This window comes from Triturus cristatus, chromosome 8 (genome assembly GCF_964204655.1).
Source record: "Triturus cristatus chromosome 8, aTriCri1.1, whole genome shotgun sequence".
In the NCBI taxonomy this organism is placed as follows: Eukaryota; Metazoa; Chordata; class Amphibia; order Caudata; family Salamandridae; genus Triturus; species Triturus cristatus.
Window position 1 is genome coordinate 1341046499 of NC_140591.1, and position 288358 is coordinate 1341334856.

Here is a 288358-nt window from a genome sequence, read left to right on the forward strand (position 1 = left end):
TTCATTAGTAATTAATTATAGTAATTGTGTAATTAATTTTAGATGTGTTTTGTGGTGTTTATAGGTGTAAATGGTGTGAAGGGTGGGAAGTAATTTATTTTTATTGATGAATTAGTTGTTAATTAATTTAAATTAAAGAATTAGTAATTAATGATGGTAATTGTGTAATTAATATTAGGTGTGTAACAAAAGTATGGAATCCGCACCCATCAATTGTATAAATATTTAAAGTCCGTTAGACACTGAATATTTGCGACAATCAGAAGAATATGCCAAGGTGTGGTCTCATTTTCCTAATTTCTTTATTGTGATCGCTGAACATATGAAGCTGATAACAATCCAATATTCACAATTCATATAGCCAACCCGTTTCGTCCCAATAGGGACTTCTTCAGGGCTCCAAGTTATAGACACGCTACATGTTCTTTTTCTGGTAAAGGTCAACAATAAAATCCTAAGACAACTATGTGTAGAGTATCTTCGTAGTCATCATTTAGATGGCACAGTAGCCAGCATTAGTTGTCTCCGTATCCGTTTCAAAAGTGTACACACTACCCAGCACTTTCCCCACTATTGCACTCACTGGAGTGGGAATAGTAATTTTTACCCCTCCACTATCCAATACTTTTCCTACTGTTGCACTCGCTGGAGTGGGAATAGTAGTTTTTACCCTTACACTATCCAGCACTTTCCCTACTGTTGCACTCACTGGAGTGGAAATAGTAATTTTTACCCCTCTGCTATCCAGCACTTTCCCTATTGTTGAGCTACCTCGAGTGTGAATAGTAATTTTCACCCCTCCGCTGGCCAATACTTTCCCTACTGTTGCACTCAATGTAGTAGAAATAGTCATTTTTAGTCCTCCGCTATCCACCATTTTCCCTACTGCTGCACTCACTGGAGTTGGAATAGTAAATTTAATTCTTCTACTATCCAACATTTACCCTACTGCTGCACTCACTGGAGTTGGAATAGTAAATGTATTTCTTCTACAATCCAACATTTACCCTACTTTTGCACTCAATGGAGTGGGGATAGTAAATTGTACCCCTCCGCATTCCAACACTTTCCCTACTGTTGCACTCTTTGGAGTGAGAATAATAATTTTTACCCCTCCGCTATCCAACACTTTCCCTACTGTTCCACTTATTGCAGATGGAATAGGAAATTTAATTGTTTCGCTATCCAACATTTTCCCTACTGTTGTATTTGTTATGTTTATTGTGTATGTTATAATTTTGTTTTAATAGTTTAATGCTTTATTTAATATTATAATTTTTTTATTTAAAAAAATTTATATATGCATATATTTTATTGTTAAATAATTTGAAAGTTTAAAAACTAAATAAAGATAATAGTTATTAACTAATTTTAAAGTGAATATATGTATTTGTATAAATTATTTTGTTTGTGTGTTAATATTTTTTTAATTAAGTAAAAAAAATTATATTTAGGTAAATTGTATATTAAATTTAATTTATTTTGTTAATGATAATATTCATATTTTATATTTTAAATATATTATTTTATTTTATTTATATTTTTAACTTCGATATTTTTGATTTGATATTTTTGTACTTACCTGTTTAAGTATAGGGAGTCGATATTTTTACTATCTATATTTCTTTCTGATATTTTTACTATCAATGTTCTTACCATTGATATTCTATCAGTGAACCATTCCTAACATTAGTTGTCAGTTGTGAGGATAGGACTTGTGTTTCACTTCACCTACAGTGAGTGGTGAACACTACTACTATATGACAAACCACTATTTACCACATATTGTTACTTTATGGTCTATTTTTGTGATTCCATCATTTTTTTTACTTGAACTTTCCATTGCATCATGCCTGAGTCAAGAGCATCAAAAGTTGTATCCTTGGGAGTGGCCTTTGAGGAGGAGAGTTTAGGTCCAGTAGGAAAACTGATGCAAACACTTGGTTGGAATGTGTGGATTCTTTTTGCAGGTCACTAGATTTTTGGGTAAAGGGCAGTAATGTTGTGGTAAATAAAAATTCCTTTACCGGGACTGAATTTGATACAGAAACATTATAAAATAGCTCAGTAAAATGAGAGGCAGAATCCGTGATATTAGAGTTTCGGAATGGGCTTTATTCCAATAATCGATTATAATCGGATGCTTCAAGTTCCATCACCACGGGGGTTCAGGAAGTGAAGTACATACTTTATTGACAGAGAAGTAACTTTTATAGTACATACATTATAATGAAGTGAATACAGTAGGCGTGACAATTTGATAAGGACATTGACGTTTGTCTGCGTAACCGAAAATGGGTGTAATAATGAGTAAAAAGGAACATGATTGGTTATGATGTCATGTATAGGTGGATCTATAAGATAATACTTGGCATAGATGCGCGCGCAGCAGTATGACGTGTAATTGACGTGTAACTAGGGGGTGACGAGGACTTGACATTTAGCTCTATATGTGGAGACGAGAAGTCTGGGGGGTCAAGTCAACCTAATCCCAAATCATATCTAACATCCTATGTTTAAAGAACTATGTTATCCACAAAAGAAGGACTCTCGGACAGAATCTACTCTATACTGACTGTGCGTGTATGTACAAGCGTCTAAGTGTCTACACTGAATGCGAGGGGGTAGGAATATTTCCTAGTAACAGGGCTATGAATTACTTGCATGAGGACAGAGAAGATGGGCCTTTTTGCTTGATAACTGGAAGAATGTTTACTTAAACTACTAGGCAGGAATGCATCGGCTGAGGGAGAGGCAGATAATTCGAAGGTGAAATACAGTTCTTGGCAGAGAATAGGCTGATGTCAGGCTTCGTGAGCCGCGCAGAGAATGAGACAAAGTTCATGGTCATAGATGCAGGCTCGGACCGGAGCTTTCAGAGGCAGAAGGGAAAAGGAGTTTTGATGACAGAATCAGGGCCTACTTGCCTGGACTGTAAAATGGCATAAGTGAACCATATTAAGCCGATGGCTTTTCATACTTAGGAATGGAATATCCGGCCTATTCATGGCGGATCTGACAGAGGACATGTTGACGGTGGACGCACATGTATTTGCGTCTTCATAACTGGAACTGGAGGGAACCTACATGTACTTGTGACAGCACATAGAACCGTTGGGGTCCAAGATAGGGGACATAACTGACCAGGAAAATCCATATTTCCACATTCCCTCCTTGTCCCCTACTTGCCCTTCAAGAGATATCAATCTTCATTAATCCATTGACCTGTTCATATAGCATCATTTGTTCTTCTTTCTTCTTCCGGGATCCTGAACGTAAATCTTGATGTGGAATGCACGATGTGGCACACAGACCACAAATCGCTGGTCCACATTGTAGACATAGACAGCAACTGAATAGTATGAGAAGGCCAATACCTAGGAAGGATAAAACTCTCCATCCCCAGGCTGATACCGCATTCCAAAACCAACTGGACCAAGTCCAAGTGCCTGGGTTCTGGTGTATCTGGCTTACAATCTTATGAAGGCGAGTGATGGCTTTATATACAGATGGCGAATTTTCTGGTATGAATACGCAGCAGCTTGATCCGATGACCCTACAAGCTCCGCCCCTATCAGCCAGGATGACGTCAAGGACAAGACGATTTTGAAGCACAACAATCCGCATAGCAGACTGCTCTTCCGTTAAATTGCCTAAGGCGGAAATAGTCTCATTCACTACTGCTTCAAGGGTTCTAGTTAATCTACGTATCAGCTTACTATTAGTAACAGTACCTATATAGGGAAAGATGCCTTTATTAAAATCTACATACTTGTCCCATGCCGTTTCAGTGTAATCGACAATGGGGAGATCTCTCCGTTCTCTGTTGTGTACTAAATGAATATTTCTGTAATAATCAGGAGGAGCTAGGAAAACAGGTGGCAAAAGGAATGCAATGTAGCAGGTACCATCCCAATCTAGGGGTAGACGCATATATGCAATCTGACCACATATGAAGTAGGAGTGGCGAGAAGCTCTAAATGAAGATTTTCCTTGATCACTGAATTCTACTATAGTAGTGCATTTACTATGGCCCATATGTATGGAACCAACCTTTCTTACACACAATTCACCTTTTGCTGGGAATACTGACATGGTGGGTAAGACTAGTTCAACTTCGGATACGACATTTAGAATCATGAGATTAGGTGTAAAATTACCTAATCCATACACTTCATTTTCTAGATCAGTTCCTGTTCTTTTGGGGCGACCCTCCTTGTCAGGGTAGCAGACTTTGAGTAAAACTAGGTTCAGGTTTCCCCATATCCAATGATCTTGGTAAACTGCTGTGTCTGAGTCTATGGAATTGATTAAACTGAACCATGCTCCACAGGAGCCATTGTGTGTAAATGGGTGTGGAAAGAATGGCAGGACTCCTTCATAATTCTGATAGGGAGGGAGTCGGCCACACACCCAACAATTTGTGGCATTACTAGTCTGATGGGAATGATGTAACATACTGATGAAAGTGTTATTGCGCAGCGCAAGTCTATAAGACAATTCATGCGGAGGTAAGTCACTAAAAGAATGTTCAGCAGTAACATTATAAACATGTCTAGAAATAGGGTAATATATGTGCAACAACATACTTGTAATAATTATTAAAAGACTCAATAAAAACAAAATTAATAATGTCACTATACAGTGGCTACGCAGTGATTTACAATACGCCTGTTGTTTCAACATTTTACGGATATTTCCTCTACTCAGGTCCAAGGGATACATGTCAGAGACAATTCAACCGCTTCACCTTGGAGAGGACTTAAACAATCAAATTGCTCGACTGGTTGGGCCTAAGCTTTAGTTTATAACTTTCAGATTTGTTCGGTTCAACAAAAGGGAGTTTTGAGTCAGTCTGTGAAGTAGTGCAGGGCACAGTGTCTATATCCGAGGATAGTCCATGAAATTTCTTAATATGGCTTGAATGAATCCAGCCCTTGCGGCCCTCGATCTTCACGGCTGTTCTTGTGGTCAACAGGACCAACTTGGGTGCTTTCCACCTGGGCTCCAGCTGAGTCTTTCGGTCGAAATTCCTCACAAAGACAGGATTACCCGGAACAACGTCATGGGGTTTCACCTCAGTGTTGTCGGGAAAGGCTGCAGCTACCTGTGAACGAGAAGATTGTAGTGCAGACATCAAGGAAGCCAAGTAATCTGTCAGCATATTACAGTCAATATCAGTTATTTTACGTGGTATAGGCGTCCCCCACATATTTGGTGGTCTACCGAAGATCACCTCATACGGGGATAGCCCTGTTCGAGAGTGTGCTACCATTCTCATGTAAAATAGTGCAACTGGTAACGCTACTACCCAGTCGACACCTTTCTCTCTGCATATTTTGGACATTCTGATTTTCAGTATCTGGTTGTGTCTTTCTACAAGACCTGCTGCCTCGGGGTGTCGGACACAGTGGAATTTCCACTGATATCCTAACAGAAGTGAAACATGTTTCATTAATTCTGATGAGAACGGCTGGCCGTTATCTGAGTAAACAGCACGTGGTAAACCGTATCGTGGGAAAAATTCTCGAACCAACTGTTTGGCAGTAGTCGGAGCAGTGTAATCTGAAACCGGGTATGCCTCTGTCCAACGGGAAAGAGCACAGACAACTACGAGAACATATTTGAATCCTCGACATCGTTCCATCTGGATATAATCCATCTGTAGGACTTCAAAAGGGTGATCAGGAGGATGAAATCCACCCTGTTCTACGGGAACACTTTTTCCTGGGTTGAACTGGCAACAGATCATACAGGTACGGACCTTTTGTTTGGCTGCTGCTCGTAAATGTTTATTAAACCAAATGTGTTGAATGCTGTCTAGCATAGCTTTTTCTCCTAGATGTGCCGGACTATGTATAGTGTTAATTATAACTTGGACCATTGAATCAGGAAGGAACCATACAGACTTTTCCTTCATCATCCATCCTTGGTCCGTTTGGATCCCTCCTAATTCAGTCCATTTCTTTATTTCGTCTGGTGTAGCATGTGTCTGTATGTCAATTACGTCAAGAGTAGGATCTTTAACTGTCATACAATGTGTCGGTGTCAGGACTATTGTCTTTGTCATGTCAGGGGTTTGAGTTTGAGCGGTCAGTTTAGCTGTTCTGTCGGCTAGATCATTGCCTTGGGAAATGATATCAGTAACCTTCGTATGGGCCTTACATTTCATAATTGATATTTCAGTAGGCAGATGTATTGCATCTAATAAGACATGAATGAGGGGTCCGTGCTGAATGTGGGCACCGTGGGAAGTTAAATAACCTCTCTCTCGCCACAGCACGCCGAAGTCATGTACAACTCCGAATGCATAACATGAGTCAGTGTATATGTTGACTTTTTTATTCGTGGCTTGAATACAGGCTTGTGTCAGAGCGATGAGCTCTGCGGCTTGAGCTGACAAAGTATTTATACGATTAGTTTCAATGACTTCAGTATCTGTTGTGACTGCATAAGCGGCCACTAATTCTCCTGTACTTGTTCTCATACATGAACCATCGACATAAAATGTCAAGTCTGGATCTGACAATGGAACATCGGTCAAGTCTTGTCTGGGTTTTGTCGTTACAGTAATAACTTCAATACAGTCATGGGCTAGTGGGTCTGTTCCGGTTACTGGCAAAAGTGTGGCAGGATTCAATGTGTTACAGCGTCTTATTTCTATATGTGGCTGAAACAATGTAAGTTCATACCCTGTAAGTCGTGCTATGGTCAAGTGTTGTGTTTGTGTTCTATTTATAAGAACCTCTACTGCGTGTGGTACTTGAACTGTCAATGGATGTCCTAACACTATGGCATCGCTTTGTCTGATTGCTAAAGCTGTCGCTGCCACTGATTTCAGACATGCAGGCAAAGCCTGAGCTACGGGATCTAATGTACTAGAAAAATAAGCACATGGTTTGTGTGCTCCTGCTTGATCCTGTGTGAGTACTGACAAAGCAGTACCTTCGCGTTCTGTAACAAAGAGTGTAAACTGTTTTCTGTAACATGGTGTTGCTAAAACAGGTGCTTGACATAAAGTTTTCTTTAGGCTTTCAAAAACTTGTGTATGTTCTTGAGTCCAAGGGAGAACAGTCGATGTGGCTGCCTCCTGGGTTGTCAACTGAATGAGTGGTTTTGCTAGAAATGCATATTGCGGGATCCACTGTCTACAGTATGAAGTGAGGCCTATGAAAGCCCGCACCTCCTTTTGTGTCTTGGGTATTGGCATGTTAGCTATTAACTGAATGCGGTCTGGTGTAAGCTGCCTTCCCTCCTTGGACAGCGAGTGTCCAAGATAAATAACTCGCTGGACACAGAATTGCAGCTTAGAAGGGGACACCTTGTGCCCTTTTTCGGCTAGAAATTGTAAAACTGTCAGTGATGCTTTTTCACATTCAGGTTCGCTTCGGGCGGTGATCAGCAGATCATCGACGTATTGAAGCAGAGCAGTGTTAACTGGCATGTGGATACTATCGAGTTCTCGTTTCAGTGCTTGGCTATAGATGCTGGGGCTTTCTGTAAATCCTTGAGGTGCGCGTGAGAATTTAAAGCTACGTCCATTTAAACTAAATCCGAACAAATATTGGCTTTCCGGATCTATTGGGACGCTGAAAAAGGCATTCTTGAGATCGATTACAGTGAAGAATGTCGCTTCGGAATCAATAGCTGTCAGTAATGACGAGATATCTGGGACCACAGGGAATTGTGGCACAATGCATTTGTTTAACTCGCGCAGATCAATAACCAATCGATATACTGGCGGGGCCTTCGGATCTGTTCTTTTAAGAATCGGTATTATCGGTGAATTACATATATTGGAGTCTGTTTCCACAACTACTCCTTGGGCAATGAGCTCGTCAATGATTTGTAGTAGAGCCACTACAGCATCTGGTGGTAACTTGTATTGTCGCATTCGTGGTAGCACCACTCCTGCCTTTAATGTGACTCGATATGGTGTAATATTCATGCATCCAACATCAGTAGGGCCTTGTGCCCATAGTCGTGTAGGTAAAATCTGTAATCGGGGATCCATGTCTCTAGACACATAGTGACCTTTAAAATCACGTAAAAACAGTCTTACTCCTTCCGGAGAACAACATATTATAGCTCCTAGAGCTTTTAACGTTTTTATTCCTAATAGATTTTCTGGACATGATTTGGTAAGCAATAAATCTGTAGTTCGGGTCAAAGGTCCTATCGTAAGTGGCAGAGGTTGTGACACTTCATTAACAATAGGTTTTCCTGAAAAACCAAGGGAAATATTCTGTGAGCCTGAGAGGGGTGCCCCTGGAACTTCACTACGTTTTATGGTCGTTCGACTTGCCCCTGTATCGAGTAGAAATTTTCTATCTTGGCCTAATAATTCACTATGTACATAAGGTCCTTCTTGGTCTACTGGAATTTCAATAAGGGGTAAGTCAACTTCCCTCTCTAGGCTTGTTCATGCGTAACGCTGATACTCGGGATATTCATACTGTGCGGTCTGATACATTTGTCGTGTTGTTGTTTGTGTGGCAGCAACAGGCAATGGGGGTGCAGCTGGCACAAAGTGTATTGGCTGTTGTGCGGCTGGCATGGCCTGGGCATGCTGCATAGCTCCTTGTTCATTCTGATCTTGTCTGAGTGGCCGTGATCTTTCTTGTGTTTTACCTATGGCGATATTATGTTTTAAGACTGGACAATCGTGTACCTAATGACCTGGCTTTTTACAATAATTGCATGTCCCTTTTACAGGTCCGGTTGAATCGGAATGTGTCATACCCTTTTTATGTCCTTCAGCTGGAACTGTTTGGGAAACTAGCATTTTCATTTTCGTGTCTTTCATGCGTCTGTGTTCATGTTCCTGTTCCTCTTTAATTCTATTGTGGTGGTACTGTAACATTTGTAACATTTGTGTTGGAGTGTTACCTTGCCAGGTACTCTCGAATTTTAATACTCTATTCTTTACTGGGGGCAGGGCATTTTCCACTAATTTTGTTACAAACAGATGCGGGTATGATTCGCTACTTGCTTTTATGCCACTATTTATACCAAAACATTTCTCGAATCGGGCATAGTAATCGCTAGTGTCTTCATCTTGCTTCTGTTTACAGGCTGAAATTGTACCCCAATCTTCCTTTTTAGTAGATAATAAACGTGGCAGTACCTGTACTAGTAGACCTGGTAGTGCTTTAGTTTTATCCCCAAGCCCCGAACCTGGACCTCGGGCCCTTTCTTCTGCTTCTAATGCTGACCATTCTATCTTTTGATCTCCTACCTCCCACTCTTTTTCCTTGAGTTTCTCATAAATGCCAGCAGGCATCAACACCTTTAATATTGTCATAATGTCGGGGTAGGTATACTCTCCCATGAGTAACATGTCTTTAATTTCTCGGTGAAAACCCGCTGGGTCTTTGTCATGACTGGGTACCACTTTCTTCATTTCTAACAATTCTATTTTCGATATGGGCGTATATACAAATACACGTTTAAACTGATTGTCCTCACCCTTTATTGGGTGCACTTCTCGTAAGGGATTCTGCCTATCTATGTGATACGTAGTTCTTTCCTTGACGGACAATGGAACATGTTCTGAACATACAAAAAGAATATACTGCTTTCTTGATTCTAGAATTTCTTTAATTAATTCAGTACCTGGACCTCTCCATTTATTCATAAGTAATTCAGTCAGTATGTCAGGCAAGGGACCAGGGTCCGAATGCCGACTCCGATATAGTATAATGAGTTGTTGAATCATATAAATCCCAGCTAACCTTTGTTCATCTGGGGTAAGATTCAAAAATGTGCGTACTACTGTATCATCGCTATATTTTCCGGGACTGTCCACCCAATGGACAGCTGCCCTGGCTAAATCTTGTTCATCCATAGAATCGAGGAAATGATAACCCCTTCGTTCTCGGAGTAGTTTGTCGGTGGTTTGGAACGAATGCTCGTTAGACCTTATATTAATTATAGGTATTTGGAAATTCCTGTTATTATCTGGACATATCGGATGTATTGAGTCAGTATGATATCTAGTCTGATTCCTATTACAAGATCTTCCTCTACCCACATAGGCTATGGTGTCCGACTGTCGTGTGGGCAGTCCTGACCCTTCTTCCTCGTTTTGTTCGAATTCGTCTACCTCTAATCGCTCTTCGTGTAGGCGTTCTATTTCTTTACGGATCTTTCGACACATGGCTATTATACAATTTTGTTTATCATGTCTCCCTTCTGATATATTCTGGCTCCATCTTGTAAGAATTTTCATTACTTCCGGGTCTACCCCCGGTCGGTCTTGATTTCTGATCACACAGTTTATGAGGAAACGTAACAGTTCCCCCTGTATCTCTACTTTCTGGTATTCCATAGCTCTGTAAATACATTCTGGATCTCGCCCTGTTTGGACAAAATGATATATATTATCTAGATGCGCAGTCATTCCTGGTAACTTCGCTAAATACACTGCGGCTCGTCTGATACGCAAGGATGCTAGGGTCATTTCGTCCTCCTTTCCAGGCACCGGGTCATATCTACAATCTATAAGAAGTTCCTTAAGCGCACGGGCACTAAGGAGTTTGGGTGTACGTGAATGCGCTGACTCTTGAAAAGTAAGTTTATTTATTCTGGGTGGCGTAGAAAAAATATTGGTAGCACCTCCCGTGGCCCCATCTGGGGCGTCGGGTGTGAAAGGATTCGTCGAACGTGACACAGCAACTATAGGTGTGGACTCAGCTACGGAAGCACCTGTAGAAACAGATGCAGAAACAGATGTGCTTGCCGGAACTTGTGACTCGATTTGCTGCTGTAGGGATACGGGCACTGGATCTTGGCGTTGAACCTCCCTGGTATGCGGTCTATGTGGGGCGGAATTAGCATACTCGGGAGCTGCGTCATCTAGATATGAGGAAAGAAAAACATCTTCTGCGGTTCTAGGATGCCCCTTAGGATGTACCTTGATTGGAAATAATGGGGGTGGCAGGTCTTTCGGTATCTCTGGAGTAGCCTTAGGTAATCCTTCGGCCAGAAGGGGATACATACCATTCATAAGGGCATTTCTTTGTCTGTCTACTTGTTCTGATTTCACTCGGATTCCTTCCTCAATTAATAGGTTTTCTTGAACCTTGCTTGAACTTTCTTTACTCTTCTCTTCCTGTCTACGTGCTTTTTCTGTTCGTCTATGTGATTCTTTACGCCATAATTCAACGGCGTCTTTCTGTGACTGTCTGACTTTCCTTTTCCATAACTCTTCCTCGACTTTCATGATGCACTCTGCATCCCAGGTCCCCGCTGTGGGCCACCTCTGACTTTCTGGTAATCCCTTGGTATAGTCTACCCATAAATCAAGAAATAATATAGCGTCTAAGCCATGTTTGTGATACATAAAGTGCCCTGGAGTGTCCCTAGGAGGAATAGGGACGGCTTCTTCGAGAACCCCTTTTCTGGTAGTGATCTGTCTTAATTTCGAAAAGAGCGGCATATTGAGAACTGACCTTATACTTGATTTTGACCTGATACTTGAATTTGAACAGACATAATACAATAAACACGATAATGAACAGTCATTCATACCACGATATACAGAACATACTTAAACACTTTAAACATTAAACATTAAACTTTTAACTGAAACAACAATGATGATCGTCTGCATAACTAATCACCAAGCTTAATTCTCGACAATAACTAGACAATAACTAGACACTTCGGAATACTTCGGAATACTTGATATACTGCTAAACAGTACAGATACACTGCTAAAACAGTGCAGACCGGATTTGTGTACCCAAACCCGTCTTGACCGGCACAACCTATGTGCACGTCAGAAATGCCTCCCCAGCAATGGTACTCACCGGGTAGCTTCGGAAACGGAAGGCCTCAGTAACTTGAACTTGAACCGGACTGGACTCGACTCGACTCGACTCGTCTCGTCGGACACTGGACTTGACTTCGGACTGGTGGGTCTCTGTATACCTCGGATCTTGCTCTCTCAGCTAGGCTCTGGTCGGGATACTTCGCACTTCTCACCGCCTCGTCTGGGTGTTGATCGCAGTCTCAGTCGCCCCCGCTTGACCGGAGGGAGATACAGGAAATCCTGCTGGTACGCGTTATTGTCCGTCCAGCTGTGGCAGGAGACCGGGCCTGCAACGCACCGCCGGCGCGTGAGATGAGAAAGTGTCCCTGTTCGGGCGCCATCATGTGGTAAATAAAAATTCCTTTACCGGGACTGAATTTGATACAGAAACATTATAAAATAGCTCAGTAAAATGAGAGGCAGAATCCGTGATATTAGAGTTTCGGAATGGGCTTTATTCCAATAATCGATTATAATCGGATGCTTCAAGTTCCATCACCACGGGGGTTCAGGAAGTGAAGTACATACTTTATTGACAGAGAAGTAACTTTTATAGTACATACATTATAATGAAGTGAATACAGTAGGCGTGACAATTTGATAAGGACATTGACGTTTGTCTGCGTAACCGAAAATGGGTGTAATAATGAGTAAAAAGGAACATGATTGGTTATGATGTCATGTATAGGTGGATCTATAAGATAATACTTGGCATAGATGCGCGCGCAGCAGTATGACGTGTAATTGACGTGTAACTAGGGGGTGACGAGGACTTGACATTTAGCTCTATATGTGGAGACGAGAAGTCTGGGGGTCAAGTCAACCTAATCCCAAATCATATCTAACATCCTATGTTTAAAGAACTATGTTATCCACAAAAGAAGGACTCTCGGACAGAATCTACTCTATACTGACTGTGCGTGTATGTACAAGCGTCTAAGTGTCTACACTGAATGCGAGGGGGTAGGAATATTTCCTAGTAACAGGGCTATGAATTACTTGCATGAGGACAGAGAAGATGGGCCTTTTTGCTTGATAACTGGAAGAATGTTTACTTAAACTACTAGGCAGGAATGCATCGGCTGAGGGAGAGGCAGATAATTCGAAGGTGAAATACAGTTCTTGGCAGAGAATAGGCTGATGTCAGGCTTCGTGAGCCGCGCAGAGAATGAGACAAAGTTCATGGTCATAGATGCAGGCTCGGACCGGAGCTTTCAGAGGCAGAAGGGAAAAGGAGTTTTGATGACAGAATCAGGGCCTACTTGCCTGGACTGTAAAATGGCATAAGTGAACCATATTAAGCCGATGGCTTTTCATACTTAGGAATGGAATATCCGGCCTATTCATGGCGGATCTGACAGAGGACATGTTGACGGTGGACGCACATGTATTTGCGTCTTCATAACTGGAACTGGAGGGAACCTACATGTACTTGTGACAGCACATAGAACCGTTGGGGTCCAAGATAGGGGACATAACTGACCAGGAAAATCCATATTTCCACAATGTGACCGATTTTCTGGGGCTCTACAATTTGATTGCAAGGGGGCACTTGTTTAGTTTATTTTTTCAGAGCTACACCAGCACTTGACTGATAGTAAGCTGACTGACCCCAGGAAGCTTGCCATGGAGGTGGACCACTAGGTGAGTACCAGGGTCCACAAGAAGGTGTATGGGGGAGACTTAGCCAAATGTGGGCAGGATCTTTAGCACAAGAGTGAGGGGGAGGGTAAAACACAGGAGTTCTCTTAAGGGCTGAGTGATTGCATGAGTTTATGAGTAATGCCTCGGTGATTGCATGAGTGCATGGTTAGTGCCTGTGTGATTGGATCAGTGTATGGGTAGGCCCTGAGTGATTGTTCAAGTGCATGGGTTGTGCTTGTGTGATTCTATGTATGCAATAATAGTGCCTAGGTGATTAGATGAGTGAAAGAGTACTGTGTGGTGATTTTATAAGTGTATGGGTAGTGGCAGGGTGATTGGAGGAGTACAAGGGTAGTGCCTGAGTTATTGCATAAGTGCATAGATAGTGCCTAAGTGATTGCATGAGTGCTGGAGTAGTGCGTAGATGATTGGAAGGCTGCACGGTAGTGCTTGGTTGATTCCATGAGTGCTGCAGAATTGCCTCAGCACATGTATGACTGCATGAGCAGTGCCTGAATGATTGAAGTAGTGCATGGGTAATGCCGAGGTGATTACATGAATACAGGAGTAATGTCTGGGTGATTAAGGACTTTACGGGTAGTACCTGAGTGATTAGATGAGTGTATTGGTAATGCCTTGGTGATGTTATAAGGGCATAGGTAGTGACTGGGGGATTAGAGAAGTGCCTGGATATTGCCTGGATGGCTGGAGGAGTGCAATGGTAGTGCCTTGGTTATTCCATGAGTGCATAAGTAGTGCCCGCATGACTGCATGACTGCAGGAGTAGTACATGAATTGTGCCTGGTTCATTGCATGACTGCAGGAGTAGTGCCTGACTGATTGAAGGACTGCATGGCTAATGTTTGGGTTATTGCATGAGTGCAGGAGTAATGTCTGGGTGATTGAAGGAGTGCATGGCTAATGCCTAGGTGCATGGAAGAGTGCATGAGTAGTGCCTGGCTGCATATAGGACTGCCTGGGTAGTTCCTGAGTGATTGGAGGAGTGCATGAGTAGTACCAGGGTGATAGCATGAGAGCAGGACTACTGTGTGGATGATGGGAAGGCTGCATGGTTAGTGATTGGTTGATTCCATGAGTGCTGAAGAAGTGCCTGAGCACATGTATGACTGCATGAACGTGCCTGAATGAATTAAGTAGTGCATTGGCAATGCCTGGGTGATTGTATGAATGCAGGGATAATGTCTAGGTGATTAAAGGAGTGCATGAGCATTGTCTGAGTGATTCGATGAGTGTATAGCTGGCGATTTTAAAAGTGCATAGGTAGTGCCTGGGTGATTGGAAAAGTGCATGGACATTACCTGGATGACTGTAGGAGTGCAAGGGTAGTGCTTGGGTTATTGCATGAATGCATAAGTAGGACCTGCATCACTGCATGACTCCAGAAGTAGTCCACAATTAGTGCCTGGGTAATTGCATGACTGCAGGGATAGTGCCTGAGTGATTGAAGGACTGCATGGCTAATGTCTGGGTTATTGCATGAGTGCAGGAGTAATATCTGGGTGCTTGAAGGAGTTTGTGTGCATGGAAGAGTACATGGGTAGTGCCTACCTGCATGTAGGACTGCCTGAGTAGTGGGTGATTAGAGGAGTGCATAGGTAACAGCAGGGAGATTGCATGAGTGCTGTAGAAGTACCTTTGCACATGTGTGACTGTATGGTCACTGCTTCAGTGATTGAAGTAGTGCATGGGTAATAAATGGGTCATTCCATGAATGCTGAAGTAATGTTTGGGTGAATAAAGGACTGCATGGGCAGTACCTGAGTGATTAAATGAGTGTATAGGTAGTGCCTTGGTGATTTTATAAGTGCATGTGCTTGGGTGAGTTGAGGAGTGCATGGATAGTACCTGGATTACTGGAGGAGTGTAAGGGTAGTGTCTGGGTGATTGCATGAATGAGGAGTAGTGCATGTATGATTGGAAGACTGCATTAGTAGTGCTTGGGTGATTGGATGAGTACATAAATAGTCCCTTGGTGATATTATAATTATATATATTCAAGCTAGGTGAATGGAAAAATGCTTGCATAGTGCGTAGGTGATGGTAGTAGTATGAGAATAGTGTCTAATTATATAGATCAGTACATGGGTAGAATTTGAAAAAATGGATCAGTGCAATAAAAATGACTGTAAACATTACTTCATATTATTATGCTTATTGCATTATTTCACCTTACCTTCTTTATTCAAATACATACCAAAATCAGTGAAACTATTTAACAGTTCTTTTGTTGTAAATTGATTTTAAAATCTTTTCAAGGTTTACTACTACTTTCTGTAATAAAAAAAGGAAAACTGTTATTACACATAATATTATGGTTCTAAAACCCAACATAATTTTAGAATTACATAACATATTCAGTTTCCCTTTTTTGCTGTTCTCAGATTCTACTGAATTTCACTATACACAGTGATTTCAACGTGGATCATCATATAACAGCGGGGCAAAAAATACAATCAATGTGATTGTAAAAAAAACAAATGTGAATCGAAAATATTTACCTCAAATTCAACTATCTGTTTACCTATCTACAGTTTCTAAATTATATTGTTGAACTATAATAAATTATTTATTTTTCTGAAGTACCTTTTCTAAAATATACACTTATTTACATCGCATATAATATAATGATCACATATATAAAATAGTTCCTTGAATCTCAATTTTGCAAATCCAATCAAAAAAAGTAGAAATATTAATCCAAACACTAATTGGTCACATCTTCCCAATAGGACGAATAATGATTCCAAATCCATTAGAATTGATAATATCAAAAATATATTTGTCATTTTGTGTTCACATCTTCCCAATAGGCAGAATGATGTCAAAAATATCAGATATGAAACTGGTATTTCGTAACGCAACCTACATTTAAATTCCAAATGATCATCATTACAATGTGTCCATCCTTTATTGCACTTTAAATACACAGTATAGTGTCCAGATGTTGTAGTTGGTCCATCATGGAATATAATAGCCACTGCTTTAAAATGTCTTCCTGAAATTGAAACTTGACTTGCCACAACATTTATTATGTTTGTTTCCAATTTTGTTCCATTTGCTCTACAACATTGTAGCATTAAAATGACATATTTTCCAAATTGTTCTATATATAATGTTGACAACATTTCTGATTTACAATGAGAACATTTCATATCTTGATTGGCTGTTTTTACTAATTTGTTAGATGACACGGATTTGCAATCTGGTTTTGTCAAATATATGAATCGTTCAGTGTCTATTTGAGTAGTAGAACAAAATGAACACTCTTCACATTTATGATCCCATCTGCAACTTAGTCCAAACAAATGTTCAATTTCTATTCCGTCATCTTCCAATACTGCAAGCATAAACATAAGAAATTCTTGTGCATCTTGTTGTACATTTAGTGTAAACTGTGAAGAACCAGAACATGTATCCAAAAGATGTTGTATGCAAGAAATAGTATGGAGTTTAGTTCTATCAGTTTCCAACATTTAAAAAATATAATGTAACAAAGAGTAGAATCTTTTTTCTTGAATTTCCATAATTTGATGATGAACATCTTCTAGATAAACCCAACGTTCACAATAACATTAGCATAGCAGTTGATACCCAAACTGTTTTCTAACTGGTATCCTACAATATCATCAACAGTGTCCATTTTTATTTTCTTTGCAGCCTCATCATTCTCTTGAATGTTTTTCTTTTTTTCAACCTCACTAGAATGCTTGTCATATTTTCAACTTAGACATACTACACTTTTTTCATAAATGGGATATTCACCTAAGTTAGGAGCATGCAGTCTCCTTAACCAATTATACTCTCTTCTACAATTTGCATCAGTGCTAACCTTTTTCTCATCAAAATCAATCAAATACAATCTAGATAATGTTCTTACTCGAGACAATGCAACATATGCCACACCTTCTTTAAACAATGCACTTCCAATATTTACCAAAGCACTGTCTACACTTAAACCTTGAGATTTATGAATGGTCACCCCATATGCTAAAGAAATAGGAAACTGTTTTCTACGAACATACAAGTCTTTTATAAGCAAAAAACGAACAGCACAATGTCCAATCTGTTTTACTTTTTCAATCTGATCAAATTTAATCTTCCTAAAAATTCAATTCCATCTCTGTTCTGAAAATGTACATAATCAGCAACATTTCCCATTGCTCTATTTACTAAACCTTTTTCAACATCTAAGTTACACGAAATATTACCCAAGAGTTTACACATACATATTAAGTCTTTTCTAAACCAGCAGTCTTATATACAGACTTTTTCAAAGAATCACATTTTGACTGTAATTTCTCTGAGAGAAGAAAAGTAACCCCTTCATATTCCATGTTATCAAATGGCTTCTATTTTCACTATTGGTTGTTTCTCCAGTTTCAAAAGTTCTTGATTGAATGTAGAACACTCTTGCAGTGCTGGCATTAGACAAACTATAGATTTATTTTCCCCAATTTTTTTGTGCATTATTTCAGGTGTAATATTTTCATTTGGAAACAAGTTTGTTAGTAGTCGACTTTGTAAAGCTTCTTTACCATGTTTTGTCAAAACACCAAGTAAGTAAGTAAGTTTCATATTTACTTAAATCCACCAGTTCCCGAGGAATAGCTACCAACTCTAGGTTATTATGTACAGCTCTAGCTGGCATTTTGTTCTCTTCTAGTTTGCTGTAACAATATTTAGAAATATGCTGATCACTACCCAACTCAAAACGACCTTCCACCAACAAATAAGCACCAAATTGCCCCCACTTATCATTGTTTTCCTTTTCATGTTTAAATACACATCAACATTCCTAGTTTGACTTCTATAGTGAGTACGTCAACAAAAAATACAAACATAGTTTGGTTTTTTCACAACAACCTACCTTAACCTTTGTAATTTCTTCTTCAAATTTCTCAGTAATACTATCTTCCACTTCTTCTTCAACACCTACACTGATCAAACTCTCACTTTCTCTGCACTCTTCTTCAGTACCAAAGAAATTAAACTGTTTATCATTACAAACTTTTTTTACATCCAACACTGAACCATGCAAAAGAGCAGTGTTTATTTCACTTAAAGATAATACAGGACTTTTCACATAGTACAATCTTCTAACTAACTTACGCATTTCTGAGTGATGTACTGCTAACAATCTGCTAACATTCTCAAATGATGAAAAGTACTTTGACACACTTTTCTAGAAAGACAAGCCAAAGAATGACCCTGCAAGCCAGTACTTTTTCTCACTTTACAAGGATCTAGTCCTTGCAACATCTACATTTTCAGTTTCACACTTTTTTTACTACACTCTTGTGAGAAATTTAAAAAATATCAATAGATTCCTGTCGTATACTACAAATACTACCACAATCCCACCTATACACTGAAGTTTGTGAAAGTCTCCCTTGAACTTCTTCAGCTATTACTTCTCCCACATTTCTAACAGCCATCTTTTCTTTTCCAATTGGACAACCGTTTTAACTTCATAAGAACGACCACTGGTATCAACTGTGTGAACTAATGTATTTTGTTGAAAATAGCTTTCTTTATTAAAAAATGATTCTGAACTAAAAGTGTGCATCAATTCACACAAAGTTTTTTGCAAAAATTAGTTCTATTAACAAGTCTTTTTCTTTTACTTTTCTCCTTCATAAAATGCATTGTTTTATTCAATGTTTTCACTCTCTTCAATACTCATATATAAACAATCTTCTTTTCAATTCAAAAGCGTTTTCAACTACACTTTTAATGTGTTGTTTTTTCTTGTAAAATACGGATCTTTTTTATATTTTTTGCAATCGTTCAATACATTTTGTAGTACTCTATTTTTATACATTCTCTTTCTAATGTCTTTAAATTCTTTCATCCTTCTTTCAACATAGATTTTTTTTTCCTATAACCTGATTTTCTATTAATATGTCCTTTTTTCATATCCTTCTGAATGGTTGTATTAATTTTCTTTTTCTTTTCTCCATTTTGAATTTTTTTTATCTTCTTTAAAACTCTTTTAACAAATTCTTTAGTTCTCTTACCAGAAGCCTTTTTCTTCAATGTCACATGTTGTACTTTATCTAATTTCTCCTTTTCTCTTTCCTTTAAATAGTACTGTTTTTTTTCTTATTTTTTTTCTTTTGATCTTTTCTTGCCATACTCAATCTTTATTTCTAATAATGGTGAGTATGTGAAAAGAAAGAAAAGTTTAAATACTTTTGTTGAATTATTTAATATTAATAAAATAATTATATACAAATATTCTCATATATAAATAAAAATTATTTATAATTGCATTCCAAAGGTATGGCAGACACTGCAGAATTCCTACAATTAGAAGAAATCACAACCAATACAACAGAACCACAGAGCACAACTAAAAGATTTCTCTTCTGCTCTCCAAATAAAATTTGAAGTGCACTCTGTAGTCCCTGGGTGATTGCATGAGAACAAAGGTACTGCCTGGATGATTAGAGGAGTACTAGGGTGCAGCCTTGGTGATTCCATAAGTGCATAGGAAGTGATTTTATAACTGCATGGGTACTGGCAAAGTGATTGGCGGAGTACATAGATCCCAACACAGTCATTGCGGGATTGCAAGGGTAGTGCTTAGGTAATTGAAGTAGTGTATTGCTAATGCATTGGTAATTGCATGAGTGCAGAGGTAATGTCTGGGTAATTAGAGGACTACATAGGTTATGTCTGTGTGATTGCATGAGTTGAGGGGTAATATCTGTGGGATTACAGGAGTACAAAGGAACTGCCTGGGTGATTTTATAAGTGCATGGGTATAGCCTAAGTGATTGGAGGAGTGTATAGCGTTTGACAGGGTGATTGGAGGAGTGCAAGGGTAGTGTCCAGGTGATTCAATTAGTGTATAGCTAATGAATTAGGCCCAACACTCTCAGCATTACTAGAATGGTAAAGCAGCAGGAAAAAAGTGAAGTTTAAGGCATGTAAGGAAATGGACTGCAAAAGAGGTGCAGAGTCTGAAGAGTGCAATACGAAACATCAGAGATACAAAAAAAGGAAAGAGATGTGCACAAAGAGGGAAGAGCAGTGCAGAAAGAACCAATACACGTGCAGGAAAAAGAAAAAAGGGTGCAGAAAGAGGCACGAGGGATGTAGAAATAAGAAAAAGAAGTGTGGAAAGAAGCATCAGAGGTACTGAAAGAGGCAAGGGAGGTGCAGAAAGAGGAACAAGAGTTACAGAAAGAGGCAAATGAACTGCAGAAGAAGGCAAGAGAACTACAGAAAGAGGCAACAGGAGTGTAGAAAGAGGCAAGTGAGGTTCAGAAAGAATCCAGATAAGTGCAGAAAGAAAACACAGAAATGCAGAAAGAGGAAAGAGAGGTGGACATAGAGGAAAAAGGGATACAAAAAGAAGCAATAGAGGTGCAGAAAGAAGCAAGAGAAGTGCATAAAGAAACAACAGAGCTGCAAAAAGGAGGAAGGGGGTGAAGAAAGACGCAAAAGTGATACAGAAACAAACAAGAAAGGTTCAGAAAGAAACAAAAGAAGTGCAGAAAGAAGGAACAAAGTTGCAGACAGAGGCAAGAGGGGAGCAGAAAGAGCAAAGAGGGGTATGAAAGACACATGAGGGGTGCATAAAAAGCAACAGAGGTGTACAATGAAGCAAGAGGAGTAGATAAAGAAGCAACAGAGGTGAAGAAAGAGGCAAAAGGGGTACAAAAACAGAGAAGAGGGGTGCAGAAAGAGGCACGAATGGTGCAGAAAGAAGCAAGAGAAGAAGCAAGAGATGTACAGAAAAAAACAAAAGAAGTGCAGAAAGAATGAACAGATGTGTAGTAAGAGGCAACAGGGATAATGAAATAGGAAACAGGGGTGCAGAAAGACCTAAAAGGGGTACAGAAAGAAGCGACAAGTGCAGAAAGACACAAAAGAAGTGCAGAAACAAGGAACAGAGGTACAGAGTCCATGGGTACTGTCTAAGTAATTGAAAGAGTGCATGAATAATTCCTGGGTATTTGCATAAGTGCAGGGGTACTGTCTAGGATATTTGGGGAGTTCATAAGCACAATGTGGGTGATTGCATGAGTGCAGGAGTAATCTGTGGGAGGTTGTATGAGTGCAGTGGTAGTGCCTGGCTGATTGAAGGAGTGCATAGATAGTGCTCGGGTGATTTTAAAAGTGCATAGATGCTGGTTGGGTGAGTCAAAGAGTACAGGCCTAGGGCCCGATTCACAGAACTAACTTAAGACAAAATCCTAAACTTACTACGTTTGGTATTCACAAAAGTTAGGATTTTGTCTTAAGTTTGTCTTAAGACAAACTTAAGACAGACTTAAGACAGACTTAAGACAAACTTAAGGCAGACTTAAGACAGACTTAAGGCAGACTTAAGTCAGGATTTTGTCTTAAGTTTGTCTTAAGTCTGTCTTAAATCTGTCTTAAGTTTGTATTGAGTCTGTCTTAAGTCTGTCTTAAGACAAATTTAAGACAAAATCCTAACTTCTGTGAATACCAAAAGTAGTAAGTTTAGGATTTTGTCTTAAGTTAGTTCTGTGAATTGGCACCATACTGCATGGGTGATTTGAAGAATGCAGGGGTAGTACCTGGGACATTACATAAGTGTATATGTACTAGCTGGATGATTTAAGAAGTGCTTTGGTAATGCCTGTCTAATTGCATACTGCAGCGATAATGCCTAGGTGATTCCATGACTACAGGTATAAAGCCTGGGTTATTGCATGAGTGGAAGGGTAGTGCCTAGGTGATTATATAAGTGCATGAGTAGTGGAGACATGATTAAGAGAGTGCATGGGTAATACCTTGGTGATTGCATGAGTGTAGCAGCAATGCCTGAGTGATTACAGCAGTGCATATGTAGTGCCTACATCATTGGAATACTGCATGGGTAGTACTTGGGTGTTTTATATGTGCATGAGTGATTGGCCTAGCGAAATATAAAGCAGCAGACTATTACATGACACAACTACAAGTCTCTCCATATTGTCAGAAGCATGCATACATATGTCTCTACGTTTTCAAATCATCATCATATGTAAAAGAAACCTGTATACAATATTTCTGGAATAAAGTGAAACCTAGAAACTGAGACATGGAATGCATCTGGGTGATTGCATGACTAAAGGGTAATATCTGGGGATTTACATGACTACATAGGAAGTAATTGGGTGATTTTATAAGTGCATGGACACTTCTTGGGTGATTGCAGGACTACTGAGGTAGTGCCTGATCGAATCAAGGAGTGCAAATGTAGTGCCTGGGTAATTTCTTATCAGCACTGGTGCAGCCTGCATGATTGCATGACTGCAGGGGTAGTACATAACTAGTGCCTGGGTGATTGTATGACTGCAGGGGTAATATCTGGGGGATTACTGGAGACATACAAAGGGAATGGGTGATTTTATAAGTCCATGAATACTGTCTGGGTGAATACAGAAGTACTAAGGTACTACCTGAGTGATTTGCAGGAGTGGAAAGATAGTGCCTGGGTGATTTTATAAGTGCATGAGTACTGGCTGAATGATTACATAAGTACAAGAGTAGTGCCTGTGGGATTGAAAGAGTGGAAATATAGTGGCTGGCTGAATGAAGCACTGTATACCTAATGCATTGGTGATTGCATGAGAACAGGGGTAATGTGTGGGGGACTAAAAGAGTACAAAGGTAACACATGGGTGATTGCTTGACTACAGGGGTAATATCTGGGGATTTACATGACTTCATTGGAAGTGACTGTGTGGTTTTAAAAGTGCATGGGCACTTCTTGGGTGATTGCAGGACTACTGGGGGAGTGCCTGAGTAAATAAAGGAGTGCAAATGATGTGCCTGTGTGATTTCTTAACAGCATAGGTACAGGCTGCATGATTGCATGACTGCAGGGGTAGTACATAACTTGTGCCTGGGTGATTACATGACTGCAGGGTTATATCTGGGGGATGACTGAAATAGAAGTGAGTGGGTGATTTTATAAGTCCATGAGTACTGCCTGGGTGAATACAGAAGCACCAAGATACTATCTGAGTGATTACAGGAGTGCAGAGGTAGTGCCTGGGTGAATTTATAAGTGCATGAGTACTGGCTGAGTGATTACATAAGTACAAAAGTAGTGCCTGTGTGATTGAAAGAGTGGAAAGATAGTGCCTGGGTGATTGAAGCAATGAATACCTAATGCATTGGTGATTGCATGAGTATGGGGTAACATCTTTAGAATTAAAGGAGTACATTGGTAACGCCTGGGTGATTTCATAACACCATGACTACTGGCTGAGTGATTACATAAGTAGACAAGTACCATCAAGAATAATTCCTCTACCAACATATCCTAAACATCACTTTTCCAATACTACTGCTTCACCATTCCAGCAAAACAACAGGTATAGAGCATAGATAACAGCAAAGCAAGACTTTACTTATCTATCATAAAAGTCTCCCTGTACTTGTAAATCCATGTATTCGTAGTTCTATGTCTTTTCCTACCAGCTTCATATATAAAAGTAAAAAACAGATAAATGTATATGTGTGTTTTATACATCTATCATCTTCAAACACATAACACATACCATAATATGTGAGCAAGTAGACACATATTTCAGTCACAACACCATGCACAGCTCAAAACTAAACAGAGTACACTCAAATTTTCAAACAGACACTGAAAATTATGCAGTGTATATGAAATATATCTTTCCTCACATCATACAAATTATTCTAGAAAATAACATCTCTACAAATATCTCAACCCTCACTTTCATGCTGCTGCTTATCCATTTTACAACTACGTATAATAATAGACCTACCCAAATACAAAGTAGGAAGCCTTCACATATCTTTGATAAAAGTCTCACCATATTAATAAACGCATACATGAATATGTCTGTACCAAAACAGTAACCAAACCTTAAAAATTAACAGAACAAACTTTCAATTTTAAGCAAACATCAACAATTATGCAGCATATTTCAACTGTACCTCTCTAGAAACTTAAAAAAGAAGCCTAATCAATAACACCTTATGTCAGCATCTTTTAAACCACACTTGTGTGCTCCATCTTCACCATTCTACTAGTACTCACAGTCTTGAGCCTACCACATAAAAAAGCAACAACATCTCTATGTTATACATCATGCACCTTCAAATGTATAAGACATGTGTAAATACATTTACAAGTAGAAACATACTTGAGACAGAAGTCCATGCACACCTTAAAACTTGACAGACTCCGCCTCCAAATTTAAAGCTACAGCTACAATTATGCGGTACACTACAAATGTACCGATCCACATACTAAAACAAACTACCATAATCACTAATCTATCTTCCAATATACACATATTACTATACAGAATCTATTTCAAACAACATTTAACTACAATAAAACAAACTACAATACACATCTGTACATTTAATAATATATTTCAAACATCAGTTTTGGAATTATTTTTAAAGTTTAAAATAACCTAATATATAATACACCTCACAAATTTATATATAATAATAATATTTTTTCTTTATTCAGCTTTACACATTGGAAAACCATAAAAGCAACATTTGATAATACAATTTCATATTAAAAGAGATCATCTTACAAAATGATGTTCATACAGACACAAAATCATATATGTTAAGAACAAAGAATCAAATGATTTCATTACATCGTCTGGGACTAGATCCAGCCTAATTTTTACAGATTTTTCCTATGCTTCATAGTGCATTTTAGAAAGTTAAGGACGTGATAACAAACCGGTTCAGATTCTAACAGTTGGAGACGTAGCATTGCGGGGCGACATTGTCTAAGCCCCCATCGCCTTAATAGAGGTAGTAGCCAAATTTTCCAATGTGGATGGTGGAATTTACAAAACAATATTGTATGTAGATTAGACTGTACAGATTCCTCATCACAGGGACAAGTAGTGAGAATTGGATCCCAACTGTTTCTCTCGGGAAAAGCAACTAGTCTATGAAAGAGGTCTAATCTGAATCTTGTCAATAACATTCTATCGTACGTACTAATCTGTAATGTTAAATAAGGCTGGATAAAATAAGTGGACTGGATCATGGTGGCAAGAAGTACCGAGGGTTTTGTCGACTCAGAGGTCAGCCTCAGGGACTCTAGGTGACTCAGAGCCAGTTGTTTCAACACTCTCTTTGGTAGATCAATGATATCTTTGGGTGCAAGGTAATATTTCTCCAAACCAAGATCTTTGAGGAAGTTTCTGACATACCGAAGCCATTTTATTTTTAGGGATTGATCAAGAGTCATTGAGTCCACCACGATTGCCTGTGTCAGCGCATTTTTGTCAGAGGTCCAAATGCGCCGCCAGAGCAATAATGGTTGGATCCTTAACAAATCCTCTAAATAAGGGATTCCAAGTTCCAGGTGGGATGCGTAAATTGATGTACGTCTCGGTGTTGCTAAAAGGAATCTGAGGAAGGTGTTTTCTGCCACCTGAAGGGCGCTAACATCTACGTGTCCCCAGACTCCCACCCCATACAACGCAATCGCCTGACACTTGGCGCTATATATTTTTAGTAGCTCCACTGGGGCCCTTCTCCCCAATCTCTGGGAGAAGCTCATCAGGGACATTATGGCTCTTTTAAAAAGATGGCACCTGGCCTCTACTGCTGGACTCCAGTTTAGCCTTTCGGCAATCATGATACCCAAGTACGGATACTGGGCAGTTACCTCAAGTTTTTGGTCTTTGAGATAGATATCCTTTGCTCGATTTTTCCCACTGCCTGCTACCATGACAAACGTTTTATTGACATTCACGTGTAAGTCCAGCCCACCCATAAAATCAACATACCTATTCAGGGACTTCTGTAATTCACGCGGAGTGCGCGCCAAAATGACAGCATCATCTGCATAGAGCAGAGCGGGGATCAGGCGCTGTTTAACCCGCGGGAGATCCTGGGCCCCCCTCAACATCTCTTCCTCCAGGCCATTCGTATACAATGAGAAGAGAAAGGGGGCCAGGACACACCCCTGCCTGACTCCACGCTCTACTCCAAAAGACGCTGTCAACTCCCCCTTCACGCCAAAGCGCACCCTCGCAGAGGCTTTAGAATAGAGCTCTCTCAAAAAATCTAAAAGAGGGAGATCCACTCCCATTTGTCTCAAAACCATCCAAAGTTTTGCGTGTGAAACGCAATCAAAAGCAGCGGACAGGTCTACATACACCATATAGACCGAGTCCTTCTTTGCTTGGATATGTTTGCCCATTATCAAACTAAGGTTGAGGGCCTGCTCCACCGTTCCAAACCCCTCCCGAAATCCAAATTGGATATCGGAAATAATGCCTCCCTCCTCAGCCCACTGCCGGAGTCGCTCAAGCACGACCCTGCCAACGACCTTGCCCAGAGAATCCAGCAGTGAGATGGGGCGGTAGTATTTGACGTCCTGACGATCCCCCTTTTTGAAAATTGGGACCATGATAGATTTGGTCCAAGATTTTATCAGACCCACTTTTGCAGCTGCAGTGCACACTCTAGTAAGAATGGGGGCCCAGAGATCCAGATTGAATTTGAAAAGATCCACTGGGACCCCATCTGGGCCTTGGGCTTTCCCGTTTTTACTTGTTTCCAGTGCCACTAAAACCTCGGAGATGTCAAAATGCAGGGGTATTGGGTATTCAACTGTTGGATGTGCGATTTCTGTCCCCACTGATGTTACTGTATTTTTAAAGATTTTAGAAAAGTGGGACACCCAAATATCTTCCTCTATAGCCACTTCTATCTTGGGACTGTTATCATCTGTTAGGTAGGGGGATTTAACGGTTCGCCAGAAAGCCTCACTGTTTTTAGAGACGGCACTAATATGCAAATCGTCCCAAAGTTTCTGTTTTAGTTCTTGTATTCTTTGTTTACGTGCCCTTCCATATTGCTGTATAAGGAGTTGAATCTGCTCCGGGTCTCTGACTGTTTTATTCAGGGCCACCCTTAGCTTAGTTAGGGCCACGGGACAACTATGATTAAACCACTCTTTAGTAGTTTATATATCACTTTCCAAATAGATTTTTGAAATTTAAAATATTACAAACTCATAAATGATTTTCTTATGCACATAATCAATGTAATGTACCACTCTCAGCAAGGTAAAACCAGTAATAGCAAAGCTTCACTCTCTTTCTCCACACAAATACATGTAAGTAACAAATGACTTGCCTTACTACATTATTTCAAATTATAAAACACATTTCTATTGGTTAGACATATCAACCCTTACCAACTGACTTCTAAAAGTGCCCAAACTGATTCTGGAATCTATTGGAATTGCGACACCCGGTGCACCAACTCGATGGAGCCGCAAATCCATACGGCAGTTCAAAAATATATTACACATAAAAATACCACTATTTTTTAGGAACACACCACATCTAAAGATACTACCGACTTGGGAAATCTTACTTTAATAAGATTTCACTTATATATAAATTACAATTTCAGATTTTAAGTCCACAGTTAAGTTTCAACCCCTCCCCTATTCTGCTTAGTGCCAGTTTCCATAGTAACAGTTCATGGAACATACAACTGAACTGACAGGTCACAAGTTCACCATATTTTCAAATTTGCCACACAATGTTACAAATGCAAACAACAGGTGTGGTTGGCATTTCTAAAATATGAGCTTATCCTATCTACTGTACCTTTCAAACATTTTTTACTAACCAATATGAAACATGCTTTTTAAAGAAAAGAAAATGCACCCTATTTTTGAATGTATAATGTTCCTAAACAGTCAATTCATTCTCTACTTTTTTTAAAACAACATCTTGTCCACCATTTTACATACCTCTCATTCTACCAACTGACTACCTCAGCTACAAACATCTTTTCATTACTTCCAGACATCCCTTCAAGGTGCGTACAGTGTGGATTATTGTACACAGCTATGTTTTCTGCATGCTGAACGCAGAGGTAATGACAAAGACCTAGGTTTGCAAAATATGGATATTAAATGGATTGAACAGATAGGATTAAAGTGGCACCAATAGATGCCTTTGGTTAAAACCTTTTTGCATCTCCAACCCAATCACCTCATGATTGTGCACTGTGGTGGCAATGACCTAGGCACATTGACTGGGGTAGGTCCGGAAATGCTAATGAAGGACACCTTTGCACAATTGATGTTACTTTTGCCTCAAACTGTCTTTGTATAATCTATCATATGCCAAAGACAGAAATGGAAGTTGTCAAATCAATTCTGTCCACAGATTGATAAAGCTAGAAAGAATGCCAATAACGCTGTTTCTGCTTACAATAATCTAAATTTTGGTATGGATGCCATCTACCGAATAGATTGAAGAGAACACTTCAAAGATCAAGGAAACAGTCTTTCTCAACAACCTAAAGCTCTGCATCGGCACTTACATGTAGCTACAATAAACTCACAATAAAAACAAGGGCTCTTTTTAGAGCCACCCTATAACATAATACTGATTATACATTTTTTTTACACATACACATTTTGTTAAATGTTTTGGGGGGATTCACAAACCTGTCGTAAATTCACAAAAAAAAGCACAAATTCAATGTACTACAACCCAACACACTTTTCAAGCTTAACTATTAATTTGTAATTTTATATATTTAAACAACTCTATCAACTGTAATCTTGTCATTAACTTCAATCACAGTACCTCCTTAAAGCAGCTTCACAAATACAACATTACCTTCTACATTATATACTTCTTAAATAGGTGGATTCGCGAATCCAACGCAATGTTACACCGATCCACTGCCATTATTTAGTATTCACCCCGGGAACCCCATCCCCCGGGCCTGTCAACATTAAAAAAAAAAAAAATTAATAAAGGAGGGTGACTGCGTGGCTTCCTTCAGGCCACTACTGGCCCTTGGGATTCCCATCCACCAGGGCCTGGCCTCTTTGATGAGGACCGTGGGGGGGACCCTCAATGCCCCCACTGCCCCTGCTGGCTCCCCACCTCCTGCGGCAGCCGGTATTGCTTTTGTACAATGGGAGCTGCTAACATGCAGCACCCCTTGCCCAAAAGCAATACAGCTTTGCTTCTTGGTTTCCTGCTCTTGCTTCCAAGAAGCAAAGCAGTGTTCGCATTGACAGGGTGAGAGCCGCACGGCTCCTGCCCTGTCATTGTAAACAGCAATGTCCCTGGGGTTGGCACCCTGGGACATTGCAGGGGCCGGCCCTGGGGGGTGGTGGTCCCCAGGACCATCGAGGGCTCAAGGAGGTGGGCCGCATGGCCCTGTTCCCAACATTTAACATAGCCCCGGGGAAGTGGTGGTCCCCGGAGCTTGGTTGGGCCAACAAGACCCCCCTGATTAATAACATAAGCCCCGGAGAAGTGGTGGTGTCTAGGGCTTGGGGGGCCCATGAGGCCCCTCTCATTAATCAAGAAAGCTCCAGGGAGGTAGTGGTCCCCAGGGCTTGGGGGGCCCGTGAGGCCCCCTGCCTCCATAATAATAAAGCCCGTGGGAGGTGGCAGTTCCCGGGGCAGCATAGGGCTGGGGTTGGGACCCCCCACACATTTATTTTTCAAGCCCCGGGGAGGTGGTGGTCCCCAAAAAAACTACAAGTTACAAGTCATCTTGTGACTCGGTAACTGAGTCACAAGATGGTTGCCAACACATTTTGGTTTAGAGTTTGGCAGCCAATCAGAGTGAAGCTCTTGCCTGGGAGGGTTCTGGAACCCTCCTCGGTGCTCAGATATCTTGAAAATTTCGTGTGATTGGTCAAGCAGGCCAGAGAAAAAAGGGGGGTCCCAAAATGTGTTTTCTTCATGTTAATTTTGATAGGAAACTTTAGATAAAGCTACAGCCCGAACCGCTGAACGAGATTACACCAAATTTGGCAAAAAGGAAGCACTTTGATCTTTTTTTTAATGGTGTAAATCCGTTCAGTAGTTCCTGAAATATACATATTTAAAAATCCTTATATATCTGGTGACCGTGGTTGAACCCTCCTGAGCAGGAGCTTGATCCTGATCGGCTGCCAACACTCCAAACCAAAAAGTGTTAGCAGCCATCTTGTGACTCGGTTGAAGAGAGTCACATGAAAAAAGGTAAAACAAGATAAGGGGGCAGGGTAGAAGCACACTGACACCCTAGGCCTGCTCAAGGGGTCTCACCCACAAGGACCACCAGGGCAAAAAAAAAAAAGCATTATTTTCTTTTAATTAATTTACAGCAGGATTTGCGTACAGTACGCAAATCTGGTTGAAACTTTTTTTAAAACAAAGCACGGGCTCCCCCTAATTGTTTGCTTTAAGCCCCCAGGTGGGCAAGGTCCTGGAGCAATCCATAATTGTGTGGCGGGGGCCCAAGGGAGCTGTGGTAGCTCTGAGGACCGCCACTCCCCTGGGCTTTGCTAATAAGGCATGGGGCATGCGACCCCCCACAAATCTGGGGACCGCCACCTCCCTGGGGCTTTTTTAAAGAAATGCGTGGAGGAGCTCTTTCCCCCCTACGCTGCCCTGTGAACCGCCACCTCCCTGGGGCTTTAATAAATATAGGGTGGGGGGCCTCACGGGTCCACCCAAGCCCCAGGGACCACCACTTCCCTGGGGCTACTTTCTAAAACTCTATGTGGGGAGATTGAGCCCCTCACACTGCCCCCAGATACCACCACCTTCCAAGGGCTATGTAGAAGATTGGAAGGGAGCTGCATGGCCCCCCTCCAGGAGCCCTCCTTGGCCCTGGGGACTGTCACCACCCAGGGCCAGCTCCAGCAATGTCCCGGGGTGCCCACCACCGGGACATTGCAGTTTGCAATGGCAGGGTGGGAGCACTGCTCCCGTCCTGCCATTGCAAACTTCTGCTCCGAAAAACTGCTCTTGCTTCCATGAAGCGAAGCAGATTTGCTTTTGGGCAAAGGGAGCTGCATGTTGGCCCCCGGGGACCCTAAGGAGGTAAGAGGACTTCACCCCTCATCCAAGAGTGCGCCAGTTGGTGCATTTGCAGAGTGGTGGAGAAAGGGGGCATGGCCTGTGTCCACCTCTCTGCAGTCCGACTATCTGGGGCTGACTGGAGGTATCAGGTAGGCTAGTTGGCCCCTAAGAACCCCCACAAGGAAAGGGGACTTCAATCCCCATCCAAGAGCATGCCAGGAGGTGCTTTTGCGGAGTGGAGGGCAAAGGAGGCATGGCCTGCTATGAGAACCTAGCAACCCTGCTGTGTGGGACTAACTGGAGGTAATAGGAGGGGTAGTTGGGCCTCAAAGTTGTCCTTGGGGGCCAACTACCCCTCCTGTTACCTCTAGTAAGTCACACACAGTGGGACTGCTAAGAGGTCATCAGAGGCCACACACCCTTTATCCACCACTTTGCAAACGCGCTTCCTGGCATACTATGGTTTGGGGGATGAAGTCCACTTTACTCCTGAGGGACTTTGGGGGTTAAGAAGCCCCTCCTGGTACCTCCTGTATGTCCCACACAGTGGAATTCCAGAGTGCTGGTCGGAGGCCCAGCACCCTTTCTCCACCACTCTGAAAACAAGACTACTCGTTAAAGAAGCATTTGCAATGTAATACGTTTCACATTTGCAAGAGTTAGAGCTATTGGCGTTGTACATGTGAATGTTTTGACTAATGTTTTTTGGAGTGGAGTGGAGTTGATGTACGTTGTGTGTAGAGGAATTATGTGGTATGTTGTGCAGTGAAATTATGTGGATAGAAAGTATGTGGTATTTAGGGTATAGGAATTATGTAGAGTGGGATTATGTGTTATGGAGAGTAGTAATGTGGTATGGTAGTCTGTGTTGTGGAGTGGTAACCTCAGGTTTAGTCTACCTTATTTTCATAGAAGCTAATCTATGAACTCAATGAGACAAAAAAAGAAGGAACCACTGAGGACCACTTCTGGATCCAGTCAGAGGTATGAGCAGAGTCACGGGAATTATGCAACAGTTTGGTTGTACAGACTTTCACACATATATACAAATACCTGCCTAATCTGCAGATTTGAACAAAAAAAGCCTTGTTTCTAGCTCAAACGTCTCAAACGTTACCAAAATGCAGCGACAAGTGTTACAGCGTGGTGGAAGGCCCTTCTCAAAACTAGAATGGTCACCTATTACTTATTGCTAAATGTGGGTGTTTAATTGGTACTAATGGTGTTGTGCAAACCTCTCTTGCCTCTTTCTGCATTTCTCTTGTTTCTTTCTACATCTTTCTTCCTTTTTCTCGTTCCTCTTTCTTTACATCTCTTCTGCTTTCTGCACCTCCCTTCTTTCTGCACTTCTCTTGCCACTTTCTGCACCTCTGTTGCTTCTTTCTGCACTTCTATTGCCTCTTTCTGCACCCTCTTCCATCTTTCCGCACATCTCTTGCCTCTTGCTGCACCTGTCTTTCCTCTTTGTGCACTTCTCTTGCCTCTTTCTGGACTTCGCTTGCTTCTTTCTGCACTTCTCTTGCTTCTTTCTCCACCTCTCTTGTTTCTTTCTGCTCCCCTCTATCCTCTTTCTGCAACTCTGTTGCCTATTTATGCACCTCTCTTTCCTCTTTCTGTACTTATTGTGCCTCTTTCCGCACCTCTCTTGCATCTTTCTGCACCGCTGTTGCCTGTTTCTGCACCTTTCTTGCCTCTATCTGCACTTCACTTGCCTCTTTCTGCACCACTCTTGCCTCTTTCTGCACCTCTGTTGCTTCCTTCTGTACTTCTCTTGCTTATTTCTGTACCCCTCTTGCCTCTTTCTGTACCCTTCTTCCCTCTTTCTGCACCTCTCTTGCTTCTTTCTGCACTTCTGTTCTTTTTCTACAACCCTCTAGCCTGTTTATGCAACTTTCTTTGCTATTTCTACAGTTCTGTTGCCTCCTTCTGCACTTCTGTTGCTTATTTCGACACTTCACTTGCCTCTTTCTGTACCCCTCTTGTCTGTTTCTGCACCCCTCTTGCCTCCTTTTGCCCCTCTGTTGGTTCTCTCTACACTGCTCTTGCTTCTTTCTGCACCTCTCTTGCAACTTTCTGCACCCCTCCTGCCTCTGTGTACATCCCTGTTTCCTCTTTCTGCACGTCTTTTGCCTGTTTTTGTCCCCTCTTGCCTTTTTGCACCTCTTTTGCCTGTTTCTGCAACTCTATTGCTTCTTTCTGTCCCCCTCTTGCTTCTTCAAGGAACTCTATTGGTTCTTTTTGCACTGTTCTTGCATCTTTCTGCATCACTTTTGTAAATTTCTGTACCCTCTTGCCTCTTTCTGCACTCTTCTTCCCTCTTTCTGCTCTTCCCTTGCTTCTGTTTGAACCCCTGTTCCCTCTTTCTGCACATCTGTTGCCGGTTTCTGCAACTCACTTGCCTTTTTCTGTACTTCTCGTCTCTTTATGCACCTCTGTTGCTTCTTTCTGCACCCTTTTTGCCTCTTTCTGCACCCCTCTTGCCTCTTTCTGCACCCCTCTTCCCTCTTTTTGCAACCCTCTTTTCTCTTTCTATACCTCTGTTTCTTCTTTCTGCACTTCTTTTGAGTCTTTCTGCACAACTCTTGCCTCTTTCTGCATCCCTCGTTCTTCTTTCTGCACCCCTCTTCCCTCTTTCTTTCTGAACCTCTCCTGCTTCTTTCTGCACCACTTGTGCTTCTTTCTGCATCCCTTTTCCATCCTTCTGCACCTCTCTTGCCTCTTTCTGCACATATGTTCCTTTTTCCTGCACTTCTTTTTCTTCTTTCTGTACCTCTCTTGCTTCTTTCTGTACCCATCTTGCCACTTCCCCCACCCCTGTTCCCCCTTGTTGCATCTCTATTGCTGCTTTCTGAACTTCTTATGCCTCTTTATCCACCCCTCAGACCTCTTTCTGCACCTCTGTTGCTTCTTTCTGCTCCCCTCTTGCCAGTTTCTGCCCCTCTGTTGCTTCTGTCTGCACTTCTTTTATTTCTTTCTGCACCTCTCCTGCTTCTTTCTGTATCCCTCTTGCCTCTTTCTCCACCCACTTCCCCCTCTCTGCATCTCTGTTACTTCTTTCTGCACTTCTCTGGCCTCTTTCTGCACCTCTGTTGGATCTTTCTGCACCTTTCTTCCTCTTTCTGGACTTCTGTTGCCTCTTTCTGCACTTCTCTTGTTTCTTTCTGCGCCTTTCTTCCTTTTTCTGCACATGTCCTACCTATTTAGGCATACTTAGAAATTGCCATTTAAGAAACCTTAGAAATTCACTGAAAAAAACAGAGGTTTCAGAGACGTTATAGTTAGGAATTAGAATTTAAAAAACCTTAGAAAGTCAATGAGAACAACAAAGGTTTCTGGGATGTTATAGTTAGGAATTAGCATTTAAAAAACCTTAGAAATTCACTTGAAAAAACACAGGTTTCAGGGACATTATAGTTAGGCTGACATTTCACTTGTACAAAACCAGAGAAATGTGGCCGTTATAGTTAGCTGAGCTAACTATAACTTGCACCCCTGCAATGCGCTGCTGATGTCACATATTACATCACTCATGATATGGTCAGTGACATCACTGATGACATCTCTACTGACATCCTTGATAACAGCCCCAGGGACCACCATCTCCCTGGGGCTCCTATTATAAAATAAGCATGACGGGCTCCTGCCCCCATGTTGCCACCAGGAACCGCCACCCCCCCGGGAATTCTGTAATATTGAGCAAGGGGGCCTTGTGGGACTCTCAAGACCTGGGGACTGCCTCCTTCCCGGGGCTTAAAAATAATTAAACAAAGAGTAGGGGGCTCTTGCCTCTCCCTACACCTCTCTGGGGCAAATTTGAATTATGGGCTGGGGTCTGTTGCGGACCGCCGGCCTCGGGGACCACCACCTCCTCGGGGGTATGCACATTTTGGAGGGGGGCCATGCGGTCCCCCTTCTGGAGCCCTCTAGGGCCCTGGAGACCACCACCCCCCAGGGCCGCTCCAGCAATGTCCTTGTGTGCCCACCCCCGGGACATTGTAGTTTGCTTTGGCAGGACAGGCGCTCGACTCCCGCACTGTCATAGCAAACACTACTTTGCTTCATGGAAGCGAGAGCAGGAAACCTGCTCTCGCTTCCACGAAGCAATGCAGAATTGCTTTTGGGCGAGGAGAGCTGCATGTCAGCAGCTCCCTTTGCCCAAAAGCAATGCCGGCTCCCGCAGGAGGTGGGGAGCCATCAGGGACCACAGGACATTGGGGCTTCCCGCCGTCTCCCACATTGAGGCCAAGTCACGGGGATAAAGTTTCCGGGCCATGCTCCCATGTAGGAAAGAAAAAAAAAAAGTTAACAAGGCAGTGCCCCAGGGGATGGGGTTTCTTGGCACAATAATGGCTTCAGGATGGGGGCCGCAAATCCTCACACCTTTAAAATATGTGGCAATGCCTGGGGGATGGGGTCCCCAGGGCCGAAATCACCCTCAGGAGAGAGGCCACGTTTTAGGCCATATTTGCGTTTTAAAAACACAAATATATCAAATGTCACAGGCCCTGGGGGTTGAGGTTCCCACAGCCAACAAAATATTGAGAGAATGGGGCCACACAGCCCCCTTCTAACAAAAAAATGGGGAAAAAAGCCGGCATCTTGCTGGAGGCCCTGCCGCCCTCCCTACACCACACTGCAAACGGGCATCCTGGCACCTTCTGGGTTGGGGATTAAGTCCTCTAGATCCTTAAGGGACCTTAGGGGCCAACTAGCCCACCAGGTACCCCCACACTGTGGGATTGCTGAAAGGTGTTCCAAGGCCACACCCCTTTTTACACCACTCTGCATACGCCCCTCTTGGTGCACTGCTGGTGGGGCGATTAGGTCCTCTTGTGTCCTGAGGACCTCAGGACTAAAGTGGACTTCATCCCCCAAGCAGCAGTGCACCAGGAGGCATGTTTGCAGAGTTATGAAAAAAGTAGGCGCAGCCTTGGAACACCTCTCTGCAATGCAGCTGTGTGGGGATTACTAAAGATAACAGGAGGGCTAGTTGGCCCCCAGGGACTGTCAGGAGGCAAGGGGACATCATCCTCCAACCAAGAGCATGCCAGGAGGCACATTTGCAGAGTGGTGCAGATAGGGGGTGTGGCCTGCATCAACCTCTCAGCAATCCTACTATCTGGTGCTTACTGGAAGTGTCAGCTAGGCTTGTTGGCCCCTAAGGACCCCCAGCATCGAAGGGGACTTTAATCCCCATCCAAGAGCGCACCAGGGAGCGTGTTTGCAGAATGGTGGGCAAAGGGGCCATGGCCTGCTATAAAAACTTTCCAATGCTGCTGTGTGGGACTTACTGGAGGTAATATGAGGGGTAGTTGGCCCCCAAGGAAGTCCTTGGGGGCAAACTACCCCTCCTGTTACCTCCAGTAAGTCCCAAGCAGTGGTATTGCTAAGAGGTCTTCAGAGGCCACGCCCCCTGAAAGATAGGGCCCTCTAGGGCCCCGCAGGTTATGTATATACAACCACCTGTTATGCCTTCCCCAAAATGAAGAGTCGGTCATACAGCAGAGAATACAAACACGCATTTATTACCAATACTCTGCAGAGGAGTCCATCAGGACCTGCACCCTAAGATGACCGGAGAGGGACTGATTCTCCCAGGCATAGGAATAGCAATTATACATTTCAGCAGGAGCACAAGACACACCCACCCAATAACTTTTCACAAAAAGCAGTAAGAGACAAAGAGGGGCACACAACGATGAGCCAAGAGTCTGACGCCGGGTACACACTATCTCTCTCTAACAAGGTCATTCTGCTTGCCTGCAGCTGAGACAGTGGGAACAGGCTCCGTCTCATGGGAAAGATATGCAGAAGTATAAACAATATATCCATTAGTACAGTGAGGCCCAACCTTAGGAGAAAATGCACCCCGGTAGCTTTCTGATGAAGCAAGCAATACATTTTTTTTTAAATCTTTATTTATGATTTTATATGATACAAAACAAAATCTCTTCAGAAGGATATTAGTCCAGACATGCAGGCAGTAACAGTAATGTATCAAAAGGCAGGCATTGAGCATACAATGTTCTCGTTAATATACAGTATTTGCAGGGATCGGTATTGTTCCACATTAAAGCCATAGGAATGTCATCACTGTACATTTTCCAGCCCCCATAGTTACAAACCACATATATCATAATTCTATACAGTACTTCAATGGGGATCAGGGGCGCAACAACAAGGTCAGTAGATGTCATTTTAAAGATGCATTATTCACGACGTCTCCACAACATAGGCGCACGCTCCCCACAGCACAGCAATCTATAGATTTCTCTAACCTTCCTCCCTTACCCCTGCACTGTGGTATGTGGATCACCTTCCTCTACCGTAGAACCAACCGCGTCAGTTGGGGCATCTACTTTGTGTGTTAGCAAGTAATTTGTGAGGGGGCCCCATATATTGCTAGGTCGGGAAGCGCAAGGGATCATTTTCGCGTAGATCGACAATTGCTCCTGACAGTAAACCATGTCAAGTAACCACTCCTTAAATTTAGGGGCACGCCCTCTCCCCCACCTTCAGGCCACTCTGCGTTTTGCTAATAAAAGAGAGATGGTAGTATAGCGGCGATATGTTTTGGGGATGTGTTTAGTGTAACCGAGGAGCGCAGGCAAGGGGTCACACTCCAATGGCACACACAACCTGGATCCAATATTCTCTTACCTGCGGTCATTCCCAGGCTAAATGTAGGAACCCCGCCCCATTGGTACCACATCTGTCACATTGATCCGAGTCCCTAAGCCCAATGAAGCAAGCAATACATACACATTCAGTCACAGTCTAATATGGTTTGCGAAATACAAAATGGAGTCACACGAGCTAACTAAAGCTTACATGCTGCGAGGATAACTCAGTGGGTTGCATAACGTGAATACAAATGGCGTCTATTTAGCCACATATTGCTAACCTAATATAGCATAACAAGGCCATTACGGGAAAGGGGAATTTCAAATCTAACTACCCTTTATTGACCACTCTGCAAACGCACCTCCTGGCACACTAAGCATTGGGGGACGAAGTACACTTCACTCCTGAGGGACTTTGGGGACCAAGAAACCCTCCCGTTACCTCCTGTAAGTCCTATGCAGCGGAATTCCTGAGCGCTGGTCGGCGGCCCAGCCCCCTTTGTGCACCACTCCGCAAACACAACTACTATGTTATAGCTATAAATTAGCATTTAAAAAACCTTAGAAATTCATTACAAAAAGCATAGGTTTCAGGGCCATTATAGTTATAAATTAGCAATTAAAAAACCTTTGAAATTCACTGAAAAAACCATGGGTTTCAGGGATGTTATAGTTAGTAATTAGCATTTAAAAAACCTTTGAAATTCACTGAAAAAACCATAGGTTTCAGGGACGTTATAGTTAGGAATAAGCATTTAAAAAACCTTTGACATTCACTGAAAAAAACACAGGTTACAGGGACGTTCTAGTTAGTTGGATTTTTCACTCAATCAAAACCAGAGAAATTCAGCCAATATAGTCAGTTGAGCTAACTATAACTCGCGCCACGCAATCCACTGCTGAGGAAGTCACACATCACATCACCCATGACATGGTCAGAGACAATCACATGATAACATTGGCTCATACCTAATTGGCAAATTAAGTTTACTTCTAAATTCCTAGTAAAGTACACCACATGTGCCCTGGACCTGTAAATTAAGTGCTGCTAGTGGGCCTGCGGTTGTGCTTGTGCCACCGACTAAAGATGCCCCCTAACCACGTCTCAGGCCTGCTATTGAAGGGACTGTGTGTGCAGTTGACTGCCACTTAGACTTGGTATTTAAAACTACTTGGCAATCCTTAAACTCTCCGTTTATTACATTTATGTTACCCTAAGGTAGACCCTAGGTAGCACTATCGGCAGGGTGCTGTGAAAGTGAAAAGTAGGACATGTACTTTTATATTTTACTTGACCTGGTAGTGACAAACAGCCCATTTCATTTTTCACTACTGTCATGCCTACTCCTCTCATATGTTAGCATTGGCAATTCCCCGATACACTGCTAAGTGGTAATTCCTAATCAGAAAGGAGGAGCTTTTTCATGTTTTGCATATTTAAAATTGTAATGATAAATCCTCCTTACTGGTAAAGTTGGATTTCACATTACTGTTTTTAAAATGCCACTTTTAGAAAGTATACATTTCTCTATACTAATAACTCTTTGTGCCTGACAGCCTGTCTCCAATACATACCTCGGCTGTGCGACTGATACTCTTTGTGCATTCCCTCTAGACAGCCACAACACTGGAAGGGCTGAGTATGACAGGAGATTCATCTGCATTCATCTGCATACTGATAGCCTTCCCGGGCAGGAAGGGGGAGAGATGGATCACGTTTACTTATGCATAGGTTGTGTCCTGCCCTCACACAAAAGGGCTGATTTACCCCCCCCCCAGGGTTAGCCTGGCAGACAGTATTGAGTAGCTGTGGGAAGGTAACTCCGCTCCGCTCACGGAGTTTGTGGAGTTAACCGCAATCTGTGTTACGCGGAGTTCGCAGAGTTTCAAAATACTCCGCTCCGCATAGCGCAGCAGAGTTTTTTACTCGCTCGCAGTAGTCAATGTCAAGTAGGCGAGCGTAATCATGGGAAATCAACCTCCCGGTTAAATGTCTCAACACTGGTGGTCAGATTCTTCATTGCGAGTGGTCGCATATGCTCGCGACCGCTCGTGTTGAGAAACCGTCCTTTCGCGTTGAGAAAGCTGTCACTCGTGTAAACAATCTACTCCAGTTGCAGAAAGGAAGCAGCGCCAGCTTGCGCTGTGCATAATGCCATTCGCGATGACTGCACAGTGCGGACAAACACCCGGCGTTGAAAATCACCATGAACGGCATTTATCTAATGCACTCTGGCGCTTGCGGAGCTCTGCGTAGCAATGCAGAGTTTTTTTTGCACTTTACGGAGTTCCACATAGCAGAACTTAGTGAACCCCACCCAGGCTTAGTATTGAGCTGAAAAAGATCCTTCTACACTTCAGAGTGTTCTTTTGCAGTCACTCCCTACATCAAAGGCACTTTTGGGTATAAGTACTGGGTCTCTGACTCCCACAAATCAGAAACTTCTGGATCTTGTACTGGGCCTCTGTAGGAAGATCCGTTGTGCTGCTTAAAAAACTCAACTGGACTGGTTTTCTGGAAGGACTGTTTTTCTTCTTCTTTTCTACTGCCAGCTGCTCTCTGACCCTGTTGAAGGAGAGTTGAACTCTGCCTTCCCTCCAAAGTGATCTCTGAGGGCTTGCTGGCTTGCCTTCAGTTTTGTTTTAGGTCTCAGGGACACAAAAGACTTCTTGCAATTCTGCTGGTGCTGCTGGACAGTGCCACCTGTGAGTCCTATCATTGCCTGAGGTGCCTCTCCATGTTCTTGACCTCAGAAGTGGGTGCTTCAGCTGGATTGCAACAAAATTGATGCATCTCTAGTCTGCGTGTAGCAGAACTGGCACATTGCCCCAGTTGCGGGAGTAAAATTGGCGCATCGCCTCGGAGCCAGTGCTTTGCCTTAAGAGATTGACACATCGGACAGCTTGTCACCACTGCTGCTGCTTGTTAAGATCAAAGCTTCCCCTCGAATGTGTGGCAGAATCCAGTGCATTGCTCGATGCCTCTCGACTCTGGCACCCATTCAAGAACTTACGCTGCTCTTTCACTTCATAGAGAAGATTGACACATCCTGCGCCTGATGACTCGACATCGACTCATCTCGTTGCTTGTGACCAGGGATGGTACTTTATTCACTGGGGCCTGTGTGGGGGCTGTAACCAGCCGGCGCTCCATTGAGGTCGGCTGAATAGTGTCTTTACCCCAGTCCAGCGTGACCAAAAGTAGCCTTTTTAGTGCTACTTTCTTTACAGCGTTTATTCTTTTAAACTTCCATATCTCAATTTTTACTTTATTTTTGTTGCTTTGTTCTTGTTTTGCTTATAATAATATATTTTTATAAACGTGTGTGGAGTCTTTCTGTGGTGTATTCATTTTGTTACTGAGTGTGCGTGTGTTGCAAAAATATTTTACAAATTGCCTTCATGCAAAGCTACAACATTGAGAACACAGGTTATCACATTGTGTATCCAGATTACCCTGACTAGAGTGGTGGTTCCTTGACAATCAGAAACCCAAAGTCTAACAGCTGATTTCTTAAACACTTTCTTAGGTATGTAAAAGCACACACATGCTAGTCTGTGCTTTCGTCTGTAAGGGCAAGTCGGTGCCATAAAACAGTGTTAATGTGCATTTCTGATGCTGTGTGCGAGTCTAAGTGGAACATCAGGAGGTCTAGGGTATAGCTTTTAAAAAAACTGAGCTGAATGAACATAACTGTTTTTGAGTTCTAATAGTGGAGTGGCATAGGGTATGGAAGACAAACAATTTTGATTTAAATCATCATTATAATAATTATTTTTGTTAGGTATGGCTAACAAATCACACCTCACTAGAACTTTACACAGCACATATCTTTACACATCGCAGTCTTGGCCCCAAAGTTTTTTAAGCATTTCATGGAAGGATTACAAAAAGTACCATAGTATCTATTGTTCACTGGAGGGGAGTTTGATTATAAAACTTGGATATTGAGGTGAAAATTCAGATGGTAGATTCCTGGTCCTTGTTCTCTTTGTTCTTTACTCACATTACTTTATTGAACAGTCCTACTAAGTATGGCATTGCACACAAGCGTTATTCTTAATTCTGTGACCTGGTGTCCTAATTAGTTATTTTAGTGCAGTTCCCGGGAGTTGATAGTTGTTCACAGGTTCCTCAAATTAATGGAGCTTTAAAAGCAACATTTTGAACACCTTCCAATTGTGTACAATTGCTGCAGTATTTCAGGAAATAATAATGTTACTGTATTGTGACAGTATCCAGCCAAATACTGGGAATCTTACTGCAATGACTGATTCAAGTACTGAACTGCTGAAGAGTGTTGACTCAGTGAATGCGAACTCGTCAAACTTACCTCCAAGTGAGAGTGACAGGGAACAAGGGTGGTGATGAAGAACGAAGAATACCAGGTGCGGTTTTTCACCCTCACCTTCGCCTTTCATCAGTCAAACTCTATTTCTATAAAGTGCTATGAAGTTGCTGAAAGGTAACAAGCAAACAAGTAAATAAAGAAACAAATAGATAAACAAATAGAGATCCACAGATTAGGCATGTTGTCTGTGACAAAATGGAGTATAACATTTTTCTAAATCTCAAATACAATGGTACAATGCAGTAATGTCTCTCTGCTTAGAAATTTGTGTCTTTAGATTGTTTATATGCGAGCTATTCGATGCTTTCTGTTACTGAGCCGCGATCTGCAGGCAAAAAGAAATACAAACTCATATCTATTGTACAAGCAAGTCTATTTCTTTAAAAGTTAAGGTCGCTGCCAGAGCAATGTACTAGATGTTAATCTTAATAGGAGACCCACTCAAAGTATGGCGGGATCTACCAATCAACATAAATCTACTTTCAGTATCATCATAAAGGCTGTGAAGAATAAATTGATTCATCTGAATGTAAGTCAATCTGACCAAGAAATTACCTAGATTTTAGTGTCTAGGGGGAAGATTGTCTTCTGAAGGCCATGGACATAGAAAGAAGGCCATAGCGATCTTGAAATGTAATGAGAAATTTGAAAAATGCAAGCAGGCCATGTTGAATTGAAAGAATGTGAAAGGGAGACAAGCAAATTGAAACAAGAGAAAGAGAAAAGGATTCTTTTGGACAGGTCGAAGAAATATGTACATACGTGAAATATATGTTTTGAAGATCTGATTGTATAGCACTGGTGTGAAATGACACCATTCATGAGAATCTACTGCAAAAGATTTGGAAGGGCTGATGTAGATGGCTCCCGAATCAGAGACCCCAGAGTATAGCTCCTAATCCATCCTTTCAATGGTTACATTCTGGGACACTAATTATCGGTGTTAATACTGTGGTCGCAGGAACCCTCAATATCACTGTCATCTCTGTCATTTTCTGAGCATACAGAAGTTCACGTTTATTCATGCTCTGTCTACAACGCTAAAATAATTGCCATTGACTGACTACTGCTGTATTTCCGTACTGAGCTCATTAGTCTTATTTTGTTTATCATTCCACAATCTAGTCTGTACACTTTTCCTTGACGACTACTTAACTGTGCAGTAACGTGTCATGAACTACACAGACCATTAACATTTCTATTCGATTCACTGATATGTCTGAGAGATAATTGACAGGCCTTTGTGAGAGAATGATGAAAGCACACATACTGCGTCTGCTATTAAGGAAGCATATCATTAATGCCACAGAGACAGTCACTTGTGGAGCTAAGAGTGCTCTTGGAAAGGAGTGTCATGCAGCAGCTTAAGTAACTTAATCATGGACTGTTAGTGGAAGGAAAAAAGGTGTCCTGCAATACAGATAGGTAAAGGCAGTGCTTTGTTGAAGGAAAAGAGCCAGAGAGAAACCTCTACCCAGAAGCCCGTGGCTGGTGCGATTAACCTCCGCGAGATGAAAAGCAAGTGCTGATGGTCTTAAATCCAGCTCATGCCTCTTTTCTTCACTACCAGATACTTCCTGCCCTTTCGTCTCTCTCATGCAAGTTCCTACTTTCTCCGTTTGTGACAATGTGGTAGTCTTTCTTTTCCGAACTAGGGCGTAGATTTTTGAAATTGTCACACAGTGCAGCAGGTCACCTTCCTGTGCTGCACTGCATGACATGGAAAAGGCAGGAACGCACCATAGTTAAGCCAATACCATGCATGCCTGTTGTTGCCGCAGCACTGGTGCACAATGGGCTGCCTAGCACCATGGTGCAGGCACCCTTGCACCATGGTGCAAGCGTGCATCCGTTGCATGTAGGATTGTTTTCGTGCAAAGGGACACCTTCCTGCACAAAAACAATCCTGAGAGGCATATTCCTCTTTCTATGTGCACTGCAGAATGCAGCACACATAGAAAGAAGTAGTAACAAGGAAAAATAAACATGTTTCTCCTTGTTACGCCTCTCCTGGGAAGGCGTATGTTTTTGGCGCATTCCCAAGTTTACCAATCCTTGAGAATCTGGGAATGCCCATGGATTGCCTTCCTAAGGCAGAGTAAGGCAATGCAGAGATTTGTGTTGCATTGATTTACGCCAGATTTATGGAGCCACTTAGGGCCATGCAATGTGGCCTTGTGGGGCTTCATAAATCTCACTTAAGGTTTGTGTTGCACATGTACCACATTGCGTTGTGCAAACAGGATGCAAACCAGGTCATAAATATGGCCCTTGGAGGCATTTGTACCAATATGTCACACAGTGCAGCAATTAGCCACGCTGCACTGCATGACAGGGAAAGGACAGGAATTGGCCATATTTAACATTATACCGTGCACTCCTGCCTTTTCCCAGTGCTGGTGCACAATGTGCTGGCTAGTGCAAATGCAGGCACTCTTGTGCCATGGTACAAGGGTGGCTGGGTTGTAAGCAGGATTGTTTTTGTTCAGAAAAGGGGAAACTTTCTGCAAAGAAATAATTTCCTGAGGCATTTTTCTCTATTTGTGCTGCAGAATGCAGCAAACATAGAAAGAGGAATAAACAAGAAGAAATATAGATATTTCTCCTCCTTATGCCTCACCTGGGGTGGTGTAGCAGCTTTGGCACATTCTCATGTCTACCACTTATTGTAAATTTGGGAATTCTTCAAAATCCACAAGTTTCGCATGGCAACACCCACACACCACCTATGGAATGCCTCCCTCGAGCAGAGTAATGCAATGCAGCTATTTGTTCTGCTAAGCATTACTCTGGATTTATAAAGCCACTTAGGGCCACACAAGGTAGCCCTGCGTAGCTTGACAAATCACATTTTGGGGTTGCCTCATGAAGGCACCACGTTGTGTGGTGCAAAAGCGATGCAACCACTTGATAAATAGGGACCACAATTTGCTAGCTTCCTCTCGATGTTTATGAGTATTTAAAAATATTTTGCTATTGTTGGAAGTACAAACGATGCAAAAGCCTCTAAGTACTCAAATGTGATAAGAAAAACACTGAGGGCCCGATTCACAGAACTAACTTAAGACAAAATCCTAAACTTACTACTTTTGGTATTCACAGAAGTTAGAATTTTGTCTTAAGTTTGTCTTAAGTCTGTCTTAAGTCTGTCTTAAGTTTGTCTTAAGTCTGTCTTAAGTCTGTCTTAAGTCTGTCTTAAGTCTGTCTTAAGTCTGTCTTAAGTCTGTCTTAAGTCTGTCTTAAGTCTGTCTTAAGTCTGTCTTAAGTCTGTCTTAAGTCTGTCTTAAGTCTGTCTTAAGTCTGTCTTAAGTCTGTCTTAAGTCTGTCTTAAGTTTGTCTTAAGTTTGTCTTAAGTTTGTCTTAAGTCTATCTTAAGTCTGTCTTAAGTCTGTCTTAAGTTTGTCTTAAGTCAAACTTAAGACAAAATCCTAACTTCTGTGAATACCAAAAGTAGTAAGCTTAGGATTTTGTCTTAAGTTAGTTCTGTGAATCGGCCCCTGTATTTGTAGAATACAACAAACGTATAATCACTCTGCTTTTTTGTCTTTATTTTTAATGTATCTCATCATAGTCAACTTAGACACAATCATATGTCACTAAAAGTATTGACCCAGTAAATGTGTTTGCCTTTACTATAGTAAATGTGCTTCATGTCATCACTATTAGTATCATCTCTAACACTATTTCCGACTTGTGCTTCCATATGACATGCTATTGCATTTTGGGTGTTGTTGTCTTGGTTTTGCAGTGATTAAAATAATTAGACTAATTCACCTGGATTTTTAGATTAAACGCTCAAGCCTGGAAATGATATCTAGGATGAAATGTAGTAAAATGGCCACAATAACACAGGCAACCAATATCCATACAAAATAACAACACAGAAACCTAGGGTCTAAACAAGACGAGCACTACGAGAAAGAATAAAGCAAGTTAGAATCTCAACATTTAGAATGAATCCCATCAGCCACGAAAGTAGCAATCATCATCATTTGGGATTCATTAACAGTTGCAAAGCCCTCCAACAAATCAGGGCTGCATACTCAGTAAGCAACAAACCTCCCTTATCTCTCTCAGATGGGGTCTATGCTCAAGTATTTATTTCAGACCATGAATCCTTATGATATAGCTATATAATGTATAGTTGATGGTGATGGAAGCAGTGCAAGTGAAAAAAAGTGCAATTGTTAAAATCATCTAACGGGACAGAAACGTCATTTTAATAGAAACTGTCCTGGTGACAAGATTAAAAACCAGTGCAGATGCAGTTTGAAAAAATAACTGCTCAAGTCCAAAAAGGAAAGGTCTACATGTTTCAGCCTCAAGATTAATGATAATCAGGCTTTCTTCAGGAAATAGAAGAACTTATGCTACTGCTATATAAGTATCAGCGTAATTTCCAAAAGTAAACAACACTAGTGATGTAAATTATAAGACCTACTTAGTTCTGGGATTTTCAAAGACTCTCAGAATTTTTTTTTCGGGAGTATTCACCCAAGTCCTAAAAAAAGGAAATGAATTTCAATGATAATATTCTTTAACCTGCTTTATCATTCAAGTCAGTGCTCTATATATACTGCAACATCTGTTATTAGTATAAGATGCTCAACCATCATCTCATGTATCACTGAACATGTATCTAATGAAATCAATATACGATTACCCGTCTGTGTACGGGAGCTCTCCTCACCTCACCTGGCATCCGCTCAGAGAAATGAGGCCCGCTCTGTATAAAGGCAAATGGGTACAACACAACTCTTGAATTAAAAACCCAATGTCTTTATTTCTGAACATAACACACACTTCAGTATCAACATGCCGCAGTATGATGTGGCTGTCCTTGTAAAAGTTAAACAACTTAAAAATAGCACTATTGTTGTGCACATAAGCACTAGGTTTTAGCGTGTTTTCGATATCAAGACTATATGTTGCATGTGCATCTTGACTCCATGTAACTATGCTATATATCGATCTTGTGTATGAAAGATAATGTCTTATCTTGAGTTAGCTTGCAACACAAGCAGACAATGATCGTAATAATATAAACCATGAAACTTATCAAGGTCTTCATTTTATACCCGGTCTCTATATTTGCTCAAGATTATAAACTTCTTTCTTGTTTGGCTCTGGCGTCGCAAAGAATTTATTATTTGTATGGCAAATATACCTCAAAGAAAAGAAAATGACCACTGATATCTCTGAGAATAGCCGTATATCCATCAGAATTAGCCCGTAGTCTTTTTAATGAACATGTGCGTCTTTAAGACACATTCGTAAAGTGTAGAACTCATCGTATTAAGCATTGATTACCCTTCATAATTATTGATTTAAACAACTGTTTGAAGAATAATCAATACAATGAGAATGTACTACAAAACTAGTAATTTCGTTGGTGTTAGTGACTAATAAAAGGGCTTCAAATTCCCACGACTATTCGAATGATGGTTGCAAATAAAACTATTGGGATGCCGATCCGTCAAAGCCAACGGGGGATAAAACACTCAAAAGCCTATGTCGTGCTATTAAAGGCTAAACAGTCCAGATCTATCGTCGGTGTGAAATCACTGACCTGTCCATTGGTACCTCATCCTGTACAGAGCAAGATGGGAAGGAACCGGCGCGCGCATATTCGGAGTTTAAATACATACACCCACAACGAACACCGGTGCACGCTGCATCTACAACGTCACAGAGGCGCGCCGGGGCATCATGGGATATGTAGTGCATTATTGGCTCGTTACATTTTGGGTCAAGTTCTTGTTTACTCGTTACGATTGTAAACATGTCAATGCTAGAAAGAGTAAAAATGAAATTATCTAAGAAAGATAATTCTAAAGGAAAAACACTTCTGTGGATAGAAGAATTAACTGTCTCTTTTCAGCTTGAATTAGTCAACAATGCGTCTCATTAAATAGTGATTTAATCTATAGTGATTTAAAGACGCTCCCTGGTGGCCATTTAACAGCATCTGTTGAAGTGATTGAAAACTCCCAAATATATTGAACCCGAGTTATCTGCAGGATTCAAAATCTCAAAGAAATTAAATGCTTAAACAAAAGATTCAGCACAAACCAAATGTCCTGATATTAAATAGACCCATGACAATGATGTATGAATATCATGCTTTGCTGGTTGTACTCCTAGTTGATCTTCCCCATTATTGATCGATGTATAGCAATGATCTAGAGTGCTGTCCACGGAATATCATCGTTCAAACCTAGTATGTTATTCTTGAGTTTAAAAATTCATTTTTGTTCTCTCATAAACAAAAAACGCGTGATGTCATTTATATGTGTGGGAATATATGGTTGTTCTAATACTGTCCACCTCAGTTCCCCTGCTTTGTGTTTGTGTGTGAGAAAGTGATTCGTGAGTCTTGTTGCCTGTTTCTTACACCGAATGGTGCTTTTATGCTCGTTAATACGCAACTTGATTTTGCGCGTGGTCATACCAACATATATGAGTGAACATGGGCATGTGATAATATAAATCACTCTTTCAGAATTACAGTTAGTGTGTTTCGTTAATACCCATGGTCTTTCCATCCCAATATCTACCTGTTTGGTATGTTGGGTTTGTGGGCATGCTGTGCAAAACCCACAAAGAAAGTGTCCCTGCACTGCTGGCAAATTCCAAAATGTATTTACTCTTGATGGTATGTAGATTCAAAGACACTAAGTTAACTTGAGCTCAAAACCCTGGTATAGCGAGTGCATAAAACAGAATTAACTTAGGACAATGTGTAAAGTATATAAATAAAAATAGAACAATAGAGAAGAATTTAATGAACAGAAATGACACCAAAAATCCAAGTTCCAATAAATGTAACCGTAGATATGAATTTTTAGAGTTCTAGGTGTCTTTGTTGAAAAAAAGCTGCAGGAAAAAGCACAGTGACAAATGATAGCCAATGGTTCAGCCTGACTGCGATGGAGCCACAATGGAGCCTGGGATGAATGCACAAGGTGGATTGGTCCTAGTGAACTTCTGGAAGTCAAATTGTTTCTAAGTCCTAATGTGTTGGACTTGGCCCTTTTTGCAGGGTCATCCCAGAATATTTTGCCTTCCTCCTGTTTTTTTCTGACCTGTTGGTGGTGGTTTTATGCCTCTGGGCACTTTATCACTGCTGATTAGTGCGAAAGTGAATGTGCTCTCTATTGTAAACTTGGTAAGATTGGTCTACACCTCTTTGACATGTTTAATTTACCTGTCAGTCCCGTGTACTGTGGTATCCCATGTACCCAGGACCAGTAAATTAAATGCTACTGGTGGGCTTGCATCGCTTCTTGAGCCACCCATCAAAGTAGACTTTCAAACCTTCACACAGTTTACTGCCGCTTGCCGCTGTGACATGGCACATAAAGTAGTTTCCACGTGTATGACTCCCCTTTTACAACACATAAGTCACCCATAAGTTAAGCCCCAGCTAGCCCAATGGGCAGGTTGCGGTGTAGGTAAGAGGTAGGACATGTGTCTTAACTGTGTGGCACGCACGTCCTAGTAGTGATAAACAGCCTATTTGGTTTCTCACTGCTGTAATGCTGCCCTCTCATAGGAATGCTTTGGGGATTCCCTGATGTGTGCTTCAGTGGTAATTCCTGACATGAGAGGGGTAACGTGATCAAGTTTGGTATGTTAGGAATAGTGGTAATAAATGCTTTTTCTTGGTGTTAGCTGATTTATTATCACTATTTTAGAAATGCAACTCTTAGAAGGAGGCATTTCTGTTTGCTAAGTGTCTTTGGTCCTCTGCTAGGATGTGTATTGACTGTCTGGCTTTCGAGTGACAAGGGCTGGGGATGTGCAGTGGCTCCAGAGAGTCTGGATGAAACAGTGCTAGGCTAAATAGGCCTGGTCTGCATTTGGAGTGGTGGGAGGAGTAGCACCTACACCTAAATAGGGCCGTGCCTTCCTTCCACAATAATGGCTATGCCCCCCTGTGGTGTGTCTGGGGCCAGAGCTTACACTTACAATGGGGAGTGTTGTGCACTGTAAATTATACTTTTTAAGTGCCCCCAGAACTGGTTCAAACTGGGTCCAGGGCCCTGTACCAGGGCAGAACAAAGACTTGGCGCACCATAAATATTGGGGCTGTGACCCCATGTTTGGGTGTAGCTTACTTAGAACTGCTTGTGGAACTGACGGAAGAGCAGGCATGAAATGCACCTAGCCAGGAAGAACCGCAATTGGATTGGATTACTGAAAGACTGATCTGCCTGTTGGACTATGAGACAGCCTGTCTCTCTTACTTCAGACCCCTTTGTGCTGTCCTGCCTGCTGGCTTCTTGTTGTGGGTGCTACCTGTGCTCCTTCTCTACAGAGCGGGTGTGGTCACTTGTGCGCTCAGCCCGAGGGTGAAGGGTGAGCCCAGTGCCATGCCCCTGTCTAATTTCTTAACGCACTGTTGTGGGGACACCAGCGAGTGCTTGGGCAAGTGCTTGGGGAGCATGGCAAGTGTCCTGGAAGGTGCTCTCCCTTGCCGTTATTCCTGCTGCCAACCGAAGGGAGAGGCCAAATGGACAAAAGCTGGGTTTTCTCTAAGGGCATGAAAAGGGCAGGACGTGACTGCCCTGGTGTCCCAGTAGCTCAGCAACCACCATGGAAACAGCATCAGAGGATCTCTCCTGACGAGTGCCGGTGTTGCCTTTGGGAGGGCCCTTCCAAGGAAGGAGATTCCAGTCCAGAGAAGAGTGGAGCCGGGAGACGTCACTACGGGCTTCTAGGCCCAACGGGGTCCGGCCGGAATCATCCCGTGGCATGCTAGCATTTTCTGTCCCCACAGAGGTGAGTCGGATCTGCACGGCGACCGCATTACCTGGCCGCCCCTGCCCCTCCCTGTGTTCAAGGGTGGAGGCCGAGTGTGGCTCTGTTCGCTGTGAGGTGGGGGCATTCACCATTTGGAGTTGGTTCAGAGGATGGTAAGAAGTATTTCGCCCCAGCGACTCCCCATGTTTGCGGGCAGCCGCATTCCATTACTTTGCTTGCGGGGGACCCATTGAGGTGCATCCGCAGAATCTGGAGTGTCTGAGTGCCCCACCCTCCTTCCGGGTTGGTGCCTACCTGGTGGGGACAATTGGCAGCTGTGGTGGTTGCATCACTGCACCACAGCTCTCAGATGGGGTGAAACCTTGCCGGAGGCCCCCGATTCCTGGATCTGTAAGCAATCTCAAGAACCTACAGTATGTCCTGAATAGGGGCACAGATTCTCCTATGTCCCACGTTGAGGGTAGGAATTACCATATAAAGGATAGTTGGAGAGCAGGAAAGCTGCACCCTACACATTTATAGGGATGTTGGGTAACTCCTGTGTTTACCTTACTTGAATGGGCAAAGCACAGCATACTATGCCCTGAGGTTGTGATGTAGGAAGGTTTGCATTGCTAGGTTTTGCATAATAACAGCAGCACATGATTTATGTATTCCCTAATCTGCTTGAGGTTTAGACCCTGTTATATGCAACATACCAGTATACTGGTCAGCCTAATGTGATAAGTTACGACAGTGGCCCAATTGGCCTAATGATTTATGTAATCCTGGTGAAGTCATGACGAGTGCCAGTGACACAGTGTAATATATGTGATTGTGTTCTTATATGTTTTTTATGGATAATACAAAGTCTATTTTAATATAACCTTGTGTGGAGCTTCTTTTGTGGTGTGCCTAATGTGGTGCTGCTGTGTGAGTGTGTTGCACAAATGCTTTGCCTCTGGGAGAAGCCTGACTTCTCTGCCAAGCTACCAAGCGGGTGAGCAGGGGTTATCTTCAGCATGTAACTCCCTTGCCCAGACTAGAGTGGTGGTTTCTGCCTGGCTTAGACGGATGCCCCGGCCAACCAGAAATTCCATTTATAACAATAACATATTTTATAAATTACCCCCCACCCTTATCCCCTATAAACCCAACATTCTGCTCCTAAAATTTCTAAACATAACATATAAAAAATTAATATTATTAAAAAATGTTTGAAATTATAATATATATATTTTAAATTAGCCCCCACACATTTCTCCTATAAACCCAACATCCTGCTACTAAAATATATATTACAATATTAAAAATATATATTTTTTTGTAATTAAATAAAAAATAAAAATAAGCAAAAACATTACAAATAACATAAACAAAAAAATGAATTGCTATATTTTTAACATTGATATTTTAACCATCTATATTTAATACCAAACCAATTTTTGATATTTTTGACATCTATATCACCTGCCCCGTTTTAATGCTGTCGCGATATTCTTGACTCGATATTCATTTCACTCGATATTTGCAGCTTGCTATTCTGGGGCTTATTATGAGTCACCAATGGTAGGACCCGGAGGCAAGACCCTCAAAGTCACTCTCCGACAGCCTTTCCGTGTCAGAAAAGCCGGCATTGAAAAGCGGTTGGAAACCGACATCCAACATCGTAATCCCAACGGTGGAAACGGTGGAAACGCCGCCATAGAGGATTATAGTGCAGTTCTGACAGGTGGGAAGACATCAAGAGCTGGTCGGAACCACATCAGAATGACCGACCGGTTCATGCTCTGACCGCCAAAATTGTAATTTAGCGGTCGGACTGCAAACTAGTGTTGCATTTCTGTCCGACGTCATAATAAGCTCCTCTGTCTCTACCCCATTTTTATCCAATTTCACTTCACCTGTTAATAAAATGATCACCCTGTCAGATGAGGTAAGGAAGCTACATAACCTGTGACCATGACATTCCCAGGGGTCACTCCGAATGAACATAATAATTAACATAATACCTAGCCCCAAATCTGGAGTTATCCCTGGGATGCATTCCCAAAGTGCCCAAGGATACTACATTTCCCGTCATTCCTGGTGGCAACGTGTAGTTAACCTGGCTGTGATGACATACCGGAGTTCACTGTATTCGGTAAAGAGACGGGACTGCAAATCCTGTTATGCCCGCAGACTTGGTAGTTTAATCACACGCACCCGCTTCTCGTTCTTCTCATGCCAGTTATTTTGTCTTATAAACAGCCAGTTGCAGAGACAAGACACAGGCGGGAGGAAGGAGATGCATGGATAGCTGCTTGCAGTCTGGTGAGACCTTAGACGAAGTTAGACAGAATGAAAGTACAAAATTGTGTATGCGCATTACTTGAACGGGCACACATGTAGATATTAATTGGCAGGTGTGCTGCAGCATTTTGTTTTTGTGTTTGTTTGGTTCCAAAGTGTTTTAACACAAGGCTCCCCTCGTTCCATTCCTCCATGAAGAAATTCTGCCCTAAAAGTACAGACGTTATCACTGACTTTGACTGGTATAGTATGGTTGTGTGCACATTAAGTGAGTGTTGAAGCTTTCTGTAGGGAATTTAAAAAGGGACATACAGCATGCTAGTCATCAAGAAAGCCCCCGGACCTTGTGTGGGCCCGTGTTGCGCTGAAACGTGTGGACCTGAATAGGGCAGAGGCCACATAAGGGCGTTTCAAGTGTACAATGTTTACTTTTAATCACCCATACACCACCCATTGAAAACCATCCGAATGCAAACGAGCAGGTGCACAGGGTTTTGATCTTTAGAATCCCTCAGAAACATCCCTGCATAGTCCCTCTGATTACTCTGAGGGCCACCCGCCACTAGAGCATTCTCTGACGAGCGCTGGATGGCCAATGATGAAGCATGACACCTAAGGGGTGTGAGGCCATATTGTTCTTTTTGAGAAATTCTCCTCCAAGGCACTTCATCTAACTACTGAGACACAAGTCATCCTGAAAATGAATAAAATGGTGGATGTCTGGTGTTCTTAATTTGAGAGCCTGAGTTACGGCATGTTTGCTTTTTTGTGATTTTGAAGTAAGGAAGCCACCATGGACTTCACCTAACTGCTTTTTTATTATGCTAATAGAGGAGGTATACGATTTCATAACTTGTATATATGATGTTTACTTTTTCTTTCTTTGCATAATGCGGTTATCATTTTTCTAATTTACACAATGCAGTTCCATATTGTTCTCTTTTCCCCTTTACCTCCCCCATATTCCTTATATATATCTGCTCAGTTTTTTACAGAGTACAATTTATATCTTCTTATATTTCTTTTAGCAATATTTATTTCATGTATTGTATTTTATGCTCACTACTCTTGCTCTATTTTTTGTTAATATGACTTACACATATTATTGAACTGCTGTTTTTTAGGTTGTTCTGAAAAACTCAACCTTAAAAAAGAGATGTATAATATCTTGCAGCAAGAATGATATTATTTGTGCTTTTTCGAGAAACTGGGCAGCATGGCTGGTGCTGACCACAGACCCGATGTGGCATACACTCAAGCACCGCAGTATTCCTTTTAAAGGGAGTGCTCATTAAGCTTCCTTCGCCTACTAGACGGGTCAATACGAATTGGTGCCTCTAGATGGCAACAGAAGGAAAAAATACTTTATCTGTAATTACAACGTGGCTCGGACATCCAGAATACAACCAAGAACTAGTCCTCTAGCTTGTGCAGCGATCAATAGCAAACACAAACTGAAATTATTTAAAAGCCCCTTCCATTTCTTGAAATAATGTACAATGTGTTGGAAAAAGTGCTATTACCTTGATCCGTAGAGTGCATCTGCGCTACAACTTTTCTTTTAACGAAAGTGCTCATAAAGCTTTACTGGCCCATTAGATCACACACTGCAAAGATGGCACCCCTAGATGGCCACAGGTAGGATACATGGCTGCACTAACAGCAGCTCTTTCTGCAATTTCAACACGGACCTGAGTGCCAGAATAACACCAGCAATCAGGTTCCTATCTTCAGCAACAACCAACAATAAATGTGCACTGAAATTAGGTAAAAGCCCCTTTCAAAGTTGCAATTTACCAGTACTGGTAAAAGTGCTAATACCACAATCTCATCTCACTATAGGTACTCTTCTATGGGTAATCACCGTAATCCTACACGATGACGGCTGTGTTCAGTCTTATGCTATCTTTTTCACTCACTTTCATTGCTTTTTGAGAGTAAATATGCCTCCCAGGAAGAACGTGTAGGTGTGTTAATGTTACAGGGGGCAATGAGGATGCATGGACTGGCAAGGGGGTCTTGTTGCCTTTTATCAAGTAATAAGTGGACATCTGAAATACTCAATATCTTTGTCATAAATAGACCAACCACAGCTAAGCAAATGATCGATTTGGTGCAACAAAACTGATCAGCAGCATGCCAATGGTCAAGGTGAACGATGAAAACATGTACAGAGTCTCAAAAATCTTCCCAGAATTCTTAGTGACACTGCCAGTGAAGAAGCTATGCATATAGGTAGTACCAGAGAGAGATTGACTCCTGCCGAATGACAATATTATCGCAAATGAAACGTATGTTCTTATTGATCGGTTGGTGGTCATTTTCTCAAGCAATTACGTCATTTGCAGATAACCTCCTATGCTCAGCCCTTAGCAGTGGTCAAAAGCCAACCTTAAACGAGTGTACATTCATTGCAGACATTGTTTCATACCAATTATGATTTTCTGCCTCCAGGACATGTGCATATATCTACAGGATTTTACAGTCCCTGGTATCTCTATGCATATCATTCTGGTCATGCAGAATCATCAGTTTGCAACATTATCAATGCTCCTGTCTTTTCATTCATTTATTTTGGGCACCACATGGCTCTGGCACCATAATCCTCAGATGACATGGGTGAACACTTCCCTATCAGTTCCATAAAGAACTCTTATACACTGGCTATTTTACACCATCAAACAGCTCCTGTACAGTACCCCCTAAATATCAGAATTATCTAGATACTTACGAAGAAAAAGGATCAAATATCTCACAGGCCGTATGATTGTTCCATTGATTTATTTCAAGGAGCTAAGGGATTTAGTTGGCTCTCTACTCCCACCACTAAGGCTCCTATCTCCTTCATCCCTAAATCTCATGGAGGATTAAGAACTAGAGTATACTTGAGGATACTTTTACAAACTTAATGCCATTACAATTCTCACATCTTTTACCACTACAACATGAAAAATGGTTCACAAAGCTGACTCTTCGGTGTGCTTAAAATTTGAAAGGGTAAAAGGGATTAATTCATAATGAATTGCAAAATTTTTAAAGTGGTCCTGGCTTATTCGTTGTAAGAGATTGTCAGTAGCTGTTTAATTCTCTTTTTAGATAATTTATTGCGGGCAATTTATGTCCTTTTATCTTCTTATGCATTTTCTACTGGCTTCTTGTTGCTGTGTTTTTTATGTGTCTATTGTAATAATTGTATTTTTTATGTGCTTACAAGATATCTTGCATATCGAATAAAAGCTTATGACTGACTGACTGACTGACATAATGATTTAACAGCAACTATAGCACTGTGAATGTCCTGTAATGTCGATTGGCTCAGCCAACACACCAGCAGCATGTAAGCATCTAATTCTTGATATTCTACAAGACATCCTTGATGAGATTGTAGTGGCATACTTGGATGAGGGCTTAGTCTGCTCTTCTTCCCTGATAGAACATAGAAAACTTGTTTGAGAAGTATTGAAGACTCCAGGTTCACTCTTTATGTTTTTTTATGAGAGCAAGCAGGTAACATGGAGAAGGTTGATGTCTTATTGGAAGGAATCTGGTGAAGTGCCTAATGCCAGGTTCAATATTGATTAATGTACAATGTGTTGGTGAAGAGATCTTTATCTGATTCTTTAATACAAGCATTTTCAGTTCTCTCATTCTTAAGCAACAATACATTCCTGATCATCTCCTTTGTGGAACCTACAAAGTTAAAGATTGTGAGGAAAATTCTAGAACCATTTATACACTTATTAATGCATTTGTTTGTTAAGTTATATGGATTTACGAAGAAAAGGATGGGCACCCCACCTAAAATGATTCCCTACACTCTTCCAAATAGTGGTGTGAGCCATCAGTATACAGATTTGAAGTGTGGATTGATAGCAACAATTAATGTTGTTTGGAAAGGTGAGTGGCAACAATATTTTTTCAAAAGTTTTGAGTTGATAGAATACCATGTCAAGAATATTGCCAAGCCAAAAATATTGAGGAACAGAATATAAATAGTAATAATGTCAGGTGTTGTGTGTATGATATCATTTTAAAAATATTGCTGTATATAATAAAATTTACTTTAATATAGCTGTATTGAATCTTTTTTTAAGCATTTTTATTTCTATTTAATATGTATTAGTTATTATAATAGATGTAGATAATAATACAATTTTTCAACATATGACTAGTAAGCTATAATTTAGTAGTGGGTTGTTGACTCTGTAGGGGGATAGGGTGGGAAGATAGTTGGATTATAAATTATGTTTTTTTTTCAAATTATTTTTTATGTTAAATAATTAATTGGTAATTAATTATGTTAAATATTCAACTGATTAATGGGCTTATTACAATGGCCTGCGGAAAACCTCCAACCTTCGGTCGGAGTCTTTCAGACCGCCATCGACGATTTTAATTCCAACCGGCTGATTATGAATCAGCTGGACGGAATTGAAACCGTCCGGTCAGTGCAGCTGGCTTCCGATGGGCTCAAGGAGCCTGTCAGCCAGTATGAGGCTGACTTGTAATCCCAACTGACGGTCTCTCCGCCCTTGGGATTACGATGCATGGTTTCCGGCAGGGTTTCCATGCCTACCTTTCTGACTTGGAAACCCTGTCAGAAAGCGTGTTTGAGGGACCCTATCAGGGGCCCCTTATGAGGGCAGCCTCCTGTTGGGGGTGGAAGGGGCACCTCTGCTGTCCCCCTGTTAATCCCTGAACCCATGGCAGGCCATGAGGTGCCTGCCACGGGGTGCACGGATTAACACCACCTCCCATTTACCTACGGACGGTTTACGGTTGTAACACATGCTCCCATAGGGAAATGTCAGAATGGCCGGATCCAAATCGGGCGTTCGGGTCCATTGACCGGAGGTCGGTCGGTTGTGTTTACAAGTCTGTGTCAGGCGGACGCAAGTCCACCTGACATTGTAATCAGCCCCTATATGTTATGTCAATACTTTTTTGTAATTTTATTCATTTTTCTTTTATTTAGTGATAAGTGTATTTAATCACCAAAATTTTGACGTTAATTTTAGACTTATGTTTTCTTTAAATTTATGTGATGCATTTAAGTACTATTTTATTGTTAATATTCTGTATTTTAATTTTTTTAAAGTTTTTTTGTTTGGTGTTTTTTGTGTAATATGGATAGAGTATATTTCTTTTAAATGTGTTTACTTTGTTGTTTTGTCAATTCAGTTTGTGTCATCTCATATTTTTCAATTGCATTTCATTTTATGTATTTATAATACATATATTGTTTTATTATTAATATGTTCATTATTTTCATGGTTTTGGCTACTAAAATGTTTTTTCAATGATTAGGGACTGTGATGGTCTATTAAACCCTTTCCAACTCCAACAATTTCTATGATTCCGCTTCTATTGGAGTGAGAATAGTAAATTTAACCCCGGCAATGTTCAGCATGTTCCATACTGTTGCTTAGATTGGAGTAGGAATAGTAAAAGTAAACCCTTCAAAGTCCAATACTTTTCATTCTCTTGATTAAGTTGGATTGCGAATAGTAAATCTAACCCCTCCAAAGTCCAAGAATTTTGCTCCAGTTAGTGTTTTTTATTTTATAAAATTATTTTAATGATGTTCTATTTTATATTTTTTTATTAAACTTTTTTCACCTTTAAACTATTATTTATATTAACCTATCTTTCATATGTATTTCGTTCTATGTATATATATATTGTTAGGACCTAGTTTCCATAGGATTTGTTTTTTGTTTTGCGAGTATCTTTGGCACCGTTTGACAAACTTTCATGAAATTCTCAAACCGTGTTTGCCACTCACTTCAACTGCTTTCTGAAAAGCTACAGAGTGATCCGTCAAGGATAGGGATTTTGAACTGGACTACAACCCGAGCTGCTGGTTGGAATTACACCAAATTTAGCAAAATTGTAGCTCTTGGTCCAGAAAGAGACCTTTTTGTGATTTGGTATAAATCCGTTCAGTAGCTTTTGAGATATTCAAAGAAAAACAAATTTGTAGATCTAGAGGCATACATCCTTCGTAAATCTTAATGATCTTATGCAGAGATATGACTGGCTGCCAACACTTCAACCCAGAAGTTTTGGTAGCCATCTTGGGATTCAGGCTCAGCGGAGTTCCAAAGAAAAACATAAAAAAGAGAAGGGGCAGATTAGGAATACTCTGACCCTCTGGGCTTGGTGGTGGGGTCTCCCAGGTAATCCCCCCCCCCCCCTGGCCAAAAAGCAATTTTTCTGAAACTTTCAAAGGCGAAAATTGCAACAGGTCCCAGGGCAAGCATGAATTACAGAAAAGGAGAAGGGGGCATATGCTCCCCCCCTATCAAAGGGCAGTTTAAGCCCCGGAAGCCATCACCTCCCTGGGTTTTATTAAAAAAAATAATAGGGGGACCATGCAGCCGCCCTCCTTTGTCTTTTCAAAGGCCCCGGGACCACCACTTCATCCTGAGGCGTGTGAGCCTTTAAAAGAGGGGGCAGTGCAGACCCCCCAATATCTAAAATTGCCCTGGGGACCGCCACGTTCCCAGAGCACAAAACAAAAATGCACGGGAGGGAGACCATGCAGCCCACCTTCCAGGCCATGTCAGCCCCAGGGGTCACCCCCACTGCAGTAGCAGCTCGCTATCTCCTGAAGTGTCCACCTTCACTTTTACAGTTTCTGCCAAGCGAGAGCAAACTGTAAGTATGCTGTCAGTAGGCAGGAGCAGGAAAACTGATCCCGTTCACTTGAAATGGACTTTAAATCAATTAAATACAGCCTGAATTGATGGAGGGAATTACAGCAAATTTGACAGAAAGGTAGCTTTTGGTTTGCAGATTACACTTTCAGTTATTTAGTTTAAATCCATTCAGGAATCTGAGAGCAATTTAAGGAAATCCACATTTTTATAACTACGGCCACGACTACTTTGTGAATAATTATAAGCTCATGCAGAGATCTGCAGAGCTCTGATTGGCTGCAAATACTTCAACCAGGAAGTGTTGCCAATCAGCTTGCCAACAAATAAAAGGGGGCAGCGTACATATACCCTAATCCCTTAGCTTTGGTCCTGGGGTCCCAGAGGGACCATGGCATGGCAATAAAACATTTGTTTCAAATTCAAAGAACAATTAGCAAATATTTGTGAATATCGCCATGGAGTAAAAAAAAAACCAAGTACGGTTTCCGTGCTTCTTTGTAATTGAGCCCCCGGGTGGACCAGGTTCCAGGGGCAAGTGTCTTTAAAAAAGGGTGGAGGGTGGCCATGCGGCTACCCTCCCAGGCCATATACGGCCTGGGGGGCCACCACCTCCTCAGAGTCAGCCTGTGCACAACAAAGGAGAGGGACTGTGTGGTACCCCCTGGAATCATTAATGGACCTGGGGACCACCACCCCCAGGGCCAGCTACTGTTACATCCCAAGGTGCCCACCCCCAGAACATAGCTGTTTGCTTTTGTTTGGTGAGATCTGTGACAGCTCCTTCAGAACAAAAGTAAACGGCTCCCACTGGCTGAAAGCGGAGGTTTCATCTCTTTCCCTGCCCACAGACATGCAGGCAGGAAAATAGATTAAACTCTTTTGTGACTATGTGTGGGAGCAATGCTGACTCCCATAGGAGGTGGAGAGCAGACTGGGTCCGCGGGGCCTTTAGCACCCCCTGTGGTCCCCAGCCTGCACACTGCGTGCCCTGGGTGGGACCAGGGCACCCATTGAGACATAGCCGGTCCCCGGGGGATAGGGTACCTGAGTCTGAAATCAGCCTGAGGAGGGGGTCCCTAGGGCCAAAATCAGCCCTGGATGGAAGGCTGCTTGGTGGCCCTCCCCAATTCAATTTCAGCTGGGCCCCAAGGAATGGAGTCCCTGTGGCCTAAATCGGCCCTGGGAGGGGGCCACGCAGTCCCCCCCATGAAGTTATGGCCAGGCCCGGGAATGGCGTCCCCAGTGCCGTTTTGGCCGCAATGCACATTTCCCAAAAATGAATGCTCATTGGGAGGCACTTATTAACATATCAGGTGCCCTCGTTGGAGCCCCACTTCTGTAAAGGACAAATGATGCTAACTCCTCAGCTTAGAAAAGGCAAAACGTGTGTTTTCATTGCAATCCCATATTTTTTTTTTTGCAGAGTTTTATATAGTGAAAACTTGACCCGAATCCAATCAGGTATCAGAGCGCTTTACATAGCACCAGTTACGTTACATTAGGACACACATTCATTCTTTGTTAGGCACGGGGAGATTAAGTGATTTGCCCAGAATCACAGGATGTTCAGCGTCATTACCAAGACTTGAACCCAGTTCCCCAGGTCCGAGGTCGAGCGTCCTAGCCGTTAGGCCAACTCCTCTCCTGAAATCCTTTGTGAAGGTGACTGAATTGTAGATCCATTAGAGCACAATCTGTCTGTGACTGTGACAAGTGGGGTGTTTGTTGCCCTGTCCTTGTGAGAGCAGAGTCGATTCCTCAATCAGAGAGCAGGAAAAGCCAGGGACCTCTGACTGCCGCCCCACACGCACACAAGCCAGTGTGTCTGCAGTCAGGGGATTGTGAGAGGAGTGTTTCTCTTGCCCCGGGACCCCCTTCCAGAGGTAAAGATCTGCCCACCTAGTATTTGACTAACTGTACCCTTGGTTCATCGGCCTTTCAGAACCCATTTATGTTTGTCTGCTTTCCACTTGACTGATCCTCCCTGTCCCACCAGAGGAAATGGGCAATCACAAATGACCTGTCACTTAACTTTGCCCAGTTGGCCTTTTTAAAGAGACCACTGACTCTGCCCCAGAACCTTCACAATTTCAATGGCAAGTGGCATTGACAAATGATGTACAAAACCATTTTAGGTAGAATATTTAGGTTTGCTTGTTTTTATGGGGCCGGCCAGCATAGACACTTACCATAAAGGACTCATGTTTTGGAGGCTGCGTGGGTAGACACCAGGTATTTGCAAAAGGACAATGAAGTGGGTTACACTTTCAAAAGGAGAGTCAAGTCGGTTAAGCTTTCTAGAGTGGAACGTGAATCAAGGAGACCTGGCACTGATATTGCATGTTGGACTCCCATCGCCAGATGAACCCCTCACCCCACACCGGTTAATAGGCCCTACTCCCAGGTACCACCTCCCACAAGACTCCCTGTGTATGGGTGAATGTTTTGTGTTCTGCTAGCAAGACAGCTTCTGACCTCCCTGCGCAAGTGTTCATTAGCTGACTGGAATTCTCAACATTGCACAGTGTTACAGATGAGTGTGTAACACATAGGCGCCTTTGATTCTTGATTCAGTAAAATGAGAACCGCTGAGTTGGGTAATAGTGACATTCGTTTCTTACTGGCTAAGGAAGCTGAAGCTGCCAGACAGTTCTCAAACACAAGACAAAATACCAAGTTGCTTTATAAAAACCCTGAAATGAACAGCCATTAAGCAGACAAACAGCACTCAGGCTATCAAGGGTTGTAAACCGAAAGCTTGTGCTCACACATAGCTGGAGCAGCTGGACTTGGGCGGTGCTTTGGTGATTGGGTGTGGGCGTGTGGCTGGTGGTTAGCAGAGTCCAATATGGTCTGCAAATGTCTCCGGTGCTTTGGAACAAGGATTGACTCCAGCCGTTAAATAGAACACTGTCATATTTTCTTTAATGTGTTGTGCAACTGAATGGGAAAACATTATGCTTCTCCAAACAGAATAGGGGTGGGCGGAATTTGCGAAATTCACTTTCGCAAATTATCGCGAAAATGTTAAAAATCTCCGCAAACACGCGGAAATATCGCGAAGATGCAGAAGTTTTTTTCCCGCCCGTTCGCGGTATTTTCTGCGTGGTCGCGGCTCGCCAACTTACCCATGCGGTTGCTCGCAGGCGCGGCCATCTTGTTTTCACTTGTCTCACGGTGCATGATCGCTAGAAGAAAGACGTGATCATGCGACGCATGACGTTACTGCGGGCGCGAACTGTCGCGAGACAGCGCAAATGGCTACCAACAATCCAACATCTCGTGGAGAACGCGACTGGATCGGGAAAACTTGTCGGCGAACGCGGGGATTCAGGTAAGGCGATCGCACACACGTGAGAATGTATTATTTTACAGCGCGAGCAAGAAACAAATTATCGTTAAGCTGCGGAATGCGGAAATTTTGACATTTTCGCGCTTTCCGCGGAACGCGAAAATGCCAAATTATCGCAATTTCCGTGAACGGAACGGAATTTTGGCCCAGGCCTAAAACAGAACCTTGTGAGGGTGAAAGCAAAACTGGTACTCACTATACTTGAGTAGGGAGGAGAAGGGGGCTCAGACAATCACACACCCACTCACACACCCAGTGAGACACATATGCAGTCTTTCCCAGATGCACATAGACACTCACAGACCCACTCAGACTCACACACTCACTCATACACCCACTGAGACAGTCATACACTGACTCACACACTCACTCTCAAAGGTTACAGTTTGAATGTTCCCTACCTGCATCACATTGAGCAGGGCAACAGATCAAAAGTCTGCTCCCAGACAACCTGAGGGTTTTCTAAGCTCCTGACGGCTGGGAGCAGACATTGGGAATGGGCCCCCTGGGAACATTATTGGCCAGAGGAGGTGATCCAGGCAGTCCCTGACCCATTTTAAGTAATTTCAGCCCCAGGAGTGGCCTCCCTGGGGCCTTTAGGGGCTGGAGAGGGTGGCCACAGTGTCCCCTCCCCTTATTTGCAAATTTCAGCTCCGGAGGTGGCCTACCTGAGGCTTTTAATGGACTCAGGGAGGGAGCCCTCTCCCCATTTAAAGTCATTATGGCCCCAGGGATGGGATCCCTGGACCTCTAGAGTCTTGAGGAGGTGCCCACATGGCCCCCTCCCCTTTTTTATGACATCAGCCCTGGGGTGGGCTCCGCAAGGTCTTCAGGGGCTACGCAATATTTTTGTCTGTATATTCTGGTTCCTAAAATACACAGTATATAAACTCGATATTTGTTTAGCCTGCAGTTTTTCACAATGTTCTGGTATCACAATATTGTTGTTCTTGATAGTCTGTCATACAACCAAATCTATAGAAGGGCAGGATTAAGGCTTCGGCTTAGAAGGCATTGGAAAAAGACCACTTATCATTTTGAGTCTGATGAGAGATGTTGATTGCTACCACCATTTGGTACGCTTCTGGTAAATTTAGTTTAAGGATCACCTTTCACCGGTAACCCTCTCCAATTCACAAAACCATCCCGAAAATAAATGTACAGAAAATGTGAGTAATAAATGTGGCAGTGAAGAAAGTACTGTGAGTGAGAAGTGGAACTTAGCCATGCCTAATACATGACACTACAGCTCTCCTAACACATTAGAGAACAAATCTTGCACTATATACAAGTTACATTATCTCGTATGGTATTAAAACCATTGCTCTAAACTGACTTAAAAAGTGCCCTTTAATTTCATCTGGAAAGCAAATGTATATTTCATGTTTTTTGCAAATAAGACTATTTAAGTACAAAGCCTGGAGCGAGAGCCCCGAGGTTGAAGTGGAATCTGTTGATTTTCACTGCTTGCGAAATCTCTTTACAAGATGAAAGTTAAAAAAAACAGTTTGCATACTATGCCTCCTTTGAGTATGTCAGCTGGACTTCTTTTTCTGAGGTACAAAGAGACAAGCATTCTCAAGAGGCAGTCGAAGGAAGCCGGGCAAGGCTGGTATATGTAAGCACTACAGGGATTCCACGAACACATAGAGTGCATGCCTGCGGCATGAAAATCTGACTTCATATTACACACAATTGCAACTCTCTGGCCGGTTCGCCAGTTGGCCAAAACATAAAAACAATCTGAATATAATTCTTTCATCTATTTAACCTGAAAATGTCTTTAGCAGCTCCTGGTAACCGATGCAACTGCAGTTCGATGTCCTTGTTCGCGGAAAAGCTGTCTTCTTTCATGTGCACAGTATGAACAATGAACAGCTAGCTACGGGAAAATATTACTAGGGGTGGGCGGAATTTGCGGAATTAACCTTCGCAAATTATCGCGAAAATGTTTAAAATTATCGCAAACAAGCGGAAATATCGCGAAGATGCGGAAGTTTTTTTCCGGCATGTTCGCGAGATTTTCTGCATGGTTGCGGGTCGCCAACTTACCCATGTGGTTGCTTGCGGGCGCGGCCATCTTGTTTTGAGTTGTTCTCGCGGTGCATGATCGCGAGAAGAAAGACGTGATCGCGCGACGCATGACGTCACTGCGGGCGCGAACTGTCGCGAGACAGCGCAAATGGCTAAAAACAATACAACATCTCATGGAGAACGCGACCGGATCAAGAAAACTTGTCGGCGAACGCAGGGATTCAGGTAAGGCGATCGCGCGCGCGTGAGAATGTATTATTTTACAGCGCGAGCAAGAAACAAATTATCGCCAAGCTGCGGAAACCGGAATTTTTGACATTTTCGCGCTCTCCGCGGAACGCGAAAATGTCAAATTATCGCAATTTCCGCGAACGGAACGAAATTTTCGCCCAGGCCTAAATATTACACGTTTGTACTAGTTCGGGAAATTATAATGGCTTTGTAATGGCGACGAGATGTGCAAGATTTTTAATTGTTGTATAACAATTGACTTAGAATTTTCTATGGCAATACACAACCAAGGGGCATATTTACAACAACCGGCGATAATTATCGCAAAGCGCACTAAGCGCTAGGATAATTATCGCCGACTAGCGTGGATTTTTATCGCTGAGATAGCGTGCTATTAGCATCGCTTATCTTATTAGCGATAAAAATCCTCACGCTAACTGGCTAACGTGAGATTATCGCTGGAAACCCGGCGATAATCTCATGTTACCTTGTTGATATGGACTCACAAAATTAGCCATGATATCCTCCTTCCATAGGATATCATGGCTAAGTCAGTACTGAAGCAGGTGTCAGGAAAGTAGCGATTACAGGTGTTATCGCTACTTTTCCTGACGCTATGCTTCATAGCGTGGGGCTTGATGATAGGAGAAATGTCGCTTAGCGACATTTCTCCTATCATGTCAGGTCAGGAACGCCCACTTTGCATCTCATTAGAGATGCAAAGCTGGGCGTTAGAAATCCCCACGCTAAAGCAAGGTTTCACGCGTTAGCGTGACCTTGCTAATATAGCGATAAAATAATTGCCGCTTTTCGGCCGAAAACAGCCGCTAAAGCGGCGATAATTTATTATCGCCTCGTTGTAAATATGCCCCTAGGTTCTTTTCATTAAAACCCAGATTAGCGAATGCCAACTTTTAAAACCAGATTATATCTGTGTTTGTGGAAGGTTTGAACAGAATTCTCGTATTACTCATTTGTTAATAGATACGTTTAAACCACAGACACACAGCATTAGAATTGGTCTAAATTCCTCAACTCATTCAGCCAGCTTTAATTGCTTCTCCATACAGGAATTTATGCTTTAGGTGACACAACCAACCTTTTGTTGTGTGAGAGTGGGGTCATGCATTTAATTTAAATACAACATTATTTACCTTGATAACTAAAAGAACTGGTGGAGGACTATTTGTCACGGTCAAACTGCTAATTATTTGTGTCGTGATTGCCTTCAGTTATTATTAATGATATACACCTTGACCTTTTAAGCACATCGTGAGCATACAAATTACCACCAACCCACATATGCTGCTATCAAAACAGCATTTTCTGACTTACTCATATTATGGCCCTCTCTTCCGCTGCTTTAAGAATAAGCAGTTACTCTTACAGAGATCTTTTCAACTTACTTTAAAACTTCCCTTGCTAACATAAAGCTCACATCATACTCTGATATTGGAATTCCATCTCTTCTCATTAAAACACTCCTAGCCATCCTCGCCAAGACATGATTTTCTCATAACAACCTAACAACCCCCAACTTTCTTTCTCAATGCATCTCTGAATATAACCCAAAGCTGTACAAACCTAGAAGTTATTATCGTGTAACTGGCCTTCCTCAATGTTAAACTAATTAAACAATGTGATGCTTCCTATTTTATAGCACATTAGCAATTTGGAAATGGTGAGCTTTAAAAATTATTAAGCATCCCCTGGTTAGGTCTCAACACAATTCTCAGTGAATTTCTGCTTAATGTTTGTGTTGGACTTGGCCCTTTTTGCAGGGTTATCCCCAAACGTTTTGCTTCTTCCTCCTATTTTTTCCTGACCTGTTTTTGTTAGCTAAAGGACTCTGGGTACTTTACCACTGCTGATCTGTCCTAAAGGGCACATGCTCTCTGGGTAAATTGTGTTTATGGATTGGTGTTTCAATGATTGGCTATTTGGTTTACTTATAAATCCCTAGTACAGTGCACTCTGTGTGCTCAGGGCCTGTAAATCAAATGCTTCTAGTGGGCCTGCAGCACTGATTGTGCCACCTCCATGAGTAGCCTGTAAATGTATCTCCGATCTGCCACTGCAGTGTCTGTGCACATTTTTGTACTGCAGTGTCTGTGTGTAGGTGTGTACTGCAATGTCTACCTGGCAAGTACATCCACTTGCCAGGCCCTAACCTTCCCTTTTCCTACATGCAAGACACCCCTATGGTAGGCCCAAGGTACCCCAAGGGCAGGGTGCAGTGTATGTGAAAGTTAGGACATGTACTGATGTGTGTGACATGTCCTAATGGTGAAATTCTGTCAATTTCTTTTATCACTATTGAAAGGCTATCTGTCCCATAGGATTGAATGGGAGATACTTTTTAACGTCTTATGAATATAGCTTTCCATTGGGACAAGATAGAAGAATAAAGTATAGACAATCTGTACTTAGAATTTAATAACACATCTTTTCGTAAAGATGGTTTTTAAATTATGGGTTTGAAAATGCCACTTTTGGAAATTCGGTATTTTGTGGTTTAACCATTCTGTGTGCCTCTGCCTGTTTGTGTATTAACTGTCTGGTTTTGGAGTGACAGTGGGTTGGGATGTGCATTCACTGTAGACTGGGGGTGGGGGAGTTGAGGTGTGGCTGTCCCTTCCTGGATGACTCAGAGCTGAGCTGAATAGACCTTGACTGCATTTAGAAAAGTGGGAGGAATTTTCCTTGCATCTGAATAGTACCTGTCTTCCTTGTACAATGCAGTCATCTGGCCTGGGCTCAGAGACCATTGTACAAAGAGAACAAAGACAAAATGGGGTATAGGTAGTGACCTTAAACCCCAGAACTTTAGATCACTTCTGGACTCAAGAGGAGCCTTTGCCAAGGAGAATAGCTGAAGAGCTGAAGAGCTGTGAGTAGGAAGAGTACTGCTCTTTTGCTGTGTGCTGTGTGGGGTTAGCCTGCAGTTGCTGTTTCTGCCAAGGAAAGGCAAAGAATAGAACTTTTCTGTAAACTTGCTTGAAGAAGAATCTGAATGTGTGTGTTGGCCTTCTGTTCTGAAATCTCAGGGACACAAAGACTTTACCACCAGCTCCCCTGAACTCTGCTGCTGAGAGTTATGACCTGCCAGGAGGTGCCTGTTTAAGCTCTGAGCCTCTGGAGTTTGTTCCTGCTGCTTGAAGCTGGAAAAACCTAAAGAACTGACGAAATTGACACATCCTCTTTCTTGCGGCTGTTTTTCCTGATGCAGCACCGCTGTGCGTGAAGAATCTTCATGTATCACTGCGCCGCTGCAGAGACGGGTGCAGCACCTGTCGCAGCTGCAAGATCTGACGCAACATGGGATCACGGATAAAGAAACAGACACAGCACTGCTTGCCACTACCACATCCCGGATTTCCATGCATCATACCTGTGTGGCAGGTTTTCCAGACGCATCACCTGGGGACCAGAATCGTCTTGGAGTCAATACATCACTTCCCCCTACTGTCCAGGTTCAAGGCATCAATTTTCCTGTCTGCAGCAGAACTGTCGCCTTTCCTCCACAAGGAGTCAGGAACTGATGTATTTTTATTTTCTTGATGCTCCCTTTCTTCGTGGCCCTTTGGCCTTACATGTATGTTGGATTTTTGTCATTTGGTCTTGTTGAGGTTAGATTCAGATACTTTATTTTTCTAAACTGGTGTGGTGTTATTTTGTGGTGTTATCACTGTAATAATGTGTGTTTTGAGTGCAAATACATACACATTGCCTTTGGGATAAGCCTGTCTGCTCGTTCCAAGCTAACTAGGGGGTGAGCATGAGTATTTAAATTGTGTATCCCCCTTACCTTGACTAGAAGCAAGGGTCCCTATTTGGACAAAGGTACCTACCTCTGCCAACTAGAGATCCACATTTCTAACAGTTTGGAACTTCTGGAAAAAAGAAGTCGGCATTTTACTTGCAAAATGTGTGTTAAGTTCAAACAGTAACAACAATTTTAAAGTCAAGATAACAACCCAATAAAATTCTCAAACCAACTTAGTCAAATCGGACAAATGAAGGAGCCAAAAGACATCAAAACATTAACAATCATATTAGGGGGAACCCTAGATGTGACATTTGAAACCTTAAAGTCAAACAGCAACCACAAAATATAAAGTTCAATATAAAAATATAAGTTTGTGGTTCACAGGGATCAAGATGCAATTTCATGATTACAGCAATTGAGCAGTTTTCAGATACACTAAATGGGTCCTTGTTATGTTATGTTATATTATGTTATGGTATGGTTATTTCTATTGTGCCGGACTTACCCCCAAGGGGTATCTTGGCCCAACAACAGGCGAAAGTCACAAGCTAGGCCCTAAAACAATTCAGTTTTGAGTAACTTCCTAAATGTAATATGATTGTGGCAGAAATGTATGTGAACCGGAAGGGCATGCCAGTAAAAGGGGGCCAGATAAGAGAAGGCTCTAACACCCGAGCGAGAATTTTTAATTTGAGGGATTGTAAGCAACACTATGGGCCTGATTACGATGTCGGTCGGAAAGCCTCCAACTAACAATTCAAATCGCCTAGACTGTCTCGGAACCCATCCAACCGACTTGGGGCCTCAATACGATGTTGGTCGGAAAGCAATCCGACTGACTTCTTGTCAGAATCGGATCCAACCAACTCGCCTTTTGCGGTTACACCCAACGGATTATGATGCTTCCGAACACCATTTGGAAAGTCACCATGGACTTCAATAGGAGCCTGCCTTCCGACCGACAAAACAGGCTCCCATTGCAAAAATGGGTGGTGGCGGAAAACCTTGCACCCTGTTGCAGGAACCCCATGGTGCCTGCCACACTGTGCATGGTTTTAAAGGAGGGTCCCTTGGGTACCGCCACGGACCCCAACCTGAGGCCTCAGGGTGAAGGGGGACCTGCTACGGGCCCTCAAATTCAGTTTCTGACAGCCTTTTTCTGTCAGAGAGACCAACTCGGAAGGGCTGTCCAAATTCGGACATCGTAATTTGTCGGTTGGAAATGCGGTCCGTAGAGCTGTACGATTCGGCTTCGACTAACTCAAAGTCTCCAAATACTGGTCTGCACCAATTCGGACTGACCGAACGGTTACTTTCCATCATAATCGGTCAGTCGGAAATGATTCAGAGTCAGTGGGAAACATAAGTAACAACACAGTTTCCGACAGGAGTCAGGCAATTTGGTTTTCGACCGTCATCTTAATCAGGCCTATAGTCTCATGATTGTAAAGCTTTTCCAGGAGTGTAAAGTGTGAGTTTTGCGGCTGAATAACAAGGACCTTTCCCCATAGGGACTTTGTAGGCAATGCAACATATTTTAAAGGCTATCCTCTTGTGAACTGGTAGCGAGTGTAAGGAGCGTAAAAGGGAAGTAGATGTTTTATCTGCCGGAGTTAGGCCCAATAGGAATTAGTACCATTCCTGCATGCACACAAATCTTTGTCCTAAAGTTACCTTCTATTATCCACATTAACGTTTGACACACATTTTTGCATTTATGATGCTTGGATTGGTTTAGCGAAAAACACCGAACTTGCTGACACAGGAAGCTTTGTGAGAATCCCATCACACTGCCTTGGCATTTGGTGCAAGGCCTCTCACATGCATATCAAAAAGTGTGTTATTTTTATATCCAAATGGCGTCACAGCTATCTGTAGAATGCAAATAATGGTTGCCCGTTTAAATCTCGCTTAATGGCAAGGATGCCATTTTCTTTATATATCCATTTGTTTCCTAACATAATCAGAGACACTTCTTCTGATCTTGAGAGGGGTCCCTGCATGCTGAAGCTTTCACCTGGCAGCTGACGGACATCTCCGTGAGGGGTGTCCAGTTTGTGACCAAGATGGGGTCCTAGACTCTTACCCACCAGGTAAATGGGTTAGATCATCCAGACAGGGTATTCTTGGCAAAACACACATTCTCACCCTAGACACATGAGTTAGGGTTAGCTTCTTAGGAGTACGCTCAAAAGCTAGAATCCTGCATATGTATGCATAAATAAACAAGATGGCGGAATATTTTATTTTCTGTGTTGACACTTATTATAATTTTCATCTGCTTCTGTCCAACAATCATTGCAGACCATATATTCTATACAAGAATCACTGCTGTAATCCAAGCTACTCACCACTAAGGCTTGGAAAAGCCCATCTTCAGAGGTGGAAAAGAAAGAAACAGTGGGGCATATCAGCAAGGGCCGGCGATAATTTTCGATCAGCGCTCTTAGCGTGAGGATAATTATCGCCGGCCAACTCTGAATTTTATCGCGGAGATAGCGTGCTATCAGCAACACTTATCTCGGAAGCGGTAAAATTCAGAGCGCAAGATGCCAATTGTGAGATTATCACTGGAAATACAGCGATAATCCCACAAGGTTTGGCGATAGCTTGCTGATAGGGATAGACATACTGAGCCATGATATCCACCTTACATAGGATATCATCACTAAGTCAGAAAAATACCAGACGTAAAAAAGCAGCGTTAACCGCGGTTATTGCTGCTTTTTTCATCTCTAACAGGGTTAGCAATATCCTTGATAATAGGAGAAATGTCGCTTAGCGACATTTCTCCTAATATTTTACTCTGGAACGCCCCCTTTGCATCTCATTAGAGATGCAAGGGGAAGCGTAGAGTAAAAGGGTGCTAACATGCAAATTTGTGTGTTAGCACCCTGTTGTTGATAGGGCCCTGTGTATGCAGTATTACGCACCTGATAATTCATAGAAAGAGGTTGGTCCAGATACACTCCAAGATTCTTAACAACCACTATAAGAGTTGGAGCTTTTGTATAGTCTGGAGCCTCTTGAACAGTTGAGTAGGGATTCCGAGTAGAGCATATTTCCACATACCAGCTGGCTGGAGATGAGTATTTGACAGGGATCCACCTGAAGATTGTTCAGAGCACGTGCAGGGTCTGAATGCAGTTGAAGCAGACTGCGTTAATCTGATGCTGCATGGTGAGTTTTCTGTCCAGGACAACGCCAAGGTTGCGAGCATGGTCAGTTAGTGTGTGTTAGATTTGGGGGTCTCTAGTTGGCAGAGGTAGGTACCTTTGACAAATAGGGACCCTTGCGTCTAGTCAGGGTAAGGGGGTACACTCCTAAAATAACCCCTGCTCACCCCCTTGGTAGCTTGGCACGAGCAGACAGGCTTATCTCAGAGGCAGTGTGTAAAGTATTTGTGAACATATACAGTAATCAAGTGACAACACTACAGATGGACACTACACAAGTTTTATATCAAAAATAAGTATTCTTTATATAGACGTATCATAAGACCACAAATGACAAAAATCCACAATACTGTACTTAGAATGGTAGAATTAGCTTAGTTCTCTTAAGATGTTAAATGCGACACTCAGAGTTCAATGTGCCTTAAGATGCGTAATGCAAGACAACGAAAGTGTTGCAAAGACGGTGATGCGTTGAAGATCTGGTGCAAAGAAACAAAGATGGCGCTTCCTTCTTGATGCAACACGCTTCCCGGTGATGCAGTGGCGTCTGCTGCAACGTCGATCCTCTTCTCCGGCGATGCGAGATGTTTCCTCACGATGCGAGCCGCGACAGGCTCTGCGACACGCTTCCCAGTGATGCAGCGGCATCTGATGCGACATCGATCCTCTCCCCAGGCAATGCGAGTTACATTCACAACGATGTGAGCAGCGAAAGGCCCTGTGACACTCTTCCCGGTGATGGGGCGTCATCTGATGCGACGTCGATCCTCTTCTCCGGCGATTAACCACAACAGGCCCTGCGACACGCTTCCAGAAGATGCGGTGGCACCTGATGCGACGTCGATCCTCTTCTCCAGCGATGAGCCGCGACAGGTCCTGCGACACGCTTCCCAGAGATATGGCGGCGTCTGATGTGACGTCGATCCTCTTCTCTGGCGATGCGAGGCGCTTTGGTGGACCTGCGATGACTCAACGATTCTTCTGCGACACGCTTCCCGGTGATGCGGTGGTATCTGATGCGACATCGATCCTCTTCTCCGGCGATGCAAGGCACTTCGTGTTGTGAAGCAGCAGTTTGGCGACACGCTTCTTGTTCATGAGTCGCACTTCCAGCTCCTTGCGACATGCAGTCACTCAGAAAGCCTCGCAAAACAGCAGGCACTTCCAAATAACTTTTGGGGAGCTGGTGGGTGAAGTCTGTTGTCCCTGAGACTTCAGCAGGAGGCAAGCTCTTTTCCAAGCCCTTGGAGATCCTTCACAAGTTGAATAAAGTGCACACAAAGTCCTTTCTCCTTTCTTTGGCAGTCAGGCAACCACTGCAGGACAACCCGCCAAGCAGCACTTCAGCTTAGGGATAGTCTCTCCTCAGTTTCTTCTGGTTCCACTCCTCAGCAAAGGTTTCTTCTTGTTTTCCAAAGTGATCTAAAGTTCTTGGGTTTGGGTCCCAATATGTATACCCAGTTTCTCTTTGTTCTCTGAAGGCAGAGAGGCCTTTGCCTAGGCCAAACTAGTTCTGGTCAGTCCTGGAGCACTTTTTTGACATGACTCCTTCTTTCCTTTCACAATGCAGGGCAGAGACATCAGACGCACCACAGGTGGTGGAGCCAGCATTGTGGAGGGAAAGCACAGCCCTATTCAGGTCCCTAGTGCAACCCCTCCCACCCATCTGGATGCAGATCTCACTATTCATCCCTGTGCTGACTCACCCTGTCTCTGGGAATTCCCCAGCCCTCTGAAATACCCCAGCCCCTGTAACTCAAACTCCAGACAAGGAATACACAACCTAGCAGAGGCAGGTTTGGATGGTTAGACAAGAAAATACCTATTTTCTAAAAGTGGTATTTTCAAACACAGAATGTTAAAACCAACTTCACTAAAATATGTATTTTTATCATTCTGAGTTCAGGAATACTAACCTCAAATTTCTACTATGTTCCCCGAGTCAGTTAGGATTATAAAATGTAATAATCAAACTGCTCATTCTGGCCTATGGGGAACAGGTAGCCTTGCAATAGTGAAAAATGAAAATGGCTGTAATTCACTATTAGGACCTGCAACCCACATCAGGGCTTGTCCTACCTTATACTTTTAATGCACCCTGCCCTTGAGCCTACCATAGGGGTGTCTGATATGAAGAAAATGGAAGGTTAAGGGACTGGCAAGTGGATGCACTTGCCCAGTCAGCATGGCAGTACCAGACTGCACAGAGGCTCTGCAATGGCAATCCTTAGACACACTTTTACAGGCTGCTTCTGTGGGTGGCACAACCAGTGCTGCAAGCCCACCAGCGGCATTTGGATTACCAGCTCTGGGCACTTCTGGTGCACTGTACTAGGGTCTGACAGGTAAACCAAATCAGCCAATCATGGAATCACTAATCCATACATCAATTTACAAGAGGGAGAGCATATGCGCTTTAGCACTGATCAGCAGTGGTAAAGTGCCCAGAGTCATAAAACAAACAACAACAGGTCAGAAAAAATATAGGAGGAAGGCAAAAAGTTCAGGGATGACCCTGCAAAAAGGGCCAAGTCCAACACTACCCCCTTCCAGCTAAAACCCAGGGTAGACCAATCACTACCTTGATGGGCTTCCCTGCTTTGGGCGATAGAACATGGACCGGGCCCGCAACAGCAGGGGCATATTCCAGTTCTACGCCAATCTGAACCTATGTGGCTCCCTCTGTCCATTCTCTCAGGGCCCACCAAGCTAATCCATGGGGAAACCTTCTCCTCACCTGAGGACACCACCTGTTCAGCACCTAACCTTAGCTTGCTCACAGGTTTGTCCCAACAGACAGACAGCAAGCCACAGTGGCCACTGACAGTATTAAATGATGAGACCCAGGCCTTATGCCTCTCAGGGCTCTCAAACCTCTGTGGCGTCAGAGAGCGGGGGGCGGTAGCCCCAGGTGCTTGGCACCCTTTGTCCACTCTCCCTCCTATCAGGTCAGGTATAACATTCTGACACTGATCCACCAGCCCCAGGCCTGTACCCGGTGGCTGGACAAAAGACTGTGGTGGGCTCTCCCACACCCGGTCCTCCTCCTTGGGGCTCTGTACCCTCCCACCTGGAGCGGTACCCCCTACCAGAATTGTCAGGATGCCTGTAGCAGGTGTGCTGCACAATTCGCCCACCAGTTCAGGGGTTATATCCTGCAACTGGGCTTCCAGGTCAGGGGGGACACCCTGAACCTGGCCCTCCAACCTAGGGTCTAAACCATCCAGTGGAACTTGGGTCAGAGGTGAGGACTCCCTCCCTCTGCACCCGCTTCAAGAGTGCTGTACCCTCCCACCTGGAGTGGTACACCTATGAGACCAACCGGTCAGGACACTGTTTACAGTTGTCCCTCCCTCTAGGTCAGACAACACCTGAACCTGGCTCTCCAACCTAGGGTCTAAACCCACAGACTGTACCAGGGTCATAGACGAGGACTCCCTCCCTCTGTACCCCCTTCCAGAGTGCTGTACCCTCCCACCTGGAGTGGCACACCTATAAACTACATCAGTCAGGGCACTAATTACAGTTGCCCCTTCCTCCAGGTCAGTCAACACCTGAACCTGGCTCTCCAACGCCGAGCGCAACTCATGCGGTTGAACACTCACCTGGCGCACCAGGACTTCCTGAGGAGCACATATGCCCCCGGAGGGTAACATATATCTCATGTGTTGTGTGATAGTCTGCCTTGCGCAGATCTCCCGACCCCTGTCCATCTGACAGTGCGCGAAGATCCCCCAGGACAGAAGTGGTGTCACCATGGTCATTCACTGGGGATGCAGCCCTTCTGGCTGGCCCCTGACACACTGGTTCTTCCACTGGGGACTCTTTCCCCATCTCACCCCTCAGTCTGGACCTCTGCACCCTCCTCTTAGGAGTGGCACTGCCAGATACCAGAACTGATGGAGGCCTGCTTTCAGACACTCCCAGTTCACCAGACACTAGGGGATCCCGCACAATGGGTATCCCCTCAGGACAGACTAGGCTCCCCACCTGGTGTTCCCTTAAAGAACCATCCAGGCTCTGAGACTGGGTTTCAGGCATCTTGGGACACACAGCCCCATACTCACTCCTTCTTCACTGAGACAGGACGTGAGTCCCTACACCCATCCCACTACACTGGGACCTAGCTGGGCTACACTGAACCTCCTCCCCCCACTCTGGGTTAGCAGATACCTGAACCACTCTTCTTGGGAACACTCCCCAATGCATCTCCAGACCCTCTGGAATCCACCAAAAGATCTGCCTCCAATGTGAGCTCCCTGCGATCAGAGAACTCACTCTTCAACAGGTGTTGGCATAGCTCTGGAAAACAGGGACTTACAATATGCTCTCCCACAATTGGATCACACAGCCCCCTACAAGGGTTAACCAAACTATCCTTCACCTCACCATCCAGTGCCTCACACACGTACTCCACACCACTCTCCTGAGATTGGCAAGACAGTATCTGACTGTCTCTGTCACTCAACCCACACTCTTCTGGGCGGTCTTCACACTCACACACCAGGACTTCAACCATGGGGTAACCCCTCTCCCTGCACCTCTCGTCCAGAGTCAGTAGAGTGTCCCTCCCGCCACTAGGACTATGAGCCCCTCAGCCAGTTCCCCAATCCACACTGTGCACCACTGGAGCTACCTCATATCCTTGAACCTCCTGGTAAATTAACCCTCTCCTTCAAGTCATGCGCCACATCTCTGGGTGTGTGTACTACTCTCTTAGCACTAGATAACTCTATATTGCTGCCACCATCTGAGTTGGATTCCACCTCCAACTCAGCAAAGCTCACTCTCTGAGCTACACATATTTCTTGTTGCTGGGCTGAGACACTCATGGCCTCAAGCCTCTCGAGCTCTAACTCAAGCTCCCTCATTCATAACTCATGCTCAAACTGTATTCTCTTTTCCTCTATGTCTAATTTCCAAATTTGCAATTCAAATTCCAACTGCCCATTTAACTTGAGCTTGCGCAGCTCCATTTCATGCATCCTACACTCTTTCCTGTCCTCCAACTCCTCTGGAGACAGGCCTTTGGCAGAAAAACTGCTACCTATTGGGGAAGTTACTCTCCTCCCCCCTGGATCCACTGGCCCACCCAGCCGCTCCTCTGCATTCTCAACCTCTTCCTCGTCATCAGAGGTATTTCTAGCTGTGACCCAGGCCCTCAGCGCCTTCAGGAACTCATCCTTCTTGGAGAGACCGGTCATTGCAACTTTGAATTTCCTGCAAAAGTGCTTCAGCTGTTTTACATTGTAGCATTCCAATTTCTCCTCTTCCCAATCAAGATCAACAGATGCTATGGATGCTGCTTTCTCCATGGTGGTTAAACTTGGCAGTTCTTTGCAAAAATAGAAAGTCCCAGAAAAACAATCTACCAAAAGTATGTGGTCGCGTTTTGGTCTGCACTCACTAGTAGTGTTCACCAATCACTGTACAGGAGTCACAAATGCAAGTCCAAATCCTCACCGCTGACCACCAATGTTAGATTTGGGGGTCTCTAGTTGGCAGAGGTAGGTACCTTTGACAAATAGGGACCCTTGCGTCTAGTCAGGGTAAGGGGGTACACTCCTAAAATAACGCCTGCTCACCCCTTGGTTGCTTGGCACGAGCAGACAGGCTTATCTCAGAGGCAGTGTGTAAAGCATTTGTGAACGCCTACAGTAATCAAGTGAAAACACTACAGCTGGACACCACACAAGTTTAATATCAAAAATAAGTATTCTTTATATAGACTTATCACAAGACCACAAACAACAAAAATCAACAATACTGTGCTTAGAATGGTAGAATTAGCTTAGTTCTCTTAAGATGTTAAATGTTACACTCAGAGTTCAATGTACCTTAAGATGCCTAACGCAAGACAACGAAAGTGTTGCAAAGATGGTGATGTGTTGAAGATCTGGTGCAAAGAAACAACGATGGCACTTCCTTCTTGATGCAACACTCTTTCCGGTGATGTGGCGGTGTCTGCTGCGACGTCGATCCTCTTTTCCCACGATGCGAGATGTTTCCTCACAATGCGAGCCGCAAAAGGCCCTGTGACATGCTTCCCAGTGATGCAGCGGCGTCTGATGCGACGTTAATCCTCTCCCCTGGCGATGCGAGTTGCTTCCACAACGATGCGAACCACGACAGGCCCTGCATCACTCTTCCCGGTGATGCGGCGGTGTCTGATGCGACGTCAATCCTCTTCTCTGGCAATGAGCTGCGACAGGCCCTGCGACACGCTTCCCGGAGATGCGGCGGCTCCTGATGCGACGTCGATCCTCTTCTCTGACGATGAGCCGCGACAGGCCCTTTGACACGCTTCCCAGAGATGCAGCAGAGTTTGATGCGACGTCGATCCTCTTCTCCGGCAAGGTGCTTCAGTGGACCTGTGATGACTCAACGATTCTTCTGCGACATGCTTCCCGGTGATGCAGCGGAATCTGATGCAGCGTCGATCCTCTTCTCCGGCGATGCGAAGCGCTTCGTGTTGTGAAGCGGCAGCGGCAGTTCGGCGACACGCTTCTTGTTCGTGAGTCGCACTTCCAGCTCCTTGCGACACACAGTCCCTCAGAAAGCCTTGCAAAACAGCAGGCACTTCCAAAGAACTTTTGGGGAGCTGGTGGGTGAAGTCTATTGTCCCTGAGACTTCAGCAGGAGGCAAGCTCTTTTCCAAGCCCTTGGAGATCCTTTACAAGTTGAATAAAGTGCACACGAAGTCCTTTCTCCTTTCTTTGGCAGTCAGGCAACCACTGGAGGCCAATCCGCCAAGCAGCACTTCAGCTTAGGGATAGTCTCTCCTCAGTTTCTTCTGGTTTCACTCCTCATCAAAGGTTTCTTCTTGTTTCCCAAAGTGATCTAAATTTCTTGGGTTTGGGTCCCAATATTTATACCCAGTTTATCTTTGTTCTCTGAAGGCAGAGAGGCCTTTGCCTAGTCCAAACTAGGCCTGGGCAAAAATTTCGTTCCGTTCGCGGAAATTGCGATAATTTGACATTTTTGCGTTCCGCGGAGAGCGCGAAAATGTCAAAAATTCCGGTTTCCGCAGCTTGGCGATAATTTGTTTCTTGCTCGCGCTGTAAAATGATACATTCTCGCGCGCGCGCGATCGCCTTACCTGAATCCCTGCGTTCGCCGACAAGTTTTCTTGATCCGGTCGCGTTCTCCATGAGATGTTGTATTGTTTTTAGCCATTTGCGCTGTCTCGCGACAGTTCGCGCCCGCAGTGACGTCATGCGTCGCGCGATCACGTCTTTCTTCTCGCGATCATGCACCGCGAGAACAACTCAAAACAAGATGGCCGCGCCCGCAAGCAGCCACATGGGTAAGTTGGCGACCCGCAACCATGCAGAAAATCGCGCGAACATGCCGGAAAAAAACTTCCGCATCTTCGCGATATTTCTGCTTGTTTGCGATAATTTTAAACATTCTCGCGATAATTTGCGAAGGTTAATTCCGCAAATTATGCCCACCCCTAGTCCAAACCAGTTCTTGTCAGTCCTGGAGCACTTTGTTGACATGACCCCTTCTTTCCTTTCACAGTGCAGGCAGAGACATCATATGCACCACAGGAGGTGGAGCCAGTATTGTGGAGGGAAAGCACAGCCCTATTCAGGTTCCAGGTGCAACCCCTCCCACCCATCTAGATGCAGATCTCTCTATTCAGCCCTGTGCTGACTCACCCTGTCTCCGGGAATTCCCCAGCCCCCTGGAATTCCCCAGCCCCTGTCACTCAAACTCCAGACAAGGACAACACAACCTAGCAGAGGCAGGTTTGGATGGTTAGACAAGAAAATACCTACTTTCTAAAAGTGGTATTTTCAAACACAGAATGTTAAAACCAACTTCACTAAAAGATGTATTGTATCATTCTGAGCTCAGGCATACTAAACTCGAATTTCTACCATGTTCCCAGAGTCAGTTAGGATTATAAGATGTTATTAATCAATCTGCCCATTCTGGCCTATGGTGAACAGGTAGCCTTGCAATAGTGAAAAACGAAAATGGCTGTAATTCACTATTAGGACATGCCACACACATCAGGGCTTGTCCTACCTTATACTTACAATGCACCCTGCCCTTGGGCCTACCATGGGGTGTCTGATAAGAAGAAAAGGGAAGGTTTGGGGACTGGCAAGTGGATGCACTTGCCCAGTCAGCATGGCAGTACCAGACTGCACAGAGGCTCTGCAATGGCAATCCTTAGACACACTTTTACAGGCTGCTTCTGTGGGTGGCACAACCAGTGCTGAAAGCCCACCAGCAAAACCAAAGGAAATGATGGACGGAGTCTTGAACATTGCAAGCACTCACCCCCAGTCAACTGATCTAGGTTTAATCCACCACCGTTCTTTAGCCCACTCTGCCACCCCAGTTCAGAAAGCCCACCAGCAGCATTTGGATTACCAGCCCTGGGCATTCCTGGTGCACTGTACTAGGGTCTGACAGGTAAACCAAATCAGCCAATCATGGAATCACTAATCCACACATCAATTTACAATAGGGAGAGCATATGCACTATAGCTCTGATCAGCAGTGGTAAAGTGCCCAGAGTCATGAAACCACCAACAACAGGTCAGAAAAAAAACAGGAGGAAAGCAAAAAGTTCAGGGATGACCCTGGAAAAAGGGCCAAGTCCAACAGTGTGGGTCCGAGTTCAGGGGCTACCACATTTCGTCCCAAGGGGAGGTGTTTTCCAGAAAATCAACACTTCAATCTTGTGCATTTTGACCTACAGGCAGTTGGTCCTCATTCAGTTTGCGACACTCGTAATGGCATTGTGGAAGCTTGTTCTGGTGGTGGAGGGGTCTTTTGTGAGTGAGAGAATGAGCTGGGTGTCATCCATGTAGGATATAATGTAGAGTCAATGGGTTCTGACCATGTCAGCCAGGGGTGTCATGTAGGTGTTGAACAGGGTGTTGCTGAGGGTTGAGCCTTGGGGGTCACTGCTGATGTTGCTCTTGGGCTCCGAGGTGAAAGATGGTAGGTGGGTCATCTGGGTGCATCCTGTGAGAAAGGATGCACATCCATTTGAGCGCGTCTCACTGTATGCTAATGTGTTGGAGTCTTTTGATGAGGGTGTGGTGGGATACAGTATTGAAAGCAGAAGGGAGGTCAAGGAGGATCAGGGCTGCTGTTTCCCCTGGTCGAGGAGGCTTCTGATGTCATGGGTTGAGGCTATCAGGGCAGTCTCAGTGGTGTGGTTGGTGAGGAGGTTGGATGGAGAGGCATCAAGCAGGTTGCTTCTTTCAAGGTGTTTGGTGAGCTGGTTGTTGATGACTTTCTCAAGGACTTTGGCAGAGGAACGGGAGCATCTAGATGGGGTGGTAGTCTTTTAGTTCGCTGGTGATGGCGGACGGTTTCTTCAGGAGAGGCCTGGCTTCTGTGTGGTTCCATCCGTTGGGTAAGGTGGTCATAGTGATGGATTTTTTGAGAATGTAGTTGAGTTCACTGCTGATTTCATTGTCTCCAAGACTGAAATAGTGGTGGGGCAGGGGTCTGCGGGTGCTCCAGAGTAGATGCAGGTCATGACGGCTGTAGTGTTTTGTGTGTTGAGTCGATTCCATATGATCAGTGGGTGGCTAGTGTCGGTTGGTGTGCGGAAGTTGTTGAGGTCGGTGGGTTAGAGATCGAAGTTGCTGTAGTTGGTGGATATATTGTTGTGAAAGTAGTTTTTCAGTGTGTTGCATAGTTCCTGGGTAGGGCGGACCATGTTCTTGGTGGCTAATAGGCAGGAGAACACTCTGACAATGCTAAAGAGTTCCTTGCTGTGGTTGGCACTTGCTTTGATACGGTCTGTCAGGGTGTCTCTTTTTGTGTCCTTGAGGAATTGGTGATATTTTTTGAGGACTGACTTGAAGGCAGCTCGGTCTATAGGGTCATTCTAGTCGCTTGCAGTTATGTTTAATGGTCCTGAGTTCCAGTGTATATGAAATAGCTCGTTTGGTGAATCTGCTGGTTTTGGCTGTGTTCATGTAAGTGATTCTGTCAGCGCAGTTGGTGATCCAAGTGGAGAAGTCCACGATTGCTGTGTGGTGTTGAAGGTGCAAGCCCTTTGGGTCTCCATCACTTTGTTCCAGCTGTGGTAGGAGGAGCTTGGGGACCTGGTGGTGGTGCCCGGGGAACCTGGAATTGTGAAGTGCACAATGCTGTGGTCTGTCCTGGTAATTTATGTGGCATGACTGTACTTTACACTGCTGTTGGCTCTGAAGATTGGGTCTAGTGTGTCTCTTGTGCTATGTTTGCGGTTGGTGACTAGTTGGGTGAGTCCGATGTTGCTCATTTTTTCTAGGAAATTGGTGAAGTTTGCATCATTGGTGTCAGAAAGGTGGAAGTTGAGGTCACCGAGGAAGATGTAGTCCTTGGAGTCGATAGCTAGAGCAGCGAGGAGTTCACCAATGGCTTCACAGAAGCTGGGATTTAGTCCTGGTGATCTGTACTTGAGGGTGCTTTTGATGGTTTTCCTGGCATTGGTTTGGAGTTGGAAGCTCGAGATGTTCCATAATTGGTCTGGAGGCGTCATTGGTTGTAGTGCAGCAGAGAGTTTCCTTCTGATGATGGTGATGCCTCCTCCATACATAAGCTGCAGTCCCAGTGTATAATTTTGTAGGGATCACTGATACAATATCGACTCCTAAAACCTCGACGAACAGAAATATTGCGGAAAAAGTATTGTAGACAAAAAATATAGACACCCTATACTTCAACAAGAAATTACAAAAACCAATAAAAATATATCGTCTATAAAAATATCGATGACAAAAATATCAACAACAAAAATATAGTTAACAAAAACATCGATAACATCAAATATATCGAAAATAACATTAAAAGGTAAAAAATACTACTTACAATTATATAATTAAATTACATATCCCTATGCCTTAAAATAAACTATAACAAGATATATAAAAATATAGTATTATTTCAAATAAATACTTAAGAAAACTAACACAAATTAATAAATGAAAAATATAACGTTGAATAAATATCCAACAAACCGAAAATGAACTAAAATTAATATATATCAACTATAAATAATTTAAATTACATTTATTTACAAAAATATTTGAATAACAACAATAAATAACAAATACAAACATTAAATAAACATTATATATATTAGACTAATTGAAAGGTAACTGCTAAAAAATTCAAAAAATGTATCTCAACTAATAAATTGAAACTAAACAAACACAAGCCAATAGAAAATGTTAACTAATTAATAAACAATATAAAAATAAGGAATTCATTAACGCAATTTTACCATATATCAGCCAAACAAGGAGGAAGAGCGTAACTTTGTGAGAGAGAGAACAGAGAATAAAGAAGAACTACATAAACAACTATATTGAAAATTCTACAACACAGGCAAGAACAAAACTTTATAACAAAATATAAATATTTCACTTTTTTAAATTTAATTAAGTAAAATCATTACATGTTTTTCTTTAAATATCACAGATTAAACTTCATTACAAATACACCTAGAAAAAATACATGACAAAGATTTTCGTGCCCGCAATATTGAACTCAACATCATTACCGTTCAGATCAAGCTGATTCTCAAAATAGTCTCATTTAAAACCGAAAAAAGTACTTTTAAAATACATCAACTCAAAACACAATAGGTACTATAAAAACTGCAATTAGTTTCCAATTAATTCCTATGGCCCTCTACACCCATAGACATTAATAACAAAAGATTCTACTCCCTATTACAGAATGTGTATAAATATCAATTTATTTAGGAATTCCTACATACATTAAAAATTGTGACTCTTAAATAGCAATTCCTTAAAATCATTATTAAAGATCCGCAATTCTTTAGCTTCATACATGTGGTCGAAAATTATAAAAAATAATCTAATAAACTAAAAATATAACCTTTTCTCTTTTATTTCACAGCTTAAACTTCACTACAACTGCACCAAAAACAGTGACAACAGACAACTTCGAAGAAAAGTACAAAATCTACATGAAAGAAAAACATCAAACTAAGGGGCTGATTACGATGGCGGTCGTAGGAACCCCCGCAGTACTAGCGGTGGCGGAAAACGTCTATTTAGTTACTCCTGCAGCGGTCCTCGCGACCTACATATTAACCTGGGCAAAGATAGCCCATTTCCCGTCCATCGCAGAGTTTCCGGGTCCACCAGATTTTTGGTTTCGCAACGGTGCCAAAGGGAGCCAATAGAGAAAGACCCCCATGCGGAATGACGTTCTGACCAACACACAAATAAAGATGCATCAACCAGCTCATCAGAACGCAGCAGGGAAACCAGCCATTCTGAGATGGCAGAAGCACAACTGCTGAGATAGAAACCCGAGTCCGAGACACCTTCACACGTTACTGGCTGCCATGGATCCTGCTCTACAAGCCCTTCCGCTGCTTTACCTGATCCACTACCAGCAGCTAAGACACCGTGGCAGTCAACACCACAGGTAAGTCAATAACACATCCTCGCATACAACCCCTGTTCAACAACAACACACAACTGTAGCACTGAAATACGTGTCCTGGCTACATCAGACACCCTGGTGGAGAAAGGAACATATACCGTGGTCTAAGTACACATGTCTTGGATGTCACAAATTGTTACCTTTGCATCAGGGTCACCCATCCCCATTAAAATGATTGCAACTAGCCCAGTTGTGCCGGTCATGTCACCGCAGCGGTGAAGCCATGGTAAACCCTGCCCACAATGTAGTAGGAGTTCAGGACACTGTCCCAGACAAGCAAGACCAACAACACAACATCCACACCACATGTATCATAAAAAAAGCACCACTCAGCACAACAAATCAGCAGCAAGACGTCATGTGCAGGGACACTGTCTTTCGTGATATCTTATTAGGATCATCAGCTATTGTATAGGAACATGAGTGTGAGGTTAGGCAAGAGTCCCTCCAAAATGGCAATAGTCATCATTGCACACAAATAAGGGTCAGTCCAAATACAATGTGGAACAGAAGAGGGCAGAGCAAGCATGGTGTGTATGTGTATTTAACAGTAGTCCAACAAAGTGTTGGAATGAGTCAGTTAGCCAAGGTAGATGACACATCATCCTAGACACCACTGCCACATAATCACATACCACCACAGCCCCTAAGCAGACATTGATAGGCTCATCACATACAATAGCAGACCTTATTACACAATGACAGCCTATACCATGTAACACAGTGAGAAATTCCAGACTCAAACAGCAAACTCAAAGTAAGCACCACTGTGCATTTGACTCACAAGTATACAGCTGCAATAAATGATACCATGTGAGTATGCCCATTACATCAACAACACTGACTACACTGCCAACTCACAGAATACCTACACACCATTATTCCACCCCAACAAAGGTAGTAACAACTACAAAGTAGTGAATGAATGCCAAAATATCAGGGAGAATCCATCTTGACAGCAGGAAACTCTGACCTGAGACTCATTACAACCCTCCTCCTCCTCACACCAGCCTTCCACTTGTGTGAATTAAAGTGACTCATTGAAGAAATGGAGAGTCACTGTGCAGATTAACAGCCTTGGAACTGTTTACACTGCATGTTAAGCCCCTCAGACAGCTCACACACTTAAACTCAGCCTCACACACATACCTTAAGCCAGCAGCACTGTATCATAAGAAATAAACTATCCTGAAGTGGAGTGCACAGTGCAGGAAAACATGTAGAAATGACTGTTACCATTTGGACATGGCATTCAAGAGATACCACATATCACATTACACTTACGTCATCAAATCATACATGGATGGCACAGAGATTAAAAATGAATGAAACTAACATCTGTGCAATATCCCTTTGATACAGCAATGCAAGCAATGCATTGACCCAGAATGATATGAACTGTCATAAGCCGTGGTGACCAGCCCCTCATCTGTGTCAACTATCTGGACATGTGTATGCTACCAGCACACCACTCAGGGCTCACGGTGACACTCTCTGACTATCAAACCCAAGTATGACCTTCACACATACCCCTCATCCACCCATCTCCCACCTTCACTACGTAACACCTGTGAGAAGCACAGATAAAGTTGTAAATAAGGTCCTGTGAGTTTCCTGATACCCAATGCCACACCCTGGTGTGTATCTATAAATGTCTCAATCCCACTCAGGGATGTCTGAACCAATGCTGATCCCAAACCAATTGCCAAACACATGTATAACAAACCACATCAAAAGAAGTCCAACAAGCTCAGTCATGTGCAGGAAAACAGTGGATAGGCAATGCGATCCTAGACAGCACCGGAATACACAACATTTCTACTCTGGCCAACTGCACAGACACCATCATCCAAACAATTCAAAAAATACATGAACAAATGTCAATCATAAACACAAGCTGTGTGCAACCAGACAAATCTGCAAACACAGACAGAGACAGTCCACCAGTTACAAAGTGAGTCAATGTGTAGCACAAGCATGCACATGCACAATCCTGACAATTGACTGTTCAAATATAGGAGGCCATAGCACAATTGTGCACTCAAAACAAGCTAATGAACAAGACTCCACATTGCTGCATGTGACATTCACACAAGAAATGTATACTACAAATTCAACACACATCTGAATGCATTCAAATACACAAACTCCTCACACACAATGTCATGCTAAAAACACATTACACACACATGGACCTGTCAGTAGAAAGAGCCAACACAGGATAAAGACTGCATCCCTCAACACAAATATATAACACATGCACATACAAAAACACTACATAACAAACTCAGCTGGACATAAGGGGGACTCACACCTGGCAAGGACATTGCAACATCCACTGACAACAGTGCATGCACAGTAAGCAGTGTGTGAACACCACCAAAACCAGTATCACACACATCTGAGTGCTCCACCATGAACTTAAACATCACAAATCATCACAGCACACATCACACTCAGGATGGGTAACAGTACCTCAGCAAACAGATATACACTTTAGCTATCATTTGCTACTGCACAACTCAGGAAAACACAGATGCATGGAATATGACTAGAGGACTGTGCTGGGAAATCCCCTGCACTGTACCTGAACAACCATGACTGCAATCAAGTAGAAGAAAATAGCACAGAACAAATTGTGTCCTGGACACATATTATCCTCCCACAGTATATCAATCAATCAATCAATCATTGCATTTATAGAGTGCACTACTCACCCGTCAGGGTCTCAAGGGGCTTGAGGGGGGAGTGCTGCTACTGATCGAACAGCCAGGTCTTGAGAAGTCTTCTGAAGGTCAAAAGGTCCTGGGTCTGTCGCAGATGGGTGGGGAGGGTGTTCCATGTCTTGGTGGCGAGGTGGGAGAAAGATCTGCCGCCCGTGGTGATTCAGTAGATGCGTGGAACGGTGGCGAGGGCGAGGTCAGCAGAGCAAAGCTGGTGGTGCGGGGTGAAGAAGGTGAGTAGTTTGTTGAGGTATGCTTGTCTGGTGTTGTGGAGTGCTTAGTGGGCATGGGTGAGGAGCTTGAAGGTGATCCTCTTGTTGATGGGGAGCCAGTGCAGGTCTCTGAGGTGGGCAGTGATGTGGCCGTGGTGGGGGATTCGAGGATTGAGGCGTGCGTAGGCGTTCTGTATGCGTTGAAGTCTTATCTGGAGTTTGGCCGTGGTTTCCATGTAGAGGGCATTGCCGTAGTCCAGCCTGCTGCTGACGAGGGCTTGGGTGACCGTCCTTCTGGTCCTGGTGGGGAGCCAGCTGTAGATCTTGCCAAGCATGCAGAGAGTGTTGAAGCAGGAGGAGGAGAGAGCGTTGACTTGCTGGGTCATGGATAGTGTAGAGTCCAGGATGAACCCCAGGTTGCGTGCGTGGTTGGTGGGTGTCGGTGAAGCTCCCAGCGTGGCAGGCCACCAGGAGACACCCAGGCAGAGGGGGTGGAGCCGAGGATGAGGACCTCCATCTTTTCATAGTTCAATTTCAGCTAGCTGGTCTTCATTCATTCTGCAACGGCCTTCATTCCTTCGTGGAGGTTGGTTTTGGCGGTGGCGGCGTACGAGACGATGTTGAGGTCGTGCGATCGGATGATGTTGGCGAGCGGTGCCATGTAGACGTTAAAAAGGGTTGGGCTAAGGGATGATCCTTGGGGTACACCGCAGGTGATCTTGGTGGCTTCGGATCGGAATGGGGAGGCAGACTCTCTGGGTTCTGCCAGTGAGGAAGGAGGTGTTCGAGACCAGGGTTTTGTCACAGAGTTCTGCGTCGTGGAGGTGTGTGCGTAGGGTGTGGTGGCAGACGGTGTCGAAGGCGGCTGAGAGGTCCAGGAGGATGAGGGACGCGGTTTTACCGTTGTCCAGCAGGGTCCTTTTGTTGTCGGTGGCGAAGATGAGGGTGGCTTCGGTGCTGTGGTTGCTGCAGAAACCGGATTGGGACGAGTCCAGGATGTTGTTCTCCTCTAGGAAGTGGGTCAGTTATCTGTTGACAGTCTTGTCGATGAATTTTGCCGGTAACGGGAGCAGGGAGATGGGCCGAAAGTTCTTCAGGTCCTTTGGGTCCGTCTTGGGTTTCTTGAGTAGGGCGTTGATCTCAGCATGTTTCCAGCTCTCCGGGAAGGTGGTGGTCTTGAAGGAGCTGTTGATGATCTTCCAGAGTTGGGGTGCGATGATGGAGCTCGCTTTGTTGAAGATGTGGTTGGGGCAGGGTTCGGATGGTGAGCCGGAGTGGATGGTGTTCATGATTTTGATGGTGTCGTCGTTGTTGGTGTGGGGCCAGGAGAGGAGGAGGCGGTGTGTTTGGGGGGCAGTGAGTCTGAAGTGTCGGCGTCTGTCGGGGGGCTGGGTGTTGAAGCTGTTGTGGATGTCGGCGATCTTGCGATGGAAGAATGCGGCTAGGGTGTCGCAGAGGTCTTGTGAAGGTGGAAAGTCGTTGGAGCTGGAGCTGGGGTTGACGAGTTCTTTCAAGATGTTGAAGAGCACTTTGCTGTTGTGCACGTTGTTGTTGATGCGTTCATTGAAGGAGGTCCTTTTGGCGGTTTGAATGAGTTGGTGGGGCTTGCGGCTGACGTTCTTGAGGGCTGCGTGGTTGTCCGGTGTCTGATTGTGGCGCCACTTCTTCTCGAGTCTTCGGCAAGTCTGCTTGGAAGCCTGGAGGTCGGTGGTGAACCAGATTGCCCTCCTGTTGGTGCATCTGTTTGAGGGTTTCCTGATCAGGGCGAGAGTGTTGGCATAGTCATCGATCCATTGCCTGAAATTGCTGGCGGCTGTGTCGGTGGGGTCGGTTGGTGGGCCTCAGGCGAGGGTTGTGATTACCTGAACTTCGGTGACCTTGTTCCAGCTGCGATGTGGGATTTGTTGCGGGTGGTTGTGTGTGGTGTTTTTCTTGAAGGAGAAGTGGATGGAGTGGTGGTCGGTCCAATGGAGTTCGGTGGTGTGGCTGAAGGTGACGTGGTTGCTGGCGGAGAAGATGGGGTCGAGCATGTGTCCGGCGGAGTGTGTGGGTGTTGTGATGAGCTGTTTGAGTCCAAGGTTGGCGAGGTTGTCGATCAGGGTGGTGGAGTTGCTGTCATTGGTGTTCTCGAGATGGAAGTTCATGTCTCTGAGGAGGATGTAGACTGTGGAGGCAAGGGCGTGCGTGCTGACGACGTCGGTGATGGAGTCGCTGAACTGTAGTTGGGGTCAGGGGGGTCTGTAGACGAGGGTTCCTCTGAGTGTGGTGTTGTGATCGATGTGGATCTGGAAGTGCAGGTGTTTGGCCGTGCTGAGGGCGTCTTCGGCGCTGGTCAAAATTCTGAGGCTATTCCTGTGGACGATGGCGATTCCTCCTCCTGGTTTGTTGGTGCAGTCCCTGCGGATGATCTTGTAGCCGACCGGGATGGCTATGGCAATGTCGGGCGCCGAAGAGGGGTTCATTCAGGTCTCCATCAAGAAGGCGATGTCTGGGAAAGATGAGTCGAGACGGTCCCAGAGTTTGACGGCGTGCTTGTGGACTGAGCGAGTGTTGAGTAGTATGCATCTGAGATGGTTGAGACCTGCCCTGGTAGGAGGGGCAGGACGTGCAGGTGTTTGTTGGCTGGTGAAGCTGCAGTTTTGGCAGGAGAATGGTCTGTGGCTGAGTTTCGGGGAGGCCTGGAAGCAGGTGGATGATCTGCCAGCGTTGAGTGCGTGGAGGAGGTCGGCGCCGGGTGTCGTGGCGCTCGCCGGGGCCAGGGGGTCTGGTACTGGGCATGGTCAAGGCATGGACGGGCGCAGATGGGCTTGCCTTAGGCGTGCCACAACAGCGGCACGGCCACGCATTGGCCACCATTACGAGGGTGAGGTGGGAGGGAGAAGCAGCTGGGAGGCATGTGCGGGGAGCGAATGGGTGAGCGAGGGGGGCGGAGCCACAGGGGACGCAGCGGCAGGAAGGGGAGAAATGCAGAATACAAAGATTAAGAAAGCTAGAAGATAGGAGCAAAAGCAGATGAGGCAGATACAATCAAATAAAAGCAATAGAGGTGAAATGCAGTGACAAATGAAAAAGTGAAGAGAAAAGCAACAGACAGGCGGAAGGGGGAAAACAGAGCAGAGGACTGGCCCGAACTCGTGTCAGCAGCGAGTGCAGGAGCACGGGCACAATCTGGTGGAGCTGTGCGGCGTGGGGAGCGACCTGCCTGTAACCAGGGTCATGGGTCACAGTATAGTGTCACACTATGAAGTTGTGTGGAGGGTCAAACACTGGCAAGGCAATCGGGTGGAAAATATCAGACTGAAGTGGTGTCTACATTAGGCCTGGGCAGCTAATTCCGTTCCGCTCGCGGAATTTGCGGAATTTGCGTAATTTCGCGTTCCGCGGAGAACGCGAAATTGCTCAAAAGTCTGCTTTCCGCGATTTCGCGAAATTTTTGCTTGTTCGCGTTCTCAAAATGCATGTTCGCGAGATATTTCTCCTTGAGCACGCAAACAGCAATTGCGAACAGGAAAAAAGCATCGCGAACAAGCAATTCCGCGTGTTCGCGGAATTTCTGCGTGTTCGCGGAGATTTTTTACCGTTTCGCGGAGATTTGCGTAACGCAATTACGCAAATTCCGCCCACCCCTAGTCTACATTAGTATTGGACAGGTGAGGAGTTTACAGAGCAAAATAACATAGAGGAGTAACTCACAATGTGTAGGCATCAAAAGCTCCTCTTGGGGCTGGTATGACTCTGAATACCATATAGTGGTCAAAATAAAGTGTAAAATGACATTGATGTATGTGAAAAGTCACTTATAATGTTTGTTTGCCTGCGCCAGTCAGCACAGTGAGCACAATCATAAGCAAGAGCCATGGCTGATCATAAAACCACAACACAGATATTGCAGTGACACATTCTGCATACTCACAAATGACATTGACAACAAGTAGGTGTACCCCAGGAATGCAAGGTCATACCGACACACTGCATGTTGCTCAACAAACAACTCCTACATGTGCCCACAATCTACAACAGGTGTCTGATCATGTAAACAAACAGGCACTCATTAACTGGATCATACATGTGTGTAGGTGTCATGTCTAAGGGCACATACACATCAACACTTCAGCTAATGACAGGACAATCACACTGTATGACTACTCAAGTGCACATATTCTAATTTACCCATGTGACTATGAAGCAAGGCCTACACAAGATGATTACATATCTACACTGCTGTGTACACATCAAGATAGATCCCACAGATATGATGGACCCTGTCCACCCCGCAAGTTATCACGTAAATAGAATTCTCTGCTGTTGTGGTACAGCATCCAAATATGACATGTGTACAAAACTAGAGACCCCACAAGGGAAAGATTAGGACAAGAGTAGACCATCACAGACAAGCATCATTGCACCCTCAAGCCTCTGAGTCAATAAGCACAAAAGTGGCTGGAACCACTTGCGACCTCTACAAAAGAAAATCAAGCCGATGCCAATGTGAATGTGGCATACAGAGCATGTGACAGATGAACATATACACATACATTGCACTGCATCATTAGCAAGGGCAGCAACAAAGATCAGAACATACTGTAACTGTCTTTATTACATTAACTCTGGATAGGCATCAAAAGTTAAAAACATCAAGGCCATTGGCCAGTCCAAATTTCAAGTCTGCACATTTGTGCATGAAATCTTGCACAACAAATATGTAACACAGTCCATTGCCATGGGAATCACCACAGGATAGGGGCCTTGAATGGGCAATCCAGGCACCACTCAGGGAGAAATGGTGTGGGAAGGGGGACGTGGCCTCAAATTTGGGTTGAAGTTGAACTGGGAGGGGGCTGATTGTCTGGGCCAGTTGGAGGACTGGACCTGGGAGGGAGAGAACTGGCTGAGGTAGAGGGATCTGTGGATGTGGGTGACTGAGGGCTGCTTGGACCGGGTAGAGTGGTGGCACGGGGAGGTGGAGACATGCTGTGTGGAGGTTTAGTGGCTGATTGTGATCCAATATCCTGCAAGTGTCTTGCCAGAAGTGGGAAGTGAGATGGGCACAACAGCCTCCCTCTTCCCCGAAGGTGTAGCAGGTGGTGTTGGCTCTTCCTGTGGGGATTTGCTGGACCTGGTGGTATGCTGGGGGGGTTGCCTTTTTCCCTGCATCCCCTGTTGTGGAGGTACACTCCCCACTTTGCTCTCATGCCCATGCTTCACAGGGGTGTGGGTGGGAGTCAATGTTTTGGGTGAAACTGCCTTCTGAATGTGTTAGGGCTTAGTTGTGGCAGGCACCAGGTTCACTGCAGACAGGGCAAGTGTTTGTGTGTCTTTGGGATGACGTGTGGGGATGGGAGTCCCCTCGGACGGTGATTTGGAGGAATGTATGTGGATACATGCTTTTTTGCCTTATGTCCCTGAGTGTCCAGTGATAGGCTTTTTGTGTATTGTGGTGATGGTTTATTGTGTCTGGTTCGCTTAGAGTGCTGGTGTTGTGTGCTGCATGTGGATGAATGGGTGCCTGAGGGCTTTGGTGTGTGCATGCTCTGGTCAGGTGGGGGCACTGGGAGTGTGGTTGCGGAAGGACAGGAGCTGGACTGGGAGCTTGGGACTGATGAATGACTGCCGTCACTGTGGAGGACAAAGACTGGACAGTTCGGTGTAGGCCACCCACGTCCGAATGAACGCCCTCCATGAATGCAACAACCTGTGACAACTTGTTGCCATTATCCTGGAGGGCATTCAGGAGAGCAGTCTGACCCACACACAGCTGAACTGGTAAGATTGGAGGTTGGTGTCTCCAGGCGTGAATCCTCTAGGACACTCCAGTCCCCCTCCGAGGCGCTGGTCCCCTCAGTGTCACTGAACTCCTGTGTACCAGTTATGCTAGTAGCTCCCACAACAGTGTCAGGCCCCTCTCCTTCCCTGCCTTCGGTATATGCTGCAAGAGACAGAGACATAGGTTTAGTATAGTGCCATACTCACAAACATTATATGCAATACAAACTCAAATCCTTTGACTGAAACTCCCATGTTTAACTACTCCAGGTACTTTCAGCATATGCCAAATTTATGCAATCATCAGCTGATGCATGAAAACATGCTTTGTTGATAGTCATGCTCCATGTTGCGCTGACACAGTCAAATAGCTGTGCATGTACCTACATTTAAACATCACATACAACTTTCTGTAGGAACACCTATGTGCCTGTGGGTAAAATAGCTGCACATCCAAACATGTTGTCTCAGTCACATTTGAAGTATATTTCATGGAACACCACAGATACAAAGTAAAATGCATCCATTTGCAAGTGATATTACCTCCTTAAATCCACTATGTTGGGCACTGAAGCACAACTACAGTTGTACATTGGTGTCAGCTGTGTAGATGGAGCAATTCATTTGATGTGCACAGCACACATCTCTAAATGCACACTAACATGATGCTCACTGCTGTTCACTGCCAGTTGATGTCTCTGACACTCACACTGTAGCATATGTCACAAGGACACATCTTTTGGGGTAATGAAGTGCAAATAAGCCCCATGTAACAGTGCAGTCACATAGACAATGCACAATAGCATGAGAATGGGAATTTAATGCAAGGCCTTAATGGGTTGTGACATGTCATATACCAACATCTTTACAAGTGCCTGACAGGCCTTCATTGATCCAAGGCATGATAGTGCCTTCTGGCATATGACATCCCTACGTTGTGCTGATTGGGTACATTTATTACACATCTATGCACATGGACACCCCTCCACAATGCACACATACTGAGGACTGACACTCTGGGTAACATTTGCTTCTGTTCAACTATCAACGTACAGTACAGCACCTCAGTCACATCACAAATTGTCTTACCCTCTGATCACATCCAACAATGGTAAGCCCTAGTGCCCAAACAATCTCACAAAAGCCTGGTTCTGCAAAATTGCATTTAAATTCTAGAGTCCAACCATCCCAGTCATGTTGCCATGTGCACAATTGGCAAATGCTAATCAGCCAATGCATCACTGCAATCATCACCACCTACCCCTTCAGCACCTGTGTGCACTTGCTGTCACTGTGGCAGGGAATCACATGCCATGCTGCTGATATTTGGCTAATCTTATTTGCAATGATGCTGTCATCTCAATCATTGTGAGAAACACAACCCATGGGACAGGAGTGACCTCTTCCAACTCACTGGTCCCTCAGTCCACATTTGTGCATTAATGTAGCCACTTACACATCATCACATGAGCACACTTTTCGTGGTAGACACACAGCACACACTAGCCTGATAAGTGTGCTAGGCTACACACTTCACACAAAGGTTTTCATGTGTAGAAAGGTCTCATTGCAGACAACATTCACAAAATGTGAGATGAAAACATGTCAAGCTGACTTGCTATGACAAAATTCATGGAATTACCACATGAGCAACTAAATGTTGGACACATGCAGACCCTCTGCACTCAACACTGAGGATACGTAGGAGCCATTGCATCATACGAGACATCACAGAGCTACGCACTTGCTCTGGGTAGGGACTCAGGCAGTCACTCATGCGCAAAGTCACACAACACAATACTCACCCCCAACTTGCTGCTGGTGGGCCCTTAAACATCCATCCAGCTCTGGCTGTGTTACTGCCAGTATGCAGGCCATTAGTGGTGTGTAGTATCTTGGTTATTATGCTTTACATGTCATCCACTGCTCCACCAGTGGAACACTCTAGAGATGATGTAACAAAGAATGTTGGTGTATGAATTACACATTTGGATAAGGGCTGAGCTCCTTGCTGGCTGCTCCTGATGGGGCTGTATGCTACTGTATTACTGATCTTGTAACTAACTTGAATAAATCCTCTTGAAACATCGCAATCAGCCTGGAATCGATTACTACAATTTATTGGCGACGATTTGAACCAAAGAACCTGCGTCTGCTACCTCTGAGGACATCTTGAGTTCCTACTCTTAACCTCAAGCTACTTCTGAATCTACAGCTGCACTTACCCTTCTACTGGCACACATCAGCCCCACCAGTGGCCTCCCACCGGTCGCCCTCAACGCAAAGGTGCCAGTTCCAGTTTCTAAGCAGCTTAATTCTCTGCCTGCTGTTCCTACAGCGTCTCAAAAGGTCTGTCCTTGCTACACATGCAGCACCTCAACAAGCAAGGAAAAGGTGTTCATCTATACCTACAACAAGTGACATTTTTACATGCTGTTCCTACAGTTTCTACAGTGTTCTCTTGTGCTCTGTGAAGGTTCAAGTGTGCATCCAGAACAAGAAGCTTTCGCCTTCATACAAGGTTTCCCTCACTAATGGCTCTTTAGATACAACTTTCACAGAGACGCAGCTGGCCTGATCACCCTGCTTTGTTTCTCTGTGTGGTTTGAATCTGGTGACAGGTTTCTACAAGCTGTGCAAGGTATTTATTTCCAGATGTGGGCACTTCGTGGAGACAGTTCTTGATCGGAGGAGCGGAACTGCCTTTGAGCGTGGGCAATGCCATGAAGAGTTTGCCTGGTAGATTGGTAGTACTGTTTCTTGTGAGAGATGCAGCACACAGCACTTTTGGTGACTTTTGAGCATTTGTGTGGGGCTGGGACCTCACTTTACTTTTACTCATAGTTTGGGCCCCAGCTGTTCCCTCCACATTTGGCAGTTCAACCGCCCTGTTATAGTTTAAAATAACAACGTCCGCCACACTCAGCACGCGCTCTTACCTTAAGCTTGGTGCCGCGTGGAGTTTCTCCTGAGCTTTTCATGACGTCTTTAGCCTCTCTGGTGTTCGATGCTGCATATGGACGTTTTGGCAGCAGGACCGCGCCGTGAGCCACTTGGCATGCGTCTCCTGTGCATCCCGCCATCTTGGAGTTGGCGTATCCTTGCATTTTGAATTGCCTATTATTGTCTGCTGACGGTGCCTTCCAGCGACCTGCCAACCATTGTTCAACAAATAAAGTTTTGTTTTAAGGTCAGCTCATCATCACCTATGTCACGATGTCAGCTCTTCCTTTTCAACATGCGGTTTGCTGCTCTAGCTCTCATCTGCTCCAACGCTCGAGAAGTGTCTTCTTCCTTCAAGTCGCTCAACACTCGACACTGGATTTTGTCACTATGGCTTTTCTTCAGTCTCAACGTTTGGGAATCAAGTCCTTCTTGTCCAGTCACCGAGCATTGCCTACATTCTTTTTGGTGGGTTGTTTTTTGTTGTCTACGTGCCTTGTTTCATCATCATCTTCGACGGGCAAGATGTCTGCTTCAAAGTACTTTGTTCTGCTGCCAAAGTGCTCTGTTTCTGTTTGCATTGTATCTGTTGCAGAGCACCTTCATGCATGCACGTCTTCAAGAACTGTCACCTGTCTATCATCGCGGTGACAGGCACACCTTTGATCTTGGTTAAACAACATGCATTTTTTCTGTTTACTGTTCTTACCAATCAGTTGTGGCTTTATTCATTAAGAAATATGTGTATTTTTTTTAGATGTCATGTTTATTATGGTAACATATTTCTTCTGGTTTTACTCTAATTACACAGTTTAATGACACAGTGCACTTGGTTTTTACCTCATGGGGTGTCGTCTCTTCTGTATGGTGCACAATATTTTTAGTATTGTACAGTGCGCAACAGTTTTACCTTCACACAGTGCACAATGTTTAGGTTTGCATTTTACCCTACATAGGGTGCCTAAGGTTATTACCTTCACACAGTGCAAAATTTTACCTCAACACAAGGTGTCTCGCAGGGGGTTTGGTCCCGTCATTACAGGGCACAGGAGTTTTAGTCCCGTCATTACAGTGCACCTTGTCTCTTGTCCTGCTACTTTAGTGCACAACGTTGACCTCTCCACGAGGTATTTGTCTCTTTTGTTTCAGTGCACACCTACCTAGGTTCACACGTTGCGTGGTTTCTGTCTTGCATCTACAATGCACAATCTCTTGATCTCTCCGGAGGTATGTTTGTTGGGTCTCCCCATCATCTCGTGCATAACATTGTACCTCCAGTCGAGGTGCGTCCTTACACGGACATGACATTACACTTGTCATTACATTTACAAACCTTCACTACAGTGCACGTTCTTACCTTTCTTAAAGTGTCTAGTGTAAGTTGTTTGTTTTATTCTAATGTACACAATAGTTTGATTTTCTCTTTTTGTTACCTCTGCACATTCATCTATTATCCACATGGGTGTATAGTTTTGGTTCTTACCCATTAACTATTGTGCATTGGTCCACGTTAGACTGGGCGTTTCTCTATTCAGTTTTTTTTTGTCATCCACAACACTGTAGCCCAGTTCTCTCTTAATTTGTTTTAACTCTAGTGTTTATTATATTTAGGAGAAGAATGAGTTTTATAATGTATTTCTCTTCTCCTCTTTCATCTTCTACTTTTCTCCTGATGTGGTTTGCTCTCTCGCATACTTACCTGGCCAGTTTGTGTACAGGGAGCACTCATTGATGGTTTTTCTTTCTTTTCAATATTTCTTTTTCTCATTTATAGAAAGCAGGATGGGAAACAGGTTATTTATCTGTTTTTTAAGACTGTTGCTTGTTTTCTTTCTTTCTACCTCCGCTCTGTTCTCCCCAGTTCTTTCCTCTCTATGTTGTTCTTCTATCTTCTACATCTAATTCTTTATTTCTCTTTTCTGTTTTCCTTTTGGAAGAAAGGAGGATATGTAGTATCTTGGTTATTATGCTTTACATGTCATCCACTGCCCCACCAGTGGAACACTCTAGAGATGATGTAACATAGAATGTTGGCGTATGAATTACACAGTTGGAGAAGGGCTGAGCGCCTTGCTGGCTGCTCCTGGTGGGGCTGAATACTACTGTATTACTGATCTTGTAACCAACTTGAATAAATCCTCTTGAAACATCACAATCAGCCTGGAATCGATTACTACATGGTGTCATTCACCTGCGCACCAACCTGCCACTTTGAGGGACCAGCCCCAGCCTAATTTCTGCGACCTTTTTGCTGAGCCGGCAGATGTCATCCCACCTCTTGTGGCAGTGTGTATGGCGTCGGTTTAAGAAATCCAGGGAGCGCACCTTGCGGGCAATGGCCCTCCATATGGCCTTATTTTGATGGACCTTGTGCTGTTTGCCTGGGAGACATGAAGAGGAATATTTGTAACACGGTGTTGTGTACCCCTGTGTGACAGTACAGGAGCATGTAAACACATATCACACAGATACATCAATGGACAGCAGAGTCCATACACCATGTCACATAGTACACTTTGATCAAGCCATATCATTGCAGTGTAAATATATATGATGATGGACACACTACATGCCCATCTCATACACATGCAGAGTGCCAGCACAGATAGCAATTTGAAAATGTGCATCATCTGTGATGCACTATGTAAGTGAGCATGACATATGATACACTGTGAATGATGGGTAGTAGTCAGACTCACTGTTTCTTACACTACACACCCCTTAATGTCCTTCACCATTGCATATCTACACGTGTCATGGGGGTCACAATTAAGTAACAGATCTTTCATTCACACCCTCTTGTCACAAGGTGTAGGCCTGTCTTGTGTACTCCTCAGGTCTATGATATCTCCATCAAAAATAGGATGGTGGTCAACACACATGTTTATCAAAGTCATTTTAATGATGGGGCCTTGAAACATTTTGCATTAACTGGGCAGACCTGAGGGCTTATCACTGCGGAAACACGTGGGCCAGCACAGAAATCACATGCATGTACAATTATAATGGTGGAACAGTGCATACACATGCAAGACTACATATTATGGAATCAAAAGAAGGATGACATGTCCATTGTACATTTGGAAGATGTGTCCGAGGTGATTTAGCACAAACAGTGATAGACCCCGGGCTTGTACTCCTGTGCAGGATATCCACATCTCCATAGGGTGAATATGAAAGCAGTACACACATTACTCAGTAGCTTCTGGCCAATCTACATTAGACATGTCACAAATGAGCATATGAACACTTAATGAACTATGACATTACATGGCACAGGGAATGTGTGTTCAGAGTTCGAGTGTCTCAAATCTGCAGTGTAACTGTATAACTGCTAAACCACAGTAGGTCCTTTACATCATTGCATACAGTGAGGGATCTGTGGAAATAAGGCTATACACCCCATTGACGTGAAGTCATCATGCTAGGCAGTGTCCAACACATTTACAATACAGAGTCTCAGAACAACATGTGTGTTTTTCTGGGTTCAAAAGAACTGCACCAGTGTCTATGTTGCCATCCTCCCCACATACTCAAGTGCACATAATTGCTATATCAATTATTTAAACTAAACAACATAGTAAACATCATTAAAATCTTACAACTATAAAACATATACTGGCACATGCATCAACCAAAAATAAACTCGCAAAAATACTGATTCGCAAAAATCACCGGTTAGCGAGTGGCAAAAAACGATTCCCAATGCATCAACAGAAATCGGGAAAAAATAAAGAAGAGCTAAATAGTTCCCCGCTAAAAAACAGAATCGCTAAATAATTCCCTGCAAAAATAAAGAATCGCAAAAAGAAGCGCCGTCAAAATAAAGAATCGCAGAACAATAAATCGCAAATACCGAAATCCCTAATAGCGCCCGGCATGTGCCAATCGCAAATGACGAATCGCTAATGAATGCATCAAAAATCGCAAATACCGAAAATCCCAAAAATCGCAATTTTGCATGAGCAGATTAAGGGGAATCAGAACCAGGAGGTAAAGTTGCATAAAAAAAAAAAAATTACCTAAAAAAATTCCAAAAGTGCCCCAGATGCTAACAATCAGTAAGCCATACAAATAGGGCCAGGAGACCCTGTTACCTTGCACAAAATGGCAGCCCTCTACATGCTTGCAAGGAGGATGCGAATCAATGCAGCAGGACAGCGCAGGAGAAGGGTCCAGGAGAGAGTCTTCAGAGTGCGCATCACATTGCTTGGCCAAAATGAGGATGAGGTTTACGACAAGTATCATCTCAATCGTGCCATGATCATGCACCTAATTGCAGACCTTGAACCACTACTGCAGCACCAGACACGTCGGACCAATGCTATTCCTGCGCACGTCCAGGTCCTATGCAGCCTGCACCTACTGGCCTCTGGAAGTTTTCAGGGGGTCATCGCCGTTGCGGGAGGCGTATCACAAAGCGCACCATCACGCTTCTTCCACAAATTCATTGATGCCATGCTGACAATGATACATAACCACATCAGCTTCCCCACAACCCCACAGCAGTTGGACCACACCAAACAGGCATTCTACAAGGTGGCCCAATTCCCCCATGTCATAGGATGCATTGACTGCACGCATGTCCCCATCTGTCCACCCTCAGCCAATGAGTACATTTTCCGTAACCGCAAGTCCTACCACTCCATCAACGTGCAGGTCGTGTGCGATGCAAAGCACATCATCACGGACCTAGTGGCACAATTTCCAGGGAGCACACACGACTCCTACATATTCCGACACAGTGGCATCCACAGGCGCCTACTCAATGGAGAATTTGGAGAGGGACTCCTGCTTGGTACGTACACATACCTCTTCATAAAATGAGCATCACACATGTACATTCATCACTGTCGCTAAGCCTTTGCTTCCATCCTGTAGGTGACAGTGCATACGCCCTGCGTGAATACATCTTCACCCCCTACATCAATCCAGCAACACCACAGGAGCAACGCTACAACGCAAGCCACATAAGCACCAGAAATGTGATAGAGAGGACATTTGGGATTCTGAAGAGTCACTTCCGAATCTTACATAAGACTGGTGGTGCCTTGCAATACAAACCAGACACCTGCTGCAGGATTGTAGCAGTATGTGCCTTGCTGCACAACATCGCAACCAGAAGGGGGATACCCATAGAGGTGTACAGGAATGACGACTACCGGAATGACCAACCACCCGCACAACACCGACAGGCACACGTTCCTAACACAGCTGAGGGCCAAAGGAGGCGGACATACATCACGCAACATCATTTCTGACCCAGGTAAGAATGAGCCATGACGATATCATTAGTGGTGCTACTGTTTAATGCACAGGAGCACTGATGTGGTCACACATAAATGTGAATTACAGTTCCCCCACACAATGAGGACCAAAACATGCCCGTTGTAGTCACGGGTGTGCAATAGTACAATTGGACAGGGCCATGGTTACCCCACCATGGTCAGGGATGCCGTACTGTATGACTAGTGGCGCTTGCCACGAATGCCCAGCCTCCTATCACCTGTCTCCTCCACCTCACCACGGCCTGTCCCTGTGGCTGTGGAGCAGCGCGAACTGCGCCTCCTGGTGCTGATCTCCACCACGGATACGCTGCTGACGCTTGAGGCAGCCTCACTGCCGTCCTCCCCTCCCAAGGTGCTGCCACTGAAAGTTCCGCTCTGCAAGTGTTCCACTGCAGTGGTCACCTGGCCTAAGGCCTTTGCCACGTCACCACAATAATGACCGAGGTCCACCTGCAGTGACACGGAGCGTCGGAGCAATACAGCAGTGCTGTTGCACAGCCTAGTGATGGCCTTGGTTGATGCAGTGGAACGGAGCAAGTTCTGTCTGTGCCTCCGTCGCTCACTGTGATGCCCTGCTCTGATGGCACGGGTGAGTTCCTGGAGGTCCTCACTCAGTTTTCCATTCCCCTCTGCCACAACTGTGGTCATGTCCCGCACTGCGTCTGTCAGGGTACACCTTTGCTTTGCAAGGCGCAACATGTGTAGGCTAATGGTCCCCATGTGTCTCCCCTGCAGGCGCTGGACACGCAGCATCTGTGCCTCGATGCCACCATATGGGGAGCTTGCCTGGTCGGCTACATCAGAAGTACTGCGCAGGGACCTGCGCCGCTGCGTGTGTCGGCCACGTGCTGGTGGTGGTGCTGGCGGTGTGACAACTGTCGGACTTGGCCCAGTTGGTGTTGCAGGACACGGGCATGCATCCATCACCTGCATGGGGGGGACTTGGGCCCTGCGTCTTGGTGGTTTGGTTACAGTTGGCGCAGCAGGTGGTGGTGGTGGTATAGTTGCTGGTGGAGGTGGGGATTGACCCTCCTGCAGAGTGTCGCCATCAGAATCAGCTGGTGTCTCCGAGATGATGAGGCGGCCGCTGTCATCTGAATCGCCAGGAGATGCATCTGTGTGTGAAACAGTGCATGGTTAGTTGGATTATGACAACATGTGTTTGTAATTTTTCATACATGTCCTTCTATTAATTACATTATTTGAGTCTATGTTTTTCTTCTACTGCTGATCGGAATTATTTTTGCATTTATGACTATACTTGCACACCTGGCTGACATGACTACGACTCCCATGATGCACTACTGATATGAGGGAATATGTGTGGTGCACCTCTGCCTGCACACTGTGATCGAGCTGGGGGGATGGGAATGGGTATACGATATGCAGAGTATGGGCGCAGGCATGCATCTTACCTTGTTCAGTTGTGGCTGCGCCGGAGGTGTCCATCTGCGTGACTCCCACGACCGCCTCTGGCTCGATGGTCCCCTCGACTAGCTCCTCAAGGGCAGTGTTTGCAGGCACTGTGGATGGCCCCCCTCCTGTGCCAGCTGCCTCCCTGACCCTTTCTGCGATCCTCTCCTTGGCCTTCTTCCTGAGGTCGTACCACCTCTTCTTTAGTTCATCGATGCTGCGGGCGTCACTCCCACGGCATTGACCCTCTCCCTCAATGTGCAGCCATATGCGTCTTTTCTCCGCCTCTGGCACCTTGAGAGACAGCTTTCCGAACAGCCTATCATGCTTGCTGCTCACCCCCTCGATCAGGTGCTCCAGTTCCCGGTAAGAGAACTTTCTCTTCCTCTTCCTGGCTGTTTCAGCGGTGCCTGGTGCATCCTTGTCCATCCTGGTGAGGGTAGGGTGGAAGTGTTGTCAGTGAGGATTCTGTAGCCTCAGCCTGTGTCCTGTTCCTCCTCCTGTGAGCTCCTCAGGCGAGTGAATGAGGGTGGGGCAGCTGTACTTCCTGGTAGTGATGTCATAAGCCCGTTCCCAGAGCGACCCGTTTTTTGCGAAATCGCTATTACCGATTTCGCTATTACCGATTTCGCTAATACCGAAATCGCTAATACCGATTTCGGTAATACCGAAATCGCTTTTTGCTAATCGGTGTTTGCTCTACTCGCTATTGTGGATTCGGTAAATAATAGCGATTTTTAAGAAATCGCTTTTTTTTACCTAATCTGTTGATGCATTCAGAAATGCGATTCCTTAATAACGATTCCTTATTTCTCGCTAATAAGGCATCGCTTTTCCAAATTTTGATGCATGTGCACCATAAACAATTAATAATTATAAGTATGTAATCAAATTTAAAATATATTTCAAAATTATATGACATGATATAAATATTTAAAAAACAGTTATGTAGCAGTAGACTATCCTCAAAAATGATAAAATCCACAGCAAACCAATAAAATACGATTCCATTGGATGACAAAGCCTTAAAAAATGCAAAAATACAACTGTACAAAAATAATCTAACTCCGCAAACCTCTTATTGATGAAACCCTCAAAAACCCAAAAATAGTTTAGAAAAAAACGCTCCAACAAACCGGGAGAAAAAGGAAATGTAAAGTAACATGTTATCAAACAAGAGGTAACATTTACTGAAAAATAAACGTGTTGGCAACGCCATCCATTCACAAGAAACAAAGCCTTAAATAAAAAAGAAAACAACACCCACCCAAAAGACAAATACAAACCCACAAGCATTAACATCAACATTAAGGGGTCGATTCCCGATACCCGAGAGCTGTTCGTAGCCTTACCTTGCGACCGATACGTTCCGGGAGCCGGTGCGTCCGGGCACGTATGCTGCGATTCAAGCTTCATTTTCCGTATGAGCTGTACCTCTGATCGCCGATCCGAGTCGCTCGGAAGCAGTACCCACAGCAGTTTCCGGCCGGACAAGTACAATGCGCAAATCATTCGTGCCGGACGGGTCGCCACGTACAGCACGTCACAGCATCTGGTAAAGCAGCATATCAGGTACGATTCGCGCCAGAACACAATCCTCGGCTACGAGACGGACCAGCTAGCATCGGGTACGAGACGGAGCAACAAGCAGCGTGTACGAGACAAACACATCATGAATCCCATCGCGCAGGTCATATCAGTACTGTACATCTATGACCGGATCAGGAACAGATGCGGACGGCGCAGACGGTAAGTCAGACACCCACCACACAAACAAAAGACACGTACCCACCAAATGTCACACACACCCATAGGATCCATATCCTGTCCACTAGCAACAAGCCACCATAGGGGTTGCATGGCCGTCACCACTACCAGCCCCACTCAAAGGGGACCTGTTTCCCATCACTACTGCCACCCCCACTCATAGGGGACCTGTTGCCCATCACTACTGTTACCCCCACTCATAGGTTTTATGTTGCCCATCACTCCTGCCACCCCCACTCATAGGGGACCTGTTTCCCATCACTACTGTAACCCCCACTCATAGGGGTTATGTTGCCCATCACTCCTGCCACCCGCACTCATAGGGGTTATGTTGCCCATCTCTCCTGCCACCCCCACACATAGGGGTTATGTTGCCCATCACTACTGCCACCCCCACTCATAGGGGTTATTTGGCCCAGCACTACTGCCACCCCCACTCATAGGGGACCTGTTGCCCATCACTACTGCCACCCCCACTCATAGGGGACCCGTTGCCCATCACTCCTGCCACCCCCACCCATAGGATGGGTGATGCACCACACATCCATCGTACACCAACATTAGATATGTCAGCAAAATAAACCCCCCCTAACATCATGACAACAGTGTGTAGTCTGTGACAAATGCCAACAACAGTGAATATGACTTCGAACATACAATGTAACTACCATCACATGTGTGACCAAAAACTGGGTGTGGCCTACACAAGGCAACACAATAGCACTGTGTCAATGTGCACTAACACCCCTTCACAGTGTAGAACAAAAGTTAAGTGTAGGGTTCCAAACTGCAGCAAATGTTGAGCATTGTGGTGATGGGGTCTAAAACCCCCCACACCACAGTGACCAAAAGGTAAGTGTCATCATGGTCAAAGCTGCAAATACCAAACAGCATGTATGATTCCTGGTCCCAACACATGAAACACTTTTCTGGCAATGTAGTGGTTGTGTCCCATATCCACAGAGATGTGGTGAGGCTAACCGTGCTGTGAAAATCTAACATACAATCGGCCATGTGCAGACAAGCACCACCCATGGGGGCTGACATTGCATACAGTGTACAATGACACAAAAGCAGAAGTGACCATCACAAAGCATACACACATCTCGAAAATAGACACACAAATCATCCTGTGTAGACTGTAGGTGTCAGGACACAAACTCCCATTCCATGGCAGCAATGGGACCTAACAATCAGGATGAATGTGCAGAATGCAGGTGACCCTTGACCTTGCTCGCAGGGCCGGTCGCTCCACGCACCGCACGGCTCCCTGGGAGTGACCAGGGCTTCTGCCCCATCACCGCTGCTGCCGCGAGTTCACCGCTGCACCCGTGTTTCTGAGTATTTCTGTTAAGTGCACCCAGTATTGTATTGCATTGTGCCCTGTTTGTTTCCTGTTGCCTGTTTAAATTCTGTATTTTCCTTGACTGTTTTTTCCCCCGCCTCTGTGCCCCCCGCTCCCCACTTCCCGCCGCTGCTCCCCTGCAGCCCGCCCCTTTTTTTCCATACCACGCTCCCCCCGATGCCCACTGGCCACCCCGCTCCCGCCTCCCAGCTGCTCCTCCCTCCCACTTCGCCATTTATGGAGGACGCCGCGCGGAAGCGCAGCGGATGCGTGCAGCGGGCGCAACGCTGGCGTGCCGAATGCGCCAAAGGCAAGCCCGTCTGCGCCCGTCCACGCCTGGAACACGCCCAGCGCCAGAACCCCTGGCCCCCACCGGAACCAGGACCCCCGACTGAGATACGACACCGCCGCCCTCAACGCACTCAACACCGGACGACCACCCGCCTGCTACCAAGCCACCCCAAAGCGCACCCACTGACCCTTCACCTGTCAAGCCTGCAAATTCACCTGGTCCTCGGACAATCCCCATCCACCTGGGACAACTCCTGTTGGCCCACAGCGCTGGGCACCGCACGAACACCCACGGACCACGCACGCAACCTGGGATTCATCCTGGACTCCTCCCTCACGATGACCAAGCTAGTCAACGTCGTCTCATCCTCATGCTTCAACACCCTGCGCATGCTCCGAAAGATCTTTCGATGGATCCCAACCGAAACCAGAAGAACAGTCACCCAGGCCCTCGTCACCAGCTGACTGGACTACGGGAACGCCCTCTACGCAGGAACCACTGCCAAACTTCAGAATCGTCTCCAGCGCATACAGAACGCCTCCACACGACTCATCCTCAACATCCCTCGCCACAGCCAAATATCTGCTCACCTGAGAAACCTCCACTGGCTCCCTGTCAACAAAAGGATCACGTTCAGGCTGCTCACCTACGCACACAAGGCGCTCCATGACATGGGCCCCGAATACCTCAACAGCCGCCTCTCGTTCTACACCCCCACTCGCCAGCTCCACTCCACCAGCCTTGCCCTCACCACCGTCCCACAGATTCACAGAACCACCACCGGAGGAAGATCATTCTCCTACCTGGCAGCGAAGACTTGGAACTCCCTCCCCAAACACCTACGACTGACCCAAGACCATCTCACCTTCAGGAAACACCTCAAGACCTGGCTTTTCGAGCAGTAGCGGCACCCCCTCCCTCCTCAGCACCTTGAGACCCTCACGGGTGAGTAGCACGCTCTATAAATGTATTGATTGATTGATTGATTGATTGATTGATGATGTGATATGACTCACAGGGACAGCAGGGAACATCACAAAAACAACATCCAGACAATGGCCCACAACAGCAATACCAATGCACTGGAGCAGATGCACAAACACAAACAGGCAACCTCACACTGCACATCTGACACAACATGTGTGTGTGTGTCTCAGTATCCCCAGGCAACTACACAACACATGAGGGGGGCTGAACTACAGTGAGACAGATGTGGACACAGTGCCATACAAAAGTAACCCATCATTGGGCCCCCCCTTAGTGGGCAATCAGGCATTGTGAGATGAGAGAGAGCACATCAGACACGTGACACAAGCAGGAATGAACAGCAACTAAAACAGAAAGAGATTGACACACAACAGCACTACCCCCAGGGACCATACATTGGGGTGACACAAGCATGCATGATACGTCAACTGTGATGACAAAGGTAGATGTCGTACAAACTGTGAAGCTCAGACATGTGTCCTGTGCCACAAACGTACATCACACCTACACAAACACAGATCACTCAGCATGGCCCGTCATCCATGGACAAATGGGAGGTAGGGGCCGATCCATGCAAACATTCACATCTGTCCACCCTCAACACCACACACCCTGAACTGCACCAATGTGCATCTGTGAAGCCCACATAGACATGTGACATTGCACATGCACCCATGACAAATACAGTAATGTTGGGAGGAATTAAGGTGCACCGACTCATCACAAAAGGACAGTCTACAACCCTGGTGAATGAAAGACATACTGCACAGTATGCGTTACATGGCCAAGACGCCAACGCTCCCGTAACCTTCGGAATCCCTGCTACAGTCCCAGGACAATGCAGAAGCCAAGGAGAACCACAAGGCACACGAATGCTGACACCTGCCAACATTGCAGCCCTGAACCTGATGAGTGGGAGCAGTCACACACACATACACATGTCTCAATCACCGAAAGGTACCACCTAGGGACAACTACATGATTTTGCGAACAAACAAGTGCCTTGGGGACCCCTGACTGTGTCCCATCTGCATCTGACCACATCAACACCACTCCAAACTGACAAATCCCAATGATGAAACAACAATTAACAGTAGTGTGTCATGCACCCACACATCTGGTAGCCCAGGTAAAGATGTGGGGTGAACACAGTACAACTCAGCAAGCATAAACAACAGGAAGATATCAAGGGAACACTGCCTGTGTGTAAAAAGGGATGTGGACACACACACAGATGCTCACACAACACGCACCATGGGCCCAGGCAATGTCATGGAACAACACACTTACTTGAGGGGACTCAACTCCTGTGAAAGCTCAGCTTTGCCAAACATAGTCCCAGCAGGTCTCAGTCATGTCAGAAGAACACTTGGTCAGTCAGCAATCTGTTACCACCCAATGAAGGATCTGGTCACAACAGCCTGGGTACGGGAGTGTCCCTTAAATCATCTGCACACACTCAATGCACATGTCCAGCAAGTTGCACAGAGGTTCCAGTTGCTCTACACCAATGATGCCCACACCTGCAGGTCCAGTGGAGATGAGACCACAGTCGGGTACAGAGACAAATTGGACAATGAGAAGGACATCATATGTGCATGTGTGTAAGCCACAGATGTGACCATGCAAATGAAATGTTTACAGAGATGTTCACAAATTGTTAATCATGACACACCCAGTTAGATGCAAAGGATGACATGGATACCGACCATAATAGGATATATATCTCATGGACCACATGGAGTACATCACATCAACACCTCAGTATTCAACATTGGAAATCCAGCATTATAACTGCAAGGTCATGGTAAACATCATCAACAAAAGGAACAGCTAAATCAAATTCACAAGGATAAATACAAATGCTTTATTCAGCAAAATTGAAATGCAAATGCAAAGTCCTTTCAAAACAAAGGCCAATGGTCAGTCCATATCCAAATGTCAACAATGTGATTTGAGTGACAACTGTCACACGTTGCTTGCCTGCACTGGTAAGGACAGGGGACATCCATTCGGAGGGGCATACATGGGGGCAGGCCAGGCACGGCTGGGACAGGATCAGGGTTCAGCAGAAGGAGGCAGTGAAGGGGTGGTGGATGCAGGAGAGTCACTGGCAACTGCAGTGGAGGTGTCTGACATACTGGGTGCAGTCACAACTGTGGGGCACAAGTCAGATGGGGTGGGTGCCAGCACAGCTGCAGTGGGCAGGTCAGGTGGAGTGGACTGGGTACCCACTGCAGTGCCCAAGCCAGACGGGGTGGTCGTGGACTCCACTGCAGTGCCCAACTCCATGAGAGCGTAATGGGGTTCAGGTGAGGTCGGCAGGACAGGGGGGGCCACGGTCCCCACACCAGTGGCACAAACAGTCTGACCGGGGGGGGTGGGGGTGGAAGAGCAAGTGGTAGGTGGGAGGGCCGGAGCATTTTGGGGATGGTGTATCTGTGGGTGGGGGAACCTGGGGCAGGGTGTGGCGGGGGAACCTCTGGAGTGGTGGCCTGGAGGACGGAGAATGTGTCGTGGAGCTGTGGGGCGGGGGTGGGGTCTTGCTCTTCCGAGTCCGGGGGGACTTGTCTGTGGGGGCCTCAGTCTGACTGCTCCTGGGGGAGGGTGTCCGGGTGTGAGGGGCACTCTCCTCTGTGTGTGGGGACTTCCTCTTCCCCCTGTAAGCTGGATCTACTGGATCGGTGGGTAAGAGGTCAAGGTCACAGAGGGAGAGCTTCTTGGGAGATGGGGTTGCAGGTGAGGCAAGGGAAGGGGTCTTGGAGGGAGAGGTATTGGAGGACTGCGGAGAGGTTGTGGATGCCGGTGTGTGTGTTTGAAAACAACCCCCTGTGAGTGTGGTATCAGTCCCCTGAGGTTGCTTGTGTGCATGTCTAGACCTTGGTTTGGGTGCTTGTGTGCTGCCCGTGTCTGAGGGTTTGGGTGAATGTGCTGGTGTGTGTGTGCTTGGGACAGGTAGGGTGCTAGGAATTGTGGATGGGGCAGGGGTAGGAGGGGTGAGGGACTGTTGGAGGAGGGACACTGCTGCCGCCAGGGAGGAGGCCAGGGACTGATTGGTCCACTGTAGGGCAGACATGCCCAATGAAATGCCCTCTATGAACAACACCAGTTGTGTCAACAGACTGGTGTGTGCATGGAGGACACTCAGCATTGATGTCTGCCCTACATGGATCTGTTGAAGCAAGTCCACAGACTCCACACTCAGGTCAGCAGGGGACACAGGGGCAGGGGGCGGTGCCTGGCACAAAGGAGACATGCTCCCGAACACGGGAACCTCCACGGACCTCTGGGATGGGAGCCAATGGGAGGATGGTGATGGTGGTGGTGGTGGTGGTGGGGACAGCCTCACTAGCTGGGGTTTGGTGGCTGCTGACACCCGCCTCCACAAGGTAGTCATCCTCCGAGCTGCTGTGGCCCTCAGCTGGGGTGGATAGTGCTGAGGACTCCTCGGTGTGGCTCCACTCGCCCTCCGTGCCACTGGGTCCCTCCAACTCCTCGCTTTCTGTCCCAGTCTGGCTCTGTGGCTCCACCAAGTCCATGGAGCTGTCCCCTCCTGTGGCCGTGGATGTATCTGGATAGAATTAGGAAAAAAAGAACCACATCAGTCACCTGCACTGACCGCACACACCACAGTGAGTACAGAACATCACAGGGCAAGCCCTGGCATCATCAGCTAAACACTGCTCAAAGTGCTCACACTGTTTTGAATAAGCCAATTGTCAGTCTCACCATCAACCATGGCACTCATATCCCTCCTGGACTTGCACCCATATGTCTGTTGCATGTTGGATGCTAATACCCCAATGTGCAGACATGCACCACCTACACATTTGTTGGACATGCAAGTGAACATGTAGGAGTATGTTACTATACACAAATCACATCTCTTGCCACTGACTCAGTACAGGTGTCAGGAAGAAGGGATGGCCAGAGTCTCATTTCACATGTTTGTGATGCATACCAGCAACACACACTATGATGTTCTCATGTCCTGATAGTCAATGCCACAATGGGGTGCATGGAGCACATTTGACCCCAATGCAGGATCACTCCTAGCAAGTTAAATTCCATGGCACAGGCATGTCTGGAAAGTCAGTCATCACTGTCTCCTGTCACAAGGGGCAGGGCAGCCAGACAACAACAGTATGCACTGTATCACAATCATAGGTCATGTGTAAAGCAATCTCTGCAGCTGACAAGTGCACTTGTCCATCCCCTGCAAACAACATATCCCGGACCCAGATGACCCCACATCATACAAAACAGACATATGAGTCTCTGCGAACACAACTCCCTGTACATGTGCACATCACAGTCTGATGTGCATGAAACACAGCTGCCTGAAGTTCACAGTTGCATACACCACTGTGCACTGTCAAGTGATCACACACCTATATGTCACACAGGTCTTGTCTCCTATAGTCACATTTCAGATGTCCTGTTGACCCTCAAACTCATGAACACCCCAGTTGTCCTGAAAAGGAAGCCACACCACAATGACACAGAGGCAGACACCTGAAGGCACATGTCACTAAGCACAATATGTAAATTGATACACAGGAGTGGGATTACAGAGTGTTTCCAAATGCCCTTGAGTAGGCATGACTGCCCAGGTCTACGTGAAACAGTGTATAGCCCTGGACAGTAGGCAGGTGGCTAAGCAAGTGTGACACCCTTGATATAAATACTCCTGAGGCCCACAATTTAGAGATCCCTGCTGCATGGGTGTGTTTGAAATACCCCAGGCACATCAGGTGAGTCAGACCAGCAATTGGAACACATATCAAGGGCACACACAGTTCACATGTCAGATCTCAGGCATTGTGTAAACAATTGACCCACCCATGAAACACACAACAGAGTCACGGTAACAGATGCTGTCCGGAACCTGAAGCATAGCTGACTGCAGGGAACAGTGCCCCAGTGACAAAAGCCACAGACTTTAGGGTCCACACCTGTGGATCAGATGAGGCGCGTGCATTACACAATTGAGGGACATGAGTCCTGGACTACAAGACCTACGTAATGTGGAAGTGGACCAGGCCAAAAGACTGCATGTCAGACATAGTACACAGATTAGGCATGGACTTACCCCCTCCTTGCTGCTGTCTGGCCTTCAGCTGCCCATCCAGGTCCGGGAAGACCACCGCCAGAATCCTGAGCATGTGGGGGGTCAGGGTCCGGTGTCCGCCCCTCCTGCGAGGAGGTGACAGCTTCAGCTGGACCCTTGCGATCCTCCGGGTCCAGCCCCGAAGGTCCTGCCACCTCTTCTGGCAGTTGCGGATCCGGCGCTTGTAGATCCCCACTGATCGAACTGCCCGGGCGATGGTCAGCCAGATCTCCTGCTTCTGGTGGGCATCACCCTGTGAGGATGACAAAGTTAAAATTCCTTTAACACACATGCCCCATATTTGTGCTCCACACAGTTGGATATACATGTCGTCATCACAAAGGAAAATGAGTTACACAGGTAGTGCACCCATGGAAATGGACAAATGCCCTGCATGTCTGACATGTTAACATTGCCTGGGAAGTTGAAGCTTGCACAAATGCACTTTTGTTTCAGTACACCTGTTCATCACATGTACCTACACACTTTGGGGTTGAAAGTACTCAGTGAGTACCCTTGCCACTGGTGTACGCACTGCTAGTACTGCTAGTCAGACAACATGCACAATTAGGAAGGCAGTGGACAGCACACTCACCTGCTCCCCTGGTTTCCCATACAGCTTGCAGTACTGTGGAAGGAGCCCGTCCAGCAGGGCCTGGTTCTCCTCCTCAGTGAAGGCAGGGGCCCTCTCCAGAGTACGTGCCAAAGCAGTAGCCAGAGGATGCAGAGACAGCAGCAGTGGTAGCAGAGATGTGGTCCAGTAGCATGTAGTGCAGGCAAGTGAGCTCCCTGGGGGCCAGCCAGCCACATATCTGTGCTGCAGAGGCAGAATCTGTGCCATGTGTCCCAAGTGATAGATAGGTCCAACATGGTTGCATTCTATGAATCTGGCCAATCCATGGAATTGTACGACTCGTACACGTCTTCCGCATCATTCACATCTTCACCTTCATAAAACCCTAGAAATTGCAACATTGTTGTAGGCATCCAACTGAATTTCCAGCGCACGACTCATACATGTTTTGAATCCATGCCCGTCTCCATGACAGTCCAGAGTCAATGGGTGCGAATGGCTTGGTCAACTGACTGTACAACGCATAGTTTGAAAATCCACACTCACCTGTCTCCATACGATTCAATGGCCAAGGCGTGCGCAGGGCTTGGGCCATACCTGCATGACGCGTATGCATGATAGTCACCCGTATCGGTTTTCATTGCAGTCAATGGCTAAGCGTATGCAAGGCTCTGTCCATGCCTGCTAGATGCGTATGCATGATAGTCACCCGCATCGGTTCACATTGTAGTCAATGGCTAAGCGAACGCACTGCTCGGTCCTGAACTGTACAATGCGTATGCATGATAGTCACCCGCATCGGTTCACATTGCAGTCAATGGCAAAGCGTACGCATGGCTCTGTCCATGCCTGCACGACGTGTATGCATGATAGTCACCCGCATCGGTTTTCATTGCAGTCAATGGCAAAGCGTCCGCACGACTTGGTCCTGAAGTGTGCAATGTGTCTCTGTAGAAGTCACCCGCATCGGTTGACATTGGTGTGACTTTTTGATGGCTTCCACACACAATTACTTGCCAGGGACTCAGGTGCACACCTACCACACTACAGCATGTGCCACACTGTGTCCCATGGCATGTAAGGCTGCATTACCTGTGTGTGTAGGGGGAGCAACATTTGGTTTGTTGTGTGGCACTTTGGTACAGCCATTCCCAGGCTGTGCACGTGTTCATGGTGACAGAATCCTTTGATGTGCAACTGTACAGTTATGGGCACAGTTGCAGGTTGGATATGTTTAGGACATGTCACATACACCCTGAGTCCTGGGTGGGATGGTATATAAGTCACAGTGAGACCCATAGCCACAATTCTGATGTACACCCACAGTCTGTGTGCATGTTGTGTCTCAGATGTGTCTGATCAAATGTGCCCAATGGGAGACAGTCTCCACATCCATGTGGTTTGTGCATCAACATTGATGTGTGTGTCTACGAGAGGTCCATGTAGGGCCTGAAGAGACAACAGTGGCCACTACCTGTGGGACTCATGGTTGTTTTGTGGCGTGTACATGATACACCATGTCATGCCAGTGTCCATGTGGCAATACAGGGACCCTGGTTATCTGCATGTCAAAGAGCTGTGATGCCTGGGAGACATCAGGCCTCACTTGTCACTGTGGTGTGTGTTTGGAACCTGACGGCAGTACATAGGTACTGTGACACAGCCCAATGATTGGCCATTGCACTACATGGAACTTATGTAGACATGTGGACTTGAGATGTGAGGTGATGGGCATGTAGGTGACATATGTGTCCACACCCAACAGCACACACCTCAGTACATTGTGTATTGTCATGATGTATCATGTGATATTTTGCTTGGTCATAGCCACATGGGTGGATGAATCGACAATCTTCCTTTGTTCATCTCTGTACTGCAGGGCACCAGCTGTCCATAGACTCTTCCCAGACCTTGAAACCATGCAGGAACGTGACTGCATCTGACGGTACCGCTTCACCAGGCCACTGATTGAGGAGTTGGTGGAGCAGTTGGTGCCACATCTGCTACCTGGCCGGACATACCCTACAGCACTGACCCCAGAGGTAAAGGTGATGGCAGCCCTGCACTTCTTTGCTACTGGTACCTTCCAGTACACTGTGGCTACTGATGGTGGTATGTCGCAAACTGTGTTCAGTCGTGTCCTACGCAATGTCTTGGAGTGGATGTTGCATTTCCTTGACCTGTACATCAAGTTTCCTAGCCCAGGTCAACTCAATGACATAAAGGATGCTTTTTATACACTGGGGAGGATGCCGAACTTCATCGGATCTATTGATGTTACACATGTGGCCCTGGTACCACCACGAGCACATGAGCAGGCATACCGGAACAAGAAACATTTCCACTCCATCAATGCTCTGGTGGTATGTCTTGCAGACATGTGTATCACACATGTGTGTGCACGTTTCCCCAGTTCTGCGCACGATGCCTACATCATGAGGAGTAGTCGCATTGCAACGCTGATGTCACAGATGCCAAATCTGCATGCCTGGCTTGTCGGTGTGTACTGACTGTTTACCATTGTGTGTGTTTGGCAATGTTGTATTCCACCCTCTTTCAAAACTCAGCTAATTGTTCAATTGTTTGTATGTAGGTGACTCCGGATACCCCAACATGCCGTGGTTGCTAACACGCCTCAGGAACCCTGTGACACCAGCCGAGATGCGCTACAATGAGGCACATGGTCAGACCAGGAGGGTGATTGAGCAGACCTTTGGTCTCCTGAAAAGCCACTTTCGCTGCCTGGACAAGACCGGAGGAGCCCTCCCATATGACCCTGCAAAGGTGTGCAAAATTATCCTTGTATACTGCATGCTACACAACATGGCAGTGTGGAAGAAGTTGCCTCTCATCCAGGATGACGATGACCTATATCCGCCATCTGTGGAGGATCCAGGCCTGGGCCACGATGCCAGTGATGATGATGATGAGGGTGACGTCCGCACACAGCTCATCAACTACTTCTTCACCTGAATGTGAGTTTACAGGGTTGTTATGTCAATATATTGAGTTAGCCTGAAATGTGTTGGGGCTGCTCTGTTGCTGTTTGAATGTGTCTGTGTGCTACTTGACTGGATGCGTGCAGTGATGTGTCCTTTCAGGTGGTCTGTACTCCACAATAGTGTCGAAATGCTAACGTGTTTCTGTGTAGGTTTCTTTTGACATGTTTTGTGCATGTGTATTAGGGGTGGGCGGAATTTGCGAAATTCACTTTCGCAAATTATCGTGAAAATTTCAAAAATCTCCACAAACACGCGGAAATATCGCGAAGATGAGGAAGTTTTTTTCCCGCCCGTTCGCGGTATTTTCTGCGTGGTCGCGGCTCGCCAACTTACCCATGCGGTTGCTCGCGGGCGCGGCCATCTTGTTTTCACTTGTCTCGCGGTGCATGATCGCGAGAAGACAGACATGATTGCGCGACGAATAACGTTACTGCGGGCACGAACTGTCACGAGACAGCGCAAATGGCTACCAACAATCCAACATCTCGTGGAGAACGCGACCGGATCGGGAAAACTTGTCGGCGAATGCGGGGATTCAGATAAGACGATCGCGCGCACGCGAGAATGTATTATTTTACAGCGCGAGCAAGCAAAAAATTTCCGGTAAAATGCGGATTGCGGAAATTTTGACATTTTCGTGCTCTCCGCGGAACGCGAAAATGTCAAATTATCGCAATTTCCGCGAGCAGAGTGCAATTTTAGCCCAGGCCTAATGTGCATTGCATTTCTGTCCTGTTCTGCTGTGCTTTTGACTGTGGCTTATGTCTGTCCTTCCCAGGGTATTTTGCCTGTTGTTTGGTCAACACTGAACCCCAACACCCAGAATCCAACCCCAGGGTGGAAGTTGTCGATTCCCATCAAGTGATGTACCACACACCCCTGGACTTCAATTCTCCGACACTTTGTGACCGTGTGTCCACTGTCACGTAGAATTACCTTGCAACTGTTGTGGAATAAACATGTTATGAACCTGTGCTACGCTTTGTTATGTGCGTTGTCTGTCTTCCCACATCTGACTGACATTAGCTTACCTCACCTGTGGACTTGTTACCACTGACTGTGGATAGGTGTGGTGTCTGTGCATTCCACTGTATTTCAGGTCAACATCATTGTATGGGTTGAGTTACATGGCCATGGTGAGTATGTGTTGTGGTGCCATAGTGGTGTGTCTCCCTCACATCTGTCACATTACCATGACTCACATAACGGTGATCACATTGCTGTAGTATTTGCCTTGCACTGTGTTCATTAGCAGATCAACATCTCCATGACACATAACAACTTGGAATCACAACAATCACAACAGAGGCAAGTATAGTGTACTGGTGAGTTTATTTACAAATATGTGTGAGGATAGTGCACAGGATGGTGGGTGCTGTACATTGGGTTTTGAATCCAAAGTTCACAGTAGAGTTGGAAGTGTTGGTAGCTGAAATGTCCAGAGTAAAGTCCACTGTCATCTGCTACATTGGACCAACATGAACCCTCCATGTCATGTAGTTGAGTTGGGTTAGATACGACAAGGTGAACGGTTTGCGCAGAAAGAACATTTTCCAGAACAGGTTTTGAGGCCCTGGGGGATGTGCATGGCCGTCTGCGTCTCTGTAATGGGACAAAGCCGAACGAGAAAACAACCGGCAGGACATCCAAGGTGATCGACACGCTGTCCCCTCTTTTTTCCCATCAGCAGACTGAGTGGATCCCCTCGGGAGCGCAGTCCCCCTTCATGCAGGAAGAAACTGGACACCGTTCCTTTAACTGGAAAGGGTTCGGGTACAGCCCCACCCACAGCAGTGACGAAGAAGAAGGCGGGGTTGATATACCAGGAAGTGCGCTACCACCGGTGTGCGTGGACACCAGAGAAGGAGAGGAGGACGACGGAACAAAGAGTGAGAAAGAGATTCTGGACAGAGGAGCAGAGAAAGAGGAGGGAGCCTCGGACAGCAGAGCGGAGAGCGAGGACGCGGTGCTGGACGCCGGACGGAGGAGAGAAGGTCGGAGGACGAGACCACGAGAGGAAGCAGTCTACGAGTATGAGTTACGAGAGCCAGGAGGCCAACGACACCGTGAGCCGCCCAGCCACGTTCCTGGAGGAGTGTGGCTCTCGCAGGTATGCGAGCGCTTCACGGGCTGGGTGGGGAGAAAGGGTGGGCGTCCATAAAGGGGGAGGATAAGGGGACGTCTGGGCACTTACAGTTGCTGCGCTGGTGAAAATCCCGATCACAACCTTCCCTGAGCACCCAGTCACACGCTTCTTGACCCCTTATGCACAGAGTGTTCCCTCACCCCCTTCCCTATCACTATCAAGGAAAGACAGAGTACTCACCTCTGGTTCTTTTTGTGTTTTCCGAGATCCTGGGCGCTAAGCTACCCTCAGACGACCAAGCCGGCCCGTATTGGACCAGGACCCGGAAGAGGAAGGATCACGGCGGGAAGGAAGGAACCCCGAGAACGGGCCTCAGAGACTCCCCTACATTATTACCGACCCACCCCCATAAGAAAACGTGTGCATAAAACAATAAAGACTCTAAAACCTCCAATACTCTCTCCAGTGTTATCTTCCCCTTCACATTCTCACTTGTCCTTCTTCAGACGACCCCCTTCTTCTTCGGGGGGATCCTCAGGTGCAGGCATCTGCGGTGCAGAGGACTCTCCACCAGAGTCATCCTCCCTCCCTGTGGCACTGGCAGATGTTGCGGCAACAGATGTTGTGGCGACACAGGGAGGTATGGACATGTTGGTGCTTATCTGGCGGAGGCATGTGAGTATGTCCCTATGCACCGCAGTAAGTGCATCCCACTTGGACTCCATGCGAGCATGATGGGCAGCCTGCTCCTGTTGAATGTCCTTGAGGATCCCCACTACCTGGCCGAATCCTCCGGTGCTATCCTGGTACGCATCTATGATGCATGCCAGTTGGGTGTCATCATACAGTCCCGACCCCTCTGCAAGCCGCGACCTCTGCCTACCACCCCTTCCACTACCCCTAGCCACACGGGCAGGACCTGCGGCGGCATACACAGGTAACACTGGGCCCCCTTGGGTGTTGTTACTGGTGGTGTTGTCCGTAGCTTCCTGTGGGTCCTGTGTCCCTGTGCTGTCGGTATTCTGTGTCCTTGGTCTGTCCGTGTTGGCGGGGGTGCCCTGTCTGTTGCCAAATGTTGGAGGCGTGGGTACAGGGGGTGCAGATGTTTGTACTGCTGGTGCTGCATGATGACTCACACCGGAGGTGCCAGGTTGTTCTTCGCCATCCGAAGAGGACAGAGACTGATCCACACCAGAGAGCTGAGGGTCCACCGGAGTCTGGAATAGGGACTCCTCTTCATTTGCTGCTGTGTCCCCAGCACCACCTGTGTTTGGAAGAGACACACAATGTAAGTTATGTTTCTATAGGCATCAATGGTTCACTTACATGACATTTGCTACTGTACGTCAGGATGCGTGCCTGTACACTGCTTTGTCCAAAGTTGTCACGGACAGAGATTGATATTGTTGTGGCACATTGCCCAGCCAACATGAAGCATTTTAATGTGCATGTAGAAGCGTGTGCATGACCAGCTCATGTATTTATTTGGCTGTACATGGCCATTACTACTCAAGGGCCATCACGTTGCTGACATGGTGGGTCATCCCTGTACACATTTGAACTTTGACAAGGACATACGTGCAATATCACTGAAGATATGTTGTAAGATTGGAGCATGTGTGGTAGCAGATCTTGCTAGTCTTTGTGTGTCACATTGGTGTATTGGTATGACATGGTCACAGTCCGGTATGCCTGTGATCTCCTGGGTGAAACTGTTTTTTTACAGTGTTCCTAGTTCCCGTCTCATTTCATACAAGTGATGATTTCTCCATCATTAATGAGTCTGGTGCTGAGTTTTGTATGTGCATATGTGATTTGACTTGGTGACATGGATTGGGCAAGGAAGCACTCTGGCTTTTCAATGCTCATGACAGTGAGAGCCAGTGGTGTGTCTGCTGCAATTTGTGAGTAGCATGTCTCCTCCAATGCAGTTCAGGTTAGACCTTGCGTCTACAGTGTCTTTGTCAGTGAGTCGTGTGTTGTGTGAAGGATGCATATGTTGCAGCACGATGTAGGAGTGGAATGCAGCTCACAACAGCACCGAGTGTGAATGAGACCATGCTACTGCGTTGGCTATATTGGTGTGTCCATTCCATTCACTGTCAGATGTCCCCTATCAATGATGTATATGTCAGTTCCTGTGTGTTTTGTGCAATGAACTATATATGGATCTCCACACTTGTCATCTGCAAGACACACCTCCACAGCTAGGCCAGGGGGCACCCCTGGACACTGCATCCCCAGACAGTGAGTTTGAACATATGGTTGCAATGGCTGTGTGTGCGACCGTGTTTGGTTTTGCCAGTGCATATGTGTGATTTTCAGCCACATCATTTATCAGGCCCAATTGTCAGACATCTTGTCCGGGCATTATCTTTGTGAGTGACTGGTACCATGTGTGCAATGTATGTTAGCATAGAAGGTGTGTGTATGGCCAGCATTGGTGTTATTTGATTTCAAGTCAGGACCTCCTTCTCCCCCAGGCCAGTTATCCCATCATGAAGCGTGCCACCATTGCAGTGGGTGCAGGTTAACTTTCAGGATGCCAGTCAGTGCAGTCCTGGTGTTTGTTGGTGCCCAGTTCCCAGCAGGGTCTTGTGCTCCCCACAACAGAGCCCAGTGTCAGACATATTGTCAGTCCATTTCCATTCCCTGTGAGGTGAGCATGGTTCAGTGTGAGCTTGCTGGGCCATGTGGGTGGGTGGGGATTGTCTATGACTGCAAATCCCATCATGCTTTTGGCTACAACCCCCTTCCCAGCATACCCATACTTCCTTCCTTTTGACTCTGCTTCCCTGTGAGGGGTGTGACTGCAATGGCAAGATAGCTGACTGTGAAGTCCTGGTGTTTTGTTGGTGCCCAGTTCCCAGCAGGGCCTTGTGCTCCCCAAAACAGAGCCCAGTGTCAGACACCTTGTCAGTCCATTTCCACTCCCTGTGAGGTGAGCATGGTTCAGTGTGAGCTTGCTGGGCCACGTGGGTGGGTGGGGATTTTCTGTGACTGCAACTCCCATCATGCTTTTGGCTACACCCCCCTTCCCAGCATGCCCATACTTCCTTCCTTTTTACTCTGCTTCCCTGTGAGGGAGTGTGACAGCAATGGCAAGATGTCAGTCAGTGCAGTCCTGGTGTTTGTTGGTGCCCTGTTCCCAGCAGGGCATTGTCCTCCCCACAACAGAGCCCAGTGTCAGACATCTTGTCAGTCCATTTCCACTCCCTGTGAGGTGAGCATGGTTCAGTGTGAGCTTGCTGGGCCATGTGGGTGGGTGGGGATTGTCTGTGAATACAACTCCCATCATGCTTTTGGCTACACTCCCCTTCCCAGCATGCCCATACTTCCTTCCTTTTGACTCTGCTTCCCTGTGAGGGAGTGTGACAGCAATGGCAAGATGGCTGACTGTGCAGTCCTGGTGTTTTGTTGGTGCCCAGTTTCCAGCAGGGCCTTGTGCTCCCCACAACAGAGCCCAGTGTCAGACATCTTGTCAGTCCATTTCCACTCCCTGTGATGTGAGCATAGTTCAGTGTGAGCTTGCTGGGCCATGTGGGTGGGTGGGGATTGTCTGTGACTGCAACTCCCCTCATGCTTTTGGCTACACCCCCTTCCTAGCATGCCCATACTTCCTTCCTTTTGACTCTGCTTCCCTGTGAGGGAGTGTGACAGCAATGGCTAGATAGCTGACTGTGAAGTCCGGCTGTTTGTTTGGCTAAAAGTCCAAAGAGAGCCCCTGTGCTTCACACGGCAGAACCCAGTGCAGTGTATCTTTGGGTGATATTTCACTGCAGTGTGAGTCAATGCATTATACCCGGTGAGTTGTGTAGAGTTTGTGTTGAGGGTTGTGTGTGTCTACACATGCTGGTAAGTATAGTCAGAGCTGTGAGTCCTCCTTCCCACCCGGCGAGACATCCCACCATGAAACGTGCTTCCATTGGAGGGCGTGAAAGTTGGCTTTCAGGATGTCAGGCAGTGGTGTCCTGCTTCTGATTTGCGCACAACCCCTACAAGGGCCTTGTGCTCCCCACAGCAGGACCTAGTGTCAGCCATCTTGTCAGTCATTTTCCACTCCCTGTGATGTGGGCATGGTTCAGAGAGGTCTTTATGGGCCAATTGGCAGGGGGAGCATTATCTGTGATTACAAACCCCATCATGCTTTTGGATCCACTCACTTCACCTACATACCCACTATTCCTTCCTGTCAGTCTGCTGCACTGTGAGGTAGTGTGTCTGTGGTGGCAAACTGTCTGACAGTGTTTATTTAGCTTTGTGCCACTGCCTTGCTCTATTTGTTGGTAGGTTTGTACATGTCATGAAAACAGTTACAAGTCACTATGAGATGTCAGGTATTGTGTTTGTCTGACTAGCATACACATCTTGAGATGATTATCTATTGGTTACTGTGGCTTTGCTAACGGTGCATGTTTTCACTGTCCCCTTGCCACACAATATTGAGTATACTGGTTGTGTACTCCCCAGGCTCTGGTATGTATGATAGACCATGGACACTCTCTGGTGGAAGGATGTCCCGTACCTTCTCCTCCCAGGACCTGAAGTATACTGGTTTGGCAGGAGGGCCACCACCAGTGCGCTGACTCAAGGCGTGATCCTTCTCGATTAGTTTCTTGACCCTCCTGCGCACGTCATACCACCTGTTCTGGATATCATCCTTTGTGCGCAACATTGGTGCTTGTGCATTCACCTTGTCCACGATTCTCGCCCACATCTTTTTTTTCTGTGACATGGGGGTCCTTTGGACCAATGTACCAAACAAATGTGGCTCTGCTCTGATGATTTCATCGACCAGCACTTCTAACTCACTATCTGTGAACTTTGGATTCTTCTTTGAGGGCATGGTGATGGGTGGTAGTGGCGAGTGATGTGTGTGTGAGGGTGCAAGTGAGGGTGGATGAGTGTCAGTTTTGCTAGGTGTATGTGTGAGTGCTTTTGGTGAGGTGCTAATGGTGTGAAAGTTGTGTGATAGGTGGGTTGTGAGTGTGTCTGTGGTTGCTGTCTGATGCTGTTCTCTGCTGGCTGTTCTCTTGAATTTGCAAATGATCATGGTAGTGATTAGTGTTCTTTATATAGGTGGAGTTGTGGGTGTGTCTTTGTTCCAAGTTTTAAAAAAAATATTTATTGAGTTTGTCATTGCTTGTTTGGTCCTTTTTTGTATTTTTTCCTTTGGGTTTTCTAGGCATGAAGGAGACATTCTTCTGACCGAGAAGGACGCTGATGTTGGCTCGTGCGGGCTTCTCTGGGTCTTTCACGCTGATTTTCTTCTGTGTTTCATACGTGTCAGTCGCGGAGATCTCTATTGCTTCAGGTCCCTGTTTTCTGTGCGTGTCGGTCATGCGGCTTGGCCTCCGTGCGAGTCGGTCTGGTGTTCCGGATCGGACATCGCGGGTACGTGTCAGCCAGGTTCATTCCTGGTGCGTGTCGGTCGGTGTGAATCGCGTCCAGTTTACGTGCGAATCACTGTTTTCCCTAAGGCTCAGTCATATTTGTTTTGCATTCCGTACGTGTCAGTTGTAATTCACACGCGTTGCATTGTACTGCACTGGTCGTACGACGCCGGTCCGTGTCGGTTGGTCTCCGTTCCCGGTCTGTGTCGGTCGGTACGTTTTGCGGCTGGAATCGGAATCACCCTTAATATACAATGATACATTTAATAAACACATAACTAACACTACATAACATTCTAATTGTATCCAACACTATGTCAAACACATAAAACACTAAACTACCAAAACAACACCTAACTACACCAAAAATGATCAAATAACGCCGTAACAAATCTATTTAAACTACTACTACCTTACTCCTACCCTAAAACTAACATAAAATTATGTAAAATTAAACTTACCTAAAAGGGTGCAACGCAGCTCCTAATCGCAAGGTTCCGTCTTCCAAAATGACCTACAAACGAAACAGATAGAATGAAAAGTGAGAAAAAATGAAAAAAATGGCCACATAATTAAAATGAAAAAAAGTCTAACTCCCCATAGACAACAATGGAAAATACAGAATTTTTTTTTCAAATAATATGTATAACTTGATATATACAATGGTTTTTCCCAATGTTTAAAAGAAATTCTAAAAATGCAAAATTTACATTAAGGGGCCGATTCCGATCTCGGTCGGAAGGGGACCGAATCGGTTTCGGCTGGAAAAACTACGAGCCGTACGCGTGTTTTCCGGCCGACTCGTATAGCTGTACGAGAGAGCAAGTACGATGCGAGCTACATGAAATTCACCGACCGAGTCGTTTACGGGTCCGAACCGCTCCATACGTCCCGGTCGTAAGCTAACCGTAGCGTGCAATGGATGCGATTTACAACCGAGCCAGTACGATACACGCGTTGGACAGCCTGTGCGAGCCGGAGTGTCCGTCTCGCAAAAGCTCCCGGAGTTGAACTTTAGGGGTCCGTGTCAGACCCCTGACACCCGCAGCCCTACGACTCGGACACAGGGGGAGGCCTATGGGTCTCCCCATCACAGGCATGTATGGTGCGGGTGGCACCGATGCATGCCCACTGTAGGGGGCACACTTGTTCGAGACGTACCCATTCAGTCAATGGGAGCCCATGTACACGTCGTACGACTGGCTCCCATTGACTTCTATGGGAGTCCGACCGAATTGAGTCCGACAGCATACATGCGCCTCGTACTCGCTTGGTCGGACTGTAGGGGTCCGGCTCGGTCAGAAAACACTCCGGATCCAAATCGGTCAGAGTGCTTTCCGACCCGGATCGGAATCGGCCCCTAACTGTTATATTATCCAAAAAGCTAAAATATAATATTTAGGGGCTGATTCCGATGGCCAGTCGGACAGCTGTCCGTAGCCTTACCCTGCGACCGACACGTACGTGGAGCCGGTCCGTCCTGTATAGGAAGTACGATGCGCATAACTGCCAAAAACACGACCGACACGTAGGCTGTGAATCAAGACCCATTCTCCGTCCGAGCCGTAACTCCCAAAGAGGAACCGTGTCGCCCGGAAGCAGTATCCATAGCAGTTTCCAGCATGACAAGTACGATGCGTACTTCCTACGCGCCGGACGGGTCGTCACGTACGGCACGTCACAGCATCCGGAAAACAAGCATATCAGCTACGATTCGCGCCACAAATCAATACACGGCTACGAGATGGAACAGCTTGCAGTGGGTACGAGACGGAGCAACAAGCAGCGTGTACGACACGAACACATCATGAATCCCATCTCACAGGTCATACCAGTACTCTACATCTATGACCGGATCAGGGACCGACGCCGACGGCGCAGACGGTAAGTCAGACACCTACCACATAAACAAACGACACGTACCCGCAAAATGGCACACACACACAGGGGATACATATCCTGGCCACTAACAACAGCCCACCATAGGGGTTGCATAGCCAGCACCACTAACACCTCCACCCATAGGGGGCCTGTTGCCCATCACCCCTGCCACCCCCACTCACAGGGGAACTGTTGCCCATCACCCCTGCCACCCCCACTCACAGGGGACCAGTTGCCCATCACCCCTGCCACCCCCACTCACAGGGCTTATGCTACCCATCACCCCTGCCACCCCCACTCACAGGGCTTATGTTTCCCATCACCCCTGACACCCTCACTCACAGGGGACCTGTTGCCCATCACCCCTGCCACCCCCACTCACAGGGCTTATGTTGCCCATCACCCCTGCCACCCCCACTCACAGGGCTTATGTTTCCCATCACCCCCGCCACCCCCACTCACAGGGGACCTGTTGCCCATCACCCCTGCCACCCCCACTCACAGGGCTTATGTTGCCCATCACCCCTGCCACCCCCACTCATAGGGGACCTGTTGCCCATCACCCCTGCCATCCCCAGCCATAGGGGACCTGTTGCCCATCACCCCTGCCACCCCACTCACAGGGCTTATGTTTCCCATCACCCCTGCCACCCCCACTCACAGGGCTTATGTTTCCCATCACCCCTGCCACCCCCACTCACAGGGCTTATGTTGCCCATCTCCGTTGCCACCCCCACTCATAGGGGACCGGTTGCCCATCACCCCTGCCACCCCCAGCCATAGGGGACCTGTTGCCCATCACCCCTGCCACCCCCACTCACAGGGCTTATGTTGCCCATCACCCCTGCCACCCCCACTCATAGGGGACCTGTTACCCATCACCCCTGCCACCCCCAGCCATAGGGGACCTGTTACCCATCACCCCTGCCACCCCCACTCACAGGGCTGATGTTCCCCATCACCCCTGCCACCCCCACTCACAGGGCTTATGTTGCCCATCACCCCTGCCACTCCCACTCATAGGGGACCTGTTGCCCATCACCCCTGCCACCCCCAGCCACAGGGGATCAGTTGCCCATCACCCCTGCCACCCCCACTCACAGGGCTTATGTTTCCCATCACCCCTGCCACCCCCACTCACAGGGGACCTGTTGCCCATCACCCCTGCCACCCTCAGCCATAGGGGACCTGTTGCCCATCACCCCTGCCACCCCCACTCACAGGGCTTATGTTTCCCATCACCCTTGCCACCCCCACTCACAGGGGACCTGTTGCCCATCACCCCTGCCACCCCCACTCACAGGGCTTATGTTGCCCATCACCCCTGCCACCCCCACTCACAGGGCTTATGTTGCTCATCACCCCTGCCACCCCCACTCACAGGGCTTATGTTTCCCATCACCCCTTCCACCCCCACTCACAGGGGACCTGTTGCCCATCACCCCTGCCACCCCCACTCACAGGGCTTATGTTGCCCATCACCCCTGCCACCCCCACTCATAGGGGACCTGTTGCCCATCACCCCTGCCATCCCCAGCCATAGTGGACCTGTTGCCCATCACCCCTGCCACCCCACTCACAGGGCTTATGTTTCCCATCACCCCTGCCACCCCCACTCACAGGGCTTATGTTTCCCATCACCCCTGCCACCCCCACTCACAGGGCTTATGTTGCCCATCACCGTTGCCACCCCCACTCATAGGGGACCGGTTGCCCATCACCCCTGCCACCCTCAGCCATAGGGGACCTGTTGCCCATCACCCCTGCCACCCCCACTCACAGGGCTTATGTTGCCCATCACCCCTGCCACCCCCACTCATAGGGGGCCTGTTGCCCATCACCCCTGCCACCCCCAGCCATAGTGGACCTGTTGCCCATCACCCCTGCCACCCCCACTCACATGGCTTATGTTCCCCATCACCCCTGCCACCCCCACTCACAGGGCTTATGTTGCCCATCACCCCTGCCACTCCCACTCATAGGGGACCTGTTGCCCATCACCCCTGCCACCCCCAGCCATAGGGGACCTGTTGCCCATCACCCCTGCCACCCCCACTCATAGGGCTTATGTTTCCCATCACCCCTGCCACCCCCACTCACAGGGGACCTGTTGCCCATCACCCCTGCCACCCCCAGCCATAGGGGACCTGTTGCCCATCACCCCTGCCACCCCCACTCACAGGGCTTATGTTTTCCATCACCCTTGCCACCCTCACTCACAGGGGACCTGTTGGCCATTACCCCTGCCTCCCCCAGCCATAGGATGGGTGATGCGCAACACATCCAGCATACGCAAACATCAGGTATGTCCGCAAAATACATCCCCCACGACATCATGACAACAGTGTGTAGTCTGTGACAAATGCCCACAACAGTGAATATGGCTACGAGCATACAATGTAAGTAACAGCACATGTGTGACCAACATATGAGTGTGACATACACAAGGCAAGCATCACCATAGCACTGTGGCAATGTAAAAAGAACACCCCCTCACTGTGTAGAACAGAAGTCAAGTGGGGGCTCGCAAAATGCAGCAGATGTGGAGCATTGTGGTAATGGGGACCAAACCCCCCTCAACACAGTGACCAAAAGGTAAGTGTCATCATGGTCAAAGCTGCAAATAACTAACAGCATGTGTGATCCCTGCTCCCAGCACATCAAAAACTTCGGGAAAATAGTGGTTGTGTCCCATACACACAGAGATGTGTTGAGGCAAACAGTGCTGTGAAAACATAACACTCTCGGCCATGTGCAGACAAGCACCACACATGGGGGCTGACAATGCACACAGCGTACAATGACACAACAGCAGAAGTGACCATCACCAAGCATGCACACATCTCGAAAATAGACACACCAACCAAAAAAACATGTGTAGACTGTAGGTGTCAGCTCACTAACTCACATTCCATGCCAGCAATGGCACCCAACAACCAGGATGAATGTGCACAATGATGTGAAATGACTCACAGGGACAGCATGCAAAATCACAGAAACAGCATCCAGACAAAGGCCCACAACAGCAATACCAATGCACTGGTGCAGATGCACAAACACAAACAGGCAAACTCACACTGCACATCGGACACGTGTGTGTGTGTGTCACAGTATCCACAGGCAACTACACAACACATGAGAGGGGCTGAACCACAGTGACACAGAGCCACAGAGCCATACAAAAGTAAACCATCATTGGGACACCCTCAGTGGGCAATCAGTCATTGGGAGATGAGAGGGAGCACAACAGACACATGTGACACTAGCTGGAAGGAACACCAACTAACACAGCAAGAGACTGACACACAACAGCACAATCCCAAGGGACAAGTCATTGGTGTGACACAAGCATGCATGACACCTCCACTGTGATGACAAAGGCAGATGTCGTACAAACTGGGAAACCCAGACATGTGTCCTGTGCCACAAACGTACATCACACATACACAAACACAAATCACTCAGCATGGCCCCTCATCCATGGACAAACGGGAGCTAAGGGACCATCCATGCAAACATTCACATCAGTCCACCATCAACACCACACACCTGAACTGCAACAATGTGTATCTGTGAAGCCCACATGGACAGGTGACATTGCACATGCCCACATGACAAACACAGGAATGTTTGCAGGAACTAAGGTGTACACAAACATCACACAAGGACTGTTTACAACCCTGGGGAATGACAGACACACCGCACAGTATTCGGTACATGGCCATGACCTCAAAGCTCATGTGAGCTTCACAATCCCTCCCACTGTTCCAGGACTATGCAGATGCCAAGGAGGAACACAAGGCACCCATGCTGACACCTGCCAGCATCGCTGCTTTCAACCCGACAAGTGGGAGCAGTCACACACACATACAAATGTCTCAATCTCTGAAAACTTCCACCTAGGGACAACTACATGATATTGCGAACAAACAAGTGCCTTGAGGAACCCTCACTGTGTCCCATCTGTGTCTCACAACATCATCAACACTCAGAACTGACAAATCACAATGATGATACACCAATTAACAGGAGTGAGTCATGCACCCACACATCTGGTAGCCCATTGGAAAAGTAGTGGGATTAACCCAGTACCCCTCAGCAAGCATCAACAACACGAACATATCAAGGGAACACTGTCTGTGTATGAACAGGGATGTGAACACACACACATGCACATATAGTACACACCATGAGCCTAGGCCATGTCACTGGACAAAACACTAACTTGAGGGGACACAACTCCTGTGGGAGCCCAGCTGTGCCAAACATATTCACCTCAAGTCCCACTCATGTCTGCAGAACACTTGGTCAGTCAGCCATCAGTTACCGCACAATGAAGGCTCTGGTCACAACAGCCTGGGTACGTGAGTTCTGCACATACTCAATACATATGTACAGCACATTGCACAGAGGACCCAGTTGCTCCTATACCAATGATGCCCACACCTGTAGGGCCAGTAGTGATGATCATGAAGTATGTGGAAGTGACAATTTGGACAATGGGAAGCACATCATATGTGCAGGGGTGCAAGACACAGATGTGACCATGGCAATTAAATGCTCACAGAGAGATGTACACAAGTGGTTGATGCAGACACACCCAGGTAGATGCAAAGGATGACATGGATACCCACCAGAATAGGATACATATCTCATGGACCACAGGGGGTACCTCACATCAACACATCAGTATGCAACATTGTAAACCAAGCATTACAGGTGCAAGGGCATCTAAAACAACCTCAACATGATGTACAGCTAAATCAAGTTCACAGGGACAAAGTAAAAAACTTTATTCAGCATATGGAAAGTGAAACGTCTGTTCCAACAAAAGGTCAATGGCCAGTCCATGTCCAAAGGGCAAGGAGTGAACTAGAGTCACCCATTCAGTATATGAAATTCGAAACGTCTGTGCAACCAAAAGGCCAATGGCCAGTCCATGTCAAATTGCCAAGGAGTGAACTAGAGTGACAACTGTCACACCTTGCTTGCCTGCACTGCTACGGACCGGGGTCATCCCCTCGGAGGGGCATACATGGGGGCAGGCCAGGCACCGCAGGGACAGGATCAGGGCGCAGCAGAAGGAGGCAGTGAAGAGGCGAGACACTTGCAACTGCAGTGGAGATGACTGAAGTGGTGGGTGCTGTCACAACTGTGTGGCACAAGTCAGATGGGGTGGATGCCGGCACAACTCCAGTGGGCAGGTCAGATGGAGTGGATTGGCTCACCACTGCAGTGCCCAAGTCAGACGGGGTGGGCGTGGACTCTAAAGCAGTGCCTACATCCATGGGAGTGCAATGGGGGATAGGTGAGGTCTGCAGGGCAGGGGGTGGTGATACGGTCCCCACATCAGTGGCAGCAACTGTCTGACCAGGTGTGGAGGAGCAAGTGCTAGGGGGGATGGCCGTAGCATTTTGGGGATGGTGTATCTGTGTGTGGGGAAACCCGGGGCAGGGAGTGGCGGGGGAACCTCTGGGGGATGGAGGACGGAGACTTTGCCTTGGAGCAGCGTGCTGGCGGGGGGTCTTGCTCTTCTTGCGCCGGAGGGACTTGCGGGTGGGCGTCTCGGTCTGAGTGCGCCTGGGGAAGGGTGTCCGGGTGTGAGGGGCACTCCCTTCTGTGTGTGGGGACTTCCTCTTCCCCTTGTAATCAGGATCTGCTGGGTCGGTGGGGAAGAGGCCAAGGTCACAGAGGAAGAGCTTCTGGGGGGATGGGGTTGCAGGTGAGGCAAGGGAAGGGGGCTGGGAGGGAGAGGTCTCGGAGGACTGGAGTGCTTGTGCATGACTGTGTGTGTGTCAGCAAACCAGCCCCTGTGAGTGTGGAATCAGTCCCCTGCGCTTGCTTGTGTGCACGTCTAGCCCTTGGTTTGGGGGTTTCTGTGCTTTGGACAAGTAGTGTGCTAGGAATTGTGGGTGCTGCAGGGGTAGGAGGGGTGTGGGACTGTTGGAGGAGGGACACTGCTGCCGCCAGGGAGGAGGCCACAGACTGGTTGGTCCTCTGTAGGGCAGACATGCCAGAGGAAATGCCCTCCATGAATGACACCAGTTGTGTCAACAGACCTGTGTGTGCATGGAGGACCTTCAGCATCGACGTCTGCCCCACATGCATCTATCTAAGTAAGTCCACAGACTCCTCACTCAGGGCAGCAGGGGGCACAGGGGCAGGGGCTGCGGTGCCTGGCACAAAGGAGACATGCTCACGAACACGGGAGCCCACAGGGACCTCTGGGATGGGAGCCGAAGGGAGGGGGGTGGTGGTGGTGGTGGTGGCGGTGGCGGAGACAGCCTCACTACCTGGGGTTTGGTGGCTGCTGACACCCGCCTCCACAGGGGAGTCATCCTCAGAGCTGCTGTGACCTTCAGCTGGGGGTATGGTGCTCACGACTCCTCTGTGTGGCTGAAATCGCCCTCCGTGCCACTGGGTCCACCTGACTCCTCTCCTTCTGTCCCTGTAAGGCTCCTTGGCTCCTCCTGTTCCATGGAGCTGTCCCCTCCTGTGGCCGTGGAGGTATCTGGATTGGAATAGGAAGTAACAGAACAACATCAGTCACCTGCACCAACTGCACACACCACAGTGAGTACATCACATCACAGGGCAAGCCCTGGCATCATCAGCTGAACACAGCTCAAAGTGCCAACACTGTTTAGAATCAGACAATTGTCATTTCCAACATCAACCATGGCACACATATCCCTCCTTGATTTGCACACATATGTCTGTTGCATGTTGGATGCTAATACCCCAATGTGCCAACATGCACCACACACACATTAGTTGTACATGCAAGTGAACATGTAGGAGTATGTCACTAGACCCACAGCACATCTCTTGCGACTGACTCAGCACAGGTGTCCGGATGAAGGGATGGGCAGACTCATTTCACATGCTTGGGATACATGCCAGCAACACACACTATGATGTACTCATGTCCTGATGGGCAAGGCCACAATGGGGTGCATGGTGCACACTTGAACACAACGCAGGCTCACTCATAGCAAGTCCAATGCCATGGCACTGGGATGCCCTGTAAGTCAGTCAACACTGTCTCCTGTCACAGGGGCAGGGCATCCAGACAACAACAATATGCACTGACTCACAATCCTAGCTCAGAGGCAAATCTGACTCTGCAGATTACCGGCGCACTTGCCCATCCCATGCAAACAGCATATCCAGGACCCAGAAGACCCCACATCATGAAAATCAGACATATGAGTCTCAGCAAACACAAATCCATGTACATTAACACATCACAGTCTGCCATGCATATAACCCAGCTGCATGAGGGACAGAGTTGCATACACCATTGTGCGCTGTCAGATGCTCACACACCTATATGTCACACAGGTCTTGTCTCCCACAGTCACATTGCAGATGTCATGCTGACCCTCGGAATCATGGACACCCCAGTTGTACGTAGCAACAAGCCACACCCTAATGACACAGAGGCACACACCTGAGGGCACATGTCACGAAGCACAACCTGCAATTTCACACACAGGAGTGGGATTGCAGAGTGTTTCTGAATGCCCTTGAGGGGGCAGGACTGGGCAGGACTAAGTGAAACAGTGTTTTGCCTCCGACATGACCCGTGCAATGCGTACGCATTGTCACCCGCGTCCGACCTCATTGTATTCAATAACAAGGCGTATGCATGGCTCGTACACGCCTTCCGCATCGTTCAAATCTTCACCTTCATGGAACACTTGAATTGCAACATTGTTGTAGGCATCCAACTGAATTTCCAGTGCACAACTCGTACAAGTTTTGAATCCGCACCCGTCTCCATGACAGTCCTGAGCCATTGGGTGCGCCCGGCTCGTTCAACTGATTGTACAACGCGTATTTTGAATGTACACATGCACCTGTCTCCATACGATTCAATGGCCAAGGCGTACGCACGGCTCGGACATGACCCGTGCAATGCGTACGCATTGTCACCCGCGTCCGACCTCATTGCATTCAATGACAAGGCGTACGCATGGCTCGGACATGACCCGTGCAATACGTACGCATTGTCACCCACGTCTGACCTCATTGCATTCAATGACAAGGCGTACGCACGGCTCGGACATGACCCGTGCAATGCGTACGCAGTGTCACCCGTGTCTGACCTCATTGCATTCAATGACAAGGCGTACGCACGGCTCGGACATGACCCGTGCAATGCGTACGCATTGTCACCCATGTCGGACCTCATTGCATTCAATGACAAGGCGTACGCACGGCTCGGACATGACCTGTGCAATGCGTATGCATTGTCACCCGCGTCGGCCCTCATTGCATTCAATGACAAGGCGTTCGCACGGCTCGGACATGACCTGTGCAATGCGTACGCATTGTCACCCGCGTTTGACCTCATTGCATTCAATGACAAGGCGTACGCACGGCTCGGACATGACCTGTGCAATGCGTACGCATTGTCACCCGCATCCGACCTCATTGCATTCACTGACAAGGCGTACGCACGGCTCGGACATGACCCGTGCAATGCGTACGCATTGTCACCCACGTCGGACCGCATTAGTGTGACTATTAGACGGATGCAAAACACATATACTGGCCATGGACACCTGCACACACCTGCCACACTATAGCATTGGCCACACAGTGTCCCATGGCATGTGAGGCTGCATCCCCTGGGTGTTTGAGGGGGCCACAGCAGTTTTTTTGTCTGGCACTTTGTGCAGCCACTCCCAGGCTGTTATCTTGTACATGGGGGAGAGTCCTTTGTATGTTGTGCACATTAGCACTGTGATGTGCAATTGGACAGTAATTGGCATGAGTGAAGGCCACAGTGTCAGGTTGGATATGTTTGGGGCATGTCACATACACCCTGAGTCCTGGGGGTGATGGCATGTATGTCACAGTGAGACCTGTAGCCCCAATACTGATGTTCACCCACAGTCTGTGTGCATGTTGTGTCTCAGATGTGTCTGATCACATGTTACCAATGGGTGACAGTCTCCACATCCATGTGGTATATGCATCAACCTTGATGGGGTGTGTGTCTAAGAGACATACATGTAGGGCCGGCATGGACAGCAGTGGCCACTACCGGTGGGACTTATGCTTGCCTTGTGGTGTGTACGTGCTACGCCATGTCCATTGCTGTGTTGATGTAGCAATACAGGGAGCCTGGGTTTCTGCATGGCAAAGATCTGTGATGCCTGGGAGACATGAGTCCTCATTAGTCACTGGGGTGGGTTTTTTGAACGTTGCAGCAGCACATAGGTTGGGTGACACAACCAGATGATTAGCCCATTGCACTACATTGGACTCATGCGGACATGTGGAATTGAGATGTGAGGTGGTGGTCTTGTAGGTGACATATGTGCCCATGACCAACAGCACACACCTCAGTACATTGTGTAATGTCATGAACTAGCATGTGAGACTGATCGTAGTCATGGCCACATGGGGGGATGTACTGACAATCTTCCTTTGTACATCGCTGTACTGCAGGGCACCAGCTGTGCATCGTCTGTTCCCAGACCTTGCAACCATGCAGGAACGCGACAGCATCAGACGGTACCGCTTCACCAGGCCACTGATTGAGGAGTTGGTGGAGCAGTTGGCGCCAAATCTGCTACCTGGCCGGACATACCCTACAGCACTGACCCCAGAGGTGAAGGTGATGGCAGCCCTGCACTTCTTTGCTACTGGTACCTTCCAGTACACTGTGGCTACTGCTGGAGGTATGTCGCAAACGATGTTTAGTCGGGTGCTACGCGATTTCATGGAGGGGATGTTGCAATTCCTCAACCTGTATATCAAGTTCCCGAGCCAAGATGAACTCCCTGAAATTAAGGATGCCTTTTATACACTGGGGAGTATGCCAAATGTCATTGGATCCATTGACGGGACACATGTTGCCCTGATACCACCACAGGCACATGAGCAGGAATACCGTAACAGGAAGCACTACCATTCGATCAATACTCTGGTGGTCTGTCTTGCTGACATGTTGATCACACATGTGTGTGCACGGTTCCCTGGTTCGGTGCACGATGCCTACATAATGAAGAGTAGTCACATTGCAACGCTGATGTCACAGATGCCAGCTCAGCGTGCCTGGCTTGTCGGTGTGTACTGACTGTTTCTCATTGTGTGTGTTTGTCATTGTTGTATTCCACACTCCTACCAAACTCATCTACTTGTTCATTTTTGTGTGTGTAGGTGACTCCGGATACCCCAACATGCCGTGGTTGCTGGCACCCCTCAGGAACCCTGTGACACCAGCCGAGCTGCGCTACAATGAGGCACATGGTCGGAGCAGGAGGGTGATTGAGTGGACATTCGGCCTCCTGAAAAGCCCCTTTCGCTGCCTGGACAAGACCGGAGGGGCCCTCCCAAAAGAGCCTGCAAAGGTGCGCAAAATAATACTGGTCTGCTGCATGCTACACAACATGGCGGTGCGGAAGGAGGTGCCTCTCATCCTGGATGAGGATGACGACGACCAACGTCCGGCACCTGTGGAGGATCCTGGGCTGGGCCAGGATGCCAGTGATGATGAAGATGATGGTGACGTCCCCTCCCAGCTCATCAACAACTTCTTCACCTGAAAGTGAAAGTGAGTTTCCAGGAATGTGTTGAGCCAGGCTCTGTTGCTGTGTCTGTGTGCCACTTGACTGGATGCGTGCTGTGATGTGTCCATTCAGGTGGTGTGTACTCCACAATAGGGTAGTACTGCTAACTAGTGTTTGTGTAGGTGTTTTGCAAAATGTTTTGTGCATGTGTATTGCATTTCTCTCCTGTTCGTCTGTGCTTTTGACTGTATCGTGTCTGTCCTTCCCAGGGTCCTTTGCCTGTTGTGTGGTCAACACTGACCCCCAACACCCAGAAGCCAACACCAGTGTGGAAGTTGAGAATTCCCATCAACTGATGTACCACACATCCCTGGACTTCCATTCTCCAAAACATTGTGAGCGTGTGTCCACTGTTACGTAGAATTACCGTGCAACTATTGTGGAATAAATGTGTTGCTGTTGTGTAATGTACCTGTGCTACGCTTTGTTATGTGTGTTGTCTCTCTTCCCACATCTGAGTGATATCTGCTTACCTCACCTGTGGACTTGTTACCACTGACTGTGCTTGGTGTTGTGTCTGTGCATGCCAATGTGTTTCAGGTCAACACCATTGTGTGTGATGAGTCACATGGCCATGGTGAGTATGTTTTGTGTTGCCATAGTGGTGTGTCTCCCTCACATGTGTCACATCCCCATGACTGACCTTACGTTGGTCACATTGTTGCAGTATTTGGCATGCACTGTGTTGTGTAGCAGATCGACTTCGCCCTGAACATGACAAGTTTGAATCACAACAGAGGCAAGTATGGTGTACTGGTGAGTTTATTTACAAACATGTGTGAGTGAGCTGCACAGGATGTTGGGTGCTGTACGTTGGTTCGGGAATCCAAAGTTCACATTTGAGTTGGACGTGCTGGTAGATGAAATGTCCAGAGTAAAGTCCACAGTCATCTGATACATTGGCCCAACATGAACCCTCCATGTCATGTGGGCGAGTTGTGTGCGATTGGACAAGGTGAACGGGTTGCGCACAAAGAACATTGTCCAGAACAGGTTTAGAGGCCCTGGGGGATGTGCAGGGACATCTGCCTCTCACATGTCCTTCTTCAGACGACCCCTCTTATTCTGGGGGGGGGATCCTCATGTGCAGGCCTCTGTGTGCAGGGGACTCTCCACCAGAGTCCTCCTCCCTCCCTGTGGCGCTGGCAGATGGTGTTGCGACAGATGTTGTGGGCACACAGGGGGGTGGGGACAGGTTGGTGTTGATCTGGCGGAGGCATTGTAGTATGTCCCCATGCACCGCAGTAAGGGCATCCCACTTTGCCTCCATGCGGGCATGGTGGGCGACCTGCTCCTGTTGCATGTCCTTGAGGATCCCCACTACCTGGCCAAATCCTCCGGTGCTATCCTGGTACGCATCTATGATGTGTGCCAGTTGGGGGTCATCATGCAGTCCAGACCCCTCTGCAAGGCATGCCTTGTGCCTCCCAACCCTCCCAGCACCCCTCTCCACACGGGCAGGACCAGCGGCGGTACGCACAGGTGACCCTGGGACCCCTTGGGTGGTGTTGCTGGTGGTGTTGGGTGTAGCGTCCGGGGGGTCCTGTGGCCCTGTGCTGTGGGTGTTGATTGTCCTTGGTCTGCCCGTGTTGGCGGGGGTGCCCTGTCGGTGTCCAGATGGTGGAGGCATGGGTACGGGGGGGCAGATGTTGCTGCTGCTGGTGCTGCCTGATGGCTCACACCGGAGGGGCCAGGTTGGTTGTCGTCATCCGAAGAGGACAGTGAGAGAGTCAGGCCAGAGAGCTCAGTGTCCAACAGAGTCTGGGACTGGGTATCCTTGTCATTTGTCAGTGGGTGCCCAGCACGACCTGTTTTTGGAAGAGACACACAATGTGATTTATGTTTCTACATGCATCGTTGGTTCACAAACATGACATTTTCTACTTTTATAACAGATGCCTGCCTGTACACTGCTTTTTCCCAGCTTGTCAAGGACAGAGTTTGATCTTGTTGTTGGCCATTTGCCAGCATGGCCTTGTGCTCCCCACAACAGAGCCCAGTGTCAGGCATCTTGTCGGTCCCTTCCCACTCCCTGTGAGGCGAGTATGGTTCAGGTTGATCTTGCTGGGCCATGTGGGTGGGTGTAGGTTGTGTGTGACTGCGAGTCCCATCATACTCTTGGCTATGCCCTCCTTCCCAGCATGCCCATGCTTCCTCCCTCTTGACTCTGCTTCCCTATGAGGGGGTGTGACAGCAATGGCAAGATGGCTGACTGTGGAATCCTGGTGTTTGTTTGGCTAGCAGTCCCAACATGGCCTTGTGCTCCCCACAACAGAGCCCAGTGTCAGACATTTTGTCGGTCCCTTCCCACTCCCTGTGAGGCGAGTATGGTTCAGGTTGATCTTGCTGGGCCATGTGGGTGGGTGTAGGTTGTCTGTGACTGCGAGTCCCATCATACTATTGGCGACACCCCCTTCCCAGCATGCCCATGCTTCCTCCCTCTTGACTCTGCTTCCCTGTGAGGGGGTGTGACAGCAATGGCAAGATGGCTGACAGAGAAATCCTGGTGTTTGTTTGGCTACAAGTCCCAAGTGAGCCCCTGTGCTTCACACAGCAGCAGCCAGTACGGGGGATCTATTGCTGATATTTCAATGAGGTGTGTGTCAGAGCATTGTACCCGGTGAGTTGTGTGGAGTTTGTGTTGGGGGGGTGTCTCACCATGCTGATTAGTATGGTCAGGGCTGTCAGTCCTCCTTCCTATTATGACACGTGCTTCCATTGTAGGGCATACAAGTTGTCTTTCAGGATGTCAGTCAGTGGTGTCCTGCTTCTGATTTGCACACAACCCCTAGCAGGACCCAGTGTCAGCCATCTTGTCAGTCATTTTCCACTCCCTGTGATGTGGGCATGTTTCAGAGAGGTCTTGATGGGCCAATCAGGAGGGGGAGCATTATCTGTGACTACAGCAACCCAACATGCTTTTGGCTACACTCACTTCACCTGCATCCCCCACTATTCCTTCCTGACAGTCAGCTGCACTGTGAGGTGGTGTGTTTGTGGTGGCAAACTGTCTTGCTGGATGTATTTGGCTTAGTGCCAGTGGCTTGCTCTATTTGTTTGTAGGGTGGTGCATGTCATGACACAGTCCCCAGTCACTATGAGATGGCAGGTATTGTGTTTGTATGACTGGCATACACATCTTGGGTTATCTATTGGTTAGTGTAGGTTTGCTTGGGGTGCATGGTTTCACTGTCCCCTTGCCACACAATCTTGGGTTTGTTGTTTGTGTACTCACCAGTCTCTGGGATGTATGTTAGGCCATGGACGCTCTCTGGTGGTAGGATGTCCCGCACCTTCTCCTCCCAGGTCCTGAAGTAGACTGGTTTGGCAGGAGGGCCACCGCCGGTGCGCTGACTCAAGGCGTGATCTTTCTCGATGAGTTTCTTGACCCTCCTGCGCACGTCATACCACCTGTTCTGGATATCGTCCTTTGTGCGCAACGTTGGTGCTTGTGCATTCACCTTGTCCACAATCCTCGCCCACATCTTTGTTTTCTGTGAGATGGGGGTCCTTTGAACCAATGTACCACACAAATGTGGCTCTATTCTGATGATCTCGTCTGCCAGCACTTCTAACTCACTATCTGTGAACTTTGGATTCTTCTTTGGGGGCATGGTGATGGGTGGTGGTGGTGAGGGATGTATGTGTGAGGGTGCAAGTGATGTTGGTTTGGTGTTGGTTTTGCAGTGTGTATGTGTGTGTGCTTTTGTATGAGGTGCTGATGGTGTGTGAGTTGTGTGATGGGTGAGTTGTGAGTGTGTCTGTGGTTGCTGTGTACTGGTGTTTGCTGCTGGCTGTGTCTCCTGTTTGCAAGGGATGATGGTAGTGATTATAGTCCTTTATATAGTTGTAGTTGTGGGTGTGTCTTTGTCCAATTAATTTGTGTTGGGTATTTATTGGCTTAGTCATTACTTGTTTGGTCCTTTTTTTGTGTTTTTTCCTTTGTGTTTTGTAGGCATGTAGGAGACGTTCATGTGACCGAAATGGACGCTGCTGTTGTCTCGTGCGGGCTTCTCCGCCTCGTTCACGCTGCCTGTCTTCTGTGTTTGGTAGGCGTCATTCGCGGCGGTCTCTATTGCTTGTGTGCCGGGTTGTCTGTGTGTGTCGGTCGTGTGGCTTGGTCTCCGTGCGAGTCGGTCTGGTTTTACACGCATTGCATCGTACTGCGCTAATCGTACATTGCGGGTACGGGTCGGTCGGGTTGATTCCGGGTTTGTGTCGGTCGGTGAAAATCGTGTCGGTTGTCCGGCCGGATCACTATTTTCCCTCCGGCTCGGATGTACGGATTGTATTCCGTACGTGTCGGTTGTAATTCACTTGCGTTGCATCGTACTGCACGGGTCGTACGGCGCTGGTCCGTGTCGGTTGGTATTCGGTCCGGGTCCGTGTCGGTCGGTTCGTTTTGCGGCTGGAATCAGAATCGGCCCCTTAATGTTTATTAAAGTATATGTTTCTTTCATACACTGTAAATGTACAAAAATATAAAACTGTGATAAAGAATATATGTGTTGTACAAAATATTTCCATTAAAAATATTGTAAATTATTTAACATATTAAATATTATTTTATTATAAATAATATTCAACATACTAAATAATAAAATATAACCTTGTCAAATACTTATTATACAATTTTTTTTTAAATAATACCATTGTATAAAATGTATTATAAAAATGTAAAAAAATGTATATAAATGTTTTCTTTTTGTTACTAAAAAATAATAAACCATAAAAATGAAACTGATTATAAATAATGAATTAAAAATATTTTGCCTTACCTTCACATGAATATGCTACCAATAAATGGACTATTTTTCAAAACTTTAAAAATAAAAATGTATAATAAAAATATATGATTTGTTATACTTTATATTAAAATGTGAATAACATCAACATTTATTATTTATGCTTTAAATATTATAATACATTTTCTAAACAAAAATTGTAAAAGAATGTAATTGCGAATGAAAATATAAATGTTTTTGCATAACAAAATGTTGAAAATAAAAACTAACATACATCTATTTATTTATTACAATATACAAATAAACTGTACAAAAAATTATACATAATGAATAATAAATAATTCCCATTACTGACTTCCAAATATACTAAACGCTGAGAAAAAGCAGGATAATACCAACCAAAAAATTACTATCCCAACGACAAAGAAAGACGAAACGGAAAGAAGCAACACCGTTGCTTCTTTCTGCACTCCTCTTGCTTCTTTCTGTATCTCTCCTGCTTCTTTCTGCACCACTTGGGCTTCTTTCAGAATCCCTCTTCCCTCCTTCTGCACCTCTCTTGCCTCTTTCTGCACGTATGTTCCTTTTTCCTGCAGTTCATTTTCTTCTTTCTGCACCCCTCGTGCTTCTTTCTGTACCCATCTTGCCACTTTCCCCACCCCTGTTCCCCCTTGTTGCATCTCTATTGCTTCTTTCTGAACTTCTTATGCCTCTTTATCCACCTCTCAGACCTCTTTCTGCACCTCTGTTGCTTCTTTCTGCTCCCCTCTTGCCAGTTTCTGTCCCTCTGTTGCTTCTGTCTGCACTTCTTTTATTTCTTTCTGTACCTCTCCTGCTTCTTTCTGTATCCCTCTTGCCTCTTTCTCCACCCACTTCCCCCTCTCTGCATCTCTGTTGCTTCTTTCTGCACTTCTCTTGCTTCTTTCTGCACCTCTCTTGCTTCTTTGTGCACCCGTTGTGCCTCTTTCTGCACCCCTCTTGCCAGTTTCTGCACCTCTGTTGCTTCTTTCCGTACTTCTTTTATTTATTTCTGTACCTCTCCTGCTTCTTTCTGTATCCCTCTTGCCTCTTTCTCCACCCACTTCCCCCTCTCTGCATCTCTGTTGCTTTTTTTTGCACTTCTCTTACCTCTTTCTGTACCCCTCTTCCTTCTTTCTATACCTCTGATGCTTCTTTCTGTACTTCTCTTGCTTCTTTTTGTACCTCTCTTGCTTTCTTCTACACCCCTTGTGCCTCTTTCTACATCCCTCTTCCCTCTTTCTGCACCCCTCTTGCCTCTCTCTGCATCTCCGTTCCTTCTTTTTTGCACTACTTTTGTTTCTTTCTGTACCTCTCTTGCTTCTTTCTGCATCTCTGTTACTTCTTTCTGTAATTTTAGTGTTTCTTTCTCCACCCCTCTTCCCTCTTTCTGCAACTATGTTGCTTCTTTCTGCACTTCTCTTGCTTCTTTCTGTACCTCTGCTGCTTCTTTCTGTATCCCTCTAGCCTCTTTCTCCACCCCACTTCCCCTTTCTGCATCTCTGTTGCTTCTTTCAGCACTTCTCTTGCTCCTTTCTATACCTCCCTTGCTTCTTTCTGCACCCCTTGTGCCTCTTTCTGCACCCCTCCTCCTTCTTTCTGCACTCCTCTTGCCTCTTTCTGAACGTCTGTTGCTTCTTTCTGTACTTCTTTTGTTTCTTTCTGTACCTCTTTTGCTTCTTTCTGCTTTCATATTGCCTCTTTCTCATCCCTCTTCTCCCTTCTGCATCTCTGTTGCTTCTTTCTGCACTTCTCTTACCTCTTTCTGTACCCCCCGTCCTTCTTTCTGTACCTCTGATGCTTCTTTCTGTACTTCTCTTGCTTCTTTCTGTACCTCTCTTGCTTCTCTCTACACCCCTTGTGCCTCTTTGTACATCCCTCTTCCCTCTTTCTGCACCCCTCTTGCCTCTCTCTGCATCTCTGTTCCTTCTTTTTTGCACTACTTTTGTTTCTTTCTGTACCTCTCTTGCTTCTTTCTGCATCTCTGTTGCCTCTTTCTGCATTTTTCGTGTTCCTTTCTCCACCCATCCTCCCTCTCTCTGCACCTCTGTTCCTTCTTTATATACTACTTTTGTTTCTTTCTGTACCTCTCTTGCTTCTTCCTGTACCCGTCTTACCTCTTTCTCCACCCGTCTTACCCCTTTCTGCATCTCAGTTGCTTTTTTCTCCAACCCCCTTCCCTCTCTCTGTACCTCTGTTGCTGCTTTCTGCACCTCTCCTGCTTCTTTCTGCACCTCTTGTGCCTCTTTCACACCCCTCTTCCCTCTTTCTGCACCTTGGTTCCTTCTTTCTGCACTTCTTTTGTTTTTTTCTACAGCCCTCTTTCTGTACCCCCTTGTTTCTTTCTCAACCACTCTTCCCTCTTTCTGCACCCCTGTTACCTCTTTCTGCACCACTGTTCCTTCTTTCTGCACTTCTTTTGTTTCTTTCTGCACATCTCTTGCTTCATTCTGCACCCCTTGTGCCTCTTTTTGTACCTCTCTTCCTTCTTTTTGCATCCCTCTTGCCTCTTTCTGCACCTCTGTTGCTTCTTTATGTACATCTCTTGCTTCTTTATGCACTCCTCGTGCCTCTTTCACACCCCTCTTCCCTCTTTCTGCACCCCCTTGCCTCTTTCTGCACCTCTGTTCCCTTGTTCTGCACTTCTTTTGTTTCTCTCTGTACCAATTGCTTCTTTATGCACCCCTCTTGCCTTTTTCTGCACCCCTCTGTCCTCTTTCTGTACCCCTCTTGCCTCTTTCTGCACCTCTGTTCCTTCTTTCTACACTTCCTGTCTTTTTTTCTTCAACTCTCTTGCTTCTTTTTGCACCCCTTGTGTCTCTTTCTGCACCCCTCCTCCTTCTTTCTGCACTCCTCTTGCCTCTTTCTGAACCTCTGTTGCTTCTTTCTGTACTTCTTTTGTTTCTTTCTGCACCTCTTTTGCTTCTTTCTGCTTTCCTATTGCATCTTTCTCATCCCTCTTCCCCCTTCTGCATCTCTGTTGCTTCTTTCTGCACTTCTCTTACCTTTTTCTGTACCCCTCTTCCTTCTTTCTGTACCTCTGATGCTTCTTTCTGTACTTCTCTTGCTTCTTTCTGTACCTCTCTTGCTTCTTTCTACACCCCTTGTGCCTCTTTCTACACCCCTCTTCCCTCTTTCTGGACCCCTCTTGCCTCTCTCTGCATCTCTGTTCTTTCTTTTTTGCTCTACTTGTGTTTCTTTCTGTACCTCTCTTGCTTCTTTCTGCATTTCTGTTGCTTCTTTCTGCATTTTTCGTGTTCCTTTCTCCACCAATCTTCCCTCTCTCTGCACCTCTGTTGCTTCTTTATGTACCTCTCTTGCTTCTTTCTGCAACCCTCGTGCCTCTTTCTGCACCCCTCTTGCCTCTCTCTGCACCTCTGTTCCTTATTTCTATACTACTTTTGTTTCTTTCTGCACCTCTCTTGCTTCTTCCTGTACCTGTCTTACCTCTTTCTCCACCCCCCTTACCCCTTTCTGCATCTCAGTTGCTTTTTTCTCCAACCCCCTTCCCTATCTCTGTACCTCTGTTGCTGCTTTCTGCACCTCTCTTGATTCTTTCTGTACCTCTATTGCTTCTTTCTGCACCCCTTGTGCCTCTTTCACTCCCCTCTTCCCTCCTTCTGCACCATGGTTCCTTCTTTCTGCACTTCTTTTGTTTTTTTTTCTACAGCTCTCTTGCTTATTTCTGTACCCCCTTGTTTCTTTCTCAACCAATCTTCCCTCTTTCTGCACCCCTGTTGCCTCTTTCTGCACCTCTGTTCCTTCTTTCTGCACTTCTTTTGTTTCTTTCTGCACATCTCTTGCTTCATTCTCCACCCCTTGTGCCTCTTTTTGTACCTCTCTTTCTTATTTTTTGCACCCCTCTTGCCTCTTTCTGCACCTCTGTTGCTTCTTTCTGTACATCTCTTGCTTCTTTATGCACTCCTTGTGCCTCTTTCACACCCCTCTTCCCTCTTCCCTCTTTCTGTACCCCCTTGCCTCTTTCTGTACCTCTGTTCCCTTTTTCTGCACTTCTTTTGTTTCTCTCTGTAGCAATTGCTTCTTTCTGCACCCCTCTTGCCTTTTTCTGCACCCCTCTGTCCTCTTTCTGCACCCCTCTTGCCTCTTTCTGCACCTCTGTTCCTTCTTTCTACACTTCGTTTCTTTTTTTTCTTCAACTCTCTTGCTTCTTTTTGCACCCCTTGTGTCTCTTTCTGTACCCCTCTCCCTCTTTTTGCACCACTCTTGCCTCTTTCTGCACCTCTGTTGTTTTTTTCTCTACTCCTCCTGCTTCTTTCTATACCTCCCTTCTTTCTGCACCACTCATGCTTCTTTCTGCAACCCTCTTCCCTCTTTCTGCACCTATCTTGCCTCTTTCTGCACCTCTGTTCCTTCTGCCTGTACTTCTTTTGCCTCTTTCTGTACCTCTCTTGCTTCTTTCTGCACTGCTCTCTTGCCACTTTCTCCACCCCTTTTCCCCCTTTACACCCCTCTTCCCTCTTTCTGCACTTCTGGTCCTTCTTTCTGCACTTCTCTTGTTTCTTTCTGTACCACTTGCTTCTTTCTGTACCCCTTTGGCCTCTTTCTGCACCCCTGTATCCTCTTACTGCACCCCTCTTGCCTCTCTCTGCACCTCTGTTTCTTCTTTCTGTACTACTTTTGTTTTTTTTCTTTTGCACCCCTTGCGCCTCTTTCACACCCCTCTTCCCTCCTTCTGCACCTTAGTTCCTTCTTTCTGCACTTCTTTTGTTTTTTTTCTACAGCTCTCTTGCTTCTTTCTGTACCCCCTTGTCTCTTTCTCTACCACTCTTCCCTCTTTCTGCACCCATGTTGCCTCTTTCTGCACCTCTGTTCCTTCTTTCTGCACTTCTTTTGTTTCTTTCTGCACATCTCTTGCTTCATTCTGCACCCCTTGTGCCTCTTTTTGTACCTCTATTCCTTCTTTTTGCATCCCTCTTGCCTCTTTCTGCACCTCTGTTGCTTCTTTATGTACATCTCTTGCTTCTTTATGCACTCCTCGTGCCTCTTTCACACCCCTCTTCCCTCTTTCTGCACCCCCTTGCCTCTTTCTGTACCTTTGTTCCCCTTTTCTGCACTTCTTTTGTTTCTCTCTGTACCAATTGCTTCTTTATGCACCCCTCTTGCCTTTTTCTGCACCCCTTTGTCCTCTTTCTGTACCCCTCTTGCCTCTTTCTGCACCTCTGTTCCTTCTTTCTGTACTTCTTTTGTTTTTTTCTGCACATCTCTTGCTTCGTTCTGCACCCCTTGTGCCTCTTTCTATACCTCCCTTCCTTCTTTTTGCACCCCTCTTGCCTCTTTCTGCACCTCTGTTGCTTCTTTCTGCACACCTCTTGCTTCTTTATGCACTCCTCATGCCTCTTTCACACCCCTCTTCCCTCTTTATGCACCTCTCTTGCCTCTTTCTGTACCTCTGTTCCTTTTTTTGCACTTCTTTTGTTTCTTTCTGTACCCCTGTTGCCTTTTTCTGCACCCCTCTTCCCTCTTTCTGCACCCCTCTTGCCTCTTTCTGCACCTCTCTTGCTTCTTTCTGCACTCCTCCTGCTTTCTGTACCTTACTTACTTCTTTCTGCACCGCTCATGCTTCTTTCTGCACTCCTCTTTCCTCTTTCTGCACCTGTCTTGCCTCTTTCTGCACCTCTGTTTCTTCTGCCTGCACTTCTTCTGTTTCTTTCTGTACCTCTCTTGCTTCTTTCTGCACCGCTCTGTTGCCACTTTTTCCACCCCTGTTCCCCCTTTCTACATCTCTGTTGCTTCGTTCTGCACTTTTCTCACCTCTTTCTACACCCCTCAACCCTCTTTCTACACCACTATTGCTTCTTTCTGCACTTCTCTTGCTTCTTTCTGTACCTCTCTTGCTTCTTTCTGCACCCCTCGTGCCTCTTTCTGCACCCCGCTTTCCTCTTTCTGTACCCCTCTTGCCTCTTTTTGCACCTCTGTTCCTTCTTTCTGTACTTTTTTTGTTTCTTTCTGCCACTCTCTTGCTTCTTTCTTCACCCCCTTTTGCTTCTTTCTCCACCCCTCTTCCCCATTTCTACATCTCTGTTGCTTCAGTCTGCACTTCTCTTGCCTCTTTCCACACCCATCTTGCCTCTTTCTGCACCTCTGTTGCTTCTCTCTGCACTTCTTTTGTTTCTTTTTGCACCTCTGTTGTTTTTTTTGTATCCCTTTTAGGACGGTGGAATCTGACTACATGGTTGCCCCCACTTTTTTCCTGGTGTTTTGATGGGTTTTGACCTAGTTTGGCTGGGAACCTGCTAATCAGGTCCCCAGCCTATCTGCTTCCTCTCTAAATTGATTCCATGTACTTTAGGCACACCACAGATTGGATTCTGAGGTGCCCTTATAAGTCCCTAGTACATGGTATACTATGTACCCAGGGCAATAGACAGAGAATCCCTAGAGCTCTACAGAGATAGAAAAAAGATGGGACTAGAGTCCCATGGTGGTAGCAACTTCCCTAGTGATAGAGAGAGGTCTCTTGACCATAGAAACCTAAATAACATTGTCCCTCCCTACCAGAGTGGGGATGACATCCACAAATGGATTACTGCACTGGAAATGGCCTGTAAAGCACAAAGGGTCCCCCAGAAGCAGTGGGCAGCACTCTTATGGCTCTCCTTTGCAGACAAAGGTAGAGATAAGTTCCTCACAGTTAGAGAAGAGGATGCTGACAATTAAAAGGTCTTGAAGAGTGCTCTGATTGATGGGTTTGGCCTAACCACTGAACAATATAGGATGAAGTTCAGAGATACCCAAAAGGCTCAGACTCAAGTCTGGGTTGACTTTGTAGATTGTGCTACTAAGGCTCTGGAAGGTTGGATACATGGCAGCAAGGTGTATGACTTTATATGATTGTACAATTTGATTATGAGGGAGCAGATCCTTAATAATTATCAAAACCAGCTTTTACACCAGTATCTGGTGGACTCTGATCTGACCTCTCCCCAAGAATTGGAAAACAAAGGCAGAAAAATGGGTCAGAACCAGGGTAAGGCCTATGAATCAGGGTGGTGACCAGAAGAAAGATTCTACCAAGTCCCAAGAGAAAGGAGGGGCTAAATCTAAAGTCAAGTGCCCTACAGGGCCCCAAAAGTCCTCTTCTGGGGGTGGGTCCCAATCTCATTCCTTTCCTGAAAAGAAACCCTATTGCCATGTTTGTAAAAAGCCTGGCCACTGGAAAACTGATCCCAGTTGCCCCAAGATTAGCAAAAAAGAAAATTTTCCTCAAACTAATACGACCACTTCTCCGGGTACTACGAGTAGTAATCCCCCAGGCAGTAGTATTGCACCCAAAAAGTTAGGTGCATTCTCATGGGGAACAGAGGTGGGCCCTAGTTCAGACAGGCCCCCCTCACAAGCCTCCCTAGTCTGTGATGGTGGCATGGGATTTGCCACTTTTGCCATGGGTCCCAACCCTTTGGACAAATACAGACAGGAGCCCTTGATCAATGGTCAAAAAGCTTTGGCAATCAGGGACACAGGGACTAGTGTCACCATTGTGACAGGGAAACTAGTCCCCTCTCAACAGCTTTTACCTGAGTTTAAATACCAGGTGACCAACATAGATGGTATCAGGACAGATCATCCCATGGCCATAGTTAATCTCAGCTGGGGAGGGGTCACTGGCCCAAAGAGAGTGGCAGTGTCCCCAAACTTGTCTGTAGATTGGCTGTTGGGCAATGATCTGGAAATTTCAGCCTGGGCTGAAGTTGAGATACAGGCCCTTTTGAAATGTTAGGCCTTCCCTAGAAAGTTGATGGGGATGTGGTGGCCACAGCCCAACTCCAGGGAAATTTTGGAGTGATGGAGCATGAAAGAATGGCCCACTCTCCTCCACAAGAGAGCACAAGGGTTGAAGAAAAGTCTTCATCCCCCCAGACTTTAGGTAAGGGTCAGCCTCCTCAGGGAACTGATCCTACCCCTAGTGAAGGAACTGCCCCAGAGGTAGTCAGGCCTGTCCTGGCAACACCTCTGATGGCAGGTAACCCTTCCAATGTGGTACCCACTCTGGAGCAGGTAACCTGCCCCTCTCTACCCTGCCTCAGTCAGCCCAGGGCTGCATAGGTCAGGGAGGTCAGTGGACCCCACAGTGCCCCCTGTCCAGAGGAACCCCCATCAGTAGATTAGGGGCACCCAGTCTAGTAGCCCTAGCCAGGTGAACATTCCTCAACACACAGCGGGATCTCCCATACCTTTGTGTAGAGTCCTCTCCCAGAAGGACTCTGTTGGGCAAGGGCAAACCTGGGACCGAAAGGTTCCAAACCTGCCCTGTCCCTCCAGTTTTCCACCCAAAGGGACCCAACCCCCAGCATTAGGCAGCCAAAGGTTGACCCTTAGAGGAAAGTGTAACTCAGTCATGGAAAGGGAGGCATACACAGTGACCAGTGATCTGAGGAAGCTGAGACCAACTTTATTAGGGCCTCACTTCCCTACTCAGACACGTCACCAGTCTTTGTCTTTACCAAAACACACCACAGGTAGTAATTCCCCATGGTGGAGACCCTCTCATACCCTTAGGGTGAGGGATAGCTTAGAGGACAATAAGACAGGGGGTAACCATGCTAGTGCAGGTGCTTCCTTATATGGCCACTTAGTCAATAAAGGCTAACTGGCCAAGGTTAGCCTTATCTCCTTTTGTTTGGGGGGGTTATGTAGGAAGGTGGAATCTGACTACATGGTTGCCCCTACTTTTTTCCTGGCGTTTTGATGGTTTTTGACTTAGTTTGGCTGGGAACCTGCTAATCAGGTCCCCAGCCTATCTGCTTCCTCTCTAAATTGATTCTATGTACTTTAGGTACACCACAGATTGAATTCTGAGGTATCCTTATAAGTACCTAGTATATGGTATACTATGTACCCAGGGCATAGGTATCCCAGAGGCCTACCAGGGGCTGAAGCATGTAATATGCCACCCCTGGAAAGCCCTCCAAAATGACACCACAGGTTTGCTACTGCAACCTGGGTAAGGTGGTGCATGCACCCCTTACAGAGACATAGGGTCACTATATGTCCCCTATAACTGCACATCAGTCACCCCTATGGCAGGCCTTATCGATCCTGAAGGCAGGGTGCTTGGTTATATGTGAGAGGGTGCCCAGGCATGAGCCGAGTCCCTCTGCAGCCTTCAGAACCCATCCTCCAGGGTTGTTAGTAGTGCAGCCTGACCATATACTCTTAAGTGCATTATAACTAAAACGGTTAATGTTAACTTTGGACTGGCTGCACGGAAACATGTCGTGTTTGGTGTCAAACACCTTGGAATCCTACCCCCACATCAATAACTAATATGAGAATATGATCCCACCCTTCTAGAGGGAGAGACATGACCGCACTGGTATACCCAGTACCAACTTAAAAGAGCCCTAGCATCACAAAATGGATGCTGCAGCCACAGACACAAGTCTGGCCTCCTGCTGCTGACCGAAACTCTGGCATGGGAGGCCTGGACAATAGGTTTCCTATCACAGGGAGGTGTAACCACCTCCCAGACAGGCTGATGTGTATTGGGGCTGGGTGGGAGCACTCTCAGAGTGCTTTGAAGTCCTGTACTGGGGGCACATTTGGTGTCCCTGTGCATAGTCCAGCTCAAACCGGCTCAGGGCCTTCCAGCCCCTGCTCTGGCATGAAACTGGACAAAGGAAATGAGTGTAGTCACCCCTCTTTCCAAACCCTCCCATAGGTGGGTCCCCAGAGTTAGTCCAACCCATTCCTTAGGTATGAGTAAGGAACCCCTGGCAACAGGATTTTATATATCCACTCTGCAACTGAATCCTGGAACTTCGACGCTCTACTCAAGATTAGAGGACTGAAGAAATCTCCCTTGGGGTCAAGGAGTGACTCCCCTGCTTGGCAGGCACGAACAAAGCAATTGCTGGTCTGCATCTCCGAAACTCCTGCTGGACTCCAAAGTATCTGCAGCCCAGGCAGTGGATTTCCAGACTTTTCAGAGGCGGACCCAAGTCCCCAGCACAGCTGAAACCCGCAGCCCTCGTGAGTAACATGAAACCGGAACTCCTGGTCACCGTGCACATCTGCAAGTGCATTAACTTCTCAATGTCTGTTGAAGTCATGCTTTGAGTTACGTGTAGCCCAAGCCCCGAGCACCATCTACACCGAAGATTGTGGGCCCACATTCCACGAGTGTTCTATGAGCCCACTTCTTGCATTTCAGCTCAAGGCTCCTTCGCGATCCCTGGTCCGTCAACTGCTGGTTCCCTCTGAAGGCAAATTTTATTTTTCTTGGGCTTCTCTAGTGGCTCCAGATGTGCCTTGACTCCCCACCAAGTGGTGAGTCGCTCAGACCTTGCTGGTCTGCACCAAAGCGTTTTTCTCCTTTCTGCGTAGGTTGCTGTTGCCAAGGCTTGTTGTGTCCAATCCAGGCACTGACACTGCAGCACTCGACATCCTTTGTGGGACAGCTCGAATCCAGCTCATGGTTGTCCTCAACACCTCCTGGTCCTCGTGGCTGAAGAGTCAAGCTTCACCTTTTTCACCTGAAATCACCTGAAATCACCTGACATCGGTGGGCATTCACCTATCGTGCCCCTGGTCACTGTCTAGTAACCCAGACTCTGTCCCCTCTGCTTTCAGGTTCTTCTCAACTTCGATCCAGGCTTGGATCTCTTCGGACACTTTGCATCTTCCCGGCAGCAGCACTTCTTCGCCAGCTCCCATTGAAAACGAGGACGCGACCCAACACCATTTGACACCTCCGGTGTTCCCATGGGTGTTGACCCTAGAACTTCCTAAGTCCAAAAGGGTTTGGTCCTAGCTCATCTCTAAGTGTGCCTAATCTTTAAAAAATCAAACCGCGACTTTCCCCATAGAAGCTAACGGGAGCTCGCGGCTGTGTTCTCACAACGCACATGGCCCCCGTGGGTCCCCTATGTCACTACTTTGGGTGGTTCCTTGGGGTCCAGCAATTCTACAGGCTCTAGGCCTTGTGTCTAGTTAAATCGTGGTTCTTATACCACTATTTTAGTATATGGTTTGGCTCGCCCCTAGGGCCTGACGTGTATTTGTGCTATTTTACTGTAATATTTTAAGTGTAACTTATGTTTTTGGACCTCTAGCCTCATAAAGAGACTAGTAGGGTGTGTTTAGAAATAAATACATATATTTTATATATATTCCTGGTGTGGTTCCCTTTCATTTGGTCATTCAAGAGGTTACAGACTGGTAAAACAAGCTGCTTTACATTCCTTCAAGACTTTTCTCATCTCTGTTGCTTCTTTATGCACTTCTTTAGCTACTTAATGCGCCTCTCTTGCTTCTTTCTGCACCCCTCGTGCCTCTTTCTGCATGCCTCTTCCATCTTTCTGCACCTCTGTTGCTTCTCTCTGCACTTCTTCTGTTTCTTTCTGCACCTCTTTTGCTTCTTTCTGTACCCCTCTTGCCTCTTTGTCCACCTCTCTTCCCCTTTTTTCATCACTGTTGCTTCTTTTTGCACTACTACTGCCTCTTTCTCCGCCCCTCATCTGTATTTCTGCACCTCTGTTGCTTCTTTCTGCACTTCTCGCACTTCTTTTTGCACCTCTCTCACTTCTTTCTGCACCCCTCGTGCCTCTTTCAGCACCCCTCTTCCCTCTTTCTGCACCCCTATTGCCTCTTTCTGCACTTCTGTTCCTTCTTTCTGCACTTCTTTTGTTTTTTTGTGCCCATCTCATGCTTCTTTCTGTACCCCTTTTGCCTCCTTCTGCACCCCTCTTCCCTCTTTCTGCACCCCTCTTGCCTCTTTCTGCACCTCTGTTCATTCTTTCTTCACTTCTTTTGTTTCTTTCTGCAGCTCTCTTGCTTCTTTTTGCACCCCCTTGCCTCTTTCTCCACCCCTCTTCCTTCTTTCTGCACCCTTTTGCCTCTTTCTGCACATCTCTTGCTTCTTTCTGTACTTCTCTCACTTCTTTCTGTACTCAAATGGGAAGTGCAAGCTGTCAAGTTTAAAGGTCTGCATGCTCTTGTGACTGAGGTATATGTCTACTTGTATATGTATTCTCACATGTGTTATGCATCTGAAGATGGTAGCTTAAAAAGTAGGTAGCTTTTCCTATATGTGGTTAAATGTTCTCAGTTCTGCTCTGTCTCTCAGTTGCCCAGGCAGACATGTCTTATGTATATAGGTGTTTTAGAGCCAATCAAATAAACTATTGAATACCCATGTGCCCTGTATTATGAGCAGAAATAAATACATACACATTTTTGTACATATTTACAGAGTATGCTATTTGAAACACAGGTATCCAAGTATTTGTATGTTATTATTTATGTAACATGTCACTAGGGAAAAGCAGAGACACATGCATACCTTTCCAAACTTAGTCAGACATACAACAGGGATATGCTTAGGATTGCTGTTTTATATTTGGTAGTCCTCACATTCTGAGCAGTCTATTAATAGTAAAGCTTCAAAAGAAAAGTGAGGTTTAAGACATATTGGGAGAAGGATTAGTGATTATGCTACTTTGTATGAGTCTGTTGTAAGGTACAGTCAAAGTAGGCCTCTTTCTGCACCTCTGTTGGATCTTTCTGCACCTTTCTTCCTCTTTCTGGACCTCTGTTACCTCTTTCTGCACTTCTCTTGCTTCTTTCTGCGCCTTTCTTCCTTTTTCTGCACATGTCCTACCTATTAAGGCATACTTAGATATTGCCATTTAAGAAACCTTAGAAATTCACTGAAAAAACAGAGGTTTCAGAGACGTTATAGTTAGGAATTAGAATTTTAAAAACCTTAGACAGTCACTGAAAAAAACAGAGGTTTCTGGGATGTTATAGTTAGGAATTAGCATTTAAAAAACCTTAGAAATTCACTTGAAAAACCACAGGTTTCGGGGACATTATAGTTAGACTGACATTTCACTTGTACAAAACCAGAGAAATGTGACCGTTATAGTTAGCTGAGCTAACTATAACTTGCACCCCTGCAATGCACTGCTGATGACGTCACATATTACATCACTCATGATATGGTCAGTGACATCACTGATGACATCACTGATGACATCTCTACTGACATCCCTGATAACAGCCCCAGGGACCACCACCTCCCTGGGGCTCCAATTATAAAATAAGCATGACTGGCTCCTGCCCCCATGTTGCCACCAGGAACCGCCACCTTCCCTGGGCATTCTGTAATATTGAGCGAGGGGGCCTTGTGGGACTCTCAAGACCTGGGGACTGCCACCTTCCCGGGGCTTAAAAATAATTCAGCAAAGTGTAGGGGGCTCTTGCCTCTCCCTACACCTCTCCGGGGCAAATTTTAATTATGGGCTGGGGTCTGTTGCGGACCCCCACCCTCGGGAACCACCACCTCCTCGGGGGTATGCACATTTTGGAGGGGGGTCATGTGGCCCCCCCTTCTGGATCCCTCTATGGCCCTGGAGACCACCACCCCCCAGGGCAGCTCCAGCAATGTCCTTGTGTGCTCACCCCAGGGACATTGTAGTTTGCTTTGGCAGGGCAGGAGCTCGACTCCCGCACTGTCATAGCAAACACTGCTTTGCTTCATGGAAGCGAGAGCAGGAAACCTGCTCTCGCTTCCACGAAGCAATGCAGAATTGCCTTTGGGCGAGGGGAGCTGCATGTCAGCAGCTCCCTTTGCCCAAAAGCAATGCCGGCTCCCGCAGGAGGTGGGGAGCCATCAGGGACCACAGGACATTGGAGCTTCCCGCTGTCTCCCACATTGAGTCCAGGTCACGGGGATAAAGTTTCCGGGGCCATGCTCCCATGTAGGAAAGAAAAAAAAACTAAGTTAACGAGGCAATGCCCCAGGGGATGGGGTTTCTTGGGACAATAATGGCTTCAGGATGGGGCTCGCAAAGCCTCCCACCTTAAAAATATGTGGCAATGACTGGGGGATGGGGACCCCAGGACCGAAATCAGCCTCAGGAGAGAGGCCACGTGGCCCCCTTCCAGTTTTAAAAACAAAAATATATAAAATGTCGCAGGCCCTGGGGATTGAGGTTCCCAGGGCCAACAAAATATTGAGAGAAGGAAGCCACACAGCCCCCTTCTAACAAAAAAATGGTGAAAAAAGCTGGCATCTTGCCGGAGGCCCCGCCTCCCTCCCTACACCACACTGCAAACGCGCCTCCTGGCACATTCTGGGTTGGGGATTAAGTCCCCTAGATCCTTAAGGGTCCTTAAGGGCTAACTAGCCCACCAGGTACCCCCACACTGTGGGATTGCTGAAAGGTGGTCGAAGGCCACACCCCTTTTTACACCACTCTGCAAATGCCCTTCTTGGCGCACTGCTGGTGGGGCGATGAGGTCCTTTTGTGTCCTGAGGACCTCAGGACTAAAGTGGACTTCATCCCCCAAGCAGCAGTGCACCAGGAGGCATGTTTGCAGAGTTATGAAAAAAGTAGGCGCGGTCTTGGAACACCTCTCTGCAATCCAGCTGTGTGGGGATTACTAAAGAAAACAGGAGGGCTAGTTGTCCCCCAGGGACTGTCAGGAGGCAAGGGGACATCATCCTCCAACCAAGAGCATGCCAGGAGGCACATTTGCAGAGTGGTGCAGATAGGGGGTGTGGCCTGTGTCCACCTCTCAGCAATCCTACTATCTGGTGCTTACTGGAAGTGTCAGGTAGGCTTGTTGGCCCATAAGGACCCCCAGCATCGAAGGGGACTTTAATCCCTATCCAAGAGCGCACCAGAGAGCATGTTTGCAGAATGGTGGGCAAAGGGGCCATGGCCTGCTATGAGAACTTTCCAATGCTGCTGTGTGGAACTTACTGGAGGTAATATGAGGGGTAGTTGGCCCCCAAGGAAGTCCTTGGGGGCCAACTACCCCTCCTGTTACCTCCAATAAGTCCCAAGCAGTGGTATTGCTAAGAGGTCTTCAGAGGCCACGCTCCCTGAAAGATAGGGCCCTCTAGAGCCCCGCGGGTTATATATATACAACCACCTGCTATGCCTTCCCCAAAATGAAGAGTCGGTCATACAGCAGAGAATACAAACAAGCATTTATTACCAATACTCTGCAGAGGAGTCCATCAGGACCTGCACCCTAAGATGACCGGAGAGGGACTGACTCTCCCGGGCATAGGAATAGCAATTATACATTTCAGCAGGAGCACAAGACACACCCACCCAGTAACTTTTCACAGAAAGCAGCAAGAGACAAGAGGGGCACACAAGGATGAGCCAAGAGTCTGAGGCCGGGTACACACTATCTCTCTCTGGCAAGGTCATTCTGCTTGCCTGCAGCTGAGCCAGTGGGAGCAGGCTCCCTCTCATGGGAAAGGTATGCAGAAGTATAAACAATATATCCATTAGTACAGTGAGGCCCAACCTTAGGAGAAAATGCACCCCGGTAGCTTTCTGATGAAGCAAGCAATACATATACATTCAGTCACAGTCTAATATGGTTTGCGAAATACAAAATGAAGTCACACGAGCTAACTAAAGCATAACGTGAATACAAATGGCGTTTATTTAGCCACATATTGCTAGCCTAATATAGCATAACAAGTGCATTACGGGAAAGGGGAATTTCAAATCGAACACCCCCTTTATCGACCACTCTGCAAACGCACCTCCTGGCACACTAAGCATTGGGGGATGAAGTCCACTTTACTCCTGAGGGACTTTGGGGGCCAAGAAACCCTCCCGGTACCTCCTGTAAGTTCTATGCAGCGGAATTCCTGAGCGCTGGTCGGCGGCCCAGCCCCCTTTCTGCACCACTCCGCAAACACGACTACTATGTTATAGCTTTAAATTAGCATTTAAAAAACCTTTGAAATTCATTACAAAAAGCATAGGTTTCAGGGCCATTATAGTTATAAATTAGCAATTAAAAAACCTTTGAAATTCACTGAAAAAACCATGGGGATCAGGGATGTTATAGTTAGTAATTAGCATTTAAAAAACCTTTGAAATTCACTGAAACAACCATAGGTTTCAGGGATGTTATAGTTAGGAATAAGCATTTAAAAAACCTTTGACATTCACTGAAAAAAACACAGGTTACTGGGATGTTCTAGTTAGTTGGAATTTTCACTCAATCAAAACCAGAGAAATTCAGCCAATATAGTCAGTTGATCTAACTATAACTCGCGCCCCGCAATGCACTGTTGAGGAAGTCCCATATCACATCACACATGACATGGTCAGAGACATCACATGATAACATTGGCTCATACCTAATTGGCAAATTAAGTTTACTTCTAAATCCCTAGTAAAGTACACCACATGTGCCCTGGAGCTGTAAATTAAATGCTGCTAGTGGGCCTGCAGTTGTGCTTGTGCCACCGACTAAAGATGCCCCCTAACCACATCTCAGGCCTGATATTGAAGGGACTATGTGTGCAGTTGACTGCCACTTAGACTTGGTATTTAAAACTACTTGACAATCCTTAAACTCTCCTTTTATTACATTTAGCTTACCCTAAGGTAGGCCCTAGGTAGCACTATGGGCAGGGTGCTGTGTAAGTGAAAAGTAGGACATGTACTTTTATATTTAACTTGACCTGGTAGTGACTAACAGCCCATTTCATTTTTCACTACTGTGATGCCTACTCCTCTCATATGTTAGCATTGGCAATTCCCCGATACACTTCTAAGTGGTAATTCCTAATCAGAAAGGAGGAGCTTTTTCATGTTTTGCATGTTTAAAATTGTAATGATAAATCCTCCTTACTGGTAAAGGTGGATTTCACATTACTGTTTTAAAAATGCCACTTTTTAGAAAGTATACATTTCTTTCTCTTTGTGCCTGACAGCCTGTCTCCAATACGTATCTCGGCTGTGCGACTGATACACTTTGTGCATTCCCTCTTGATAGCCACAAGACTGGAAGGGCTGAGTATGACAGGAGATTCATCTGCATTCATCTGCATACTGATAGCCTTCCTGGGCAGGAAGGGGGAAAGATGGATCACATTTACTTATGCATAGGTTGTGTCCTGCCCTCACACAAAAGGGCTGATTTACCCCCCCCCAGGTTTAGCCTGGCAGACAGTAATGAGAAGCCGTGGGCAGGTAACTCTGCTCCGCTAACAGAGTTTGTGGAGTTAACCGCAATCTGTGTTATGCTGAGCTTGCAGAGTTTCAAAATACTCCGCTCTGCGTAGCGCAGCAGAGTTTTTTCCTCGCTCGCAGTAGTCAATGTCATGTAGGCGAGCGTAAGCGTGGGAAATCAACCTCCCGGTTAAATGTCTCAACACAGGTGGTCATATTTCTCATTGCGAGTGGTCGCGTATGCTCGCGACCGCTCGCGTTGAGAAACTGTCCTTTCACGTTGAGAAAGCTGCCGCTCGAGTAAACAATCTACTCCAGTCGCAGAAAGTAAGCAGCGCCAGCTTGTGCTGTGCATAATGCCATTCACGATGTCTGCACAGTGCAGACAAACACCCGGTGTTTAAAATCACCGTGAACGGCATTTATCTAATGCACTCTGTCGCTTGTGGAGCCCCGCGTAGCAATGCAGAGTTTTTTTGCACTTTACAGAGTTCCACATAGCGGAATCCAGTGAACTCCACCCAGGCTTAGTATTGAGCTGCAAAAGATCCTTCTACACTTCAGAGTGTTCTTTTGAAGTCACTCCCTACATCAAAGGCACTTTTCGGTATAAGTACTGGGTCTCTGACTCCCACAAATCAGAAACTTCTGGATCTTGTACTGGGCCTCTGAAGGAAGAACCGCTGTGCTGCTTAAAGGACTCAACTGGACTGCTTTTCTGGAAGGACTGCTTTCTACTGCCAGCTGCTCTCTGACCCTGTTGAAGGAGAGTTGAACTCTGCCTTCCCTCCAAAGTGATCTCTGAGGGCTTGCTGGCTTGCCTTCTGTTTTGTTTTAGGTCTCAGGGACACAAAAGACTTCTTGAAATTCTGATGGTGCTGCTGGACAGTGCCACCTGTGAGTCCTATCATTGCCTGAGGGGCCTCTCCATGTTCTTGACCTCAGAAGTGGGTGCTTCAGCTGGATTGCAACAAAATTGATGCATCTCTAGTCTGCGTGTAGCAGAACTGGCTCATTGGCCCAGTTGCGGGAGTAAAATTGGCGCATCGCCTCGGAGCCAGTGCTTTGCCTTAAGAGAATGACACATCGAACAGCATGTCACCACTGCTGCTGCTTGTTAAGATCAACGCTTCCCCTCGAATGTGTGGCAGAATCCAGGGCATTGCTCGATGCCTCTCGACTCTGGCACCTGTTCAAGAACTTACGCTGCTCTTTCACTTCATAGAGAAGATTGACACATCCCACGCCTGATGACTCAACATCGACTCATCTCGTTGCTTGCGACCAGGGATGGTACTTTGTTCACTGGGGCCTGTGTGGGGGCTGTAACCAGTCGGCGGTCCATTGAGGTCGGCTGAACATTGTCTTAACCCCAGTCCAGCGTGACCAAAATTAGCCTTTTTAGTGCTACTTTCTTCTAAGCGCTTTACAGCGTTTATTCTTTTAAACTTCCATATCTCAATTTTTACTTATCGTATTTTTGTTGCTGTGGTCTTGTTTTGTGTATAATAATATATTTTTAGAAACGTGTGTGGAGTCTTTCTGTGGTGTATTCATTTTGTTACAGCGTGTGTGTGTGTTGCAAAAATATTTTACAAATTGCCTTTGTAGATAAGCTTGACTGCTTCATGCAAAACTACCAGATTGAGAACACAGGTTATCACATTGTGTATCCAGCTTACCCTGACTAGAGTGGTGGTTCCTTTCTGGCCAGGGTGCCTTCTCTGACAATCAGAAAACCAAGGTCTAACATCTGCTTTCTTGAACACTTTCTTAGGTATGTAAAAGCACACACATGCTAGTCTGTGCTTTCGTCTGTAAGGGCAAGTCGGTGCCATAAAACAGTGTTAATGTGCATTTATGATGCTGTGTGCGAGTCTAAGTGGAACATCAGGAGGTCTAGGGTATAGCTTTTAAAAAAACTGAGCTGAATTAACATAACTGTTTTTGAGTTCTAATAGTGGATTGGCATAGGGTATGGAAGACAAACAATTTTGATTTAAATCATCATTATAATAATTATTTTTGTTAGGTATGGCCAACAAATCACACCTCACTAGAACTTTACACAGCACATATCTTTACACATCGCAGTCTTGGCCCCAAAGTTAATACTTTTTTTAAGCATTTCATGGAAGGATTACAAAAAGTACCATAGCATCTATTGTTCACTGGAGGGAAGTTTGATTATAAAACTTGGATATTGAGGTTAAAATTCAGAGTGTAGATTCCTGGTCCTTGTTCTCTTTTTTCTTTACTTACATTACTTTATTGAACAGTCCTACTAAGTATGGCATTGCACACAAGCACTATTCTTAATTCTGTTACCTGGTGTCCTAATTAGTTATTTTAGTGCAGCTCCTGGGAGTTGATAGTTGTTCACAGGTTCCTCAAATTAATGACGCTTTAAAAGCAACATTTTGAACACCTTCCAATTGTGTACAATTGCTGCAGTATTTCTGGAAATAATAATGTTACTGTATTCTGACAGTATCCAGCCAAATACTGGCAATCTTACTGCAATGACTGATTCAAGTACTGAACTGCTGAAGAGTGTTGACTCAGTGGATGCTAACTCGTCAAACTTACCTCCAAGTGAGAGTGACAGGGAACAAGGCTGGTGATGAAGAACGAAGAATACCAGATGCAGTTTTTTACCCTCACCTTCGCCTTTCGTCAGTCAAACTCTATTTCTATAAAGTGCTATGAAGTTGCTGAAAGGGAACAAACACACAAGTAAATAAAGAAACAAATAGATAAACAATTAGAGATCCACAGATTAGGCATGTTGTCTGTGACAAAATTGAGAATAACATTTTTCTAAATCTCAAATACAAGGGTACAATGCAGTAATGTCTCTCTGCTTCAATCAATCAATCAATCAGGGAATTTGTATAGCGCACTACTTACCCGTGAGGGTCTCAAGGCGCTGAAGGGAGGGGGAACCGCTACTGCTCGATGAGCCAGGTCTTGAGATGTCTTCTGAAGGAGAGCATGTCCTGGGTCTGCCGTAGGTAGGTGGGGAGGGTGTTCCATGTCTTGGTGGCGAGGTAGGAGAATGATCTGCCGCCGGTGGTCTTTCGTTGCATGCAGGGGACAGCAGCGAGGGCGAGGTTTGCTGAGCGGAGCTGACGGGTGGGGGTGTAGAAATTGAGTCTGTCGTTCAGGTAGGCTGGTCCGGTGTTGTGGAGTGCTTTGTGTGCATGGGTGAGGAGTTTGAAGGTGATCCTCTTGTCGACGGGGAGCCAGTGCAGGTCTTTCAGGTGGGGGTGATGTGGCTGCATCGGGGTACGTCGAGGATCAGACGTGCAGAGGCATTTTGGATGCGTTGTAGTCGATGCAGGTGTTTGGCTGGGATTCCTGCATAGAGTGTGTTGCCATAGTCCAGCCTGCTGCTGACGAGGGCCTGTGTAACAGTTCTCCTTGTTTCGGATGGGATCCACTTGTAGATCCTGCGGAGCATGCGTAGGGTGTTGTAGCAGGAGGAGGAGATGGCGTTGATCTGCTTCGACATGGAGAGGGAGGAGTCGAGGATGAATTCGAGGTTGCGTGCGTGGTCGGTAGGTGTGGGTGCCGTTTCCCAGTGTTGTAGGCCACCACGAGTCGTCCCAGTCCGAGGGGGTGGAACCGAGGAGGAGGACCTCCGTCTTGTCCGAGTTCAGTTTCAGATGGCTGCTCTGCATCCATTCGGCGACGGCCTTCATTCCCTTGTGGAGGTTCGTTTTGGTGGTGTGTGGGTCCTTGGTGAGGGAGAGGATGAGCTGGGTGTCGTCGGCGTAGGAGATGATGTTGAGGTTGTGCTGGCGGGTTACTTGTGCGAGGGGGGCCATGTAGATGTTGAACAGCGTCGGGCTGAGTGATGATCCCTGGGGTACGCTGCAGATGATGTTGGTGGCTTCGGATAGGAAGGGTGGGAGTTAGACTCTCTGGGTTCTGTCAGAGAGGAAGGATGTGGTCCAGCTGAGGGCTTTCTCATGGATCCCGGCTTCTTGAAGGCTTGTTTTTAGGGTGCGATGGCAGACCGAGTCGAAGGCGGCCGAAAGGTCCAGGAGGATGAGGGCTGAAGTTTCGCCATTGTCGAGTTGTCACCTGATGTCATCTGTAGCGGCGATGAGGGCTGTTTCCGTGCTGTGGTTTCGTCTGAACCCGGACTGGGACGGGTCAAGGATGTTGTTGTCTTCGAGGTGGCGGGTTAGTTGCGCGTTGACGGTTTTCTCAATGACCTTCGTTGGGAACGGGAGGAGGGAGATGGGTCGGAAGTTCTTGAGGTCCTTGGGGTCCGTCTTGGGCTTCTTGAGGAGGGCGTTGATTTTGGCGTGCTTCCAGCTGTCTGGGAATGTGGCTGTCTCGAAGGAGGCGTTGATGACCTTCCGTAGTTGGGGTGCGATGGTTGCGTCGGCTTTGTTGAACACGTGGTGAGGGCAAGGGTCTGATGGTGATCCATTGGACATTAGACATTTGAGTCTTTAGACATGCATTTAGATTGTTTATATGCGAGCTATTCGATGCTTTCTGTTACTGAGCCGCGATCTGCAGGCAAAAAGAAATACAAACTCACATCTATTGTACAAGCAAGTCTATTCCTTCAAAAGTTAAGGTCGCTGCCAGAGCAATGTACTAGTTGTTAATCTTAATAGGAGACCCCCTCAAAGTATGGCGGGATCTACCAATCAACATAAATCTCCTTGCAGTACTAACATAAAGGCTGTGAAGAATAAATTCATTCATCTGAATGTAAGTCAATCTGACCAAGAAATTACCTAGATTTTAGCGTGTAGGGGGAAGATTGTCTTCTGAAGGCCAAAAACATAGAAAGAAGGCCATAGCGATCTTGAAATGTAATGAGAAATTTGAATAGTGCAAGCAGGCCATGTTGAATTGAAAGAATGTCAAAGGGAGACCAGCGAATTGAAACAAGAGAAAGAGAAAAGGATTCTTTTGGACAGGTCAAAGAAATATTTACATACGTGAAATACATGTTTTGAAGATCTGATTTTATAGCACTCTGGTGTGAAATGACACCATTCATGAGAATCTACTGCAAACGATTTGGAAGGGCTGATGTAGATGGCTCCAGAATCAGAGCTACCAGAGTATAGCTCCTGATCCATCCTTTCAGTGGTTACATTCTGGGACACTAATTATCGGATTTAATATTGTGGTCGCAGGAACCCTCACTATCACTGCCATCTGTCATTTTCTGAGCATACAGAAGTTCACGTTTATTCATGCTCTGTCTACAACTTAAAATAATTGGCATTGACTGACTACTGTTGTATTTCCGTACTGAGCTCATTAGTCTTGTGTTGATTATCATGCCACAATCCAGTCTGTACACTTTTCCTTGACGACTATTTAAATGTACAGTAACGTGTCATGAACTACACAAACCATTAACATTTCTACTTGATTCACTGATATGTCTGAGAGATAATTGACAGGCCTTAGTGAGAGAATGATGAAAGCACACATACTGCGTCTACTATCAAGTAAGCACATCATTAATGCCACAGAGACAGTCACTTGTGGAGCTAAGAGTGCTCTTGGAAAGGAGTGTCATGCAGCCGCATAAGTAACTTAATCTTGTACTGTTAGTGGAAGGAAAAAAGGTGTCCTGCAATACAGATAGGTACACGCAGTGCTTTGTTGAAGGAAAAGAGCCGGCGATGAACCTCTGCTCAGAAGCCCTCGACTGGTGCGATTAATTTCCGCGAGATGAATAGCAAGTGCTGATGGTCTTAAATCCAGCTCATGTCTCTTTTCTTCACTACCAGATCCTTCCTGCCCTTTTGTCTCTCTCATGCAAGTTCCTACTTTCTCTGTTTGTGACAATGTGGTAGTCTTTCTTTTCCGAACTAGGGCGTAGATTTATGAAGTTGTCACACAGTTGCAGCGCAGTGCAGCAGGTCACCTTTCTGTGCTGCACTGCATGACATGGAAAGGGCAGGAATGCACCATATTTAAGCCAATACAACGCATGCCTGTTGTTGCCGCAGCACTGGTGCACAATGGGATGCCTAGCACCATGGTGCAAGCGTGCATCCGTTGCATGTAGGATTGTTTACGTGCAGGAAGGGACACCTTCCTGCACAAAAACAATCCTGAGAGGCATATTCCTCTTTCTATGTGCACTGCAGAATGCAGCTCACATAGAAAGAAGTAGTAACAAGGAGAAATAAACATGTTTCCCCTTGTTACGCCTCTCCTGGTAAGGCATATGTTTTTGGCACATTCCCAAGCTTACCAATGCTTGAGAATTGGGGGAAAGCCCATGGATTGCCTTCCTAGGGCAGAGTAAGGCAATGCATATATTTGTGTTGCATTGCTTTACTCCAGATTTATGGAGCCACTCAGGGCCATGCAATGTGGCCTTGTGGGGCTTCAAATATCTCACTTAAGGTTTGTGTTGCACATGTACTAAACCCGGGCGTAGTGCTCCGCTCCGCCCACGTAGTGTATGTAGGGCTGCCTGCTTCGCGGTTTACAAAGTAGGCGTAGCAGGCAGCGCTACGCACACGCCAGGGCGAAGCAGAGATGCCTGCCGCCCGTCGCCCGCCCTCATTTTAAAATAAGTTAAACTATGTTAAAAATAAGATAAAATGCCTTACCTGCGGTGCGGTGTCCCTGGGCTCCCTCTTCCTCGTTGACGGCAACTTCTTTTCACAAATGCGCATGCGCGAACGCCTGCTCATGCGCATTTGTCGCGAGAAATGCGCATGCGCGGGCATCCGCGCATGCGCATTTGTAAACAGAAGTTGCCGTCAACGAGGAAGAGGGAGCCCAGGGACGCCGCACCGCAGGTAAGGCGTTTTATCTTATTTTTAACATAGTTTAACTTATTTTAAAATGAGGCAAGGCGGGAGGCGGGCGGCGCATAGTGGGGCTACGCGGAGCACACAAGTGTGCGTAGATTTGGCCACACTACGCGATGCTCCACGTAGCCCCACTACGCCCACTACGCCCAGGGTTAACATGTACCACATTGCGTTGTGCAAACGCGATGCAAACCACGTCATAAATATGGCCCTTGGAGGCATTTTTACCAATATGTCACACAATGCAGCAATTCACCACGCTGCACTGCATGATGGGGAAAGGACAGGAATTGGCCATATTTAACATTATACTGTGTACTCCTGCCTTTTTCCAGTGCTGGTGCACAATGTGCTGGCTTACGCACATGCAGGCGCTCTTGTGCCATAGTACAAGGGTGGCTGGGTTGTAAGCAGGATTGTTTTTGTTCAGAAAAGGGGAAATGTTCTGCAAAGAAATAATTTCCTGAGGCATTTTTCTCTATTTGTGCTGCAGAATGCAGCAAACTTAGAAAGAGAAATAAACAAGGAGAAATATAGATATTTCTCCTCCTTATGCCTCACCTGGGGGGGTGTAGGAGTTTTGGCACATTCTCATGTCTACCACTTATTGTAAATCTGGGAATTCTTCGATGTTTATGAGTATTTAAAATTATTTCACCATGGTTGGAAGTCCAAACAATGCAAACACCTCTGAGTACTCGAATGTGATAAGAAAAACACTGTATTTGTAGAATGCCACAAACTTATAATCACTGCTTTTTTGTCTTTAGTTTTAATGTATCTCATCATAGTCAACTTAGACAGAATCATAAGTCACTAAAAGTATTGACTCAGTAAATATGTTTGCCTTCAGTGTAGTAAATGTACTTCATGTCATCACTATTAGTATCATCTCTGACACTATTTCCAACTTGTGCTTCCATATGACAGCCTATTGCATTTTGGGTGTTGTTGTCTTGGTTTTGCAGTGATTAAAATAATTAGACCAATTCACCTGGATTTTTAGATTAAACGCTCAAGCATGGAAATGATATCTAGAATGACATGTAGTGAAATGGCCACAATAACACAGGCACCCAATATCCATACACCTATTGACATGGTGTGTGCACCTATGTGTACTTCCAGATGGAGCAAAATAGCTGCACACAGCCATGCAAACAAGACGAGTGCACCTGCAGACATCCACAGACAGCAACCAGGAGAAATATAGACACACATAAACATAGGTCTACAGGCAGTCTTACACATATAGCACCTCAAGTGCAGCCACCAATGAACAAAGGATGCACATATAGCGTTTTAGAATGCTCTAAGACCATTTCAAAGTGCTAGATGTGATAGGTAAGTGGTAAAGAGAGATCACCAGAAAGGGAAAGGAAAATAAGCCTTGTAAATATATCTTTAACCCCCAAAAATGAAGCAGTAGTTGAAAGCAACCCTTAGGTGTTTGGTTGGCGTGGAGGAAGGAGTGGAGGGTCATATGTTGCAGGAGACAGATGAAATGGGGGTAGAGAGTAAGGTGTATAAATCTTGATGTGGGGCAAAATTTGGTTGGAACCGGGTCAAATGAGATTAAAGAATTGTGGGCGAATAGAAAGATACTAAGGTAAGTAACTGATGGTATATCTTTTGCAATCCAAGCTAGTATTGAGGACAGGGAGACAAACAGGAAGAGTGTATGGATAGAGATTGTATGTTGACTTAAAAGTTTGACCCTTTGCTGATAAAAGCAGATTATTGGTGGATGAAAGATTGCTGCAAATGTCTGAGCAAATCACTTCCACTGTGTGATGGAATATCTTTCTTTCTCATATCCATTCAACCAGTGGGTTCTTTGGGATAATGATCTGTCAGTAACAGTGCAGCACTCTCTCTGTGTCCATTCTATGGGCATATTTATGAGAGCTTTGCATCATGTTAGCACCACACAACATGGTACATACCTCTAAGTCATATTTTTGAAGCCACAAAAAGGCACGTTGCTTGGCTTTGAATGGGTTAAAAAAATATGGAATAATGCAGCACAGCGCAAATCTCTGCATTGCATTCATTTGCACAAGGGAGGCATTCCATGGGTGTTGCAGTGGGTGTTCCCACGCAAATCCCATGTTTTGTGATGCATTCCCAGGTTTACCAAGCTTGGTTAACCTGGGAATGCACCAAAAAGATACCGCTCCATAGGAGAGGCGTAATGAGGATAAATATCTTTATTTCTCCTTGTTACTTCCTCTTTCGTATAGTGCTGCAGTCTGCAGCACACATAGAAAGAAGAAAATGCCTCTACGGATTGGTTTTATTATATAGGAAGGTGCCCCTTCCTGCACAAATACAATCCTCCATGCAAACCGGTCAATCTGGTTCAAGGGTGCTCCAGTCCAGACCTTAAGAGGCTGCAAGGGGAATCTGGCACACGGACCATCTCACCTTCGTCCAAGAATTTATCTACTTTGTCACATTTTTGGTTTCCAGAGGGTAGTGACTGGAAGCTTCTGCAGGGAAGAGCTCCACAAAACTGGAGACCTTTACAGTGAGATACTAATGAACACACTCTCAGGACTGTGAAATGCTCAGAGTGTGCCAAACCTGTCTAAGGTGCGTTCTCCTTTGACAAGCTTCAGAACATTTAAACTTTCCTCTTGAGATCGAAACAATCTTCAAGCCTTACTTTTCTATAACTACTGTGTTAGACCTGTCACCCTTAGGGTGGTCTCCCATAAACGTTTTTCCTTATTTCTACTTTTTTGCTTATCCAGTTTTTGCTGACCTTACTACTCTGCACCCTATACAATTGCTATAAAGTGCATTTTCTCACTCCTTAAAACCAGGCAACGATGGCTTGTCCCCAAATGGCATATTTAATTAACCTATAATTCCCTAGTAAGGTGGCACTGTATGTGCCCAGGGCCTGTAAATTAAATAAGAAGCACTTTAAAATATCTCAGGCCTGCCATTGCAACTTGTATGTAAGTGTAGTTTTTACCTGCCATTTTAACTTGGCAAACTAACTCTTAAGCTGGGCCCAAACCTTCCTTTTAACACATAAGTCACCCCTAAGGAAGGCTTCGGAAAGCCCAGAGGGCAGGCTGCAGTGTATTAAAAGAGTAGGCCATATAATTTCAAGTGTTACATGTTCTGGTAGAGAAAAACTCTTAAATCCATTTTTTCAAGAATACAAGACCTACCTCTCCCACAGACTAACAAATAGAGTTACCTTATTCCATTTAATAAGCTGTAATTTCCAAATGGGAATAAGCAACCAGTTCATGTTTGGTGCCTTTGGAATTGTAATGAAAAATCTTAACTTATGATGAAGTCGGATTTTAAATTACAATTTTGAAAATGACACGTATGCAATGTTGGCATTCTAGTGCATTCACCTTTAAGTGCATGTAGCCTGTGCCTGTGTACATGAGTGGGTGTTGCTGACAGTTGAGTTTTGTGTATTTCTTTTAGACAGCCAAACACAATAGGGATCTTAGGTGTGCCTTGATGGGCCATCACTGGCAGAATGGGAGGGAGGAGGAGGGTACAGCCCCACTTACACCTGAATAGGCCGTGTCCTGTCTCCACACAATGGGCTGCATACCTCCTGTAGGGAGTCTGGAGCCAGGACCGGAAAGAAGGATGCCTGGGGACTTCAAAGGGAATCCTCTAGAAGCTTTTCTCCCACTGCAAAGGCACAACTGGGTGTACATACTGTGCCCCAGTCACCACTACTTAATTACACTTCTGGAAATTTGGATACCTGCATGGAAGAAGGACTGCTGTACTGCTAAAGGACTGACCCAATCCTGGACTGCTGTCCCGCTGTGCTGAGCTACTGCTCTCTTGCTTGGGTTAGAAGGACTGGACCTCTTGAAACCAGAACCCTAGAGTGATTCCAAGGGCTAGGATTCAGACCTACTGACTTGTGCCTCAAGGACAAAGGGCTCCAGCAACCTTGTTTCTGTACCTGGGCTCTGCCATGTGTGAGTCTACCCTGTCAAGTGGTGCCACCCCAATCCTGGACCCTTGAAAGTCGGCTTAAGGTGCTCTGCCAACTTCTATGGATCCAGCGGAACCAACACATCTCCCATATTGTGCGGTGCAACCCCAAGCAGAACTGGCAAATCACTGCTGCTGTCAGGATCAGAACACTGTCAAAGAACTGCATCATAGTCTGTTGCCGCATTGGAACCTCCACTGTGTGACGCATCTTCGGCACAGGCCTTTGCATCCCTCATTGATGGTGGCCTCAACAACATCAGACTGCACATCACACCCTGGCAGCTTCTCGAAATTGGCGCTTCACCGGACTGCACAGCACATCCTTGACACCGTACTTTACATCACAAGCTCTTGTCAATGCGATCTTCGATAACACGGCAGCAGGACTTCGGACCGCAGCCTCCCTGCATCTCAGAATCAATGCATCGCTTTGGCTGTATGATGCATCTTCGACGCGGATCTTCGCAATGCTTCATAAACCAGGATTTCGGGTATCTGTTCAGCGGGTCTAACTGGTTCCCTGTAGCCGGCCCGCACTCTATCGTGGTTGACCTGAACGTGTGACTTTGTCCTCCTTCAGTGCAACCAGATATTCAGAATTGGTGCTATTCACCCGTTGGTGCTCTTTATACTAAAATCTTTAAAATGGATATATTTCTGGTTCTTTGATTGGAGTTTTTGGCATTTAGGTCTTGTTTTATTTATTGAAGATGATTCTACTTTTTTTTATAACTCTGTTGTGGACTCCTTTCGTGGTGTGTTTTCGCAGTGTTAGTGTTTGAAGTGTTGGGCAAATACTTTACACATTGCCTCTGAGTTAAGCCTGATTGCTCTGTGCCATGCTACTCGAGGGTTGAGCACAGGTTAATTTAGGGATGGCTAATGACTTCACCCTGAGAAAAATAGTGGTTGCTGCTTGAAAAGGGTTTCACTCCCCTCAACCAGAAACCCAAACTCTTTTATACTGGAAAAATCGTTCTGGCCACTCCTAGGTCATCAAAGCAGACTACTATGTATCTGGTCCCACTCCAGACAGGACTTATGCAGGTCCAGTTCTCGGTGGTCAGTTTGGCCCTCCTGGAATGAGGAACCCTTCTGTTTTTTGATCCCTGGATCAGGCAATAAGGTCATCCAACTGACCTTTAGAGAGGAGTTAAGGTGCCTGGGTGCAAGCACAAGTCAGCAGTCCTTAAGTCATTTACTTTAGCAGTGGATTCCATCTTCAGATGATGGCTTTCCACACCCAACAGTGTTCTGAGGATGTGGTGGTGAGATGTCAATTGAATGTTGTGCACTAGACAGTGACTGTAACATTTTCCCACCCAGACTTTCCTACTTTGTGCTCACCTATTTTACAACACTTTTTTACTTTACTGTAAATTTTCCGAGAAGCCCTGTATCTTGGAATCCTATATTTAAGATGGGCTCTGGCTATCCCTTAGCCACTCCCCTATTTAGAAGATGTATCCTTGATAGATTAAAAATTGATTCTCATGCCTGCCTGGGTTGGTGCTTAAAGGTCTTTGACAACACTGCAAATGAATGGGAGGATAGCCTGTTATACACTGCATGTCAAGTATAAAGACTATCATTTGCCCTGCCAACTGCTCCTGCCCCCTCTCAGATGGCTAATCCTTGTAGGGACCAGTTGAGGACAACATCCCTATCTTCATATGCCCAGTGCCAATCCATTGTCTTTATGAGAACAGGGTTGTTAACTCGCAGCCAGGAATGTGATTTACCCACTCAGCAAAAACAGCTTTTGGATAAATGTGGTGTTATGGCAAACTATTGCCAATATGAAATATGTCCATTTTTCTTATCTTATATATACAAATATGTTATCCTAGAGGGCAAAAACTGAAAATGAGCACAAGCACAATGGTCCCATGCCTGCCAAATATTTTTAGGTCTCGCCTGACCCAGCACATGCGCTGGTCTGGCGAGACTTATTGAGAGGGCTCCAAAAAGTGCTACCAGGCCAGCCTAGAGCTACAGTGCATGTGTGCGGGCGCGCTCACCGCGCTTTAGTGCGATTACTGTCACTTTCGCTTTGATGTTTGATCGTGATTGCGATCGCGATCACTGTCTCTTTCGCGGCCGCACGGCCGCTTGGCATAGCCAATAGGTCTCGTTTTTGGGACCTTATAAGTATTTAGTTATGCAACTGTTGCATGGCTAAACACTTATAAGGTCCCAAAGGCGAGACCTATTGGCTATGCCAATGCTTGTTGTTATATATGTGAGTGCTGAAAGTACACACACTAGCCCTCATGTGGCATTTACTTTCATGCAGCTTGTGCATTTTCTGCACCATCTACCATGCCTAATAAGAAAGCTAAATGGGCCAGTTGCATGCAAGTAATTTTAATAGTACCTTTTTGGGGGCAAAGCATATGCCCACTGGCACTGATAGACAGTAGCAAACACAAGGAAATGATGAACGGAGCACGGAAACTTTTCAGACACTCAACCCCATTCACAGATCTGGGTTGAATTAATCATTCTTTAGCTCACTTCGACCCACCCCAGTTCAGACTCAGACATATGCAAATCAGTCTTGACCCTGTTCCTCATGGGAACAGTCCAGCCTGAACTGCCAAGCCAGGTCTTTCCTGGACTGGAAACAAGCATCATGGGACCGGTTTCAGGGTAACACCCCTCATCAGTCAGACTAGCTTGAATCCAATGGCAAAGCGAGCAAGGGACCCACGTCTAGCATACCCTGCCAACTTAGGGTGAAGAAAGAAAACACAAGGAGATGATGAACGGAGCGCCGAAACTTTTCAGACACTCACCCCCGTCACAATTCTGGGTTGAATCCATCATCATCTTAAGATGAATTCACCACCTCAGTTTAGACCCAGCCATATGCAAATAAGCCTTGACCCTGTTCCTCATGAGAACAGTCCAGGCCAATCTGCCAAGCCAGGTATTCTCTGGACTAGAAACAAGCATCCAGTGATCAGTTTCGGGGTAACACCCCTCATCAGCCAGTCCAACTTGAATCCACTGGCAAAGTGAGCAAGGGACTCATGTCTGGGAATACCCTGCCGAATTAGGGTGAACAATGCAAACAAAAGGAGATAATGGACGGAGCGCTGAAACTTTTCAGACACTCACCCCAGTCACAGATCTGGGTTGAATCCCTCATCATACCTTAGCTCATTTCACCACCCCAGTTCAGACCCGGCTATATGCAAATCTGGTTTGACCCTGTTCCTCATGGGAACAGTCCAGCTTGAACTGCCGCAAACAAGCATCCTAGGATCTGTTTCGGGGTAACACCCCTCATCAGCCAGGCTAGCTTGAATCCAGTGGCAAAGTGAGCAAGTAACCCCCCTATGGGCATATCCAGCCAACTTAGGGTGAACAAATCAGACACAAGGAGATGATCGATGGAGCACTAAAACTTTTCAGACACTCACCTCCAGTCACAGATCTGGGTTGAATCCATCATCATTCTTTATCTCACTTCGCCACCCCAATTCAGACCCAGCCACATGTAAAAAAGTCTTGACCCTGTTCCTCATGGGAAAAGTCCAGCCTGAAATACCTAGCCCAGTCTTCCATGGACAAGAAACAAGCATCCTGGGATCGGGTTCGGGGGATCACCCCTCATCATGCAGGCTAGCTTGAATTCAATGGCAAAGTGAGCAAGGGACTCATGTCAGGGCATACCCTAACAACTGAAGGTGAGCAAAGCAAACACAAGGAGATGATGGACAGAGTGATGAAACTTTTCAGACACTCACCAACAGTGACATATCTGGATTAAAACCATCATGAGTCTTTAGTTCAATTTGCCACCCCAGGTCAGAACCAGCCACATGAATATCAGTCTTGACCCTGTTCCTCATGGGAACAGCCCAGCACAAACTGCAGTCCCCAGGTCTTCCAGGACTGGAAACAAGCATCCTGGTACCAGTTTCAGAGTAAAACCCTGCATCAGTCAGGCTATCTTGAATCCATTGGCAAAGTGAGCAAGGGACCCACGTCTGGGCATACCCAGGGGTGGCGAAGTGAGCTAAAGAACGATGACGATTCAACCCAGATTTGTGACTTGGGGTGAGTGTCTGAAAAGTTTCAGCACTCCGTCCATCATCTCTTTGTGTTTGCACTGATTGACAGCATCACAGCACACCAAGTCTTAAGGCTAGCCAACATAATATCCACAAAATGATAAAACTCTTAGCTTATCATGCAGTCTCCACACATTGACTCAAACTGCTGTTGTCAGTCTTAGTGGCCTTAGATATAGCTACCCTCTGACTGTGCTGGCTTTAAATGTCATTGGATGACCATGTAAAACCGAAGTTTATTTTTTCTCACATATAGAACTCAGAGATAATTGTCCCAAAGGTATGTCATTGTTCATTTCATGACACGCTTACATTGGGAAAAATGTGTCCTGTTGATGCAACTCTCCGCCATCGATCACTGACGCTCCTAAAACATTTAAATCATCTCCATTTAGCAAATTGGAGGTTGCATTCAAAATGGAAGAGTCTTTATTAATTGATGTGGTGCTAGCATCCAACGTATTCCTAACATGTCTTGTATGAATCCATCCAGCAGGTGAAAATCTGGTTTAAAGCTATTCAACATTAGAGTCCTTCTGAATTTCTTATAATCAAGTTTACTTGAGGGCACACTTCCTACACCTCTCGCTTCCATTCACATACATATATATGAACGATTATCTTTTATATTCAATGATGATACCATTTCTGTACTTACTCTCTACTAAACACTTTGGATTCATCTCTCAATTGCAATACTCACATTTGCAAAATGCTTAAGCCTACCTGTTGGGATAGACTAGTCCCCTGCAAGGTGACCGACTGCACCCCTGCCCCAAGTACCCAGCTGCAGCGGTATCTGGATCTTTGGTACCTCTATCTGGTCATTGGTTAAAAAGGATCATTCAGGTGTATCATTAACTAGACTTGTCTCATGGATTGAGGTCTTGATAGAATAGGAGAGACACAAAGTTGTACTCTCACAGTGGTGAAGGACTAATACCCTTACCAATAGTAAAGAAGCATGAGTGCAGTTGTGGCAGCATACTGTGGCATTGTGATAATGCTCAGTAAGTGGAAAGGCCTTTTTATCTGTGTCATTTAGTGGGCTTACAAACACACTTATGTAAAGTCCCACTACTGTTTTCTTAACTCACCCATGGCTTACATCATGTTAGTACGGAGTTCTATGCACAAAAGATCACAACAGAGAAAGATCAAATGCAGAGGATCAAGAAGGCTGATACCCAGATGCAAAGTGTGACCTGAAAGCACCATGAAGGAAGAAAATATTGATATGATATGCGATAGACATAAGGCATACTAAAGCAAAGGCCACAAAAGCAGTATCCAAATACTCAAATTACCAGGCAATGTTCATGTATTCAATGTCTCTACTTGAGCAGTTGCCACATTTCTGACCCCAAAGGTCTTCCCAAAACAAATGAAAGTGACTGAATGTGGTGCACTGAATAGCAAATCATTCCTTGCTTGTCATTCAATAGCTAACGCAGCTTTTCTTGCCAGCCACCATTAATCACTGTATCCACGCTGCTAAAGGCACTAATCCCTTTAAAGAATGTTCCCTGACCCAGGTTGGATGGCCACCAGTGCCTGGTTTGTCGAACAATAAGTGTTGCTTCCCAAAATAATTATCAGTAGGCCCAAAGTAAGCCTAGCAAGCATGGTATTCCTCTCATGCCGAGTTCAAAGCTCCAGGACGAACAGCCTGTCGCTGAGTGAAGATGCGGGCAGCACAGGCAAGCCTTAGCTGTCTGGCATTTTTATCATGTCAGTTCCCCCAGCAACTGCAGCATCATAGCACTCAATCTTTCCTGACGCCTGCCTGCGCTTGGGCCATGCAGTCAGACTAGTAAAACAGCAGAAAGGACACCGTACTCAGGAATTAACTACAGTTCTTCTCTAATGTCTATTGATAATCATGGAAATAGAAGAAGGGTCGACATACATTCAATTGTTAAGGATCATGGTATTAGCTGACCTTCTTCTATTTTAATTCACTTTTGTCGAAATAAAAAATGGACTGACTGAGGTGGCTCAAACTGTTTAATAAAAGAAAGCACCTGCAGACTGGCACACCACAGAAGGTGGCTATGCGTCCTTGTTCCATGAAGGCAGTTTCAGTTGAGCCCACTGTCAACCATTGGCACATATTGAGTGTGGAGGGTCACTCTAGTGTTGTGTGTCTGGTGTTGATACACAAAAAGCTAGCGCAGTGCCTTGCATTAAAGTCATCAAGTTAAAACAACCTTGGGGCTTATTTACAAGCCCCTTGCGCCACTTTTGCGTCATTTTTAACATGGGAAAAGTGACGCAAAAGTGGCGCAAGGTGCTTGTAAATATGCCCCCTAGAATCTAAACCAGCATTACCACGTGATCTTCTTTGAATCTGTAGCAAGAATAGCCTTTGGCTTGCCATCCCCTGTGACAAGAAATGCAAAATGTCTACCAAGCTTTCTAAACCTTAACTCATTGATTCTGAGCTCAGTCGCAGTAAACATCTGTCCGGAACTCCTCCAGTTTTATTGACTATTAAAATCTCATCTTTTATTCTACTTTCTTAACTGCCAGTTGATCGTAATACAATTTTTGCTGAATTTTCGTAGCTACTGGGTTACGAAGCTTAATACACATCTCTAACTGACTTGACCAACTGCCTCCACCCCTTGCTTGTTTTTCTTATTAAAATGGAATTCATTCTGCTCTCTCTCTTTACTGTCAATGTTTGATTATAAAGTCTTTCAATACCCGTTGATGATGCAGCTTCGTCCCAAAAGCCTTAAATGCATAGAGTAAATACATATTTATTTATGTTTTATATAGTATATTAGCTGCCATGTGCTCATGACCCTCCATCAAACATTTTTATTTAATTGACCAAACTTTGCAACTTGCTCATTTACCTTTGCAATTTGTATTTGTACTAGGATGGCTTTTCTACATAAATGTGAATATAAGCTACATTTTCATTGGTGAAAAACCTCATACTATTTACCCCCAGCAAAATATATAATTAGTTACATAGGGCCCGATGTAGGTGGCCAAATACCGGTCGGTAACGGTGAAAATCGGTAAATTTCACCGTTACCGACCGGTATATAGGCATGCGCGATGTAGGGAAGGAATCGGTAATAAGGAATCGGTAAATATCGATTCCTTATTACCGAGTCCGAATTTACTGAATCGGAATTACCGATTCCTAATTTACCGAATCGGTAAATAAGAAACGGTAAAAATGATAAAAGAGATGTAGGAAAAGTCGGTAATACAGAATTTCATGAAATTCGGTATTTAGGAGTCGGTAATTAACACTGACTGAAAGCAGGTGGTAATCAGGTGAAGTGTATATAAGCAATCCCAAAATGCAACAGTGTGATCACTATGGCGGCCTTCTATGTAATTGCAAGGCGACTACGGCTACAGGCAACAGGAGTGAGGATTTGGAGACGGGAGGAGCGCGTTTCCAGACAGCGCATCACACTCTTCCAACTGACTGAGGCTGAGATCCATGAAAGGTACAGGCTACACCCCCAAACCATCATGGACCTGATAAAGGACTTGCACCCACTCCTGGACCATCCAACAACAAGGGTGCATGTCATACCACCACATGTGCAGGTGCTCTGTAGCCTACACCTACTTGCATCTGGCAGTTACCAGGGGTGATAGCTGCAGTAGGTGGGGTGTCACAGAGTTGCCTGTCCCGTTTCTTCAAGAAGTTCCTGGACGCCATGATGCAGAGAATGCATCACTACATAAGATTCCCAAACACACAAGTGGAACTGCTGAAAACCAAGACAGACTTTTACCAAATGGCACAGTTCCCGCATGTCATATGGTGCATTGATGGGACACACATTCCAATCTGCCCACTTGCAGCCACTGAGTATATCTACAGAAACCAAAAATCCACCCACTCCATAAATGTGCAGGTAATCTGCGATGCAGCCAACATAATCACCGACATTGTTGCCAAATTTCCAGGGAGCACCCACGACTCCTACATGTTCCAGAACAGTGGGATCTACACACACCTGGCTGCAGGAGAATTTGGAGAAGGATACCTGCTAGGTAAATCATTGTGACACACCCTGATGGATACAGCAGATTAATGTGTTGGTGTTTGTAATTAATGGCACTCTCTTTCTCACCTAGGTGATAGCGCTTATTCTGTGCGGTCATTTATCCTCACTCCCCACCTAAACCCATCAACCCCGAGTGAGAGACAATACAATGTGGCACACAAGACAACACGCAACGTAGTGGAGCGCACGTTTGGACTATTGAAAAGCAGGTTCCGCTGCCTCCACAAAAGCGGAGGTGCCCGTCAGTACACACCCATCATCTGCTGCAAATTCATTGCAACTTGTGCTATGCTGCACAACCTTGCCACTAAGAAAGGCACAGAAGTTGAATCAACGGACTCAGAGGACGATGATGATGAAATTGCTGAGCCAGAGCCCAACACAGCAGGAGTGGCGCCAGCACCAGATGGGAGACAAAGACGGGCAGAGATCACACGCAACTACTTCTGAGTAAGTAAGGAGACACAGCCAGTTGTTGCATTTGAATGACGTAGTTTTATTTCTGGGCACTACGTCACTACACAAAGGGCTCAACTTGCCAGTTCTATTTGTGACAACGCTAAGAGCTTGTCATGGGTTAAGTCACCCAATAGAGTACACAAAGTGTGGGCTGCATCAACACCTGCGGCCACGCACAACACTGCTGGGTTCACTCAGCAGACTGTCTTCACTGACAATGGCCCCAGTGCCAGCCCCATGTTGCCTGCTGCTCCTTCTGGTCTCAGTTGCAGGGGGCATTATGCTGCTGCGACTGGTAGTCCCCTCAGCGTCCCCCACATCACATGCACCAGTTTTGGCAGCCTGAGTTGTTAGGAGCACTTCTAGTGCAGTTGTGACCTTGACAAGCCCCCTAGAGACATCATGGCTGCACTGTTGCATCCCTTCTTGCATGGCCACGGAGCGCCTGCAGAGTAGAGATGTGGCAGTTGCGAGGCGGTTCACCTCCTTTGTATGGTTTTCCTTCTTCTGCCTCTCCCTGCGTTGTGCCACCCTGTCCCCCTCAAGTTTGCTGCACAGCAGCATCACAGCTTGGGAATGTCCCTCATGCCCTCAGCCATCCCTTTCATGCCCTCAGCCATCGCCTTCATGCCCTCAGACAGCGTGGAGTTCATAGTGCTGATGCCCTTCTCGATGTCATGCATGCTGCAATTCAGATGTCTCATTTGCCGCTGTATTGCCTTCCCTTGCAGGCACTGAAACTTGACCATGTTTGCCTCCAGCCCTGCAAATACACCTTTGTCCTCACCCTGCAAAGGTGGACTTTGTTCCCTGGCCCTGCGGCGTCTGGCACCTGTGTGCGATCTCCCTGAGGTGGACTGCAACCCTGCATTACTGCCATCCACTGGCACAGTCGAGATTTCGCCACCCCTGGTGTTTTCCAAGGACGAGTCCATCTCTTGTAGAGTGGCAACTGCATGCCTCCTGGGTCTTGCCACTGGTGATGGTGTTGCTGCTGGTGATGCTAGCAGTGTTGGTGATGCTAGCAGTGTTGGTGATGCTGGCGGTGGTGGTGATGCTGGCGGTGGTGGTGATGCTGGCGGTGGTGGTGTGGTGTGCCCTGTACTTGCACTGGCCTCCTCCGCTCTCTCCTTCCGGGGTGCCCTTCCTCCCTTGTCTTGTGCAGCCCTGCGCGATGTCTCGCCTGTGGACAGAAATTGTACATTAGCTCACTAGTCTGGCAGCCCTACGTAGCAATAATAAATTGTCATTCCTGGAACACTATCTTTCTGTCCTCTGCTTGCTTATCACTGATGTGTGTCACATGCCTTGGTGTTCAGTGGGATGACTGTCATGATACGTGTTCCACTGACTACATCTCCCAGAATGCATTGCTGGTGATTAGTTAAACCTGTGCTGGAGTGGGATTTACACAGCCTCATTGGGGAATGGGGATAGGGAATGGGGGGCACAGATTGGTGTGCATGCTTCTTACCTTGTTTGCTGGCAGCTCTGGCTGAGCTGTCTGAATCCCCGATACCGCATATGCTGTCCGGCTCTATGTTGGACTACACCAGCTGTTCAAGAGCAGTCAGTGCAGGCGCCCTGTTCCTTCCTCCTCCTGTCTGGCTGGCTTATTTTTTTATCTCTGCCATCTTCTTTTTGGTGATGCCCCTGATGTCATACCGCCTCTTTTTCAGCTCATCTATCACCTGGGTAGTCACTCCTATGGCATTCACTTGTGCCTCTATCCCCAGCAAGATCTTCCGTTTTGCAGATTCAGCCACTTGCATGGACTGTTTGCCAAACAGCTTCTAATGTTTTTTGGCCACCTCCTCAATTAGGACCTGGAGCTCCTTTTCACTGAACTTTAACTTTCTCTTCCTCTCAGCACCTTCTTTGTCTGTCTCCTTGTCAGACATTGTGCAGGTTTCACAGGTAAAGTTCTCCTAGTGGCTCCTCTGTCCTCCTCTGCACTCCCAGCCTCTCCAGAAGGTTCAGATTCAGTGCACCTGCATGGGTGTGGTCACTTCCTGGTTGGGAGGTGGGGTGGATGTACATAATTGGCTGAATCCTCAATTTCTGGTGTTTTGAATTATCGATTCGGTATTTACCGATTCAGTAATACAGATTCAGTAATACCGATCGGTATTAAGGATTCGGTATTGTTTTTCCGATTTTTACCGAATCGGTAAAAAATACCGATTTTTTACCTACATCGGAAATATCCTACATCTATACATCGATATTTCACTTTTACCTACATATGGCCCATAGTTCGTGAATTTTCTCTACCTAATGTGCTGGTACTTTACTAGTGCTGCAACACATTGCATACAGATGATGAATATATGGTTATAGCTAACCACAACTGCTGGTTTAAACATATATTTTTAATAAAAGCACAGTCTGTGTGTAAATTTGGGTGAACCAAGTACCTTCAAATTGACCTAACAACACACAGATTAAACACTGGGTTAGTAATATGGTTGAAATTATATTGATGTTCAAATTTGGACTGTATGTCTTAGGTCCTGGTATGGATCACATACTAGTTTGCTTAGTAAATGTGTCGCGATGATATACTGAAAGTCTGATGGGCATGCTGGTTATGAGTCTGTGTAAACATTCTTTTTGTACAAAAAAAGATCATGAGTTTTTCTAGTTTCATTATTATATATGATATTAAATAATTTGGTATTTTAATATTTACTGCTGTCAGAATGGCTCAGGTGGGAAAGGATAATATAGTTTGGAACTGGTAATGACATATCTTTAAAAAGGAACCATAAGATTTTTCTTTTTATCCAACTATGGGGCCTATTAGGATGGCGGTCGGAAATTCTCCCCGATCGCCATGGTAGCGGGAAAAAATAACCCACAAGGACCGCGGCATAAACGCCGGTCCAATTAGGATGCTCCGCAGTCGGACTCCGGCCGCGGCGGTTGGAATCTGGCGATTAACATTGCAGCGGTTGCTGCTGCCAGCAGCACCGCCGCGGTGTGAAAAGGAGCATGTCATGCATGCCCCTGCACTGCATGGCAGTCACTGCACAGTGCCTGCCACCTGGTACAGGGACATGTAGGGGTACCATAGATACCCCCAGTGCACCCACCCCCCCCAACACATTGGGGGCCCTCAATGGGCCCCCAGAGACATTCTCTGTATGCCTTTCTATGGCGGTTCCACCGCCGCGGAAAGGTTGGCTACCGCTGGCATCATAATCATGCCGGCGGAGCATGGCCCTGCATCGGCATCAGTGTAGTGGTCCAGTTCCGCCCGCTAGGCATGCATGCGGACTGGTACAGGTGGAAAAGTGGCGGGCGGAGATTCTCACCCCGCGGTCGTCACCGCCATGATAATGGGACCGGCTGTTTTCAGGGCTGCGATCGCGGGCGGATGTCTGCCGCAAATCTGGCGGTTGCCACTGCCTGCCCAGCGGCGGCCATCCATCCGCCATCCTAATAGACCACTTAATGTTTACTAATTATCCATGCATAAATAGCCATGTTTAATATTATTTTCATTATTTTAGGACCTTAGTTGTGAACTTGCATATTGATGAGCAACATATGTTGCTGTTATTTTCTTTGTCCTCTGATATTGTATTCAGTAAAATTCAATAAAATATTTTGAACTTGAATGCATGCTACTTTTTTTTTCTTAAGGAGTTACTAATAACCTCTACCTCTTTTTGAAAAAGCACTTCACTTTCTCAATTTTATGGGACAACCACTAACTTCACAGAAAAATCTTTTCATTCCCATGTATCAGTCCATATCTTACCCTACTGTTCCAACGAGGGAGGTGTGCGTGCACTGTACAATTGAGCAATGTTATGCCAGGCAATAACCACTGCCCAAAAAGTAAAACTTTCCCCAGTATGCATAGGCCCCTATATATCAGAAGTGCTTCATCGCTGCGACAAAGCAGCAATGCAGCACTTCTCAGTGAGCCCTCTTTGCGACACCTTCGATGCGGCTTATTTACTGTATGATGCATCATGTCGCAAGAAATGACGGATATGTTAGTATTACTGACGTATCTGTTGGCGCAAAACTGATGCATTGCTGGAATTGTGTCAGAAGCTTGATGCAACTCCAGCAATGCAGGAGGAGAGCTATGATTATAGCACTGCATTACCCTTACGCCTGCTATGAGGCAGACGTAAGGATCTGACGCAGTGGCATCCTAGAAGTGGTGCATTGAAATCATATAGATTTCAATGCACCACTTCTACGAGGCTTTGATGTCGGGCAATGCCCACTTTGCATACATTATACTTGCGGCAGGTTTAATGTAGTGCAAGGCTTTGTGAAATGACGCATCTGCCTAGATGCGTCACTTCATAAATATGGAGCAACTTGGCGCAATATATACACCGCCGCAGCGTCACAAAAAGTGACGCAACGGCGGTGTAATTTTTTATTAGACATCATTGTGGTCCTAGAAATTCTGACCAAATACTACATTACTTTTTCCAGAATCTCATCACACAGGGACATGCCCAAATAATATATAGAAATGTCCCCAGCTGCCTGAGGTCCCACAGACACACAATGAGTTCTATTTGTCCTAGCTTGGCCATTATTACTCTGGTGAATTAGACCCTATGGAGTATTGTTATTTGCACCAGCTGGGCCTTGCCTCATTACAGTATTCGTCTGTTTGTTTACCCATGTCCTTTGCCCATTTATCCTTACGCCCATTGAGAATATCAGGTGACATATATTATTTTCTTACATATGCAAGATATCACTTTTTTGAGATGGGTTTAGTGAGTATCCCATCCTCCTTGGGATGTATGTCTTCAGTAAAAATCCCCTTGGCCATATCAGCAGAGAGATCATGCCTACATTATAAATGTCTAAAGACTTTTTTCTGGGATTTAGTAAGGACATTGCATACATTTTTCGGAAGAAATCTTGCTTCTGTTTAATGCACATGCCTAGATAACTAAGCACCCTCTGCTCTATCTGAAATTGCCCCTTGATTGGTGCTTTTCGAGTCCAGGTTATCAAAGGGTAAATCACAGATGTTGTCCAATTTATTGCAAACTGTACTTTGCAAATCTATCCAGTATTCACGTCAACCTGTCTACAGTAACCTCAGTTTGCACAGCATGTAGAAGAAGGTCATCTCTGTAGGTGAGATTCTCTTGTCCCACCCGGTGTCTCACCTCAGTCCTCTCATTAATGTGTCTTCCATTATCCAACACACTAATGGCTCCAGCGCCAGAGCAAAGATCATAGGGGACAAGAGACATCCCTGTTGTGTATCTCTTCTCAGGGAAAAGGGCTTTGGGAATATTACATTACCTATAATCCTGGCAAGGGTATTCTGATACAGCAATTTTGCCCATGCTGTGTAGCTGAGCTCAAAGTATATCCTTTCTAACATTCTAAACATATATTTTCATTCCAGGGAGTCAAAGGCATTGAACATTTCCAGAGACACCATCCCCTTTGGCTCTGCCACTTCCTTTGTGTTTGCCAAACAGCCGCCTAGGATTCAACCTTTTTCTGCTTCCTGGGATCTAACCCCAATTGGTCAGGATAAAGAGTAGCAATTTTTCACCTCAATCTGGTCGCTAGTGCCTTGGCAAGAATTTTGGTTTCAATGTTTAAGAGGGAAATGGATCAACATAACGAAAAGTTATCAGGAGATTTACAGACATTGTAAATGACAATAATAGTAGCCAATCTCGAATTCCAGTGCAAGCCGCCTCTACTTTTGTCCTCCAAGTACATGTTTAAGAGATGACACATCAATTTGCTGACTACACATTTATGTAATTCAGCTGTCTGGCTATTAGACCCTGGGGTCTCTCGTGGCTGCAGGGATCTGATTGCTTTTTGAATTCCATTCACTGTTACATAAGACTCTCTCTAAGCTGTCCAAATCTGCAGCCGAGAGGCACCACAGTTTGATATCTGCTACAAATTCTTCAACCTCGGCCTCTGTACAGCATCACTGAGAGGCATTCAAGGCCCAGCATTACTCTGCCAATGCCAAGAAGTACAGGACAGCCTCCATGCATCCGGGCCCGTGTGTGTGCATGTTCACGCACTGTTAACTGCTAGGGCAAATCTTCGTGGCAATAAGACACCCTTCAAGAGCGGACTCGTGACGTCACTCATTATCAGGATGGGACTTTCAAGCAGCCGGAGCTTCTTATTAATCAATGGAGCTGCCCAAAGACAGCATGTGTGCAGCATGAGGACTGCTTGGGGCTCTCAATGACTTCATTGCCCCCAACTACCAAGCCCAGGAGAAAGGTGGGGCTGACTCACTTTAGAGCTATGTGCTAATAAAGAGCTCCTGTACCCCAGCGGAGATCGACATTTTAAGAGGGCTGCTTGAGGGCTCTCCATGACTTAATTGGCCACAACTTCTGAGCCCGGAAGGGCTGAGTCACCTTGCCCCATTTCACTATTCAAGCACTTCTGTACACCCAAGGTTGCTATTCAAGTGGTCCTGTACACCCGGGGTTGCTATTCAAGCGCTCCTGTACACCGGGGGTTGCCATTCAAGCACTCCTGTAGACCCGGGGTGTGCCAGGGCATGTGCCCAGGCCAAGAATGGGCCGTTCTGCGCCTGTCCAAGCGTGTACGAGGCTGGACCCCCTCCCTCCGTTTGGCTCTTCGCATTTGGTAAGTGTTATTTATTTGACAGCTGGAGGAGGTGGGCCCTTTCGATTAATATTATGGGTAATAGAAAGTCAAACCCTTCTGGATGCAACAAAGAGGACCTCCCTAAATTACATCTTCTATTACTAGCTATCTTTCCACTGTCACTGTGGTAATTAGTTTCGAGATCTAAAATGTTTAGGAAAAAATGTATGCTGTGCAACGACAGTCAAAGCAAGTTCCCTTTGATGTTCAAGTTACAGTGGCAATCATGATCCTCACCAGCTGGAAGGAATGGGTGGTGATTCATAATACACAACTGTACACCAACTACAAAGGCCACTTAATACTAGCCTGCGAAGTGGGGGAGGCACCAGAGCAACTCCAAATCAGCTTCTTGAAATTGGAGTAGAGAACAAACACCCTCGGTCCCCCCATGCAAAAAGAAGAAGAGAGCTGGCACAAAACAGCATGTAAGAAACAAATGGCTATGTCACCATCTGCGGCCACTCTTTGTGGGGCACTAATAAAGATGCTCCGAGTGTACTTAGTAACTCTGCAGTGAGTTTGAAGGAGATAACATCTTTAAACAACAAATTGAGGCTCACTGGAATCTTTTGTTTTTGAAGCTAGAAACACTATTGCAGACTCACTTCCCTGATTTGGAGAATAAATTAACCTCTATAATAAATGGATTTATAACTCAGTACCAACTCAGTAGCAAGAGAAGTACAGAAATAACCAACAGACGTGTAGAAAGAGGCAAGAGAAGTGCAGAAAAAGGTAACAGAGGTGCAGAAACAGGCAGGAGAGGTACAGAAAAAGGGAACAGGGGTGCAGAAAGACTCAAGGGAGGTACAGATTGAGAGAAGAAGAAGGGTGCAGAAAGAGGCTGGCTTCTGGCCATTGATCATTCAAATCACCCCCCTCCAACCCTGCCTAATACCATGAGAACTAAAACTCCTTCCAAACGCATTGGGACTGCCCTGTCACAAAAGCTTCTTATAAATGTTGGACAATCGTCCGGCTCACCACAAAGGTGGCTTTTAAAAATCCTTAAATCTGTATAGATACTCTGCAGTCAATCAATCAATCAATCAATCATAGTATTTATAAAGTGTGCTACTTACTCGTGAGGGTCTCAAGACGCTGGGGGGGTGCTGCTACTGCTTGAAAAGCCAGGTCTTGAGGAGTTTTCTGAAGGTGAGTAGGTCTTGATTCTCCCGTAGGTGGGTGGGGAGGGTGTTCCAGGTCTTGGCGGCGAGGTGGGAGAACGATCTGCCGCCGGAGGTCGCTCTTCGTATGCGGGGGACTGTGGCGAGGGCGAGGTCGGCGGAGCGTAGCTGGAGGGTGGGGGTGTAGAAGCTGAGTCGTCTGTTGAGGTACGCTGGTCCGGTGTTGTGGAGTGCCTTGTGTATGTGGGTGAGGAGCTTGAAGATTATCCTCTTGTTGACGGGGAGCCAGTGCAGGTCTCTCAGATGAGGTGTGATGTGGCTGCGGCGAGGGATGTCGAGCATCAGGCGTGCAGAGGTGTTCTTGATGCGTTGAAGTCGTTTCAGGAGTTTGGCCGAGACTCCTGCGTAGAGGGCGTTTCCGTAGACCAACCTGCTACTGACGGTGGCCTGGGTGACCGTTCTTCTCGTTTCGGTGGGGATCCACTTGTAGATCTTGCAGAGCATGCAGTGGGTGTTGAAGCAGGAGGACGAGACGGTGTTGACCTGCTTAGTCATGGAGAGAGTGGAGTCGAGGATGAACCCTAGGTTGCGTTCGTGGTCGGTGGGTGTTGGTGCTGTTCCCAGTGCGGTCAGCCACCAGGAGTCGTCCCAGGCCGAGGGGGTGGAGCTGAGGATGAGGACTTCCGTCTTGTCCGAGTTCAGCTTCAGTCGGCTGTTCTTCATCCACTCGGCGACAGCTTTCATTCCTTTGTGCAGGTTGGTTTTGGCGGTGTGGGATCCTTGGTGAGGGAGAGGATCAGCTGGGTGTCTTCGGCATAGGAGATCATGTTGAGGTCATGCAGTCGGGCGACGTGGGCGAGCGGTGCCATGTAGATGTTAAACAGCGTTGGGCTGAGGGATGAACCCCAGGGTACGCCGCAGATGATCTCGGTGGCTTTGGAGCGGAAAGGGGGAGGGGGACGCTCTGTATTCTGCCAGAGAGGAAGGAGGTGGTCCAGTCCAGGGCCTTCTCTTGGATCCCGGCGTCGTGGAGGTGTGTGTGTAGTGTGCGGTGATAGACAGTGTCGAAGGCGGCTGACATGTCCAGGAGGATGAGGGCCACGGTTTCTTCGTTGTCGAGCAGGGCCCTGATGTCATCGGTGGTGGCGATGAGAGGGCTTTCGGTGCTGTGGTTGCTGCGGAACCCGGACTGGGACGGGTCCAGGATGCTGTTTTCCTCGAGGCAGTGGGTCAGTTGTATGTTGACGGTCTTCTCGATGACCTTTGCTGGGAACGGGAGCAGGGAGATGGGCCGGAAGTTCTTGAGGTCCTTGGGGTCAGCCTTGGGTTTTTTGAGGAGGGCATTGATCTCGGCGTGTTTCCAGCTGTCCGGGAAGGTCGCTGTCTCTAAGGAGATGTTGATGACTTTCCGGAGATGGGGTGCGATGGTGGTGCTGGCTTTGTTGAAGATGTGGTGTGGGCTTGGATCGGACGGAGATCCGGAGTGGATGGTGTTTATGATTTTGATGGTGTCGTCGTCGTTTATGTTGTTCCAAGAGAGCAGTACAAAAGGGGGTGGTGATGGACAGAGCATCAGAACCAATCAAACACTCACACCCAGTCAACAGATCTGGGTTTGATCCATCACCGTTCTTTAGCCCACTCTGCCACCCCAGTTCAGACATGGCCATATGCAAATCAGTCTGACCCTGTGCCTCATGGGAACAGTCCAGCCCGAACTGCCAAGCCATGCCTTCCCTGGACCGGAAACAAGCTTCCTAGGACCAGTTTCTGGCATTTCAGCCGTCTTCAGCCAGGCTTGCTTGAGTCCAGTGGCAAAGTGAGCAAGGGACTCACGTCTGAGCATACCCTGCCAACTTATGGCGAACAAAGCGGTACAAAAGGGGGGTGGTGATGGACAGAGCATCAGAACCAATCAAACACTCACACCCAGTCAACAGATCTGGGTTTGATCCATCACCGTTCTTTAGCCCACTCTGCCACCCCAGTTCAGACATGGCCATATGCAAATCAGTCTGACCCTGTGCCTCATGGGAACAGTCCAGCCCGAACTGCCAAGCCATGCCTTCCCTGGACCGGAAACAAGCTTCCTAGGACCAGTTTCTGGCATTTCAGCCGTCTTCAGCCAGGCTTGCTTGATTCCAGTGGCAAAATGAGCAAGGGACTCACGTCTGAGCATACCCTGCCAACTTATGGCGAACAAAGCGGTACAAAAGGGGGTGGTGATGGACAGAGCATCAGAACCAATCAAACACTCACACCCAGTCAACAGATCTGGGTTTGATCCATCACCGTTCTTTAGCCCACTCTGCCACCCCAGTTCAGACATGGCCATATGCAAATCAGTCTGACCCTGTGCCTCGTGGGAACAGTCCAGCCCGAACTGCCAAGCCATGCCTTCCCTGGACCTGAAACAAGCTTCCTAGGACCAGTTTCTGGCATTTCAGCCGTCTTCAGCCAGGCTTGCTTGATTCCAGTGGCAAAGTGAGCAAGGGACTCACGTCTGAGCATACCCTGCCAACTTATGGCGAACAAAGCGGTACAAAAGGGGGTGGTGATGGACAGAGCATCAGAACCAATCAAACACTCACACCCAGTCAACAGATCTGGGTTTGATCCATCACCGTTCTTTAGCCCACTCTGCCACCCCAGTTCAGACATGGCCATATGCAAATCAGTCTGACCCTGTGCCTCATGGGAACAGTCCAGCCCGAACTCCCAAGCCATGCCTTCCCTGGACCGGAAACAAGCTTCCTAGGACCAGTTTCTGGCATTTCAGCCACCATAAGAAGGGGAGGTGGGAGGGAGGAGCAGCTGGGAGGAGGGAGGGAGCGGATGAATGGGAACGGGGGGGCGGGGCCGCAGGGGACACAGTGGCGGAAAAGCGGGAACGGTGAAGGGTACAGAAGTGAAAAAGGGCACAGCAGAACAGGGGAATGAGGGAGGCGAAAAACGGATACAATAAAAACAATAACAAATAAAGCCAAAAAACAAAGCAAGCAAGCAAAACCTAACGCCTACCACTGGCCACCAGGGATGAGGTGCAGGTGGTAGCCTGCGGGTGGAGGCGGGCCTCGAACACAGTCAGCAGTGGCAGCTGGGCTCAGGACACGGGCACAGTCAAGTGGAGCTGCGTAGCATGGGGAGCGACCTGCCTGCCCAGTTACCACCAGCATGTACACATTATGTGATTGTACTGGAATATGTACCACCAATCAACTCTGGACTAAGTGAGGATGGTTTGTCCTCAAAGCCAAAAGTTTATTTTTGGCGAAGGAAACATTAGGGTGGCGGGGAGATTTATCGAATGAAGTTCTTTCTGTATTTCTGCACGCAGACAGGGGTGGGTGGGTTCAGGTCCTAAAAAATCTAAAGGGGATTGTGTTTTCATTAATTTGAAGAAGACTTGCATGCTTAAATATTTATCATCCGCCTCAAAAGATTCGATGATAAATATTCCATTCATGTACAACCTTTTCAGGGCGAGAGAGGGGGAAAAAAGGTCCCAATCCCTTACTGACCGTATTATTGAGCGCAATACCAATGAAATATTTGTCCTTGACAGTGGAGGACCCCCATCCCACTGGTGACAAGAAAGTTCCAAGCGAGTGTCGGGACAAATTCAGGTAAAATGTTGTTCAACATGGAAAAATTCCAAAAGACGATTGATCTGTGCAATATTTTTTATATATATGCAGTTTTTTGAAGCTGAGACTTCCTCTCTGGTGAGTAACAAGAGGTATCAGCCAACACGTGTTTTGCCCCTTTACATGGCCATCCGGTTCTCAATATCGTACTTCTTGTGAATAAAGGGCGGAATGCCCAGGAGCGGTCTATCATAGCGCCGACTGCTATGAGAGACCGCTCCCGGGCATTCCGCCCTTTATTCACGAGAAGTACGATATTGAGAACCAGACCGTCCGGGACAAATCTCTGTCCTTTATTGATTTCTAAATGCCCAAAGGAAGCCCCAGGCCGGATGGCCATGTAAAGGGGCTTTACATCATCTGCTAATGCATGAACAGCATCACAGAGAGGGACTGGGGATGCAACTCATTTATAATGTGGAAATATAATCGTTTTGATACCCTGGCACCCCAAAATTAGGTTGAATGACTATCAGAACTTGTCAAATTGGATGCTGATTGTTTATTCCCTACTTTACCCTCTCTAGCTTCACCTACTATTATATATATTGTATAGTTCTTACGACACAGCATTACTCAATAAGGCTGCAATAAATGTAGGCACACTGAAATTGCTCTCTTGAAACAGGCTTAAAATCCATACTTAAACAAGTCGGTTGGCTGTCTTTTATTAAAATTATAAAATTATCTTTCTTCAAGAAACCAGGATGTCAGAGGATTTCTTTCTAGAAGGTTGTTCCTCTTTCACTGATTCAGCAATTGATTCTCTCTCTAGTAGGGCGTTTTTCTACCAATCCTTTTCATTATTTACTTATTTATTTGGGAAGTTTTATATAGCGCAAACATAACCCGTATGGACATCAGGGCACTGTAATAAGAAGCAGACATGATAAACAAGTAAACATGTAAATAGTAAATACTGTAAATATAACAACAGGTAAAGCATACAAAAGTGAGAAAAGGAACAACAAGAAATATTGTAGCTATAGAGTTACAAAATTGCAACGTAGACTAGGCTTCCAGAGCTGTATACACAAAATAATAGTCAATTTGAATGGATTCGGGTCTATTATTGGAGGTATTTATTCAGGAGCAACAGTTTTACTTCTTTTTTTAATGAAGAGGTTGAAGGGTTAGATCTCATTTCAGGAGGTAGTGTGTGCAAAATTCTAGGGGCAAGACCGGAGAAGGAGCAGTTATAGGGTCTCTTCTTTTTGAATTTCTATGGCTTCAACATGTTATGTTATGTTATTTTAATTCATTAGGCTTGACAGCTACCGAAGAGGGTTTCCCGGCACCAGCCTGTAAGCAACAGAAAGGAACATTAGAGAGTTAGAACTTCTTAGGGACTGACTCATACCAGGTAGTTTTAGTTTTTTGCCGAGTAAACAGGAGTGATATAATGAAGCGATTTTTATGCCAAGCAGGCTATCTCGATTTGAATACTTGCTTTTTCGAGAGAGCCAATTGAGTTGCATTAGATCTGGAGTGGTGTGACCACGTTTTCATGACCCGCAATGACTCTTGCAGCTGAATTCTGTGTAGCCCTTAAAGGGACCAACCAATCTTTAGGTAACCCTACCAGGGTCACGCTCCCATAATCTAAACAAGAGATAACTAGGGATTGGACTGCTAACTGCAAGTCATCTGGAGGCAGGAACGCTTTGATTTTCCTTAGAGTGTTGAGTTGGTGATTGGCTCCTCTGGTGGTTGCACTGATGTGGTCTTGTATATTCAAGTATTTGTTCAGAATTATGCCTAATGATCTTGTGGATTCAACAACATGGTGGGTGCAGTTGTGGGCCGTTAGCTAATTGTTTGAGTCATTCTTCAATGGGACAGAGTGGTATGGCTTCTAATGGTGAACATGGGGGTGGAAAGTAAACTCCTAAACCTGATTAGATATTTACATGAGGGCACCTCAGTGAGGATGCGCTTTGGTCCAGAGGTGGGGGGGGGCAGTACTGTACTAATTCATTGTCATCAGGTTGTAACCGGGGTGCATATTGACCCTTTTTTTGTTTTTATTATTTATCGATAAGGTGGAACACAATCTATCACACCTTTTTCACATTGGGAAACCACCACACATCAAGTATACTATACCCGGAAGATGCTGTCTTTGTATCAAGAAAAGCTAATGGGCTCCAACTACTTTTTAACTTATTTTTATCTTTTATGGAAGACTTAGATTTAAAAGTTATTTTTTCAAAATTCTTGGTCACACCCTGAGGCTACCGCAACCCAAAATCTAGTATAGGTGGGAGTCCGCTAGGCAAGGTAAAGTCTTTCAATTATTTGGGTATTCTTTTTAATTCAGTGTTGACATGGGACCCTCTTTAAAAGTCTAGATCTCAGTAGTTACAGAGGCTTCATAGGCAGTTCTTTGCTTTTCCTCCAAGGTTAGGATCAAACCTGTTCAAGAAATGATCCAAATCCACAGCAGTAAATATTTTCCATTGGGGATCTATGGTGTGGGTAGCTGGGGCTATAGGAATCTATCCCCCCTGCAAAAGATTGAGAATGTCTTTGTTTGCAGGCTACTATTGGTCCCACGTAGTACAGTGTTGGAAGTTACTCAACTGAAACTCCAGGTTCTTCCAATTGGGCGAAGACAGTCTGCGAATCTTTCTAAGGATTAATTACAGATAGCAGTAGTAAGGTCACTCTGCACCAACAATAGTCCCCGAAGGGAAGGAGGGTTGGGATAGAGACAGAAACAAAACCGGAAATATCTATGGTTCAGGATTATGCCACCGCCTTCTGGGTGAACTGCACAGTCTAAGCAGTCTCTTTGTTACAGTGTGAAAGCGGCACAACTTCTGGTATGGAAGCCACAGGGACAAGGGACAAATATGGAAAATTGCTCCAGGGTTTAAGTTACAGTGGTTACAATAAGATGAGATAGTAGACAACACTTATCAACAAAGCATGGATCGCAACTTTACAACATATTGTCATGTCATAAGTTAGGTTGGTACATGCAGGCTATTTCCTAACAATGCCGGTTTGTTTCACATAGTACAAGAGATAACAAAAACGGTATGCAATATTCAATGTTCATTCTGAAATGGTTCTTGAATAGTCTATTGTTCATCCAGTGTGCTCATTTACACATATTCAGAAGGAGAAACCCAAAGTTTGTTTCTGAGTGCCTCAAGTCCTGATAGTCTCAGGTTTATAAAAATAAAATGTTGTCTGTAATGAGCACAGCAACAGCTGCTAACTGCAGTCTCCATCTTACAGGAAATGTCATGCGTGTCCACAAGTATGTCTGTTTCCAAGAAAAGGAGTGGGCATCCTTACCTTTGATTGCTGTTAATCTCCATGGAGCTTCCTCCGAAGTCAACTACTTCATGCACAAAGTCCATTTTCTGTCAATACTCTAGTAAAGTAGACACTATGGAGTAATTTTAATTGCACATTTTAATTGCACTAGCTGAGCCTTGTAGAACCTCATTATAGTCCTTGTCAGTTCATTTACTCATGTCCTTTGGCATTTATCCTTACGCCCAGTGAGAATATAATATCATATGACATATATTATTTTCTGATATATACAAGATATGTATGTCTTCAGTAAAATTCACCTTGCAGCAGAGCGGACATGCCTTAACTATAAATGGCTAAAGATTTTCTTCTGGAAATTAGTGAGGACATTGTATCCATGAAGAAATGTTCTTGCTTTTGTGTAATGCACATGCCTAAATAACTAAGCACACTCTGCTCTATCTTTAATTCCTTCTTGATTGGAGATTTTGGAGTCCAGGGCATCAGAGGGTAAGTCACAGATTTTGTCCAATTTATTGCAAACTCACTGTTCTTTGTAAATCTATCCAGTATTCATCAACCTGAACACAGTAATCTCAGGGTGCACAGAATGTCATCTCAGTTGGTGAGATTCTCTTGTCTCACCTCAGTCCTGAGAAACACAAGAGGCATGCAATTCCTAAAGGTGCAAGGGAAAGACAGGTCTTTCTAAAAAGGGTCCTCACACACCCCGAAGGATGTCATGCTTCATCATTGGGCCTCCTCCTAGTCGGGCCGGCGCTCCAGTGCCTGACGGGCACCCCCAAAGGGGCTCTTTGGCGGAGATCTTTTGTTGATGAAGCCGTAGGGTGAGTGCGGGTGTGTGGGCTAGGAAGGGCACTGAGTGTGAAGATTAAAATAGGTCTACAACAACCATAACTGGTGTATTTATTCCCAGGGAGCACTAGCCTGAATAAAGATTGTGAGCCCCGGCTGGATGTAATGATCCTATAGGGCTAGTATGGTGCATAGGGTCGACATGTTTTATGTCAAAGTAGCCCCTAACGGGTCTGGTGGAACTTCATCAGGACCAAAAAGGGATTTGCTAGTACTCTAGCAGTACCACAATACTGGTTCAAGGATTCATATAATTGGCTAGTAACCAGATGCAGTTGAGTGAACCGGGTCCAAGTGACCCCGAGGAAGAAGACCTGAGAAGGGGAAGGGGAGGAGATAAAAACAAGAACCCATGGTCTAGTTTAGAAATTTGCTAAAAACAAGAATGTATATTGCTTGTAGTGACGAGTAATGTGGAGATAGGTATAGTTTCAGCTAATAAGATAGTGGCTATACGGTGGACCAGGTGCTCGTGTTACAAGTCTATTCGTAGGTTAGCAGCTGGTGCTTGTGATAGTAGCGCAATATGCACCCTTGAATATTAACACAGTAGTACTCACAGTGGTCTATTGCTATGACCGCAAAGGTGGCGGGGGTAAATGGTGTTACATTCATACAGTGTTCATTTTTACAGTGAGTACTTGCAGCATAAAGCGCCGTCATCAATGTGCATGGCGCACACAAGGAGTTACTGTGACAGGCATGCGAACACAGGAGATCATGCAACACATACACAGTGGTTATTTATATAACTAGGAATGCGGCGAATGGTATTCCAAGAGCATACGAGCACCAAAGTTGAGGAAATCACAAGTGTTCTTATAAATAAATAAAGGCGGTCCCCCTATGGGTGTGATGGTACTCCATAAGTGGTGGAACCCGTGAACACAAGTGACCAAAAGTGCCAAGTAGCACTATATATGTTAATGCAAACTCGCCCCAAGGTAAGTGGGGCTTTGCTGTCGGGGGTTGCAGAGCACTTTGCTGCTCTAATCTAACAAGATGAAAGTTCAAATGCCATTACCATACATGTAGTGTATGCCTTACCAGTTCGTGAAGATTACTCACGTGGCTTTTCCTGCAGGGAATAAAGATACTCACAGCAAGGAGGCGATGCAAATAGCTTCAGTCCTACCCTGGCTCCGGTCCCTGTAATGCGTGCTTCCAGGTCGGCGGTATTTAAGCATTCACGTGTGTGGCGCTAATGCGTGGTAGGCTAGACCGTTAACCGCTGTGGCCATATTGGTTGAGGATTTTATTGAAAACACAAGATCGGCATGGCTCAAAAGCAGCAGAATGGCACATATCTAAATGGACAAGATCAGTGGCAGAATGGGGCCCATGTTAGTGACCCACATGTAACCATATTGTCGGAGAAACATTATAGTAAAGGAGAAATGTGGTAACAGATCAATAGTAAGGGCATGATGATAAAAATTGGTGAAAGGCATTAACCTGGTGAGACTGCTAGGATTTTTTAACACCGGTCATGGGGGGCCCACTCATGAGTAAGTGGAGCTGTCTGATGTCGACGGCGGCATGTTTTTGGCCATCATTTTATGGGGTATGAAAAGGACCAGAGGAGTAGCTTAGGACAGAAAGAGTGCGTGTGGACCGGGTGTGAGTTAATGGTTCACAGGCAAATGTTCTTGTATGTCCCCTAAGGTGGAGTGTTAGAGGAGCTGGTTTAACATATGTCAGTCTACAGAGGCCAGTAATCAGGTTATGTGTTTAGACTTGAAAGCCTTGCTCTAAAGATGGTCAGATTTGCTGGCAAGAGACTGTTTTATGAATAGACAGAGTTGAGTGTAGTAGTATAGCCTCATCTATTATAACAGTAGGGTTGCTGATCCCAAGTAAGTCTCCCATTTTATGATAGAACAATGTGGGGGATATTCTGGCAGGAGACTGTATTATGAATGGACAGAGTCGGGAGAATAGTGGTAAAGCCTTGCCCATCAAGACAACAAGGTTGCTGATCCCAAGTGAAGTGCCCACTTTAGGATAAATCATCTCTAAATGGATCAAGTAGGCAGGGACATGACCAACTGAGGGGATATTGAATGCAGTAATCAGGGACAATTCAACTCTGCCCAAGGTATGTCATCATTGAGCCCCCGTGTGTGTGAGGAAAGTTTAAAGACCCAGTTCTGTTCTTTCCTAAACAAAGCCTCTTTTGATATTTATAGGTGTGCTTCCAAAATGGTCCAGTTTAAATCATTGGTAGTATGATTATGTTCTGCAAAATAAGCACACATCTTTGTGTTGGTTTTTCTGCATCTTATATTACTTCTGTGCTCGGTGATTCTAGTTTTTACAGGTCGGGTAGTCATGCCTATGTATTGTAACTGGCAAGGGCAGGTGATAAGATACATGCAATTACGTGTGTTACAGTTTGTGTGTTTGTTTTGTAGCCACGTCAAGGTGTTAGTTAGTGTGATTGCCTTGGTTCCCATTGTCAGGGGACAAACTCCACACTGTTCACAAGGGAAATGGCCCATTACAGGGGGTAAATTCAACAGGGTGTTCTGCGGTGGGGGCGTCTTTTTTCTGGGTCTGGTACTAATCAACAGGTCTTTGAAATTTGCTGTGCGTTTAAATGCAAACCTTGGTGTACTGGGGCATGATGACCTACATGGAGAATGTTCCAGTGTTTTTTTATAACCCGCCTGATCATGTTAGATTCTGGTGTAAAGGTGGTTACACGTGTCATATGATCAGAGTTGACTCTTGGTTGTGTCTCAAGTAATGCCTCTCTGTTAGTATTGCAAGCTCTCTTTTGAGCAGCTCTTATTTTGGCTACTGGATTTGTTGTTCAGCAAAAGGTTCAAGAATAGCCTATTGTTCATCCAGTGTGCTCATTTACACATATTCAGAAGGGAAAACCCAAAGTTCGTTTTCGAGTGCCTCATGACCTAATAGTCTCAGGTTTATAAGAATAATGATGACTGTAATGAGCACAGCTAACAGCTGCTAACTGCAGTCTCTGTCTTCCAGGAAAATGCCATACACATACACAAGTATGTCAGTTTCTAAGAAAATCAAGGGACATCTTTACCTTTGAGTGCTGTTAATCTCCATGGAGATTCCTCTGTAGTCAACTACCTTACTCGCAGAGCCCATTTTCTGTTTTTGGTGTTTTTTAGGTTGAGCCTAGAGTCAGCGTGCAAGCGCTGCTCTGGTAAAGATCTGCTGTGGTTCACTGCCTGAGAGAAGCAAGGCCCACTTCCCATCCATATTTTTCATTGGCTTGTTGTCATTGTCCATCCTAAATGCTAGCTTTTGATTCTCAATAGACTTGTTAGTCCCTCCTTAGTACGACCATGTCATTTGTTCCCTCCCATGGCTACTGGCTCCTTTATTTGTTTGGTACAGGGTGCGTGTACTTTTTATTTATTATGATTGCTGCGTGGACACGGATCTGCTGTATCTGCGCTAAAACGCTCTTCGGCGGTGCTTTGCCCATACTGCAGCCTGCGAATAACCCCTTGATGCTTCATTCCAGCTCGGTGCTCTCACGGGCTAGGTGTATCCAAGTTGGGCTCTTCGGCGGTGCTTTGCCCATACTGCAGCCTGTGAATAACCCCTTGATGCTTCATTCCAGCTCGGTGCTCTCACGGGCTAGGTGTTTCCAAGTTGGGCTCAGTTCTGCACACATGTGATGATGGTAATGAAGTGTGTTCTTTGTGTCTCCGGCTCCCAGCTGTCGGCACTTGTTTTGTACAGCTGACCCTGAGACCCGAACACGGGTTTCTCAGGCCTAAAGTCGGACGCTCGGTGGTGCTAGACCGAGTAACCCTTACATTGCTTATAACTGAGCTAATACGCTTCTGTATGTTTGACCTTTCCACTAAGTGCTAAAATACTTTTATTTTTTAAGAAGGAATTATTTGTTTTTCACTGCTGAAGCTAAATGAAAAAATGTTTTATCATTATTTAGCCTAAAGTTGCTACGAAACATAAATGATAGAAGTGTTTTCCTTAACCTTTGTTAGACTGAAACTGCTTAGCATTGATACACGTTTAGCGTGACGTCTAAGTTAAGATTCCTAGAGTGCAACGCACGACCTAGGAAAAGTAAGAGCTGGCATTCTACTGGGCAACCTAATAGCAAGGTTGTGTGTCTTGTTTGTGGGTCGCACATACTTTAACCGCTGTGCCTCACTCGTGCCAAATCCATAACTCAGCGCTTGCCTGATGCCCATTTGTTGTTTGGGTTCTATAATGATCGCAACTGACCTCATCATTAGTGACTCTCTTCACCCTGCAAATAAGATGGCGCTCACATAGTGGAAGCCTGACATTTAACATCATTTTTGATTTTACACACCGCAGTCACGCACTTCATACCAGATAATGCAGAAGCCTGCCAAACATCTCTCCACCACTTTTATGGATCGCTCTAGAGTACAGGAACTACTGGGGACTCCACCCGCAGCTCTGGGAGTGAAGCGCACAGACCCTGATGATTGGTGAAGGTGGGGCGGTACATACTATGTGAATCCTGACTACACTGGGGGTTGTTGATTTTCCGGAGCCCTTCAGGTATTTTCTTATTTCTTTTGATTCATTAGTTTTACTAGTGAACAGCCTGACTTCAAAATGGCCACCAAAAAGACGCCTAATGCCTTAATCCACTATGTCTGACCTGCCTGACCTTAAGATGGTGACTATCCACGGACTCCTCTTTCAGATTCACTCCCGTCAAGAGGGCTAATGGCAGGAACAAGGGGTTGCCCCACAATTCTGCAGAATTTGGAACTGTCCACTCCATTCTAAAACTGTTTTACCACGCAATACATCATTATCCCTAAAGTTACCAATGTGGTGTGTGCCATTTACCAAAGCACTCCTTTCTCCCCTTGTGGGGGAGGGATCCAGCATTTATTCCCTGGAGTCTCAGAGACCCCCTGAGAGAGTCCACATCGTCAAGGGAGCCACACACATCGGTGTTGTAGGAATAGCGCCCCTAGCCAAAGCACTCCCTCTCCCCTTGTTGGGGAAGGATCCAATATTTATGCCCTGGAGTCTCAGAGACCCCTCTGAGAGAGTCCACAGCGTAAAGGGAGCCACACACAGTGGAGGTGTGGGAATGACACCTTTTCCACTGGGATCACAGCACTCCGGATGTTGGACACTGTTTTTTCTCGTCTCCCGGTTGCGTTTCCTTCACCCCTCCAACTCTTTCCATCTTTCTTTCTTTGTCTACCTTCCCTGATCCTATCTTCTCTCCCCTGATTCTCTCCCCTTGCCTGCTTTTTCCCTTACGTATATGTTTTTAACACATGTAACTACGCTCCAGCAACTTGTAAATATGCTCTGAAACTGTGTAACTTGTAACTATGTAACTGGTAACTATGCTCTGAAACAATGCTCGTCCTCATGTAAAGCGCTCTGATACCTCCGGGTCTAGCCAGCGCTATATAAAACATTTCAGATAAAATAAATAAACTGTTCCAAGAATCAAAATGAGACTTCTTCTCAACCCCAACATACATACATCCACTACACACAATCCCATTGAAACATCAATCACCAGCCCTTTTTCTCACACAAGCTCTTATAATAGCAGCCTTACTATTAATCACGCCTTGATTTAGAGACTAGCCAATCACAGAAGAATATGAAGTCGTGCTCTCCACCCCTGCCTTGTAGGCGGTGTCCCTCCTCACGTAGACTCAACCATGCTATGCCACTGCCACTGACTCCTCCCTTTACTCAGTTTCCTTTAGTTACATCACCTGTCCTGATCATTTCAAGATGGAGGAGTACGCATGTGAACCCTGGTAGGTGAAACAGATTCGCTACTTTTCATAGGGCATCAGAAGATAGGGCGCCACACATGTGGTCAGTTAGTTTTGGAGCCATGGAGTTCTTTTCCTACAGCATAGTGTCTTTTGTGTGCATCATGCTTTCTGTCTGTGAGAACCAGAGCCTGTATAAACTAGTAATGAATGGACGAGACTGGGGTGACCTTGTCACTGCTCAATCTCTTTGTTACCATGGAGGGTGGTGACGGTGGTAGGAAATTCATTCATAGCAAATAGTTTAGCTTAAATCAGGTTATCCCTAAGTTTACTCTGTAGAATGAACATGTTAATGTCAGAGCTGCACGATTGCATTTCTCTTGTGATAGGCCAGGAACCTGGATGACCAATGATGTATATGTAGTCGTGGATATTTCAGCCTCAGTGCTTCTAAAAAGCTCAGAGTCGGGCAAAAAGCATTATTTGGTTCGTACCGATCTTGGGTGAGGGAATAGTCAAATGGCTGTAACGAAAGAGAGGACCAAGGGGTGTGATATGAGTGGAAATATATGAAGAATGTGTTATGAATGTATGGTGTGCCGCCAGGTAGTGAGATCATATGTGGGCAAGTGTTATCTTTCCTTAGAAAAATGTCTAAATTTTACCTTGTATTAAAAGGATAATTAAACAAGAATTTGCAATGCACTAGGTCTCGCATTTACGAGAGTTTAAGCTATTGGCATTGTAAATGACAAAGTCTTTTATTTAGGTTTTGGTTTTTAAAACATATATAAAAGGCATTGTCACTTACAATGCCAATAGCTTAAACTTGCGTAAATGCGAGACCTATTGCATTGCAAATGCTTGTTTGAAGGAAGTGCAGCAATGCTGGAGGGATGCTCTTGCAGGACGTGGAGGAGTCGGAGCTGATCTTGAAAGTTGCCAAGCCACTGGAGCGAGGATCGGGAGGACGCTGGAACTGCAGGTAAGTGTTGAATCACCAACACAAGGATAAGTGGGGATTTTAAATGATTGAGGAGCAGTTATATAGCCCCTGGAACACAGGTTCATTCTCACACATGTAAAATGATAGCTGATTTCTTAAGGAGATAAACACACACACATGGACTATAGGCGGAAGTGGACATGTGACACGTGCAGAAGTGAATGGAGGCAGTTTCTCCATCCACTTGTGCATGCCGGTTGGAATACAAGACTTAGGGCAAGCCATAGTAGAACTTTTAGTTTGTTGATAAATGACACAACAAAGGACATATTTCTTGACATTGGCCTGTTTGTATAAGCCATGCCACCACACCTGCATTAGAAAATGTAACACCTAACTAACGCTAGCCTGCAGTCTTGGTTGGGAATCAACGATCAGCTACCCTGAGTTTGATATAGGGTTGAGCAGAGCTCGCGGAGTTGCACTACGTGGAATTCCACAGAGTTGCATATAAACGTATTGGAATTCCGTTGAGTTCCACAAGCAGGCAGAGTTGATCCACTCACCAGTCGTCCACCCCTAAAATGCCCATTTCAACTAGGACTCAACTGCTTGGACCATAGGCAGCATTGGTTTGGTTGTGGAGGTGGATTTCAGGCTCTAGTGGGCACACAGAGGCCATACCGAGGTCTGCAGAATGCATGTACCTGCTACGCTGACAGTCAAGTATCCTCCTCTCCGCTGCCACTTTTTCTCTCTCTAGGCTAAATGCGCAGAGCCCTGCTATCTGTGGTGGGTGGGTTCCACACCCGTGCTGCAGTTCTCCTGGCTGAGCTCCTCGGTTTGTGTATTTGAATAAGAACAGCCGTAACAGCAAGTACTTCCTACTGCTTCGACCAGAGCCCCTCAGCTGCAACAGAGTATGGAATTGCCTGGCTGTAACCAGAGCAACCACTGCATACATGGAAACCAGCAGCGCTGTGTACAGCAGCCACGATATGCAACACCTAGAAGGCACCAGTGTGCGAAGAGGGGATAGGCAGTTACCAGCATAGGCAGTGCATGTGAAGCCATAATAACAACAAGCTGAAACGTCCCTAAAAACAAACTGAAATCTCAAAACGACATGCAAAGAGTGCATAAAAAGTAAAATAGCAATCTGCAATGTTAATTCTGGGATCTCCTCCTGGTGAGAAAGGGGATCCATCGGCAGTTTACAGCAGACATTAAAAGAATATATCAAGCAAGAACAACGCGTCTGCTGACTTCAAAATTATTGTAGGATTCATTTTATTATTGTAGCTAATTATACTAATTAGCTAACTATTAAAAATGGCGTATGGGCTAAATGCCTCATTCACCACTGACAGACATGATAGATGGGCTCAGCACATCATGGGTGCCGCCAAGCCACTGGAGTTTGCCTTTCACATAATGAGGGAGGGTCCAGATGTGCTGCAGTGACCCCATTTCCTGTAGTGAAAGAGCAAAGATGCAACATGCATAGGGGGCCCAGGGCCTTCGCGCCACTGGCCTGCAAACAAAGCATGAGCCCCAGGGACTGGTTACATCTGTGCAGTGAGATACCGTTATTGTCCTACAAAGTGTGCTTGATCTGTTATACAGCAGGGAGGGCATGACACATGAATAAGGAGTGTCCCAGGTGATGCATAGGAAAAGTTTGCTTGTGGACTGTAAAGGATGCTTTCTGAATGTTTGATGTGGATACTAGTGGTGGGTGCCGGTAAAATCTGCTACACCAAATAGGTGGAGTTTTTGCCAAACTCCGCCCTCCAAGTGGGGTGCAGAGTGACAAAACTCTGTGAACTCCAACCAGCAGAGAGGAGTTTAACTTTTTAAACTTTATTTCAGCTGTAGGCCATAAAACCACATAAGATAAAACATGCATAAAGCAATCAACATTTGCAGTCTGAATGTGCAGAATTACACACAAAAAATATAAACAAGGAGGGAACCTATATTTCCTTGTTATACAGCAGACTCCTACAGCATAAGGATTTAATGCATGTGTCTGGGGCTGTCTGGTACCTCCCCAGACTTCAATTAATCGTTGACATAATTACAGATCCGGCTATCCTGAAGCTAGGGAAGCATAGCTTTCTGGGCATTAAAATAGGTTGATAACCTGCAAAAAGGTAAAAACAAAATAGGAATATAAAAACTCTATAATTGATCCTGTTATACAACAAGAGCTAGCCTTCCTATTCTCCAACGATTAAACAGCTGCCACGTGACTGTTCGCCACTATGTTTACTTTAAGAAACACTCACCTTGTACCTTATTCTTTGCTTCCATTCTTGTCCTGGGAGAAGAGGCCATAAATCCATCCATGAACCAGTTATTAAACTCCTCCCTATTGACTGCAACGGTTCCCAATAAATGGAAACAGGCAAAGGTTATTCCATTGCTAAAAAAGGCCCAGGCTAATCCCTCAGTCCCTGCCAAGTATAAGCATATCTCTCTTCTCCCGGCCTTTTAAAAGCTCCTAGAGAAACATGTGAAGCAGTAGCTATCTTCCTTTATTTAAGAAAAACTGCCTACTTCACCCTAGCCTGTCAGGCTTCTGACCTAACCATAGCACGGAAACCGCTCTACTGGAGCTGGTCAATTCCATTCGGCTGAGTCTGGAGTCAGGCGAGGGAGAATTGCTAATCTTATTAGACCCATTGACTACTTTCGATACGGTCTCGCACCAGATGCTCCTGTCTCGGCTGCACGCGATTGGCATCAGTCTGGCGTGGAAATGGCTAGCATCTTTTCTTGAGGGGAGGGTGAAGAAATCAAAACCTTCTCAGGGGTTTCACTGATACACCTGGTCCTTTTAAACCAACAAAGAAGAGATTGGCACAGAAGCTGTAATATAAAAACAACGCATTTATTAAACCTCACATGAGGGAGATCGCGTCACACAGTACCCTCAAGTCACTGTAGGAGGCATTATAATGAGTACAGAGAACAGGGGCCTTATATACCCACACAGGGGCTCAAAAGAAGGCGGTACAAGTACACATGAGAAGAGTTACACACATAGATGGTCATACAGAATATGCACAGTCAACAAGTAGGAGGAGTAATGAGTTGCTGACATCAGTTAGAACAGCCTGACAGTTCTATACTAGGAGCAGGTGCATTCTACTATCTAGGCCCTTCTGAGCATGTGCGAGGTTCTGGAAGAGGGAGAAAGCAAATGGCTAGCACATAGCTAACTAAAATGGCTGCCAAGTACAAAATGGCTTTCAGCTCATGCTAACAGTTCCCTGCAATCTTTAACAAGGGGGCAGGAGGTCTGGTGCCATCCCTATTCGGTTGTCTCCCGTCTGTTGAAGGTTGGGGTCCTGCAGCGTTCGACCTTCAGTCCAATCTTGTTTAACATCTAACATCTACCTCACACCCCTGGCTGCGTTGGTTGAATCGTTGGGGGCCAAAATTGTGTCCTATGCAGATGACACGCACATGAAAAAACAACGAGCCCTGTCCTGGTATGTCAATTAGTACCTGCCTCTCAGCTGTTTTTAGGTAGTTGTTTGCGAATCAGTTGAAATGTGAAGCAGGGAAGACAGAGCTACTTTTTTTTGGCAAGGGTGCGGAGATACCGCTGCAGGTCTTCTGGCCAACGGACACTCCAGCCCCCACGGCTAACAACTCATTGGTGATAAACCTGGGGGCATATTCTCAAGGAGTTATCGCCGAGTTAACGTCACTTTATGCCAGCCAAAGTTGCGATAAATGTATCACCCTATTCACAAACCAGTGCTAACCGCCCATAGTACCAGTTTACCTGTGACAGCAGCCGCAAAAAACATCGCCACATATTACCCTGGCAACTATCGCTAATGAGATGCAGAGTAGGCATTCCCATGCAAAAAGCTGCGACAATACCACTCCGCAACATTCTCAATGACCAGCCAGATCGGCGATAAGATCACAAAACATGCGATATGGCGCGTTGGCAGCAGGAAATTAACACTTGCTCGGACCTGGTGTAAAGTCAGACCAAAGCCTTCACCAGAAAAGGGAGCCCTGCCCAGAGCTATACCTGAGGGGCAACAGATGCCAGGGAGCCACTGATCATGCAGCCCAGACACCCAAGAGAGCCACAACACCCACCGCCGCCACCACCACCAGGACCCCCTTCCCCACCCCCCCCGGTCAAAGACATGCCACATCAACGACATGGAATCATGTACCAAATAATCAGCCTGATGTCACACAATCACATTTGGTGACATGCATGTGTCGTCACAAAAAATGAGCATCATACATTCACCTTTGAATTAACAATGAAAATGTATTCAAATAAACACAGAACAGAAATGAAGACACTTGGCGGCTCCCCTCGGGACAATCTGTAGGTCACAGCCTGCAAGACAAAAATCATGATTAGAAGGTGTGTCTTGGGCACATCAAAAGACAGAGGGCCCGATTCACAGAACTAACTTAAGACAAAATCCTAAACTTACTCCCATTTTCGTATTCACAGAAGGCACTTACTCATTTTGGTATTCACAGAAGTCACTTACTCATTTCGGTATTCACAGAAGTTAGTAGTCCTAAGTTTAGGACTCCTAAATGCCTTCTGTGAATACCGAAAGTCTTACAATTAGGATTTTTCTCAGTTTAGGAGTCCTAAAGTTAGGACTCCTAACTTTACTACTACTAAACTGAGAAAAATCCTAATTTTAAGGTTTTCGGTAGTCGCAGAAGGCATTTAGGAGTCCTAAAGTTAGGAGTCCTAACTTTACTACTACTAAATTGAGAAAAATCCTAAATTTAAGACTTTCGGTACTCACAGAAGGCATTTAGGAGTCCTAAAGTTAGGAGTCCTAACTATACTACTACTAAACTGCGAAAAATCCTAACTTTAAGACTTTCGGTATTCACAGAAGGCATTTAGAAGTCCTAAAGTTAGGACTCCTAACTTCTGTGAATACCGAAATGAGTAAGTGCCTTCTGTGAATACCAAAATGAGTAAGTGCCTTCTGTGAATACCAAAATGGTAGTAAGTTTAGGATTTTGTCTTAAGTTAGTTCTGTGAATCGGGCCCAGAGAGAGAGTGAAGGAGAGAGATATACAGAGAGAGAGAAAGAGAGATAGACATACAGAGAGGGAGAGATAGAGATAGACTTACAGAGAGGGAGAGAGAGAGATAGAGAAAAGAAGAGAGGGACAGGGAGAGAGAGTGCCAACACTTCAGACCCAGGCCTCACTGCTCACCTGCTGATGCCGGTGTGTCTCCAACCACTTGCTGGTATGTAGTGCAGTTCACCAGGTCCCACATCTGCAACAGATCTGTCATCTGAAACAGAGTCCAGATACATGAATGGCAGAATACATACAATTGCACACGACATCATCACCTGCCCGCCCCTGTGCATCCAGGCAGCTATACTCCAGCCCCTCCCGCCACCCAGCGGTAAATGCCTGCCCCTGCGCACCCAGGCAGCTGCACCCCAGCCCCTCCCGCCACCAAGCGGTGCAAGCCTGCCCCTGCGCACCCAGGAAGCTGCACCCCAGCCCCTCCCACGCCCAGCGGTGCATGGCCACCCCTGTGCACCCAAGCAGCTACACCACAGCCCCTCCCACCTCCCAGAAGTGCATGACTGCCCTGCGCACCCAGGCAGCTGCACCCCAGCTTCTCCCGCTGCCCAGCGGTGCATGCCCGATCCTGCACACCCAGGCCTCACTGATCACCTTCCGCCAACGGCGTGTCGCAATGAGGGCCCACCACGTGCTGGTGCAAGCACAAAGCCCGAGGCCCTCAAACATGGCACCCTCTACATCATGCAGCCCCGCTCCACAGGCCACCAGGTCTCACATTTGATTCTGGGTCTTGATTTCACCATGGCAGGGGACATACCAGTGCACCCGGCATAATTGCAGGCTACACACCCGCTCAGCTCTTGACGTGCCACTAACTCTGTGAACCGTGAGGCGACGCCACGTGTCGGTAGGCCCGCACTGCCCGCTGGCTCAGGCCCACACTGCAGTCCAGCAGGGCTCACACTAATCCTGGTATACACTGGGGGATAGCTGTTCCTAAGGTCTCAGGAAAGTAACAACCAAACTTTGGTTGGCAGAGAGGAGTGGTAACAAGTGGTCAGTCTTAAAGAGTGTTGGGTTATAAATAGTGATGGGGGAATCCCTCCTTTTGGATATAGTGCCCTCACACACCCTTGCAACTGTCATGCTTCATCATCGGGTGTTGCTCCTCGTGGGGGGGCGCTGCAGTCCCCAACGGGCCCCGCGAGAGGGCTCTTTAGCAGAGATCTTTTAAGGAGATGCCGCAGTTGTGCATGTGGGTGTGTGGACCTGGGGAGGTAAGTGAGTGGGTGAATTAAAATTACCAAATGGTACCTAGAACCTGAATTTCTTCGTGGGTCCGAGTGGTAAGTTAAAATAGATGTGGATCCTGGAGCTCCTCTTAGAAACAAATAAAGAGGGCGGATGTGTAACTAACCGCTGCTCTCAGAATTAGTGCAGGAGTGAATTAACTACACAAAAAATAGGTCAACATGTTTTGCGCTCTTTGTTGGTCCATAAGGGGTCCATAGGCGCTTCGTCAGGACCGGACAGCAGGTGAAGTAAAGGAGAAAGAGACAGGTCTCAGGAAAAGGAGGTCCTGTAAACCTGTAATACCTCAGTCTTAAGGTGTGTGAGCGTCCTTGCGCAGATAGGGGCTCTCAATGTGGGTTCCTACCCCCAACCCCTCATTAAGGAAATAGGGCTTCGTCGGCGCGCTCTCGGTGAGTGGCTGAGTTTATTAGCTCGCCTCTCCTAGGTAAATGACCTACCCCTCCGTAGCAGTGTGCCGGAATCGAATCACACTATTCCTACCAGTCCGGACCGCCAGGACGGCGCATCATCGCAGGCTGCACACCCGCTCAGCACTTAAGGTGCCCCTACCTCAGGGCACCAAAAGACACCGTCCGTGGCGGTGTGCCTGTGCCTGCCGCAGTGTATCCGATGCCACCAAGTCTGTGCACCGCAAGCCATGGACCCTTTATGATTGAGTCTCATGGTGCGGACGCCATCATGTCACCCCCCGGTACTGGGCAATATGCTGTGGCATGGCCCTAGGCCCTCATGCATAAGTGATAACCACACGGAGACACCCAGTTACAGAGTGGAAATGGTGTCCAGAACGTGCACCAGGCCCTTTTTATTGGCAGGGTCACATGTCCTGTGACAGTTGTACTGGATGGGTGTGGTGTGGGTGTAAACCAGCCGTGAGGGAGTGGTTGTGGCATGCTGACAACTAGACCTGTGATCAGTAGATCACTGCAGGGAAGACCTGGGACATGTAGTGTTTCTGTCACCGCTAGTGAGCATAAGCGGAGCAGTACAGGGCCATGCAAACTCCACATGACGATGTTGGCCCGTGGAGGGCCAGCCAGAGTCCATCAGGGAATGACAAGTCCAAAGGGAGAAGAAGAGTTCAGTCTTCAGTCAGATTGCTGTGTCATTGGCGATCAAACAGCATATGGCAGTCCATGTCGACGTCCAAGGTGAGTGTTGCAGAGTGCATCATGGACAGTGAAAGGTGATGATGCAGATGGCAGAACCAAGCTGAAGCCGGCCCTATGGCGGAGATACATGCTACTGTGTCCTTCTTACCACAAGGGCAGAATGATCCACATCTTCGTCCTCGGCTGTTTCATGTGCCTCACGTGTGGGTGGTGGTGTTCTGTCTCCAGCACTGTGTGGCAGTGACACATTAGTGGCCGGAGGTGGAAGGTCTGCTGCACTGTGTGGCACTGACACTTCAGGGTCGGAGATGTGGATGGAGTGGTAGTAGCAGCATGCATAAGCGCCAGGCCTTGTGGCAGCAATGCCATGAGGATGGTCCTGAGGTCATTGAGGAACCCAGCTACCGCTCGCTGGTGTGCAGCCGTGGCAGCCGCTCATTACGCATTCGCCCGCTCCATGGTCTCCATTAACCTCCGCATGGTTCCCAACTCCTGTGTGACATCGCTAGAGCCACTCTGACTGGACAGTTGTTCTATTCTCTGAGTCAGGACTGCAGCGATGTCAACTATGGTCCGTTGGAGAGCACGGAGTGGACTGTGGGTGTCTGTTAGGGACCGTGAGTGGTCCCTGATAGGACTTAGACACCCACATATGGCATCTAGTTTGTCTGCCATGCGGTCGAAGCCCACCCGCACCTTTTCAGCCAGAACTCCTAGCACCCCAACACACGGCATCGGAAGGCCATGTGTTCTTCGTGGGGTTCTGGAAGGCAGCCGTGGTGGTGGGTGCTGCCTGCTGTGTGGTCTGTGCAGGGGGTGGGGACTCCTCGTAGCTGCTGGGCTGCCCAGCTCCTGGATGTGGGCTGCGTAGGCTGTCCACGAGCTGTTGGAGGGTGTCTGAGTCGAAGCTGTGGTGGTCCACTTCGTCATCAGAGAAGAGAGGGTCAGGCTGCTCTGCAGGAGGTGTTGATTCTCCCTCTGCAATGTGAAAGGGAGATGCAGTTTAAAAATGTGTCCACATGTATGTTGTCGCATTGTACATGTTTTCATACAGACAGCATGACAGGGTACATTGTGGCTGTTTGGGAGGAGCTGCCTATTTGATGGGGGACAGTGGACATGTCGACAACAGACGTATGTGTGTTTGTACTTGTACATTATTAACTCACATTTCTCTGCAATGCCAAATGTGATTGGCCAGTGTCTGCAACCAAGCGGCACCAGTTGTGTCCTGTGTTCTGTTGTAGGTGTTTTGCGGTTTGCACCACATTGTTGTCAGTGTTGGTGTGCTCTGCATGTTATGTGTGTGTGCTGCATTTTGGGGTAGTCACCCCTGAAGCTCTGATTTTTCTGCCCCTTATTCCCTTTCATGTGGTATGCCTTTGACTTCTGTGCTTGTACAGTGCTGACATGTAGCATACTTGGGCACATTGGTCTCTTGGTGGGAATTGGTGGTCTGGGGCATTGTGTGTCTGCAGATATGCTCTACTTCTTTGTGCATGTGTGCCATTGTGCCCATCTCCCCCTGTCCCCCCAGTCCCTGGTCGTTACTCACCCTGGTGCTGTTGTGTCCGGTCATGTTGAGCAGTGTCTGGTCCCCCGACTCCTTCCACCGTCTCCCTACTGATGACTGTGGACACCATTTCCTCCATCTCGTCCAGCTTCTCCTGTGGTGCAGGGCTCTCACCTCCAGTCTGCATTGCTGCCTTTCGTTTTTTTGCGAGTTTCAGCTTGGTTTTGTGCTTGACATCATTCCAGCGCCTCTTGACCTCTTTCATTGTCCTCTTCAGCACTCCAACTACATTCATCTAACTTGTCCACGATGGACTGCCATAGTCCATTTTTTGTTGCCAATGACACAGTGGAGGTGACAAACAGTTGTTGATGGTGTTCTACCACCTCCGTTATCAGGATCCTGATTTCCTGCGGACTGAAGCTCTTCTTCCTACTCTTCTTGTCCTAGCCCTTCCCTGAACCCGAGGTCCCAGGCTGGTCCTCCGGGGGGCTTGTGGGGTTCTGGTTCTCCTCCGTACTTGCTCCGGCAGCGTCCATTGTGCTTCGCTGTTATTTGGCCTTTTTTTCTTTTTTTTTTTTCTCCTTTCATGGTGATTGTTCCCGCCTGACGCCCGTGAATTGCAGGCCTGTGACTAGTTTTCGCTGATTTTTGTATCACGATTGACCTTGTTGCAGCTTTTTTTTTGCGTTCGCGTTTCGCATTTTTGCGGCGTGGCATTGATTTTAATGATGTCATTTGACGTGTTATCTGGAGACTATCGCATGGTACCGCTGTGTTGTGAATACTTGGTTTACACGGCGTAATTTTCCCGCGATAGACTGCGATGTTGTGTGTTCCGTTAAGTAACTTTTGCGATGATTATCACACGTTCTTGAGAATATGCCCCCTGGGGTTCAAATTTGACAACCAGTTACTATTCTATGCCCAAGTTAACGCTGTAGTAGGCACTTGCTTTACTCTGTTGCGAACATTTCTGTGTTTTCTGTCGCAAGATGCCAGACAACAGGTGATTCAAGCCCTGTTTATATCCTGGCTGGACCACGGGAATGGCCTCTATCTGGGCATGCCTAGCTATTTTCTGGACAGACTTCAGCTTGTCCAGAATGCAGCAGCCCGTACCATCTTTGAGTTCCCCCGGAATGCACATATGTCCCACCTTCTGAGGAGTCTCAACTGGCTCCCAGTAAGGAAAAGAGTCATCTTTAAGACTCTGCTCATTACCCAGAAAGCCCTATATGGGACAGGACTAGGGTTTCTCAAACGCAAGATTTCATTTTATGCCCCACGAAGAAATCTCTGTTCCTCTAACCTGCTGCTATCTAACATCCCCCATATTAGAAAGTCTAGGATAGGGGGCATGGCTTTTTCTTGCCTTGGACCTTCCCTTGGAATAAAACTCCCCTCCACCTGAGAAACATTGAATCCACACCTCCGTTTCGGAAGAAACTGAAAACGTGGCTCTACTCATGCCCGTAACCTTTCTTTCCCCCACTGCCACCCTTTCAGCTCTTAGCGCCAGGACACTCCCTGGAGTAACAGTGTGCTCTATAAATACACCCACATAGACATAGACATAGACACACTCATCAGAAAGCAATTGAGAGCAAATATTGACAAACTGCATCAGTCAAATCTCAAAATTCTGAATGCTTCCTTATGTTCCCTAACTCCCAATTTCTGACACAGAGGAATATTCCAACACCTCCTTTGGGACATGTAGATTGGGCAGAGGAAAATAATGTGCATGATGGTTTCTTTTTGTTCCCCACAAGTCGGGCAATGCAGCTCCTTTGGCCACTGTACATGCTCCGACTTTGCAGTAAGGGCCCGGACAAGTAAGGCTCCATAGCAGAAGTGCAAGGAGCGATGTCTGGCTAGAGGGGCTTCTATTTCATCCAGGAAGTCCTCCAGCTTAAAGGAGGCCTTAGCTGTGATAAAGGCATTTGTTAGAGTTCCATGGCTCGACTGGCTATGAATGCAGATATCTCTGTATTGCCAATAAGCAGTTTTAAAATGTAACTTGAAATTGGCCCTAGACTGGTCCGGGGCATTCCATTGACCCGAAAGGCCAATGGCTATTAGTCTGTCCTTTACTTGCTTTAGCCACGGAATTCTGCTAGAACCTACTTGGGACAAGATTTCCTCTAATGCCTGTTGGTAAGCAAATAGCTCCAGATTGTCCCAAATCCTCCTCCAATAGTGTATGGGGTGCAATGCCAATTTATCGGAGATATTTCTGGCCCCTAAGTCCAGTCTAAGTAAGTGGAAACAAAGGATTGCTTACAGGTAAACTGACCAGCTGTCGCATAAAGTGATCTTCCACCAATTCCAATGAGGTCGTATCCCCACAACTCAGCCCCATAGGCAGCTGTCCCCAAGGCTTTAAAGTTATAAATTTTAATCGCTGGCAGAATAGGGCCATACTGTGAACTTAGCGACATTTTTAGAATGCCTCCCACTGCTTGCTCAGGTTTTAATCATCTCTGTGTAATGTGAGCTTGCCAACCCAGGTGTTCTGCAAGTGTGTGGCCAAATTACACAAATGTGTGCACGTGTTCTGATGGAGCCCCTGCTAGAGGGAGATGTGTTGTGGTCGAAGGCCAAGGATTAGGCACCATATCCTTGGTTTTACTTACATTGATCTCCAAACCCCTCATCCTACAGAAGCAATCGAACAGATACAGAAGCTTCTGAAGTTCCATTGGGATTTAGGAGATCAGTAAAGTATTATCAGCAAACATGAGAGAGGAGACCCTCATGTTTGCTAATCTAGGTGCGTTGTTTTTGCATTGGTCCAGAAATTTAACGAGGCTATTAATATAGAGTGTAAAGAGCATGGGTGCCAACACACACCCCTGCCTGACTCCTCTAGTTACGGGGAACCGATCGGTTAGCTCTCCTGATCTGCTGAGTCTTACCTGCGCAAAGTTGTTGAAATACAGCCTGACTATGATATCTAGTAAATAGCTTGGCACTCTCATTTCAGAGAGGACAGGCGGAGCGCAAATCTACAAATACAACATAAAGTCATCCTCCTCCCAGTTTAAATGTTTTCCAGTACAACATTTATAGACAAAACACCTGATCAATTGTACTTGTGGACTTTCTGAAGCCCACCTGGAGGGGTGTCAGATTTCCATTATCAGCTAACCAGTCCTGTAGTCTACCTAGGATAATTTACTAAGAAGTTTTTGTGTACTGTCTTTTAGACTTATTGGGTGACAATTCGCAAGCAAGTAGCGTGAACCCTTTTTGAAAATTTGAATTATTTCGGCCTCAGTATGTGGGATGGGTGCCCCCTTCAGGACTGCTGAGTACAGTACTATAAAATAGGCACTCCAGTGTTTGGTCTCACTCAGGAATAGATCACCTGGGATTTTGTCAATCCCTGGAGCTTTGTTCAGGACTATTCCTTTTATTGCCAGGTGTATTTCCTCCACTGTACTATCAGTGGACTCCCCCTATTGTGCATAGGTGGTGGGTCCTGGGGTGACAATCTTGGGATTCATCATCCCTTGTACACTGAGCAGCTGTAAGTTTTTCCCTATCCTCAACTCTTCCTGTATTGGCTGCTGATCTCCCTTTTGTGTAGACTGGAGAAGTGTGCCACCCAGCCTCTAGCTGCAATGTTGTTTTCTATAATGCTATAACCATCCCTGCTTCCTGTTGCTACAATGTTCCAAAAGGAACGCTGGTCTTTCATTTTGGCAGCCTCCCAAATTCCATGCTCCCATTCCTTTTTGGCCCTGGTTAGCACAAACTTGCAGCCTGGATCCATAGTCTATCACTCTGTTTGATCACAATGATCAGAGCAGACTTAGATTCCCGACATGCTTTGTTGAACCAAGATTTCAGGTGCTTCCTACCCATTGTATGCCCTGTTTCAGCTAGATAAAAAGCTCCTCAGATTCATATACATCTGTGTGTGTGTTTCTATTAGCTCCCAAAATGACTCAGGACTACTCCCTGTGCTGATCAATGGTACCATATCCTCCATACTTACCACAACCATCCTGTAGATCTCCCGGATAGTCTCCTGGGAGTGTTCTATAGTACTCTATTTGACTCTACGTCTGTTGCTAGTTACTCTCAGTCTTCTGTCGAAGGGCTACCCAGAGCAATTATTTTTGTGGGCTAAACGAAAAACTTAGCTTGAGGGTCAGGGCATTGTGATCGCTGTCCAGTCATGGTATGACTGCCATATCCACACAAAATGGCCATAGCTTAATGTCCAGCATTATGTAGTCAATTAAACTGGTGTGATTCACCTGATTAAACATGTGATTCCCTGATTTATCAGAGACTGACCTACCATTTCAAGCTCGGAGCTCCTGGTTTAAAGTAAGTGCATTAATTTGGACAGCTAAGGGAAACCATTTCTTAATTGGGGGTATTTCCAACTCTGGTAAAGACCAGCTAGTATCCTTGTCTGCTGTCAACACATTGCAGTCTCTACTCAATGGGTCAAATTGGCAATTACATTTTCCCTCTACTATTTTGGTTGTTGAAGCTGAAAATGAAGCCTAGTGCTCATTTAGTTGGTCTACAACAATTGACCAATTCCTGATAGGTCTACTGTAAACAATGTATATATAATATGTCACATCCGGGTGTGTGTCCAGGCTAAAGCATGCAATGTCAGGGAATTCACTGTAACCTCCTTCATCAGGCCTGTGAGGGTGGTTTTTATCCATATCGCAAGACCCCCTGAGGGCCTTCCTGCCTCTGTGGATGTGGCTGCCTTGAAAAAATTCACACAACCTGTACGGTAGAGGGGCTACAAGGACCATGTCTCTTGAAAGATGCAGATGTCATATTGATTAATAAAATCACATCATTCTGTAATTAATAATTAAGATGACAGACCTGCTACATTACAGGATAAGAATCTTGTTGACATAGGGGTCTCGTCTGTGGGAGCCCTATCTAAAACAACATACAATGGATTTGGGGGAGCCATCAGGGGAGGGACTATTATTGCTGGTGTAGGCAAATAGGTAGCTTGGGTGGTTTGGATACTATGGTTACTAAGGATTATCCCTGTAAAGAAGAACTAACCAACCCTTTACATTCATAATGGCATGCAACAGCTTCCCTTGCTGTAAACAGTGCAGTGCTAGGGGAGAGTAAATCATAATTGTCTAGCCCAGATAGTAGTGTAAATCTGTTGCTAGTTCATACATTATAATCTCCCGCAGCATTAGGTTGTTGACTCTCAGACCTTACTTTACTCTGCAGGCAGGGTGGGACTAGACTATGGAACAATGCTGATTACAGCAGCTGTCTCGCTCAGCACACCCAGGTTTGATCAACCAATATACCAGGCCTGAGTACCTGCAGTTTATAATTAATGCAGTTCCCTTCAATAGTTTTGGGGGTAGACCCAATCCAACTAATTCTCCTCACTAGAAGGATGTCATCATACTTAAAGATGGAGAATTTGATATTCCGGGATAGCGATTGGCACACTCTGTTCTTCAGTTCCCCGTGGCTCTCCTCTCTCTCACTGGAAAGTGAAAGTACTCCAACCAGGACTGCCAGATAAGAGCAGCAATGTGCGGGTAGGTCGAGTTTGGACAGGGGCTGACAAAGCTGGGAATGTGTCAACCGGTACTGTGACAGCCACCGGCCTCTTCTATTAGCATCTTCTCGGACCATTTTTTCCCTTCTTACAGATTTCATGTAGGATACAGAGTGGCCCAATCTGCGGACCTGATGGTAGTGCTGGGTTCTGTGGCAACTGTGGTGTCTGATTGCCTGGGTTGGTAGAGATGTTTGCCCTGCTCCCCCCATTGCCCAACGCTTGATCAAAGAACTGCTTGATAGATGGGAGTGCCAGCAGGGGCTCTAATTTAATTGACAAGTCCCTTACTGCCCCTTCCAGGGCATGCACACTATCCTGTAGGGGGGCTATAATGGCTCTCAACATGTTACTTACTTGGTCCCGGACATTGTACCATCCTGGTATAGTCTCCCCTTTCTCCCCACTATCAATGGGAGCAAGCACTGACTCAGCCTCTGTAGAGCTTGGGCCTGATGTTTTTTTGGCATGGGTGGAAGGACAAACAGGGGTCCTTGGCATTTTTTGTTGGCTTGTTGTTGGGCCTTTTCTGGCTTTCCTCCTTCTCTGCACCACCGTCTCACTGGGTAGTTTGGTCACAATATCCTCAAGGATTATAGTTCCTTCTAACATCACTGATTTGTCTAGGTTAATTGTCTTGGACCCCTCCATGAGCTGCACCCTTTCCCTCTCCCTGGGCATGGATGGTGGATAGTCCACAGCTTCAGATATGGGTGGGGGAAGTGACGGACAGCCAGCACAATCCCTTAGAGGTGACGCCTTCTGTAACTGCGTCAGATCCCCTCTGTGAGAGGGAAAGCTGAGTGCATCCCCTAGTTCAAGGGATATCTCCAGGTCTATCTCCCTCGTGACCATTCCCACTGCCCGTGCCAGGAAAGAATACAAGGTGGTTCCGCTCCTTGAGCCACTGATCTCCTTTGTCTTGCCCATTTCTTAAAGAGTCGGGAGCTGAAACAATGGGCAATGAATAATCTTTTGGGTTCCTAATAGTTTAACAATGATGCTGTCAATATCAATATCAATGTGAGTGGCTGTTAATATCAATTTCAGTAGCAGCAACAGTTTAGCTGGGACCAAGCCAACAGCCAAATCGATGTCCGGAGAGTTTCTCCAGAAGACCAAAAGGACTGGGGAGGGCAAACAACGCACAGCTCTCTTCTGGAGTTAGCTGGCACCTAAGACACTAGCGCTAGCAGTCTGCTGGCATGATGAAGCATGACACCTGGTGGTGTGTGAGGCCAGTCCATAATTTTTTTTTAGATGTCCGGCACCACCTGAATCATCTGCAAAATGTGCCTTGACTTTTACTAAGAATCAGACACTAAGTCAGGGTAGCTTCTTCTTGCTGTGTAGTATTAAATATTCACCTTGTGGGGATGTTCGTACAAACTCCAGGGACCAATCAACCTCCACTAAGAGAATGTCATATGATAATGTAAAACTTTCCCAGAATATTCCCCTAATAGTGCTCAGTATGTCACCCTCAATTTGTTTATTCAAATTTTATAATATGTGTGGAGAGGCTACGCGCCTATCTGGGGTTTCAAATGTTACGTCTTAAAAAGTTGCTTTCACTGCCAGAAACTCCTGAAGATTCTGGTACAGTACAGTGACTTATACCTCACTGTTGAGTAAAGTCACCACCCACCTCTTGTTTAGGAAGAGAGTTCTCATTGTTCATGGCATACTTTGGTGTTAAAGTCGCAATTTTATTTTTCTGAAATTGGTGCTTCAATTGTGTAGGTTTCTCCTCCTTCTTTATTGTCTCGCCAGATGAGGGTTGTGAGTCCATTTGGGTTTCACATACTCTTCTTGTCTGAGTTCAGAAGACCCTTTTCTCTCATATTGCTTTTCAGATGAGCCTTTAAAGGAATGAAAAGGATGTGTATCAGAAAGCAGATACCTATCAGGTGCTCTCAACTGTGTGCGATCACACTAAATAATAGCATCTGTCAGAGGGCTCCAGTGGTGGAGACTCTCCTCTAGACCTAGCCTTTCGTTTAAGTTTGGATTTGTCTCATTGTCTTTTTTTAACAAACTCTGGGTTCTGCTTGGCAATATCCTTGTGGGAACTAGGTTTGACAAGTTGTGGTTTGCTGGGTCTGGTTCCTAAATTATTGCAACCTATAGAAGTATACATTTCAGCTATAAATTTAGGTAGCTCACATTCCCGATTGAGTGGTGTAACCTGCACGAGCAGCTGGCATATAGCCAGAGAAGCTACTTCACCTATAATGTTGCACCGAATCATTGAGGAGACCACATGAAATAATTTCATCCCCAAATTCAGGACAGCAGCTGCCCTGTGTTCATTCTGTGTTTTTGTTAACACCTCCAGCAAGACTGATAAAGACTCAGTATGATGTGTGATGGTGTAGACGGCTGCAAAGACTGTGCACCAAGTGTCACCCACCTACTTGGGGAACCAGCCCATGGGCTAAGCACATAGTCAATATTCTGTGCTTGTCTTGTGGTCCTTTAAGGGGAAACACAGCTTTGATTTAATAAATGTGTTGAAAAGAGACAGGGAAAAATGAACCGCGAAGTGGTCAGACCACTCTAACGGACGAGCACTCTGAGAACAATCAAAATGTAAATTTGAAAGAATAGGGTCCAACAAGTGACCGGCAGAATGAGTGGGTCCAGAATTCCGAAGTGATAAATTCAGGGCTTCAAGATCATTTAAAAAGTGTGTACTAAGAGTACAGTGAGGATCTTCAAGGTGTAAGTTGAGATCACCTAAAATAGTAAAGTTTGCCGCTTTAAGAAGCAAAGGAGCTATGGATTCGGCAAAAGACGACGTCCAAGTACTCGCGTTGCCAGGGGAGCGGTAAACCAAAAGACCTGAAAAAGTAAATTGAGAAGTGATTGCCAGTTTAAATAAGGCGGCTTCGCAACCAGGTAAGGGAAAGGTTTCAAGCTTACACACGTAACGAGATTTACAAATTATAGCGATACCTCCTCCCATTCCGGAGAGTCGATCTTGTCTTACTATAATATAGTTACTCGGAACAGCAATGGCAACATCCGGACCAGAACTGTCCTGAAACCATGTTTCCGTACAGAATATTGCATCCGGCCTCTCATCCATAATAAAATCGTACATATGGTGTTTATGTTTCGAGAGGGACCTACAATTAATACTCCAAAATTGGAGTGGGGGACAAGCAGGTGGAATTTTAGCAGCACGTCGGTTTCCACGGGTACGAGTGCGAGTCAACGCTTTGCAACGAGTCATTTTACCTGTATTAAAATTGCAACCGGAACATTTAAAATTATGGGTCGGTAATATGTAAGGGATACAATTAGCATAAGAAGGGGGGCGCAGATTATTTAGTGCCTCACCTGTATATGAACAGAATCCTGCAGATGGGTGGCTAACTGTCATATTTAGAGTTGAGTGAGTGGCCCCTGGACCTGTACTGACGCGGACGGGTGCAGACGGGCTAAACTCTGGCGTAAACTCCGGCGGAAATCCGGCGTCTCGCAGCGCGTATCCGCTGCGCGTTAGAGTGGCTGCTGTTTATAATGGTCTCATGTCCTTGTGACCCTGTACCACTACAACCCCACAACAAGCACTGAGCGCGATTCCCTCATCCAAGATGGCCGCCAATCACGAGTCGGGGCAGAGGACCCGCCAAACGCGGTGGTTAAGCAATTTATAATGCGGGTGAGCTGAGGTGAGTGCGAGTCTGCGGGCAGCACTAAAAACAGGGGAAAACAAAACAAATTCAAAGAAAATAATTAACGCGGTAATTTAAAAAGATTATCTCGGATAGTCCGAGCGCTTTTAAAAATTTCGCTGGTAGTAGAGCATGGGCGCGTTCTCTAATGGCAAGACAGAGTACACTATTTGCCTGCTTTTTATAGTGGTCTCGTGTCCTTGTGACCCTGTACCACTACAACCCCACAACAAGCACTGAGCGCGATTCCCTCATCCAAGATGGCCGCCAATCACGAGTCGGGGCAGAGGACCCGCCAAACGCGGTGGTTAAGCAATTTATAATGCGGGTGAGCTGAGGTGAGTGCGAGTCTGCGGGCAGCACTAAAAACAGGGGAAAACAAAACAAATTCAAAGAAAATAATTAACGCGGTAATTTAAAAAGATTATCTCAGATAGTCCGAGCGCTTTTAAAAATTTCGCTGGTAGTAGAGCATGGGCGCGTTCTCTAATGGCAACATAAACACAGGATACTGAAAACTCACCCGGAGACACTGATTTCAGACCCTTATTTCTGCACCAACAAAGGCATACTATCGAATGACCTCATCTTCCACACCAAAAAACGTGCACAATGGAGGAACACCCTCTACTCCATACTTAAAATCTCCAACACCAAAAATACCCCTCACGCCCTCAAACTGACAGTCACAGCCTCGGACTTCTGCAAGGCGAATGCCACCATATCCATATACAATAATGGTAATATCCTCATACAAGCATCTAATAGCAATCTAGCACTCATAGACAAGATCTTTCCTACTCTCAAAAAAGCAGCTAACAGCAAGAAAAACTCTCTCCCCAACACGACTCCTCCCGTTTATCCAGAAGACACGCAACATCTGCTACTTAATCCATTAACGACATCAAGGGACCCTATATCTCGCCCCACCTCCAATGACCCCTACATGTCCCTCACAACTGACTCAGTCACACTAGGACCCCCGGGTCCAGCTCAAACAGTCATAAGCTTAGATACCAACCACCCCAATGCAGGCACACACCTGACTCGCATACCGACCAATGGAGAATGCACCCAACCAGTGGGAGAGCTATCTGACAAATCTCCTCTTGACTCGACATTTACATTGATCCCCGATCATCCCCTAACGCCTTTGACGCCTTATCCGTTCATCCAAAATCAACACTCAATGACCATACCCCCTTCCCATGCAGAAGTCCCTCCCCATTGCATGTTATCACCTCTTAAGTCCATCCCTCACATCTGCTCTGACTCACCAACTACCCTCCTTACTCAACAAACCCCATCAAAACCTAATAATGATATCCCCACTCAACTTGATATCCAGATCTCAATGCTACCAGGCCTTACTGGACGTCATACCACCACTATACGGGAACACACGTCCACACATTTAACTAAGTGTCTTAACCAGGACTGGACCGCGAGATTCAACGAGTTAACCATAGGCCTAGCCCATCTCAAGGACGAAATGCAAAATCTATCATCAATCACCAATGAACTCAAACCTCTAATAAAGCTACTAGCGACACAGTGAACCGAATTAGTCAGCAAACCAGTAGATACTTCACCATGAATCCACACCATGACTATTCAACACAGAATAAAATACCCTCCCCCAACGACCCGGATCGTCCTAGGAGGGCTATGGATAGCCTATCTGACAATGACTCACATGACCTTCTCATATCGTACAACAGCCATAATGACAGCAGCAAGTCTTTAGATTGCACTATCCAATCCATTCGACCCAACCCCTACAGAGAACCCACTCACAATCACAGATCCATAATTAGGGAAAACCTTACAAAGGTCAACATATTGCAGTCTACCCTCACTCACTCGACTAGCAAACTAAAGTGCGCACTTATCAATTGCAGATCGGCTAACAAACATGCTACAGTTATCTATGATCTCATCCTCTCGAATGATCTGGACATCATCATCCTCACCGAAACATGGCTAAAGAGCTCCTCTGCTCCCATCCTTGACTTACTGGTCCCACCTAGTCATAATATACTTCGCCTGGATAGAACTGAGAAACCTGGAGGGGGGTTAGCCTGCATCTATCGAAACACAATCACAGTTAATCAAACAGATGCTACCTCCCTATCCTCCGCAAACTTCACATAATATACCACCCTCCGGGTGATAATCCGAAGTTCATTGATGAACTAATGGAAGTCATTACAGCCAACGCCAACTCAAAAGTACCGCAGATCTTTCTGGGAGATTTTAACCTCCATTGAAACAATACTGGCGATCATGATGTAAACGGGCTCAAATCTTTTCTGTCAGACCAGGATCTGTCCCAATTCTGCGACAGCCCAACCCACAACAAGGGGGAGACATTAGACCTCATCATAGCAAAAACGAACACTATATCACTAGAATCCATCTCCCCATGTGACTGGACTGATCACTACAGCATATTCTTCTCCATCAACAGTGAGGTAACTCCAAAACGAAGTCAACCTACAAAAACAAAACAATGGAAAAGGAATATCCAAAATATTAATCCCAATGCCTTGGTATCCCAATGCAATTCCGCCCTGATCCCCTCAACAGACATGGCAAATGTCCAGGATCTCACAGACTTTAACAATGACACTATGCTTGAAATCCTTGATACCATAGCGCCCCTCCAAGAAAAAAATCTCTCCACAAAAATTTCCAAACCATGGTTCAATGAGAACCTAAACTCGGACCGACGCAAGTTAAGACTAGCTGAGCGAACATGGAAATCAGCACCCTCCACTGATCACCTATACCAACTTAGAGCGCTGAGAAATACTTACAACAGAAAAATCGTAAAAGCTAAAGCAGACTTCTTCAAAACACAATTGAACCAAGCCATTAACCGTCCCAAAAAACTATTCGAAATTGTAAAACAACAAGCGCGTAACTCTCCAAACGTAGTGGAGCTAAGCAACCGGGCTACCCCTGACTGCGACGAGCTTGCCAAATTCTTCCTACAAAAGACTAGAACCATTGAAAATGACATTCAATTCAAGAAAGAACCCCGACAAACTACTGACCATGAGCCTTTGCTTCATACACAGATCAAGGACCTTTTTAACTTTCCAATCGAAGCTCAAAAAACAATGCCAACTGGCACTCCTTCTCACCCATCCCGGAACACGAAATTTATAGCACCCTGGTAGCGATCAACCCTGCCAATCATTTCTCCGATCCCCTACCACCAGCAATATTCAAAATGATAAAGACCTCTATTCTACCCCTATGGGCAAAAATTGTTAACGCCTCTCTGAGGCAAGGCTCCATACCTGACTGCCTTAAAATAGGGCAGGTCACACCTATACCAAAGAAAGCCAACTCCCTCTCCACAGACCTCAACAACTATCGCCCTATATCCAACATCCCCACTCTGGCGAAACTATTGGAAAAATGTGTACAAATTCAACTCTGCAACCACATCGAGAACTTCAACTTGCTAAACAAACACCAATCCGGCTTCCGTCAAGGCCACAGTACCGAATCAGCACTCACCCACATAATGGATGACATTTTAAAAATGTTAGATCATAATGAATCGTGCCTATTGATACTCCTGGACATATCTTTCGCTTTCGACACGGTTAAACATGGCAATCTACTGTCCCTACTTCAACGAAGGATGGGCCTAACCGGTCCAGTGTTACAATGGTTCACCTCCTTCCTAAGCAACAGAACCCAAAGAATCAAGATGAAGCAATCATTATCTCAACCATCCATGGTCACCCTAGGAGTTCCACAGGGATCAGCACTATCACCAATCCTTTTTAATCTACTCATGGAGCCCCTCGCCAATGCTCTGAATTCTGCAAACATTCTATATCACCTATACGCGGACGACACACAACTATATATGAAGGTCTCCTCACCAGATGACTTCATCTCCCTCAACGCCATTCTTCATAATACCCAAAGATGGCTCAATGGCAACCACCTCATGCTCAATGCCAAGAAAACTGAATTCCTCCTCATCTCCCCTCCCAATCACACACCCAAGATAGACTTATGGCTGAAGCATCTAACTTCATTCAATTGCACCCCACACATCATTGACTCTGCAAAATCCTTGGGAGTCACCCTGGACAAGCATTTAAATATGCAGGCGCCAATCTACAATGCCACCAAGGGAGCCAATTATCAGTTGAGTATCCTAAGGAGTCTTAAACCCTGCCTCCCACAGGATGATCTAAAAATGGCGGTACAAGCACTAGTACTACCGAGATTGGACTATGGAAGCACCACTCTATGCGGTCTTCCTAAATGTAAGCTAGCACTGCTCAGGGCATCACTTAACGCTGCAGCCAGGCTGGTCACCGGAATAAAAAGAAATAACCACATCACCCCAGCCTTGAAGGCTCTGAACTGGCTACCCTACGAGGCGAGAATACAACTAAAGATCGCCTGCATGACATATAAAGCCCTACATACCAACACCCCCAGTTATTTAGCACAAAAGCTGGAACGGTCAGGCAGATGCAGACATTCGCGAAGCGCGAGCTCACTACTACTAAAACCCCAATCCTTCCACAAAAAGAGAACTGGGTGCAGAGCCTTCTCAGGTATCGCACCGAGGATCTGGAACACCCTTCCCCCAGATGTACGCAGAATCTCTTCCTTTGCCGCCTTCAAAAAAGAAGCGAAAATGTTACTAATGAACAAATTAACATCCTAAAACTTTAACTTTCTGATGTCTTTTGCCACGGATTGTATCCAAACACCATTGTCTACCTCTTTTGTATTTTATGCGATCTCCGATTAAATGAAAAAAAAAAAAGTGTGTGATAACAGTGTACTGTAAAGCGCTCTGATACCCCCGTGGGTCATGTTCGCGCTATATAAAACTTTATAAATAAATAAATAAATAAAATGCAGGAATTTTACCCATAATTGAATGAATAATTACAGGACTTATTGTAGGTACAGAAGGCAATTGCTTTGGTCCTTCCAAAGCTGCTCTTGCTGGGACAGCCATCAAAGTGCGTGAAACATACTACGTTTAGCATCTATATAGTCTAACTAGACCAGTATATAATTGCTGTAGCTCATTACCATTGAGACCCTCTAAATTATGGAATGGTGTAAAACCAGCTAACACTGGCGACGTGGCCCTTCATAACTAAAGAAACCCATGTGTACAGGGGCATGTACGTGGATTAGAGTGCCTTGGAACCAATTTTGAGGTTCCCAATGTGAAAGTGGAATTCCTTAAAGTGTATACGCCCTGTATATTTGTGGTGCTGCAATGTTAGTGTATCATGAAATGTTCCTATATTTGCATCCACAGCTAGAAAGTTAACCCAAGAATAAAAGACTTTTAAATGGTAGGTATTGTGGGCTTCCATCACAAAGATTATATCACCGGCTACATTGCCAAGACCTTGTTAAGTTAAATATGCATGAACTGCAGGTCTGCAATTGTCAGCAATAGGTATAGGCTGTGACTTTGCAATTATTAAAACAGTAATGGAAACAAAGTGCAAACACATAGGGGCAGATTTATGTTAGACTTGCGCCACTTTCACGCCGCCGTTGCATCACTTTTGTGACCTAGCGGCGTCGTAAACCCTGCGCCACGTTGCGCCCTATTTACATCGTGATGCATCTATGGAGATGCGTCACGGTGTAAAGCCCTGCGCCACATTAAACCTGCGTCAGGTTTAATGTATGCAGGGTGGCCGTTCCATCGGAAAAAGCCTCGGAAAAGTGACGCAGTGAAATCTACAAGATTTCACTGAGTCACTTTTCCGACGCTGCTGCATCAAAACCCTGCGCCTGCTTGAAGCAGGCGTAAGGCATGACACAGCATGTTAGGAATGGGCAGCCCCTAAACATTGCTGGAGTTGCGTCGTGCTTGCGGCACGGCTCCAGCAATGCGCCGCCCTTACGCCATCAGATGCGTCACGCATCTGTTTATCCTTGCGCCACGATGCGCTGCATTGTAAATGCGGCGCATCTGTGGTGGCGCAAGGGTAAACTTGCGTGACGCATCTTTCCTGGCGCATCCCTGCTAATTTGCAGGGATGCGCCAGGAAAGATAAATCTGCCCCTTAGACTCTTACCTATTATTCGAAGTGAAAGACCAACTCTCCAAGCTCTAGGAACGTCTCATTGTGCCCAACTAAAAGTTGAAAATGTGCAACAATATGTCTATTACATGTGTGTATATACCCACAAACAATCGAAATGCACATGTACATCAGAAAGAGCCTTTAATTATAAAAATCCGTGTAAATCATCTCTAAATCGTAAACTCAAAAATGATCAAAATATGCAGTCTTATTATTTAACAGTGTCCATATATCTTATGTATCAAAAAGTTGAAAATTGCAACTTTAATGATTAACTATAGGCTGATTGCACTATTGAAAAACCTAGATCGACATATCTATGCCTCATTAATTCAGAGGTAAACATTGTGCAAGATAAGCCACAGAGACCCGTATTCGGTCTCTTGAAAAACCAAGCATTTGCAATGCAATCGGTCTCGCCATTGGGACCTTGTGAGTATTTTGCCAGAGCTATTGGCTCTGCCAAAGTGCTTAAGTCATGTTAGTAAAATGTACTTAATTTAACGACAGCGCATAAACTGTTCTGTACAGACTTCCCATTGCAAGGGCCACTAGAATTATGTGGCAAATGTGTCTAAATAATCTGACACAGTTATCGAAATTATGCAGCCCGTTCTCTGGCAGAATTAATTTTATCCAATTGAGCTAAACTAAATATTTTTGAAAAAACTGCAAATAGATTGACAGAATATGGGGTAAACTGATGGCAAGCACACAAATCAAAGTAGTCCAATAGCAGGTGGAGTGAAAAGGGCTTGTAGGATATGGATGACCATTACCTGAAAAATGTGTATCACTGAGTTTCTTAAGTGCAGAGCAAAAGGATTGCCAACCTTGGAGATGTTTAGAGTTAGTGGCTCAATATCGTAGATGACCATGTGCAGCAATCCGCTGCCTTTTGGCTAGGTCTGCAAAAAAGAAATACCATATACATACTTGTAGATCATAAAGGAAAAAACACAGCCTAGTACATAAGTTGATGTGGGAGGGGAAGGAGTGCAAAAATGAGGCGAGGATGCCCAATCCAAGTCCTGTGGTGATTCTATTATGAATTTGATGTCTTTGCTAGGACTCAAAACTGGCCTGCGGAGAATCCCAGAATGCTGACCTAGTTTCCTCTGACTGGCTCTCAATAGGCAAAGGTCACGGAATAGTTTGTGTTTATTACTTTCCTTGTCTATGGCTGGTAAAGTTAAAGGGTAGAAAGTTTTCTACAGGAACCTATAGGAAAGGAATTGACCGAAAGATTATTAACCACAAGATCTGCCATTCACCAACAGCTTTCTGCTACGCAGCTGTATTGTTTGAAGCAAAACTGTTGTTGAATGGAGCAGCTCACAGGGAAGTACAATTGAGAAGTGAATAGCACAGCAGAGGTTTAAAACGTTTAGTCTGCCACGTTGAGTCTGTGTCATGCTGCAAAGCTGCACATTTATCCCTATATTTTGTAATGACCGTGACAAATGACTGAACTGTCACCAAAACGAGACTAAGCAGGCTCTTGCTAGTTAGAATAGATCAGAATACCCATACTATGTCAAGGCCTTGAAGATGTTCCTCAGAAGTGCCAGCACAAAAATCCACAAAATGCAACCGATGTTTAGGACTGTGTAGGGTACAATTATCTCCTTAGCAACATCCGAATGGACAGTGCACCAAGCACATCTTCACCTCACCCATGACTTATACAATCTCTGTGCTTTTTACAAACTCAGGTTCCACATCCTAACTCTATCATGGTAACTTTCCCTGTGAACAGAAGCACCTCTGTGTCAGCCAAGAAGTTTGGGCCTACAATCCTTCCTCTCCTTCTCAAAGCTGTCAACAGAACCATGAAAACATATACCCTCAATAGCAGTATCTTACAACTATCAACTGTAGCTGACTTCAAATTCTACTGATTCCACTAGCTTTTTGTTTCCAACCTTTGTTTTGCCAAAATATTCTAGAATGCCAGATGAGGTGATTTGACGTGTGTTGCTATGACATCTGTGTGGCCTCTTATTTAACTAAAGCAATGCAGTGGCGTAAAATAGGACCCCGCAGCGTCCGCGGTGCGGGGGGGTCTGAATTCCAGGGGGCCCTCTCAGCACAGTACCCTGGCCTCAGAGCTCCTGACTGACTCCAGAGAGGGGAAGCTCTCCTTGTACTTTTCAGGGGGGCCCCTCAAGTTGAAGTACTGGGAATTTTAAGCCCAGTGGTGCAGGGGAACACACCCTATGACTTCGGGGTTCTTCCTGTTTCAGACCTACAGAAACACAGAGTCTTCTGGGTGAAGTCAAAGATCAGTTTTTTGGCTGCAGACCAATTACAGGTATCCTAGAAGTACAACAGCGTGTATGTTCTCAGGAGACTGCTAAAAGTCACAGAAACGGGCTTCTTCTTAAATACAGAATATCCTGCCTCAGGCATACATTCTTTAGTTTACGATATGGCCATTACATGTATACATTACAAACGAAAAGGCAGAGTCATGATGACCATCCCACATTCCAGTTAAGCCAGCCCGTAATTATTTACCCAGCAAGGCTCAGATCCCACATCAGATACCGATAGGCCCCAATAAACATGAGCATCTCCTGTTTGGAAAACAAGCCATAAAGCAGGAACAGTCAGGTGAGAAAGAGATTAGCTGGAGGCTTGTGTAGGATGAAAAGACTTTATGGTGTGTCAAGCCCTGATGGTAATCGCAGGTGGCCAGGGGACGGGGAACTCGTGAGACCGGACTGACCTGGGGCAGCGGAGCCAAGCTGCCCAGGTCACAGAAGAGTCAAGGAAAGGCACATGTGCTCTAAAAGGCCCGTATTGGCTTCATGCTATGTAGCCTATGTGAGGGCAACCATAAGATGGCCACCGCTCTAAAATGGAACCCACGTAGTGATGTATAATAGCGTATACACAGTGCATTCATAGCTAAAACGTTACACAAAGCACTTGTACATACCGCATTAACCATTCGCGGTTCACTAATACCGGGATAGACCGGGGTAGGGCCCTGCCTCCTACGCGGTCCCAAATTGCTAAGTACGACAGACCCTCCTTTTGCCCTTACATAGGCAATAACTATACTCATTTCAATCCGAGTCTAGGTCAATATTCACAAAGTCATGGAGATGTTGCTGTAGCATCATCCTATTACTTAGCTCGTCCCTCGATACAGGTTTCCTTACACATAATGTAGCACAGAGGCCACATATCGCAGGAGCCCACTGTATGCACAGACAGAACAGGAAAAGGATGGCTAAGATCATTCCAATGACCATCAGAACTTTTCAACCCCAGGCAGATATCCGTTCTCAGAACCACCCCACCAGTGACCAATCTCCTCTATCCACGTGTATGGACTCAGATATTTTATGTAGTTTGGAGATGGCTTGATAAACTGTTGGAGCGTTGTCTGGTATGCAAATGCAACAACTGGATTGGATAACCTTACATACCCCACCGTGGTCTGCAAGTATGATGTCTAGAACCATGCGGTTCTGCAAAGTCATGAGGCGATCCGCCTGGAGCTCAGCTGTCAAATTACCAAGGGCACCAGCCGTAACATTAACAGTGGATTCAACCACACGAGTCAGTTGTCTCAGGTTCCTACTATTAACCATAGGTCCCCAAAACGGCAGGAAACCCAAAAAGAAATCTCCCGCTTCCTGACCGGCAGTATCCTCCTTACTAATCACGCCTCTCACAACTCTGGTCTTGTGATAGTCAGAGGCGGCAGTAAATGTTGGCGGTAGCAGATTTGCAATATAACATGTGCCCGAGAAGTCAGGGGGCAACCATGTATATGCTCGGTCATTGCAGATAAAATATGTACCCTTGGCAGCCAAAAACGCAGGGGAAAACTGTGACGGAAAAGTGTACGTTTCAGTACAGTCACTTCCCAGTTGAGCTCTAGGATTCTGACCATTACCTTGCAAACAGAACCGACCTATGTGGGGTACGACCCAGATTGGGGATGAGATTTTTCGCTGTCTTTCTCCCAGACTAATACTATACCCCGTCGCGTTCCACCCTACATAAGCTTTCAACTCTTCTTTGGGAATAGATGAGTATGCATCGATATCTCTGCTCATATCGGCAACTCCTTTCATTAAAGCTTTGTTATTGGTGCTAGGTCTGATGGAACGCGGTTGTCGCGGGGAGTACGCGTCTAGTGCAAAGAGAAACATGGTCTGGAATGCCCATGACGATCCATTGTAACTATACGGCAGCACTAGATAGGGAATACCCTTATTAATGGTATGTGGCATTAAACCACACACCCAACAATTGGTTGTATTCATGACTAGTTGGTGCTGGTGCTGGTGCAGGAGCTGAATAAACGAGTTGTTTACAAACTTTGATCGTCTAGCTTGTTCATGTTCAGGCAGAGGGTGAAAAGAGTGTGAGGAGATAGTAGGAGGAGGTATAGGCTGTACAGTGGGTGCAATGGGCTCTTGAGTGGAGAAGAATACAAATCCTACAGTAAACACTACCATACTACATAATACAAACAGGCATAAAAATACAAAACGTTTGCTCTTCATTATTTTACACATTCTTGCTTTAAAGTTCATTTCCTCAGCGGGTCTCTCCATCTTAAAAAACTCCATCCTCTAATCGTGCCGCTCGCGGCGGGTGAGTATCTTCTGCTAAGGAGTACGCCTGTCAGTCCAGGGAACGCCCTAGACCAACCAGAACCGTCGACCTAACGTCTTCGGCCTGTACCCCAAAGTCTTGGCACCGCGACCCTGCGGCTGAACCCGGATGGTGGTTCGAAAAACAAAAATCAAGAAAGTCCTTCAGATGGGAGAGCTCTGGTTATCAAAAAATTAAAAGGGTAAGGAAAAAGAATATTTATTTGTCCATAGGCCTTGGTCTTAGATTATAATGAAAACGGCCAGGTACTGTCTGATCTTGAAACAAGAGTTCAGGCTCTGTGGTGTCCAATCGAATTGACGGTGGCACAGCTTCTTGCAAAATATCGTCACTTTCCTGTGCTGAAGTTGTGCCTTTTATGCGTGCATCACTGAACGGCACAAAACGAGGTACAGTGTCTGTTTCAGAGTCTGCGATACCCTCCTTGACCCACTGGTCATACGGCAGAGGCAAAGGTATCCTCTTCACGTGGGTGCCGTGGATCCAGTTCTTTTTCCCCTTTACTCGAACAGCTGATCTTGTGGATAGGAGCACGAGATGAGGGCCGATCCAACGAGGCTCATCATTGCTCTTGCGCTGAAAATTTTTCACCAAGACCCATGTGCCTGAGTCGATAGGGTGTCCTGGAGCCTCAGAGGCCTGGGGAAGAGTATCATGCACCTGTTGGTGTAAAACACGCAGTTTAACCGTCAAATCATACAAGTAATCAAGCAGTACTGGATGTTCGATTTCACTGAATTTCGTCGGTCTTGGCACACCCCATACATTGGCCGGGCGGCCAAAAACGACCTCGTAGGGACTAAGTCCCACTCGTGAATGCACAGTCATTCTGGTGGACAGGAGTGCTAGAGGCAGAGCGTCAGGCCATTTAAGACCTGAGCTCGCTTGGATTTTGGCCAGTTTGAGTTTTAGAGCGCCATTGTAGCGCTCCACTAATCCAGCTGATTGGGGGTGATTTGCAGCGTGAAATTTCTGCTTTATCCCTACTCCCTCACACACATTCTTCATCACTTGACCCACAAACTCACTCCCATTATCACTCCACACCATTCTTGGCATTCCAAACCTAGGGAAAAATTCCTTCACAAGGGCTTTGGCTGTGGACAGAGCAGTGTTATCTTTTAGAGGATAGGCCTCTATCCATTTTGAGAAAGCGCAAACAACCACCAATACATATTTCAGGTTGTTGCATCTTTCCATGTGGATAAAATCTAGCTGCAAAACTTCAAATGGATATGATGGAGGCGCAAAATGACCAGCTGGAGTTGGGGTTCCCCTACCAGGGTTGTACTTCAAGCATACCATACAATTCTTGAATACATTCTCTGCACACTTAGGAATTCCAGCATTCTGCCATACTGGAGCCAACAACTTACAGATTCCTTTCGTACTGATATGTGCCATTCCATGTGCCATAGTAACCACTGGAAGCACATATGCATCAGGTAACAACCATCGCCTATGTTCTGACAAATCAATCCAACAACCATTCTCATCCAACTTACCCATACTTTCTCTCCACTTGCTCAACTCTTTCTCTGTGGATTCAGCTTGAAGGGACTTTACACTTTCTATTGTGTTTTCACACATTCCAACATCACCAACCCATCTGGCAGGGCCTGCAACATACATTCGAGTCTTTACATCTTTTGCTGTTTCTTTCGCGACTTCATCAGCAAACGCATTACCACGACCAACATCATCAGTGATTTTCTTGTGCGCACTGCATTTCATAATCGCAACTTGTGACGGTAGGGTCAGTGACTCAAGGAGATCATTCACCAACTTGCCATTCTGAATCTTAGCTCCATGCGAAGTCAGGAACCCACGTTCTTTCCACAATCGCCCAAAACTATGAGCCACGCCAAAGGCGTACTGGCTATCCGTATGTATGTTCACTTTCATTCCTTCAGACAACACGCATGCTCTCGTAAGGGCAATCAATTCTGCTGCTTGAGCCGAATTTTGTGGCACACGCGCAGTTTACACAATCGTGTGCAAAGTCGTGATAGCATATGCAGCAGTCGTATCACCATTCGGTAGCTTGAAACACGAACCATCCACCCATAAAGTACCATCACACTCAGTCAGGGGAGTATCTTTAAGATCTACTCTCCCTTTCGTCTCTTCTTCGGTTCTGAACAGACAATCATGTTGCTCAATCGCATCTAGGTCTGCTGGAATTGGTAATAGTGTAGCTGGATTCAACGTGTTGCATCTCTTTATGTGTATATGATTTGCTAACAGTGTCAGCTCATAACCAGATAATCGCGCACTAGTTAAGTGTTGTGTCTTGGTCCTGTTTAACAATGTGTCCACAGCATGTGGAACCATGACAATCAATGTATTATCCATTACTAGGCCAGCAGACTGTCGAATAGACATAGCTGTGGCGGCTGTGGCTCTCAGACAACTTGGCAATGCCCTCGCTACCGGGTCCAAGGTTGACGAAAAATATGCGCATGGACGCGGTCTGTCGCCAAAAGGCTGTGTTAACACTGATAATGCGCAACCATCTTTCTCATGAACATACAATGTAAAAGGCTTGCTGTAGTCAGGGGTACCCAACACAGGAGCTGAACACAACGCATTACGCAAATCCAAAAAACTTTTCTGACACTCTTCAGACCATGGAATAGGATTCGGTGTGTCTTTGCATGTTAATGCTAACAACGGTTTTGCCAACAAGGAAAAATTAGGAATCCAATGCCTACAGTATGAAGTAATGCCCAAGAAAGCACGCACTTCTCTCTGTGTTCTTGGCACACTCAACTGTGCAATGGCTTGAATTCTTTCTGGGGTCAGTTTCCTTCCCTCCTTCGATAAGAGATGACCTAAGTAGGTCACTTCTTGTCGACAATATTGCAGCTTTGAGAGAGACACTTTGTGATGAAAGACAGACAAATGACGCAACAATGACAAGGTAGCGTTTTTGCAAATCTTTTCAGTATCCGCGGCGATCAGTAAATCGTCGACGTACTGAATGAGGATAGCGCCACTAGGTAAAACCAGTGCATCGAGCTGCGCTTTTAAAGCCTGACTGTATATTGATGGACTCTCACAGTAGCCCTGGGGAGCGCATTTAAAACGGAAGCTGCGGCCTCCTAAACTGAAGCCAAAAATGTCTCTGCTCTCCTCTGCAATTGGGATGCTAAAGAAAGCATTCTTCAGATCGATCACTGAGAACCATGCAGCGGAGGCTGGAATCATGGTTAACAAGGCAGTTATATCAGGGACAACTGGAAACTGTGGCACAACAATCTTATTAACCTCTCTAAGATCAATCACAAATCTGTAAACAGGTGGCTGTGAAGGGTCCATTCGTTTTAAGACAGGTAAAACAGGAATATTGCAAACGTTGCCTCTTGTCTCTTCAATGACATCCTTCTTAATCAAATCACTAACAATTGCTAACAATGCTTTCTGACCTTCATTGGAGATCTTGTACTGGGGAATACGTGGCAATCTGACATTGGCTTTTAAAGTGACCACATATGGTGGTATTTCCAAAAGACCCACTTCATTGGGACCAGTAGCCCAAAGGACATCCGGAAGGGATGATAATTCAGGTGGCATTGCATTTTTAGACAAATACATTGGGGAAATCACTTTCTTGCCTAATGTAAGTTGTACTCCTGAGGGAGAACAATATAGCGTTGCATGTAATCTTTTTAGCAAATCTAATCCTAGCAAATTTTCACCACAACCTGTCATTAGGATGAGGGGTGCTTTTAGCTCACAAGGTCCAACAGAAAGTGACATAGGACTAGAAATCGGGTTCCTAACTGGGGCGCCAGAAAAACCTACTGAAACATTCATTTCGCCAGACAAAGGCGCGCCAGGGAGTTTTGAATGCATGATTGAACTCTTTGCAGCACCAGTATCCAGCAGAAAGGGCTCTGTTACATTTGCTTTAGTTACTTTAACATAAGGTCCGCTCTGATCCACTGGCACTGAAACAACTCCCTCTCTCTGTCTACGGCTGTCCTAGTAATCATTATCTTCTACATTGTCATCTTCTGCATAATAATCATTATTGTAGTACTTAGCTGTATTACCAGTCGCGTTGGCTTGCTGATCAAAGCTATTTATGGTGTTTTGAGGCGGAAGAGGACGCGCGTTCTGGGGAGCATTTCCACGCCCTCTACCCCTAGGAGCTTGCTGACCACCTCTACCTCTTGCGCCATACGCATTACTGTTACGTTGCATTAATTTAGGGCAACTATATTTAAAATGACCTTCCTCTTTGCAATATGAACATTGGTTGGGACCTACAGGGATTCGTGGTTGATAATACCCATTCATTTGCTGATTATTCTGAAACTGTTGGGGTTGCTGATAGATACCTTGTGTTTGCCTATAATTACTCTGTCCTCCACGTGGTGGATAGGCCTGCTGCAAAAGGACCTTTGTTTTAAGTTCTTTCGTTTTCTTATCTGTTCTATCCTTCTCATCTTTGTCTCTATTCTCATAATACTGTGCAGTAGCCAGTATTTGTGCTGAAGAGGAAACAGCCCAAGAACTTTCTGAGTCTTTTAATTTCTTACACAACTCAGGAAGTAGATTCTGCACAAATTTATCAACAAATAACCGTTGGCCACCTTCAGTGCTCATGTCTTGACCACTGTGGTCGATAAACGTTTCTTCAAACCTGGTAAAGAAATCGGACACTGTCTCATCTTTCTTCTGCTTACATGCGGATAGTATATCCCAATTTACGCGCATTGCAGGCATTATAGTTTTCATGTAGGTAATAATTCGACCAGGGAGTTCTGCTACCAAAGGCTCAGGTTTTGCACCACCAATTTGTCTAGTGTCTGCGGCAATAATATCAGCCCATGTAGCACCTAGTTCTGCATCGTGATCTACATTGCGAATTGACCCCCACAAAGGCTGTGGAACAACATTTCCAAACAACATATCAATGTCAGCTAGATTCATGATACATGATCCTGCAGTTTGTGATAACTCCTTATAGTATCCTGCAGGGTTTTTACGGGGATCAGGCAATGTCTGTTTAAGCGCTATTACTTCAGATCGTTTCCAAGGGACATGCACCCAAACACGCTGAAAATGTGCTGGCATAGCAGAAATACCATGGGCGGCATCAGCCGCAACAGCTTCCTTCCATTCCGGAGGGACTTCTCTCATGGGGTATTGTCGCGCTTTTCCCTTTCTCCCCACAGGGAAATCTGGTTCAAACAACGACTGTTGACAATCATCATTCCTCAAGGCTAATAAGATCGCAACTGCTCTATTGACTTCGGGGCCCACAATCGTACCTTTTCCAAAATCGAATCTCACTCGACACAACTCCTGCGGGCTTGGATCTCTACCATGATCATCCAATTCCTCACAGAGGATTTCACACATTTTCTCGAACACATACCTCTGTTTCGGGGCATCCCATTGATGAAAAACGTCAACAACTGATTCCACATCATAGAGTGATGAAAAAATAATCCACCTACGCGCCATATGATCTAATGTCTTTTTCTCTTCAGGATCAGGCAGCTGACTGCGCAATTGCTTACGCTGTAAGGCAGGAGTCGCACTAGATGACCCAAAGAGAGGCGACATTAGACTAGTAACTACATTAGCTAGTCGTTGTCGTGCTGAAGGAGAAGTTGAGGCGAAAACAGGGGGATAGACAGAGGGAAGAAAAACGGATTCAGATACAGGTACCGGGGTAGTGCAAGAAGGAGCGCCAGGGGAAGCCGCTGGCGTGCTAGGCAAAGTCGCAGGAAGCGCAGGGGCAACAGGTAGCAAAACTGGCAGCCCTTGAGAGGGCTGCACTGCAGGGATAGGAGCCGGCTGAGGAGGAGCTGGCGCCTGTGGGAAGGCTTGCGGCATATTTACTGGAGGCTGCGCATTTACAAGCTGTGGAGGTGCGGTGGCGTTTTGCGCATATGGGGGTGGTGAACTTAGCAAATGGGACATTAGGGAATCTTTCTCATTCTCTTTTGTCTCATCTTGCACAAGGGGTGACAAAACAGGGTAACATTTATCAATCCCTAGTTTGCGCTGTCTGTGTAGCTGTTCCTTCATTTGTTCCTCCTCATTATCTTTAAATTGCACAGCTGCTTGCATCACTGACATACCTCTTTCTCTCTTATTTCTCTTTGCTAGCTTAATTTCCTTCTGTTTGGCTTCCTTTCGCCATAGGTGGAAAGAATCAAACATCGCCGGCCGGGCTTTCTTTTTAAACAATTTTACTTACAAATTATCTAAGATATCTGTATCGAAACTACCATTCTGGGGCCATTTTCAAACACCGTCCTTTCTGGTGTATCGGATCCATACTTCATTATATGCAAAGGGGCCCACGCCATGTTTTACATAAAGCTCATAAGTTGGAGTTCCAATTGGAGGAACCGGACATGAATCCTCTAACTGGAAATCCCTTCTACAACTCAAACAAAACCAATTACCAAATACACTAGCACCAGGCATCTTCGCTCACTAGTCTAGTTCCCAACTTCAAAGGATTATCGATTACGATAGTTTCGTGAATACACGAGTCCTCTGGCTTTGGGGTTTGCAAACTCCAAATAAACCAAAATTATCCCGAAGGATACCAAACAAACTGGGAGACGCTCCACTAATACTTAACTGAAAATCGATGATCAATGGCGTCACCAGAAGACTCTCTCGATTGTTTCGCTCTACCAAAATCGTCAAGGGTCCAAAACAGGGCGATTAATCAGGGCAGCAGTCCTTCGTAGCCGTCGGGACGCGGAGAACCTCGCAGAAAAGACTTTCGGACCACGTCGACATGCAGGGGTCGATGAAGTGGCGGCCTTCCTCCAGAATTTCCACACGAAGCTCCTCACGAACCTCTGGCTTGGACCGGTACCGCTGAAATCGCGCTGAGTTGGGCGCCAAATGAAGTACTGGGAATTTTAAGCCCAGCGGTGCAGGGGAACACACCCTATGACTTCGGGGTTCTTCCTGTTTCAGACCTACAGAAACACAGAGTCTTCTGGGTGAAGTCAAAGATCAGTTTATTGGCTGCAGACCAATTACAGGTATCCTAGAAGTACAACAGCGTGTATGTTCTCAGGAGACTGCTAAAAGTCACAAAAACGGGCTTCTTCTTAAATACAGAATATCCTGCCTCAGGCATACATTCTTTAGTTTACGATATGGCCATTACATGTATACATTACAAACGAAAAGGCAGAGTCATGATGACCATCCCACATTCCAGCTAAGCCAGCCCGTAATTATTTACCCAGCAAGGCTCAGATCCCACATCAGATACCGATAGGCCCCAATAAACATGAGCATCTCCTGTTTGGAAAACAAGCCATAAAGCAGGAACAGTCAGGTGAGAAAGAGATTAGCTGGAGGCTTGTGTAGGATGAAAAGACTTTATGGTGTGTCAAGCCCTGATGCTAATCGCAGGTGGCCAGGGGACGGGGAACTCGTGAGACCGGACTGACCTGGGGCAGCGGAGCCAAGCTGCCCAGGTCACAGAAAAGTCAAGGAAAGGCACATGTGCTCTAAAAGGCCCGTATTGGCTTCATGCTATGTAGCCTATGTGAGGGCAACCATAAGATGGCCACCGCTCTAAAATGGAACCCACGTAGTGATGTATAATAGCGTATACACAGTGCATTCATAGCTAAAACGTTACACAAAGCACTTGTACATACCGCATTAACCATTCGCGGTTCACTAATACCGGGATAGACAGGGGTAGGGCCCTGCCTCCTACGCGGTCCCAAATTGCTAAGCACGACAAAGTTTCGTTACGTCACAGAAGCAATGCATACAAAAAAAATAATCATTAATAGCATTAGTCCTGAAATTCTCATACCAGTCATTACTACCCACCCATCCTTCCCATGACTTTCAGCCTTTGTTTGCTCTAGTTTTGGTCAGATAGGAGTATGCTGGATAGGCTAAGTCCTTTATGGTACCCATAATGGGGAGCCAGAGGGTCTGAGTGGCAGCATTTCCTGTTGTTCAGGTGGATTAATAACTGATACAAAGACTCTAGTACTTAGAGTAATGAAGAGTACCTGTAAGAGATATGGGATACCATTTAATGTTTACCGCAAGAACATTACAGTGCTCAATTTCAATTAGAAAAATTAATTATCCAAGTGTTTTGAAGAATCCATGGAGTTTGCATAGAGTTACCCAGGCATATCTGTATTCGCGGCAGAAGATACAAAGGGTGTCCGATTTCTATTTTTACATGAGTTTGATTCAGTTTTAAAGAAGAATGCCATTCAAGAAACCTGCACGTGAGGAAGTGGTGCAGATATATCTAGTGCAGCTTCTCCTGTGACAGAACCACCAAGCCTCCAAGGACCGGACCCAACCACCTACGCTGCATACTCCTCAACACCCGCTCCGCATGCAAACACGCCGTCGAGCTTTGGGACCTACTCGACACAGCGGCCCCAGACGTAGCATTCCTGACCGAGACCTGGTGGAACGACTCCTCGGCACCAGACATCGCCATAGCCATCCCAAACGGATACAAGATATCCTGCAGAGTTCGCACCCACGGAATCGGAGGATGAATTGCCATCGTCCCCAAGTCCACACTCCAGGTTCACACCCTCGCAGACGACTCTCTCAACTCCGCCGAGCACCTCCACTTCCGGATCCACACCGACCCCAACACCACGCTCAGAGGAACACTCATCTACAGACCTCCCGGACCCCGGGCCCTGTTCAGTAACTCCATCACCGACCTCACCAGCACCCACGCACTCGCCTCCACGGACGACATCCTCCTCAGGGACCTGAACTACCACCTCGAGAACAACAACGACACCAACTCCGCCACCCTGATCGACAACCTTGCCAACCTCGGCTTCCGACAACTTGTCACCGAACCCACCCACGCCGCCAGCCACACGCTCGACCCCATCTTCTCCACAAGCACCCAAGCACCCACGTCGCCTTCAACCACACCACCGAACTCCACTGGACCGACCACCGCTGCATCCACTTCTCATTCAAGAAAGCAACCACGCACCACCGCACCCAACAGCTGCCTCGCCGCTGCTGGGGCAAAATCACCAAGGACCAGCTGACCTCCGCCCTCGCCCTGAACCCTCCACCGGCCCAGACACCGCCGCCCGGTTCACCGAAGAACTCCAGACCTCCAAACACACATGCCGAATGCTTGAGAAGAAATGGCTCCAAGACCGCACGTCAGACAACCACGCCCCCCACAAGGATGCCATTTGCAGACATCACCAACTCATCAGAACAACCAAGAGATCATCCTTCAAAGCCCGCCTGGACAAAACGCACACGAATGCAAAGAGCTCTTCAGCATCGTGAAGGAACTCTCCAACCCCAGCGCTAACACCAACGACATCCCACCCTCACAAGGACTGTGCGACTCACTGGCCACCTTCTTCCACCGCAAGATCGTCGGCATCCATGACAGTCTCAATGTCCCGCCCGCCCCGACCATGACGAACCCCACCCCGAACGCCACCTGCACCAACCTGCTGACCTCCTGGGCCCACGTCAACGACGACGAAACACGAAAAACCATGAACTCCAGCTCCGTTCTGCCAGCCTCGCCCTCGCCGCCGTCCCACGAATCCAACGTACCACCTCCGGAGGCAGATCCTTCTCCTTCCTCGCTGCCAAGACCTGGAACACCCTCCCCACCCACCTGCGGCAGACCCAGGACCTGCTCACCTTCAGGAAGCTCCTCAAGACCTGGCTCTTCAAGCAGTAGCAGCAGCCCCCCCCCCTCCCCCCTCAGCGCCTTGAGACCCTCACGGGTGTGCAGTGCGCTTTATACGTTTTCATGAGTGCCTAACACAAAACATGAGTAAAGTATGTGTGAATGAAAAAGACAAAAGTTATATAAAAGGCCTACCCATTGGAATGTTGGATCCTTTGTTGGACCTTATAAAAAGAGGACACGTTTATTTATTTATTTAATGAAAAGCTGATGCTTAGCTCAGTCAGTGAGACTAGAGGGTGATGCTGTATGATCCCTCAACAATTACCGCAAAATAATCATCTAAAAAAAGATGATACGACAAAAAGAGGAAGGGGAATCATAGTTGGGAGGGGGGGGACAGGATACTTCTGGACTTATGGGAGCTAGTGGGAAGAAGGCTGAAAAGTACATAACATTGTCGGTAACATTATTACAATCATAGGTCACACTGTAAGACAGTACACGACTCAAAATATTACTGACTGCAGAGCCATTCAATACCATTAGATTACACATTTGTAAAGCGCGAACTTTTCACCCCTACGGGTCTCAAGGCGCTGGTAGCCGTCGGGACGATTAAGTGAGCTATTGCCCAGAGTCACATGAGGCTGAGTTGCCGCTGGTGCCGTAGTCAGTCTCTCAGGCCGCTGCGCTACACCTCTCCCAGCCAGAATCTTACTAATAGGTCAAAGTGCAGAAGGAATAAAGTGAACACCTAACAGATGTGATGGACTGAAAGGTCGGTTAAGCTATTAGGTAAGAATGTGCCAGCTCAGTCGCCACTCTTGTTCTCTATCCGACAGGTTGTATCACTTAGAAATCAAATAATTGCGCATATCTCTATAGGCATTTCCTACGTGAAGAATATCTGAAGCAAAGGACCGGTTACAAGTGTCTCGTGTCAGAAGTAATAATCAAATTCAATAAAACCCGACAGTGGTGTTTTTGAAACCCATATGGTGCGATTTATGCCTAATCCGACATTCGGGAGAAACACACGTGGATGTTTGTGTTTATCGTACTAAAAGCTACATGTTCGAGTAAATGCTGCGCATTTTCCCCAGATAAATTCCGACAGGTTTGACCTGCCAAAATTAAACTGGGATGCAAACTTTATTGCACCCCGTATTTACAGGGTGAGATAAACATTTCCCCAGTTATAATTGCAATCCCAGCGCAAGGAGCACAAAAACGGACATATCCTAAAAATATACGGACCCTGGTTTTGTACTTTTGTCCTGCTCTCTACTTCAGCGCCCAATAAAAGCAGAACACAATCCAATACCCAGATGATCACTGTGGTGCTGCCTGCTTCCCCCAACTCCAGCACACCAAAGGTATAGAAGCATTATATCAATACTGCTGATCAAAAGATAAACAAGTGAAAATGATTTATCTGAGGGCAAAAAAGGCAAGAAATAATATGAGAAACTTTTTGCCATACTTCGTTCTGTGCTATCGGAACGGTTTTAATACGTTAATAACTCCCTTACTGTCCAATGCCTTTTTACGTGCGTGAATGAGGTTTCATTAGTTATTAGAAGGGTCCGGAATAGGAAACACACACCTGTGCCTTGTGTACTGTTGGCCGACCATCGGTCAGGTTGCTGACTAGAGAACTCACGTTATGTCTGACAGGGACACCTGTATCCCACCTTGGCTCTTTCCTCTGGTAAAACGTTGTATTGTTCGACCTCTAGCTTCTCTTATTGCATTGATAGAGAGGGCTAAACTTGAAAAGAGCCAGTAACAAAAAATTCAGGACTGTTTAAAGTATCACTGATAATTACTTATGACTAGTACTGGTTGAAGACCATTGCATCTTGTGACCCAGAGGCGAAAGGTTAAGTAAACAGACCCCATTATCAGATCACACTTCTAATTGAAATGGAGAAGAGAAGTGGGTATGAGCGGAATATCGAAAGAGTCCAAGCTAGGGAGTGTGAACCCAGCAACAAAATGGCTCAAGAGTGACAGTTTAAAAACAGTTCATTGAGAGGGCACGCTGGGATGCACATAACAGGTAGAGACTGCTAAGCATTCACCCGATCAAGAGACTATGGTAGAGAGTGTGCGGACTGCTTTGTAAGAGTGCAACATACCAGTGGCAGCATGGGGAAAGCGCCAGATGCGCAACTAGAGCAACATTTTGCGGGGGGAGCGGGGGATTTGGCTACTAAAAATTTCGGGGAGGGCTGACTCTTCCAGCAATGCAGAGCGTAGTTGCAGGGGCTCTAAGAAGGGATGAAAAACAACAAAGCCTCGTTGACGCGTAAATGTTTTTTTAAAGACCTGTGAAGTCCTTGGGTGCGGCTGCCTTAAGACAGACGCCAGACCATGGCAGCTCAAGACCTGTCTGTGTGTGTGCCCGGAAGGCTGTCTCGGCCCAGGCTGATACACACGATGTGGTGGGGGGAGGAGGGGCTGAAGCCCTGTGAGACCCATGGGCGTTGCGCGCCTGGAAAGCACACGGATTAGTAACAGAGCCAAACTGTGGCAGTAAGTCTCAGTCTGCAAGTGTCACATGCACGCTTACGCAAGTTTGCTCACTCACTCCCAAAACACTGAACTCTGGCTACTACTGCACTTTAATCCACAACTAGCAGCAATGGCGCCCATGTTACTTGCTTAGATAGGGACTCATGGAGACGAGGCTACGCTATCAGGTGCTGCAGAATTAAGATTTGTTAACCTGTGAGAGTGAGGGCAATAACGGAGAGGCCAATAGGACCCGGCCCACTTAAAGCCCTGGGCAGGGGCATAATCATTAAGCGATCCCTCCCCACCCCCTGCCTCCAAAACCTGTGAACTCCCTTGCCTGAAAAATGCCAGACTCGTGACCGCCCTTAAAGACCACATTACAGAACGCATTAGGTTGAAATCCCTTTAAAAAGATCACTGAAAAGTATCAGTCAATCTTGTCCAAGCTAACGACCACTTCTCATTTCCGTTTCAGCTCAAATTCGAGATGTGTGTACATCTGCTCCTTTTGTGTCCTATAAAATATCTACAGCTCATATACGCCATACGCGCGCACAACTCTGGTGTTGCCCTAATGGGTACTAAAAGCTGGCACTACAGCTGTCCTATAAATCTTTGGGGTCTGCAGTACTACTCGCCTACATTCCTGTTTCGAACTCACCCGGAAAACATCTAATGTAACCCAATCTTGCTGCAGCCGGCAACGCTATGACCTCAACAGGAAGTGTAATGAAGTTCCCACTACTTGACGACTTTCTGACAGAGGTGAATGCGTCCACCATCTTGGAATGGAGTCAGGTATGGCAAAGCAACCTTAATTTAAACAAACAACCAAGTATTAATGTAAAATATCAAGATAATTTTGTTGATCAATGTATTAGATTTTAAATTCAGCTTTCTCGCTTTGAGTAGAATTGTCAAATAAAAGTTGGAAATATATGCAGTGTTGTTTTTAAGTATATGACCAAATAAGTCACAGTGAATATCGCGTTGATTTTCTAACTCATTTATTTTAATGTGTTTGAGTAAATAACATAAAATGCTTTTAAAACGTTTTTATTTTGAGCACGCTCGCTCCATTTTCTTCTCGTGCTCCTCAACAATTTCCTGCATCATAACGTTACGCCGAAAGACTCCTGTGCAACTCGTAGCTTTATTGGTCATGAGAAAACCGCATCATCATGGAAAATGAATGACTATCTTAGATTGGCTGAATTCGTATCTTCATCAATTTGGAGTGAAACACGTACAAATCATCTGTTATGCAAGTGCTGAGATGTACGAAAGACGTGGTTTAACACATGAAAGCCTGTTCTACTGTTTTGACGGTGTTGGAAACAAGCATTTGTTTGAGTGAGGACGGTGTTGGAAACAAGCATTTGTGTGGGCGGAGGGAAGGGAGCAGGAAGGCACTAACAACAGAGAGAGGGAGGAGGAGGAGGGCGAGAACCCACGGATTACGGGAGGGGGCGGCACCGAAGAAAATAGTTACCCTGCAACACAGAAGTGAAGGGGCCAGTAGCCGTGGAAGGATACAAATGACTGACATGGCTGTCATGGGGAGGGACTAACAAGCTTAAAACCAATCGAAAGGCAGCATTTATAACTTAAGCCAATAAAAAAGATGGTCCGGAGAGTGGGCAGAGCTTCCACGAAGCTTCCACACTATAGTGTATACTGCATGCCTCGCAAAGCGATGGCAGCGCATTCGCGCTGCATCGCTAGGCAAGACCTAATAAAGTCATACACCGTATACCTAAAATTCGGGATCAAAACAGAATGTTATCCCGCTTATAAACAGCTTACCTCCATCAGTATGGTGCACTTCCACACAGATGTCCCGGGGAGAGTAAAACTTAAGCCACAGGACCGTTACTTAAGATGTTAAAACCTTGCGTCTTCAGCGTCAATGTAGCCCAACGTGTATCACGTGAGCCGCTAGGCTCGCACAGATATCTGGGACATGTAGTAACGAACATAGAGAGAGAGTGCAGTGTATCCTACATGCTAAATTCTAACATTTTTAATCTTATGTGCAGTCGTCAACTCTATATAGAACTTATATTTCAAGGAAGCAACCTTCTCTCATAAACAGTGATGGGGATTTACAACAAGAATAAGCATTCAGCCCTTAAAAAAAGCGGGAGGGCACAAGTACATAAAAAATATCTGTCTGGCTACTTAGCCACTTCAAATTAAAGTCCTAGCTAGGAATAACCGGTCTTCAACTATAAATGTCCAGGACATATAGACCCGACTATTAGTCAGTAAAGTCTCATTATCACTATCTACGTGTGAGGCCATAGGTGACAGATCTCAAAGTAAAGGCATGTATCAAGGCAATTATGCTCAGTTTAAAAAGGCAAATCATGAGAAATGCTCAAGTCCCTCAAACACAGTGTGCTCATAACTAGGGGTGGGCGGAATTTGCGAAATTCACTTTCGCAAATTATCGCGAAAATGTTAAAAATCTCCGCAAACACGCGGAAATAACGCGAAGATGCAGAAGTTTTTTTTCCCCCGCCTGTTCACGGTATTTTCTGCGTGGTCGCAGCTCGCCAACTTACCCATGCGGTTGATCACGGGCGCGGCCATCTTGTTTTCACTTGTCTCGCGGTGCATGATCGCAAGGAGAAAGACATGATCGTGCGACGAATGACGTTACTGCGGGCACGAACTGTCGCGAGACAGCGCAAATGGCTACCAACAATCCAACATCTCGTGGAGAACGCGACCGGATCAGGAAAACTTGTCGGCGAACGCGAGGATTCAGGTAAGGTGATCGCGTGCACGCGAGAATGTATAATTTTAGAGCAAGCAAAACATTTCTGGTAAAATGCGGATTGCGGTAATTTTGACATTTTCACGCTCTCCGCGGAATGCGAAAATGTCAAATTATCGCAATTTCCGCGAGCGGAACGGAATTTTAGCCCAGGCCTACTCATAACTACTGCCCTACGTATACACAGTAGATTATTTGTAGATCCAAAAGGGTGGTTGAAATTGTGATGTGGTAAAAATGCCTTCTGTCATGCTTTTAAAGTTCAATCTGAAATTAACCAAAGGGTGTATGTACTGTAGAACTAGGTATGAGGTGCCTATACCCAATTATTGAGAGAGCATCTAAGTGTCAAGAACTCAGACCAATCATGTTATCTAGCTAGGCTGGATCAAGGAATCTCATTGTTAATTCCTACCTTGTCACTCTTTAGCCTGAGCACCCAGCATTGTTCTCTATGGAATAGTACAGTTTCCAGTAGAACCATAGTGGCTGTATAATGGGTCTTGTCTAATATCAACCAGAAGATTGATATTAGACAAAAAGGGCTCATAGTCACTAATGTCCCTAGACTGTTCCTGGAGAAAAAAGTGTTTAAAAAAAACTGTCCACTAATCTCATGGAAGCGCACAAGATATTGGCTGGTTCTGCTTGTATGTACCAAAAACAAGAGAGCTGACTAGGAGTTCGTTGTGGTCCAGTACCCGTGCTCCTTATGCTAATCACGAACCAAACAGGGGGTAGCTGTTCCAGGTATGGGCGCAAATAGTCACCCAAAAACAAGAGAAGGAAGAGAAAGGAGGAAGGGAATAAGATCAGAGGTCTAAATCTCACTTACTAGAGGCAAGCGCAAGTCTTGTCTCTTGAAGCCCTCACACATCCAGAAGGATGTCATGCTTCATCATCGGGCAATCTCATTGTCTATAAATGTTTTTTAGACCTCACAAGCACTTAATCATGTGCCATAATAGAGGATTACATTGACTCCTCCTCTGTTTTTCTTGATTTTCTCCTATCTACTGTTGAAGATTCTATTAATCTCATAGCATGAGCTGAAAGCCATTTTGTACTTGGCAGCCATTTTAGTTAGCTATGTGCTGGACATTTGCTGTTTCCCTTTCCCAGAGTCTTGCACATGCGCAGATGTGCTTAGCTAGTAGAGTGCACCTGTTCCTAGTATAGAACTGTCAGGCTGTTCTAACTGATGTCAGCAACTTATTACTCCTCCTACTTGTTGACTGTGCAGTTTTACCGCCTTTTTCAGCCCCTGTGTGGGTATAAAAGGACCATGCTTCTTCTGTTCAGTGTGCTACTTCACTCAACACCGAAGGGTGCTGTGTGAATGTAGTTCCACCTCATGAGGTTTACTAAACTTTGTATTTTCTATTCCAGTTTCTGTGCCAACTTCTTCCTATTGTGCAGAGAAGGGCGAACCCCTTGCACTGGTAGGCCTAGCTGAGGTCACCATCAACAAATTGGCGCCCAACTACTGGGGCTCATCGGTGACTCGGATGCCCAAAGGATTGGTCGCGACGAAGGATTGGAATCTCGCTCTGGACGCGATCGCTGCCCGATGAGACCCGAGTCTTGGCAACCACGGCGTTTTTCCTTTCTTTCTGATCTGACCCTCCATGTGGTGCCGGTCCTCGACTGAGATCTCTTCTGTTGATTCGCCGTGCAGTGACCATTTGGTCGATTTTAGAACTTGGCAGTTGGAACCTGGACACCAAGTGATTGGTAAGTGTCCTTCTCTGGCGCTTGCTGTTGGTTTTGATGCCTGGAATTGGTGAGGTAGTTTAGTAACAATTACTGTGGTTTTTGGATTTTGGAATTGGTGTTGGCCAACTTGGTTTGTTATGAGATTTATATATGGATTGCAATTTATATAGGCAGGCAATGAGGAGAATTTTCTCTATCTGAATTGATTTGAACGGCACATCGTACTAAAGGTACCTTAAGTGCTACTTTGATTATAATACTGCATATTCTGCACTATTTTTGGCATGCCAGTTTTTAGCACACTTCATAGGATGTGTTGCTTTTGTAGTGGTACCAATTTGAGACTAGATGAAGCACACCCGCCCCCCCGGAGGGGACGCCTAATAGGGATATGTATATTAAGTATGGTCTTTCTTCTATAATGTACAGCGCATTATGGAATAAATACACTCGTAAGGATCCTGAGTTGCGTTGGCCTATGTATGGGTCATTTGATTTACGAAAGATTGAGTATGTGGAACAATGTATGTTTAAGCGAAAGACTAGGCAAGAGATGTTTGATTGTGTACGAATGTGGGAGAAAGAAGTGCGTGAACGAATGAAGCGTGAGCAAGCCTTGATTGAAAAAGAACAGCGAAAGAACATTTATGTGAAAGCATTAGAGCTGAAGAACAAAGCAGTTAATTGTAAGCAAATGCGTGATGGTCTTTTTGTTTTCCTCCAGGTGAATTTATGAATGTGTTGCTTTCTTGGATGTTCCATTTTAAACATGTATACAATTAGCCGGCTAACTAGGTTTATGTATAAAAAAGTATTTCTTCTTTGGTGACTAGTACCCTGAGGAACTAAATATGTACATAGAAAGGATCCTGGTCTGTGCACTTAGTAACATTCATAAGTGGTGATATGCAGAGCTTTTTTTTTTTTTGGTGTTCTGCCAGCCAAATCTAGTGAATATGACTTACAACTAGTATTTACAAATGGTTTGGTTTAAGTACAGTCGGTGGGCTGTCTTTTGTTTCTGTCCTAAGTGTTGATCTGTGGGTTAAATGTGTGTTTAAATGTCTGTGGTTTGTCATTAGTGGTACTTGTAAGTAGCGATTGCGCTCTTGGTGCAAGAATGGCTAGCCTTAAGTGCCCTGTATTATGTGTATGACACCGTTTTGAAAATGTCTGGAATGAGCTCAATGTTTTTTTTTGTCATCATTCTGTTATGGCAAATATCATTAAAATAAAATACATTTTAAAAGAATCCAGCAATGAATTATATAATATATGCTAAATAGCTGCACGCTATCATTAAATTGACAGAGTAAGACACTATACATGTGTGCAAATTGCAACAATGTTAAAGATAAAATTAGAATCCACATTTAATAGGAATAGAAAAAGCTTCAAAAAACGAAATTGTGTGTTTTGCAATAGATAAAATTAGGATACAAAATGTCACAGCATTTATCTTTTTGTATTAGGTATTAACAGGCATTCACATTATCTGAGTGAGTTGGTTGTTTCAGACCTGAATACATTACAGAACGACAGATTTGTGGAAAGGCTGACTTGAAAGGCGTGTGAATTCGACGCCTTTCCGTGTCAAGCAGCTGTGTCAGCACGTGGGTATTTCTGACTCCGGCCACAGAAAACAGCTGACGTCACTATCCCTTAAGTCAGTGCAAGCACGGTGTAAAATCCTGCATTTCAGACTGCTGTTTTAAAAGTTAGAAATATAGTTTCATTATTTTTGATAAACAGAGGACAGATTGACAGTAGGGATTTCTTTTCTTAATGCCTTTTTAAATAAGGATAAGAGAGGTTTTTGATGTTAAATAATAATGACTGTCATTTAAAAGTGGCGCAGACTTTCAAATTAGGTTTCTGTTCTTATTGCTATGAATGAATGTGTTTAAATAAGATAGGCAAGGGATGCAGCTTGCTTTTCATATGTGGACTCATCAAAATGATTGGATTTATTAAAAAAATATATATATTTTGATTATATAAAAAATGTTATTTAAAATAGGTGCATTAAATTCGTTTTTTAATATTTATAATGCCTAATAATGATGCTGTGACCTCCTAGCATCCAAATTGAATTTAAGACATGCTATACAGCAATAGGGGGTCACTTACATGTGAAATGTCACTTTACCCAGGCGTACAAAACTCATTTTTATAAGGGTATACATTATACATTTCTGATGCCACATCTCTGGGAGATGTAGGGGACATTCTGGGGATGACTCTTATGCAAAAACATTGTAGGATATTCATTTTTAAGTGCCCCAAACATCAAAGTCGAAATTGAGTAAAATTCACTATTTAAATGAGGTTATTCCAATCAAAGCAGCTTTTAAACTGCCTCAGGCTACAGTAAATGCACATATGTAAGCATAGAATGAATAGCTGACATCTATACTGCTAGACAAGCACTCGGCACACTGCTTACAAATATAAATATGTACAAAAAAATCTGGCAGAAGTTATTAAGCTTACCTCTGGATTGCTGGTAGACAGGAATGGAGTGGGTTTTGCAGTTGAGCTCTCAGTCTCCAGGGTCACTTTGAATTTGTAAAACTGCATGAAAACCTTGCACTCAAGATGGAACAGCTGCGAATAGGTTAAAGGTCAAAGTTCTACATTTAGAAGCAGGGCTCAGCGCAACATTTGCTTTGACATTTCGACATTTGAAAGACGAAATGGCAGTGCAGGGACAGAAAGAGGTTTTGATTGCTTTTTTTTTGCAAAAGCAAGTTTTTGTTCACTCATATGAACAGATTGAATAATAATGGTATATGTCAGCTCTTATTAAGACAATGGCTCTGTCATATATGTAGCACTAATGCTTTTAGAGCTGAATTAAGGAACCTATGGGATTTAGTTTGAACTCATGTGCCCACGTGTCACACTTGTACATTTGCTAAAGGAATATGTTCTTTAGCTAGCTCAATGTGCTATTTAGCTCCTCAGAGTTTGTTTATGCCCAGTTGCTACAAATTGGGGTTGATAGTGTTGACAGAATGAAACCTGTTAAAGGTTTCCTACTGTCAAAAATGGGGGGAGGAGGCTAGCTCCTCTACAAATTAAGGGTAGGCAAATGTATGTGTTCTCTCTCTTTTTCTCAATTTCTTTTGAGCCTGTCTAAACTGTCTGTGAAATAGCCATGAGACATTTAATTGTCTATTCAGTAATATTGTTTTAAACATTATTAGCATTAATAACATGAATAAATAAATATTCTATGTTGCTGCCCATCCTGTCTGATGAAATTATGAAAGTATGAGTAGTCTAGATTGTGGTTTCCTTATTTGATCTTTAAGGGGAACTAGCTGTGGGTAGTTTTTGTTCTAAAATTCTCAGGTGATAACACCACTATTGTTTGTTATTCTCATGCTACATACAGTTTTGCAAGGGCATTGCTAGTTTTTATTAGCTAGTCTGTGTAAATAAACTGACAGTCCTTACTAGAGCTGATGTTGCATAGTTTGGATTGTGAAAAATAGAATGCAGAGAAGATGCCCATGTGATTCTTAGCAAACATTTTTGAGGAAAATATTGTTTTATAGGAGTCTGTTTGTCACAAGATGTTCTGCTGGAGAAAATGTACCCATTATGTTTAAGTTTTTTAGTTCTTTATGTAATAGGAATCCCTGTTAAATTAGCAGTTTTAGATTTTCCTGTTGCTCCTATAACATGAGAGCATGGTCCTAAGCATACAATGTAGGTGCTTTTATTAAGAGAAATCATTTTAGAAGTGTCTGCAGTCCTGTACAAGTAATACAAAATCTATGAGTAAAAGTGTAGAACATTTCCTTTTTTCTTGAGGGTCTTTAGATGATTAAGATAGGAATATACAGATGTAAGGATTTGGAGTATGTCTGTATTGTTTTTCTCTTTTCCTCAGAATTTAGTAAATGAACACAGACTTCCTTGGCTGCTTGGGATTGGGTGACGTATTACTCTTGTCAGTTCACCAAAGAGTTCCTTTTTTACTTGCCAATTGGTCCAGGCTGTTGTTTCTTTTACTCTCACATAGATGAAAGTGGTTCTTGGGTGCCTTGCTAATATATGGGGTGTCCCTAGACTAGGAAGTATTCTGAGACTATCCTCTCTGTTGATAGATTATTTCTGTGCCTTGTCTAAAGACCTTTTGTTCTGTCCACTAATAGATATTTGCTGCCTTACAACCATTGCCAGAGGGGCGCGGACATCAGATCCAGCCTGGAGAGTCAGCACCAGTCCAGCTTGAAGTCAAAGTGAAGGTAACCAGCACAGGCATTGCTGACAACCAGGACCTCAGTGAAGGTAGAAGGCCGGAAGCACTGGGATGTGAAGTGTGTACCCCTGCCACTGTCTTGGGCGAAAGACAGGGTCACAAATCAGAAAGGAGAAATCGTGGATCAAGTTTTTGATGCCCAGCCGAGAGTCACAGACCGACCAGGAAGGCGAGAAAGCTTTTGCTTGAGGTAACCCCCTTTGAAACAAGGGTTGCTTCAGAGATCCTAGCATCAGACATTTGAATCCTGGTCCCAAAGTGGCTGTAAAGTTTTCACCTTTGTTGGTCAAGAGATACCTGGGCACACTGAATGCAATCTATGGCCCCAACGAAAGAGCAGTGTGCCAGCAAAACAATACAGGAGTTAGGGAAGGACTTGAGTTCAGGGTACAGGTGCTGTGTCTCTGGTGCCTGTTAGGTTGAAATGAAGAAAACTGGTGCACTGCCTGAGACACTGGACAGGAACGCTGAGAGCATTTGCCCTGGTGGGTGATTGCCCTATCCTGAACGAAGAAACTTTTCCCTTGAAACTGGGCCGTGATTCCTGAGTTGCGAGTTGTGCAGCTCCACCGTGGGAACAATGAGACCCTGCCTGTGAGGCTCAAACGGACACAGGGAGAAGACTCCCCTCTGGTTGGTTGTACAGTGGCTTTAATTTCCCAAGGACTTCCTTTTCTTTTTTGTTGAAAATGTACCCCATTGGTCGTCCCATTTTTGAGGAGGAGCAACCCTTTGCAGCTCTTCGTCTTAATTCTCATGGTCCTGTGTAGTCCTCCTGGTCCTCTGGATCCAGGATCATTTTTGTAATAATATGTCTGAGTGTTTTCATAATTGTATTAGGAATAATGTTTATTCTGCGAGAGAAAAGTTCATCTGAGCAATTGACAAATGTTACTTTACCCTTTTCTTGATTGATACTCTAGCCCTCATAAAGGAAACACTGGAAAAGTCTAGTGAAAATGTTTTTATTAGATATGTGCTGTTGGCTATTTTGAAGTTGAAATTGATGGTCACTGAAATGCATAGGAGTCTTGAAAATGTTTTTACTGGATGGTTCTAGGATTTGCTTAGGACTAGAAAGCTAATAGTTCTGTTTCTGATAATAGTAATTACTCTCTCCTGCTATCTGTATGACCCAATGCTCTGTTCCCTTTGTACTCCTGCTTATACCTTATACATACCAGCTTAACAATATTTAGAATGAGAAATGCCCACAAGCAATGAATTAGGATATTGATACATTTATGAAAAAAAATTATTATGCATATTTCCTACTGGATTATGGGAATGTCTTTAGCTCATGCTAAAAGGACCATCTGTTGAAGATTGCATTAATCTCTTAGCATGAGCTGAAAGCCATTTTGTACTTGGCAGCCATTTTAGTTAGCTATGTGCTGGACATTTGCTGTTTCCCTTTCCCAGAGTCTTGCACATGCGCAGATGTGCTTAGCTAGTAGAGTGCACCTGTTCCTAGTATAGAACTGTCAGGCTGTTCTAACTGATGTCAGCAACGTATTACTCCTCCTACTTGTTGACTGTGCAGTTTCTGTATGACCATCTATGTGCATAACTCTTCTCATGTGTACTTGTACCGCCTTTTTCAGCCCCTGTGTGGGTATAAAAGGACCATGCTTCTTCTGTTCAGTGTGCTACTTCACTCAACACCGAAGGGTGCTGTGTGAATGTAGTTCAACCTCATGAGGTTTATTAAACTTTGTATTATCTATTCCAGTTTCTGTGCCAACTTCTTCCTATTGGTCTGAGGACTCTGTGCAGAGAAGGGTGAACCCCTTGCACTGGTAGGCCTAGCTGAGGTCACCATCAACACTACTCCTAGGTTACAACAGGAGTGGCCATACAATTACGTTATTACCACCTTGTAGTTGCACACAAGGCTGGACTGCTCTGATTTAGGATGGTACCAGACCCCACCACTTCCACTCACTTTTTATTAATGCGATTTGGTCCTGAAGAAGTGCCAGTGATCATCTTGCCCAACCAGGCGCAAAACATGTTGACCTCTAGTTAGTGAGGCACATTACGCAATATCAGTAACTCACGATCTATGGGTTTTCAAACCAGACAAGGGATCATGCACATTAAATTTTATTCACTTTCGTATCCCTTAGCCAGTTTTATCATTTATGCACCTACTAACTGTCCTCGTAGAACCCTCTTTCTCATACCCACACTCATCATACAGCAGTACAAACAAAGGATCTCCGCTAAAGCGACCCTTTGGGGGACCCTTAGGGCATTGCAGCGCTGGCCCGACGAGGAGCAAACGCCCGATGATGAAGCATGACATCCTTCGGGGTGTGTGAGGGCATCAAGAGACAAGACTTGCGCTTGCCTCTAATAAGTGAGATTTAGACCTGGGATCTTATTCCCTTCCTCCTTTCTCTTCCTTCTCTGGTAGTGACTATTTGCGCCCATACCTGGAACAGCTGCCCCCTGTTTGATTTGTGGTTCTGCTTGTAAACACAGCCAAAGAGACAGCAGAGTTAATTTTTATTGAAATTCAGCAACTAGATAAAATGTATAATCCAGATCAGTACATTTAAAAAGAAACTAGAAGAAGTGAATACAACTCTCAGTGAATCTAAGGAAGAGAATGTGAAATACAAATTCAACAAACTTAAGAAATATATGGAGAGACTCGGGCATGAAAAGGTGTACCCCTACTTGGCTGAATATTATCACATGCAAACTATGAAAAACAACATGAAGAGATGAACAAGAGGATGGTGGCATGCAACAGATGAATGGACTTATAACTCAGATGAATGGAGCAAGACTGATGATTCTGATTCCAGTGGATCCTCTGATACCCTTCCACCAAGACAGACACAAACAAGGAGCAGATGTTATGCACCAGTAAACTATTTACCACCTTTCCCTCAACCACCCCAGCCATGGTGGACACCGCAACCATGGGGATATCCTCAGCAACCATTCCAACCGGAATTTTTTGGAGGGCAACCTTTTCAACCATCTTTTTTTGGGCAAGGCCTAGGTGGACGAACCAGAAGAAGAAGAGGGAAACAGATGTTACCAAGACACCCAACAAGGTCTTCAGAGACCCCAAGTACAATTGGATCCATCGATCGCACAACGAGTGATTAGGAATATGACCACTGACCCACCAGCATCAACGAGCCACACATCGACTTGATCGTGAATCTGAGTAAGATACATTTGACTACCCTGGAATCTCAAGTTCTTAATAAAGGATAGGGATTTGTACCCACCAATCTAGGGGATGATTTTACCACTCACATGGAACTCTCACACTTCTTCCGGAGGATTAGATTGAATTGTTTCTTTGATCAATCTACCAATGACATAACCGAAAATATCACAAACACAGGTTTACGAAACAAATCCACTTTCAATCCACTGCTGCTTCTGGTTCCTGCTGAAGTCGCTACCTTTGAGAAAGCAGTTCTTAAATTCTTTGAAGACCTGAAATCTCTTGCCAAAATTCCCTTTTTCAACATCTCCAAGGAAGAGATAACATGCCTGAGGAGCCTAGTTATAGATCAAGAGATTATCGTTAAACCTGCAGACAAGGGTGGTGCTATAGTGATTATGGATTGCAAGGAATATCACAAGGAGTGTTCCCGACAACTACAAGACACCAAACATTACACAATATTGCGCAGGGATCCTACATCTAGATTGCAGAGGTCTATTCGAAACTTGGCAGAGAAGGGTAAGGAGGAAGGGTGGATCACCAAGAATGCAAATTTTTACAACTCTCCAATCCCAGAACACCCTAAAATTAACAAACCCACAAGACCACCACCAGGAAGACCAATAGTTTCAGGAATAGGGTCAGTGTTGGAACCTCTATCGCAGTTTGTGGATTGGTTCCTATGCCCCTTTGTAGCCACAATGCCTTCCTACTTACAGGAAACAAAACACGTGCTGAATGTTCTGACTGACACCCCCTTTGATCCGGGATCACATTTTTTGGTTTCTTTTGATGTGGAATCGTTATATACGAATATCCCTCAGGATGACACATTATCGGCAATCAAAATACTTTTGAACCAAAGAACAGAGGGGGATATGACACCAACCTCTTTCATCATGGACTGCGCAACTTCAGCCATGAACAATTACTTTTTTCAGTATCAGGACCATCTTTTTTGGCAAACATCAGGGACTTCCATTGGAAGCACCTTCGCGCCCAGCATGGCTAATGTCTACATGTATGAATTTGAATCAAAGCATATCTACCCTCCTGAGAATCCATACAGCAAGTATTTAAGAACATGGAAGAAGTACATAGATGATATTCCGGTTGTCTGGGAAGGTGACCTTTACTCCATCCAGAGTTTCTCCGGATGGCTGAATATAAGGGATATGAACTTTAAATTTACCTGTGAATACAGCAAGACATCATTACCATTCTTAGATCTCTTACTCTACCCCAAAGATGGAGGACTATGCTCTGAGCTCTATAAGAAACCCATGGCATGGAATTCACTTCTTTGTTACAATAGCTTTCACCCCCGAGCCTTGAGAAACAATTTACCAGTGGGTCAATTTCTAAGGATTAGGAGAAATTGCACAGAATTAGAAAAATGTAAAGAACATGCTACCCCACTGAGTAGTTGCCTATCCCAAAGAGCCTATCCTACTAATCTAATTAAAAAAGCAGCTAAAAGAATGAGGAATAATAACAGGAATGCCCTGCTCAAAACATACACAAAACCAATACCAGAAAGACTTGCATGTGTGACTACTTATAGCCACCTCACGTACACTGTAAGGAAAGTGATCAATAAGAACTGGCCGATTCTCAATGTAGGTAGCAAATATTTGTGTTCAAACGAAGCAAGAATATCAGTGAAATGATTGTCCACACAAGACCTCATAGCGCTATGAATAAACGAGGTCCCATAACCCTGTGGTCCCTGCCCCTATTATGGCTCATTTTCCCTGTGGCTCCTGTGCAGTTTGTCCATATACCAAGGCCACACATGAGATTGATTTCGGACTCAAAACACAGTGGAAGATAAACAAACATGCAAATTGTAATACTGAGGGAGTGATCTCTGTATTGAGATGGCCTTACAATTTGGATTATGTAGGGATGACTACCCGCAGGGTTAAAACGAGGAGTGCTGTAAGTTGCCAGAAAATGAACACCAAACTTACTAGGCACTTTGCGTATCAAGGCCATACAGCCAATGACATCTTCTGGTCGATATTAGACAAGCCCCATCATACAACCACTATGGGTCTACTGGAAACTGTACTATTCCTTAGAGAACATCGCTGAGTGTTCAGGCTAAAGAGTGACAAGCTAGGACATAGCGATAAGATTCCTTGGTGCAGCCTTGCTAGATAATATGATTGAATTGTTCCAGAGCAAGAAAAAATTAGTGTCCAATATAAGAATAACTGTTATGCAAGAACAGAGTCCAATCCATATATGTAAGGAATATTCTTCTTTATTGTCTCGGTTGTCAGGATCTCCCTTCATGGGTTTTACATGGTGAGTCATATTTTACAAACAGACCAAAGATGATTGCAGCCAACACGTGTTTCGTCTTAGGGCAAGTGGCCCAAACGACTTCCTCAGGGCTACAAAATGATGATAGAGAATACTGATCAGACAATATATCATTACTAGTTGCATGAATTACTGATTAACCACAACACCAAAAGGTGAAGTATTGAGACATTAGCGCAAAACGACCCAGAAAGTTAAGAATAAGGAGTTAGAAATCAGCACCCTGTGATAACCACTATAAACTCAATAGTGAATTCAGATAAGGTTAAGAAGAAGAAAAATATAAAAATGGGAAAAGAAAAAGTGCAAAAGAAATATATAATAGCATAGTCCGTAAGAATGTGTAGTAGAAAGGAAAAGAAAGGGAATCTCAAGAGCTTGATCGCAAACCCGAGTCATACATCTCCTTCAGAGATTTGCCATTCACAGTGACAATGCATCCATATAATACACCATAAGTGTCAGCCTAAAAGTAGAGGTTCTAAAGGTAGCAACTCAAAATCTCCCATATTCAGATGAAATAAGGTATCCTCACGAGATAGCAATCTGAGTGTAGACAACAATTGACACTCACCATAAAGAGTATGTACTCTGCTTAATAGCATGCAATACAAGAGGTATTCTTCACGAGTAGAATTTTTTCTTGCTTGGGAACAATTCCTTGTTTTTGTATTTATCTTCGGTTACTCTATGCAACAGAGGATTTTGGGAGTTAAGTGGCTGCTTCCCTTATTGTTCCCTGGAGCATTCTGTTATCTTACTTTCTATTCATATTCATATTGATTTTGCGCAAATGTAACCTAGCCACGGTTCGAAGTTTCATCATAGATAATATGATTGGTTTGAGTTCTTGACACCGAGATGCTCTCTCAATAATTGGGTATAGGCAACTCATACTTAGTTCTACAGTACATACACCTTTTGGTTCATTTCAGATTGAACTTTAAAAGCATGACAGAAGGCATTTTTACCACATCACAATTTCAACCACCCTTTTAGATCTACAAATAATCTACTGTGTATACGTAGGGCAGTAGTTATGAGCAAACTGTGTCTGAGAGACTTGAGCATTTCTCATGATTTGCCCTTTTAAACTGAGCACAATTGCCTTGATACATGCCTTTACTTTGAGATCTGTCACCTATGGCCTCACACGTAGATAGTGATAATGAGACTTTACTAACTAATAGTCGGGTCTATATGTCCTGGACATCTTGCAGATCCAGTTATTCCCAGCTATGACTTTAATTTAAAGTGGCTAAGTAGCCAGACAGATATTTTTTATGTACCTGGGCCCTCATGCTTTTTTTAAGGGCCGAATGCTTACTCTTGTTGTAAATGCCCATCACTATTAAAGAGAGAAGGTTGCTACCTTTAAATATAAATTCTATACAGAGTTGACGATTGCACATAAGATTAAACATTTTAGAAACAGCATTTAGGATACACTGCACTCTCGCTCTACATTCAGGACTACATGTCCCAGATATCAATGCGAGCTTAGCAGCTCACGTGATATGCATTGCGCTTTATTGATGCTTACAATGCGAGGCTTTAACATCTTAAGTAACGTTCCCGTGGCTTGAGTATTGCTCTCGCCGGGACTCTCGCCAGGACGTCCATGTAGATGTGCACCATACAGATGGAGATAAGCTGTTTATAAGTGTATCCGCATTCTGTTTTGTTCCCGAATTTGAGGTATACGTTGTATGACTTTAGGTTTTCAAGAGACCAAATACGGGTCTCTGTGGCTTATCTTGCACAATGTTTACCTCTGAATTAATGAGACATAGCTATGCCGATCTGGGTTTTATATTAGTCCGATCGGCCTAAAGTTAATCGTTAAAGTTGTAATTTTCAACTTTTTGATACATAAGAAATATGGACACTGTTAAATAATGAATCTGCGTGTATTGACCATTTTTGAGTTCCCGGTTGTTAGAATCCGGGTTCTCTGGTTGGCACAGGTAGGTACTTGTGACAAGCAGGGAGCCTTTCCTCTAGCCAGCGTAAGGGGTTACACTCCTAAAATAACCCCTGCTCACCCTCTAGGTAGCTTGGCGCGAGCAGACAAGGCTTATCTCAGAGCGTTATAGGTTAAGCATTTGTGAACACATACAGTAACCAAGTGACAATACTACAAATGGACACCACACAGGTTTTTATATCAAAAATAAGGATTCTTTATATAGAGTTACCACAAGACCATTAAACGACAAAAATACACAATACTGTTACTTAGATGGTAGAAGTTTGATTAGTTCTCTTAAGTTCTTAAATGCGACACTTTAAGTCAATGTACCTTAGATGCGACACGCAGGACAACGAAAGTGTTGCAACTATGCTGATGCGATGAAGTTTTTTGTGCAAAGAAATAAAGACGTGAAGATCTTCCAGATGTGTTACGTTTCTCCGATGTTGCGAGAAGACTCGACTCGATGCGTCAGCTACAGTGGCGTCACCCCTTTACGCGATGCGATGACAGCGGCCTTGGAAGCGGCACTCTTCTCCGACGTTCGCGAGACGCTTCCGCTCAATGCGATGCTGCAGCGGCGTCACCCCTTTACGCGATGCGACAACAGCAGCTCCGACAGCGGCACGCTTCTCCGTGGATGCGAGGCGCTTTTCTTGATGCGGTGCAATGCGACAACTACGATGGCAGCGATGGCGACATGCTTCTTCCTCGATGAGAGACTCTTCTCTTGATGCGGTGCAATGCGTCAGCTACGATGGCTGCGATGGCGACACGCTTCTTTGGCGTTTGCGAGCCACTTCCGGAATGATGCGAGACGCTTCCGCTCGATGCGATGCTGCAGCGGCGACACCCTTTGCGAGATGTGACGACAACAGCTCCGACGGCGGCACGCTTCTCCTTCTCGAGTCGCGCTTCCAGCTCCTTGCGACACGCAGTACCTCAGAAGGCCCAACAACAGCAGCAGGCACTTCCAAAAGACTCTGGGGAGCTGGGGGTGAAGTCCACTGGTCCTGGGACTTCGTTCAGGGGGCAAGCTCAGCACAAGCCCTTGGAGATCTTTTAAGCACTAGTTGAAATAAAGTCTTTGTAGTCTTTTCTCCTCTCCTTTCAGCAGCAAGGCAACCACTGCAGGCCAATCCCCCAGGTCAGGGACAGTACTCCTCCTTACAGCTTTCCCAGTTCCTTCTCCTCAGGCAGAGGTTCTTCTTGTCAAGCAGGATCTAATTTCTTGGGAGCAGGGTCCCAATACTTATACCCCTAATTCCTTTGTTCCTCTGGGGTAGAGGGGCCTTTGCCCAGTCCAAACCAGTTCTTGAGCACTTTGTTGACATGACTCTGCCTTTCTATTCAGGGTGCAGGGCAGAGACATCAGCCGCTCCACAGGAGGTGGAGCCAGCATTGTGGTGGCAGAGCACAGCCCTATTCAGAGTCCAGGTGCACTCATCCCACCCATCTGGATGTCAATCTCTCTATTCACCACCAGGCTACCTAGCCCTGCCCCTCTGGGTTTCCCCAGCCCTGTCACTCACACAAACCAGACAGGCAGATACACATCATAGCAGAGGCGGGCTGAAATGGTTAGGCAAACAAATACCAACTTTCTAAAAGTAGTATTTGCAAACACAGAATATTAAAATAAACTTTACTAAAAGATGTATTTTATTATTCTGATTTCAGGCATACTAAACTCGATTTTCTACCATGTTCCCTGGGTCTGTTAGGATCATAGGATGTAACAATTCTAACAGCCCATTCTGGCCTATGGAGAACAGGTAGCCTTACAATAGTGAAAAACGAAAATGGCTGTAATTCACTATTAAGACATGCCACACACACCAGGGCTTGTCCTACCTTATGCTTACAATGCACCCTGCCCTTGGGCCTACCATAGGGGTGACTAATATGAAGTTAAGGGAAGGTTTAGGGACTGGGAAGTGGGTGCACTTGCCCAGTCAGCATGACAGTACCAGACTGCACGCAGGTTCTGCAACGGCAGACCTTAGACACATTTTACTAGGCTGCTTCTGTGGGTGGCACAACCAGTGCTGCAAGCCCACCAGCAGCATTTGTATTTACAAGCCCTGGGCACTCCTGGTACACTTTACTGGGGTCTGACAGTAAACCAAATAAGCCAATCATGGAATCCAACCAACATATACATTTTACAGTAGGGAGAGCATATGCACTTTAGCACTGATCAGCAGTGGTAAAGTGCCCAGAGTCATAAAACAGCCAACAACAGGTCAGAAAAAATGCAGGAGGAAGGCAAAAAGTTTAGGGATGACCCTGAAAAAAGGGCCAAGTCCAACACTACCCCCTTCCAGCCAAAACGCAGGGCAGACCCATCACCACCGTGATGGTCTTCCCTGCTTGGGGCGATAGAACAAGGACCTGGCCCACAACTGCAGGGGCAGACTCCAGTTCTACGCCAATCTGAACCTATTGGAATCCCTCTGTCCATACTCTCAGGGCCCACCAAGCCAATCCCTGGGGAACCCTTCTCCTCACTCGTGAACACCACCTGTGCAGCACCTAACCTTAACTGGCTCACAGGTGTGTCCCAACAGACAGACAGCAAAATGCTACAGTGGCCACTGACAGTAGTCAGGGATGAGACCCAGGCCGAATGCCTCTCAGGGCTCTCAAACCTCTGTGGCGCCAGGGAGCGGGGGCAGTAGCCCCAGGTGCTTGGCAACCTTTGTCCATTCTTCCTCCTGTCAGGTCAGGTATGACATCCTGGCACTGACCCACCAGCCGCAGGCCTGTACCCGGCAGCTGGACTGAAGACTGGGGTGGCCTCTCCCACACCCGGTCCTCCTCCTTGGGGCTCTGTACTCTCCCACTTGGAGTGGGACCCCCTTCCAGAATTGCCAGGGCACCTGTGGCAGGTGTCCTGCGCAATTCGCCCACCAGTTCAGGGGTTCTATCCTGCAACTGGGCGTCCAGGTCAGGGGGAACACCCTGAACCTGGCCCTCCAACCTACGGTCTAAACCCTTCAGTTGAGCCAGGGTCAGAGGCAAGGACTCCCTCCCTTTGCACCCCCTTCCAGATGACTTTACCCTCCTACCTGGAGTGGTACACCAAGAAGACAGACTGGTAGGGACACTGATTGCAGATGTCCCTCCCTCCAGGTCAGACAACACCTGAACCTGGCTTCCCAACCCTGGGACCAACCCATGCGGTTGAACACTCGCCTGGCGCACCAGGACTTCCCGGGGAGCACGCATCCCCTCCTGAGGGTGACACATAACTCCTGTGTCGTGTGACAGTCTGCCTGGCACAGAACTCCCAACCCCTGTCCACCTGACAGTGCGCGAAGATCCCCCAGGACAGAAGTGGTGTCCCCATGGTCATTCACTGGGGACGCAGCCCTTCTGGCTGGCCCCTGACCCACTGGTTCTTCCACTGGGGACTCCTCCCCCCTCTCACCCCTCACTCTGGACTTCTGCACCCTCCCAACTGGAGCGGTACTGCCAGACACCAGAACTGATGGAGGCCTGTTTACAGACACTCCCCGTTCACCAGACACTAGGGAGTCCTGCACAACGGGCAGCCCCTCAGGACAGACTAGGCTCCCCACCTGGTGTTCCCTTAAAGAACCATCCAGGCTCTGAGACTGAGGTTGGGCACTACCGGGACATAACCCATTCTCACTCCTTTCCCTTAAAGACAGGATGTGAGGTCCTACACCCCTCTCACTACTACAGGACCTAGTTGGGCTACTCTGAGCCACTTCCACCATGCTGGGTTTGAAGATACCTGAACCACACCTCTGGGGATCATTCCCCAATGCCTTGCCAGACCCTCTGGACTCCACCAAGAGGTCTGCCTCCAATGTGAGCTCCCTGCGGTCAGAGAACTCACTCTGCCACAGGTGTTGGCATAGCTCTGGAAAACAGGGACTTACAATATGCTCTCCCACAATTGGATCACACAGCCCCCTAGCAACCAAACTATCCTTCACCTCACCATCCAGTGCCTCACACACGTACTGTACACCCCTCTCCTGAGACTGGCAAGACAGTATCTGACTGTCTCTGTCACGCAACCCACACTCTTCTGGGTGGTCTTCACACTCACATACCAGGTCTTCAATTTTGGGGGAACTCCTCTCCCTGCACCTCTCATCTAGAGTCAGTAGAGTGTCCCTCCCACTACTAGGACAATGAACCCCTGCGCCAGTTGCCCTATCCCTCTCAGGGACACTGCGCACTACTGGAGCTACCTCATGTCCTTGAACCTCCTGGTGTATGTTAACCCCCTCCTTCAAGTCAGGTGCCATGTCTCTGGGTGTGGGTACTATTCTCTCTGCACTAGAAAATTCAATATGGCTGCCACCATCTGAGCTGGATTCCTCCTCCCACTCAGCAAAGCTCAATCTCTGAGCTACACAAATCTCTTGTTTCTGGGCTGAGACACTCATGGTCTCAAGCCTTTCGAGCTCTAAGTCAAGATTCCTCATGATCAACTCATGCTCCATTTCCATATTTCTCTCTTCCATTTCCAGCCTTTTTTGTTCCATTGCCAGTTGTCCATTTACTTTCGCCATCTCCATCTCATGAGCTCTGGTTTCCTTCCTGTCTGCCAACTCCTCTGGAGATAGACTTTTACCAGAAACACTGCTACCTGCAGGGGAAGGGGTTCTCCTTCCTCTTGGATCCACTGGCCCATCCAGCTGCTCATCTGCATTATCATCATCAGTGGCATTCGTTGCTTCTACCCAGGCCCTCAGCGCCTTGTAGAACTCTGCCTTGTTTCTACATCCAGTAGTGCAAACATTACATTTCTTGCAAAAGAATTTCAGATGTGATAACTTGTAGCTTTCTAGTTTCTCTTCTTCCCATTCAAATTCAGTATTAACAGAGACTATAGATGCTGCTTTCTCCACCATGGTTAAGCTTGGCAGTGCTAAAAAATAGACAGTCCCAAAAAGAAATCTAACAACAAGTATTGGTTGCGTTAAGGTCTGCACTCACTAAGTAGTGTTCACCAATTACTGTACATGAGTCACAAATTCAAGTCCAGAATCCTCACCGCTGACCACCAATGTTAGAATCCTGGTTCTCTGGTTGGCACAGGTAGGTACTTGTGACAAGCAGGGAGCCTTTCCTCTAGTCAGGGTAAGGGGTTACACTCCTAAAATAACACCTGCTCACCCTCTAGGTAGCTTGGCGTGAGCAGACAAGGCTTATCTCAGAGCGTTATAGGTTAAGCATTTGTGAACACATACAGTAACCAAGTGACAACACTACAAATGGTCACCACACAGGTTTTTATATCAAAAATAAGGATTCTTTATATAGAGTTACCACAAGACCATTAAACGACAAAAATACACAATACTGTTACTTAGATGGTAGAAGTTTGCTTAGTTCTCTTAAGTTCTTAAATGCGACACTTTAAGTCAATGTACCTTAGATGCGACACGCAGGGCAACGAAAGTGTTGCAACGATGCTGATGCAATGAAGTTTTTGGTGCAAAGAAATAAACACGCGAAGATCTTCCAGATGCGTTATGCTTCTCCGATGTTGCGAGAAGACTCGACTCGATGCGTCAGCTACAGTGACGTCACCCCTTTATGCGATGCGACGACAGCGGCCTTGGCAGCGGCACTCTTCTCTGACGTTTGCGAGACGCTTCCGCTCGATGCGATGCTGCAGCGGCGTCACCCCTTTAAGCGATGCGACGACAGCAGCTCCGACGGCGGCATGCTTCGCCGTGGATGCTAGGCGCTTTTCTTGATGCGGTGCAATGCGACAACTACGATGGCTGAGATGGCGACACGCTTCTTCCTCGATGCGAGACTCTTCTCTTGATGCGGTGCAATGTGTCAGCTACGATGGCTGCGATGGCGACAGGCTTCTTCGGCGTTTGCGAGACACTTCCGGAAGGATGCGAGACGCTTCCGCTCGATGCGATGCTGCAGCGGCGACACCCTTTGCGAGATGCAACGACAACAGCTCCGACGGCGGCCCGCTTCTCCTTCTTGAGTCGCCCTTCCAGCTCCTTGCAACACGCAGTCCCTCAGAAGGCCCAACAACAGCAGCAGGCACTTCCAAAAGACTCTGGGGAGCTGGGGGTGAAGTCCACTGGTCCTGGGACTTCCTTTAGGGAGCAAGCTCAGCACAAGCCCTTGGAGATCTTTTAAGCACAAGTTGAAATAAAGTCTTTGTAGTCTTTTCTCCTCTCCTTTCAGCAGCAAGGCAACCACTGCAGGCCAGTCCCCCAGGTCAGGGACAGTACTCCTCCTTACAGCTTTCCTAGTTCCTTCTCCTCAGGCAGAGGTTCTTCTTGTCAAGCAGGATCTAATTTCTTGGGAGCAGGGTCCCAATACTTATACCCCCTAATTCCTTTGTTCCTCTGGGGTAGAGGGGCCTTTGCCCAGTCCAACCCAGTTCTTGAGCACTTTGTTGACATGACTCTGCCTTTCTATTCAGGGTGCAGGGCAGAGACATCAGCCGCTCCACAGGAGGTGGAGCCAGCATTGTGGTGGCAGAGCACAGCCCTATTCAGAGTCCAGGTGCACTCCTCCCACCCATCTGGATGTCAATCTCTCTATTCACCACCAGGCTAACTAGCCCTGCCCGTCTGGGTTTCCCCAGCCCTGTCACTCACACAAACCAGACAGGCAGATACACATCATAGCAGAGGCGGGCTGAAATGGTTATGCAAGCAAATACCAATTTTCTAAAAGTGATATTTGTAAACACAGAATATCAAAATAAACTTTACTAAAAGATGTATTTTATTATTTTGAGTTCAGGCATACTAAACTCGATTTTCTACCATGTTCCCTGGGTCTGTTAGGATCATAGGATGTAACAATTCTAACAGCCCATTCTGGCGTATGGAGAACAGGTAGCCTTACAATAGTGAAAAACGAAAATGGCTGTAATTCACTATTAGGACATGCCACGCACATCAGGGCTTGTCCTACTGCATGCTTACAATGCACCCTGCCCTTGGGCCTACCATAGGGGTGACTAATATGAAGTTAAGGGAAGGTTTAGGGACTGGGAAGTGGGTGCACTTGCCCAGTCAGCATGACAGTACCAGACTGCACACAGGTTCTGCAATGGCAGACCTTAGACACATTTTACTAGGCCGCTTCTGTGGGTGGCATAACCAGTGCTGCAAGCCCAACAGCAGCATTTGTATTTACAATCCTTGGGCACTCCTGGTGCACTTTACTGGGGTCTGACAGTAAACCAAATAAGCCAATCATGGAATCCAGCCAACATATACATTTTACAGTAGGGAGAGCATATGCACTTGAGCACTGATCAGCAGTGGTAAAGTGCCCAGAGTCATAAAACAGCCAACAACAGGTCAGAAAAAATGCAGGAGGAAGGCAAAAAGTTTATGGATGACCCTGCATAAAGGGCCAAGTCCAACACTGGTTTAGAGATGATTTATATGGATCTGTATAATTAAAGGCTCTTTCTGATGTACATGTGCATTACGATTGTGTGTGGGTATATACACACATGTAATTGACATATTGTTGTAAATTTTTTACTTTTAGTTGGGCACAATGAGACGTACCTAGAGCTTGGAGTGTTGGTCCTTCACATCCAATAATAGGTAAGATGACTAAGGACAGACACATACATTATATGTTGTCTTGGTAATGTCAGATCATGAGAAATAGAACATTATGACTATACTTTTGATTTTCAGGAAGACAAAGCCCTAGGAGTTACATGGGTCATTGACAACCTGACTGCCCATATCCTATGGTGGCCAGTATATTCACGGTTTTTCAGACACATAAGCAGAGTGACTACCTTCACTAAGGTCCTGATGAATGCCGCTGGATCCCTGTATGGGACCAATATTGACCATTGTGAGGGATATATTTGGTTAATCCCCAGTCCTCTTTTTTAATCTTGTCCCTGAGACCACCCAATAAAGATTTAGTGGATCCACGGATACAATTTTAGTCACCACATTTATTATACTTTTTTTGTACTCTCCCCATCATTCACCTTCTTTCACCGCTCATCTTGAGAAAATATCTCAGCTCCTCCTGTTGGGGAGTTGTAGCCCACACCCCAGTTTGAGGAGAGAACCCATATGATGAAGCATGTCACCTAACGGTGAGTGAGGGTTCTCGTCCTGAAAGGATTTCTCCTTCTATGTATTCTTTTGTTTTGACATTACACTCCTTCTATCTTTTCCTATATTTAGCCAATTGTACTTTGTGTGTTTTTCAGAATTAATGTAGGGATCAGTACCACTTGGCTTCTTTAGATTCCTGTAGATCCATTGTGTGTAGATTATGTATTCTAGATGTCCTTGTATGAAATGTGCAGACGGAATCTCAAGAAAAGTCACTGAATAACAAAACAGCATCTACAGTGTATTGCAGAGATAATAACATGAAAAGAAATGTTTCATGTGTGAATGCAAAACAAAACAGCCTAAAATATTTAATATGCCAAACTAAGGGGGACCAAAGTGGGCCCAAAAGGGACAACACTTCAATTGTGGAAGTGCATTATGTACAATGGCAAGATATCTTTCACATTTGTGACAGAGTAACCCAACCTCAAACTTCAATGCCCTAATTCTGATGTCCGCAACCGGCGGCTTGTCTGTAGTGGTGCGACTGACATTTCCTGCTGCGTGTCAACCACTGCGTTACAATGCATGCATTCGGAGGCAGCAGGCGTAGGGACCGTCCGATGCTTTCTGAAGGGCTCAAGGAGTCCATCTAACCATCGGAGGGACAGTAATCTGTACAAAAGGGCAGTTCACCAGCTATGAAAAGGCAGGTAAAAAGTGACTTTGGAGGCCCAAAGCAGGGTCCCCTTTCCATCTAGCCCTTCACTATGAGGCCTGGAGGGCACCTATGGTGCCCCACTAAACATCCCTGCACCATGTGGCAGGCACCGCATGGTGCCTGCCATACAGTGCAGGGATGTTTTAAAAGTGTATACTCTCTATTGCAGCTTGTGCAGCAGCCCGCAGCACAAGCCACAACAGAAAATATACACTTTGAAACCGCCTTGAAGGCAGTCGCATTGTAATAATGTCACCGGGACCGCTTCTGAAAATGATGGCGATTGGATGTTCATTCGACCCGCATCGTAATAATGCTCTAGATCAGGTCCATAGTGCGTTACTTAGTAGTTGTCAGAGTGGGAGCACTGGCATAAGTTTCTGACCTTGTAGTCTGTCCATCATTTGGCAAAGGGCAGGAAAACGACCCCTCCCAGGACCACCCTTTAGGCCACGGTGTTTATGAATGGAGAAAAGACTTGCACAGGGAGAACACTCCTTGCTAGGTCATTGGTTTTTCTTAGTTAAAGCAAACCTTTTAGAAAACCAAAAGTTGGCTAAGCAGACACATTATGTAAGGCACTCGCTTGGTAAGGGATCAGTGTTTTCAATGGAGCCTGTGCAGCAGCTGCTCCACTCAAAGCACAGTGATCCCACTAGATAGACAGGCAGCATAGAATCTGATAGACGGGCATCTTCTTGGGGAGTAGAGGCCGTAGTCTCTGCAGACCTGGTGGCCAACAGCTCACCTGGCAAACTATAAATAAGTGTGTTATAGTCCAAGCTAGCACACACAGATATGAACCCTATCAGAATTAATGTTAATTTTGTGAACTCTCGCTTGCATTTAACAGCACGGAACACATCAGCTATATAGGAAGAACGCTCAACGAGTGCCCTAAAATAAAGGATGGTAAAATAAATTCAAAGTGATTTTTTAATATTGTAATCTGTTTGAGAAATATGCAGTTTATGGAATGGGAACTTTCAGAATCCAACAGACAAAACTGAAATTAAATCAATGTTGACTTGCTGTTTGCAGTCCTCTAATACTGCAACACTGTTATCAGTAGCGAAAGAAGAAACTTATGGATTTTTTTGCAGTGTTCTTTTGCAGAAACCTGGCCCAATGGCATTGGAAGGTTTTTAAATAAGCATCAGGTTACATTACACAAGTTTTAATTGGGTGGCCAGAGTGGTTTTGAGGCATACTTAATCTCACATCATTAAAAAAAAGGTTTCACAAAATACCAAAAAAAATGCTTCTACAAGAAAAGAGAGGAGCCACATATGCTCTCTGTTAGATCTGGGGTTCACTAGTTGGCAGGGTAGGTACCACTGTCCAAGTAGGGACCCTTGCTTCTAGTTCGGGAAAGAGGGATACACTGTTAAGATAACCCCTGCTCACAATCTAGGTAGCTTGGCCTGAGCAGTCTAGGCTATCAAAGGCAATGTGTAAAGTATTTGTACCAACACTCACAGTAACACAGTGAAAACACCACAGATTTACTCCACACCAGTTTTAGAAAAATAAGGTATCTTTACTAAAAACTTCACAAGACCAAATACTACAGTCAAACCAACATACAATTAAAAAGGTTACTTTAAAGATAGTTCAAGAGTTTGCAGAAAGTACTCCAGGATATAAAACTCAGTGCCGTGCACAATGCGACTCTCAATGCACAAAATGCGACACTCTCGTGCCCAACAGTACCTGTAGTTGCGTTAAGGTTCCCAAAAGCTATAACAAGGAAGATGGCAAAGGCGATGCGATACTCCTGAGATCTTGGGGAGGCTTTGCAGCAGCCCTGCTTCACGCGGCAGAGGTGAATGCGCCGGCTCCGATCTGTAGGGGGAGGATGCGATGACTTTGGCTTTCGTTGCGTAGGTTTCTTAGGGGGAAGCTTCACGCACAGGTACGATGCGACGATCTTCGATGCGGCGCGATGCGCGGCGCTGCGCTGACTTCTGGTGCTGCAACCCTCGATGCGTCGCGGTACGCGGCGTTGACTTCTGGCGCCGCAACCCTCGATGGGTCACGGGACGGGACTCTGCATCGACACACGCAGCGACTGGATACTTTCACGCACCGGCAGTGGTGCGGCCCGCAAACTGGTTCTGCGACGACCCTCGCAGCGTCAGGAATCTTCACGCACCGGGACGATGCTCGACGCACTCGGCGATGCGGGGACTCCGGGTGCTGCGATGAAATTCTCCTCGCACTCTCGCTCTTGCGACTCGCAACCGGATGATGCATTGGGTACCAGTTACTCTTGTTCACGCTTCTGCTTTCCAGCTCCCAAACACAGCAAAACAACCTCCTGAGGCCCCAAGACTAGGCAAGCACTCCAAGGCAGGTCAGAACTCCCTCAGCACACTTCCAGGGGAGCTGGTGATGAAGTCCTTTTGTTCCTGGAACTTCTTAACTGGGAGCCAGCTCTTCTCAGGCCCTTGGAGATCAGACTCAAAAGAAGGGGACACAGCAAAGTCCTTCCCCTCTCCTTGGCAGCAAAGCAAATCATCAAGCAGGCAGTTTTCTCCTCTTCAGTTCCTTCCAGCTTTCTCCTTGGCAGAGGTTCCTTCCTAGTTCCACAGTGATCTAAAGTTTAAGTGTCTGGGGTCCTCTTCTTATACCCCTCCAAGTCTTTGTCTCTCTTTGTTTCAGTGGGGGGATTCCCCTGCTCAAACCGGTTCCCGGGTGTGCTCTGCCCAGGAGCACCTGGTTCCTTTCAGAGTGAGGGGCAGGGTCGTTAGACGCTCAGCAGGAGGTGGAGCCTTCTTTGTGCTGGCAGAGGCAGAGTCCTCAGCCTGGCCAGCAGGGAGTGGAGCCAGCATTGTGCTGGCAGAGGCAGCCCTACTCAAACCCAGGGGCTACTCCTCCCACCCATCTAGAGCAGATCTCCCTATTCACCCTGCTGCTGACTCATCCAGACTCCTGGAGCCACCTAGCCCATCACATGACACCAGTCAGCCAATCTGCACACAGGCACACAGGAAGGTTAAACAGGAGAATAGCTACTTTCTAAAAAGTGCTATTCTCACACAGTGAATTTAAAAACCATCTTGCTGAAAAGATGTATAATTAAATTCTGAACACAAAGATACCAAACTTGGATTTTCTATCTTGCCTTTAGGGGAAGATAGGCATGTAAACAGCCTCCCCCATTCCGTCCTATGGGCAAGATAGCCTCTCAGCAGTGAAAAATGAAAATGGCTGTAATTCACTACCAGGGCATGTTGCACACCTCAGTACATGCCCTACCTTTCAGATACACTGCACCCAGCCCAGGGGGGTACCTAGGGCCACCATAGGGATGCCTGACATGTACAGAAAGGGAAGGATAAGGCCTGGTCAGTGGTTGCACAATCAGTGCTGCAGGCCCACTAGTAGCATTTGAATCACCAGCCCTGGCACACTCAGTGCACTTTACTAGGGGCTGACAGGTGAAACAAATATACCAATCATGGATAACCAATCAATATAACAATTTACCTAGGGAGCACTTGCACTTTGACACTGATCAGTAGTGGCAAAGTGCCCAAAGCATCTAAACCAGCAAAAACGAAATCCAGCATAGCGTAAAAAATACAGGCGGTAGAGGCAAAAAGTCAGGGGAAACAACGCCAAAGATGCCAGGTCTAACATGTGTCCCCTCCAGCTGAAAGTGGGGAGAACTACCCACCCTCTTGGGAGTTCTCATCGCTAAGGTGGAAAAACCTGGACAGACCATCTGCGTTGGCGCGTTCTGTACCGGGACGGTGTTCCACCGTAAAGTCCATTCCCTGTAGGGAGATGGACCACCTCAACAGTTTTGGGTTTTCACCCCTCATCTGCATTAACCATCTGAGGGGCCTGTGGTCTGTCTGAACCCGGAAGTGAGTCCCAAACAAGTAGGGCCTCAGCTTCTTCAGAGCCCAGACCACAGCAAAAGCTTCCCTTTCAATTGCACTCCACCTCTGTTCCCTGGGAAGTAGCCTCCTACTAATGAAAGCTACAGGTTGGTCCAAGCCCTCGTCGTTGATCTGTGAGAGTACCGCTCCCATACCATGCTCTGAAGCGTCTGTCTGCACTACAAACTCACTGGAGAAATCAGGTGCCTTGAGCACCGGTGCCGTGCACATGTCAGTTTTCAGGGCATCAAAAGCAGTTTGAAAGGCATCGGTCAAATTCACTCTCCTGGGCTGCTTCCTTGAAGTCAGCTCCGTCAAGGGGGCAACAATGGTGCCATATCCCTTGACAAATCGGGGATAATATCCGGTGAGTCCTAGGAAGGCTCTCACCTCTGTCTGGGTCTTGGGGGGCTCCCAAGCCAGGATGGTATCAATCTTCGCTTGGAGGGGCGCCACCTGGCCGCTCCCTACCTGGTGTCCCAAGTACACCACAGAACCCTGCCCTATCTGGCACTTACTGGCCTTGATAGTGAGGCCTGCCCTTTGCAGAGCCTTCAACACTTCACAGAGGTGCTGCAAGTGTTCCTCCCATGTGGAGTTGAACACAGCAATGTCATCCAGGTATGCGGCGCTGAATTCCTCCAGCCTGGACAGTACCTGGTTGACCAGTCTCTGGAATGTGGCAGGGGCGTTCTTCAACCCAAAGGGCATGACTCGGAACTGGAAGTGCCCCTCTGGCGTTGAAAACGCAGACCTCTCTTTGGCCCCCTCCGTTAAGGCAATCTGCCAGTACCCAGACGTTAAATCAAACGTACTGAGGTACTGGGCAGCTCCCAACCGATCCACGAGCTCATCCGCTCTGGGGATGGGGTGTGCGTCAGTCTTGGTGACCGCATTGAGCCCACGGTAGTCCACACAAAACCGGAGTTCTGGGGTGGCACCGGGCGCAGCAGCTTTTGGAACTAAGACCACTGGGCTAGCCCAGGGGCTGCTGGAGGGCTCAATTACCCCTAGCGCCAACATCTTGGAAACCTCTTCCTTGATGCTGGCCCTGACCTTGTCAGCTACCCTGTAGAATTTCTGCTTTACAGGTAGACTATCTCCAGTGTCCACATCATGGACGCACCAGTTGGTGACACCTGGGGTCAGGGAGAACAGGGAGGAAAACTGACCCAACACCTGGCGACAGTCCCTCTGCTGCTCTAGGGTCAGGGTGGGTGAGAGGACCACACCATCCACTGACCCGTCTTGCTCCTTGGCTGCTAGGAGGTCAGGAAGAGGGTCACTGTCCTTTTCCATTCCAGCATCTGTAGCCAGGAGCATGGTTACATCAGACCTCTCGAAGTGGGGTTTGAGGCGGTTCACATGTAAGACCCTTAGGGGCTGCCTGGGAGTCTGCATGTTAATCAGGTAGGTTACTTCGCTCTTGCGCTCCACCACCTCATATGGCCCAGTCCACTTGTCTTGGAGCGCACAAGGCTCCACTGGCGCCATCACCCACACTTTCTGCCCAGGTTGAAATTCGACCAGAGTGGTATTCTGGTCGTACCATCTTTTCATTTCTTCCTGGCTGGCTTCAAGGTTCTCTTGGGCGAGCTTCCTGAAGCCCAGTGTCTGGTTGCGGAAGGCCAGCATATAGCTGAACACATCCTGGGGGGTTTTCCCGGGGGTTTTCTCCCACCCCTCCTTCACCAGAGCGAGAGGTCCTCTAACAGGGTGGCCATACAGGAGCTCAAAGTGACTGAACCCTAAGGACTTCAGAGGCACCTCCCTGTAGGCAAACAGCAGGCTTGGTAAAAAGACGTCCCACTTTCATCTCATGGGCTCCGCTAGGCCCATAATCATACCTTTCAGAGTTCGGTTGAACCTTTCAACCAACCTGTTTCCTTGAGGGTGGTAAGGAGTGGTGAACTTATATGTTACCCCACACTCCTCCCACAGAGACTTCATGTACCTAGAGATGAAGTTGGTACCCCGGTCGGAGACCACCTCTCTGGGGAACCCCACACGGGAAAAGATCCCCATCAATGCACGGCCCACCACGGGTGCTGTGATTGTCCTGAGAGGGACAGCTTCCGGGCACCGGGTGCCATGGTCCACCAAGACCAGGATGAACCTGTTGCCTAAGGCGTCTTGGGGTCCAGTGGCCCCACAATGTCGATGCCCACCCGCTCGAAAGGGGTGCTCACCACAGGAAAGGGTTGGAGGGGTGCCTTGCACTTTCCTCCGCTCTTACCACTTGCCTGACAAGTCTGGCAAGTCCTACAGAATGTACCAATGTGCTTCCTCATCTGGGGCCAGAAGAAGTGGGTGACAAGCCTTTGGAAGGTCTTGTCTTGCCCCAGCTGTCCTGCGAGAGGCACGTCATGAGCCAGACCCATTAGGAAGGTCCTAAAACGCTCGGGTACCACCAGCACACGGGCTGCACCGGGCTCAGCGACCTTAGACTCACTATAAAGCAACCCATCCTCCCAGTAAATGAGATGATCCTTGGACTCTCCACCTGCTGCCTGGTCTGCAGCCGGCTGCCGCATACCAATGAGAAAAGGGCATTCCTGCTGCGCCTTGCAGAACTCCTTCCTGGAGGGACCACCCTTTTGCTGCCAATGGGTCAGCTCAGGTAGCTCCCCCAGTTCGGCCATCTGTTCCCCTGTAGGTTCCAGGGCATCCCCCTCAGGTTCTGCTCCTTCCTGGGCCATGGGAACGGTGGGGGCTGGTTTTCCACGCCCTCTGCTCCTTCCTCTCTGGGCAGGTTCCTGGGCCACTGTTTCAGACTCCAGGTCTGCTGAATCACCCCTACTGGCTGCCATAGACTGAGTGGTCACACAGATCCACTCAGGCAAACCCAACATCTCCATGTGAGCCTGGCGTTCCACCTCCTTCCATGGGGAACTCTCCAGGTCATTACCTAGCAGACAGTCTACAGGCATGGATGGACTCACAACAACCTTCAAGAGACCTGAGACCCCCCCTCCACTCAAAGGGAACTTGTGCCACCTTACAGAGGCGCACCGAGTTGTCAGCTGCAACTACTGGAAAAGCCCCCGGACCAGATGGTGTACCAGTTGATTTTTTTAAATTTAAACTTGATCTGTGGGCGCCAATCTTGAAGGGGGTGTTTGATGCGGCAATGAATCATGGGTTAATTAAAACTTGGACTCAATCAATTATGATTCCGATTTTCAAGAAGGGAAATAGAGAGGAGGCTTCCTGTTATCGGCCAATATCATTACTGGACTCTCTTGGCAAAGTCTTGGGCAGGGTGGTATTACAGCGACTTCAGGAGTGGGCAGAAGATCATAATATATTATCTGTTTTTCAGTTTGGTTTCCGGGAGGGCTTTGGTACAATAGAACAGGCATTGAACTTAAGCCTATTGATGGGAAAATACGTTACAGCAAAAGAAGGAAGACTTTATATGGTCTATGTCGATCTTACTGCGGCATTTGACTGCGTTTCCCATTCAAAGCTCTGGTCTGTCCTTACTGAGATGGGTATAGATCCAGCCCTGGTAAACCTTCTTCGTGCACTATATTCTAATGCCTCGTCCAGGGTCCGTTTTGGAACACAGGGTGAGTTATCCGAGTCCTTTAGGGTGGAACGCGGCGTGAGGCAGGGTTGTGTCTTGGCCCCCTTTCTCTTCTCACTCTACACTAATGGTCTGGAAGTAGAGATGCTGAGAGGGGCCCTTGACCTCCCTCAAACACAAGATCGCCTCATTCCAGCGCTTCTGTATGCGGACGACGCAGTAATTCTAGCGCGTACTCCGCGAGAATTGCAGAAATCCCTAGATAGGTACTCGAAGTTTATGGGCACCCTGGATCTCAAAATAAATATTAAAAAAACCTATGTGATGGTGGCAGGAAGGGATAGGAAAAGGGGAAAGTCCATCTTCCTAGATAAAGAGAGGCTGGAATCTACTACCCAATACCCGTATCTTGGAGTTATGATTGATGAAAAACTTAATTGGAAAGCGGCTATTGAAGCTCGTAAACATCAACTTCTGCGTGCAATAATGGCCCTCATAAAATTTTCCCAGAAATTAGGAAAGAGACCACCCATAGAATTGCTTCGCATCTATGTAGCGAAGTGCCATTCAACTGCACTCTACGGGGCAAGCCTGTGGGGGCATAAAAACACGACTGCGCTGCAAGTTGCAGAGAATACTTTTATGAGATTTCTCTTGATGACTCCTAAACGAGTATCCACTTTTTCCTGCCATGCTGAACTTGGTATGGCCCACATTGAGGATTTGGCCAAAATTCAACCTCTCCTTTTGTGGCGCCGTATCTGGACATCATCAAAAACTTTTCTCACAAAGGAGCTTGTAGTAGACTGCATGTCTCTGGAGCACGCAGGGAAAATTGAGTGGCTGCTGTATGTAAAAAAGTTTTTTATTGATTTGGGTTTGTCCAAATATTATGTTAATCCTGAAATAATGTCTGAGATCTCAAAGAAAGAATTAAAAATAAGAGCTCTTTCTCATTTGGAAGAAATACGGCTAACCAAAGAGATAAGTAAGACATCTGTTCAACACTCCATGATAGTTGCGACCACATTGTACATTGAACCATATTTGACCTATGTTGACTCCCAATTCGAGCGCTTTTTGTTGACGCGTTTTAGACTGAATGTTTTTCACAGGCTCGTAGCTTTCCCTAAATGCAATTCTTGGAAAGAGGTTCTAGGGGCGTGTCCCTGTGATGAAACTTCGGTTCAAACAACAATGCACACTGTTTTGTTTTGCAAGTTTTACGCTGAGCACCGTAATTTATGGCTAACTCCAATGTTAAGAATTCTTGGTTTCAGACGATGTCGCCCTGCTATGCTGCACCTACAATTTTTGAATACTGTACTTATCACAAAAACTGTTGTGACATTTTTAAAGTGTATTTATTATCATAGAACAAATCTTGGTTGAAATAATCCCTGTTACTCTAAATAATTTTATATATTGAGTTTATTGTGGATGATATGTTCTTTGTATGTGCTTTTATGGTTATAATTGTTTCTATATAACCGAATAAAGATGTATTATTATTACTGGGTGAAGCACATTGGGAATGACCTGCTCTTCAGACACCCACTGACACCTCACGGATGTCACGCTGGCTCCTGTGTCTCTCAGAACCTCCTCCCATTGATGGTCACCCACTGCCCGTATTTCTTAGTGTTATCGGGCAGGTAGGTTTCCTGGACCATCTCTTGGTCTCCTAAAGAGACAAGGGTCATAAGTGTTGGTTCCGCCCCTTCACTAGAAATTAAATCCTCCCCCAAAGCTACACTCACTAAACCCGGTTTAGGAGCACCAGTGGGTGCTGGAGGTTTCTTGGGGCATTTAGGGGCGATGTGTCCCACCTCATTGCAGTGATAGCAGGTAGGTGGGCCCCTGGGATCCCGCCTGCCCCTAGGGGGCCAGGTCGGTTTGGGTTTGGGGGGTTGGGACTCTGTTCCCTGGGAACTGTTTTGGGGCCCTTGAGAGAACTCCTTTTGGTTACCCTTGTCCCCCCCACTCTTTTGCTTGGGACCCTGCCCACCTTTGTCTATGGTACCCACAATTCCTCTGTGGACCCTGGTACTGGTCCAGCGGTCCGCCTCCTTAGCAAGCTCAATGGGGTCCGTCAGCTTGCTGTCTAAAAGATGCTGGCGCAGCTCTGGAACACATAGACTACTCAAGTGCTCCCAACTAATTAAATGCAACAACCCCTTATAATTAGGGGTGGGCGGAATTTGCAAAAGCGACTTTCGCAAATTATCACGAAAATGTTAAAAACCTCCGCAAACAAGCGGAAATATCGCGAAAATGCGGAAGTTTTTTTCCGGCATGTTTGCGAGATTTTCTGCATGGTTGCGGGTCGCCAACTTACCCATGTGGTTGCTTGCGGGCGCGGCCATCTTGTTTTCAGTTGTCTCGCGGTGCATGTTCGCGAGAAAAAAGACGTGATCGCGCGACGCATAACGTCACTGCGGACGCGAACTGTCGCGAGACAGCGCAAATGGCTAAAACAATACAACATCTCATGGAGAACGCGACCGGATCGGGAAAACTTGTCGGCGAACGCGGGGATTCAGGTAAGGCGATCGCGCGCGCGCGAGAATGTATTATTTTACAGCGCGAGCAAGAACCAAATTATCGCAAAGCTGCGGAATGCGGAAATTTTGACATTTCCGCGCTCTCCGCGGAACGCGGAAATGCCAAATTATCGCAAATTCCGCGAACGGAACGGAAATTTTGCCCAGGCCTACTTATAATCAGTTACTTTGTTGCCCTTCATCCAACCATCCAGTGCACGTGAGTACAGATTCACACACTCCATCCAAGTCTCAGACCCTTTCTTCTTGGAATTCCTAAACTGCAGTCTATACTGTTCTGGAGTAAGTCCATACCTGAGACATAGGGCCTCCTTCATATTGGGATAGATCATGGTACCTGCTAATTCCAAGGGCTCAAGAGCACTCCTCCCAGAAGCCTCAAAATGTTTCCACAGGCCCGCCCCCCAATGCTGTTCAGGCACACCATTCATTCTCAACGCAATTTCATACGAGGTAAACCAGGCATAGATATCCTCAATCCTATTAAAATACTGTACCAAATCCTTGGGGATATATACTTTACCCCCCTGCACTGACTGTGCGCTGCCACCATTGGAAGCGGACTCCGCCTGCTTGGCCTTGATATCCAGTTCTCTCATGCTCAACTCATGAGCCAGAAGCAATTTCTTCTCCTCCACCACCTTTTCTTGCTCTACTTCTAATTGCCTCATTTTCATTCTCATTATTTCCAATTCATGGTTTCTCACCCTTTGATTCTCCTCCAACTCCTCTGGAGTGAGACCCCTACTGGAATGGGAGCTGCCAGCCCTTGAGACTGGTCTGCCCACGGGCAGATCTTGGGGAACAAAACCATTCTCTTCATCTGCATCATCTTCCTCTTGGGCCTCCCACCAGGCCTTCAAGACTCTTTGTAGCACATCCTTTCTAGATCCGCTTTTCACAGGGCAACCAAGGTCTTTGCAGAATTGCTTGAGCTCCTCAACTTTGTATGAATACAGATCCTCAATGGAAAACTCCAATTCTGCCCTCTCACTTGTTGCCACCTGAGACATGATGCTCTTGAAGAGTTACTCAAAAATAGAACCAAAAATACCGTATGTGGTTGCGTAGTGGTCTGCACTTAAACTAGTGATGTACACCAATTACTGTGGGTCAAGTACAAATACAAGTTCAATCCTCACCGCTGACCACCAATGTTAGATCTGGGGGTCTCTAGTTGGCAGGGTAGGTACCACTGTCCAAGTAGGGACCCTTGCTTCTAGTCAGGGAAAGGGGGATACACTGTTAAGATAACCCCTGCTCACCCTCTAGGTAGCTTGGCCTGAGCAGTCTAGGCTATCAAAGGCAATGTGTAAAGTATTTGTACCAACACTCACAGTAACACAGTGAAAACACCACAGATTTACACAGACTTTAGAAAAATAAGGTATCTTTACTATAAACTTCACAAGACCAAATACTACAGAAAAACCAACATACAATTAAAAAGGTTACTTTAAAGATAGTTCAAGAGTTTGCAGAAAGTATTCCAGGATGTAAAAATCAGTGTCCTGCACAATGCGACTCTCAATGCACAAAATGTGACACTCTCGTGCCCAACAGTACCTGTAGTTGCGTTAAGGTTCCCAAAAGCTATAACAAGGAAGATGGCAAAGGCGATGCGATACTCCTGAGATCTTGGGGAGGCTTTGCAGCAGCCCTGCTTCACGCAGCAGAGGTGGATGCGCCGGCTCTGATCTGTAGGGGGAGGATGCGATGACTTTGGCTTTCGTTGCGTAGGTTTCTTAGGGGGAAGCTTCACGCACAAGTACGATGCGACGATCTTCGATGCGGCGTGATGCGCGGCGCAGCGCTGACTTCTGGCACTGCAACCCTCGATACGTCGCGGTGCGCGGCGCGGCGTTGACTTCTGGCGCCGCAACCCTCGATGCGTCACGGGACAGGACTCTGCGTCGACACACAGAGCGACTGGATACTTTCACGCACCGGCAGTGGTGCGGCCCGCAAACTGGTTCTGCGACGACCCTCGTAGCGTCAGGAATCTTCACGCACCAGGACGATGCTCGACGCACTCGGCGATGCGGGGACTCAGGGTGCTGCCATGACGCCGCGATGAAATTCTCCTCGCACTCTCGCTCTTTCGACTCGCAACCGGATGATGCGTTGGGTACCAGTTACTCTTGTTCACGCTTCTGCTTTCCAGCTCCCAAACACAGCAAAACGACCTCCTGAGGCCCCAAGACTAGGCAAGCACTCCAAGGCAGGTCAGAACTCCCTCTGCAGAGTTCCAGGGGAGCTGGTGGTGAAGTCCTTTTGTTCCTGGGACTTCTTAACAGGGAGCCAGCTCTTCTCAGGCCCTTGGAGATCAGACTCAAAAGAAGGGGACACAGCAAAGTCTTTCCCCTCTCCTTGGCAGCAAAGCAAAACAGCAAGCAGGCAGTTTTCTCCTCTTCAGTTCCTTCCAGCTTTCTCCTTGGCAGAGGTTCCTTCCTAGTTCCACAGTGATCTAAAGTTTAAGTGTCTGGGGTCCTCTTCTTATACCCCTCCAAGTCTTTGTCTCTCTTTGTTTCAGTGGGGGGATTCCCCTGCTCAAACCGGTTCCTGGGTGTGTTCTGCCCTGGAGCACCTGGTTCCTTTCCGAGTGAGGGGCAGGGTCGTTAGACGCTCAGCAGGAGGTGGAGCCTTCTTTGTGCTGGCAGAGGCAGAGTCCTCAGCCTGGCCAGCAGGGGGTGGAGCCAGCATTGTGCTGGCAGAGGCAAACCCAGGGGCTACTCCTCCCACCCATCTAGAGCAGATCTCCCTATTCACCCTGCTGCTGACTCATCCAGACTCCTGGAGCCACCTAGCCCATCACATGACACCAGTCAGCCAATCTGCACACAGGCACACAGGAAGGGTAAACAGGAGAATAGCTACTTTCTAAAAAGTGCTATTCTCACACAGTGAATTTAAAAACCATCTTGCTAAAAATATGTATAATTAAATTCTGAACACAAAGATACCAAGCTTGGATTTTCTATCTTGCCTTGAGGGGAAGATAGGCATGTAAACAGCCTCCCCCATTCTGTCCTATGGGCAAGATAGCCTCTCAGCAGTGAAAAACGAAAATGGCTGTAATTCACTACCAGGGCATGTTACACACCTCAGTACATGCCCTACCTTTCAGATACACTGCACCCAGCCCAGGGGGGTACCTAGGGCCACCATTTGAATCACCAGCCCTGGCACACTCAGTGCACTTTACTAGGGGCTGACAGGTGAAACAAATATACCAATCATGGATAACCAATCAATATAAAAATTTACCTAGGGAGCACTTGCACTTTGACACTGATCAGCAGTGGCAAAGTGCCCAAAGCATCTAAACCAGCAAAAACGAAATTCAGCATAGCGTCAAAAATACAGGCGGTAGAGGCAAAAAGTCAGGGGAAACCATGCCAAAGATGCCAGGTCTAACACTCCCTAAGTTCAAAATAGTTACCAAAATGCAGAAAGACACTGCTGAGAATCATTTACTTACCGGTTGACTGATGCTGCTAACCACACTCAAGCTGCTGCACAAAAGCAATTGTAGCTATAACTTAATGACAAATACCACCGACTGATTAATCTGACAGATATGCATTAGGCTCTACAACATTCACAATTAAGATAACTGATGATCAGAGATTCAAATTAATATTGCTTCCAGTGTTCTGAAACTGTCCATATAGCTTAGCGCATGGTAGTCATATATTGAGCTTTAGAGGGACCGAATGTAGAAAGATTCTAGACCTTGCAAGTACTCTTCTTTATGTTTTATATTATTTTGGATTCTTACACCATAAAAGACACTTCAGCAGCAATGACCTTAATAATTAAGGAATCAAGAAAACCTTTTGATGCTTTCAGTTCCTAAATCATAATATCTGCAGTGCCACCTGCAAAATTCCAAAGTGCAAATACATTTCGCAATTTATTTCTGAACAAAAATCAAAATCCAAACATACTCAAGCAGGCTACAATTACTACCTTTCAATTATTTTATCACAGTAGGAGGAAAGACTTTCATCCTACTGTGATAACATAATTCCAGCCAATATTTCATAATAATACCACGCTCTATAGTGCGTGTAATGCAAGGAAAGAGTACTACAGTGTGTTATTTTGACAGAGTGTTACAGGGACCTACCTCAGACACTTCGATATGAATCTCCAGAGTATTATTTCCCCAACACTTCATCTCATAATAAATAGAGCAGGATATTTCCAAACTTTTAAAAAACGTCATCCTTTCCCTAAACGTTTTTCATTCATCAGCTCCTTACAGTATACATTGTTAATTTTATCAACTCATGCTTGCAGCTTGGGTACACTAATTATTCATCTTGTCACTGACATTGGGATTATTCATCTTGTCACTGACATTGGTATGAACCACCAAGAGCGTGCCGGAGCTGGACAGATGTCTAAATGCTTAGTACAGCCTCATAAAACGACATTTAAGTCTATCGAACATGTTTTCCCCAGAGAAACCCACGGGCACTTCAAAACCCCCACCCACAATGTTTTCACACTATTATACTCCTAAATAATATGAATCCAGCTGCCAGGCTCCGAACACCTAGGGAACTGCTCTGGGATATTTACGTTTCACTTATGCAGCAATGCAGGGCTATAGTACACCATCCGTTGAGGAGCACACAATTGCATTTTCTAAACGACAGGAGGACATAATACTTTAGAACTAAGAACAGAATTTCCAGCCATTGTTTCTGAGTGAAATTCACCTTATTGTCTTGTGCTAACTTACTTTGTATGGCTCTAAACGGGTCCTCAAAATTAGACCCTCCTGAACTCAGGCACTTTACCATTGTTTCAGTATTCTGTACCTGGTCATAGAAGAAAAAAGAACCCAAACTGTCTCCCTCATATGTTCAATTTGCAGAGGTTGGTATTTCCTCAATATGGAAGCAATTCGAAGATACACCAACCTATATTGCACCCAAGGTGTCGAGAAATGGGGCTGGACTGCTTCCTAAGAAATCAAAGCTTCATTAATTATCCAATCTCTGACTTTTCATAGATTGCACTTCCCTAATCTAGCGCTCACATCAAGCTATTCATCAGGACAAAAACATTTACCAGGAGTTTTGGCATGAATACATGAGATGCGTAGCCATGACATTATTGATTCTGTTTAGTTTTAAAAGCCAGAAGTGTACGGTATCTTATAATTTGGATTCTTTTCCTGGCGAAGAATGGGATATAGACAAAATAAAACTCTTTTGCAAATGGCTAAAAGAAAAGATGTATGAAAAGTCTTCCTTTTAGCCAAAGCGATGTGCCTCGCGTTATTTATTGAATGGGCAACAGAAGAATACTCTCTACGATCTGGATGGGATAACCCCACCTTGTTGAGTGGGCAGCATCAGCCTTTTTTTCTGTTTTCTTCGGTTGCTTCCTTTTCAAATGAAAGTGCTGATCAGTGCATTCGGCCACTGAAAACATATTATTATGTAATACACAGGGAATTTTCCTGAATTTAATTCCTTTCTTTAATTGTTTTCCCTTTCCCCACCCCCTTCTCTCCCTACATCTGCAGGCATCAGTCTAAGGCATGGAATTCTATGTCCTGATGATGATCCCTTCATCTCGTGTATGGGATCGAAATGTCGTTGACTCCTTGATACCTTGACACTATTATCTGCTTTATTGTAGTGTGCTTTGGTATCCTTCTTCATATGTGCTTCATAATTCACTGATTCTTTTTCAAGCGCCCAAAAATGCCTGAGCCTATCTTTTTGTTTTAATTGTCGCAGGGTTTGTGTTTCCACTTTATTGTTCGGTTTTCTTTGAACTTATAAAACATTAAATAATTGTTGTCTGGAGGGACAATACAATATAGATCTCATTGTATTTCTATATTATCAGCCGCGGCCCGTGGAGGGAGTTCCGTGGGGCGGAAAGGCGGGGCGGGGGAGGGGCAGGGTGGGGGGTACTAAAAACCGGAATATGGATAATTGGAGGTAAGTAAACAATTAAATGAATAAAACGAATTTTGTAGCGCGCGCTGCATCACATTTTGCGATGCAGGTGGCGCAACGAAATTCGTTTTATTTATTTAATTGTTTACTTACCTCCAATTATCCATATTCCGGTTTTTAGTACCCCCCACCCTGCCCCTCCCCCGCCCTGCCCCGCCTTTCCGCCCCACGGAACTCCCTCCACGGGACGCGGCTGTATATTATCTTTTTCGATCTTATTTTTCCGGTGAGGGATCACTGTCCATATAAAATACTTGCACCCAAGGTTTCTGACAAATCCAAATGGGTTCCCTTGTTCATATATATCATCTTTATGCATGCATCCTGTTATCTCCAAAGTTCACCAGCATCGTACGAGGATGGGATCTATACTGGTACTCAAGAAACAGTGTTCAATGTGCACGAGTAATAGTCAGATCTTCTCTGTAGTTCCTGTCAAAAGATGACTGTGAATGAAATTGTCAATTTAATAAATAATCAATCTGATTTCACCTCATCTCTTTCAGGTGTACCAACAAATCAAAGGTCAGACCTCTTTGAATGATTTCCATGGGCATCCAAATGTTGTTTCACCGAGACAAGCTCCATTTAGAGGATGTAGCTCATTTTTGATAGCTCACTCTGGCTATCCTCAAGATCTGATATCCTAGTATTCATTACTTTGAACTCTGCCCCAAAAGATTCAATTTTCTTTACAAATTCTGCCATCTGTTTACCCTGGTTATGAGCTAAAGAGTGTTGACAACCTTTAACCTCCTGAATTTCAGCCAAAAAAGACAAATGTAAGGATTCAATATTTATATGAGGTGAGCGTAACTCTCTAAAGTATTTAGTCAATTGGGCGCCATGGGACATTCTTTAAAGGGGCTATTACCCTCTTCCACCATTCTTACCATTTTTTCTAATTTGGGTCTGATCTCCACACTTTGCATAATTGAAGCCATTTGCCCAGAGTCTTGATCCCTTAAGTGAAGCACTGATTGAGCCCCATCAATTGGGCTGTTGCCCTTTTCAGCCACACTGTCTTCCTCCAACAAACTGGCTTTGTGGCAGTTTTTCCTATTTTATTAACGACCGGGAAGATGCCCGTGTACCTAGTAGAGTTGGTTGAATTTGTTGTAGAAGGGCAGATTTCGGGATTGATACCAGCAAATGAATAGTATCCTTCTGGCTTTGACATCCATCCCCCATACCAATTTATTTATAGATGGGCCTTGTCATACCCACTGAGATCCTGGAGTCCATGCTATAACCAATGGCTGGGGTACCCTCCATATATGCCCCTTTTTCGCTCCATACCTTATTCCTCCAAAACATGTATTGGGGCAATGCCATCTCTGGATTGGATCTTAGGGGCAAGCCACAGAAGTGTTTCTATATAGTGCAACAGCTGGTTTCTCTGGCTGACCCCAGCATACTTTCTGGTTACTGCCATTGAGTACAATGTAATCTGGGAGGGTGGGAGAGTTCAATACTAGCAGAGAGGGAAAAGGTTGCACATTTTCCCATATGGTTAAGCCTTTTTTCCACTTCAGAGCAGTTAGCTCCTTTTGTTTTAGGAGGAAGTAATTTACTCTTGACAAAGGTACAGAGGGTGATCTTTTTGGTGGCAACATCCCTGACCTTTTCTCTTGTGCAGTAGTCCAGATTGTTTCGAAGGGAGCCTAGTAGATTTTTACCCAATTTATATTTTGTTATTGTGTAAAAGTTCAGATACATTTAAAAATAATGCCATAATGCAGAACAACAGGAGCCTCACCAAGCCTTCCCTAAATGATTCCAACTGCTCTAGTCATTAGACCACATCTCCTTCCTTTTATGTTTATTATTGCTCAATTAATTATTTTGCCAATCTACAAAATAAAATAAGCTCTGATGTTGCATCTTTATGATGTGAATACATACTCTATTTGCAAGCATGAATACATTTTATAATCAATTATCCATACAAACTGAAGAGATTGGGATATTAATTGGGGTGGATGTGAGGCCACAGCAAGTAATATTAAATACAATGTTTCAATAACTTAAACCTGGGCACAACCCCTGGTAGCTAAGGCACAGAACAGAGTACGTTTAACTTATCAAAGTAATTAAAAAGTCAAAAATACAACAAAATAAAAATTCTACAACCACTTTATAAAAAACAGCGGGACAAGTTTTAAAGCTGTTTCCAACTATAATTCCTCAGTATCCTTTGGATTTGGTCCCACTGAAGCCATTGATTTTGGTTGGAAAATCTCTGAGAGAGAAAACTAAAATGACATGCCTGCTGAACTCCTCTCATTAGTTGGATACTTTTTGCACCTTCACCAGATCAAGATTTGTACTTTGAACCAGGGCTTGATCTAAAGTTTGGCCGACCGTACTCCATCCATCACATTATTTTCTCTAACCCTGGTAGACTACCGTCCACCAAATTTAAAGACCACCACTGGTCCAGCAGTGATCTCTGTACCTTAATAGGAATCGTCGTCACGGTGATTCTTGACAAGGTACAAAACGTTTGGTGGATGGCTTCTGTCAGTTTTGATGGACATTCACCAAATTGTAACAACGTTTTTGTTTTCAAAAACAAACTCTTAACATGTGAGTTTATTACTGAAGAAGAAAGAAAAGAATAACCCCCACAAAGGGCGTTTTCCCCTGGGGTGGGGTCTATTATTTACATCACGCCACCACTCTAATTAATGCTGGTGGTGTATTGGTCTTCCAACAAAGACTCCCATGCTGGTGGATGATCAGAGAGTAACAAGGGTTCCGTGATGAAGGCTGTCAGCCCTCATGACCCTAATTAGGTTAGAAGATCAGTCAGTTTGGAGGATGTGCAACTCTGTTGCATTTAAATCAGTGTACCCTGTCTGCCAAGCTCTAAATCAGTCCCTTAGTCTCTTTTTGAGAGTACAAAATACTACAGTGGACAACCCTGTAATCTATAGCTAAACAGGTCACACTCAAGCTGGATACATCAGCTGCGATGATCTGTTAAAGCCTTCTTTCAGGCATCAAAAAGCTCAAATTTATGCCAACTTTATTTGCTTGTTCGCTGAGGTCACGCCTTGGGGGGATAGACAATTGTTTTGAAGTAGTTCCTCCTGATGAATTCTAGGGATCCCTGAACGTCAGAAACAACCCTTAGGGGATAGTAATTTGTCCTACAGAATCCTCCAGCAGAGTCCAGTCCATGTGCAGTTGTCACTGCAAAGCTGTTCACTCCAGGAAAAAAGCCACTTGCAGCTTTTGTTGTCTAGGTAGGCAATTAGAAGGTTGGCCAACTGACCCCTGAAGTTTTCTTCTTAGTGCTGGATATGGATTGGAGCAGGTCCAGACTTCAGGTCTCCATACAAGTCACAGACAGCAGGCCCAGCCCTCTTCTTTTCTTCTGCAGGTCCAGATGTATTCTGAAGAGGGAGGGGCTGAGGTTCTAGTTTTGTACAGTTCATTAGCCAGTGGGTGTGGGTCACTCGTGGGACTCTCCCTAAGCAATTGGCAAAAGCTTCCTAATGACAAACCTTACATTTTGCAGCCCTTCTGTTTCCTTTACGGCAAACTATCCCACACTCATTCTTAGTGAAATCCAACATGGGGAATGCTTCTACCCCTGGTGGTCCAGCCAGGAATGTGTGTATGGGAATGAGATGTTTCCAACTCCTCAACCATATTAAACTTGTTTTGGGACTGGAACGGAGTAATGCTGGTCACAATTGGCCCTGGGATCAAAGCACTTCTCTTACCAATGTCTCAATTTATACTTAACTATAAATGGGCAGACCTCACCCTGGTCCCTTTCAAGTTAATGAAGCACCTAAACCCTCCCCACCTCCCCTTCCTGAGAGAGGAGGAGTCACATTCAAACCATGGTATTCCTGCCAAATATCACACACCATTGTCTTTGCTCTAGGAGTAGTTTGGCACCTCATCCAGAGGAAAGCACTGTGAGGCACGGCATCTGCTCGTAGGCTAATGCTAATTAGTCTACTAGAGCTTTAGGAAGGAAAAGTCTAACTATCTTAAAGTTACTTATCCTGTATTTTTAACAAAAGTCAAACTTCATAATTGAACTGGATTGTTGTTGACTATTTAAAAAGGTGGTTGAATGGACCTGATTGCTCATCCTAAACCAATGTTACAAAAATACCATTTTAGTTGTAATCTAGTTTTTCCTCATTGAAATAGTAACTGCCCCATATAGTAAAAATACCTTTAATGGGCTAGTCACTGTGCGAACATGCAAACCTTAACATCTCAGATGTTCCATTTTTACATATCAGGCACCCTACCTTGTTGGCTACAATACCTATATAGGAATGACTTACTTAATATGTAAAAGTAGGGTTCCTTTATGTCTAAAAGGGTTATTATGTAAGGTCTGCCTACAGGTTAAAATCTTGGAGAGACAGGCTTCATAGTTTAGACTGAAGTCATGTTTTCCGTGTCAGTCTAGTTAATGAACCAATATGTGCTTCAGTCCACAGGGGATATTTAACCATCCATGTCATTGGTTTATTTTCTGTACCATATATTATCACCTACCTGGAAAAATTGAATAAGATGTTTGGGGATTAGCTTGTTTCATCATGTTTTAGCAGTCAGATCATATACAACAGGGCCTGGTCAACAGTGCCAGAGTTCAAACCCCAATAAGGACATACTTAAAATGGGTGTAACTACACAAAAGAAGGAACTTTCCCACACACACTGATCACCACTAGCCCACCGAAAGAAAGTCTTACTGCTCATTTTTGAAAGAGAAAAGCCTGAGTCTGCATTCCTGGAATCCAGCTCATTGTTGCTTGCACATTTCATCTTTTGGGTATTCAAATAACTGAATCATCTTAAATAATGTATTGTCATGGGGATGGGTATACAATTCTCACATGCAAACCAGGGATGTGCAAGTTGGACATGCATAGATTTACAAAAAAGAAATATAATTTGCAATACAACCTAAGCACTTATTATGTTAATGTCCTACATGTGTATTTGGTATTGGACAGAATAGCAGAAACAAAGGTATGGTGGGACAAAATATTGTATAAATAATATCGAGTACAAAAATATTATGAAAGTAAGTTTCTATAGACAAGCAAAGTTTTAATGTATATAACACCACATATATGTACCTTGGCGATATAGTCAAAGTTCTTAAATGTGGAGTTAGGAATAGTAAATCTATAGTTACCTATTTGCACTTCTCTTCTCGATAATTTGGTCCTCAATATTGGTGACATGATATTCTGTCCACATGCTATTTTGGGTTCTAATATTCTGTCAGTGATCTTGTACACTGTGCTTTATTGATTTGCAATGCATAATGTCTACAGTCAAACTTTTTAAAATATAGCTTTAAAAATATTTTGAGGTATTTGATTTAATGATGTACCACAAAGATTATAGAAATTGTCAAAATGAAATTAAATAAATTAATCATCATGTGGATAGGGTCACGGTGCCCTTCTACATCCAATAGTGATATAGATTGTCTACAACAATGATATTTCTTTTACAGCCTGATGTGCCATAAGAATTACTAGGGGTGGAGATAGCTTACCTTTGACATGGGTCCCTGATATCAGAGGTTTTCCATATTTCCCCTTCTCTGCTAGCAGTAGGATGTTCACATAGGACAGATGCCATAATATCAAAAATGGTAAGCAGCATTGCCTTTGCCTTTGGCACTCATCAATGTTCCTTGTTCCAATGTCAGGAGATTTTCCCAACACCCACTCACTGTCTGTGGTTTAAAGATGATACTACCAGATTGCATGCTTTTGGTCATCAATGTTCTCAGCCATAGGGGAAATGAAAGAGGTGGGGTTCAATGGTGCCACACACTCTGTTTTTTGGGAATCCAGACTAAACCTTTCCCCTCCTTCCACTCCCCTTGAGTCAAGAGAATTTTTCACCTATTGCTGGCTCCCAGACCCATAGTCTTGGGGTCATGGGATAAGGATGTCAGTCCCACAAAAGAACTGTGGTTGCAGAGGATATGGCTGCTAGCCAATGTGAAAACAACACATGACCTAGAAAATGAAGAGGCCACTTTCTCAAAGCTCTGGAATCCAGTCCTTAAGTACTTGAAAGCCAATAGAGGATTGCCATGCCCAATCAGATTGTGAGCCCTGGAGCTACCGGATCCAGATGGCTACTTATGTGACCTCAAATAGACAGGTGGGTTTGTGGTAATTTGTTGAGAATCTTTCTAACTGCATGTTGGCTTTAACCTTATGGAAAATAGACCCAGTGGCAATGATTTCTGACCAGGGTGTCACAGACAAATACTGAAAAGGGGGACACCCACTGTATCTACTATGGCTTCAGTTTGTGTTTTCTGTGGTGGGGTTGCTATAAAATTCTAGTTCCTGAAGATGGACAGCCAGAGCCTTTTTCTAT